Source organism: Canis lupus, chromosome 2 (assembly GCF_011100685.1).
Source record: "Canis lupus familiaris isolate Mischka breed German Shepherd chromosome 2, alternate assembly UU_Cfam_GSD_1.0, whole genome shotgun sequence".
NCBI classification, from domain to species: Eukaryota; Metazoa; Chordata; class Mammalia; order Carnivora; family Canidae; genus Canis; species Canis lupus.
In genome coordinates this window covers 66,400,928-66,689,285 of record NC_049223.1, presented here as the reverse complement: position 1 = coordinate 66,689,285, position 288,358 = coordinate 66,400,928, and the positions used below count along the sequence as shown (strand labels likewise).

Sequence of the window (288,358 nt, the reverse complement as noted above, 5' to 3'; positions counted from 1 at the left end):
TTTTTTAAGATTTTATTTATTTATTCATGAGAGACACAAAGAAAGAGAGGCAGAGACATAAGTAGAGGGAGAAGCAGTCTCCATACAAGGAGCCTGATGTGGGACTTGATCCCAGGACTCCAGGATCACACCCTGAGCCAAGGCAGATGCTTAACCGCCTAGCCACCCAGGCGTTCCATGTTGTGCAATTTTCTGTTATATTCATTCAGTATCTATGATTGAATTTTTTCTTCATTTAATTCTGTAACTTTTTGATTTATGTGTCTATATGTGTATATAGACATGTGATTTAAAGTTATAATTTTTAATGTTCCCAATGTCCCATTTCAACTCATAAAATTTTTCTTACAATCTCCTTTTCTAACTAAACAAGTTTCTTTTTTTTTAACTAGACAAATTTCTTTTGATTAGTATTTGTATACTGTATCTTTTGTATCATATAATTATTGCTGTTTTTAAAATCTAGTCTGTAATCTTTTCCTTTTAATTGGAGTACTTAGTTCATTTACAATTTAATGTAAATTTTAATGTATCTTGGTTTGTCTTTTATATTTCTGCTTGTTGTTGATTCCATCTGTTCTTTGTATTTTTTTCTCCTTTCTTACATTCTTTTGGATTGATTAAACATTTGTTACTGTAACATCCCTCCTTTCATAAACTCATTAGGCCTTCTGTTATTCTATTATTTAGTGTTAACTGTAGAAATCATAGTATCTTCAACTTATTAGGGTCTACTCAGTATTTGTATTTTGACTCTTTTCTCGACCATTTAAGACCCTTAACATGTTTTAGCTTTATATAATATTGTTAACATTTAATTTAATTCTACATATATTTTTAAGATTTTTTAAAATTTAAATTCAATTAGCCAACATATAGCACATCCTTAGTTTCAGATGTAGCGTTCAATAATTGATTAGTTGTGTGTAATACCCAGTGCTCATCACATCATGTACCCTCCTGAATGCTCATCACCCAATTACATCATCCTCCCACCTACATGCCCTCTAGCAACTCTGTTTCTTTCCTATAGTTAAGAGTCTCTCATGGTTTTTCTCCCTTTCTGATAACTTCCCATGCAGTTTTCTCACCCTTCCCCTATGATCTTCTGCACTGTTTCTTATATTCCACATATGAGCAAACTGTATGATAATTGTCTTTCTCTAATTGACTTATTTCACTCAGCATAATACCCTCTAGTTCCATCCACTTCGATATAAATGATAAGTATTCATCCTTTCTGATGGCTGAGTAATATTCCATTGTATAGATATACCACATCTTCTTTATCTATTCATCTGTCAGTGGACATCTTTGCTCTTTCCACAGGTTGGCTATTGTGGACTTTGCTGTTTTCAACATTAAGGTACAAGTGCCCCTTCGATCACTACATTTGTGTAGTTCAATTGCAGGGTTGTAGGGTAGCTCTATTTTTAACTTCTTGAGGAACTTCTTGCCAGACATGTCTCCAAAGGCAAGAGAATAATTCCTTTTTTAAAAAAAAGAGGAGAGGGGATGCCTGGGTGGCTCAGCGGTTAAGTGCCTGCCTTCAGCTCAGGGCATGATCCTGCAGTCTTGGGATCAAGTTTCATATCGGGCTCCTTGCATGGAGCCTGCTTCTCCCTCTGCTTATGTCTCTATGTCTCTCTCTCTCTGTGTCTCTCATGAATAAATAAAAATCTTCAAAAAAAAAAAAGCTTTGAACAAATAAGTCTCTTAGCTTTTTCCCAAGGCCTTCTGTGTGTTTTGGGGCATAGCATGAAAACTTTCACTGGCAGTATATCTCCTTTAGCCTTTATTTTCTCCTTTGCAGAGCCTCGATGATATTAATTACGTCTCAGGGCTTCTTTGGTTATAGGCATACCCTATAAATGTGCATTGCCTCCTATCTTTCCAGGAATATTTTGGAGATTTTCAAATCCTCCTACGTATATATCATTTTCTGTCTATTAAGAAAAAATGGTTTCAGGCAGCTGTAGTGCTCAGTAGTTCCCACTGATTGTTTTTGTTATATGCCTAGGGAAAAAGCTATGCATGTTGTGAAAGCTCTGAGTCAGGTCATTTAAACATAAGCTTTGTGCTAGTTTTTAAGAAGCTGCCAAACAGTTAAAATAGTGACAATTCACTGAGGTGGTGATTTGGGGGAGTTCTAAACCCCTCTGTCCTTTCTGGTGGCTGTTAGTCTGCTGGTTTTCATGGCTGATTGTGTGGCCTAGGCTACAACAAAATGGGAGATGCAGGAGGAATAGGACAATTTAATACATTTCAAGGCTCACTCAACTGAGATTTCAGTCCTTTTATCTTGATTAAATGTTCTTTGCATTGTTGCAAGCTCTTTTTTAATTTCTAGATTCCTAAAAAAGCTGATTTTGTTCATTTTTGTCAGTATTCTTATTGGTTTTATGGATGACTAGATTTTCTGAGTTCTGTGAGCTGAATTCCCACTGTATTTTTGATGTAACTTTCTATTTATACCCTTTTTCCCCAACTGCCTTTTATCTTTCAGTGTAGTCATTCTATAAAATCAATTGACCCAGCAGTCCTAATGTATTTTTACCTGTATTTTTTTTAAAAACCTTCGATATTCTACAACTGTTTTGTTGCACTGGAACGTCTATATAATAACACATTTAATGGCTGTCTGAGATTCTGTACCCTCTGTCAGAAATATGCAACTAAGTGCTTACTCTCCACTCATTCTCAAATGTATAGCAAACGCCTGTTGTGTGTTTTGATGACTGTTGTGGCACCTCTTGTTCCCTTGGACATTATGTTTCTTTTATAACAGTAAAGCTGTTAATAGATGATTTTTTGCTGAATGTACCTATTTTATGAAGAATTGTTAGAATTTAGCTATTGCCTTGAGATTTTTTTGTCACTTTACTGATTTCACAATTAAGCAGTGAATTTTTACTTATGTCCATCCAAAATAGTATCTTTGAATTTTTAGAAAACTAAATTAGAATTCCCAAGTAATTATATAGAAATGCTTTTGTAATTTTTGTTGCATATATGACTGTCATCAGATAAATTTAGGATTTTTGTATTTAATAAATCTTGTCTTATTAATAATATTTATCTTTCATCCTTGCCTTTTTAAAATTATAGTTCATTATGAAATATCATACTAATTCATCCTATATATCTGTTGGGAATTACTATAGTGGTGTAAATGAAAAGGTGCTTAGTTTTTCTCATAAATATGATACCTGGAGATAGCCGGCTGCGTGGTCTTGTCAGTTTCTGTTGATCTCAAAATGGCTGCTCTAATTACTGGCATAATGGCAAAAAGAAGGGGGATGGTTGATAGAAGTGTTGTGTTAGCTACTTTTTATCATAAGTAGCCTTTTTTTTTTTTTTTTTTTTTTATCAGCTTTCCCAAAAGTCCTCAGCAGACTCCTGCTTATGCCTTATATAAGGTACTTCCAGCTAAGAAGGCAGGCTGGGAAAGCATATATGTTTTTTCCAAACTCCATAGTTGATTTGTTTAATAGAAATACAATGTGAGCCACTTATTTAAATAAGTGGTAATTTAAAATTTCCAATAGCTACATTAAAAACAGCAGTTGAAATTAGTTTTTATAATGTATTTTATTTAATGCAATAAATATACTTAGAACATCTTTATTTCAACATGTAATAAATATAAATGATTATTAAGGAGGTATTTTTTAATTTTTGCTGTCTTCAAAATTGGTATGTATTTTACACTGAAAGTCCATTTTAATTTGGCCTAATACATGGCAAGTACTTAGTAGACACAGGTGGCTCATGTCTTACCTTGCCTGTCAATTGCAGTACATTTAATTTTCATAACGTTATCAAATGATTTTGTACAAGAATCAGGAAACTATTTTCCTTTAGATAATCTCCCATCTCCTTACCCCACTCTGACACTCAGCTTTTCCTGATGAAAGAAAGCTTATTGTACCTCATTTTTAAATTTTGCTGGTAGTGTCTCATAAAAGATTTAGTGTCTCTTAAGCCAACCATGTACATGCCATGATATCTGGACACAATGTTAATCTGTTTTTTTAATAGATAAAATGTTAAGTTGTTGCAAAAAGATTGTTCTTTAGAGCACCAATCCAGTCATCAGACTCACTGTCTGACCATTGCTGCCATTCTGTGTCCCCATGCTGGGTCTCTTGAAATGTTCACATTCCTAAAAACTCTCCTCATATCTCAAATGGTAATTTGTCCTTCCTTTGTGATACTTTACATATAATTCAGACTGTATTACAGTGTTACTTAAGAGGTATCTTGGTTACGGTGTGTTACAGAAAGAAACACAAATCATCATCATCTATGGTACAGATATATTTTCCAGTATTGCGTATAAGTTGTGGTGCTATAATCTAAGTGGAATTTACAGATCCTGGAGAGGATTCAGGTCTGTTACTGTTAGAAAAATAGGGCCTTGTAGTGCTTACATCATTTTAAATAATTTAGAATAGATGCCAGAAGTCTTTCCAGGACACACCTAGAAATGGTTGGTATAGATGATCTCTTGAGTTCTTTTCCAGTTCAGTCTCCAAATATTTTAAAATAGCAATTTTGTTCTATTTTTGTCAACCAAATAAAAATATTTCCCAAACATAAAAATTTGTCCCTCATTCCCTAATACATGCTTTGAAATTTGAGACTTGAATTTTGTTTGTTTGTCTCAGTGTGTGTGTAGTGTTGATAGGATATAAGAGAGATGGGGAAATTTTAAAAGTGTTCAAGAGGATTAAAGTGGATTTGTAATTGTTACTACAGTAATTTCCCATTTCAGGTTTTTTTCCTGTTTTTTTTTTTTTTTTTTTTTTTAAGATTTTATTTATTTATTCATGAGAGACACACAGAGAGAGGCAGAGAAATAGGCAGAGGGAGGAGCTAACTCCATGCTGCGGGACTCAGTCCCAGTACCCCAGGATCACGACCTGGGCTGAAGGCAGATGCTCCACCACTGGAAGCCATCCATCCAGGGATCTCCCCCTTTTTAAAAATTTGTTTTTTCCCATTTCAAGTTAATGTTGTATCTTGAAGAATTAAAAAAAAAATTAGGCCTACAGTATTTTGGTATAGATTTCTTTACCTGGGATCCCTGGGTGGTGCAGCGGTTTGGCGCCTGCCTTTGGCCCAGGGCGCGATCCTGGAGACCTGGGATCGAATCCCACATCGGGCTCCCGACAGGCTCCCGTCGGGCTTCGCTTCCCTTCCCTTCCCTTCCCTTCCCTTCCCTTCCCTTCCCTTCCCTTCCCTTCCCTTCCCTTCCCTTCCCTTCCCTTCCCTTCCCTTCCCTTCCCTTCCCTTCCCTTCCCTTCCCTTCCCTTCCCTTCCCTTCCCTCCCCTTCCCTCCCCTCCCCTCCCCTCCCTCCCCTCCCCTCCCCTCCCCTCCCCTTCCCTCCCCTCCCCTCCCCTCCCCTCCCCTCCCCTCCCCTCCCGTGCATGGAGCCTGCTTCTCCCTCTGCCTGTGTCTCAGCCTCTCTCTCTCTCTCTCTCTCTCTGTGACTATTATAAAATAAAAATAAAAATAAAAAAGATTTCTTTACCTAATTAAAGAATCGTGTCACCAAAAGATTTATTCCAAAATGTTAGTTATTATTGAAATAAAACTGATAGGTTAAAAAATATTGATAATAGCTGGAATAGCCACTTCTCTTATTGCAGAAATTTATACAAATTATCCAAACTGTATAAAATGGTCATTATAATATGGATTCACTTTTCTATATTGCATGCAGTTTTTTTTGTCATTTTTTAAAAAAGATTTTATTTATTTATTCATGAGAGACACAGAGAGAGAGGCAGAGACAAAGACAAAGGGAGAAGTAGGCTCCCCACAGGGAGTCCAACGTGGACTTGATCCTCAGACCTGGATCATGTTCTGAGCTGAAGGCAGGTGCTCAACCACTGAGCCACCCAGGCATGTTACAGGAAAAGAATATAACATTAGTAATTGTTCATAGTAATGCATTTACTTTTCAAATATGTTTAATAAACAAAGAGTTAAAACTTTTAGTGTTTTTTAAAAAAAACTTTTAGTGTTACAAGTTAAATTTACATATAGTCAGAGTCTTTTTTTTTCTATTTCATTAGGAAATGCTAGTATTTAGTTTAGTGAATGGCGAATTGTCTAAAAGTTTTAAATCTGTTATGTGGTATGATGGTTACTTTAGAATTAGATACAAGGAATTTCTTGGGAAAATATCATTTGTGACAAATATATCTAATTGGGCAATGAAATGACTTCTTGTGAAGTAAAATTCATTTGTATTGGTCAAACTAAAATATATCATGTTTAGCTACAAAGCAACTTTTGAATAATCATTCTTGAATTATATCATAAATTTCAACTTTCAGAATTATTCCAAATTACTTTAAGAGAAAGGCAGGAACTTCTGAAAGTTATTGAAATTTTGAACAATTCTCTTCTTGTGTAATTAAGTAGCACTTAAGATATATAATCTTCCTATAATTTTTGTCAAGATTTATAAGAGTCATTAATATCCCCTAGTGTGACCTATTTTTAATTGTTTTTTTAGGCCTTTGCAACATTAGTACATTTTGATTTTGTTACTATTAGTTGCAAGTTCTCGACTACCATGATAATGAGGTCACTGATGATAAGATGAGGTGCTAAAGTTAGGATTTAAATATTTGATCTGTGGGATCCCTGGGTGGCGCAGAGGTTTGGCGCCTGCCTTTGGCCCAGGGCGCGATCCTGGAGACCCGGGATCGAATCCCACGTCGGGCTCCCGGTGCATGGAGCCTCCTTCTCTCTCTCTGTGACTATCATAAATAAATAAAAATTAAAAAATAAATAAATAAATATTTGATCCGTGAATAACATTCTTTGAAGATCTTATTTCACAGTTTTGAAATTCCTTTATTGTTATTTAATATCCTGTGATACCTAATTGGTAATTCTTAAGACTTTAGTATTTTCCTTTTTACTATTTCAAAATTCCACTTGGCTCACTTAAAAATTTACAAAGGGTTTTTACGGGAATTTTATTTTAGTTGTGGGATTTTTTGTTTTTTTTCTTTAGGTTTTTATTTATTTGCAAGAGAGAGAGAGTGCGCACAAGTAGAGGAGAGGCCAGAAGGAGAGAGAGAAGCAGACTTCCTACTGAGCAGGTAGCCTAATGTGTGCTCTGTCCCAGGACCCTAGGATCATGACCTCAACAGAAGACAGACACAATCCACTGAGCCACCCAGGCACCTGTTTATGGGAATTTTAGATCAAGTTATATTATTTGGTATTTAATGGTATATTATTTCATTGCAGTATCCTGAATCTGGCAAAGGTTATGTGGTTTTGTTTTGTTTTGTTTTTTTCTTTTTTTTAAGATTTTATTTATTTATTCATGAGAGACTTAGAGAGAGAGAGAGAGAGAGAGAGATGCAGAGACACAGGCAGAGGGAGAAGCCGGCTCCACGCAGGGAACCTAACACAGGACTTGATCCAGGGACGCCAGGATCACGCCCTGGGCTGAAGGCAAGCGCTAAACTGCTGAGCCACCTAGGGATCCCCTGGGGTTTTTTTCAATATAATTTTTATTAGGATGACAAAAGTTTTGTTTTCTGAAATCCTTGGATGAAAGTTCTTTAGAATTTAATGCACCTGCACTTGTCACCTATAACAGTATAACAGAGTTAGAAGAGGAAGCCCTCATCAATGACAAACTATATTAATATTTTGGGAGGATGCAAGGTGTAGTTCAGTCAGGAAAAAACTAATTTTTTAATTTTAATATTCCTGGGATTTATACACACAAATGATCACTGTTTTAGGGTAGGGAGGGCTTTTTCTTGAATAAGGCTAAAGGATTTGGGGCACCTGGGTGGCTTAGTTGGTTAAGCATCTGCTTTTGGCTCAGGTCCTATGGGATCAAGCCCCTCACTATCTCTCTGGTAGCGAGGAGCCTACTTCTCCCTCTTTTTTCTGCCCCTCCCCTCATGTTCACTCTCTCTCAAATAAATAAATAAAATCTTTTTAATAAATAATGCCAAAGCACTGAAAGGATAATTGGCTTTTCTTTTGATGTTTACAGATGTGTAAATATATGCTTTTTTCAACAAATATTTCTTGTGGACCTCTCATGTATAAGAAACTATGACACATAATGGGATAAAATGGTGAAAAAGATAGCTCATCTAAATTTGTCAAATCAGAGTTTTTCTCTTTTAGGAAATTTCCTCATCCGGTTAATACTGGAACACAGTGTAGGAATTATATGTGGGTGAAGCAGTGGAAAAAGGTGAAGCAGTAATACGTAGAAATCACCAAACTTGAGAAAGAACATAGATTATTTTAGGAACTGGAGGAAGGTTCACTTCCAAGTTTTGGGGAACAACCAGAAAGAGAATAGGGCACCTGTCTGGAAAGGTATTTGCTTATGTTTATGTAAATGTGATCATATAATTGAATAAGCTCATTGTTTAGCCTCACTCCAAATATATGATATGTAATATAGGTAAACTTATAACAAAATTTATTTATAAAAAAAAACAACAACCAAGTAACCAAGCACAAATGAAAGAAAAAGAGATTCCTAGATGCCAGAAATGAAGAGAAAATGAGCTGATTAGCATTGATCTGGGGATACGGGTAAGCTCATGGACCTAATAGATTCAGATATATTCTATCACTTAGCTGTTATAGTTCCTTAACAAAGTACCCCCAAATTTGGTGTCTTATTTATAACTTTTATTCCCTACTGGTCTACAGAAGGGCTAGTCAATTCTGCTGATTAGCCGGTTTTGCTTGGTCAGCCAAGACCAGCTGAGCTCACTCATGTACTTTATGGCTAGTTGACAGATTGACTTCTTTTTTTTTTTTTTTTTTTTTTTAAGATTTTATTTATTTATTCATGAGAGAGAGACATAGGCAGAGGGAGCAGCAGGCCCCATGCAGGGAGCCTGATGCGGGACCTGATCCAGGGACTCCAGGCCACGCCTGGGCTGAAGGCAGGCACTCAACCACTGAGCCACCCAGGCTCCCTGACAGGTTCACTTCTGATTTAAGATGGCATCTTAAGCCGTCTCTGCTCCACATGGTCTATCATTGTCCGTAAAGGAGCTAGGATTATTCTCAAGGGAAAATTAGAAATCTGAGAGACCAGGCAGCCCAGGTGGTTCAGCGGTTAAGCATCTGCCTTCAGCTCAGGGCATGTTCCTGGAATTCCAGGATCAAGTCCCACGTCGGGCTCACTGCATGGAGCCTGCTTCTCCCTCTGCCTGTGTCTCTGCCTCTCTCTCTCTCTCTCTCTCCTCTCTCTGTGTCTCTCATGAATAAATAAATAAAGTATTAAAAAAAAATCAGAGAGCAGATGCATATGAGGCCTCTTGAGGCCGGCTCAGAATGGGCAACCCCTCACTTCTGCCACATTGTGCTGACCAAAGTAAGTCATGTGTCTGACCTCTTGTTGGAAGGAACTATTTCAAAAGGTCTAGATAAAGAGATGGATAGAGGGATCCCTGGGTGGCGCAGAGGTTTAGCGCCTGCCTTTGGCCCAGGGCACGATCCTGGAGACCCCGGATTGAATCCCACGTTGGGCTCCCGGTGCATAGAGCCTGCTTGTGTCTCTGCCTCTCTCTCTCTCTGTGACTATCATAAATAAATAAAAATTAAAAAAATAAATAAATAAAGAGATGGATAGAGGATTAAGTCCTTTTTTGTAATTGCTGTACCATAGATCTTGTGGGCCAACGTTGGAGTTTTTAAAATAAGGTCACATTGGAACAAGAGATTTTGCCTTGGGCTCATTCAAGATGAAATGTTACATGTGAATTCTCTGCATGAACTTATAAAGAACTGTCCTGTCTGGAAGGAGAACCAAAAAATCTCAGCTCTGGGCCAGAGAATAGAAAGCTACTGTTGTCTAGGACCCTAGATTGAAACCTTAAGCCTGTGCCATATGCTGATATGGGATCTGAAACAAAGATAAAATTGCTTTTTAGGTATGTTTTCACAAATGAAAACCTTTCCTGAAATGAATTAAATAATAAAAATAATAATTACAAATGATCACAAATTACATAAGGAAATTATTCAAAACAACCATGCACAGCAGATAGGAAAGTTTGCACTCCAAGAATTTAGGTGAGAGAACTATTTGAAAATGACTCTAAAATAAAAATGTTTCAATTGTTAAATATTAATATTATAGAGATAAAATAAGAATATAAAAGAATGAAAAAAATATAAAAGAATGTATGAAAAAGAACCAAAAGTGTTTACTAGAAATAATGATTACAAACCACTAAAAGGTCAGTGATAAAGAGCAGATTGGACAATGTTGAAGAAGGAATTTATGAATCGTAAGATAGTTTTGGGAGAAGAGAGGTACAAATATAGAAAATAGGATAGCAGGTTTAAGAGTAATAGAGGATAGAATGAGAAGGTCTCAAATATGCTTCATAAGAATAAAGAGTAAAGAAAATTGAGGAAAGGCAATATTTGAATAAGTAGTGACTTGATCATCAGAATTGAAGAAAATATGAGTCTTGCACAGGATAGATAATAAATTATCCCCTCCTCTGCACCCTTTCCCCAACCAGAAAGGCCCTCAGGAATTATAGAACAAGTGATAGAGAAAGACTGGGTCTCTAAATGACATTGTGGAACTAAGCTGCAACTCTAATCTGTGTCTTAGAAGATTTAAAAGTTTTTTTTTTTTTTTAATGACTTGAAACAACATAGTAACACTCATATGGTTGAAATACACAACTCTTGTTTATAACTGAGAGAAAGCCCCTATGTAGTGCCACGCTGGGGGTTGTAGCTCAGGACAGGGTAATGAGCTGTGACTATAGGGGATAGCTTATATATAACAAGCAGGGTGGAGTTAACAAGGTTTTGTAGTCTCCCTGTGTACTGGCTAATTTGAATAATCATGAGGGCCCCGGGATCTGTGTCTCTATTTTTATGGTATCTAGTCCTAAAGTACTTACATTAAGTGCATAATACACAGGGTATAAGAACCCAGTAAGCAAAATGGCTGGGATAGGAACTTAATCAGTACTTAATCCTCTATCATATACAAGAAGAAGAAGTGACCAGTCTCTATCCAGAGCCTCAAAACTGAGATAAGACCACACTAAAACAAACAAATGAATAAACAAGACTATATCACACATAGACAAAATATACTGTACAAGAAATCAGTTACAGCTTAAAATGACATCATCATATTGCGGGGGTGGGGGGTCTTTTTACAGCAGTCTTTTTTTTACCCCATGTACTTAAGGTAAAGTTATAAAAAGGGCCATTACTTAATGATTAAGGGAACATTTCACTGGGAAGATAAAATAGTACTGCACAAACCTAACAGTATATCCTCAAAATATATAAAACAAAAATTTAATAGAATAGGTAGGAGATTTTTAACTCATTTCCCTTAGAATGTGATGAACCGTGGAGACAAAAAATAAAAGTTATGATATAGATTATTTGAATAGCACAATTAGTCTCATCAAAACACTATAAAGACTAAATGAACAACACAAACAAGTGGATATCTTCTCTGACCATGTTAAAATTTAAAAGTCGATAGGTAAAAGATGTCCACTAAATAGCCTGTGTTTGGAAACTAAAAATATACACTTCTGTTTTATGATTTTGAAGAGTAATAAAAATGGAAATTGAGAAATAACAGAATGACAATGAAAACACTACGCACCAGTACTTGTGGAATGTAGCTGTGAAGTGTTGTTAGTAGGCAATTTTTAGCTTCGAATGCACATATTAGAAAAGAGTTAAATGATGAAAAACTAACAAGTTAAGTATCTTGTTTATACATTAAAAAAATACCATAATAAACATAAAGCAAGTAGAAGGAAGAAAGTAATAAAGATAAAAATAGAAAAGAAAGTAATAATGCTAAAAGAAAGAATTATATAAAATATGAAGTTAGAATAGGGATTGTCAACAAAAGCAAGAACTGTATTTTTTTATTTTTTATTTATTTATTTATTTTTAAAGATTTATTTATTTATTCATGATAGACACAGAGATTGAGAGAGAGGCAGAGACACAGGAGGAGGGAGAAACGGGCTCCATGCCAGGAGCCCGACGTGGGACTCGATCCCGGGACTCCAGGATCGCGCCCTGGGCCAAAGGCAGGCGCCAAACCGCTGAGCCACCCAGGGATCCCCAAGAACTGTATTTTTTTAAAGATTAATAAGTTAAACCAATCTCTTAGCAAATCTTGCCCAACAGAAAAGGAATATTTAAACAGATGAACAATATTAGGAATGAAAAGGAGAATATACCTACAAATAAGTAGATATTTAAAGAGAGAGAATATACCATAAGAAATTATTTGGCAATAAATATCAAAATGATCACAAATGGAATGTGTTCTAGGAAAATCATAAGTTACTGCTATAAGATGATTTGTGTCCCCTTTCCACTTCCTACAAATTTATATGTTAAAACCCAAAGGCCCCCTATACCTCAAAGTGTGGTCTTATATTGAAATAGGATTGTTGCAGATGTATTTGGAGTAAGGCCTTTAAAGAGGAAAAGTTTAAATCAGGCCCACAGGGTGAGCCTTGATACAATCTGACTAGTGTTCTTATAAGAGGAAGAAATTGGAACATGCAAAGAGACACCAGGGGATCAGAGGGAAAACCATGTGAGGACAAAGCAGCAAGAGTGTGGCCCACCCGTAGGTCAAAGAAAGAGGCCTTAGAAGAAACCAAACCTCTGACACCCTGATCTTAGTATAGGGCCTCTATAACTGTGAGAAAATAAACCAATACCAGTCTTGGGTATATTGCTCTGATAGCCCTAGCAAACTAATACAGTTACTAACCTAAGAAATAGAAAAATAAAATAGACCTATGTTATGGTGTTTCTTAATCTTTTTATTATTGTTGTTGTTACCCTCAAGATGGGGGGAGAATAAGTTTTCTGTAATGTGAAAAATTAGGGAATAAGATTTTTGTCAAGGTAGAGTTGAGTATTCCAGGGCCACACCCTATTGTAATATCTAAGACTTTTTCTTTTGCTTCCGAGAAGTAGTTCTCACCTCAGGAATGCATGATCCATAGTCTTTGACAAAAATAATTGTCCAAAATCTTTCCACTCCCCCTTAACTTCTTCAAAAAAAGAACTGTTTGGCTAGTTTTATAGGCAGATCTTACCAAAGCTTAAAGGAAGAGGTAATTCCTAAATGATAAAACAAGGAAAACTCCCCAGTTTTATAAGGTTGCTATAGTTTTATACAACTTGACAGAGGTAGTATGAAAAATCAAATTCTTTTAAAAACATTTGTAGGTCATTTAACCATTCATTCAACAAATTGATTGGGTTGCTGTTTTATAGAAATTACCATTCTAGGCACTAGGCATACTGAGTGATGAAGACAGACAAGGCACCTCCTGCCTTGTAGAAATTACATTTTAGTTGTAAAAATCAGCAAAATAGGAAAAAGATAAGGTTCAATGTAGCAAATTCAAATGGCATGGTCTGATAGAGAATGACAAATATACTACTTTTGATTGAGTGGGCAGGGAAGTTTTAAAATCCTAAATTTCAAACCAACTCCAGTTGGCAGGGGGAGAGCAGAAAAAGAGGAAAGGTGGAAAAATGAAAATGTGAAATGAGTCATGGTTAACATATAAGTTACATTTGGCAACAACTATTAGAAAACCCAGCAAAGAGTGGTTTCAACAGATACAAGTTTTATTTCATTTACCAACATTTTTGGAGATTGTAAGGCCTGGGCTTTAAAATAACTGATCAGTGTCATCAAGGATATAGACTTCTTTTTCTCCAATTCTGCCATTTTTAACATGGGACATTTATCCAAATAATCATATAAAGGCGCTATTCTTCTAGATATCATGTTTACACTAGTAAGTGAGAATTGGGAAAGAAGGGACTTTAAAAAGTTTCTAGAAGACTGACCTTGTGACTTTGGCCTAATCTTATTGGCCAGAACTTGGTCACGAGTTTTTTTTTAAATATGGAGGGCACTTTGACAACATCTAGTGAAGTTGAAAGTGCACTTAGTCTACAATTTAGCAATTCAACTTTCAGATATGTATCCTAGATCAGAGCCTTCCTGCTATGATACCACAGGCAGCTTACAGATAGGCCCAAGAACTGAGTCCTTCATTCCAAAGGCATGTATGCTACCTTCCAGGACAGTTACTTAAGTGTGTTGTATAGATACTAGATCTGTGTGTGCTATGTTGTCAAAATGGTTGGGAAGCTCTTTTTTAGAAACATACTAAGATGTTCATTGCAACGGTGTCACATAAAACATTTGTTACAGTAGAATTCCAATTAATAAATAAAAGTATAAATAGGGAAATAGAAAATAACCTTTAGGCAAGAACTATAGTAATAATTACTATAAACAAGATTTACTGACAGAAGCTAAAATTATTGGGTGAAATCTGAAGAGAAACAATTTATGTAGTCTTAAAGCATTGCCGTTAATATATTTATTAACTACAAATATTCTTAAGGTGGAATCTTAAATTATTGTTTTTAGATCTCTTTTTAAAATATCCATTCAGTGCTATACATTTCCTTGTACACATAGTTTTCATTGTGTCCTACAAATTTTTTTTAAATTTTTATTTATTTATGATAGTCACACAGAGAGAGAGAGAGAGGCAGAGACATAAGCAGAGGGAGAAGCAGGCTCCATGCACTGGGAGCCCGATGTGGGACTCGATCCCGGGTCTCCAGGATCGCGCCCTGGGCCAAAGGCAGGCACTAAACCGCTGTGCCACCCAGGGATCCCGTGTCCTACAAATTTTTAAAAGTTGTGTTTTCATTTCAAAATATTTTTAAATTTCTCTTGAGATTTTTTTCTTTAGTTTTTGTTTTTTAGCAGTATGGCGTTTAATCTCCACATATTTGGGGATTTTCCCGTTACCTTTTTGTTATGGATTTCAGGTTTAATTCAATTGTGGTCTAGGAGAAGACATTGTATGGTATATATTCTTTTGCATTTGTTAAGGTGTATTTTTTGGCCCAGAATGTGTTCTTTCATGGTGAATATTCCATGTAAACTTGAGAAGAATGTGTATTTTTATGTTGTTGGGTGGACTAGTCTATAGGTGTCAATTGTTTCCAATTGACTGATGGTGTTGTTGAGTTCAAATATGTCCTTACTAATTTTCTGGCTGTTGGATCTACCTACTTCTGATAGAAGAGTGTTTAAATCTCTAACCCTGATAGCAAATTAATCTATTTCTCTTTCCAATTTTACTAGTTTTTGCTTGACATAGTTTGATGCTCTGTTAATTGCATACACATTAAAAATTCTTATGTGTTCTTGGAGAATTAACTCCTTTGGAATTCTGTAATTTCCTTCTTTACCCTTGGTAACTTTACTTACCTTGAGGTATGTTCTATCTGAAATTGTTGGGCAACCCTTTTGGGTCCCCTCCCTCATCAGGAGCTTTGTACTATCACTTTACTATTGCTCAATAAATTTTGCTTTGCTGCCCATCAACAAACAAACAAACAAACAAACAAAAAAACCAAAAATGAAATTATGTAGCTATTCCAACTTTCTTTTGATTAGTGTTATCATGGTATATTTTCCTCCATTCATTTACTTGGTAATCTATTTGTGTCTTTATATTTAAAGTTGGTTTCTTATAGCCAACATATATAGTTAGGTCATGTTTTTTTGATCCAACCTTGAAATTTCTGTCTTTTAATTGGTGCATTTAAGCCATTGACATTTAAAGTGATTCTTGGGGAAAAAAAAATAAAGTGATTCTTGATATAGTTGGATTACTCTCTACCATAGTTGTTACTGTTTTCTATTTGTTGCCCTGTTGTTTATTTTTGTATTCCAGTCTTTTTTTGCCTTTTGTGGTTTTAATTGAGACTTTATGATTCTGTTTTCTCTCCTTTCTTAGCATATCAGTTATACCTCTTTTTATTTTTTTAACTTATTACCCTGGAGTTTGCAATATACATTTACAGTTAATCCATGTCCACTTTCAAATAACACTGTACTACTTTGTGTGCGGTGTTTTATAATAACAACCCTAATTCCTTCCTCTCAGCTCTTGTATCTTTGCTGTCATTAAAGTAAAGCACTACTCATTTTTTACTCATCTTCACTTATGTATAAACGTACACATAGATATAAATGTACATAATCAATTACATTGTTGCTGTTTATTATTTTGGACAAACTATTATTTGTTAGATCCATTAAGAGTAATAAAAATAAAAATTTTTAATTCACCTTCATTTATTTATTTACTTATTTTTAAAGATCTATTCATTCATGAGAGAGAGACCAAGACACAGGCACAGGGAGAAGTAGGCTCCCCATAGGGAGCTCAATGAGGGACTTGGTCCGGGACCCTGGGATCATGCCCTGAGCAAAAGGCAGAGGCTCAACTGCTGAGCCACCCAGACATCCCCACCTTCACTTATTTAGATCTGAGTTTGTCATATTATTTTCCTTCTCTCTAAAGAACTTTGAACATTTCTTTCAAGACAGGCCTACTTGCAACAAATTCCTCAACTTGTTTACCGGAAAACATTTTTATTTCTCATTCATTCTTGAAGGATAATTTCCCAGGGTACAGGATTCTAGGTTGATAGTTTTATTTTTGTCTCAACACTGATTTCAGTATTTCATTCTCTTCTCACTTGGATGTTTCTGAGAAGAAGTTGAATATAATTCTTAGCCTTGTTGTGCTGTAGGTAAGGTGATTGTTTACTCTGACTTTTTTCTGGATGGTTTCTTTATCTTTGATATTTTATTATTTGAAAAGGATGTGCTGGGGTATAGTTTTTTCAGGCATTTATCCTACTTAGTTTTCTCTGAGCTTCCTGTATGTGTGGTTTGGTATCTGACTTAATTTGAGGGAATTCTCAGTTGTTATTGTTTGAAATATTTCTTTTGTTCCTTTTTTGTCTTTCTTCTCATTCTGATATGCCTATTATATGCCTATTTAATATTACATTGAATATTCTGTTCTGTGTTTCTTCATCTTTGTTTCTTTGCTTTTCAGTTTTCAAGGATTCTGTATATATAGCCTCTACCTGAGATTCTTTCCTCAGTTGTGTTGAGTCTCTGATAAGTCCATCAAAGTCATTTTACATTTCTATTTATAGTATTTTTTTATATTAGCATTTTTGAGGAGTTTGTTCTTAGGATTTCCATCTCTCTGGTTACATTGCTTACTACTACTTGATTCAACAGATTCCATATCATATTAGTCATAGTTCTTTTAAATCTAGTCTGGTAGTTCCAACATCCCCGTTACGTGTAGGGCCGATGTTTACTGTGTCTCTTTAAATTGTGTGAGGTTTTTTTCTTTTTGATATGACCTGTAATTCTTTCTTGATAGCTGGACATGATGTACTATTAAAGGAATGGTTATAAATAGGCCTTCAGTAATGTGGTGAGATACGAGGGGAAGGAAGCAAGACATTCTGTAATCCTATGGTTAGGTCTAGTCTTTTAGTTAGCCTATGCCTCTGGACTGTGAACTTCACAAGTATATCTCATTTTTTTTTCTTCTCCCCTTAGGCAAGATAAGATAGTTCTAGTAGGCTGGAGTTGAGTATTTCTCATCCTCATGTGAAAGGCTAGAGCTGGCTGAAATTAGGTATTTCCCTTCCCCAGGTCAGTTAGGGTCTAATACCCCAGTAGGTCAAGATCTGGTTAACTGTTTCCCACAGTTAACCAGAGGTGGGAGGCCATAACAGAGGTGAGGCCTTGTTATAAAAAAACAAAGTGTTTCAATGTAGAGACTTCCCCCACAATCTGAAAGTGGAGTGTTCCTATGAGACCTTTTATTATCCCCACTTTCTGGAAGTTTGAATTACATCACTTTGCCTTTACAAAAAACCTGCATTAGTACAGTAACAGCTTTTTTTTTTTTTTTTTTAATGAAAATCCTCTTTGGATTTCTTTCAGGTAGTGAAATCAGGTAGTAATGTAGGTCTTCTGTAAAAGTGAACTAGCATAACATGAACTCTAGAAAGCACGGATACTTTTTATTTCAAAATGGTTTCTTTTCTACTTCCCCTGCTGAAAGCCATGGGGGATTTTCCTAAGACATTTTCTATGGGAACCTGGTGGAGTTTTTGCCAATAAATCTCAATATTGTGGGGAGCTCCTTATGACTAGGTCCTCCTAGAGATGTTAACTCTCAGAGTTTTAACTCAATTTTTAATGGAGCCTCTAGCAGTTCAATCACAGTTCAGGTTTTACCACCCCAGCACTGGTTCCCAAGGTAACTTCCGCTCATGAGTCTCTGTTCCAGGAAGCCATTGGCCTGTATTCACCTGTGGGTCTCTCTAGTCTTAGGGGAGCAGTATGCTCTGTGTTCCCCCCACCACCACTTATGAATACAAGAAAAGTTGTTAATTTTTCAGTCTGTTTAGCTTTTTATTTGTTAGGATGGAATGGAATGGCAATTTCCAGGGTCCTTATTTGTGAAACTAGAATGTAAATGGTATTTTAGGTTTCCTCACAGGGCCTGTTAGCCAAAAATGCCTTTCCACCCACCTTTTATTATACCATTTAGGCATTCTGAGCAGACTGCCTTACTTGGGCCTAACACTGTCCTCAAATCCTCCTAAGAGGAGGAAAAAACAGGAATATGGATCATATACTTAAGAAGTTTGTTATGAAAGGAAGGAGGACTTAGAAGTTTTCAAATCTTTAAACTTGAAGACTTGACAATGTATAAAGTATTTTCTGTATGTATTATAGAATCCTAAATAACTCTAAAGACAATAGAAAAGCTGAGGATCCTGGATTTTGTGAAGATGGACCAGGATTTTTCTACAGGCACATTTCCTTAGGGTATATAGGCAAGTTAGCAAGAAATTGACAAAGCTGAGGAGACCCTCACTAATATTCAAAGTAAAAAGAAAGTTTACTGTAGTTATATGATGGTTCACTCTTGGGTAGGGAAGTTATGGGTTATTTGTTATTTGCTTTCTATATTTACTTTTGAGAGTTTAAATTTCATCAGTTGTCTGAAATATATATAAGGAAACTGTGACTCTTGGGCTGTTGGTTGGAATTCATCTCTTATCATAAGCTTTGAGTTTGTAAGACTTGATATCGATAACTGTAGGAAAGACCAGAAGGACATTAGATTCCAGGATTAATAGACTTAAGACTCCAGGTTAATCTAATGAGTGAGTTAATGGGCTGACTCATTTCAGAACTGATAAATATCTCTTTATCTCCAAGGTTTTAGACTTATTTAACATTTCATATGAATACTTCAGATAAATATTATCTAGTATAAAACAATATATTTTTCTTAATTCTCAGGATACCCAGTTTCCATGAACAGTAATAGATACGTCGCTAAAAAATTATAGTTGGAGCATTGACAGGAATTAAATTTTATTTTTGTATTGTATGTTAGGTTCTCACTTTAGGCTTTATATTAGAAAACCCAGGTATGACAGTATTCATAGTAATATAATAATCATAGGAATTTGAACATGTTAAGAAAGTGTTGGTAGCAAGTGTGTAATTGGAATTCAAATGATAATCTAATTGCTCTTATCAGTATCTAAAGATCCTGTTATTCTGCATGTCCTTATGTTCTTTTCTTTTAGGTCTCTTTTATTCAGAACCTTGTATTTTGTGTAGAAAGAGTTTACCGTGTACCCGATTTTGGTGTCTGGGAAAGAGGAAGCAAATATAATAATGGCAGCACAGAGCTACATTCAAGGTAATTGGCTGATTTCTGAGTGGTTTTTTTTTTTTTTTTTAATTTTTAAAATTTAAATGTGTGGAATTTGTATTAGGTTGCAACTGTGATTTCTATGTTAGTTTTCATCCCCTTTTTCCTATGTATGATGCAGATGAAATTTGCCTAAAATTAAAGCAAGAGGCTACTCTCAGTGCCCCAAAACAGATGGAAGAAAAAAACAGGGTATCTTTCCCAACTTCCCGTGGTATCAGTACATGTATATAAGCCTCCAGTCCAAGGCTTGGCCTTCCTGCTCAACCAACTGTTTCTCTTTCTCCTTTTTGAAATGACATCATTTGGAAGATCAAATACATTAAAATTGCCTGACACTAAATGTATGTACATTGCACATAAAATTTCTTTCCATGTTGTAGAGCTGACTTTTTTATCCTAACCAGGTATTCACACTCTTCATATAAAACCTAACTTATTGTTTCCTGTAGGAAGTGTGATAAACATCTTGCATTCTGGTTTAGTGGGGTTGCTAAAGAAAAATAAGCTGATGACTGATGTTAGTGGTGTATGGATTTCCTTTACTCCTTAAGGTTAGGGAAATAACTTTAGTGACTGACTGCACCTTTCAAATATCCAAATTTTATGCCTGGGAGGTTATTTTTTAACTGAAAAGTATAGTTCAATTACACCTAAATAAAATACCTCAGAATAAACTTAACCAAGGAAACGAAAAGACCTATATTCCAAAAACTATAAAACAGTGATGAAAGAAATTGAAAATGACGCAAACAAATGGAAAGATGTCCATGATCATGGATTGGAAGAACCAATATTGTTATACTGTTCCTACTACCCAAAACAATCTGCAGATTTAATTCAATTTCTATCAAAATTCCAATGACATTTTTCACAGAACTAGAACATTAATCCTAAAATTCGTATGGAACTACAGAAGACCCCAAATAGCCAAAACAATCTTAAGAAAGATGAACAAAGCTAGTGGTATCACAATTGCATATTTCAAGATATACTATAAAGCTATAGTAATCAGAACAGTATATGGTACTGGCACAAAAATAGAGCTCAATAGAACAGAATAGAGAGCCTAGAAATAAACCCACACTTATGTGATCAATTAACCTGCAACAAAGGAGGCAAAAACATACTAATGGAAAAAAGACAGTCTCTTTAACAAATGGTGTTGGGAAAACTGGACAACAACATGCAAAAGAATGAAATTGGACCAATTTCTTATACTGTACACAAAAATAAACTCAAAATGGATTAAAGACCTGAATATGAGGCACCTGGCAGTAGCATATGCCTTTGGCTCAGATCATGATCCAGGGGTCCTGGAATCGAGTCCCGTATCAAGCCCCGTATCAAGCTCCCCGTGGGGAGCCTGCTTCTCCCTCTGCCTGTGTCTCTGCCTCTCTCTGTGTCTCTCAGGAATCAATAAATAAAATCTTAAAAAAAAAACAAAATCTAAAAAAAAAAAGACCTTAATGTGAGTCTTGAAACCATAAAATTCCTAGAAGATAACCCAGACAGTATTTTTTTTTTTAAAGATTTTATTTATTTTTTCATGAGAGACACAGAGAGGCAGAGACAGGCAGAGGGAGAAGCACAGTGAAGGAAACCACCAACAGAAAGGCAACCTATAGAATGGGAGAAGATATTGCAAATGGCCTATCTGATGAGGGGTTTATATCCAAAATATATAAATAATTTATACAGTTCAACATCAAGAAAACAAAGAATGTGATTAAAAAATGGGCAGAGGACTAGAAAGGACATTTTCCAAAGAAGACCTGTAGAGGCCAATAGGAACATGAAAAGATGGTCAACATTACTCACTATCAGGGAAATGCAAATTAAAACCACAATGAGATATCATTCTACACCTATCAGAATGGCTAAAATCAAAAACACAAATAAGTGATGAGGATGTGAAAAGAAATAACCATCATGTGCTGTTGGTGGGAATGCAAACTGAGCCCTATAGTGAGCCATTATAGAGAATAGATAAAGGTTCCTCCAGAAATTACCCAATGGGTATTTCCACTATTGGATATTTCCCAAAGAAAATGAAAACACTAATTTGAAAAGATATGTACACCCCTGTGTTTATTGCTGCATTGTACACAACAGCTAAACTATGGAAGCAACTCAAGTGTCCCATCAATAGATGAATGAATAAAGCAGATATAGTGTGTGTATATTTTATATATATATGTATTTCATTACGTATATTATATATGTATGTATTTCATTATGTATATTATATATGTATGTATTCCATTACATATATATTATATATATGTATACACATGGAATATATATAATGGAATAATATATATTATATATACACACATATATAATGGAATAATACTCAGCCATAAAACAGAATGAGGGATCCCTGGGTGGCGCAGCGGTTTGGCGCCTGCCTTTGGCCCAGGGCGCGATCCTGGAGACCCGGGATCGAATCCCACATCAGGCTCCCGGTGCATGGAGCCTGCTTCTCCCTCTGCCTGTGTCTCTGCCTCTCTCTCTCTCTCTCTCTGTGACTATCATAAATAAATAAAAATTAAAAAAAAAAAAAAAAAAAAAAAAAAAAAAAAAAAAAAAAAACAGAATGAGATCTTGCCATAACAACATGAATGGAGCTAGAAGGTATAATGCTAAGTGAAATAAGTCAGGCAGGGAAAGACAAATGCCATATGAGGAATTTACCAAACAAAATAAATATAAAAAGAGAAAAAGAAAACAACAAACAACCTAAACTCGTAAATACAGAGAACAAACTGGTGGTTGCCAGAGGAAAGGTGGTTGGGGGATGGATCAAATAAAGGGGATTAAAAGTTCACATATCTTTTATTTTTTTTTATTTTTAATTTTTGTTTTGAGTAGGCTCCCTACCCAACATGGGACTTAAATTAATGCCCCTGAGTGTAGGAGTTGCATGCTCGACTAACTGAGCCAGCCATGTGTCCCAAGAGTATACATATCTTTTTTATTTTATTTTTTTAGAGAAGGAGAGGGGAGGGGAGGAGGAAAAGAGAGAGAGAATATTAAGCAGACTTGATGTCCAGCATGGAGCCTGATGCAAGGCTGGATTTCACAACCCTGGGATCATGACTTGAGCCACAATCAAGAGTCGGATCTCTAACTGACTGAGCCACCCAGGTGCCCCAAGAGTATCTTGATGAGTACTGAGTAATATATAAATTGTTGAGTCATTGTATTGTACACCTGAAACTAATATTACACCGTATGTGTAATATACTTAATATTACATAGTACAATATTATGTGTACATAATACACTGTATGTTAATTATACTTGAATTAAAAATGAAAAGTATAGCTCAGTTAACTAGTCTAGACATTTTCAAACTAAAAGATTTAAGATTTAAAGGGTATCATCTATAGGTCAACTTAGATCATTGGGACTTAAATGAACTAGAGAAACAGTTTAGGAAATACTGGTTAAGAGGATATACTTTTTTGAATAGAAGGACTAAACATACACAAAAAATCAAGCCAATATAAGATACTCAGTAAGCTGAAACTGGCCCTAGATCACTAGCTATATAATATCCCCATGCCTCAGTTTCCTCATCTACAAAATGAAGACAATAATCGTTTCTACTTTATAAAGTTGTTGTAATGATAGAGCTAATATATACAAATCATTTGAATACCTGGGCAGAAGTAAGCACTAGAATCCAAGTGTACTCACACATTTCAGAATATGTTAACAATCATTGAAACAAAGAGGATTTTTCTCTTAACTCTGGGAAACTAATTTATGCACATTTTCCCATAAGTTTTATGATTTATATGAGACATTTTGAAATATAGAGTGGAATAGTAGCAATCAGGGAAGAAGTCCTTGAAGTAGTGAAATGATTTGTAGGTAAGTTCAATTCAGGCATTAAATTCTGACAATACTAAAAATAGGAAAATAAATAGGAAGTTATTTTTCAGCCATCATTCAAATTGAGTTCTTAACACTCCAGATTATCAGTCAAATTATAAGAAAGTAAGTGGATCTAATTAGAAAAGGTGATTTTTGAAAATGTACTTTTTCTGTATTTATGATTTATCAGCCCCTTCTCTGATTGTAATAACCATTTAGTATATTCCATTGTGAACCACTGACATTTTCATTATAAAATATTTGGAGTAGGGGTTTTTCTCTTTACAAAAACTGTAGTCAACTCAGGAAGAACCTTGGGTAAAAGTTTCCATTAACCCTAGAAAGGGTTTAGAGGGTCTAGAGGGTATTAGAATGTCCCCAGTGAACAAACACAGAGGCTCCAACATGTTTTTCATGTACCTAAGGTGTCATTCTTTACATTGAATCATTAAATATTTTCTTTCAGAACTCAGAAGATCATTATGTGGTGTTCTTTGCTATTTTTACATGGAAAATCAATCTTAATTTGTGGTGGTCAGTTTTATTCAAATGGTTAGGAAATGAAGTTTGCCATTTAAATTTGGATGATGGGTTTTACACATTTAATATTGATTTCCTAATTTTCTTTTTTTTTTTTGTTTTTTGTTTTTTGTTTTGATTTCCTAATTTTCTATGGTGTATCACTTTACAGTTTCTCTAAAGAACTTTAAGCTTTTTTTCCCCCAAACATTTCTGAACTCAGATCTCCACAAGCATGTTTTGGATGTATCATGTCTGGTGTCAAAAGGGTCTGTTTTGAAACTACAGGAGAACTGAGCCTCATGGTACTCATGGACTCAGTGATGACAACACTGAGGCTGGTAGGAGGCTGGTAGCCTAGCCTGTATGTACGCGTGGGCAGTAGGATGTAGGCCTGCCACTAACCAGGGACTCTCTATCCCAGAACTATCTGTTCCTAGTTGGATGTGATCTTTACTACTTAATACATTATCCTTGTTCTATCCTTAAACAGTTCTCATAATTTCAGACATAGACATACTGAAATAGTATATGATAAGTCCTCCTGTGAGTACGCATTTGTTCTTTGTCTTCTAATTTTATTTTTCCCCTCTCTTCAGCTCTGGGCTATACAGCTTTCTTAGCAGGGGTCAGAAAAAGAGCATAGTCTAACAAGTTCGTTGGTGCTTACTAGGCCTTGGCCAAAGTGGCTAGCTTGATAAATATTTCTTCCTTTCCTTACCACACTGCACACATCCCTTCTAAGCTATACCTTGATCAAAGAAGGCTACCACCTCTGGACCCCCAGTACACATGCATGTAGTATTCTGAGGTCAGAGACTCCCTCTTCAGCACCCAAGCTCAGCTGTTCTTTAATAATTGCAATTCGTGGCTCTGTACAGTTACAGAATATTTTTTATTTAGGCCACATGGGGAACATATTACTGCCTTTTATACAGGAAAAAGTTAAAGTTTAGAAGTTTTTGTGATTCTCCCCTGCCACACACACACACACACCTTAAATAATACAAATCGCTAAATGGTAGAGCTAGAACTGGATTCCAGGTGGTTGGCCTCCAAATGGAAAGTTGTTTCAACTGTTTCATGCTGTAATTTAAGTCTTAAAAAGTTTCCTAAAGTTTGAAATAACAGCAGGATGTACAATTACAATCTTGGTGAAATTTTGGTAAGTTTTTAAGGATATCTTTAAGTAATCGCTAAAGTTTGATTCAGCTTAATGCTTCGGTCAGTCCCTTTCCCATCTGCCCTTTTCAGCCCCAGGTTTGCTGGTATCTCTTGCAATTCAAATTCTTTAATTATTTAGTATTTCTTAGATAAACTCCAAAAGTTTTTTGTAAAAAGTGATCTCATTACATTTATCTGAACCCCATTCTAGCAGCAGCCTCACCTTTTTCAGGGCTTTAGTAAAAGGGTCTATTGCTCTAAGCTTACAGTGATTCTCTTAAAGTGTTTCCTAACCATTCCTAGTTCTCCTGTTTTTTTTCTGTTACCCTATTTTCCACAAGCAACATGCTTTCAGTTTCTGCTAGGGTGTTTAGAACTATATTAGATAGTTCTCTTTTCTCCTGTCAGTCTCTAAGTCTTTTAGTAAGTTCCTATATATTTAAAAATCCTATTATTTGATTTAATTGCATTTTACTGCATATATAATTTGGTACATATTTATTGTAGCACTAATGCTTAACTCCCAGAGTTAGATATCCAAGTAGTCTTCTCAGCCTCTCTAAGTTTAATTTAGGTATTTTAATCTTAATATATTAATATATTTCTTCTCATGAATAGATAAATAAAATCTTTAAAATACATATATATATATTTCCTCCTCTTCATTTATGTAGGGCTATTCCTACTCCTCGGGGCTTCATTTAATCTCTTTAAACCAAAGCTCTTTATTTTGGAGAAGAGAGGTGTCTTATAAGATATGATTGAATCTCAAACCTAACCTTGAATTGTTTTGGTTATTGGGAATCAAAAAGGAAAAATTATTATGTAATAACTTAGTAATATAGATACATGCCCAAATGGAAAGATAAGTTTTTGAAACATTGACTCCTAAATAGAACTTTACACTTAACAGCATAATTTTTTTTAACTTTGTTAAGTCTTATATTTGCAATATAAAAAAGATCATAGAAGCAAAAAATTTAAACCTTTTTCAAGATTTTTTTAATGGTTTTATGTTCTATTCTCTTGGCTTTTCCAATAAGGAAAGCTATCACACAAATATAAGACAAGTAACCACCAAAACGCCACTTTACTCAGTTTAAGATGCTTTTAGTGTCCTTTTTTTTTTTTTTTTTCATATAGTTCTTGTTGTTTAAAGTAACTACTTAGCCTTTTTAAATCATTTTTGATGGACTGGTCATTAGGTTATGATAGAAGCAACTATCCATCCATTGTCCTTCATTATATGAATTTTTATCACTAAATAATTCATGAACATCCATTACAACCATAGTAAAATCCTTTTCTTTCAGGAAGTATGTCATTGGGTAACTCAGTGAGTTAGAGCATAGTGTTAATGAGTAGGAGATTGTGAATTTAGTTCCTGTGCTTGCCAGTTCCTTTTTGGATTCCATGGTGTATTATAAATCACTTAGTCCCAACCCATCCTTTTTTCTAGTAAAGCTTGATTTATGTAACAAATCATGTTTCTACAAGTTATATCTCAAGAAATGTTGCTTTTAGCTCTTTTAAATGAATGTTGAGATAACACCTTCAAGAATCATATTGGTGTATGTTCTATTGATAATAGTCCCCTAATATTAATATATTCATTAGCTAATCATAGAACAATTTAATTTTCTGAGAGTATTTTGTGCCAGTAAAATGTTTTTAATTCTTACAATATAATGTATTCTATTTGCCAATAAAATGTAGATCACAATAGGGATAAGTTTGAGTTTCTAAATAGCTTGCTGTTGCCAGAGATTCAAATAACCAGTGGATAATAAAGTAGCATATTTGTGAATTTCAGTTAGGTCCAATTATTTAACCAGTTGCATTGGGAAAGCAGGTTAAAATGCAAAGAATTCAATATTTGCTGTATTTCAGGTACAATGTTTGATTTTTTTTGTAATGGTTTATTAAGACAATTTCCAAATTCATCTCTTAACTGTCTTTATGTACCATTGTTAAAGACAGAACCTTGGACTGGCTACATTATGTATTTACCTGAGTACAGACTTTCTTAAGTATTTGCCTTTTGAATAAGTTATTTTCTCTCATTTCTCAAAATACCGTTAAAAGTTGTAATAACACATAAAGACCATGCTGTGAGGGGAAGTTTTCTGGCATTACTAAGGTTAGATGCATGTAAGTTCTGTGCATTAAACCACCACATATTCCTCACTTGGATTTTATTCCTTTGGGTCTCAGGCCTAGTCACTTCTCTAAAATGGCTTTGGTTGTGAAAAGAGATCACTGTCCTTGTCTTGAGTATACTAGCAGTGCCATGTGAAATGTTTAACTTGTAGAAGCATCAATTACTTACTTCACTGGCAGTGAAATGCTAGACTGCAGATTTGAGTTAGTAGGACAGTATGTAAAACCAGATTATTGGCTCGATTGTTCTTGAAAACCAGGGTAGAATGGTCACCATAGATTCTAGTGAAGACATACAAAAATGTAAAGATATCTTGTGTTCAATGTGATCTATATAAAAAATCCAGCTGTCTTTTTGCAGAAATTGACAAGCTAATCCTAAAATTCATATAAAAATGCAAGGGATTCAGAATAGCTAAAACAGCCTTGAGAAAGAACAAAGTTCTTTCATACTTTCCAGTTTTCAAAATTTACTACAGTACTATACATATTATATGTACAGTAGTATGCTATAAGAATTAGTATGATATTGATTTAAGAACATATATAGAGATCAGTAGACTAGAATTGACAATCCAGAATTAAATCTTTACATCTATGGTAGTTGATTTTGATGAAGGTGCAAAGACAACTCAATAGAGAAAGGATAGTCTTTTCAACAAATGATGCTGGGGCAACTAGGTATCTACATGTAAGAGAATGAATTTAGATCTCTACTTCATACTGTATATACAAAAATAATTAGAAATGAATCAAAGACCTGTATGTAAGAGCTAAAACTATAAAACTCTTAGAAGAAAACATAATTGTAAATCATTGTGACCTTGGATTAGAGAAGATTACACTTTAGATCACACTAAAGCACAAACAGCAAAAAGGTTCTCTACAGGTTTTTGTATGAACACAAGTTTTCATTTATCTGGATGAATGCCCAGTAGTAGATGGTAGATAGTTGCATGTTTAGATTTCAAAGAAATGGCAAGACTTTGCCAGAAACCTATATCATTTACTTTCCTACCAGCAATGTGTGAACGATAGTTTCTCTGCATCTTTGCCAGCATTTGGTGTTACTGTCATTTTTTATTTTAGTTACTCTGATTGGTTTATAGTATCTCATTATGGTTTTATTTTTTTTTTAATTTTTTATTTTTATTTATGATAGTCACAGAGAGAGAGAGAGAGAGAGAGGCAGAGACACAGGCAGAGGGAGAAGCAGGCTCCATGCACTGGGAGCCCGATGTGGGATTTGATCCCGGGTCTCCAGGATCGCGCCCTGGGCCAAAGGCAGGCGCCAAACCGCTGCACCACCCAGGGATCCCCTCATTATGGTTTTAATTTGCATTTCCTTGTGGATAATGTTGTTGGATTTTTTCATGTGCTTATTTGCTATTTGTAGATTCTCTTCGGTGAAATCTCTCTTCATGTTTTTTGCTCATTTTTGTTTTTATCATCGATTTGATAGTTTTTAAGATTTTATTTATTTATTCCTGAGAGACACAGAGAGAGAGGCAGTGACACAGACAGAGGAGAAGCAGGCTTCTCGCAGGGATCCGGATGTGGGACTCAATCCTGGGACTCCAGGATCATCACGCCCTGAGCCAAAGGCAGATAGATGCCCAACCGCTGAGCCACCCAGGTGTCCCTCTTGATAGTTTTTAATGTAATTCTAGATACTAGTCCTTTGTCACATATGTGTTTTGCAAATATATTTCCGAGTGTATAGCTTGTCTTTATATTCTCTTAACAGAGTCTTTCACAGAGTAAAAAATTTTAATTTTAATGGAATTCAATTTATCAATTTTTCCTTTTATGGATTGTACCTTTGGTATAAAGTCTTATAAACTCTTTGCCTAACCCTTGATCTTTAAGAATTTCTTCAACAACTTGTTTTCTAAAAGTTGTACAATTTTATGTCTTATATATAGGTTTATGATCCATTCTGAGTTTTGTGTAAGGTTTGATGAGACTAATGTTGAGATTATTTTCCTTTTTTTCTTTTTTACCTAAGAATGTCCAATTGTTCCAGAATTATTTGCATTTGTTTAAAAGACTATAATTCCATGGGATACCTGGGTGGCTCAGCAGTTGAATGCCTGCCTTTGGCTCAGGGTGTGATCCCAGAGTCCCGGGATCGAGTCCCACATGAGGCTCCCTGCATGGAGTCTGCTGCTCCTCTGCCTATGTCTCTGCCTCTCTCTGTGTGTGTCTCTCATGAATAAATAAATAAAATCTTTAAAAAAAAAGACTATCATTCCTCCATTTAAATGCCTTTGTGCTCTTATTAAAAATAGTGGGCATATTTGTATCAGTCTGTTTCTGGGTTCTGTGTGTCTATCCCGGCAACGATATCACAGACATAATAAGATCATGTGAGTTTTCTTCTTTAGCCTATTAGTTAATATTATCTTGGATTATATTGATTGATTTTTGATTATTGAACCTGACTTATGTCCCTGGAATCAACTCCAGTTGGTCACTTATGGTGATAATTCATTTTTTATGTTACTTAATTCTGTTTGGTAGTTTTTAAAAAGGATTCATATATATATATATGAATGAGAGATATTGGTGCATAGTTGTTTTTCTGTGTACTGTCTTTGTCTGGTTTTGGTATCAGGGTAACGCTAGCTTCATAAAATAAACCCCAAAGTACTTTCTTTCCTGTTTTCTGGAAGACAGTATGTATGTGTTAACTTTTTTCTTTTTTTTAATGTTTGATAGAATTCTCAAATCATCTAGGCTTGGAGATTTCTTTTTTTTTTTTTTTTTTTTGGCTATTTTGAAATTATGGATTAAATATCCTTAAAAGTTATAGGGCTATTCAAATGATTTATCTCATATTGGGCAAGTAGTAGTAGGTAGTCCTTTTCTAGGAATTGATTCATTTTTTCTAAGTTGTCAAATTTTTATATGTAGAATTATTTGTAGTGTTCACTTCTTATCCTTTTGAGATTACTATGTCTGTAATGATATTAGGAAAAAATAAAAATATTGGTCATTTCTGTCTTTTGTCTTATTTTTTTGTCAGCCCTGCTAGAGGTTTGTCAATTTTCATTAGCTTTTCAAAGAATCAGTTGTTTCATTGATTTTTTTCTATTATTTTTGTTTTTAATGTCATTGATTTCTGCTCTTACCTATATATATTTTTCTGTTTGCTTTAGGTTTATTTGGCTCTTTTTCCAGGTTATGTTGAAGCTTAGATAATTGATTTGAGGCTTTTTTCTCTTTTTTCTAGGGTATGCATTTAATGTTATACATTTCCCTTTTAGCATTGCTTTATCTGTGCTACACAAATTTTGATGTTATATTTTCATTTTCATGTTGAAATGAATGTTGAGTATTTTTTTAATTTCACTTAAGACTTCTTTGACCCATGTGAATTGTATTCTGTTTAGAAATGTTGGTAGATTTTCCTAAGGTCTTTATGTTGTTGATTCTAGTTTGATGTCATTGTAGTCAGAGAACATATTAAGGTTTCAGTTGTTTTATATTTTTAAGGTTTTATTTATGGCTAAGATATGATCTATCTTGGTATCTGTTGGTTGGCACTTGCAAAAAAAATGTACTCTTATGTAGGTTTTTATTAGCTTGGGCTATCATAAAATACCACAGAGTGGGTAGCTTAAATACTAGGAATTTATTTCTTACAGTTCTAGAGGCTAGAAAGTCCAAGAGCAAGACCAAAGTGCCAGCCAATTTGATTCTCTGGTGAAGACTGTCTTCCTGGTTGGCAGATAGTCACCTTCTTATACTGTCCTCTCAGGGCAGAGAGAGAAAGAGAAAGCAAGATCTCTAGTATCTCTTCTTATAGTGACACTAATGTTATGAAGGCCACACTGTAATAACGTAATCTAAACCAGATTACCTTCTAAAGGACTCATTTTCAAATATATGAAACTGGAGGTTGGGGCTTCAATGTATGTATATTTGGGGGACATAATTCAGTTTGTATCAAGAGTGTTATAAAAATATGCATTAGATTGTGTTGGCTAATGGTTCTTCTGTGTCCTTGCTTATTTTATGTCTAGTTCTACTAATTGTTGAGAAGGGAGTGTTAAGTCTCAACTATAATTGTGGTTTTGTCTATTTGTCCTTTTAGTTCTATCGATTTTGCTTCACATATTGTGTAGCTCTTTTATTTGGTGCATGCACATTTAAGATTGTTCTGTCTTCTTGGTAAATTGATCTTTTCAGCATTATATAATATCCCTCTGTGCCCCCAGTAATTTTGCTCTACTGTCTACTTAATCTGATACTAATATAGTCACTCTTGCTTTTTTTAAAATTAATGTTTGCATAATATTTCTTTTTTTATCCTTTTACTTTCAGTCTGCCTATATTGTTACATTTGAAGTGAGTTTCTTATAGACGATGTATAATTGGGTGACAGTTATTTTTGGTTTTTCTATTCTTTTTTTTTTTAAGGTTTTATTTATTTGAGAGAGAGAGAGAGAGTGCATGAGTGAGCACAGGCTGGGGTAGAGACAAAAGTGAGAGGGAGAAGCAGACTTCCCACTGAGAAGGGAGCCTGAGGAAGGGCTCGATCCCAGGACCCTGAGCTGAAGGCAGACATTTAACTGAGCCATCCAGACACCCCGGGTTGTATTTTTAGATCAGTTCTGCCAATCTTTCCTTTAATTGATACAGTTAATGTAATTATTGATATGTTTGAGGTTGAGTCTATCGTTTTATTTTGTGTTTATTCTGTTTTTCATTTCTCTATTGTTCTTTTCCTACCTTCCTGCGGATTCTTGAACATGTTTTAGAATTCCATTTTGATTTATGTGTATTGGATTTGAATGTATCTTTTTGTGTAGCTTTTTAGTGGTTGCTGTAGTTATTACATTATTTATACATAATAACTCAGCTTTTTGATGTCATCATTGTACCAGTTGGAGGGAAATATAGAATTACCCTTGCCCATCTGTGATATAATTATCTTAAACATTTCCTCCCCATACATTTAGAACCACGCAGTTTTACTTTTGCTGTAACTATCACACATTAAGAGGAGAAGAAAAGCCTGTTGTATTTACCCATATTTTTGCTTACCATATTCTTTTTTCCTTTTTGATTGTTCCAAGGTTATTGTTTTCTTTGCCTCTTTCTATCATTTCCTTTCTGTTTTGAGAACTTATTTTAGTCACACTTTTAGAGTAGTTCTGCTGGTGACAGATCTCTTTGTTTTATCTGAGAATGTCTCACTCAGACAGATAGATAAATAGATAAAAGGATGTATTTACTGGTATAAGATTCTGGGTTGATAGTTCTTTTCTTTTAGTGCTTGAAAAGTTTTGTGCCACATTTTTTTAGCTTTCATGGTTTCTGATAAAGAAGTTGCTATAGTTCAGTTGTTTTTCCTCCTATAGGTAAGGTATTTTCTCTGGCTATTTTCAAGATTTTATTTTTTTAAAGATTTATTTATTTAGTTATTTATGAGGGACACACAGAGAGAGGCAGAGACACAGGCAGAGGGAAAAGCAGGCTCCATGCAGGAGCCTGATGTGGGACTCGATCCCAGGACTCCAGGATCAGGCCCTAGGCCGAAGGCAGGCACTAAACCGCTGAGCCACCCAGTGATCCCCAGATTTTTTATTTTTAAGTAATCTCCACACCCACTCTGGGGCTCAAACTCAACAACCCTGAGATTAAGGGTTGCTCATTTGACCAAGTCAGCCAGTATCCCTTAAGATTTTTACTTTGTGTTTTCAAAATTTACAATGTGTCCTAGCATGAATATTTTTTATTCTGTTTGAGTTAGCTGTTTGAATCTGTAACTTTTGTCTTTTGCTGAAGTTTTCTGCCATCATTTCAAGTACTTGTTTTAGCCCTGCCCTTTTTCTCCTGTCTTTCAGGGAGTTCAATGACATGAATGTTAGATGTCCCACGGGTCCCTGAGGCTCTCTTCATTTTTTTTTTTTTCAGTTTTGTTTTCTCTCTTTTGTTCAGATTGGATTATTTCTATTGTTTTATCTTCTAATTTAGTTATTTTTCTTCTATCTTCTCTATTTTACCATCAGTCCTGTTTACTGAGTTTGTTTTTCTTTGATTATTTTATTTTTCAATTCTAACAGTTTTGCTGAGACTGTGTCTTAGCTGAGGCTTTCTATCTTTTCATTTTTTTCACTCATATTCATAATTGTTCAATGAATCATTTTATCATGGCTGCTTTAAAATTTTGTCCCATAATTCTAACATCTTTTTCATCACAATATTACCATTAATTGATTGTCTTTTTCTTTCAGTTTGAAATCTTTCTGTTTTTAGATATGATGAGTGATTTTTTTTTTTTTTTTTTTTTTTATTGAGACATGAACATTCGGGTGTTATAGGACCCTGAGCCTTTTTTTAACCTCTTACTTTAGCTGTATTTTTTTTATACCACCCTGGTAGGGAAAGGGGACAGAAACATCACTGTATTATTGCCAGGTGAGAATGTATTGCCAGATTTTTTTGTTGATACCCAAGATGGGGATTCCTCATTACTTCTGGGCTAGGTGGGAGGTATAGCTCCCCAGTAGGCCTACACTGATACTTCCCCAGATGGAAAGGATAGGAATGCTTCATTACTTATTCCCAATTGGCTTCCACTTACATGATAGGAAAAGGGTATAAGTCTCCTTACAGCTGGGCATTAGTGAAAGTACTGACTCTCTCCATTGGACCTCTTCTGGTGCCGTCACAGCAGGATAGGGAGGTTCATTTCATTAATGATGGGTAGGGGTGGAAATCTAGGCTCTTTGTATGATTTTCACAGTATGAGGAAGGGAGACTTCTTACTACCCATTGGGAATGAAAAGTCTTGGCTTCCTCTTTGGACTTTCTTGATAGCATCACTATTGAGAGGATTGATAAATGGATGTGGTTCCTCATTATAGACTCTGGTATGTAGAAGTTTGGGTTTCCCACTCAGCCTTTATAGGACTAAGTTGGGGTAAGGCCACAGTTTTTTTTCTGAATGGTTATTGTCTAAATGTTTTCTGTTTTGCTACCCTTTTCCTGGTCCTTTGTCAGGCTTTTGTTGAGGTTTTTTTGTATGCACCTACTGGCACTTCCTACTTGTTGGCTTCTTTAAGTCTGTTGCATTTGAGGCAAAAAGGAAACTTAGAGTATTTACCACAGTGTTGTTCCTGGAATCTCGAGGTTCTTGAAGCCAGTCTGCCTTATTCCTTATTCCATTGTCTGAGCTTTTTATGTTTGCTTACATAGTGTCCAAGGTTTTTAGTCATATTTAGTGAGAAGAATTAGGGAAAGTTACGTCTGTTCCACCTTTCCATCCATGTATTTCAAAATAAGTTTCCCACCTCTTTCTCTTCTTCCAAAGTAAGTTTCCCTATCCTGTAATAAAAGTAGTGCTTACTTAAGAACATTTCATGTAAACAACCCATAGAAAATGTGGATCATGATGATATGAACAGCTTAGAACAATGATTCTCAAATTTAAAGCACATTCAAGCACCTAGAGGGCTTCTTAACATTGATTGTTGGATCCCACTCACAGAGAGAAGTGAGAACTGGCATTTCTAATAAGTTCCCAGGAATGCTGCTGCTCTGGGGACCATACTTACGTACATATCACTGCTTTAAAGAAACGCTTAGATGATGATAGACCATTATTTTTGAAAATATTAATGGCATATGCAGTTGCTTTAAATAAAAAAATATAAGTAAAATAAACTAGATACTTGATCTAAAATATTTAAAGGTTGATATTTATAAGATGACAATGCCACACTTAATGAAATTAGGATCTTCCCATTTTTCAGCACTATTATAATATGGCATTTTAGAGGCCAAAGGGATACACATTTTATGCAAAGAAGAATATGACAAAAAATGAGATGTGTGGTGATCATTTGTTCTTTGAGTAATAAAATAATGCCTATTTTATTGGACACTAAGCAAAGAATGTTTGAATGGGTATATTAAGCTCTAGTAAGTATATGACACGCAAGATCTTTTTTAAGGCTCAGTATTGATGCCAGGAAAGCTCTGTTAAATTGATCTGAACTAATGATGCCCAACCTGGTTATTATTGAGTACATTTCATCATAATACACCTTCCTCTAAAGTTCATCTTTTTTTTCCCCTAGAGTTAGTGAATATAAATGATACTGGGATTAAAACTACTCCCATCAATAGTATGACCATTTATCTAGATCAAGGTGAACTTAGAAATATTTTTCCCATAAGATCACTAACCATAAAAAAGAAAAATTAAAATAGTGAAATGTCAGATTAAAGTCTCTTAGACATTATTTTTCTCCTGGAAGTTGTTATAAGTGTTAATAAAGAAACTTGCTTGTGAATATTCATTAGATAATGGTTCTTATTTTGTAGCCAGACATCAGAATTCTAAAGTATTTCTTTTCTCTTTTAGCTCTGTTGGCTTAGCAAAAGCAGCACTAGAAGCGATTAATGGATTCAACCTCTTTGGCAACCAGGTAAAAAACAAAACAAAACAAAAAACAGGAATATTAACAACAAACTTTGATTATTTTATTGAATTACATGATTAATTAATTTGGCCATTGATTTACCAAGTCATTTCTTATGATCAAAGAATTGCCTGAAATTCATGTAGCAAACTCATGGTTGAACATCCTTTCCTTTGAATGTGATTTGCTAGTTAAATTATATTTTTCTAACTAAAAATATTGCTTAATTTAAAAATATCCTTTGATAAAGAATTCTCATTTTCTTTGTTTAATAATTTTTCCCTCAAGTCTCTTCTTGAGCTTTCAAATTTTTATTTCTCTTTTTCCTTTTTTTAAAGTAAGTTCTGTGCCCAACATGGGACTTGAACCCACAATCCCAAGATCAAGAGTCACATGCTCTACTGACTTAGCCAGCCAAGCACCCCCAGTTTTCACGTTTTTAAATATTCCTCACGTTATAAACCACTTATATTCTATGTCAGTTCCCATGTTGATTTTAATTTAATGTGTATCAATATATATCTTATGCTGAGGGGAATTTGTGTAATGTGTGGAGCCAAAGAATTGGAATCTTTGATCCTAGTTTAACCCTCAGCTGGCTGTAATTTTATGTCTAAATCTCATTTTCTTTGGGATTAAAAGGAAACTCTGAGGGTTGCCCTAAATTTTCATGATTTGTTTAACCAGTTTCTCTGTACCTAATCATTGAACTACCCAAGTGACCATGAACTGAGTTGTCAATGAAAGGCAATACTATGTAAGAATACAGGTTACTTTTCTGAATCAAGGAGTAGACTAATTTTCTTTTCTTTTCTTTTTTTTTTTTTAAGATTTTATTTATTCATGAGAGATAGATACAGAGAGAGAGAGGCAGATACACAGGCAAAGGGAGAAGCAGGCTCCATGCAGGGAGCCTGACGTGGGACTCAATCCCAGGTCTCCAGGATCACACCCTGGGCTGAAGGTGGCGCTAAATCGCTAAGCCATCAGACCTGCCCCTAGACTAATTTTCTTTAGCAATTTTTGTAGATTTCTAAGATGAGAGGGTAAAGGAAGTTTCCAACTGATACTATAATTAACCCTAAGCTATTAAAATGCTAAGTCAGTGCAGATACATTTTAGGAACTTAACGCAGACGTGCAAAATGTGACTTGGTTTCTGTTTTGGCAGTTATAATACTATGCACCTCAAGCCTTGAATTTAAGAATATTTCAAGTTGGAGTATGGTAGCAAACTGCCTCTTTTCTCCTCCCTATATATACAAACTGTCTTTTCCTCTCACTCCGATTTCCTCTGGAGGATGGCTTCTGGTTATATCCAGGACATGAAGAATGAAGAATGAGCACAGACATGAAAAGATTGGGAAGAGGGGAGCAGCAATTCATTCTGGTTCCCAAGAGGTGACTCTCAATCACCCACTCCCATACCGTTTTTCCTCTCTCAAGACCTGTGGCTGGAGAAATGGAGGGATCAGAGCTTGTGGGGATAGAGGGGTGTTATGAACGTATTGAAAATCATGAGTATTAATACTATACCTCTCCTTGAGATTCTCAGTTCCTCTAGCACTAATCCCTTAGCTTGTATCAACATTTCCGTCTCTCTCGAAGTGTCACCATACTTATGGAAGTCCCACATGTATCTTTCAATGCTTTTCTTTTTTTTTTTTTTTTTTAAGGTTTTTCTATTTATTCACAAGAGACAGAGAGAGAGAGAGAGGCAGAGACACAGGCAAAGGGAGAAGCAGGCTCCATGCAGGGAGCCTGATGTGGGACTCGATCCCAGGTCTCCAGGATCACACCTAGGCTGAAGGCAGCACTAAACTGCTGAGCCACCTGGGCTTCCCCAGTGCTTTTCATTTCCTTTTACCCCTTCCTTACTCCATACATTCATTTAAATGTGTACATATGTATGAATGTGTGTGTGTAAATACAAATATGTAGAGAATATATATATAATAAATAGAGATAGACAGATAAATAGAGGTAGATAGGATGAAAGGGAAGAGTAATATGGCATAAAGAAATGACATTGTTACATTGTTTTCGGAGTCAGGAAACAGAATCACTGTATGCTCTGTACTCCCACCAGTGAGCTCTGTAACTTTGGCTGTTTACCTATGTCTCAGCTTCTTTGTTCTAAAAAGGTAGACATAATGATACTAGGACCTAACTGAGAAGGTTTTCCTACAATTAAAAACAATTAGCATAGTGCTTGGCCAAGATTAAACCCTCATTAGGTGTTATCTCTTGTTGCTATTAATGAATTTTTGGTAATACTGATAATCCTAAAGAAAGGAAATGAAGGGATTGGACTGAAAAACCTCTAGAGAGTATCTCAAGGAGATAGAGAAGAGTCATGGACTAAACTAGTAGTGTTACAGTAACAGTCTAGAAAAATGCAGGTCTTGCTCTTCTGTTCTCCATGGCCTACCAAATAGTGGCCGTGTGCAGTTCTGTGTGTTTAGGTTGGATGTTCTTAAGTGGTGGTCAGCTCTTTTTTGCAACTGTGTCATCTCCTTTGATGTACTTGAACATTAACATATGCAGCTTATGTATCTGGTATATACCTGCTCCACCTACTTACATACCCACACATGGAATGGCACTTTTCCCAACTGCCTGTCTCTCAGGGCTCTGCCTTTAGTCGGCTCTTCCCAAGAAGCTCTCATAAATCTCTTAGCCAGAACTCTAAAAGCACTGAATTGCTTTTTTATACATTCTGATTTTTAATTACAAATATACTGCCAATATTGTTACCCAGCCATAATTTCTAATCTTGGCTACACATTGGAATTATTTGAAGAACTTAAAGAACAATAATGATGGCTGGATTCTACCCCTAGAGATTCTGATTGAATTGGTCTGGGGGAGACCTTGATGTTGAAGTTTTCATGTACTGCCTGGGAATTCTAATGTGCAGCCAAGGATGAGAACAACTGCTCTAAGCAGAGTTCATTCTTGACCTTGTTTAGCTTGTGTCTGTTTCCAGCTGAGCTATACACCAAATTTCACTGACTTGACTATTCCTTGATTATTTCAGATAGAATTTAGACAAATAATGTCTTATTCCTGTAGCCACACAGATGTTACCTATTGCAAGTAGAACCCCTCTTTGTCTTCCTTTTTTTTTTTATAATATCAGAGAGAATCCTAGTTTTGCAAATTCCCACCACTAGAACAGTTTAAAAAGAGGTACCTGCTAAACAGTAGCACATTTAAAAGTGCATGTGATTTTTTTTTTTTTTAGTGTTTAATCATCTTATAATATTGCTTCATGTACTTAAAAGAGTTGTGGTCTCATTAAAGGTGAGCAGCTAGAAAAAGAACTAATATAAAAAAGAAATGTTCAGATGAAAACCCAAAGAAACCTCTTCAAGACTTGAGGGATTTCAGGTCACATGGGTATTATCATTAATATTATCAGTTATTTCTAATATTGTTGGTACAGTGTTTTGGAAGACCTGCTCAAGTGTTTTAAAGACTTCTTTAAATTAATTTAGAGCTTTCCAAAAATGCTTCTCCTGTTGGTGGCAACTCAGAGAGTCATAGATCTTTGGAGTTAGAAGGGTCCTTCTCTCAAAATGAATGGTCAGAGAGTTGAGATGACTTTTCACAGGTCATGAAACAGAGGCAAAACCAGGAATTAAACCAAAGCCACTTGGTAATGAATCTGGAATATCAGCTATTAGTACAGGAAATCTTGAATCTTGAATGCTTTCCACCTTTAGAGGTGACAGATGTACTTTTTCTTTTCTTTTTTTTTTCTTTAAGATTTATTTATTTATTCATGAGAGAGGCAGAGACATAGGCAGAAGGAGAAGCAGGCTCCATGCCGAGAGCCAGATGCCGAATTCGATCCCAGGGCCCTGGGATCACGCCCTGAGCCGAAGGCAGATGCTTAACTGCTGAGCCACCCAGGCATCCCAGCTGTGCTTTTTCTTGAGAAACTCTTAAGGCATTTTCTTCTTTTTTTTTTGAATGAAATTAAAATTTTTATTGAGATAGAATTGATATATAACATTCAGATGTATGACAATGACTGGATATTTGTATATATTGCAAAGTGATCACCACATTAAGTCTAATTAACATCCATATATAGTTAGAGTTTTTTTTTTCTTGTGATGGGAACTTTTAAGATCTATTCCCTTTAGCAACACTCAAATATACAAATACAGTATTATTAACTATAGTCACCATGCAGTACATTATAGCCCCAAGATTTATTTTATAATGGAGAGTTCATACCTTTGACCACACCATTTTCTCCTTAATTATTTTTTTAAATTTTTTATTTAAATTCAGTTTGCCAACATATAGCGTAACACCCAGTGCTCATCCTATCAAGTGCCCTCCTTAGTGCCTGTCACTCACCCCATCCCCATTTTATTGAACTTCTGAAGGAGGTATCAACTCACCGAACAATGCAAAGACTTGCATTTTACCCTTTGTGTACTGTATATGACAAATGTTTTTATTTTTATGGAAATTATTGGGTGGAAAAAATTTTTAGCTTTCATTATGACTAGCATGTGTTTCTACTTCCTTTTTTTTTTTTAATATTAAACTTATTTTATTATTCAGGAAGAAAACCCATTACTTAAATACTTACTCTGAAACTATTTTCAAAATTTATTTTCCTTTGTGAGAGACTAAGAAGAAAATATGATAAAATGGCTTAATTTCTTTACTGAGAAGTTTATAAAAAAGGCTAATTTGTAGCATTTAGAAAAATAACTCATATAAGCCTCAGTGTGACAGTTATATATTGATCATGGTTTCAATATATATTCTGTATAAATATAAATTTCTATATATTGTCAATATTCTGTGACAATATATAGAAATATTATTATTAGAAGTAATGTTTAAGTAAATCATAATTTACACTCAGCAAAGTGTCATCGACATTGTTAGCATAAGCTTTGTGATTCCTGGATCTGAGTCTTTTTTTTCTTTTAAGATTTTATTTATTTATTCATGAGAAACAGAGAGAGAGAGAGAGAGGGAGAGAGGCAAAGACACAGGCAGAGGGAGAAGCAGGCTCCATGCAGGGAGCCTGACATGGGACTCAATTCTGGGTTTCCTGGGTCTCCAGGATCTCGCCCTCAGCTGAAGGCGGCGCTAAACCACTGAGCCACCCAGGCTGTCCCCTGGGTCTGAGTCTTAGCTCTGCTCTTCTGAAACCTGAGAACCCTTAGGTTCATCTCTTTCTGTAGTTTGAAAAACTCACATCCTTTATGTGAGTAGGATCTTCTGTAAAGAAAGAAGCATGGTTTGTGGGAGGAGCTACTGGAGGCTATTTGACAATTTGTAAAAGTTGGATATTTACACACCTGTTGCCACCCATAGCCATGGTGCAGAGGGGTAATGCCCAACAGTAAATATCCTTTCTGTAAGAATACAACGTTCCAGGATCTGCCACAAAGCTAAGAGACAGCCTGTTGCTGAGCTAGGAGGAATATGGTTTCATCAGAGTGGTGTGGTTTTATCCTGAGAATAGAGAAGGTATCATATATAGTAGATATACTGACCAGTTTCATTGTTTGATTCTTTGCTGATAGATGAGGACAGCAAGCCAATAGCTCAGGTTCAGAGAAGTGATTAATGGGGAAAAGAAAGACCCAGACAATCCATCAAATAATTTCACTTTGAATTGAAATTAAAGAGATCAGCAGTACCTAATGGTCATAGATGTCTCCCTTGCTACTATCTCAGAAAGATTTGTTGTGGGCATGAAGCCTGGGGTAGATGGGTCATTGCAGCTCTTACCCACCACTGAAACTGAAGTCCCCAAGACAGTAGTCAGGTTGAATCAAATTCTAGTGTATTTACTAGGACACAATTACAGAAACTCAATTTGGGGGTTAAAGTTTGATCTACCACTCTTAAAATATAGTCTTTAACTGGAGTTGGGCTATTATGACAGAGTTGTGATGATTTCAGAAATGGAAGATGAAAATAAAATATCCAAAGCTAATCAGTTAATTTACAGTGATATATACATATAAAACATCCTTTCATATTTGTGCCTTTAATTGGAGAAATCAAGATACTAACAGATGAGCTGAGGTCAGAAGGTAAAAGGTGATGACTGGAGAGATTGCTCATATTATGAAAAGTGTTCAAAGCAATGGAGACATATGTAGCTTCCTTTGAAATTTACAGTCCTAAAATTAATGTGTCTGATCATTTAAAGAAGGTGATAATTAATTCCATATGTAAGTTTTCCTTGATGACTTTTAGAAAAAGTTGCTTCTGATTAGGAATAGTGGCCCATGGCTTTGGATGAATTTTATTCTCCTGTAAATATGGGTTATATACCTAAAGCATGGTGTATTTTTCAAGAGATTGCCCAAACAATACAGTTAACTAACTTTTGATCTTTATCTCAGTGTTAAAATATGGTAACATTATGAGATTATTTTTCCTTTTGGGTATATTTGTTAGAAGCTGGCAAAGGAAGAGACCTGAACAAATACTTTGAATTTAGGTAAACAAGCCATTTATTTTGGCCAGAAAATAGAAGTTGGCTGTTTATATTAATTAGGTAATGTCAGGAATTGCCAAATTTGCCGTTTCACTTTGTTATTTCTCTACTTAGATTGTATCTTTTAAAAATTCAATTCAAGGCAGACTGATTTGACATGCAGTTAACTTTATTAATTATCAGCCTAAGGATAAACCGTGAGTCTGATTTTCTATACTCAGAGATTCCCAACATCTCATACCCATTTATTTCTCTGCTGCCTTATTCTAATCACCCTATTTGCCCCCCTCTCCCCCAAAATTCATAACTTAGTTTACCTTCTCCAGAAAGTCCCCAAGTGCCCTATTGTTTTTCTCCTATTAACTTAAGAAGTTTATTATCATTAGTATTCTTTCATCTAAGCTAATCATTTGGTATGTAGCTGGGTATTGCTATGTGCAGTCTTTTTGTTTTGCTTGTTATTCATCTTATTTAGGGACTATATATCACCTGGGTCAGTTCCTTGAGAGAGGAGATCAGGTCCTATCTTGTTTATTTTTCTCAAAGGATAGAGCATTTGACTCTTGACAATGGCAGCTACTGTGTCAAGCTTTTGTTGGGCTCAGATTTATGGCTGGAAATGAGGAGTTGAGACTTTCAAATCGTAGGAAGGACACTTTAGCATTAATCTCGTTGTTCAGAGGTAGCTTCACTCATTTTTATTTATGATCAGTTAATAGAGATTTAAGAAATGATACCATGATAGAAAAATTATTTTATTTCATGAGCTAATATTCATGTATGAACAGGTTAACAGGAAAAATATACATATAATGAGTCTAATATTTGGAGGTGGGGCCTACTAGTACTAGATTTGGAATGTCAGTTTAGGTGATTGATTGATTCAAGGTATTTTAGTTTCAGGGTTAAATACATCTTTGAAGTTGGTGTAAGTTTGGATGAGACTTAGAGGGTAATATTAAAGTAACATGAAAGTTATAAGAGTTCTCTTTTTCCTTTCTCCATGTATTTTTCTGAGTGTTCTCTTATTATGGAAGTAGTCTTTGTATTCCAATTTCATCTCTTATGTTTTCAAAATATTTAGCTTCCCAGTTAAAGAACAAAGCCATGTTTACTTATGACTATGCTCTCGGATATGGAAAGTACTAATGGCTATATAGTAAATTTTTAAAAATTTTGTTATCAGACCAATTGCCATTTTTTTACACCTATCTTTTTAAGTTTTTAGTTCTTATGTGAAAGATATTTTTTAATGTGGTAAGTTGTACAACTCAGTGGTTATGATGTGAGGTTCTATGTCAAAGACCTGATTTTTGAACCCTTGCTCTGTTAAACTAGGAGTTAGAATCCTCTTCATTAAAATGGAGATAATAATATCTACGTATTGGGGATTAAGTGATCCATGTGAAGCATGAAGAGCAGTGCTTGACCTCATGAATATTAGCTAGCATTATGTGCATTATTATTATTAGAGATGCTTCTATCTCATTTTTTCCTTAAAAGATTTTTATTTATTTATTCATGAGAGACACACAGAGAGAGAGGCAGAGACACAGGCAGAGGGAGAAGCAGGCTCCATGCAGGGAGCCCGACATGAGACTTGATCCTGGGTTTCCAGGATCCCACCCTGGGCTTTAGGTGGCACTAAACCACTGAGCCACCAGGGCTGCCCCTATCTTCATATTTTAATCAAGTAGTTCTTTACAGCTTTAATTCTAGATTGTATCTAAATTTGTATAGTTTGATCATATAATCACAGTTCTTTTTAGGACTGTATAATTCAGATTTTGTGCATCCTAATTCTTGCTTTATTCCTTGCCAAAATACTAGCTAAACTATTTTTATCTTTATTAAACCAAATATCCTTAATTGATTAGTTATCTTTTAATCACTACATTTTGAATTGTAAGATGACTAAGGAGAAATAGGGAAATTGCAAAAATAATATTTATTTCTTTTAATTATAAAATTAATGTTTATTGCAAGAAATTTGAGGAATACTGGAAATATAAAAAAGAAAATTAAAATCTTCTGTAATGCCACTCTCAAATGTAACCAATGTTAATATTTTTGTGAAATTTCTTACAGCCAAAATGTCCAGCATTCTATAATTTCTTTTTTCTTGATTCAGGAAATGTGTTTTTCTTTCTCGTTCCAGGGCTGTTCTTGGTCGGTTATATTTGTGGATCTCGATGCTCACAATCGCAATAGGCAAACTTTGTGTTCACTGTTACCCAGAGAATCAAGATCTCATGTGAGATATATTTATAATAAATTAATATGTACTACTATTTATGATTGCTTTCCCAAGAAAGTGCTTAAAATGTTACAGATTGCCAGAAGAGATGAAAAGAGAAAATAAATGTTGCCTCTCGCTCCACCATCCTGTGGAGGCTTAGTTCAGGAAGTGAGCAGAACTGTGGACAAAGCTACTTTGTCCTTGGGTCTTTTGTAGAACTATAGAAAACTAGACCTTTTTTTTGAGGGTGGGGTAGAGAGTAGCAACATTATACCAAAATGAAATTTTTAGTCATAGAGTATTAGAAAAGTATTTTTCATGATTTATATTTCTTTTAAATAAAATTACCTGCTTTATTTCTTTATTCTCATGTAACTCACTTTCAAACTTGTATATGCCTGTAGTACCGGATTACAGATTTTTCTAGGGGTTATTTGTGGGTCTATTCTTAGAAAATACCCCAAATAAAATAATTTAATTATTTAAAGAGTATGATTTAAAGAAATAATACAAGATCATGATTTAGAAAAAAACAGAACCCACAAATAAGCAAATAATAATAGAATATCCACTCATTATTTCACCACTCAGTAGTTTTAGGGTGGCAACATTTGGGTTTATATGTTTCCACATATTTTTATATACATATGTAACATTTTTGTTTTACAAAACTGGAAGAATATTGTTCATAATGCTTGATAGTCTAATTCTGTGTGGACATATTTCCATATCTATAAACATTTCTACAATATAAATTTTTATGGCTGCTAATTTACTCAGCTAATTGTTGGACATTCAGATTGTTTTCTGTTTTCACCATTGTAAACCAATGTTATGACAGACTAAGTTATAAGTAGTAATTATCTGTGTTAAATTCATGCACATTGCTGTTATTAATGTCCTCGAGTTTGAGTCGTGTTGAATATTGAAAATACTCCTTATCAATGGATAAAGTTTTATCTCCTCTGTTAGGTTCATCAAACTATGTCATATAAATGTCTGTCTGTCCCTTGGAGCACAGCAGTCTCACTGTCAGTTAGATAACCTTACTGACTTTTCATCTCCCTGATTCTCCTTGGTCTGTGCTGATCATTATCCTGTAGACACTAACATTCCCTTCTTTTTTCTTATTGCCCCCAGAACACAGATGCTGCCCTCCTACCCTGCATCACTTATCCAGCATTTGCCCTAGATGATGAAGCTTTGTTTAGCCAAACACTTGATAAAGTGGTTAGAAAATTAAAAGGAAAATATGGATTTAAGCGTTTCTTGAGAGATGGATACAGAACATCATTGGAAGATCCCAACAGACGCTACTACAAACCAGCTGAAATTAAGGTATCAAAAAATATTTCATATCATAACAGAGGAGTCAAAAGCACTGATTCAGGAAACAGACTTCTTGGGTTTGAACTCTGGCACTGCCACTTACTCTCTGGCCTTGGGCAAATTAATAAACTTCAGTATGTTTAATACTTTTCATTGTTAAAATAGTAATAGTATCTACTATTATTTGTCCTGTTATTGAAATTTGTATGAGGATTAAATGAGTTAACATATCTTTAAAGGTGATTCAAATGGTTCTGGACACAGGAGTAAGCTATTGGTAAATGTTAGCCTTACTAGCTAGTGAGGCCCATTTGCTCATATTGGGCCATGGTGATTCACTGGATGAATAATTTTTCAACTGAACTTTCAGTACTTTGTCTACTTGCTCCATATCATTTGCCTTACATAATAGAAAATACTTAATTGTTTTTTTTTAAGATTTTATTTATTTATTCATGAGAGACAGAGAGAGAGAGACAGAGAGAGAGAGAGGCAGAGACACAGGCAGAGGGAGAAGCAGACTCCATGCAGGGAGCCCGATGTGGGACTCGATCCTGGGTCTCCAGGATCATGCCCTAGGCTGAAGGCAGCGCTAAACCGCTGAGCCACCACGGCTGCCCGAAAATATTTATTTGTGATTCAACTTTCAATCTTTTAAGCAAATGCTCTTTTTTCTGTTTTACTTAGACATTTCCCTTTGAAATATAGTCCTCTAAATATTTAGTTTTAAATCATTTATTTCAAATGCACATACATACCACTTTATCTAGGTTTATTCTAGCTATTTTTAATCTGTCCAGAAAACTATAACACCCAAAAAAGGGTAAGCATCCATCTACATTGGTGAAGACTTTTCTTTAGTGGTGTAGATTGAAAAATATTTTTGTAAGCATGGTCATAACTTTGAAGATAGGTAAGGGACCATGAATCTGTATATAGAAAATGTTTAGGCAACATTGTACCTTATAACTTGTTAGGCAGTTAAATACCACTCTTAATATTTAATACACACTTAGATTTGCTGGACAACTAGACAAGCTATTTATCTTTTTTTTTTAATTTCATAACTGACTATCATCTGAAAGCATTAGGAGCCATATTATTGTGTACATATTTGAAACTGTAATTTATAGCAGTCTATAAATGGTCAAAGGATCCATTTATCTCTTAAACACCTTCAGATATTTCTCCTCTATTTAATACATTTCCTGAGCTGATTTATAGCACTTACATTTGAATCGTACCACCTTGCAAATTTTCAGCTTTGGATCGGTCAAGTAGAGGTTCTTTGTCTCTGTACCTGCTGCTGAGCACCAGTATGGACAGCCATAGCAGTACTGACAGATGCCATCCCAGCTTCAGAACACCTGTGTTGGTTCAGTCCTCACTGTTGTCCCTACTGCTGTGTGACTCTGCAGGAACTCCCCTTACAAGCTTTTCCAGCTTTTTTCCTATTTGTATTCAAGTTCCCAGACGTGACTTCTTACTTCATAGGTTTCATTTCTATTTGACTTTGCTACTGTAGCTCTCCTGCATCCATCCCTACCTCCATCTCTCTTTGTTTCACAGAAGGTGATGTCTGCCCTTCATCCCAGGGCTATCCTCCCGTATGTACACCCCCTTCTGGTCTCTTTTACTTCCTTGGGGTTATTACTATTATTTGTTTTCTTCTCTGATAGAAGCATGTCTGCCTCTGCTTCTTTCTTTTTTTCCTCTTCCTCTTCCTCACTTCTCCCTTCCTTCTGTCTTGTACTCCCCCAACTCCAATCAGCTTCTTTTCCTCAGCATAAACATAGTGATGTTCATCATTTAAAACAAAAACAAAAACCTTTACTCCTCTCTACCTCCAATCATCTCTGTCTTTGTAGCCACACTTCTGAAAAGTATATAGTCTGTTCTTGGTGTGTCTCCTTGTTTGCCTCCTACTCACTCTTTCATATTATATTCCAGCTCTGCTTCAACACTTCCCAGTAGCCGTGTTGGTGTCTGGGTTTAGGTAACTGGGTAGTGGATGATTTTCTGATCTTGTTTCACCGAACCTCTCTCCTTGGCATTTGAATGTTTTAACTGAGTCTTCTTTCTTGGAACATTCTCCACTTTCTCTGGGCCCATTCTCTTCCTAATGCTCTTCTTTGTCTTTCTTAGTCTCCTTTTCAGGCTCTTCTTCTGCCACTTCTTAAACTTTGCCCTTTATGGGATACCTGGGTGGCTCAGCGGTTGAGCACCTGCCTCTGGCTCAGGGCGTGATCTGTGGTCTCAGGATGGAGTCCCACCTCAGGCTCCCTGCCTGGAGCCTGCTTCTCCCTCTGCCTGTCTCTCTCTGTGTCTTTCATGAATAAATAAATAAAATCTTAAAAAAAAAAAAAATTGCCCTTTTCCTGAGTTTCATCCTTAGTCCTATTCTCTTTTCATGCTATCCATGCAGTCATAACTTCAGCTATCACTCTTAGCTTCAGATCTCCTTTATCCCCTGAGTATGTTGCCATGTATCCAGCTGCCTTTTGAACATCCTTACTTGGATGTCCTTCAGTCTGCTTATGCTCAAGCCCCAAACCTGAAGGTCATTTTAGGCTTTTCCATCTCATTCAGCTTTCTTTGTCATTCCCCAGGCCTAGTAGATTTAATCTCCTTTAAATCTTAACATCTGTCCCTTCCTCTCTGTTAACTCCTTGGTTTAGGTTAATGATTCATAAGCAAATGATTTTATGACCCAGGAGACAAGCAGACATTTTTCATTGTCACAACTTAGTGGGTGCTACTGACATTTGGAAGGTAGAGGCCAGAGAGGGTACTGAAAATTCTATTTTGCATAGAACAGCCTCTACAGCAAAGAATTATTTGCCCAAAATGTCAATAGTGCTGAAGTGGAGAAACCTCAGTTTAGGCTATCATATTTTCTCTTTGGATTGCTTCCAAGTAGCCTTCCAGCTGATCTCCTTATTTCTTGCCCCTAAAACTGTTCAATACTGCCAGCTGACCAACTAGTAAGTAAATCTAATGAGTAAATCTGTTTCCACTCAGTATTCACCAGTTGTTCCCTGTCACTTCTAGATCAAAGTCTCAGTCTTTTAACATAATTTCCCACCTCCTTCTTGATGTGGCTGGCCTGGCCTAGCCTGGCCCCAGCCCACCTCTTGGGTATTAACTTTCATGATTTCTTGCTTGCTTGTTCCAAAAATACTGAATTGCTGGTAGTTTCTTTAACAAACTTTGTTCTCCTGTGCATCAGTAGTTTGTACTATTCTTTTCTCTGCATGGAGTTCCCTTAGCTCATCTCCCCAGAGAAATCCATCAAGCCTTAATTGAAGCATTTCCTTTCCTATTATCCCTTCCCAATCCCTGGGCAGACTCAGGTATTTCACTTCTTATGTTCCTGATGTATTATGTATAGACATCTCATATAATACTATAGTTGTTTATTTACATGCCTGACTCACCATTAGGCTAGGAGCCCTTGAGGACAGGTTCTTTCTTTCTTTGTCGCCATAGCCCTCTGTCTAGTTGATGCCAGGCATTACTAAGTACTTAGTAAACACTTATTGAATGAATGATCACTGTGTGATGGATTAAATGAATGAGATTTTGAATAAGAGTTCTAAGAATTTTTTAAAAGAACAACAAAACTACTTACATTAGTCCAGTTTTGTTACTACTATATAAATCTTCTATGTATATCCTAACTATAATGTTCTAACAATCATTCTATAAATGTAATTAACATATTTGTTCTAATTAATATAATTGTTCTAATATAATTGTTCTAGTTAACTTCATTGAAATCTTTAATATTTTATTTTCTGTTTTAGCTGTTTGATGGCATTGAGTGTGAATTTCCCATATTTTTCCTTTACATGATGATTGATGGTAAGTGAGTTTTTCTCCTAAAATTTAAGCTATATAATATAAATGGTTTAAAGAAAAGCGGATGAAATATGATCCTTCTAGCTAGCAAAAGACTACATTTCAGTGATGTTAACTGCTCTGCATTTTTATATGCTGCTCTTCTGCTTTCGGAGTGAATGTTAAGTCATTTAAAGAATTAAAAAAACACTTTGAAGAATTTAAGAAATGATACAAATATATTTTCATATTTGCAAAGAAAAATTTTTTATGAATAGTAATAATGGGTATTATAATCTGTGACATTGTGAATATAACATTTACAGTTCAGAATTGAGAAATTTCTATTGAAATTCAATTTTCAGTTCTAAATGCTAACATGTCCTTCTAAAATCAGTTTCCAAAAAAAATAAAAATAAAAAAATAAAAAAATAAAATAAAATAAAATCAGTTTCCTGGAATAATATCATACATATTTGCATGACCTTTTTTCAATTTTATTTATAGTATTTATGTACAGAATTACCAAAATAAACATAACTGGGCTAGTAGTTTTTTGTTTTTTGTTTTTAGAGGGAGAGAATGGAGAGGGAGGGACAAAGAGAAAGGAAGGGAAAGAATCTTAAGCAGGTTTCTCGCCCAGCATGGAGCCCAACCACCAGGCTCCATCTCACAACACTGAGATCATGACCTGAGCTGAAATCTAGAGTTGAATGCTTAACTGACTGAAGCACCCAGGTGCCCCCAGTAGAGTTTTCTAAGTTTTCTGTGGTACTTACTGAGCTCAAATGCTGTTGGATTTTATATTTTAAATTTCAGGAGTTTTTAGAGGCAATCCCCAACAAGTAAAGGAGTATCAGGATCTTCTGACTCCAGTACTTCATCATACCACAGAAGGTATAGTTGGATTGTTTTTCAAGAAATTCTTCCTCATATTTTCTTAATGTTGCTTTGAAATGTATAAATGATTCCTTTTTAAATATAGCAATTTATATTACATTGTAAAAAGTGAATTGAGCCTTCAATGAATTATAAAGAATAATGTATTAATTTGTTATTATAAATGTGTGTTTATAAAAGGAGTTCATTGAGCAATGCAAGGATGGAGAATAAACTTTAGGGGGTTATGGCTATAGTAATTACAAAATAGTTTACCAGGTGGGCACAGGTTCTTTTCCTGCTATCTACTATGAAACTCCTCCACTCTGTGTAGAGTGACCACTTTTTCTCCAGATCATCAGAAATGCCACGTTCAGGTGAATGCTGCCCCCCTACAGAGGGTTACGTTAAAAGACTCTATCCTAGCCTAAAGGTACTACCATTGCCAAGATCATTTTGGCCTCCTCTTTAGAGTTGCTTCTTGGGCCTTTAGTATATCATTTTGAATGTCTGCCTTCTGCTAACGTCTCATCCTTTGAGGATGGGTTTAATAATAGAAATAGCTAAAGGACTCTTATGAGTATAGTATATTGGTTTTAGTTAAACACCAGCAGGGCCCATAAAAGAAGATAACTAATTTTTCAGTATGACTAGAAACTAATTCTCAAAAAATTACAAAGAAGAAGCTCCAGATACTTTGGGGATTGGAAGTATTAATAAATAAGAACATATTCTCTTGAGTAAATAGTTTTATAAACATATTTATCTGAAAGTGAAAAATCATGATGTGGGTGGGTAAAAAAATGGATGGTCTTATGGACATGGTATGCAAATTTGCAGTTATGGCACTGGGCCCTGTTCCTCATGTGATGTTTGTAATATTCTTTATGGTTTTCCACAAGTCTTTTCAAGTAAAAACTTCATAATGTGTGTCCACCCTTTAAAATCCTTGTAATATTAAAGTAGTGAAACATTTGTGGATAAACATTGAATTCCAAATAAATATTAATTATTAAAAGCAGTTATTTATATTTTCAGCTCCAAATAACAGTTTTCCAATATGAGAAATGATGTAATGTATGCTGTAATGAATATAATATTTGAAATTCCTTGAATCAGATCTGTTAGCATTCAGTGGTAGATCTTTGATGCATTGAGGGGGTAGTTTAGTGTACCACAGTTTAACCTTTATCATGTTCAGAGAATGATGTTCAGAGTATTCTTTGTGTGCCATAGACCTTATTACTGGTTTTAGACACAAATATAACTGTTGATTGATGTATGAAGGAGGCAAATTTTAGGAATATCTGTGGAATTTATTAGGAAAAATAAGTTTACTATGGGCTGACAGTGCAAAAAGTCTTCTGTAGCATTCTACAAGAATATTGGCTTTTTTCCTTTTGTGTTATCCACCAAGATTTTAGTCTTTTTTTTAATATATTTTATTTATTTATTCATGAGAGACACAGAGAGAGAAAGAGGCAGAGACACAGGCAGAGAGAGAAGCAGGCTCCATGCAGGGAACCCAATGCAGGACTCGATCCTGGGCCTCCAAGATCATGCCCTGAGCTGAAGGCCGACGCCCAACCGCTGAGCCACCCAGGGATCCCAGATTTTAGTCTTTGAATAATAAATTTTAGTTTCCATCAGGGAATGTATATATTTATTTATTTTCTTCCAAGATTTTACTTAAATTCAAGTTAGTTAATATATTAGGTATAGTATTGGTTTCAGGAGTAGAATTTAGTGATTCATCACTTACATATGGCAGGCCCATCACAACACATGCCCTTTAAGAAATGTTTTAAATGAGTTAGTCACAGGGGACAATGGATTTTTTTTTCTCTTCAGTGATATTGAATAGTAGATAATGGGCTAAATGTTTAAAATGGGGATTTCTTTGCTTTAAGCAATGGCTCAGGGTTATAATTCTTCATTTGAGATTACACAGTATCTCATTTGTAATGCTTCTACAGACTAATCCTATTAGAGATAACTTCTATGGCTCTAAATGTTTGCATACTGTATTTTTATTGATTCATTTAAAGGTGTTAAAATTAAATGTTGTTAAAGGAGATTATGTACACATTATTGGCTAAAGCATATCATATGCTGTCAAATTAGTGTTTTAAAGTCAAAGAGCTTTTTCCATGTTTTTCACTGGCAATTTCTGAAAGCCAATATATCCAATTTTCTGTAGCCTATCAAATCTATTACTTCCTTTACAACCTCTCTCTCTCTCTCTCTCTCTATTTCTCTCTCTCTCTCTCTCTCTGCTTTCTAACATTGCAATATCTTGAAGGGAAAACTTGGGGAGGACACTGTTTTTTATATTTCAGATATTTATTTTTAAACTCCGTAGGTTATCCTGTCATACCAAAGTACTATTATGTGCCAGCTGATTTTGTAGAAAATGAGAAAAGAAACCCTGGTAGTCAAAAGCGATTTCCTAGCAACTGTGGCCGTGATGGAAAACTCTTTCTTTGGGGACAAGCTCTTTATATCATTGCAAAACTCCTGGGTAAGTGGAGAAGGTTGGGTACATTTTTTCCCTTGGTATCAAGCTGTTAGAAATAAGTATATTTTTGCTGACATCTTTCTTGGATTTGGGTGGTGTTTCATACTGTTTAAGAGGTCTTGGGGGAGTTTGTTAGTATGTAAAAGTATAATGTGTCTTTTTCTCTGAATGACGATGGACAGTTTCTGGGAAGAATGTCAAGTAGGTGTGGGTACCTTTATGGTCGTTTAGGGGCTGCATTCAGCCTAGTGGATAGGTTTCTAACAGGAGGTTGTGGGAACTTTGAGTTACATTTATATAATGTGAAAAAAATTCTGATTTTATGCTTGGTCATAGCTTTAATAAACCAGTTGCCAAAAGGAATTGGTCATCTCAAAGTTTTCCTCTTTCCCAAAAATATACATTGGCAATTTACTCAGTTAGCTTAGAGGCCTAATGGGACCATTATTCGTGTTTTGTTTTGTTTTGTTTTGTTTTGTTTTGTTTTGTTTTGAAGAATTTTCAGGGTATCCTAAAACTTCTGCTGAATATGAGTACTCTTTGGATACATTGAGATAAAGGCTAATTTAATGAACACACACACAAAAGCATTATTATGCATTTTCTGCATCATTGCTTACTAAAATTTCAAATATTATTAGCTTTTACATCAAAAAGACTATCATATTAGAGTCAATTCCTTAATGGCAAACAAATTATGAAACAGGTTGATTATAAATACTGTGTGTACCTGCACTAGAAGAACTGCTTACTGTGTGAAGAATTGTTACTGTCTTTGTTTTTCCCAGTATTATTGCATAAATGCTAAAATTGTTTGTGTTGTAAGAGTAATCATCTTTAGTTTCTTTTTTTTACATTCCATTAGGGAAGAATATTTCAGATTTCCAATTCAAGCTTTTTACAAATGACATATAAGAGCACACAGAAGCTAACCAAAGAAGAGAAAATTAAGTTTAATGCAGTTTTCAATTTGCTTGTTTCCTAACTGCTTTTTTTTTTTTTTTAATTTTTTATTTATTTATGATAGTCACAGAGAGAGAGAGAGGCGCAGAGACACAGGCAGAGGGAGAAGCAGGCTCCATGCACCGGGAGCCCGATGTGGGATTCGATCCCGGGTCTCCAGGATCGCGCCCTGGGCCAAAGGCAGGCGCCAAACCGCTGCGCCACCCAGGGATCCCCTCTAACTGCTTTTTTGAGTCCATATATACTTAATGCTAATTTAAGAACCAGTAGAAAAATTTTCATCTTTTAAAGGGACAGCTTCTTGATAAGGAGTTGATATTATTTGTACAGGTTTTGCTTTTAGATTTTCCGAAAGAAAAAATATATATACATGAAGTAGTTTTCTTAAAATCAAGCCAGGTTGGGCAAGGTTATCTCTGATTAGAATGTTATTTCCATCTTAATAGCATGAATACAAAGAAGCCTTCTGGTGATACAACTAAACAAAACATGTAGCAGAGGAGTAGTTAACTGATCTAAGGACAAGAATTTTAACATCAGAATCATAAATTCCTATATAAATTTGTTACAATTGAACATGATGAAATTTTTCTGATGTTGAAAACTAGAACTTGGGATGGATATTGGATTTGAGATCTAAATCTTTATCATCCTGCTTTTTGCTCTATATCCAGTCTAGGGTTGAGTGCTGGAAAGAGTGCTATTTGAGCAAAGCCTCTGGATAAAATTGGGAAGGCTAATGAATTGGGAATGCAGAATTTACTATACATAAGCAAATTGGGCTTTTAAAAAGGAGAAGTTTGAAAATGTTATCAATCGGTAAAAAAGCATTGGCCCTTCCTTACTCTAAAATAAATGTATTGAATATAGGCAGATTTTGAGTGTAGATAGCATTTCTGTATGTTAAGATGAGTGTGAACAAAAAATAGTCCAGACGATGCCATCCTATCTGTTTCATGACCAAAAAGAAGAAAAACTTTATAAAGAGTCAATTTCTCTTTTCCTGCTGAGCTCCTAAAAAGGCAGTAGAGAACATACAGAAGGTGTGTTGCAAACTATGAAACCACATGCTTTCTTTCCCACTGAAAAAAGAGATGCTGCATATTCATTAGCTCTCTGACCTAGCTGTGTGTCATCTGGTTAACAGACTCACTGATTAAGATGAATAAAATCTCAGAAGACTAAATCATTTAGTTGCTCTTAAACTATTGTATACTCATCCCAAGAACATCAGACTTCTGTGGATGTTATTTAGATTCCAGATACCACATTTACTAACAAAGTCTTATTTATTCATTAAAGGAGGCTTGGTTGGATATCTTCTTGACAGCATTTTGTGGGCAGTTAATTGGAGTTATCTGAAAATCATAGAACAGTAAATCTTTGAAATTATTCTATAATATATGACTTTCACTAATTCTGTCAATTTTTTATCCAGTGAAATCTAATGAGAATATTTAGCTTTTATATGTACATATATATGTATATTTATATATACATATTTATATGTATATTTATATATACATATATATGTCAGTTATATACATATATATAAGCAAAATATTCTTATATATACATATATATATACACACACACAATAATGAATAATTATGCAACAAAACCATGTGACTTTTATTACATTGTTAGAGCAAAAAGACTCAATATGCTATTTCCTGGCTTGAGGCCTGAACTGCCCAGTGTATTCTTAGAAAATAGTTAATTATTACAGTATTTTTTTCTTTAAAAAATTAATATATTCAAGATTATGACCTTCACTTAGGCACCACTATAAGATTCCCAAATCATTAAAGATTAGAGCATTATAGAACTTAAGATAAGTGGATAGAAGAATTTTTTTAGGATGGATACTTTGAAAACATTAATAATAAGTATCAATACTTAAAACAAGGCATGTTCTCTAATTAAACTTGAAAATATTGAACAGTTGATTTATTTATTTATTTTAGAGAGAGAAGGGGGCACAAGTTGGAGGAGTGGCAGAGAGAGAATCTGCAAGCAGACCCCTCACTGAGCACAGAGCCTGATATCGGGCTTGATCTCATGACCCATCAGATCAGATCATGACCTGAGCTGAAACCAAGAGTTGGACATTCAACCAACTGGGCAACCCAGGTGCCCTGAACATTTTGACCAATTTTAGTTAACTACAACTTTCCCTCCAACACACACACACTCCCAAAACAGTCAGATGAATGAAAATTTTCTTGAATTTCACAAGGATTTTTTTTTCTTGTCAAGATGAGTGTTACTGAATTTTCTAGGAGGGTTAGGAAGTTTTTAAAGTGATAAAATAGATATAGAAGTAATTTAAAATATCCAAAATGCTATGTACATATAAAGTTCCCAAATTAATTTCTTAGGTGTCTAATGTTCTTTGGTAAGTCATTATTTAGAATCTATTTTCCAGTAGAAACTATATTTTAAATGATTATTAACAGCCAGCACACTTGGAACTAACCATGTGATATAGATTATTTCTCTGATATAATCATCTTTATCCTTCACTTTCTTCTCTGTTAGTTTCTTCTTTTTTTTCTTCATGTTTTTCTTCAACTGTGGCAGGAAGATGAAGAGTTTTGGGATCATAAACTTAAGGAACTAGACAGTTCAGGATTTCAATACAATTTCTACTACTTACCACTTATATGACTTGAAGAATTTTCTTAACTTCTTTGATTGTCAGTTTCTTTATTTTTTAAAGGATTCATTGATGAAGAAATAGACATAAAGCATTTACTGTGAGACAGATACATAGTTACATGGTTCTACTTCCTGTACTTCCTTCTACCCTCCCTCCCTCTCTCAGCCACCATTTAGGAGATAGTATTTGTTAAAATGTATTTCATAGTTCTTATTAACCAGGCAACTCAGGATGCTCACAGGCCCTCCTTGTAGGCACCCCCATAGCCACAAAACATCACAAGAAGAAAATGCTTCCCTAGTTGCTACTTAACCATTCATCTTCTCCATGATTTAGCAATTTGTAGAGGCCTACTGTATGCTAGTTACTGACATCCAGTAGCTCTACAGCAGAATTGAATGTGACAACCTAGGAAATATTTGTCTCTCTGAGGGCAGCTTAGTTTCTAATTACAATGTTTGTAACTAAGGTAAATCCATTTGTATTTGATTTCATTCACGGTGTTTTTTGCCCAATTGACGTCAGATATAAAAGCAACTTACTAAGCCTGGAAATCTAATGTTTTTTAAAGTTAAAGTTAGTGATCAAGTGCCCCCTAGTGTGCATGAAGAAACTGAAGTCTTGATTTTCATTGGTCTCTTGACTTCAAATGCAGTTGACGCCTTATTCAGTATAGCACATGGTTTTGTTACTGATCAGTTAAAGATAAAACGAACAGATAAGAGTACATGGATATATTTCTACATTGTGGTTGCTAAGAGATTTCCCAGCTGTTACACTTCAGGAAACTTCAAGCAGAAAGACATTGATTTCTAAGCACTGTTGTTATCTTTTTCATGGTATCTTTGTGATTGCTAGTGCCCTAAAGTGGGATTTCTGTGCAGTAGGCATTATAAACAACTTGAGAGCACATGTAATACAGTATAATTTTAAAAGCTTCATCTAAGAAGATTTTCTTCCCTTAGCTTATTAGATAAATTTCTGGCTTTCTTAAATCTAAAATGTTTAGTTGAATTGCTACTAGGGCTAGAAAACTTGCATAAAAATTTATGATCCTACCCTTAAATATATTAATAAAATTGAATATAAAAGCAGTGATACCTAGGGTCTGAGAAGACTGCAAACATACTATCAGACTGTTTCCCAGAAATACTAATAATACCTGCCTTAAAATGTATCTGATTCTGTGCTCTGTCCTTTTTAAGTATTATCTTAAGTAATCTTCCTAGCTTATTTATGAGATGGATACTGTATGTCATAACTGAGGCTCAGAAGAGTTTAGCAACTCACACAAGGTCATATAGCCCATGACTAACACTTACTGATTTATTCAGGAGTCTGCAGGGTGACTGTGTCACTTGTAACCTTTGTGGCATTAAATATGCTCATTAAAAATAAAAAGTTTGCTAACTTAGTAAAATATTAATTTGTATCCAGTTTTCATTTATATGCTTATTGTTAAAAACATATTTGTCATTTTTTGCCCTCTACAAATTGTCTAGTTTGCTTTGCCCATTTACCCTTGATTTTTATGGGTTTCCTTATCAGTATGCATGAATGTTTTATATATTAGATATACTAAACCTCCTTGGTATTTTCCTCATTTGTTTGCCTCTGAATTTTTTTGCATTCTTTTTTGATGAACGAAATTTAAAATCTTTACATAATTAGATATATCATTTTTTAATTTAATTCTGGTCATGGAACTTTTAATTTTGAGAAGTCCATTCCTGTTAGTCAATTGAGTTAAAAATAATTATAATTTTGAATTTTTTTGGTATAGTATATGAGGTTGAGGATCTATATTTTCTTTTTCTCTGTAGCTTATTTCTTAATACATGTGTTAGTAATATATGTCATTGCAACTGAGAATCAGTTAGGCTTTGAAGCACATAATTTTTACCCCATAAATTATCTGCTGAGCCTATTTTAGTATGTCCTATGTAATTTTGGTGTCATGATAAAAGTACTTGCTCTGTTAAATTTCCTTTGGATTGTCATTTTATTAAAGAAACAAAAATTCTTGGTATTTTCTTTTTACCCTTAATAATGATTGTTTGAAGTAATCCTGGTATATTTTTCATAAAATTTTTATGAATAAAAAAATACAAATATTAATGGACATAATCTGTCATGTAAAGATTTAAAGACAGCTGTCCCTAAATATAGAAATGCTTGATTATCTGTGAGGTTTGGTACCATATTATGAGATGTAGAAAGCCATTACTCTTTTATCCTTTTTCTCTTATTTTCATTTTAAATATTCTGCAGTTGGTCAGGCACAAGTTCTTTCAGGCTTGCCACTCTTCAGGAGAAAGCCATTGCCGTGGAATCAGCGCATTGAGGAACTCTGTTTTGCCTCCTGAATGTTAAAAATCAATTCAGTGAGAAGACTATGTCTATTAACCTAACCTTTTGAGGCATTAGTCACTTTTACCATTATGGAAATGAAAGCAATGATTACAGCAATTGATGTTTCCTAATTTGTTAATCCACCAGTTTATTATTTTGTTTAATAAGTCTCTTGAGCACCTACTATATGGCAGATGCTGTGCTAGAAAGCAGGGAATAGAAGCATATAGCCCATGGGATTATAGATGAGCACATGGTGTAGATTGGAATATCAAGCTAGATATATAGATGCAGTACAAATTGAGAAATGAGAAGGAAATGCAAAGAAAGAAGCTTTTTCAAGAGACTTGGTTAACTGTTTGATCCATATCAATTTTAATAGATTAGCATTTATGGTTTCCAAGGATATAGGATTTCTTAATTTTTCTGTATCATTTATAAATAACAAAATAATAAAGATAGAATTTCATTTCTGTAGAAAGACAGTGAAACATTAATTATGTAAAATGCTTGTTGGTAGTGGAAATTTTTTCACATCTCAGTGATCAGACAAATGAGATAGGGAAATAATTTGGTGTTATTTAGAATATCACTGTACTAATCAACCCTGCATCATGAGTTCAACTGATATTAATAAATAGAAATTATATGGCGATATTTGCCATTAATTAAGCCTATATTGTTTTCATTTAAATTTTGTAAAAGTTTATTTTTTTTTCAGAAATAAAAGAATGCTTTGTGATTTGAATAGGAAAAATATAGCATATCAAGGACCAAATTATTTGGTTAATGTTTTCTCCTCTTGGTATTTTTTCCATCTGTGTTTGTACAGTATCAGTATTCTTAAAGGATAGGATTAGTCTGGAACCCAAAATCGAGAGAGAGACTGCCTGTTTGAACCCAAGCTCTGTCATTTACCTGCTGTGTGCACATTGCTTAACCCCTCCACTTCTCCATTTTGTCATCTGTAAAATGAAGGTTGTAATGAGGATTAATGATTTAGCATATATAAAATGCTCAAATGAGGCCAGGAATGTAGTAAGCACTGTGAAATGTTGCCCTGGTTCCTGTGGCAGAGACAGCAGTAGCTGTGGTATCTTTGGTGCGGCAGCTTCTATGGCTGCTACAGTCGCTGTTCCTCCTTTTTCTTGTCATACTATCATTAATATCACTTTTATTATTATTAAAAACATCTTCCAAGAGTTACTGAAAACACTATCAGATAGCATTGTATACATACCCTGAAATTGCCGTAGAATAGAAATACCTGTATAATGAGAAACAGTACCCCAGCTGCATAGAAGTTTACAAGCATGTCTATGGTTGACTCTGCTCTGTTTTTCAGAATTATTCATTGACTAAAAGAAGCTATGGAAAATGAAGGTTTGGGGTTTTTTGTTTTTTTTTTTTTTTTACTACTAAATATTATATGCAGGTGAATTTATACAAAACTCTACATGGTGTTGTTTTTAATGTAATCAGTAAAGAATTGAAGATCAAATATGAAAAGAAGACATTTTCATGGCTTAAGTACAGCAGAAATTGTACTGATTCACTTTGGGAGAAGTTAAATTCTTTTTTTTTTTTTTTTATGTTATCCAATTAGCTTTACATATCTGGGCGTAACTAAGATAACCTTATAGATGTGCAGTTGCTGGGACAGAGTACCTGCTGTAATTTGCATAAATACCACCACTTGCACTCCAGCAAAGGTTATGCAGAATTACACTTGAAAGTTTTCTTCCCAGCATAGTCCTCTCCATGTCCATGGAGAATCCCTGCTACGTTGAGCCTTAGGTACTGAATCTCTCTGAGGTGTGTTACAGCAGTAAACACAGAGAACTCCTGACTAAATACCTTCTCCTTACTCTCTTCTTTCAGACACTCTAAATTACGTTCCTTGTTATGTCCTTGGATTTTATCCAAAGTTGCCACAAGGAACTACCACATGAAAAGGGCTTCCAGTGCAACAGTACAACACCAGTCCAAGCTATTGCATTATTTTTTTTTTAAGATTTTCTTCATTTATTCATGAGAGACACAGAGAGAGAGGCAGAGACACAAGCAGAGGGAGAAGCAGGCTCCATGCAGGGAGCCCAATGTGGGACTCGATCCCAGGACCCCAGGATCACACCCTGGGCCAAGGCAGGCGCTAAACCGCTAAGCCACCCAGGGATCCCCGAAGCCATTGCTTTCATGCTGGCTAGTGCCCCATAAAAAATACCCTGTCTCAGAAATCTCTTTTGGAATTTAGTATTAGGAAATACTTTGCTCTTCATGAACTGGTTTCCTTTCTTGAGAGAATGCAAATACATTATTCTTAGAACAGCTTTATTGAGGTATAATTTATATACCATATCTTAGCCTATTCAAAGTTTAAATTCATTGGTTTTTAGTTTATTTATTTACAGAGATTTGTACAACCATCACCACAATCAATTTTAGAATATTTTCATCACCCTTCAAAAAAACTCATATCCAGTCACTCCCCACTCATCCTCTTTTTTTTTTTTTTTTTAAGATTTTATTTATTCATGAGAGACCTAGAGAGAGGGAGAAGCAGGCTTTCCGTGGGGAGCCTGATGAGGGACTCAATCCCAGGACCCTGGGATCATGACCCAAACCAAAGATAGACACTCATCCACTGAGCCACCCAGGTGTCCCCCCAACTCACCCCTTATCACTTCATCCTTTCCCCCAACACTGGACACTCATTAATCTTTCTATTCCATAGATTTGTCCATACTGGACATTTCATATACCTTGAATCATATAATGCATGGCCTTTGTGACTGACTTTTTTCACTTCACACTTTCAGGGTTCACTGATGTATCAGCACTTAATTCCTTTTATGGTCAAATAACATTCCCTTGTATATATACTGCATTTGATTTATCCATTCATCTAGTGATGGACATTTGGGTTGTTCCCACTATTTTGCTTTTATGAATAATGCTGCTGTAAACTTTTATGTACAAGTTATTGTTTGACATATATTTTCATTTCTCTTGGGTATATACGTAGGATTAGAATTGCTGAGTCTATGGTAAACTGTGTGTTTAACATTTTGAGCAATTCAAACTGTTTTCCAAAGTAACTGTACCATAATGCATTCTCTCCAACCATTGTTCTTATCTGTTTTTTTGATACTAGCCATCCTAATGGATATGAAGTGGTGTCTCATTATGATTTTGATAATCATTTCCCAAACTACTTAATGTTGTTGAGCATCTTTTTGTGGGCTTATTAGTAATTTGTGTATGTTCTTTGGAGAAGTGTCTATTCGGGTACCATGACCATTTTTTAATTGTGTTGTCTTTTTTTTATTGAGTCATAAGATTTTTTTTAATGTATTCAAAACAGAAGTCACTTACAAGATACATGATTTGCAGATGTTTTCTCTCATTCTGTGGGTTTTGATTTCACTTTTTAATCATTACCCTTAAGGTCCAAAAGGTTATAATTTGACAAAGTTTAATTTATCTCATCTCTTCTTTATCACTTAATGTTTTGATTGTATAGTTTTATCTAAGCCAAAGTCACAAAAATTTACTCTTATTTTCTTTGAACAGTTTTAAAGTTTTAGGTCTTATGTTTAACTTTTGATCTATTTTGAGTTAATTTTTGTAGATGATTTGAGGAAGAGGTCCAACTTTATTCATTTGCATTTAAATATACTCAAGTTGTCCCCACACTATTTGTGAATAAACCTATTCTTTCCCCCAATGAATTAGCCTGCTTTCAGGGTTCATTGATTTAGCCTCATCCATAAGTTTTGGTATGTTGTCTTTTCATTTTCAATCATCTTATCAGAATATGTATTAGAAACTATTTTCTAATTTCCCACTTAACCCATTGGTTATTTAGGAGTGTGTTAATTTCCATGTATTTGTGAATTTCTAAAATTTCTTCCTGTTGATTGATTTCTAATTTTATTCTATTGTCAGAATAATACATTGTATACTTTTAATTCTTTAAATTTATTGAGGATTGTTTTATGGCCTAGTATATGGAAAATGTTCTGTTAGGTCTAGTTGGCTTATAGTGTTGTACAGATGCATTTTTAATAATGTCCTTTCCCTTCTCTTTTTTTTTTCAGCTGATGAATTAATCAGTCCTAAAGACATTGATCCTGTCCAGCGCTATGTCCCACTACAGAATCAGCGTAACGTGAGCATGAGGTTTTCCAATCAAGTAAAGAGATTTTTTTTTTCTTAATTTAGACTTGTCTAAAGACATTTAAATGTTAATTTAAAAAAATTTATTCTGAATAGGTTTTTATTGATTTTTCTGAGGGCAAGGCTTTTCTCTTTTCTGGTTAGTTAAGATTTACTTGTGGTAAAAGATTATTTATTAATGAAGAAATATGAGTCAGATGTATCCAACAGGATGTCTTCCAGACAAATGTTTTCATCTTCACAGTGCTTGAATTTAAGGTGTTAAATGCCTTCAGGAGGAAACAGTATGTATGTGTGGGCAAGGGAATATATGAGGTAGAAATGGAGTCTCATTGAAAGGCCCTGTGCTTAATTTCTCTCTATTTCTGTGTCTCGGTGACAGAACTGAGTGATTGACAGAGTGTTCTTCGTACTTAGTGACATGTTGGGTGCAGGAATAATTTAAAATTTTTTACATTTACTAGCTATGGATTCAGACTGTGTTGTGTCAACAAAATAAGTGTTTGCAGGATCAGCAAGATTGATGTTGATTTGAGCAAACCCTCAAGTATTAAATGATACCAGTAATGAGGACTGTTAAAATGAAAATGTTGTGGATTATGGAAACTGCCTGAGGAGAAAGGGAATGAACCTGAGTGTGTGCCTGGGATTCCAAGCAGTTAACATTTATTTAATAAGGGTAACAGTACTTCCAGGAGATACGCTTATAAAATCAAAATGCCCTTTTTGAGGTGCCTAAGTGGCTCAGTTGTTTAAGTTTTCAACTCTTGATCTCAACTAAGGTCTTGATCTCACAGTCATGAGTTTGAGCCCCATGTTAGGCTCCACCCTGGGCATGGAGCCTAATTTAAAAAAACACGCAAAAAAACTCCTTTTATTAAAAAAAATGCATATACATATAATACACACATATACATTCACACACACAAATAAATACTTGTTTTAGTGAGAGAAAGGGAGATCCAACCAGGTCCATTAGATTGTGTCACACTATTTCTCTGATTCTTTTGCTGGTCTTCAACAAAACATGTAATTACTCACAGTGGTTTATATATGAGAAGCTATTTCGGAGACTTGTAAATAAATGTTAAGATTTTTCTCAAGAGTGTGAAATCCCTATGTTAATATGTGTTAGAAATTTTTCACTGGACTATTGACTCCTGTGTAAGGTGAGGATTTGGGCTTTATCTTAGTTACCACTTGTATCAGTGCAGTACAAGTATATATTCTGTACAAATTTGAGATATGCAATTTCACTTGATGAAATGGTAAAATAGGGAATACATTTAACTTCATATTACCCATTGCTGTGACTCTGAGCCATTTTAAGACCAGTATGTATCATTTACATAGCATTTCACATGTGTTACACACTTTTGTAGAGTAATGAAATCTCAAAGCCTTTTATTAGAAAATAAATAGGTCACAGATTTGAGTTGTGGGAATAGGAGCCAGAGAGCACCAAAGCACATAACTAACAAAATCAACAATTCAAACAGTTACTTCATGCTTGATACATATAAGGAAGGCTGTGGATTATGTGTAATTTTTGACATGCAGTATACTTCCTACTCTTTCTCTCCCATTCAAGAAAAGCCAATTAGAGTACAAGTGAGAATTTTATAGAGAACTCACTCTAGGTGTGTTTTTTATATTGAAATCATTTTTTTAAATTGCTACTAAATTATTTGTGCTGTGCCTTCCAAGTGAAGCCACATCCTACATAAAAGTCTTGCTGTAGGGTAAGGACAAAGACTTCTCTCCTGCAGCTTCATAGGGATTATATCTATACAGACTTGCATACAGTTTCTGAGAAGGATATGATGGAAGGATTGGCAGCAGAAAATTCCCGGGAGCCATTATGCCTCACCCTGTTGGCAACTTGGTTGTAATGATATATAAAATGACGAGATGCCATTTGCCACTTTCTTGGCAGTAGCATGACCAAGGTCATATTGCTGGGACTGGGTGGCATGGACTAATGAAATAGAGATCAGACATAGCCCTCTGTTTGAAATGTTGATGTCACAGACCTCTTAATCATTATTGACCAGGTTGGACTTTGCAATTAACTGATATCCAGGGATTGTCCAGGTGCTTTAAACCCTACTAAATGATGGGAAGAGTAAAGAAGGAGTAGTAAAGTTCAAGCAATTTCTGGAAATGAAAGAAGTCCCTGACTTTGAAGGAAGCTATATCAGAGGTCCCCATTTATCCTTTGCCTTAGTGATTCACTAGATGAACTCGCGGGATTTAGAAACTGTGTTGCTTACACTTATGATTTATTACAGTGAAAGCATGCAGGATAAAATAAGCAGAGGCACTCGGGGCAAGTCTTGAGGAGACCGGGCACAAGCTTCCCAGTGTCCATTCCCAGTGGAGTCATGTGAGACACAGTTACGCAGCAATGATGTGTGAAAACACATACAAAGTGTTGCCAACCAATATTTGCTCAAGCTTGAGTGTCCAGGGTTTTTATCAAGGGTCATTCATGTAAGCACATAGCACCTGCATGATTGACCTTGGTTATTCAAGCTCTAGCTCCCCAGAGAGGGGGGGAAAACAGATGTTCACCATAAATCACATTGTTAGCGTAAACCATCTGGACAAACTGGTACGGTATGGCCAAAGGCCTTAATTAAGCATGCAAAAATGCTCTTATCTGACAGAACATTCCAAGAAGCCAGCCAAGGACCCATCCTGCAAATATGCCTTTCCTGGAAATGTTCAGAGTTTGAACAGCCCAGGCCTGCTGAATTAATTCTTTCCTTCACAAAAAGGTTATGGCAGAAGGAAGTTTCCAGAATCCAGAAAGGAGAAAGTGTGCCAGAACTGTGGCATTGTCCACTCCTTCAACTATGTATAGGGCTATTGATGAATTATAGACCTAAAACATTGAGGATTAAATTGAGAGCTATTGATTTCCTTAATAATACCCATAGCGAATTAATTTCATGTGAAAGGAAGTCCTTTTATACCTGGGTTTAAGACGGCTGTTGGAAAAGTATGCTATCATCTCGATGACCTTCCTCACTACTCTCTCACTAGTCAGAAATTGCTGTTTTCTTTTGAAGAATAGAGAAGAAAACAAATCCCCTTTTGTAGGTAAATTTAGAGGAGTAAAAAGAAAGGTATTGTGAACAACAGCAGATATACTTTGTAGTATTGTGAGATTTTGACTCCCTCCAAAAAAACCCCTCCAGAAACCCACCTTTTGGAGATCTTAGAATGTAAGTTCCCAGAGATCAGAGAAAATGTTTCATTTATTTTCGTAGCTTCAATACCTGTGATAGAATCATCATGTTTAACTTGAATGTTTGAGTATACTTGAAGGTATGTGTGGGAGGAAGGTATAGTGGACTTCTCAGGCAAATGTCTCTAAATTTGTACCTCTAATCCTCTTTCCTAATATTTAAACTTGAATTTCCAACTACTTGGTGATCATCTCTCCACAGATCTAGTATCTAAGATCCATCATTTCTGGATGTATACTTATCTCCAACTTATTCAGTTGTAGACATTAAATATGCACAGCTTTTTCATGTCAATCATATCTCAATAACATTGTTCAATATATTAAACTTTTTATGAATTAAAATTTTCTTTAATTTGTTTTTTAATTCTAGTTGATATACAGTATTATATTAGCTTCAGGTGTACAATATGGCAACTCAACAGTTCTATACATCACCCTGTGCTCATCACAGTAAGTGCACTCCTTAATTTCCATCACCAATTTAGCCCATCCCCCCACCTTCCCTCTAGTAGCTGTCAGATTGTTCTCTATAATTAAGTCTGTTTCTTGCTTTGACTATCTCTTTTTTTTCTTTCTCATTTTTTTTTCTTTGCTTGTGTGTTTTGTTTCTTAAGTTCCATATATAGTATTTGTCTTCCTCTGACTTCTTTTACTTAGCATTATATTCTCTAGCTTCATCCATGTCATTGCAAATGGCAAGATTTCATTCTTTTTTTATGGCTGATAATATTCGTGTGTGTGTGTTTGTGTATATATATGTATACACCACATCTTCTTTTTCCATTCATCAATCACTTGGACACTTGGGCTGCTTCCATAATTTGGCTCCTGTAAATAATGCTGCTATATACATAGGGTTATGTGTATCCCTTTGAATTAGTGTTTTTGTGTTCTTTGGGTAAATACTGTGCAATTGCTGGGCTATAAGGCAGTTCTATTTTTAACCTTTTGAGGACACTCCACACTGTTTTCCAGAGTGACTACACCAGTTTGCATTCCCACCAACAGTGCATGAGTGTTCCCTTTTCTCCACATCTTTGCTAACATTTGTTATTGTGTTTTTGATTTTATCCATTCTGACAGGTATGTGGTGATATCTCATTGTAGTTTTGATTTGCATGTCCCTGATGATAAGTGATGATGAGCAAAAATACATTTCTAATACGAAATGTGTTAGCTTCTCTCTTCAGATCTGCCCTTCCTTCCATTGTGCTTGTCTTGGATAAGGACATTGCCTTCAGTAGTCCCTTCTTTTGCCAGTAGTTCTTCTGTCCAGATGGTTCTCATATTGGCTCTGCCTTCACAGTAGCATTGATATTTGTCTCTTCATACTCATCCCCATTGCCATGTACCACTTAGACTTCATTACTACTCAGTGGCATGGTTTTAATAATATCTCTCTGTCTCTAGTCTCTCTGTTTATTCCTTGTGCTTGAGAACACATGATCTTATAAAGCCTGGGTCCATTAATGGAATTTCTTGCTTAAAACCTTCCATGATGGGGCACTGGGGTGACACAGTCAGTTAAACATCTGACTCTTGGTTTTGGCTCAGGGTTGTGAGATCAAGCCCCGTGTTGGGCTCTGCATTCTGTGTGGAGTCTGCTTAAGATTCACTCTCCTCCTCCCTACCTCTCCCACTTGTGCACTTTCTGTATGTGTGTGTCTCTCTCTAAAATAAATAAATATATCTTAAAAAAAAAAAAACCTTCCATGATTCCCTACTCAACCCAGGATAGATTGTAAACTCCATATCCTAACATTTGAGGTCCTACACAGCACCTCAGTTTCTTATTTTTCACCTGTATCTTGCAGTTTCTCCAGATTTCTTCCAATCCTCCTGTACTACAGTTTGAGCAGGATTGCTGATCTAATATAGCACCCTGCCCTCACCCACACTCCTAGGCTTCCACATCAATCTTCACCCCAAAACCCAGGCCTCTTTGCAGGCAGAATACTTAAAATACATGTCCCAAATAGTGCCTCTTTTTTTTTTTTTTTTAAAAAAAAGATTGTATTTATTTATTCATGGCAGACACAGAGAGAGAGAGAGAGAGAGAAAGAGAGAGAGAGAGGGGCAGAGACAGGCAGAGGGAGAAGCAGGCTCCATGCAGGGAGTCCGATGTGGGACTCGATCTTGGGTCTCCAGGATCACACCCTGGGCTGAAGGCAACGCTAAACCGCTGGGCCACTGGGACTGCCCATCTTTTTTTGAATAGGGTATAAAAATTGTATAAATGCCTATTGTAAAAAGTGAAATAATATAGTTGAGATTACAGTGCAATTACATTATATTACACTGGGAATATTGGGTATGCCATTTCCCTATCTCTAGAAAGTCTTTTTTTAAAAAACAATACCTATTTTCACCTGTCTCCAAATTCCTGAATAATGTAAAGTCTTTTTGCTTCATTTCTTACCTTTGCAATTTCTGTTGTTTGTTTGAAAAGGTCATTTGTATACCTCAGCCTCCCTTCTATCTTAATCTCCTGATATTTAGTAGTTATTTTTAATTATTTTATTTATCACCTTTGTTACTCTACACATTGTAGTAAAACTACATTTTTGAGGTCATATCCTTTTAGGAACTTGTTTTTATCTTTGGTATCCTAAAATTTCATGGGAACCTGTTTTTCTGTGGGTCTTGTTTTCATTTGTTCTGCTTAGTACTTGAGCCTTTTCAATTTGTGACTTTCTTCAGCTGTGAGAGATTCTCATTAATTATTGCTTTTCTATTCTTTCTAGTAGGGCTCTTTTATTAGATCTTAGTCCTCCAGGAATGATCCCCTGAATCTCTTCCTTTTTTTTTTTTTTCCTCAAATGGTTTCTGTTTCTTTGGGTTAAAAAACCCAAAACAAAAGTTCTGGGGTTTAGTTTTTGAGTTTTCCCCCCTATATTTAGACACCCTTCCTCAACTTTTTGTTACAGCTCTTCTGTTGAATTGTTTTTCAAAGCCATATTTTAAATTTCTAGTAGCTTATCTTTGTTCTCTGATTATACCTTTCAATTAGCAATAATCGCGCCTCGGATAAACCTCATTGGCTACGATACTGCCACTGCGCAAAGCTTGATTATACCTTTCATAGCTTCTTGGCTTTTTATTTAAAGTAATTATTAATTTAGACAACCAAAATTTTTGAGGTGTCAATTTAATAAAAATGTTTACCTTTTAATTTTGAAATAAGTATAGGTACATAAGAAATTGCAAAGAAATATCCAGAGAGGGCCTGTGAACCCTTCACTAGCATTCCACAACATTAACATCTTATGTAACTGTAGTGCAATATGAAAAACAGAAAATTGATGATATAATTCACAGAGCTTATTCACATTTTATCAGTTACACATACACTCATTTGTGTTTGTGTGTGTGGCTCTGTTTTTATTACATGTGTAGCTTTGTGTAACTGCCTCTATAGTCAAGATACTGAAATGTACCATCACTGTATCATCCTAAAACTTCCTTACTCCCTCACTGCTCTCCTTAACCCCAGGCAACCACTAATTTGTTTTCCATTTTATAGTTTTGTCACTTCACAAATGTTATATAAATGGAACTATATGGCGTATAACCTTCTAGATTGGCTTTCTTCACTCAGCCTAATTCCGAAGAGAGAGATCCAAGTTACTGCATGTATCAGGTTTATTCCTGTGTTTTGCTGAGTACTTGTTCACAGTATGACCATACCACTGTCTAACCGTTCACCTGTTGAAGGCCATCTTGTGGGTTATTTGACCTTTTTTAGAATTCCATTTTGATTTACTTGTCATATTTTTTAGTATATTGATTTTGTAAATTTTCTTAGAGGTTCCTCCAGAAATTACCATATACATAGTTATCAAAAATCCTGCTGGTATCAGTGTTTTCCTTGAACAGAAGTATACAAGTATAGAAACCTTACTTCCATTTAGTGTTTTTTTCCTTTTTTACCTTTTAAACATATTTTTAAAGTATTTCCTCTGCATTTATTGAGCAGCATATCAGACTGTGTGAAAAGTTCTGATTTAATTGTGAAATTTGATTGAAGAAATTCATGAGGTAAAAGTCTATTGTGCTTATCTCAACTTTTACCATTCCCTTGTTCTTTCCTTTCTGAACATCCCAGCCTTCTTCTGTTGTTTTCTTTCTGCTTAATAGCTTTTTATAGACATTACTTTTGAGTAGGTCTGCTAGCAACATAATTCGTTGTCTTCCTTTGTCTGATAATGTCATTATTTCCCCTTCATTCTTAAAGGATACTTTTGTTAGTCACAGAATTTTTTGATTGACAGTAGTTTTCTTATAGCACTGAGAATTATTGTACTACTTTCTCTGGCTTCCTAGTGTTAGGTGATAAATCCTTCGTCAGTTCAAATTTGTGTTTTATAGGTAATACACCATTTCTGTCTGGCCTGCATCTCCTCTGAGTGGAAGGCTAGGAGACACCGAGCTCGGCTGTTGTGGGTGGATCACTCCACTCAACTGGTATCGCAAGTGAGGATCAGGGTAAGCTTGTCATGCTGTGAAGCTGCTGCAGTAGGTAGATCAGATGGCTGGTGCACTGGTTGTGGAGTGGGGTTGAGATGGCCTTCATAGCTTTGCTGCTGCTATTACAGGTGAATTGGACTGCCCACTGAAGCCCAGTTTACAAAGCAGATATCAGGACAGCTCACTGGGGCTTCTTAGCTGATGCCACAGCCCTATCGGCCCTCCAGTACCTTGTGTGAAGCAGAGGTTGGGTGGACCCATTATAGCTTTGAAGCTTCTGCTAAAGGCACATTGGGCAACTAATTGGTTGGGAGCTCAGCTGAAGAGCTAGGGTTAGATTCCCCCAACTCAGTCTCTGTTGTGCTTCCTGTTTCCTAGTCCTTTAGCCAGAGAAAATAGACTTTAATTGTTTTGTGCTTATTTTTTAGTTTATTCCTGTTGGTTATTTTAGGCCATAGCCCTCTCTGGTGCTCAGCTCAGCATATGTGAGATCTCAGGAATGTGACCACATTGCCTCAAGTCCTGACGTAGCCAGTCCAGCTCCCAGAGTCATCATTATCCATTGAATTATTTTCACGGTGAATAATTGGATTAAGAGGAGGAGGGAAAACTGAGTCTAGGCCATTGTGTTCCCACCTTCCTTTCTTTTATTTATTTATTTTTTTCCTTTCTTTTAATAAATAGTTTATCTTCATGAGTCTTTCTATAAGTAGAAATTAGAATTAAGATTTCTTCTGTTCCTTGAATTGTCTTTTTTCCCCTTAATTAAAATTTTATTGAGATATAATTAATCCTATCCAATTCACTAAAGTGCCTAATATTTCTCATTTTACCATTCATAAGTGTATAGTTTAGTGGCATTAAATACATTTACAGTGTTTTGTAACCATCACTGCTATCTGTACTCAAAACTTTATATCATCCCCAACAAAACTCTGTACTCATTAAGTGAGTCTCCTCTCCCTCCAGCTCCTGGTAATCTCTATTCTAGTTTCTGTCTCTATGAATTTACCTATTCTTGGTGCCTCATATGAGTGGAATCATGCAATATGTGCCTTTCTATGTCTGGTTTATTTCACTAAGTATAACGTCTGAGGTAATTTTTGTGTTTCATTAACATGGTATTTGTCTCTCATTCTGTTGGTTATTTTGTCGCAGACCTGGTAATTCCTCGTTTATCTAATTATATATTAATGTGATAGACGGTCTGGTTATTTTAGTATATTAAGTAGTTTCTTCCCCCCACCACCTCAACAAGAGGTGAAGAAGATGTGTTTAGGACCTTTGTCTTGCAGGGATCTGATGGGAAGCAAACTAGACTTCACTACCTTTGCCAAATGCCAGAATATGAAGGCCTTTACTTTGAGGAAGCCATTGCCTATACTAGAAGCATTAACATATCACAGCCAATTTGTTCAATACATTCAGAGAAAACCCTGTTTTATTGATGACTGTGGTTCCCTATATAGGGCATGGAGCTGGCTCCTGTGGCCTTTAGTCAGTTCTGTGTCATGCCCCCCTTCTTATATCTGTCCTCCATTGTACCTGCAAACTAAGTGCCCCTCTAGAGCCTCTCTTTTTGGTGGATCAGCTCCTATACCTGTGGCAGTATTTTGGTAATGCTCTGGGATGCTGGTGTACTTTGGAATATACCTGTATCTATATCTATATCTCTATATCGGTTTTCACTGCTCTACTTTATTCCTTAATCCACGTCCATTTGCCATCTTTTGTACTAAAAGTGTGCTGACATATCTTCTTTGATGGCCCTCTTTCTTTCTATTCATTGCTATGACTTTAGTCTTTTTTTTTTTTTTTTTAATTTATTTATTTATGATAGTCACATAGAGAGAGAGAGAGAGGCAGAGACACAGGCAGAGGGAGAAGCAGGCTCCATGCACCAGGAGCCCGACGTGGGATTTGATCCCGGGTCTCCAGGATCACGCCCTGGGCCAAAGGCAGGCGCCAAACCACTGCGCCACCCAGGGATCCCGACTTTAGTCTTTTATGTTTATTTTAAATATCTATGTGGTCACTTCTGTGGGGCTGAAGAGGATCAGAATTGAGTCTATACACTCACTTTTTTTATCTAGAACCAGAAGCCTAGGCCTCACCTTCTATGCTTGAGTCTTACCTTGTTGTTGTTAAGTATCTTTTTCTCCATCTGCACTCTATGCTACTTCAGATCTTGGTTGATGACCCTAACACTGGTATTTGGGCAGAGTTGATGTTCATTAAGCAGTTGCGATGGCCACAAGTAGATGCAAACCAAGTAAATTAAATGTGAAAATTACTCAAATTGTCTGATTAAGAAATATTTAAAGGAAAATAATTTACCCCAATTGTTAGTCCTTTATTCTTGTAAATATGGTAACAGTGTCTGTTTCACTTACCCCTGCTTTCCTATGTCACATTTGATTTGGAATAGACAAATTATACAAAAGACCATATTATCCAATCATCCCATAGATTCCTCCTTGAAAACAAATCTTGTGGATTTGAAAAATATGCCATTAAATCTGGTTTCCTATAGTCCTTTTCATACTCCATGTTACAACACTTGCCACACTACTCTAGTTGTTGATCTATGTGCCTGCCTCTCTGGCAGTGGTCCTCAGCACAGAAGATGCATCATATGCTTTGTCTTCTAGGGCAAGAGAAAGGAAGTCAGAAAAATGAGAATAACCATTATTTATTGTGCTCCTGTTTATAGGCACTGTTCAAATTATTTTATATGTATTATGTGTGGTTTCAACAGTTTTCTGAAATAAATATTATACCAATTTTACATATAGATGTTTCAAAGAGGTTTAATATTTTTCCAAGGCCACACTTTTGTCAATATGTGTGCAGAACCCATATGAAGGTGTTAACTGAAGAAGGAAAGGAGGAAGAGCTGTCAGGCATTTGGAAGCAGTGATTTTCATAATGGTGTGAAGGAGTTAACAGAGGAGATAGCTTGTTTCTCCAGCAGCCTGCCTCAATATCACATCACAGAAAAATAGTTGCAGCTGTGCCTTTAGAACACTGAGAGTCCTGTGGAAATGATCTGAAAATTAAGTGCAAGGATGTCACATTAGTAAAATGTAGGCTGAGATACATTATATATAAGATTTATCATATGAAGGGGGTCTAATTTTTAGTTTCTTCTTCCCTGTTAGCATTAGGATGAGATCAAGTGCACAAGTCTAACCATTAGTGATTTTACTAGGGATTCCCCTCTTCCTTATCTAAAGGAAAGTACATTCAGGAGGCTAGCAAGCTTCTTTGAGTGGTTAGTCCTCTCTCCTTTCTCCCCAACTTGTTTCCCATTAGGAGCCCATCATTTTCTGTTGCCTAGGCAATTCTGGTGCTGGCAACCTACTGATTATCTGTGAATAAGATTTTCATTGTTCACATTGCAGCACCTCTGCCATGTTAATGTGAGAAAATGGTCCTTGAAGATGGTGTTTGTTTCCAGCCTTTGCTGCTCCTTGATATTTGGAAGAGGTCTAATTATTGCAGAAACTAACCAGCTGACCGTGTACATTTCACTAAGTCATTGTATTCTATATTATTGTTGTCTACTGGGAATAAGGTAATTCTGTAGAGGACATCCATTTATAGCAACTGGGGGGTGGGTTTCTGGAGTAATATAGCAAATGGACTTTATTTTGAAATGTGTGTTATACTAATTAGAATACAGAAAATTTCTGGTTAAATAGAAAAACACACTTAATTCCTTTTGGCAGGATTTGCAGGATTCTATCTGAAATAAACACATATAACAGGTAATAGCGTAAGACCAGCCAGAATTTTTTTTCCTTTATATTTAAGCCAATTTGAGAAAAATTGATCTTGTTTCTTGAAATAGATGTTGAATGCAACAGAATTTTTACATAAATAAGCCATTCTAATATCAAAGGAAGAGTCACAGAAAGAAGCACTCTGATATGAAATGTTATTTTAATATTCAAGATTATAAATAGATTTCTTATTGCCAGACACTCTGCCTAACAAAATAGTTAAGAGCACAGCTTCTGGGGGATCCCTGGGTGGCGCAGCAGTTTGGCGCCTGCCTTTGGCCCAGGGCGTGATCCTGGAGACCCGGGATCGAATCCCACGTCGGGCTCCCGGTGCATGGAGCCTGCTTCTCCCTCTGCCTATGTCTCTGCGCCTCTCTCTCTCTGTGTGTGACTATCAAAAATTAAAAAAAAAAAAAAAAAAAAAGAGCACAGCTTCTGGAAACACAATAAATGGGTTTGAATCCAAGCTTGGACAAGTTGATTAGCCTCTGTGTACCTTAGATTCTTTACATGTAAAATCAGAATAGTATCTCATAAAGTTTTTTTAAGCATTAAAAGAGTTAATACAGGTAAAGAGCTCAGAACAGTTCCTGGTTTTTAGTTAAACACTCAACAAATGTTAGCGCTTTTATTTGCATTTTCATAGTTCCAATGCAGACATGGTAGTTAATTGAGGTGCCCAATAGTTCATTAAAAGAAAAGGGACAAGGTTGAACATGAACATGAAACTGAAACTGTGAGAGCAGACAATTCTTGGAAGGCCAGGCCTGAGGCTTAGTTCTTTAACAGAATATGGGGAGTAGCAGATGTTGGAGAAAGGGATATTCAAAAGAAGGGCAGAACAAAGGAATCTAGCAAGAAGGTAAAACAATGTCAGTGGGTAAGAAAATGTGGAGGAGATTGACTTTGAGACAGTGGTTCAAGAAGGCAAACCTACCTAGTTGGCTGGGAGGAATAGCACAGCACTGGCAGAAATTCAGGTGTGAGTCTTCAGACCTTGCATGGTTCACCTGAAGTGTAATCTGGGGAAGGTCTCCTGATATGTCTGGGGTAAAGTTCTCTAATCTATAAAATTATTTGGCTGGGTTTGATTTGTAAATCTCCTTCTAGCAGTTCTGTTGCTGGCTTCCATGATCCTAGGTTATTGGTAACCTTCGAGTGCTTTCAGTGGATAGTGTGCCCAGAAGCCAGATTGTAGGGAGTTAAAGAGTGATTAAATGGTACAAGACCATCTGTTCAGGAACTGAGTTTGCTCCGATCCAAGAAAGGTTATAAGCCTCTCTTAATTTAGTACATTTGTACTCCTACAATATGGACTTATATACCTGCTTCCCTTTTCTATTCCTGTTTCAAATCTGTTCAGTTTTTAAAGGTTTATTAATCTTAGGTGATTTAAAGAAATTTTGCATGAGGCTCAATTTTATTCAGTTCAATTCATTCTAATGCTCCCAAATAGTTTAGTCAGTTCAAAACATAATTTCTACTTAAAGGATTAAAAAAAAATCCACTTCATTAGCTTGGCAAGGAAAGAAAGTGTTTGTGTGGGACCAAAAAGCCAAATTTATCTACAAGCATAGGAATAAATTTGAATACTCAACAGAAGTTCTTGTGATTATCATAATAAAACAGAATAAAATAGTCAAAGCATCAAAAATGCTCCTGAAAACCTAGCCTGCATATGCCACAGCTACACAGAGGTTCTGTTCAGGTAATACTGTCTGTAGTCTTTAAGGGAAATGAGAGTTTCCTATCAGCTAATATTTATACCATGGGCAATGAAAATTAAATGCCTTGATCAAAAGTATCCAGAACTGAAAAATGTTAAATTGAAAGGTTAAAAAAAAAAAAAAAAAAAAAAATCATCATTCTAATTAACCCACTGAACTTATTAAAATTAAAAGTTCCATTAATAGACATGAAATGTAATATTTCATCAACAAGATGAAGACTTCTTTTAGTTATGGTGAAATGTAAAAGAAAAATAGATCCAAGTAAAAAAAGCAAGGCTTTTGATCCACCATAAAGGTGTACAGGAACATTATGATCTAGTATTATTTTAATGAATACTGCAGGTCTCAATTTATGCCCCTGCTTTGGTCCAACCCCCCAGGCTTACTTATATTCCTGGCATTTTACTCTGAGAAAAAGAAAATCATATTTTTTCAAAACAACAAATAAATTTATGAACTTACTTTTTACTTTCCTATTCCTCTCTTTTTAAATTATTTTGAATCTATTAACAGCTTTTAAATGTCTACTGATCTTTGAAGAAAAACTGTACCCTTTAGTCCTATTCTAACCCCCTCTTATTTAATGAGCCATATTACAAGGAGCTGATTCTTCTAAACTAGAGGACTGCACTTTAGGAGCCCCTGCCTCCCCAAGGAGTGATGTTCCCTCATGAGGTCCTTGGACAGTTCCAGGTATTTTTGTCATCATACAGTGAATAAAATATGAGTATTTTTGGTCAGCTGCTTGAAGCACTATTTTACATTTATGGCATAATTATCATGATAGAGCAGATCATGTGTGTTGAAGCACCCTTGAGAGAATTCAGTTTTACATTCATCATTTTCAGTGACACCCAAGCTTTGAATCTGAGAAGTAGACTAGCACATTTAATATGCCAATTAAAATGGATTGATCTCCTTTGACAGTCTTTGGAAAAAAGGCTAATATGAAAGGAATGCTTTTTAGTCATAATAAGAGCTTATTTTCCAAGCTGCAGAAGTTCTAATTTTAGGATGAAAATCAGTACTTATTTACTAAATCATGTACATATTTATACAGAACTCAGTCACAAACATGTACACTTGTTGGTCTCTCATTTTTCAAATTAATGAAGAAAAGAGGGGGCTCATATTTGTTTTCTAAAAATGCAGGTGCATAAAATTTTGCACAAAGTATTTTCCAAAAGATTAAAGAATACCACATATGTGTGTGATAAATTTATATTTTTAAGATGACATAGTATACTGGCTTTGCATCATACAGGCCCAACTGTATAACCAGTCTCATCTACTGATTAACTGTGTGATCTTGGAATGCCTGGGTGGCTCAGTGGTTGAGGGTTTGCCGTTGGCACAGGGCATGATCACAGAGTTCCAGGATCGAGTCCCGCATCAGGTTCCCTGCATGGAACCTGCTCCTCCCTCTGCCCGTGTCTCTGCCTCTCTCTCTCTCTCTCTCTCTGTGTCCCTCATGAATAGATAAATAAAATCTTTAAGGAAAAAAAAACTGTGACCTTGGAGAGTTTAATTAATCTCTCTAGACTCAATTTCCCCATCTATTTAATGGCGATAACCATTTCTTTTTATTTATAATATATTTTTATTTATTGAAGTTTGATTTGCCAACATATAACATCCAGTGCTCATCCCGTCAAGTACCCTCCTTGGTGCCCGTCACCCAGTCACCATATCCCCCCGCCCACCTCCCTTTCCACTACTGCTTGTTCTATTCCCAGATTAGGAGTATCTGATATTCTGTTACCCTCTCTATTTTTTCCCACTTGTTTTCCCTCCTTTCCCCTATAATCCCTAATTCTTATATTCTCCTTATGAGTGAAACCATGTAATGATTGTATTTCTCCAATTGACCTACTTTACTCAGCATATAATACCCTTCAGTTCCATCCATGTCGAAGCAAATGGTGGGTATTCGTCTTTTCTGATGGCTGAGTAATATTCCATTGTATATATACACCACATCTTTGTTATCCATTCATCCTTTGATGGACACCGAGGCTCCTTCCACAGTTTGGCTGTTGTGGACATTGCTGCTATAAACATTGGGGTGCAGGTGTCCTGGCATTCCACTGCATCCGTATTGTTGGGGTAAATCCCCAGCAGTGCAATTGCTGGGTCATAGGGTAACTCTATTTTTAGCACTTTGAGGAACCTCCACACAGTTTTCCAGAGTGGCTGTACCAGTTCTCATTCCCACCGACAGTGCAAGAGAGTTCCCCTTTCTCCACATCCTCTCCAACATTTGTTGTTTCCTGTCTTGTTAATTTTCACCATTCTCACTGGTGTGAGGTGCTATCTCATTGTGGTTTTGATTTGAATTTCCCTGATGGCCAGTGATGCAAAGCATTTTCTCATGTGCTTGTTGGCCACGTGTATGTCTTCTTTGGAGAAATTTCTGTTCATGTCTTTCGCCCATTTCATGATTGGATTGTTTATTTCTTGGGTGTTGAGTTTAATAAGTTCTTTATAGATCTTGGATACTAGCCCTTTATCTGATATATCATTTGCAAAAGTCTTCTCCCATTCTTAGGTTGTCTTTTAGTTTTGTTGACTGTTTCTTTTGCTGTGCAGAAGCTTTTTATCTTGATTAAGTCCTAATAGTTCATTTTTTCTTTCCCTTGCCTTCATAGATATATCTTGCAAGAAGTTGCTGTGGCCAAGTTCAAAAAGGGTTGTTGCCTGTGTTCTCCTCTAGGATTTTGATGGATTCTTGTCTCACAGATCTTTCATCCATTTTGAGTTTATCTTTGTGTATGGTGTAAGAGAATGGTTTAGTTTCATTCTTCTGCATGTGGCTGTCCAATTTTCCCAGCACCATTTATTGAAGAGACTGTCTTTTCCTGCTTTGTCGAATATTAGTTGACCATAGAGTTGAGGGCCCATTTCTGGGTTCTCTATTTGTTCCATTGATCTGTATGTCTGTTTTTGTGCCAATACCACACTGTCTTGATGATCACAGCTTTGTAGTACAACTTAAATCTGGCATTGTGATGCCACCGGCTCTGGTTTTCTTTTTCAATATTCCCCTGGCTATTCAGGGTCTTTCCTGATTCCATACAAATCTTAAGATGATTTGTTCCAACTCTCTGAAGAAAGTCCATGGAATTTTGATAGGGATTGCATTGAATATATAAATTGCCATGGGTAGCATAGACATTTTCACAATATTAATTATTTTAATCCATGAGCATGGAATATTTTTCCATCTCTTTGCATCTTCCTCAATTTCTTTCAGAAGTGTTCTGTAGTTTTTAGGGTATAGATCCTTTACCTCTTTAGTTAGGTTTATTCCTAGGTATCTTATGCTTTTTGGATGCGATTGTAAATGGGATTGACTCCTTAATCTCTCTTTCTTCAGTCTCATTGTTAGTGTATAGAAATGCCACTGATTTCTGGGTATTGATTTTGTATCCTGCCACACTGGTGAATTGCTATATGAGTTCTGGCAATCTTGGGGTGGAGTCTTTTGGGTTTTCTATGTACAGTATCATGTCATCTGTGAAGAGGAAGTGTTCGACTTCTTCTTTGCCAATTTGAATGCCTTTTATTTCTTATTGTTGCCTGATTGCTGAGGCTAGGACTTCTAGTACTATATTGAATAGCAGTGGTGAGAGTGGACATCCCTGTGGTGTTCCTGATCTTAGGGGAAAGGCTCTCAGTTTTTCTCCATTGAGAATGTTATTTGCTGCTTTTCATAGATGGCTTTTAAGATGCTGAGGAATGTTTCCTCTATCCCTACACTCTGAAGAGTTTTGATCAGGAATGGATCTGTATTTTGTCAAATGCTTTCTCTGCATCTATTGAGAGGATCAAATGGTTCTTGTTTTTTCTCTTGTTGATGTGATCTATCACATTGATTGTTTTATGAATGTTGAACCAACCTCGCATCCTGGGGATAAATTCCACTTGGTCATGGTGAATAATCTTCTTAATGTACTGTTGGATCCTGTTGGCTAGTGTCTTGTTGAGAATTTTTGCATCTGTGTTCATCAGGAATATTGGTCTATAATTCTCCTTTTTTGTCTGGTTTTGGAATCAAGATGATGCTGGCCTCATAAAACAAGTTTGGAGTATTCTGTCCCTTTCTATCCTTCGGAACAGCTTTTAGAAGAATAGTTATTATTTCTTCTTTAAACGTTTGATAGAATTTCCCTGGGAAGCCATCCGGCCCTGGACTTTTGTGTCTTGAAAGTTTTTTGATGACTGCTTCAATTTCCTCCCTGGTTATTGGCCTTTCAGGTTTTCTATTTCTTACTGTTCTGGTTTTGGTAATTTGTGGTATTCCAGAAATGCATCCATTTCTTCTAGATTGCCTAATTTGTTGGCATATAGCTGCTCATAAATACATTTTTAAAATCGTTTATGCTTTCTTGGTATTGGTTGTGATCTCTCCTCTTTCACTCATAATTTTATTTGAGTCTTTTTTCTCTTCTTTTTAAAATAAGGCTGGCTAATGGTTTATCTATCTTATTCATTCTTTCAAAGAACCAATTCCTGGTTTTGTTGATCTGTTCTGCAGTTCTTCTAGTCTCTGTTTCATTGAGTTCTGCGTGAATCTTTATTATCTCTCTTCTTCTGGTTGTAGGTTTTACTTGCTGTTCTTTCTCCAGTTCCTTTAGGTGTGAGGTTAGCTTGTGTATTTGAGTTTTTTCCAATTTTTTGAGGGAGGCTTATATTGCGATGTATTTTCCTCTCAGGACTGCTTTTGCTGTATCCCAAAGATTTTGAACAGTTGTATCTTCATTTTCATTAGTTTCCATGAATCTTCTTAGCTCTTCTCTAATTTCCTGGTTGACCCAGTCATCTTTTAGCAGGATGCTCTTTAACTTCCATGTTTTTGAGTTTCTTCCAAGTTTCTTCTTGTGATTGAGCTCTAGTTTCAAAGCATTGTGGTCTGAAAATATGCAAGGGACAATCCCAATCCTTTGCTATCGGTTGAGACCTGATTTATGACCCAGTATGTGGTCTATTCTGGAGAAAGTTCCATGTGCACTTGAGAAGGATGTGTATTTAGTTGCGTTTGGATGCAAAATTCTGTATATATCTGTGAAATCCATCTGGTCTAGTGTATAATTTAAGTCTCTTGTTTCTTTGGTGATGTTGTTCTTAGAACATCTGTCATTTGCAGAAAGTGTCGTGTTGAAGTCTCCTACTTTTAGCATATTATTATCTAAATATGTCTTTACTTTGGTTATTAATTGATTGATATCCTTGGCAGCTCCTACATTAGGGGCATAAATATTCATGATTGTTAGGTCTTCTTGTTGGATAGACCCTTTAAGTAGGATATAGTGTCACTCTTCATCTCCCAAGTCTTTGGGATAAACTTTAATTTATCTGATATGAGGATTGCTACCTAAGCTTTGTTTTGAGGACCATTTGAATGGTAAATGGTACTCCAACCTTTCATTTCAGGCTGGAGGTGTCCTTAGGTCTAAAATGAGTCTCCTGTAGACAGCAAATAGATGGGTCTTGCTTTTTTATCCAGTCTGAAACCCTGCATCTTTTGATGGGATCATTTAGCACATTCACACTCAGAGTAACTATTGAAAGATATGAATTTAGTGTCATTGTAATACCTATTTAGTCCCTGTGTTTGTGGATTATTTCTTTGGGCTTCCTCTTTCTTTTACAGGATCCCCCTTAATATTTCTTGAAGAGCTGGTTTTATGGTCACATATTCTTTCAGTTTCTGCCCATCTTGGAAGCTCTTTATCTCTCCTTCTATTCTGAATGACAGCTTTACTGGATAAAGTGTTCTTGGCTGCATGTTCTTCTCGTTTAGTACCTGAATATATCATGCCAGCCCTTTCTGGTTTGACAGATCTCTGTGGAGAGGTCTGCTATTAATCTGATATTTCTCCCCATATAAGTTAGGGATCTCTTGTCTCTTGCTACTTTAAGGATTTTCTATTTATCTTTGGAATTTGCAAGTTTCACTATTAAATGTCAAAGTGTTAAATGGTTTTTATTGATTTTGGTGGGGGACCTCTCTATCTCCTGGATCTGAATGCCTGTTTCCCTCTTCAGATTAGGGAAGTTCTCAGCTATGATTTGTTCAAATCTATTTTTGGCCGTCTCTCCTTCTCTGTGTCTTCTGGAACCCCAATTAGACATAGATTCTTCCTTCTCAGGCTATCATTTATTCCCCTTAGCCTTTCTTCATGGTCTCTTGTTTTTCTCTTTTTTCCTCAGCTTCCTTCCTTACCATCACCTTGTCTTCTATTTCACTCACTCTTTCTTCCACCTCATTAACCCTAGCCGTTAGGACATCCAGTTTGGATTGCATGTCGTTTATTTTTAATTTTGGCCTGATTAGATCTAAATTCTGCAGTAACAAAGTCTCTAGAGTCCTTTTTATGCTTTTTTTCCAGAGCCACTAGTTGGCTTTCTGACATCCGAATTGTAGCCATATTCTGTAACTCTGTTGCAGAGAGTACTGTTTCTGATTCTTTCTTTTGTGGTGAATTCTTCCGTCTAGTCATTTTGCTCAGTGCAGAGTGGCTGTATGAGCCGGTTGAGTCAAGAATATCACCATGGCCTAAGTAAATTTTACCCTAGATGATTCTTGCTAGAAGCGAAAACTTTTCTCTCTGTAGCATTCCACCTATTCTCTCTTTAAATCTCAGGTCTATTTCGTTGGTGTTCAGGATGTTTTGAAAGTTTTCTAGGTAAGTTGCTGGAACCAGGTGAGTTGAGGACTTCTACTCTTCTGCCATCTTACCCCACCCTTTTGATAACCATTTCTAACTCATGGTGGTCATACGTGATGAAATGATGTATGTAAAGCTCCTGACACAATGTCTGACACATTATAAGAGCTTAATAAGTATTATTGCTATTTATATTTTATTCCAAATAGTTTATTTTATAAGTAATATTACTTTATCTTTAGTGAGAATGAGAAAAATATTGAAAAGTCTGGAGGAAAGCATTATATTTTTAACAGTTTGGCTATTGCTATGCAAAGGCTATCTTATGTGTTTGCAGCCTTGTTTGATATTCAGTTCTGCAGTTACACTTATTTATACTATCAGTTATTTTTCACACTACTTCAATAAAATATTATCTTAAATTTCTATACATGGGACGCCTGGGTGGCTCAGTGGTTGAGTATCTGCCTTTGGCTCAGAGCATGATGCCAGAGTCCCAAGATTGAGTCCCATATCGGGCTCCTTGCATGGAGCCCGCTTCTCCTGTCTCTGCCTCTCTCTGTGTCTCTTGTGAATAAATAAGTAAAATCTTTAGATGTCTATACAGTGTTTTTTCATTTGGCTATGTCAAAGTCCTTTACCAAACACCTAATCATTTCTATTCTAGAAGTTTCTCCTAATAAGAGTTGATTAAGTTTTGTTGTTTAGGGGCACCTGAGTGGCTCAGTCCCTTAAGCATCTGCCTTTGGCTCAGGTCATGATCTCAGGGTCCTGGAATTGAGCTCTGCATCTCTGAGTTGGGCTCCCTGTTCAGCAGGTAGTCTGCTTCTCCTTCTCCCTCTGCCTCTCCCCCTACTCATGTTTGCTATTTCTCTCTTGCTCACTCTGTCTCTCTCAAATATTAAAAAAATTTTTAAAAAGATTTGATGTTTAATGCAGCATCATAGCATTTTTAAGACAATTGGTATGGCTAAGTTGCTATTCATTAAAAGGTCTCTACTTAATGCTTTTCTGTCACTACATGAAATATCTTATATTTCATAGTGTTCATTAGCTACTGAAAATAAGGCAAGAGATTATAAAACAATTTAAGTTTACACTTAAATAAAAATCATAAAAATGAAAATCACTTTGCAAAAATTTTCCTTCCCTAAGACATGCTTGATCCAAACATATCATCTTAAACCTTTGCCCAGATTTGGGAATGTTTTATTTATTAATCAAATATGTCTGTATAAACCATAAAACTACCCATAACTCTGTAACAGAGAGGAGTTGATTTCTTCTTGTTTCACTGATAAAGTTCAAAAATCTTTGATTTCATATATTATATTTATACTTGTATTTATTGCCTGTACCTCACATACATGGTAGAATATAAAGAGCATAGTATTAGGAGTGTCATCAACAGTGTCTTCTTTAACTCCCTCATTTTATAGAGCAGGAAGCAATTCAAAGAGAAGCGACATATCTAAGGTCACATGGGTACAAATCCAAAGCTGGGACCCAGAGGTACTGAAGTGAGCCATGTACACCATGGTTACATGACAGTGTACATGGTTATATGGTAGTGTACGTGGTGGGTACAGTGTGGTGAAAATTTTACATTTACTGCATGATATTAAAAAGTAAAACTACTTCAGGGGCACTTGGGTGGCTCAGTCAGTTAAGCGTCTGCCTTCAGCTCAGGTCATGATCCCAGGATCCTGGAATCAAGCCCCATGCCAGTGTGGGACTCCCTGCTCAGCGAGGACTCTGCTTCTCCCTCTCCTTCTGCCTCTCCCTCTGCCGTTCTCTCTCAAAAATCAATCAATCAATCAGTCAATCAATCAATCTACCTCAGTGACACTTATTAAAGATGATACAGCAGACTTGATTCTGAACCATCACAGTAGGTATAGGGACAGTTGCAATGGGATTTTACAATAAGAGAGAGACTAGGCTCAATTCTAAATAGAGCTTGAGCAAGTGGAAATTTATAGCTAAGGATCAGAGCAGGGGTCAGTGGATGATGGAAAATTACTAAGAGGAAACATCATAAGGAAGGGGGATTCTGGCTAAACCAACCTAAAAAGCAGGCCAGCGTTACCAGACATCGTTACCTGAAGAATGGAGGAAGATGAGGTGCCTGAGCTCAGGATGATCAGATATCATTAGCAGGATTCTTGCTAAAACTAAATTTTACAAAGAAGCACACAGATGAGCTGAGGAGAAGTTTCAGGAGCCTGAGTGAAATTTGTTCAAAGAATCATTGTCAATGGGGCTTTTATTACTAATGCCATTTTTTGTATTCTCATTGTTCCTTAATTATGACTTAGCTAGATTAGTTGGAAGCAGCATGTCTTATATTATTGCATCTCCCACACCAACAACGCGCATTTGGCTAAGCCAACATATAATCATTTATCAGCCAATTACTTATCCGTAGGAATGTAAAACCACTATGTAGTTTCTGCCATTCCTTTGCCATTCCTTTGCTTTGCAACTTAGGAAGTTGGAAAATTTTTCATTTATTTTTTTTTAAGATTTTATTTATTCATAAAGACACACAGAGAGAGAGAGAGGCAGAGACACAAGCAGAGGGAGAAGTAGGCTCCACACAGGGAGCCCGACGTGGGACTTCATCCTAGGTCTCCAAGATCACACCCTGGGCTGCAGGTGGCACTAAACCACTGCACCACTGGGGCTGCCCCCTTTTATTTTTGTTTTTTGAGTAGTCAGAGAGTTTGACCTTGTTGATCATCATATATTAAAATACTTCTTGTGTGAACTTTTATATTTTGTATTGATTAAATATTATTGTTGGGTTATTTTGCAGAAGATAAAATTTGAATTTGTGGAGAATTGGTAAGGATGTAAAGGAAGCATTGGCCTCATTAAGTAAGAACCCTTTTGAATATATTTTTTAGATTATAATTATTTTAGAAAAACTTAATTTGAGTATTTGATGTGTTAAATTCCTTTTATCTCTGTGTATGTCTCTGATTGAGACTGTCCCTATACATATGCAAGCCAGTGTTTTAATCTGGACAGGTTCTTTTCTTAAATTTGGAATATAGTTCCACTTTAAAAATTAGCCATATCTTGATAGTTTTGATTTGATATATTACAACTTAATTGTCAATTGCCTTTTATCAGATTGCACTATCCTGTTGTATACCATACTTCTTAAGAATAATATTGCATTAGAAATCTCAGAATATAAAGCCTAAGAAATATATCTTTTGAAAATCACTTTCAGAAGCTAGGAGGCCATATCCTATCATGCATATAATTTCCTTATAATTTAATCAATTTTCATAAATCTCATGTGCATTCATGAGAAAGTCTTTATATTTTATTGTTCTCTGTATTTATTTTTGTGACCATCTTATTATTTTCACCAATCTTATTTAAAACGTCTTCCATTGTGGGAGCCTACAGACAGGAGAGCCGGATGGTTAATGAAGATGAATTTTGAGGGACACTATGGCATAGTCAGATAATTGAACACTGATAATGAGTCTTCTAATCATATCATTAATTAGAGACTAAAGAAGCTAATAAAGTTAGCTCAAGAATATGAGTTAAATGTGGCAATGAAGAATGAATAATCCTCTGTAGGAGAGCATGAGCCTTCCTTGTTGTACTAGGTCAAAATTATTAAAAGTGGAGATAGAGTTTTAAGTTCTCAGAAGGGTCTATAAACATAAAGATTAAGGCCAGACTAATGGATTCTAGTACATGCTGACATCCTTGCCTCTAATTATGATTTAGTCTTTTCTTCTGAATCCCAGAAGTCTAAGGAAAACGCCATTAACTCAACTTTTCCCTTCAACCTTTAACATGTTTTATATTGATATCCATTCTTTCTTGTAGATTTCAATCTTTTTTTCTCTGCTTATTTCTTCTCCCTGAATCCATAAACATGTTTAATTATCTCCTGACCTAAAACCCCTTCCCTCCAAAAAAAATATTTACTCAACTGGGCCTCTCTCTTAAAGGCTTCTCATTACTTCATTGTCTCCTTCCCTTTCAGACGTTGTGGAAGAGTACTTGCCACTATCTCCCATTTCCTCAAATCCCAGTCACTGCTTACTGTACATAGTTCAGCTGCCTCTACCACCACTCCACTAAAACCACATGAAAAGGTTACTAATGATCTTCTCATTGATATATATCCAGTGATCTCTTTTCAGATTTTAGTTTGGCCTCCAAGATATTCAGCACCTATGAACACGTCCCCTTCCTTTTAAATTCTGTAAAAAGGGAAGAACCAAAGAAAGTTGGCTTGCTATGTTTGCTTCTTTTTCTTCCATGATTCTAAAGAGGTGGTTTACTTTTGTCTACCATTTAGAGGCCTTTCATGGTGGTAATCCAGGTCCAGAAGCCCTTTGAAATGACAAAATCCCTGAGAGAGAAATGATTAGAGTTTTGGAAACTATGCTTCCCTCTTTCTGCCTCTGCCTCCCCTGTCTCACCTCATTTTGCCAGTCTTTCCTGATGTTGTTTCTATAAGTTTCCCATAATTTGTTCTTCCCTCTGGTTTTGATTAAAGCTGTATGAACACCATGAGTCAGGCTTTCTCCACCTGGGCCCATATAGTCGTTTTAGCGTTGTTGCCAAAAAGTAGCAAGATCTTTAACACTGTCATTTCTTTAAGATAAAAATACAGAAACATCTAGTTACAGCAAGTGCTTAGAAAGGAGTGAAAACAGTTTTACAAATCAATTCCTTGTGACAAAGTGATGATCAGTATTCTCTTCCAAGATAATTGCAGTCATTGAAAGGCCTGCTGTCAAAAGACATTGCCTGATTTATTCATTCCGGTATTTGAACCTATGTGTCTGAGGTCTGGGAATACTTTTAAAAATTCATTTGTTTTGCTCTTAAGTAGAAAGCTATATTATCATTAATTTGGCATATAAATACAGGGATCCTACAGGCCCATTTTCTCTCTGGCCGGCTCCACTCTTGAATGAGTTTAGCTCTTTAACCTGCTTGATGTTGTCATTCCTCAGGTATTTCTCCTTACCTTTTCTCTGCTTCCCTATTAATTTTCTCCATGTTGCTGCTTTGGCTTGGTTGGAAATGTCAGAACAAGATGCCAATGTGTTCCAGTCAGGACGAGCCTGTGTTCAAACTGCTGTATCCTGTTACTTGGCTCTTACAGGAAAAATACTGCGGGTGCAGTGTCTCCAGTTGGAATTGAGATGTAAAAAGCATCTGCTTGGTTTCTTCAGCTAATGAGGTTTTGCTGAAAAATGAGTGTAATGAAAAAATTCTGGCTGTTGGCAGGACCTACTGATGAAGGCTAATGAGCATAAATGAGTTTCTGTAAGGCCCCAAAAGCAGAGGCATAGAATGTTTCAAATGCACTACCCTTGAGGCGAGACCAGCCTTGGATGAGGTGTGACCCATTTATTTGTTGGCTTCTTTTTTTCTTTCCTTCTTTCCACCCATTCAAGCCAGCCCCAATAGATTTTATGCAGCGTATGACATTTTAAAAATAAAGCTACATAGACTAGGGTTCAATACAATTTTCCAAAAGTAAGAATTATGAACTCTATATACTTGTGTACATTATTTATTAGAAGAGGTAATTTTTAAATTTAATTGATAGAATACATTCTATCATTTAGAATTCTATCACATTTGATAGAATTACATTCTATCAAAAAGCAGATAGAAAATAGGTATTTTGTAGACAACCCTTAAGGTTGAGTTTTCTTAAAACCTGATCTGAAGTGGATGAAGAGTGGACTGTTGGTGGGTCACAAGGGCTTTTGCTCACTGCTCTGCTCCCCATAATATGTTACTGCAACCATGTGATTTTTAATTTTCTATGTCAACTTGACTGAGACACACAGTACCAAATATTTGATCAGATATTCTGGGTCTGAGGGTAAGGGCATTTGGGAATAAGACTAACATTTAAATCAGTAGATTGAGGAACTCAGATTGCCTTTCCTAATGTGGATGGGCTTCATCCATGAAAGTCTGAGTAGAACAGAGAGGTTGACTCTTCCCTGAGTAAGAGGATTGAGGATTTTCCTGGCCTAATTTCTTCCCTGAGTAAGAGGATTGAGGATTTTCCTGGCCTAATGGCCTTCAAACTGGACATCAGCTTTTTTTCCTGCCTGTGGATTTGAACTGGGTATTGAGCTTCCTGGCTTTCAGATAAACTATATCATCAATTCTCCTGGGTCTTCCACCTGCTGATTCAACCTGTGGATCTGGAAACTTACCAGACACCATAATTGCCTGAACCAATTCTTTATAATAAATCTTTTTCTGCCCTTTATTCTCACATACACACACATACACAACACACATGCGCGCGCATGCACACACATCCCATCAATTCTGCTTCTCTGCAGAACCCTGACTAATAGAAACCACAACAGCAGTCAGCATATAATCTGTGAAATACATCCTATGACATGCTCCATATTGACTTTGTGACTTTGGACTTAGACATACCTACATTCAGGTTTAAGCTCTATCACTGGCTAGATGTATGACCTTTGACAAATTATTTCATCTTTCTCCATATTGGTTTCCTGATCTTTAAATATGGTAATTCTAGTGACACTGTATAACATAGAGCTTAAATAATACATCTTGATAGCAGACTATCAAGATATATTAATTTTTTGACATTCTAAACTAGGCTGCAAAACAAATATAATCAATAAAATGATAATGTAAATCTTACTAATAAACTCTGTTGTTTCCATTGAATAAGTTGTGTAGTCATACCTTGTAGATATTATGGGTTTGGCTTCAGACCGTTGCAATAAACCAAGTATCTCAATAAAGCAAGTCAAATGAGGTTTTGGTTTCCCACTGCATATAAAAGTTATGTTTATACTATGCTATAGTCTATCAGTTGTGTAATATAGCATTCTGTCTAAAGCAACAATGAACATACCTTAATTAAAAAATACTTTATTGCTAAAAAAAAAAAAAGATAACCAGTATCTGAATTTTAAGCGAGTCATATTCTTTTTTTTTTTTTTTTTTTTTTTTTAAGATTTTATCCATTCATTCATGAGAGGCAGGCAGAGGGAGAAGCAGGCTCCCTGCGGGGAGCCTGACATGAGACTTGATCCCGGGTCTCCAGGATCAGGCCCTGGGCCGAAGGCAGCACTAAACCGCTGAGCCACCCGAGCTGCCCCGAATCATATTCTTTTTGCTGAAAGATGGTCTTGCCTTTATCTTGATGACTGCTGTCTGGTCAGGATGGTGGTTGCTGAAGGTTGGGGTGACTGTGGCAATTTCTTAAACTAAGACAAAAATGAAGCTTGCCACATTGATTGACTCTTTTCATAAATGATTTCTCTGTAACATATGATGCCATTTGGTGACATTTTACCAATTAGAACTTCCTTCAGAATTAGGATCAGTCCTCTCAAACCCTGCTGGTGCTTTATCAGTTAAGTTTATGTAATATTTTAAATTCCTTGTTGTCATTTCAATAATCTTCACAACATCTTAACCAAGAGTAGATTTCATCTCAAAAAAGCCACATTTTTTGTTTATCCATAAGAAGCAAGCCCTCATCCGTTAAAGTTTTGTCATGAAATTACAGCAATTCAGTCACATCTCTAGACTCCACTTCTAGTTCTAGTTCTCTTGCTGTTTTACCACATCTGCAGATACTTCCTCCACTGAAGTCTTGAACCCTCCAAGTTATCTGTGAAGATTGGAATCAGCTTTTTCCAAACTCCTGTTAATGTTGATATTTTGACCTCTTCCCATGAATCACGAATGTTCTTGATGGCATCTAGAATGGTGAATCTTTTCCAGAAGGTTTTCAATTTACTTTGCACAGACCCATCAGAGGAATCACTATCTATGGCATATATAGCCTTATGAAGTGTATTTTTTTTAAATAGGAAGACTTTTTTTTTTTAATTTTGTTTATTCATGAGACACACACACACACACACACACACAGAGGCAGAGACACAGGCAGAGGGAGAAGCAGGCCCAACGTGGGACTCGATCATGCAGGGAGCCCGACGTGGGACTCGATCCCAGGACTCCAGGATCACACCCTGGGCTGAAGGCAGCACTAAACCGCTAGGCCACCAGGGCTGCCTTAAATAGTAAGACTTGAAAGTCAAAATTACTCTTTGATCCATGGGCTGCAGAATGGATATTGTGTTAGGAGGTATGAACATATTAATCTCATTGTATATCTCCATCAGAGATCTTGGATGATGACCAGGTGCACAGTCAGTGAGCAGTTATATTTTGAAAGGAATCCTTTTTTCTGTACAGTAGATCTCAACAGTGGGCTTAAAATATTCAGTAAAGTATGTTGTAAACAGATGGGCTGTCATCCAGCTTTTGTTGTTCCATTTATAGAGCACAGGTAAAGTAGATTTAGTATAATTCTTAAGGACCCTAAGATTTTTCAGAATGGTAAATGAACATAGGCTTCAATTTAAAGTCACCAGCTATATTAGCCTCTAACAGATCCTTTGATCTTTGAAGCCAGGCATTGACTTTTTAGCTTTGAAAGTCCTAGATGGCATTATCTTCCAATAGAAGGCTGTTTCATCTACATTGAAAATCTGTTTTTTGTTGTTGTTGTTGTTGTTGTTGTTGTAGTCACCTTTATTAATTATCTTAGCTAGGTCTTCTAGAAAACTAGTTACAGCTTTTACATCACTTGCTGTTCACTTTGCACTTTGATGTATTAAAGATGGCTTCTTCCCTTAAACCTATGAACCAGCCTCTGGTAGCTTTAGACTTTTCTTCTGCAGCTTCCTCATCTCTCTGTGCCTTCATAGAATTGACGAGAGTTAGGGCCTTGCTCTGTTAAGTTTTGGCTTAATGAATGTTGTGACTGGTTTGATGTATCCGGACCACTAAATCTTTTTTCATTATCAGCAATAAGGCTGTTTCCCTTTCAGGTCATTTTTGTGTTCACTGGCATAGCACTTTTATTTCCTTCAAGAACTTTTCCTTTGCTTTCACAACTTGACTAACTGGTGCAAGAGGCCCACTGAGGCCCAGGCTCTCAACCTGTCTCAGTTTTTGATAAGCCTTCCTCACAAAACTTAATCATTTCTAGCTTTTGGTATAAAATGAGAAACATGAGACTTCTTTTCACTTGCACACTTAGAGGCCATTGTAGGGTTATTAATAGGCTTAATTTCAACATTGTTGTGTCTTAGGAAATAGGAAGCCTGAGGAGGGGGAAAGAGATGGGCTGGTCAAGTGGAACAATGAGAACACACACAGCATTTATCAGTTAAGTTTGCTGTCTTTTATGGACACTGTTTGTGGTACCCTAAGACAATCACAATCATAAAATCAAAGATCATTGATCACAGATCACCATAACAGCTATAATAATAATGAAAAAGTATAAAATATTGTGAGAATTACCAAAATGTGACACAGAGACATGAAGTAAGCAAATACTGTTGAAATAATAGTGCTGATAGACTTGTTTGACGTAGGGTTGCCACAAACCTTCAGTTTGTAAAAAGCTTAATTATCTGCAAAATGCAGTAAAGTGAAGTGAGATAAAATGAGGTATTCCTATAAATGTGCCTTCTTCTAGAAAATATTCAAACTCTTCTTACTGCTCCCTCCCAAAATCCAGTCCTATTGATCTTTTCTAATAACAGTCTTCTAGTGACCCAAATAATCCAGTGATAGAAATGCCTCAGAATGATTTAGGTTTAGTGCCTGTTCCACTCTTAGAAACAAAATTAAAACCTGATGTTTACTGATTCCACTGTGTAACTATAACCCTTTCCAGGGATTTGATGCAAAAGGTTGACTAGCTTTAAATGATAAAAGATGTGTAAAGATAACATTAAGAAGGTATATGCATAAAAGGGAATACTAAGCAGTTATAACAAAAATGAGGATGTGTTCTATATGCAAATATATGAAAAGCATCATATATAATTATTTAGTGGAAAAAGTAGCTGATAGTATGCTGCCTTTTATCTAAAACTGTGAGAAAATAAGAATGTAAATTCTTGTTTGCTTTTCTAGTAAAAGGAAATTCTGGAAATGGGTATAAATAATCCTAGCAATTACCTGGTTGGTAGACAGTGGGGAACTATGTAATAGGGACCACAGGTAAGGAGAGACACTTCACTGAAAACTTTAATAATTTTGAAATTTTGAACCATATGAATTAATTATCTATTGAAAAAAAGAACAGGGAGAAGGAAACCATTAGAGCATATTCACGTTAAAGTTTCTCTGTATACCCTTTGAAAGTTGTATTACACTGTTTTATTTATAGCTCCCAGCTGCAAATTTCTTAGCTTTGCTGCTTTGACCTGATTTGGGTAATTTAAAAACTAGACTCTAGACAGATGTACATGCAGTGTTTTAATTACCATAGTTTAAAATTTTTAGAAAGAGTTACACTGTATATACAGGTAGTACCTATCTTATGGGCAATTATACTATAAAAATTCTTTTTCTACTGTACACTTAAGCATGGTTAAGATGCTAAATTTTGTGTTTTGGGATTTTTATCACAGTAAAAACATTTTTTAAACGTCTTGATTCATTTGTAAAAATGAAACTTTTAAATAAGAATATTTCTAACCACAGGTTATTGGTCCTCAGTCATGTGATTAAAATGACCTGTGTACATTCCTTGATAGTTTATATAAATATGTGTGCTACAAGGTATAATTATTTCCCTTTGTTGAAAATATCCTATTTATATTTGCAAATACTCGTGTATATTCAAGAGATGATTTATGTATTGTTAATAAATATAAACAGCAATACTTTAAAAAAAAATTCATCATACAGACCACCAAATGAACCGTCTTTCTTTTAATATAAGGTGCTGTACACAAACTAGATAAAAAAGTGAGCATGGGGAGCCCCTCAAGGGATTCTCTCTGTTCTTATATAGACTACTCATAAGCATACAAAAAGCCTTTCAATGAGACAATAAGAGTATTGTCAAGTGACTCATACAAACATTACCTGCTCTTGCTGATAGGTTACAGAAGGTATCTGGACACCCTGATGTTTGCGGAGTTTATGGAGGAGACTGTATTGAAAGAGTGGGTCAGGATCTGGATAAATAGGAACAAAGGAGCAGTTCAAATGTAGAAGGACAGTAGGCAGAAACTTGAGATGGACAAGAATGAACTGTGTTTAGTGGAGTACTCTTAGGCAAACAGATGGGAGGTAAACAGGGAACCATAGGTAGCAGTGGCATCGTAAAGATCTTCTGGAAGTTGGACCTTTATTTAGAAGCACTACTTTTAGAGTATAGAAGTGATATTCTAAACATTACATAAATATATGTTTACTCACCTATCTTTCCTCCCTTTTCTTCATTCAAGAAGTATTTTTTTGACCACTTCTTTTGTATAAATCACTGACATAAGAAAATTAACCTGACAATAAACTACAGAAGATGGGCAGAGCCAAGTATGAAGCAGAATATTAAGGAAGCATATTACAATAATTTGGAATTGTGATTGCATTTCTGGAGTTGATAAGAAAGCTACTGTTTTTTGAATGCTTAAGACGATATGTCAGACACTGTGTTAAATGCTTATATGTGCTCTGTATTATCCTCATAATCCTATTTATTATTTCAATTTACCAATGTCAGCAAGGTAAACTGACATAGAGAATGACAGAACAAATACGGTACATATCATGTGTTTAACAGATCAGTTTGTGAATATATTACATGCCCTCTTTTGTTTGATTCTCCCCCTGTGTGGTAGGCAGCCTAGATATCATCGTTCCCATTCTACAGATAAACACAAAATTGAGAAGCTTGCTTGAGCGGTCATTCATCAAACAGTAGACACCAGCTATATGCTCAGGTACTCTTCTAGGCAATGGGGACATAGCAATAAACAAGATAGATCAAGGTTCCTGTCTTCAGGGAATTACTTTCTAGTAGGAATGAATAACATTGAACACTTACATAATAATGCAATATAATTTCTGGAGCTGGTAAGTACTATGAAGTAGACAAAATAAGGTAAAATTATAGGGGCTGGCTGTGGTAGAGAGAGAAGACCTTTTTGAGGAACAGGATAAGGTTGAAACCTGCATAACAAGAAGGCATTCACAATACAATTGGAAAGGAAAAACATTCCAAACATATTTGAAAGCTTATCTGCTATCCATCTTTCCCAGGACACTCTAAGCTCCTCACAAAGGGACACTAGGTTGTATTTATCTTGTAACACCAGGGTCTACCATGGGGTTTATGTATTAGAATGTCATAACTGTTGGTCAAATGAATGAGTACATAAATACATGTGAAATGGAGAGCACCAGTACCATACAGGCCTTGAGTATGTATATGCATATATACATGTGTGCATAGTTTATGAACCTAAAAGAAAATATTACAGTAATATTAAGGGCAATACAATTCAAAAATAGAAGACATTAATTACTATTAGGAAGTTTTCAGAGAGATTTCAAAGACAAAATGTTGGTGCTTTGAAGAAAATTCTGAAAATAGAGAAAAGATGGTTCCAACTTTGACAGAGAAAGGGAATGACTAGGGTGAGACTACGCATACCGAATTCTTTCTGAGGTAGAAATAGAGTGCAGGGTCCCACTTGGGCTGTGGTGAGGGCCTATAACCATCATGAAGGTTTGTGAATTGGAACTTTCTGAAATTCTGAGTTTTTACAATCAAAGAATTCTTCAGCCATCTAATAGTTCCCTAACCAAATACTTATGATTCAACATGTGTTGTGGGCATCTTAGATCTGAGTACTCTGTCATACAAATGGAAACAACATTATCTTAAACAGGTCTGTGATTCAAAAAGAAGATACCACTTTGCCACCTAGGATCTGTAAGCTGCCTTATTGTCATTGAAATTATCATCTTTGTTCTTGTATATATATTCACTTGCTTTTTACTTAAGAATTGCTAATTATCCTGAAGATTTTGGATAGTGGATAACTTGCCCACTCTAAGGTTACTTCTTTTGATGAAGTAAATACTAGACTTCATCTGACAGAAATAGCCTTAATCTGTTCATTTGGTGTTAGAAATCTTGATGAAACTCTGAATAATTAATTTTTTCTCACTTCTGAGTAACATTAACTTTTAAGGTCTTTATCAAATAAAAATAGAATTTATGGTATTTTTAATGTGTATTTATTTTTGTTGGGTTGTTATATCATATTTTCTCTTATATATTCATTTAAATCACATGGAAGTCTGCCTGAAATGGCATTTTCATGATGATTCTGGGAACCATCCTTTTGATTGTATGATATTTACTGCTGATACATGTATTCTGGTGTTTCTTGCTTTCCATCATACATAAATTCTAGTGACATATTGAATACCATAGAGGGGAACTGACTGATGGTAAATCAGACATTTTATAGCATACTATTGGGAATGTTGTATTCATTACTATAAAGAAATTATATTTGATCAGTATTTTTCAGAGCTTCCTAGTACTGTAATTTATTGATGCTTCTTAATGTTCTCTGCTAATTAATACCGGCTCAAAATTGGATCCATTTTAACAATGTATAATATATGCTATAGTGAATCTTTTCCACACACACACAAGAAGAATAGCAAATATCCAACAGTATCTTTGATTAGCACTGTTAAGCCCAACAGCTTGTATTTCATGAACACAGTGTTAATTACATAGTCAGCTGGGTAGTTCATTCTCTACTATAGGAACTATATATTAGAATAAAGCTATTTAAAAAAAAAAAAAAAAAAAAAGAATAAAGCTATTTTGATGTATATGGTGCCAAAGGAAAATTGGCTAGCAAGAAAGGGAATAGCCTAATATGTGGTTGTCAAAAAAAATAATTTTCACTCACAATCATTTTTTTTACAGAGAATATATAAGTTGAGTTTTTTAGTTCCTTCTCTTCCTTCAGAGTTAAATGATGGAAAATGACTCTCAGTCCCCAAATCATTCAAAATAGGCCTAACAGGGTAGCCCCTCTGGTAGGGGTGAGATTTATGGCTTTCTGTTCCTTGGTATTCCATTACTCTGTCTACACTATCAAATTGATTAGTAGGCAGTGGAGAGCAAGGAAAGAGAGGTGACTGCATGGAGCCAGTAGATGTCCATCATTTTAATGAACTGCTTAGAGATGGTTAATATCATCCTTGATTCTCATTGTAGCTGATGATGACCAGATCTTTTTAAATGTTCCCCCCCTCCCCATTTTATCTTACAGGGTCCACTGGAAAATGATCTCGTAGTTCACGTAGCACTTGTAGCAGAAAGCCAACGGTATGAGATCCAGATGGATAGTGTGTTCCTTTGGGAGGAAGGGTGGAGGGTCTACTACTTTATGTTGCAATATTGAGTATAGTGGCAGAGATGAATTTCACAGAGTCCTTAACAGAGTTTCAAGGATGTCAGTAATGTTACTTTAAGTGCCAGAACAACTCTCTTTTCATATCTGAAAATAATTTTGTTTTAATTGATGTGAATATTCAATCCTATGACCTGTGCCAGTGTTGCCTGGGCTGTATTTTTGAGAAGTTAGTGCAACAGATACTAGGAATTCCCCAAAACAGTGCTTATTCTATCTGCCAGCCCCTAGAGCTCCCACCTGATGCCTTGTGAAGAACTCAAGAAGGCTCTGGATCCCAATGCAGATGGTATATTGCTCATGTTAATAAATTAAAACGATCAGCAAGCTAGCTCCCTTCCCTCCTCCACCATTCTCCACACTCTACATGCATTGCCTAAAAATGTCTCTTGCTTTTTCCCTGTGTTCTTTAGCCTTCAGGTTTTCCTCAACACGTATGGTATTCAGACTCAAACTCCTCAACAGGTAGAACCCATTCAGATTTGGGCTCAGCAGGAGCTGGTGAAAGTAAGTGATTCTGCTTCTTTATTGTCAACTTTATGGAGGTGCTAGAGCATGATGATTAGCTTAATTTACAGTCAGGTAGCACAGTTAAAATCCGATTCTGAGATAGGTCATTAATCGAAAAGTCATTCTAATTAAGCTGAAAAACCTGCCTTATCAGGCAGTGCTACTAAAAAAAACCCTGCATTGTGTGTGTATACATTATATTCATGGGTCTTATTGATTCTTCTAAAGTCTATTATTCACCTAGACTGAGCACTTAAATAACAAATTAACCTTAATTTTAGTACCTTGTGTATAAAATTAACCTTTACATTGGATTTGATAATTTTCACTTACATTACCTATTAAGGAAACCTTCTCATCTAAATATTTATTGGTAATAACTACTTCTCTTTTTCTTTTGCCTTACTATTTGGAGTCTGAAGTAATTCCCACCCTTTTGGTTTGCTAGGTGTCAAAGTAATTATAAAGTAACATCTGAGTTTATCTTTGATGAAGTTACATACTTCTTTGAATTGGATTAAAAGGTGACTTTTGAGGCCTTTTGCCTGTACTACTCTGCAGATGGATTCAGAAATGCCTGTTTAGGAATATCCCTGCCCATTAGGGACAGGAAATTGTGGACTTCCACTATAGACTATAAATAACTAGTTCCACTAGTTATTTATAAACCACCACTTCTACTTAGTAATTGATAAAAAATAATACAGGAACAAACTCTGAAGTGTTTGATATAAATGTTTTCTCTCTCAAATGATCAAGATTAGCTCAATTCAGCTGATAAAAATGTTTGTGATCAAAGCCTTGATGCTATAAGAAGGAATAAAAGCTTAGAGACAGGGGCAGCCCAGGTGGCTCAGTGGATTAGTGTCACCTTCAGCCCAGAGCCTGCTCCTGGGGATCCAGGATCAAGTCCCACGTTGGGCTCCCAGCATGGAACCTGCTTCTCCCTCTGCCTGTGTCTCTGTTCTCATCTCTCTCTCTCTCTCTCTCTCTCCCCTTTCCCTCTCTCTCTCTCTCTCTCTCTGTCTCTCATGAATAAATAAATAAAATTAAAAAAAAAAAAGCTTAGAGACATGAGGTGCACATTGCACAGGAGAAAGCAGGGCTTCACAGTGTCACTGCTCATTGGCCTAGACTCTCTCCATTGGCAACGAACCCAGATCTGGGTGTCAGATCACCCAGAGTACCAGCTCTTTGAGAGCTTTTAAACTCCCTCTAACAAATTTAGAGCTCTCTTCCCCTCTGCTTAGAGATAAGGCTAAAAATACAAGGATCCCTAGAGTAGGTAACATTTTGAAATCACACGAAGATGTAAATGGGTTTTGTGGCAGAAGAGGAGAGGAAACTGAGGATTCACAAGGCAAGGAGAGGAGGCAGCATGAGAGTGAAGAAAATCTAAGGCTCTAACACTGCATTTATTATTACTGGCTGTTTTTACTGGTATACTTTTTATGGTCCTTCACTGAAAGCTCCAGAGAATAGTAACAAAGATTATTATTCTTTGATAAACATGTGTTCAGTGCAAATAAACCTGACTTTGTTTTTTTCAGGCCTAATTTATATTGCAACTTTTTTTTATGTTAGGTAAATCTGTACTCCACCAGATAACATGCAGTCAAGATTTAAAAGACCAGCATGGCTCCAGATGACTTAAATGTGACATTTCATTCATTCATTCATTAGTGAATACCTGCTATGTACAGAATTTTTTGTGGGGCACTCAGATAAAATGGCTCTGTGCTCTGTCCCTGTTCTCAGTGAATTCTGAGTCTACTGGTTTGACAGGAAAAATATTTAATTACAATCCACCTTGATTAGTGCTATAATAGATGTTTATACAAGGTGCCATGGAGGTGATAGGAAGCATTCCTTTAAGAGTAAGGTGAAGACTTGGGTACCTGGGTGGCTCAGTTGGTTAAGCATCCAACTCTTGAGATCATGTCTTGCATCAGGCTCTGCACTGGATGCCTGCTTAAGATTCCTCCTCCTCCCTTTTTCTCTCCCTCTATCCCTCTCCCTCCTCCTCCCTCTTTTCCTCCCTCCCCCCTCTGCCCTGCACAGAATGATACACATGCACCACTCTCTATCCCCCCGCCCCCCCCCCAAATAAATAAATAAATTGAAAGAGTGAGGGGAAGACTTCTAACAGGACCTGACTTATTTTATGTTTTGTTGTTTTAAAGATGGTGTAAACAAATGGTTTAGAGTTTGAGTATGTGGTATGGGTAAAATGAGATTTGGAGCCAAGAGTCCAACTTCTCTAAGCATGTGTTAAGATAAGATAGAAGATTCTCTGTGTTCCAAGCTATTTGCTGTTTGGGATTCATCCTCTAAGATATACTGCCTAGTATATTGCTTCTTATAAACCCATATTTAAAAAATTTTTAGTCCTTGTGTAGTTAACATACAGTGTTATATTACTTTCAGGTATACAATACAGTGATTCAACAGTTCTATATATTTACTCAGTAATAAGCCCACCTTTTAAAAGTAAAAGTATTCTCTCATCTTTTAATACTTTACTATACTTAATCTTTTTATATTTTTATAAAAATATGTATTTTTATGCCAATGACTAATCTCTCTGTTCTGAGGAGCTGTACCCTCCTTCAGCCCACTTAAGAGAATATGAGAGCAGACAGCTGAGAGCAGGGCTTATACTGTGTGTAGCTAATGTTTCATGATGTGGGGACTATGGTGAGACTTGACTCGTGGGGGAGGTGAATATAATGTGATCTAGAATGTAGTACTTCTGTACTTTGGGGTGGTTTAGCCATTACTATATACCATTCAGTGGATTAAATAGTGTGCATGTGTACTGTCTGTACCCTGGAATTTAGGAAGCACTCCAAATCTGTCTACATAATTGTCATAGACCTGCTGTATCTAGGTTCAGAAAGTTAAGGATATTTCTTTCACTGTAATAGACTAGTATTTAAAGGAAACCTAGATCAGTACATTTTAACTTGCACATGGTTGATTAATCACTTGTCTAAGAGAAGAAATCAAATAGTTTTAGACATACATTTATTTCTGAAAATTTGAAAATATTTGAGAGAAAAGGGGCTCTATCTAGTGTAGTATGCGATAGTTTTAGTGTAGCTATAAATCCTAATGCTTATAGGGTACTTTTTCTGGCCAACTGACTTTGTCTAAAACCAGAATCATTATTCCAGTCAGTATTCACAGCACAGTTAGCTCAGAAGGACATCCAGTTGCTCCTTCATTCATCCTTCAGGTATTTCCTGAGCAACAGCTATATGCCAGGCACAGTGCCAACCAACTGAAGGGATGTTATTCTCTAGGAACATAGCAATACAGAATGAGAAAGAGACAGAGCTAATTTTGACAGGGAGTGTACACCGTAGCAGAATGAACAGATACCTCTGGTGATGATGACATTAATTTTGTGTACAGTGAGGTTGATATTTGAAGTCAGTTCAAATCGTAATCAGTAGATTATGTAGAGACAGTTGGTGTGATTTTCCATTTAGGAAAACAGATTTCTACCTCTTGTCAAATAGAAAAATGAATTCCAGACAGATTAAAGATTTAAATTTTTTTTTAAATAATATAAAAAAGTCACTAGAAGAAAAATAGAAGAGCAGTTTACAACTGTTTGGAGTGAAAGTCCATTCTTAGAATAATGCCAGTGCTAAAAAAGCCATTAAGGAAATGATTGACAAGTTTAACTAAATACAGCTGAAGATGGGATAAACAACCTGGCACATCAGAGGTGCTTGTGAAATTCCCTAGTAGAAAAATGTTTAGATTAAAATATCACATGCTGAAATGATGTTTGACCTACTATGCAGTCATTCTCACATTTCATAATAATATTGAAGATGAGCAAACTGGGTAAAATATTTATACAAAGGGTAATATTCTTAATATACCAAGATCTCTTACAAATCAAAAAGAATGAAAAACATCCAATAGAAAGAGGAACAATGGAAAAAATGTATAGAACATACAAGTAGCCATTAAATATATGGGAAAATGTTCATAAAATATTTGAATACAGCAATTTAAAACTAAGAACTATCATTTTGACCCAAGAGAGTAACAAAAAAGGCCTATTCAGTGTAAATGCCAATATAAATTAATCCACTGTTTCTACAGGGTGACCACCCTGTCATTATGTTTCAAAGAAAACATATTTTCTGTAATCCAGCAAGTCTAGGAAATTATTCTGCAGAAATAATAGTACACTGTCCATAGATGTTTATTGACTTGGATTAGAAATAACAAAAAGTTGGAAACTACCATCATCAAGGGAGAGGTATCAAATAGGGTAAGGAGGACAGCCCAGGTGGCTCAGCGGTTTAGCGCCACCTTCAGCTGGGGATGTGCTCCTGGAGACCCGGGATCGAGTCCCGCCTCAGGTTCCCTCCGTGGGGCCTGCTTCTCCCTCTGCCTATGTCTCTGCCTCTCTCTCTGCGTCTCTCATGAATAATTAAATAAAATCTTTTAAAAAAAATAGAGTAAGGAGGCATCTTATTGGATTAAGTGCTCAGCTCTGGTGCTGATTACCTTCTAATTCATTCCAAGTCCATCTGTTTTTACTTTGTAGAAATTCTAGAAGTTTCTGCTCCACTGTGGCACCCTTTTCTATTTTCCAGTAGTGACTGCTACACATATTTTGGGGGGTCTTTATATTTATTCATTTCACTATTGAAATGTAGAGTACATGCATAGACTCAGTTTACCATCTTGAAACTGGAACACCACAGTACTAAGTTTTAACAACTAAGACACCAAAAAGGCATATATAGTTTATAAATCTGTTTATGGAAATATATGCACATATTGATATATGTGTGTAAATGGGTATATATTCGTCTATATACTTTTAAAAATCTGTAACCCTGGGATGCCTGGGTGGCTCAGCGGTTGAGCATTTGCCTTCAGCTCAGGGCATGATCCCCGAGTCCCAGGATCGGGTCCCACATCAGGCTCCCTGCATGGACCCTCTGCCTATGTCTTGCCTCTCTCTCTATCTGTGTCTCTCATGAATAAATAAATAAAATATCTTTAAAAAATCTGTAACCCTATCTACACTTCAGGTGTTTTTTAGGGCTTACACAATAAATTATCCTTCCTTCAGTATATACCAAAATGCAAGAGTGTTACCTATGAGATTATGAGAGTAAACAGGATCATTCACTTGGAGCACGTGGCTTAAATTTTTCATAAAATTCATATAACCAGAAGAATCAATACAGACATTTCCATTTTGGTGGGAAATACTTGAAGGTGGGAATCTGGTAGGAGATGTGAGGTCCTGAATTTTAAAACTTTAGCCTTTTTTTTTTTTTTTTAATCACACAGGAAGCATTTGCCTCTTTGTGTTCTTTTATGAATTGGCAGAGCCATGCAAGTTGTACATTTGACAGCACAAGAACAATGTCAAATTTTAGAATATTGTTAAGCAGATCTGCAAAGATTTGCTCTCAAATCTCTCGGTACCCCCAAATCTAAGTTGACATCATTGGCTAGCTTATTTACAAGTCTATTGAGTAAGGTTTCCCTGGCCACTTTTCCTCAGGAAAATTCAGAAATTAGCAGGGCTTTAGTCAGGGGGAGTAAAAGGACCAAAAAAGAAAGCATAGATTCTTCCTGCCTGACTGATTTATAAATTTATGTCTTACAGGCTTATTTCCACCTGGGTATCAATGAAAAATTAGGACTCTCCGGAAGGCCAGATAGGCCCATTGGCTGCCTCGGTACATCAAAGGTGCTCATAAAATTTCCTTGTGGAGCAATGTTCAGATTATAATACCACAGAATGAAATGATGTTTGACCTGCTATGCATCCATTCTCACATTTCATTATATACTTGGGCTGGTTATCTGAATTATTATTTTCTACAAGGAAATCTTACTGTTTTGTGTAATATCACAGAAGTCTTGGAAGAGAGAATAAGCATCTTACTGCTATATTATTTCTGAACATTGTAAGGTACCTGATTATGACATTTATTTAAACAGAGGCTTTTTCTATCACAGTAGAGGTGATATTACTGTTCCAATCAAGAAACTTTAAAATTTCTTGATCAATTTTAACTTTTTTAGAACTTAAGCTACTGTTCCTTTGCCTTTGGTCCTGTTTTGTATTATTTTTTTAATTGTCTCTTACAGATTTATCGCATTCTAGGAAAGACTGTGGTTTGTTACCCTATCATCTTTGACCTAAGTGATTTCTACATGTCTCAAGATGTTTTACTGCTGATAGATGACATAAAGGTAGTTTCAAAACCCCTTTTCATTGAAATTGGATGACTGTATTTCTACTGATTTTATCATATGTTATTAAATTGAGTGCTCCTGGGTGTCTGTGACACTGGGTTAACACAGTGTAAAACATGAAAGTAAAACAATATCTGTATGGCTATGGGGAAAGAGTTAAATTGCTTGCAGCATTAGGATAATAGATGGAGTATGTCTTATATAAAGTTGTATGACTTTGCTTGATAGACCATTCTACAAATGGAATGAAAAGATACAGTTTATAAAGCAGGGGGGAGACCATTTGAAAACCATGTTCATACGACAGCAGTAGTTTATCTCTTTTTGAACAAAAATTGAGTTAGCAAAATAATTTTATTTATGAAGAATGTCAAGTAAAACCCCAGCTAACTCATAACACCTAGTCAGTTAAAATCTCCACTCCCTTTCCTATTTGCAGAGTAGAGAAGCTTAGAGTCCTGGTTTAGAGCATGAAATCTGGAGACACTAGACGTTTGTTAAGATCTTAGCTCTACTGTTTATTTACCAGCTGTGTGATCTTGGGCCAGTTACTTAACTTCTTGGGTCTCTCTTTTCCTGTCTGTATAACTGAATAATAATAGAAATATTCTGAGAATTAAATGAGTTAATGTATATAAAACACTCAGGATAGTACCTGACATATGATGAAGTGTTATGTAAGCCTTTGATATGCTGATGACGTGATGATAATAGAAGTTGAGTGAAAAAACTCTCTCCACATTTCTGATGGTCTGTAGAGATTCAGTCTAGTTTCTTCTACCTCCTATAATACATGCATAGTAATGTGGAATGAGGATTAATCTTCCAGATGACAGTCCTGGTTTGGTTTTTCCTCCCTGGGACCATTTTTTTTTCAAGTATTTATTTTAATTCCAGTATAGTTAACATACAATGTTATATTAGTTTCAGATGTTTAACAGTTCTGTGCATCACCTGGTGCTCATCACAACGAATGCACTCCTTAATGCTTATCACCCTCACAACGAATGCACTCCTTAATGCTTATCACCCATTTCATCCTCCCACCCATCACCCCTCTGGTAACCATCAGTTTGTTCTCTGTAGTTAATGTTTCTTGGTTTGTATCTCTCTCTCTTTTTTTTTTCTCTCCTGGAACTATTCTTTTTTTTTTTTTTTCCTGGAACTATTCTTAAACTGTATTCTTTAGGCCACCAAAAAAGAAGCAGACTTAAAATACATGTGATCTGATTACTTTTAAGAACAAAATTTAAAGTCAGTAAAGTTTCAACTTAAAATCAGTGAAGTTTCAAACTTAGCAAACAATAATATATTCATTTCTACTCCTAGTAGTCTATATTATCCAGAGTTTGACCATGAATTGTCTTGATATATCAGAGTTTTGTTGGCTCTTTGCCACAAATGGTTAAACATCCTGATCAGCTCAGATATAATGCCATTACATTCTGCCTCATTCTTTTGTTTTGATAGAATGCCCTACAGTTCATTAAGCAATACTGGAAAATGCACGGACGTCCACTTTTCCTTGTCCTCATCCGGGAAGACAATATACGGTAGGTTGATGAAAGAAGTGAGGTGCACCTGTCTCATCCCCTTTAACACTGTGAACCCTTTGGAAGCAGGGCCTTCTACTGTTTTTATGTCTCTGTCAGAATGTGGCAGAGAGACTTACATATGTGAAGGATACTTAGTATTATATTTTTTATTTCTTGTTATTAATAATGCATCTTTTGTTTGTTTATATTTTTTAGAGGTAGCCGATTCAACCCCATATTAGATATGTTGGCAGCCTTTAAAAAAGGAATAGTTGGAGGAGTCAAAGTTCATGTTGATCGTCTACAGGTAGTCTTCTGAATTTCATGTTTCTGTTTTCAGGACAATTAATGCACGGATATAGCTGTATTTCTTAATATATGTTCTGTTTAAGGTTTTTGTCTTAAGGTTTTTTTTCTGTGCCTGTCTTCCTATTCCTTTTGTAACCATTCTGTTATTTTGTCCTTCCAATCTCATGCTTGAACAATTGCAGAGGTTTCCCAACCAGGATTTTAGACTTTAATAGCTCATCTCCACCCTCTATTTTGCGATTGAGGAAGCTGTGGTCCAGAGTGATGAAGTGACCTGCTGTACAGTCCTATACCTGTAGGCACAGGTATAAGTTGCCTTACTCTTTGGCCCAGTGTTCTTTTCCATATTCAGTAACATCCAACCAGGAAATAATCCTTGTTCACCTCACAGCATTATCTTCAGAACTCCTAAATAACAGAAGCCCCTTGTGGTTCCCTGTTAGCCAGAACAGCCTCCCTGCCCACATTTATCTTCTACTAAACGCTCTTCGTGCTTCAGCCAATACAAGTTAATTACTGTGTTCTGACTTGGTGAGGTTCTTCCCCTCTGATCATGCCATTTCCTCTGCCTGGAATATCCTTCATTCTTTCAAGACGCCTACACTTTAAAATCTTATGGAACTTTAGGGCCAGTTCTGCAAAATCACCTAGACCAAAAATAACACTACTCTTCTTGAACATCCTTTTATGACCTTTAATATGAACTACTCAGATTGTAGTCTATAGTGGACTTAGGTGCCTTATTTCCTATAAAGAAATGTGATTATCTCAGAGTCTTTCCTGTAGCAGGTTCTCAGTATTGAGAAAGAAAGAGGAGGGATCCCTGGGTGGCGCAGCAGTTTGGCGCCTGCCTTTGGCCTGGGGCGTGATCGAATCCCACATCGGGCTCCCGGTGCATGGAGCCTGCTTCTCCCTCTGCCTGTGTCTCTGCCTCTCTCTGTGTGACTATCATGAATAAATAAATAAAATCTAAAAAAAAAAAAAAAAAAAAAAAAGAGAAAGAAAGAGGAAATTTTACAGAGAAACCTATACCTATGTAGGTAAAATGTTTACATACTCATTCCCCTAGCACTTGTGTTTTGTATACTTGATTGGTTTTTATCTAAATTTTTAATCTTTTTCTCCTTATTTTTTATTTCTTTCTATTGCTATTCTATTATCTTTTTGTCATGCTTCCTGGAAAAATTTCTTTCATATTTATCATGAAGCTTCCCTGTTAAGTTTTATATTTTGGCTATCATGTTTTTAATTCTCCCTTTTCACAGTATCATGTTCTGCTTTTCTGGATATTATATTTTATCTTTCTGAGGTTATTTACTAGAGAGTTTTTGAAATTTTCTCCTCTGCTTGATCTCTTTCAGGTTTCTTTTCTCTCTTAATTTTTTTTTTTTTTTTTTTTGTGCTCAGTCTTTTATGTTAGAGGCACTGCCAGATGTGTGGTAATCTTTAGCCTTACATTCATTTTTAAGAGTGAAAGAATAAGTTTAATGGAGGCTCTATGCTTGGAAACAAGGATTCGTGAAGCCATTTATCAGGTAGTCTGGTGGCAAGGGTCCTTTTTGTTGGGGGAAACCCCAGGTGCCAATATCTGGAGAATTTTTTCTCCTAGGCTTTTCACTTTCTAAAATAAACATCCAACCTCCTGCCCAAAGAACATACATTTTGCTTTCATATCCTAAGAACAGGGTTGAAGAAGGACCCTTGAGTACAGGGTCTTTCATCAGAGAATAAACTTTTCATCTTGGAAAACTGAAACTTTATACTTACTAACCAACAATCTCTCATCCCCCCACCCTAGCCTTCATCTTCTCTTTAATATAATAAATGGAAATGGCATCTATATGCTTCTCATTTTATTTCAAGCCCAAATTCTACAGTCTCTCTTGTCACTGGGCCTCAACCTCCCTTCCCACCTCATCACCCAGGAACTTTCCATGAAGCTCATTCCCAGCCCGGCTTTCCACTCCCCAGGTATACTAGGTAGTTTCAAAATCCTTGAATGTAATTGGATTTTTTTTTTCCTGCTCATACTATTATTCTATTCTAGAGTTGCCTTTTTCTTTTTTTTTTTTTTCTTAAATACTTTAATTTTATAACTTAGGTCATTGTCATCTTTTTAGTGAAGTCTCCAGGGTTGGAATTAATTTCTCATTCCAGTGTGTTTCTGTGGCACTTTGCTTGAAACTTTGCTATAGCTCTTAATTTAGGTGTACTAGTTCTTGTGTCTGCTTCTCTTGGTAGATTGAAAACTCTTTCAGGCCAAGCTTGAGTCATCTCTGAATTCCCAAAGTGCTCTGCTCACTACTATTCTATCTTAGAAAATGTATAAATATTGGTTCATTAATTCAGCATGTATTGATTGAGCTCCCTCTCTAGGCACTGGGGATAAAATGGTGAAAAAAAAAATACAAGATATCATGGGATTTATTCTAGTGGAGGAGCCAAACCAAAAAACAAAGCTAGGAAGGGGTGCAGAATGATAGGATGGCATGCAGTCTTAGGTAGGATGTTCAGCTGGAAAGGACCTTGGTGGGATATAATTAAGTACTGCAGAGCAGGATACCCTTTTGAATATTATATTTAATTTGGCATATATATAATAATGTTATTTACTTACCATCCAAACTAAAGTAGTAATGCCCAGTAAATTAATCATAAGTGTAATGTTTTTTATAAAACTAATTTAGGAGCCTCTGTTCACCAACTGAATTTTTTTTTATCAAAAGCTCTAGAGGTGGGAAGCCCGGCTGGCTCAGTGGTTTGGTGCCTGCCTTCGGCCCGGGGTGTGATCCTGGGGATCCAGGATCGAGTCTCATGTCGGGCTCCCAGCATGGAGCCTGCTTCTCCCTCTGCCTGTGTCTCTGAATATCTCTCTCTCTCTCTCAAGAATAAATGAATAAAATCTTAAAAAAAAAAAAAAAGCTCTAGAGGCTATTAATGAAATTTAGCATTTGCCTATTAACACTTAACTTTATGGGCTTATTCAGTATATAGAGTGGGTAGGCTAATAATAGAAAATATTAAGTCAAAATTATTTTTCTTATGCTTTCAATATTATTAGCTTTGAGTATCAAATAATTTTTGACTCTTCTCTTTCTTTCATACCCCACATTATTACAATCCATTATCAAATCTGGTTTTCATACCCCACATTATTACAATCCATTATCAAATCTGAATTTTTTCTCAATCACATTTCAGACACTAATATCTGGAGCTGTAGTAGAACAACTTGACTTCCTAATCTGAGGGTATAACCCTCAGATTATACCCAAAATCTAACCACTTCCCATCACTTCTAACGCTAATATCGTAGCTCAAGTTACCATCATGCCTTACCTAGATTTCCTACTGGCCATAAGACAGTTAGCATTTTCATACTCCTCCTGGTCATAAGGCAGTTAGATTATGTCACGTATCATAAGACTCAATGACTTACACTGTCTTACAAAATGAAAACCAAAGTCCTTGTAATGGTTTTTGTACTGTCTATGATCTGGACCTTTTCTTCTGACCTCATCTCCTACCATTCTGTCTTGTCTACTGTACTCCATTTACACTCTCCTCCTTACTGCTCTTAAAACACACCAAACATGCTTCTGTCTCAGGACCTTTGCACTTGCTGTTTCCTCAGCCCTGCACACTCTTCCTTAATATCCATATTGTTGACTATAGTCCTTCCTTCAGTCTCTGCTTACATGTCACCCTATGAGGGAAGTCTTTTCTGATCACCTGTATAAAATGGCAATCACCTGCCACCTCCTATTCCCCTTCCCCAACACTTCTCATCCTCTACCTTTCTTATTTCTATTTTGTACTTAATATCATCTAACATATTTAGTTTTTTGTTTGTTTAAATTGTCTACTTCCTACACAGAGCTAAAGTCAATTTCCAGAGGGCAGGAATTTTGTATTTTATTCTTGCTATATCATTAATACCTAGCAGAGTGCCTGGAATATGGTGGGTGTTCAATAAATATTTGTCTAACAAATTAGTCAACCAGAGAGCAAGATGTATAGATCTGAGCCCAAGTCTTAGGAAATACATCAGAGGACTTTTAATTATGCTCAGCACTGCTCTCTGCCTAGGCACAGACTGCTCTCAGACCCTGACTGCCACTGCCACATGAAAATGTGCAAATCAGTTGCATATTTGGCCTTCCTCACTCAAACTTTGCAAGAAGGCTTTTGTATGGTTGCTGGTAATATGTCTATCCTGACATTTTTAATGGGTATTTGTTGATGACCTACTTTGTTTATGAGTTTCCACTAGAGAAGAAGGCAGTACAACCCTGGATGGTTAACCAATGAGTGCAACATTTCCTGTGTGTCATGTTGTTTCATATTTGAAAAGAACAGTGAGAAAGTAGAGGAAGTAATAAATGTAAGACAGTTTTGATTGAAGAATTGCCTTATTTTTAAAATAATTTATGGCTTGTTTTTTATGTAGTACATTTCTCAATTTTATCTGACAATTCACCAGATAATTAGTAGTGACACATATTGCTAAAAAATCCATCGTGGGTTATCATTCATTTATGCTCTTCACTGTGAACCACTGACAAACAAAAACTGTATTTGAGTGTGGCCTTATTTAGTTTGCTAACGTATAATCAGGAACTAATGAAAAATAAAATGACCAGATATGGGTTGCGAGAATGTAGAGAAGTACTGGCCTCAATAATCAACAACTTCATGATCCTGAAAAATGAAGATTTGGCAGTATCCCATTGTTGGATAGCTCTGAAGTATAATACAGTAACAGAATCCAAAGTGCAATTTCATATCATCTTTTCTCAAAGCAATTTTAGTATTTGATTTTTTAAACTATTTTTAAGATGTTAATAGATACTGAATTTTAATTCCAGCTTTAAAAAATGCCCACAATTCTAAGAACAGAGGGAAAATACAGTTAATCTCATCTTGACTTTCCTATTTATTATGACCCATGAACTTATAACTTGATTTATATGTTCTTTTTAAGATTTTATTTATTTATTCATGAGAGACACAGTGAGAGACAGGCAGAAACATAGGCAGAGGGAGAAGCAGGCTTCATGCAGGGAGTCTGATGTGGGACTTGATCCTGGGACTCCAGAATTATACCCTGAGCTGAAGGCAGACGCTCAACCGCTGAGCCACCCAGGGACCCTATATGTTATTTAAGAAGGTTTTGTTGTATGTGAAAACCTATCTCACTTTAGAATGCTCTCTTAAGAAATGACTTAAGAATTGTGTCTACCTTTTTTTTAAGTAAATTTTTTTTAGTATTACAAACTTACAGAAATGTATATGCACAGATCATAAGGGTATGGGTTTGTGAATTTAAGAGTTGTGAATTTTTTCTCAATCACATTTCAGACACTAATATCTGGAGCTGTAGTAGAACAACTTGACTTCCTACGAATCAGTGACACAGAAGAGTAAGTCCCTTTGGGTCATTATTAGAAAAGCAGGAAATTAGAAATGCAGGAAATCTGAAACTTTTTATTTTAATTTCTAGGCTTCCAGAATTTAAGAGTTTTGAGGAACTAGAATTTCCCAAACACTCAAAAGTCAAACGACAAAGCAGTACCTCAAGTGCTCCTGATCTAGAACAGCAACCAGATGTCGCCATTGCTGAATGGAAGCACAAGCCCACCCATGAAATTCTTCAAAAACTGAATGTGAGGAAGATGTAATTCCCACATGGCTCTGAGTGAGGTTGACCGAACAAGAATTCTCAGGGACAGCCCATATTTCTTTTGTCCTCTCAGAGGAAGTATGGAAGTGCCTAGAGGTAGATGGCCTCTGTATAGTAGAGAAGCAGTAATGAGAGGCTATTCTCGTGATCTAACATTTTAGCATGGTTGTCTTAGAGATGCTTAAGGAGTGGGGATGAATTGGGTAGCCTTGGATATGAAGGTATTATATGAGACATTAAAGAATATGTCAGGAATAGTTGCCTTTGGGATATCCAGACTTCTCTTTTAGTATCCTCTCCTTCTTGGATCTTCCCTCTCGTCCCTGTGTTTAGGTTTTAATAGCTTGTTTTAAGTCTCTCCAGTCACTGAGGAAAGCAATCCTATGACCACATTCATATGAATATTATGTTAGCAACCTAATATTTTATCTACCCTAAGATTATTTGCATTTTAAAGAGGTGAGGTGAGAGTGAGTATAGTACTTACCAAGGAAATGAAATTCTAATGATAGAACTAAAACATCATGACATCTTACTGGGCCATACCACAAATATGAGCATGTAGGTTAAATATATATCCTATTAGACATCATTTGTCCTTATTATTGATTGATATTATCTATAGATCTCTATTAGCATAAATATGATATGGTAAACATAAAGCACATAGCACAGTGCCATAATACATAAAAAGCACTCTGTACATGTCCTCTCCTTTTATCCATCTCCTCACGACAAGTTGATAGCCACATGGTCTCTTATTTATGAATAAGCAGGGTCAAAAAGGGAGTGGTGGAATGACTTGGTCAAATTTCTCAGAGTGGCAGAATCAAGTATTAATCAAGTATTAATGCTTGTAGACAATATATTTTCTATTCATTGCTTACTTTATTTCCTGGAAAATTTGATTACTAAATACTACTACATCAGGAAGCCAACTTGTCTATGCTCTGTCTCCAAGATACCTAAGATTAATAGTTGTTTAATGTCATCTAATGCATAGTAGTCTATCAGTAATATTTGATATTTATTTAATTTCATAGATTTCCTCTTTGCATCATGTGACTGCCTGATTATTTATTCCCTATAACTTTTGTACCCATTTTATTCCAGTTATTCACAATGATTTGTGTTTTTAGGACTGCAGTTGTCTGGCTAGCCAAGCCATCCTGCTGGGTATACTACTCAAAAGAGAAGGCCCCAACTTCATCACCAGGGAAGGTAAGTATACAGTCCAAAGAAAATTTTTAAATAATGAGACCTCTCTATCCTTGAGCATATATAAAATATAGATAATGAATATATACTAAAATATTATGGTATTTTATCATCCATTAAACCTTTTTATTTGGAAACCTTTAAATGGAAAGTGTTTATTCATACCTCCTAGAGTGGAATAGACTGTATGAACTCCTAAATTGCTTTCATGCAGTGATGCTTGATTGTTTCTCTGATTGTCTGAATGGTGTTAGAGCCTGATTCTGCCTATGACTATTAACCTCTGATGACTCTTTCATAGTTGTTTATTGACAGTTTCTGTTTCCAGTTTTATTACCTGTATATTTTTAAGAAGAATATTGAATCATTATAACTATAAAAATTAGCTCCCTCATGGGCTGCAGCAGCCATTTGAAATGGAACATGGCATTTAATAGAATTGTGCTCTAAACATTGTTAACAAAAATAAATCATTTCTAATCATGTCCTCTCTGCATTAAGGATGTATCCCAATTACCCCTGAAATCCACACTTGTATATTGAGGCACTCTAAGGAATTCTTGAATTTTCCATCACAGACTGCTTCTAACAATTTGTTATATAGAATAATATAAAATACATTTCAAGATAACATGTAGTTTTTGGCTCATTGGGAAGTCCTCCTCTATTAGAGGGGCATGTTGATTTGTTTAGGATTAGAAATTGAGTCAGAAAAAAAAAAGAAATTGAGTCAGGATTCTAAACAGCAATGTAATTAATAAAATTTATACTTTTGGTAGTGAACTAAACATAATTGTTTATTCAGGTTAGGTCTACTTAGTTTTTACATTACTGTAGCTAAGAGATAAACTTCTTGAATATTATGTATGTCAACTGAATAGTCTTAATTTTCTTAACTGATTAAAGGCAGAAAAACTTTAAGCAAATTTCATGCAGAATCCCCCAGGTTTCTAATTAGTCTTGAAACTGTAAGCAGAATTCCAATTATTTGAGGACATTCATTGAAATTTATACTTTAACTAAAACAATAGGATTTTTAAAAAGCAAGCATTTTATTAGGAACCTAGAAGCAGAATGGGTTTTTTAGTAGTGCTTTAAAATAAAAAAAGGTTTATATAAAGTAGTTTATAATGAAAATACTGAATTACTTTTTTTCAACTATTTTTATGAACTTGGGAATAATACTCTTGTTATTTAAAAGACTAAGTTTTTAAATCTGTAAAATCTTATGATACATTGAAAATCATAAGCATCTACAGAATCTGAATATAATTTTATCCAATTTGTTATAAAGCTATAATAAAAAAATTCATGGTAAAATGATAAAGATCTTGTTCTCTACCCTTGTTTCCTTTTTACTATTCTGTCCTGTCACCGTCATTAATTTATTGACAAGCCAGTCATGAAGCCAGATCACATGTAAATTGTGGCAAAAGAATGAAGTCCAGTGGTGTCTTTTGAGGGCTAGTATGTATTGGAATAATCATGCACATAACAGAGCCTTCATAAACTTTCCTGGGAGAAGTAAATGAAGAATCATATATTCAGAGTCTACAGCACTTGTTCACTTTGCTGTATTCTGATTATTTTCTGTAGTAAATTAAAATAACTTATTTTTTATTTGTTAAAAACTCAGATTATATATTAAGCAAGAAAACAAATTTCAAGAAATAAAGTACTCACTGAAATCATATACTCAAAACAAATAGTAACTATGACCAGGACATTCACAATATGTATTTGGGTTACATGTTTAAATATATCAGGTAGTTCAGAATACTAATGGATGTGGATATATTAACTCTAGTGGAACAAAATGAAATTCAAGGGTAGTTTTTAAAAAGAGAATAAATATTATGCATTTAATTTAAAGGGTATTTTTTTTTTCAACAAAGACTATTATTCAATGTCTAGGTACCGTTTCTGATCACATTGAGAGAGTCTATAGAAGAGCTGGCAGCAAAAAGCTTTGGTTCGTATTAGTGTCTTTGTCATTATGTTTTTTTGCGTTGTCATATTTAAAGGCATAAAGATTATGGGCCAGTCTTAAAGATGGTTATTTATCCTAATTTTTACTTTTAAACTCCAAGGTTATGGCCCTGATTTTATTTTCTAAGGATCTGCATGCATTCCACTGTATTGGCTCTCCCAAGATACTTAAATATAATGTCTATGAATAAAGACCTCCATAGGAATAGAACCTGGAGAGAGTATTCACTGGAATGATATGCTAATGACTCTTTCCTACACTGCACCTCTTCTGTCCCACCAAGGTGCTTTAGGTTCTACTTTGTATTCAGGAAATCTGTTCTGTTATCATAGAAGGCCATGAAAAGAGACCAATGGTTCATTTAATCATAACCAAAAATAATAGAAGGCAGTTCTCTCATCACTTAAGTTGAGTGAATCCCAGTGATTATAGTTGCTTCATGTAGAATAACTAATATATTTTGCAGAAGTAGTCTCCCAGGGATTGAAAAAAAATTAGGTAAATCGAGATAAAATTGTTTCAATTCACAGTGGGGTAGGTATGCCTAAATGCATAGTCCTTTGTATTTTGAAGCAATTCTAGCCATTTTACTAGCAGAATTTAAGTAAAAGTACACATAACGACCTATTATTATCTCATTTTGAAAAAAAAATCTCAAGCAGTGCCCTAAGAAACTCTCTTAACCTCAATGAGCCTTGGGTTTCTAATCTCTAAAACAAGGGGATTTGACAAAACAATCCCTTAGCAGTATTTCAGTTCTGTGATTTATAGTAAATTAACCATCCTGACCCAGAAGAAATAATATAATAATCCTCTGGCTAAATCTCAAATTTGCACTGTAAATTCTCAGCACAGTAAGGCATGCAAACCAATAGATACTGCTTTTCAGCCAGTAAGTTTCAAATGTGGTCTCTATAGTCTTAGATTTTGCTAAGCAAACCTGTTTTTGCTTTTATGTTATTATACTTGCATTTTAGATAGAGCATTAGCTAGCAGATATTTTTAGTGCTGTTAGGTTTAAAAGAACAAGCTCCTAGAAGTTTATTTATTGTATTTTTCCTTTTATGGCTTTGCACTGACACACCCAGGTTGGTGGTACGCTACGGGGCTGCCTTTACCCAGAAATTTTCTTCCTCTATAGCTCCACACATTACTACTTTTCTGGTCCATGGGAAACAGGTAACATACACAGAATGTGGAAAAACTCAAGCTGCTTGAAACGTGTGGCCCTATTTGCATTATGAGGGTTAAGTATGTCTTTTGGCCTTAAAGTGTGTGGGTTAAAGCTTCTCTAAAAGTAGGAAGTGTTTGTTTCACTAACTATATCAGTTATTGACTTAATTTCTACTGGTCCATGTATGTTGAGATTAAGGAATATAAATATGTTTTCTAAGTCAGCTTCCATGGACATTCTGAAATGTAGGAAAACAGCTTTAAGCCTACATTTATTTCCATTTTATTTTCTTCCTCTAAAAGTTCCACATGAATTTTACTTTTGAGGGAAAAAAATGTCTTATGTATTGCATGTGCCATGCTTTTAAAAAAATCTGTTCTCTCTAGAGTCTGAGACTTTTTCAGAAATGTAAAAATAGCAGTGTGAATTCCTTTCTCCAACATTCTGGCTTTATGAAGAAAAAAAATGCTGGTATTTCATTGTATCACTTCCTAAAATGGAGTACTAAGCGAGGCTCCAAATGCAGGGATTTGGTTATCTATGCACCAAAAGAAACATGATTTAAAGTGGTTGTAAGAATAGATGATGTTTACCAGTGACAGACTTAATAATGATTTTTAATGCAAAATCAGAATACTCAGTTAAATCCTCCCCCTACTCTACTCCCCATCAAAGGAATGGTTAAGCTCCTTTTTCTTTCTTTTAAAATTGATAATGGCATGAATAATGCTGGTAACAGAGGTGAGGATGAGGGATCCCTTCCTAATTCTGGAGAGTCCTCTACAATCTGGGAGACTTCAGATATTAGGTCCAGTGTCAGGTTCAGTATTTCCTCCAAATTATTATGTGAGGAACTAATTGTGTACATGTTGAATCTCCCCCATCAGGGGCTCCATTCATTTATCATCTTTTAGGTTTGTCAATCTCTGGCGTGCTCTCTTCTTTGCCCCCAGGTCGGTTGTGCGCCGTGCAGCAAGTCTATTAAGTAAAGTAGTGGACAGCCTGGCCCCATCCATTACTAATGTTTTAGTGCAGGGCAAACAGGTAAGTATCTTTTTCAGACTCTCCCTTGGTCACAATCAGAAAAGCTTCTGGATCGGACTCTTCCTTTTAAATCTGGCAAGCTTCAGTGTCCTAGGCCTCTCAATCACATTAACAGTGGCTCAGGTATTTCTACAGAAGACTCCTGCAGAAGCAAAACCTTGTCTTAAAGATGCAGTTACTAAGTAGACCACCCCTTTTTCTTGCTGAACCTTAGAGCTGTGATTTTCAACTCCTGTGTTGAGGTCAGTGAAGATACTGACCCAGAAAATGGAATAATCCCAACTAATGTACTCCAGACAGATTTAGGATGGGCAGGGCAAAGACAGGTGAATAGTGAAGGGCACATTTTTCCTTCTATTCCATATTAAATTCTTCTCACTCTTAGAAATGCATTGGCTCCCCAGATCCCAAACCTTTTGGGCCACCTCTCCCTAGAGCTCCTCCCCTCCCACAAGGGCCAGCTTCTGTTAGTTCCTCCTTACAGAGCCATCTCCAGTTAGCATGGTCCCTCTCTCCACTAGGTTTTCATGACAGGCCTGTGACATTTCTCACAGTCTGCCCTGCATCCCAGTTCATTTCAGTGTGTGTCTCTTCACCCAGAGTAGGCTGTGAACTCCTGGAAGTCAGGGCCCAGGTCTTGTCCAGCACCTGTCCCAGCATGGGGTCTGGCTTGGAGAAGGCACTTGATGAATGTGGCTTGAATTGAGCTTGTGCATGTGGATATGCAGAGTGGGATGTGGCTGCTCATTTTTTGTTTTGTTTTCCAGAGCTCTAATTACCTGGCTGAATCATCATCTAGTTGGAAGGAAAACCTGTTTGCTTTCTTTCTCTTCTTTGGGAATATGTGTGCTTTATGATATTTTCCTGACAGTTGACCTAGGGATATAATAAGCTTTAATAATATGAAATACATTAACCTTCCTTAATAGAATCAGTCCATTGCTCATATTTCAGGGCTCTTAATTCATTAAAATTGAAATAATTTCATCTTGACATCCAGCTTGAAATGTTAGAAATTTAAGTTATTTTATCCTATAATATTTATTAACAATGAAAAAATGATTGTACTAATTAAAAACTCCTGAGGAAAAGTTAAATCACTTTTCACATATGTTATTTTCTCTATTTTCTCCAAATCATTAAGAGGTAGAATTTTCATCCTCATTCATCAGCTACACAGACCAAGGTACAAGGAAGTACCTTATCCATTGCCCTTCCTCACCACAGCCCTCACCTCCAACCACAGTCTCGTATTGTTGCTCTGGACTTAGCCACCTCTGAAAGAAAGTAAATGGGATACTATTTTTCCTTGAATTTTAGGCCACTGTAGTATATCTGAAAATATAGTTAATTCTACTACATATGAGTATCTGAGAAGGTTTTGGGGATCTGACACTTGGAGAGGGGTAGGTTACGGTTAGTCATGTCCATTCTGTGCATTCTCTGATGAGAGCTTGCAGCCTATGATCCTGAAACTCTGCTCCCCATATCCCAAAAGCTTTGGAGCCTGTTCTGAGGCTGTGCCTGGACCATTGCCTTCCCAGGAAAACAGTCACTTACAGAGCTGAGTAAGCCTGGGAAGCTGACAGCTCCGCTTCAGGTGCATGAAGTCCATTCACTGACTGCACCTTACCCCTTTACAAAAGAAAAAGAGGATGGAGCATTCAGTTTGCATTCACTCATTTATGAAATGCTGCCCTGAGAACTGAAGTTAATACTGTTTCTACAAAGCACTTTCAGATCACCTCAAGCTCTCTAGAATGAAATAGTGGTACATTTCATACTTCTAGAAGCAGTGATGTGCCTTCTGTTTTCTTTACACACTGACATTTTAATAAAAGTAATTGCACTTGGACTAACTGGTTGGTACCACTTGGGACATAATAAACCCAGTTTATTATGTTCTCAGTTTTCATTTCATCACAAAGTTGTGGCAAATGTTCTCTTCTCTCCCCTCATGTCAGAAAACACAAGGCCCCTTTCATCTGCTCTTCATTTTCCAGCCCCTTATAATTGTGCACTGTCCATGGAAGAGGGGTAATCAGGAGGAAGGAGGGGTTGCAGACTCTTCTGGGAGGCAAGATGCCAAGGGTAGAGAAGAGAGAGAAAAAGACCAGAGTATTCCTCTTGCCAGCTTCAGCAGCATTCTCTGCTTTGAATTTTTATTGTCCTTTCCCTCTGTGCTATCTCATTTCCTAGGCCTGTGGGCAGCCTTGTTTATTCCCCTCCATAGGTGAGAGATAAATCAACAAGTACTTTAATACCGGGTGCCTAGCCCTATGCCGAGATAAGTGGGGTCTATGCTAGAGCTATATGACCTTGCATCTACCTTTTTAAAGGTTATAGTGTTATTAAAGAGCAAAAGTTCCACATGAGAAATATAAAAGAAGTGAAAAATATACTCTCAAATACTAAATTGTGTAGACTGGGAAGTAAAGTAAAACTATCCAATGTATTTTGGTTTCTCTGGGGAGTTTCTAGTACTAAAGTCATTCAGAATAATTTTCTCCTAATAGTTATTTATATTCCTTTCCAGCTTTTATCTACTCACCTTCACTCCCCTAACTGGGACCCTTACCTGCCCTTATATTTCAGACCAGACTGTGAACCATCATGAACTCCAGTGGGAGTCATGCTTTGAAAGCCATTTTAATAAATAGCAGGAACAGTTATTCTACCTAATTCCCTAGCTCGTGTAGAGTAATTTCAGCCTGCCAGTCATCCTGAGCCTTGAATATTTTTCTTTTATCTTTTAGTAGCTAGGAAATTTTTGCAATAAAATTCTGCCACTTATAGGTAACTTTGGGTGCCTTTGGGCATGAAGAAGAGGTTATCTCTAATCCTTTGTCTCCAAGAGTGATTAAGAACATCATCTATTACAAGTGTAATACCCACGATGAGAGAGAGGCGGTCATTCAACAAGAACTGGTCATCCATATTGGCTGGATCATCTCCAATAACCCTGAGTTATTCAGTGGCATGCTGAAAATACGAATTGGGTGAGTAAAGTGCTTTGCATTTGCATAAAGAGAGTTGTTCAAGTTGTCCTCCAATAGGCATGGCCTACCCCAGGCCTCGTGGGTATCTAGGAGAGCACATCTTTCCCCAAAGTAATAGAGGCAGCATCTGCTGGTGTGAAGAAATAAATACCTGTGACCTGACCTGAAAGAACCTTCCTGCTTTTTTTAATTCACATGTTACACATAATGAAGTAACACTGTTCTCTGATAAAATCAAACTCCAGGGATTTAAAGAGCTATATCATGTTTAAAAAACAAAAAAACAAAACGAACACACCAAACATAAAACCCATAAAAATTCCTGTAAATAAAATGGATAAACCTTAAGCGAAGTATGATTTTCAGTAAAACGGAATGTCAGGAAAACACACTGAAGTAAAAAATTTTTGTCCTTTTCAGAATATTCTACTACCTCCATTTTTCTACCAGAATCTGATTTTTAATCATTAAAATCTTACATGTTCTATTTGGAGGAGAAATTAAAAGTAAGGGTCTGGTGATCTTCAGTCTTCTTAATCAAGAATTTTGTGAGGCAATGTGGTCAGGCAGGCTGACCAGGCTTTGGCATTCAGCAGAATGGAGTGTAAGTCCTGGCTGCCACTTACCCCTTTAGTGACTTGGGATAAGTGACTGAGCCTCTCCAGCCTCATGTTTATACCAGGCTCATTGTTTTATGGGAGATGGAATGACAGGATATGTTTTAAAAACCTACCACAACCAAATAAAGTATAAATGTTTCTTTTCTTTACTATTTTTTTGATTATCACATACATGAATAGAATCAAACAATAAAGAAGGAAACTAATGTAGAGGAATCTAATATATGGGCAGTTTGAGACGGTGTTCCTCAAGTGTCTGAAAAGAACACAGAGTCTGTCTGTCAGGCACAAATATATATGAATGTGCAAGTATGAATAAGTGTAGAGGTGGCTGGTAATAAAATTGGATCATTAGTATCTTTACTGTTTCTGTTCTACCCAATCTTTGGTTTTTGGTAAAAAGTCATAAAACTTTCTCATTTTAATCATGGATTTGTCTCCTTCTCCTTGCATTTTTTTTTTGTTTTTAGTTTTGCTTTGTATATTTGAAAGTTTTTTTGTCTGTGTCACTTTGAATTTAAACAATATATCTTCCTTTGTGCCATTTATTTTCTACTTGAATTCTTTTAAAGATTTGTTTTAATTTCAATCATTTTTAAAATTATAGAGACTAGTATAGGAAAGCCTCTGTGCCCATACTTTCACTCAGCTTCAACAGTATCATCACGTGGCCAGTCTTATTTCACTCATACCCTCCCTATTACTCACCCCACTCATTCCCCCTCCCAGGCTTAGAGTACATCCATCATATCATTTCATCTGTAAATACTTGAGTTGTGTATCTCTATGAGATAGGGACTTTTTATTTTACTTTTTTTTTAAAAGATTTTATTTATTTATTTATTTATTTATTTATTTATTTATTTATGAGAGACACAGGCAGAGGGAGAAGAAGCAGGCTTCATGCAGGGAGCCCAATGCAGGACTTGATCCCGGGTCTCCAGGATCATGCCCTGGGCCGAAGGCGGTGTTAAACTGGGCTGCCAGAGATAAGGACTTTTAAAAAACATAACCATGATACCATTACAATGCATAAAATATAACAAATTATTTTCCGTCTGATACTACTCCTGTGCCTGCTTTCTCTTAATGTCATTATTAGCTTAATATACTGTCTTCTCTTTACCGTTGATGTTCTTTTTTCATTTAATATAGATATATCTTTTATATTCAACATATATGCTGTATTTATTTTTAACTCAATCTGAGATTATCTTTTCATAGAAATCTGTATTTCATATTTGTGACATTTCTATTTTGACTTATTTGTTCCTACCATTTTGTTTTCTGTTTACCATGCTTTTTGTTATTTTTTCCTTTTTTTATGTTGATTGATTTCCCTTTCATTTCTTAGTTTTGTTTGTTTTTTAAAGATTTTATTTATGTAACACGAATAGAGCATACAGACAGGGGGCAGAGCAGGAGAGGGAGAAGCCCGATGCGGGGGCCCAATCCCAGGATCCTGGAATCATGACCTGAGCCGAAGGCAGACACTCAACCACCTGAACCACCCAGGCACTCCCCATTCCTTAGTTTTAATTTTGCACATGTGTATGAAGCACTTTGTGAAAAGTGATTACCCAGCTTTTCATTCAAAATTACATATAAAAAAAACTAGTTGCTTATTTGGCAGTATCTGCATACCTCTTGTTTCAACAATTCTCATCCTAGGAATTTAGACATGTTTTATAGCAGTCTTCATTTCAGCAGTGTTTGAAATAGTGAAACCTTGGGGACAACCTAGATTTCCATCAGTAGAAATTAGTTTAAATAAATTATTATAGCCAGATAATAAAATGCTGATCAGCTATTACAAGTAACAAGAGAAAGTCTATACTGACATTTATAAATATCTAAGATAAATTAAGTGAAAAAATAACTAAGTTTCGAATGTATTGTTCTATTTTTAAATAAAAGAGCAATAATAATACTGTACATACATATAACATGTGGGGGGAAATACCTGAAAAATATAAAATCATTGTCAGTTATTTTCTCTAGGAGATTTCTACTTCTAAGTTATATTTTTCAGCTTTATTTAAAGATGTTCATTTGACGTTATTATTTTTAAACTGTTGGCCTTACTTCAATTATAGCATATTTCAGGTGAATTTCCCAACCTTTATCTCCCCTTTCTGTTGATCAAAGAGGGAATTCACTCAGCATAGAACTTGACCTTAATTTTTATTCTTTAAAGTTGTTCCTTTCAAAGATTTAGAGGTATTCCAAATCAATTATAAGAACTTTCCATCATACCCTGATTTGTTCAATCTGTTTGCTTTAATATTTTTAACTCTAATGTCTTGACTACATATAAGGTTACAGAAATGGATCTTTCATGTAAGTTGTCTCTAAATGAAAGGAAATGTGATTCTCTGTATCCATACTGGATATTAAAAGTACTCTTTTGCCCCAGACTCAGGCATTTCTCTGAACCTGACTGAGAAGCAAAGGTTATAACTGTTCCAAAGCACATTCCTTGTAATAAATGTTCTATTCAGGAGAGCCACTTTAAGTGATAGTCATCCTTGCAGAGGTTTAAACAGAGCCTTAGAGTAAAAGTTAACAGTTTCCCAGAATTTTACTTCCAATGCTGTGTTTTTCAACCTGTAGTTTTTCCTTCACTGCTTATTCAGCATTTTAGGCTAATTTATGTTCTTCCAAAAACCCATTGGAATTTTCTTTCTTGAATTCAAATCTGACCTGAAACTTCACTTGATGGAAATGAAATAGGTTTAATTTACTCTAAAAATAGTTTTCTTCCAGTTTTTGTATCTGCTACTCTATATGCTCAGTGCCTTCCATGAGAAATAATATACCCTTTTTTCCTTAAACTGTGCCACCCAAAATAAAAATGTCAGGATAGCAGCATGTGACTTAGTATTTAATGATAGCAGAAGACCTTCTAATGAAGATTTGCCATGAAACTTTAATTATTCATTGTCCTGAAACTCATCCTGGAATTAAATGTGGCATTGTATTTCCATTGTGAATATTAACAATGTCCCTGCCCAACTCATTGCTGTGTATTTCCCTCTCACTTGGGTCTCACAGGTTTAGCTCCAAATAGTGTTGCATTTTCAATTGGAGAGAAATCTTTTTTTTTAATAAGCTATAATTTATTTGAGAAATTTACTTCTGCTAATGATAGGGACTATATCTTATTTTCCTGTCTATGTCAGGGTCTAGCTTACAGGAGATGCTTAATAAAATTTGATTGTTTAATATATAGGTAGGTTATAAGTAGGTTCAGAAAGCTTGCTTTGAGCCAGCAATGGGGAATTTAGGGAAAATAAAAGATAGCCTGCCTCTGCTCGTTAGATAAAGAAATAAAGGACTCTTTTACTTTTGATAAATGTTATTTGATTTGTACAAGTCACGTCCTTCAGGAATTTACCAAGTTAAATAGGGCCTTATTTATATGAAAATCCAGCTATACATGTAATGGGTAGAAGGATATAGCACTTTTCTCCATTTATTAATGGAGTGGTACAATTAATCACATCAGAGTATGGTACAAGTTGCCTTATAATGGTACCTCTCTAAAATAGCTTTCCCAATTAAGATCTAAGGGGATAAGCATATGAATAGCATGTGGTTAGCGCACTCAGAAGTTCACTATGATAAACTATGATATTGTCTTCATACTATGACTATGATATTGTCTTCTTCCATATATTCTTCCAACATAACCACAAATATTACTTATTAAATGCCTACTATATACTATGCAAAATGCTAAAATACTTCACATATATTATCTATATAATAGATTCAACAACTTTGAGGTAGGCACTAGTACCCCAAATCAGCAAACCAAGATTCAGAAAGCCTAGATGACCTGTCTTTGTTAAACCAGTATGTCAAAGTGGGATTCATACCCAGATCTGCCGGATTCCACAGTTCTTGATCTGATTATAAGTGCTTTATATATGTTTTCACTTATGTAGACTGTTGCTGTTTTCTCAGGGAAATACACATTGCTGTTTTCCTAAAATCTTATGACCTTTAGGGTCTCTTCTCCATGATTTCAACTTCTGACTCATTTTGTATTCAAGTATTCATGTAGCAACTATGATGTACATTAGCTCTAGATGGTTTTCATCTTCTGTTTGTCATTCCTCTAATACGGCATCAGTACTGTTTGGCACTGCACAGTGCAAGGCACACCAAGGAGCCTGAAGCATTAGAAGTTAACATAAGAAATTAAATTTTGCCACTTTATTCATCATGGCACCAAACAAATGGGGATGATTTGGAACTGATTCTGAATTAGCTCTTTGTACGCTGCAAGAAATGTATTAAAATACCGTGAAAATTTAGCAAAGTAACTTGCCCAAGGTCACAAGACCACAAACTAGGATTTGAACCTAGAGTGAATGTCTCCAGTGTTCATGTTTCCCAACCACCTATTCCAGCTCTCCTGTATATAAAATAGGGAAGCTATCATTGGCTTTGCTTCCTCATTGGATTGTGGGGATTCTCAGTAAGGAATGTGAAGTTGTTTTATAAAGCTTCAGCAGTGTTGCTGTGACATTCAGTAATTTGAGGTCATGTATCATATGGCTTTTGGAGTATAGATACGTCTAGGCATACCTTTATACACACGAGAAGCCCCAAGAAGCAGGACACTCTCCCTTCCAACACACATTCCTCCCCCTATCTTCCAGTCCTAGGCTTTCAAAGACCCTCTACTCCCATAAAATATGTTCAGCTTAGAAGTATCCCTTTTTGCTGTGGTTATTTCTACTTGAGAATCTAGTGCAGTAATCCTTAAGCCTTTCATACAGAAACCTTAACTCAGAATCCCCTCTGTATTCCCTACTGCCATCTGACCTGGTCTCTCCCCTCCATCACTTAATCATCCCTCATGAGATACTTGCCAAACCCTCTAAAATCCCCTTATACCTGTGCCCATAGTGCTCTCCTACCACATTAACAGAAAGGTTTTTGGAACCTTATTTCTATTCTAGGGATATCAGACAACTTTAGAGAAGTACAATTATCCTGTCTCTGGGACTTGGAATAGTGTCCCTCTAAAAAAGAAAAGGTGTTTTTGTATCTTTTAAATATATTTGTATTGCACTTTATCCTTAGTCAATTTTACTCGGACGTCAGCTCCCTAAGTGAATGGCTTGCTTGCATGTTAGTTTACTGCCAGCTACAGAAATATATATGTTTCTTACAAGAATTTACTTGAGTTAGTCCCTAGAAAGTTTTAGTTTGTTTAATGATGAGCAAATTATTCATTTATAGGGTCCTTGAATGTCAAATTTCTTATAAATTGTTGAACTTACTGTTCCTCTAAGTCACCCCTTTGTGTATTATGGTGATAGCAGCATGATTTTAAAAGAAGGGGGGGTGTTCTAGAAAACATTAATTTTTTACTTCCTTAAAGGTTAATTAAAGCATTTCAGACTCATTCATATCTAACCTTTTACTATTGTTTCTCTTGTTGATTACAAATAAAGAGATTGATAGTTTAGTCACTTTTTAACACCATATTCCTCCTGAAATGCCGACATTCACTAGGCTGAATGGATATAAGAAATAAGAACATTCATCTTAGTCATGGTCCATTTACCTAGAGTTCCTCTGCACTATGTATACTTTTATCTCCCTGTTTTAACCTTTCTCTATGAGGTTTGGGGGCTTTTAAAATTTATTTATTTATATCACCCACTGCCTCAGTTGCTTTAGATCAATGCTACCTATGTTTCTTTCCTCTTTTTTCCAAAGTTAATCCTGCCAGTGCAATTTCTCAACATTACTGCTATCAGGTACTCCTGTGAACGAAATTAACCTACTCACAGGAATGGTATTCTAGTCTGATAATGATTTGATTTGCTGTCTCATTATTGATTTGTGCTCCAGCTTTCTTGTTGAAATAGATCAAGTTCCTGACAGGCCCATTACTGTAAAGACCTCCAATCAACTGCTTTCTGCTTTCGGTCTGTCAGTCAGGCTTTAGTGGGAGATAACCCTTGAGGATATATGTTATCAAGCCTTTTTCATCTCTGCTTTTCATACTGCCAGGACATCATCTGTAAGCAATTATGATTCAGGCATGTCTTCTCTTCTGATGCCCACAGCTGGGCCATTGATGTCATAGGTACTAGACTGTAACATTGCTTATGCAATAAAGGAAAGAGGAGATAATTAGAGGTCTGAGTACATTAGCATGTCTTTATGCTCATTCAAAGGTCTTTATTTTTGACATTTGATATGAGGAAGTGAGATGATAGAGCTCTCCTACCTCTATTCTGATTATTTCAGGGGTAGAGTAAGTGAGTCATTGTTCTCCAGTTACCGGACAGGAAGCTCAGCTTGCCTTTTCAAATTATCACCCTTTCTGTATTAATATGAATCAAGCAAAAAAGTCCTTTCCTGCAATTTTACCATCTCCTCTTACATGACTTAGTAAATGCTTGCAGAGAGTTATTCATTCCCTGTTTAACAGCAAACTTGGCAAGCACTTCTTAATATCTTCAAATTGGCTCAAAATGATTATTTTTAAAATTGTTTCTTGCTATGAATCAGAGGCATGTTTTCAGAAAATGTTAGCTGTCCTGGTTTACCAATGATGTCAGATTTCCATGTACTTTACTGTATATTGCACTCCTTGATTGGGGCATGTTGGAAAGAAAAATACCAATATGTGGACAGTATGCTTACTAACCTCACAAGATAGTTTTTAGAAGGATAAGGTTGTCCCTAGGACTATATAGGAATACTAGTCCACCTTTTCATACTTTTGCAGCAGTGCTGAGGAATTCATTGTCCTCAACTCAAACCTTGATACACATGAAGGTTGATCTGGTCAGTCGTGTGTATCTGCCACTTTCTCATTTGCTTATTGGCAAGTAGAGCATGTCCCTGGTTCTTTAGACAGACTGAATTTATATGGATGTGATCCAAGGATAACCTTCATTCTTTTGACCTTCCACATTTGCTCACTTGCTTTCTTTCCCCATTTGCATTAACTGCTTTTACATTGGAATTGTCAACTCAGATTTGATGATTTTGTCAGCAGGAATAAGGATAAGAAGTGAGATATTCTCATGCAAAGGAATTAATGCCCTTTCATATTAGTAGTTCTAAAAATGGATTAAAACTCTTTGAATTTTTTAACTGGGGGTGTTTCTCCCTAGGTAATTTACATTCTCTGTCTTTGACTGCAGTGTAGTAGTTTTGTTTTTGTTTTTTTTTTAATTTATTTATTATAGTCACACACACACACACACACACACACACAGAGAGAGAGGCAGAGACACAGGCAGAGGGAGAAGCAGGCTCCATGCACCAGGAGCCCGACATGGGATTCGATCCCGGGTCTCCAGGATTGCGCCCTGGGCCAAAGGCAGGCGCTAAACCGCTGCGCCACCCAGGGATCCCAGTGTAGTAGTTTATGTCTAAGACTTGCTGTTTTTTAGTCCTTTGAAGAATTCTAAGCTAAAATGATTGGTTTGGACAGTATTTTTGAATGAATAAATGTATTTTTAGTAATATGGCAGATAAATTATATTCATTTGTGCTAGAATGAATGGAAAACAGTCACCTTTCTTTGGTGACTATTGAGTACAATGTTTTCTATAATTTGGCTCACAGAACTGCTGAGATTTTGTGAACAGAAGGAAGAAACCTGAGGGGAAATTTTTAGATCTCCAACTATCTTGTTATTGTCACAAAAGATTATAAAAGGTAAATGTGATAAATAATGCTCAGTTTTAATAATTCAAGTTTTAGAAAATTAGAAACTTAGTGTTTTTAAAATTTTAAAGTTATTTCTTTTAGAAGGGGACACCTCCTGAAACTTCAAGACTTCAGTATAAACATTGTATTATCTTTCTCCAACCTGAGTATCAGAGGTCAAATAAAAGGAGTTTTCTAACTTTTTTATGACTCTATACTTTCAGAAGCTTTTTAACATACATTGTCTTTTTGTTCCTGAAAATAATTCCATAAAATGAGCTGAACAAGTAAGAATAATATTCCCATTTGAAAAATAATTTGCCAGTGGGACACAGTTGGTAAGTGACAGAATTGTCACTTAAGCCTATCTTTATTGCTTTTGCTTTTCATTATAAAAAAATTTAAATGTTTAATAATAGAATAATTTGGTAAATACCCATGTTCCCATTATTTAAATTATTAGCAATTTACATTTGTCATATTTGCTTCATCTTTTTTTTTTTTGGCGGTAGCTTATAAAGCAAATCTCAGACTTTTTTACTTTTACTTCTCAATATTTTAATTATGTATATCTTTAAAAGAACATTTTCTCAATAAACACAATACTGTTATCACACCCGATAAAATTTATCAGTAATTCCTTAATATCACCTAGCGCCCAGTTCTTATTCAGATTTCTCCGGTTGTCCTCAAAATAAATTTAAAAAAAAAGTCAGGATCCCAAACAGGACCCACCTGTGGCATTTGTTGTTATAGCTCTTCAGTCACTTTTAATCTGGTAAAGGACTTCCAAACCCCACTTTACTTTTCATTCCATTGACTTGTTGAGACCAAAAGACAGGTGTTTAGATTTTTAATTTGATGCTCTTCCTTTTATACTAAGTTACCTCAAATGTAAATGTTAAATATTAAAGAAAAGAAAATAATAGAGGATAATTATAACCTGTAAAATTAAAAACAATTTTTTATTTAAACAGAGGCCCATGGAGCAGTTTATTACTTTAACAGCTAATTTCATAGGCAACTTTAACATCAAAGCATCCAAAGAAACTATATCTTTGTGGCTTTTAAACTGATATAACATTTTGACTAAATACAATTCATAATAATGAGAATTAAAAATTAAAGACATTCTAGTCTTTGACAATAATATAGTTTTAGTCCAGCTCTTCTTTTCAACCTATTAGAGAAATATAAACGGTAAATCTTAATTCTGTCACATGTTCTGTTGTTTTGTTTATTTTGTTGTTTGCACATGCTTTGTCATCATTATTGTTCTTACCAGTGAGCAACTATTAAATATTTATCATGTACCATCAACAGTAATAATAGTAATAATATATATTTTTTAAATTATTATGTTCCATCCTTGTGTATCTTTCATACATCTCAGTGCAATTAACTGGTAAACTAGTTAAATTCCTAACTTCCAGAAATGATAACAACAGAATATATGGGAAAGGGTAGGAAAAGGAATTGGGTCGCCTCAGCAGAAGGCAGTGAGATTGGAGCAGTCAGAGAACAAGGACATTTGCCTTGTGGCCTGTGGCCTGGCCCAGCAGGCAGGGACATATGCCTGGCTGATATCACCTGGGCTCAACTGGGAAGGCTTCACGCTTTTCTTATTTTTTTCCTATGAGAGACATTAAAAGTATCCCATGGGGATGCATCAGTGTTGTTTTGCAAAGCAGCCTTAGAGAAAGAAGGACTTTAATCTTTTGATTATTTCCACCCAGCTTTTTCATCCTCTGTACCTGCAATAGCCTTGTGGGTTGTTTTTCGATAAAGTGTATCAGGAAAAAGATAATGACATATTTGAGTGCGGTAACTTAACCACTTTAAACTCTTCACTGCTGTAACCAGACATTTCTCCCAGTGGGTTGGCTATACTGCTCCCCTTTGGGAGACAAAGTAATATGGGTGGTGAAGGCACATTCTTTCTAGTTGCTGAGCTGCACTGTCTGTGTTTGTTATTCAGTGTTCATCGAAGGATTTAAGGATAAAGCTTGGAAATCTGCTATATAAAACTAATTCCCTAGCTCTTCCTAATGGTGTGTAGAGTTCTGATTCCCTAAGGCACAGTATTATTTCCATGGTTTTCTTTGTTTTGCATAACTAGTCTGACTTCTTTCCTCAAAATACAGTAAATGAAAGAAATGAGATGAAACTGTAAAAATACATATTAAAAGCTTCTTAAATTAAAAAGTGAAATAACATATATGTAAAATAATTCAATATTTTACCTTGGAAAATGCAAGACACATAAATAGCAATCCAGTTGCCTAAGTAATTACATTAAAGCCTCCTCTGCAATAAAAAAAATATTTTATAAACAGCATTTAAATATCTATTAAAGAATAGATTCTTTAAGAATAGGTACATGAACAGCATTTAAATATCTGTAAAGAAGATTCTTCTGAAATCTGTTAAAGTATGTTCTCTAATATACTCCTATAATTGAGTTCTAACTAACTGTGTCCTTGTATTTCGAAGGCAGATACTTCCCTGTCTTTTCCAAACACAAGGGAATAACTGCAAAGTAAAGGAAATAGGTATAAGTGCTTGTCCTTCCTGGGAAAGGAACACTTATGTAATAGCATATCTCAGCCCATTTCCAATTCCAATGAATTGTTTTTATCCTACTTGGATATATCTAGTATTATGAAAATAATAGTGTAGCAGCTATTGTACACAGTATACTTTTGTACCAAATTGATAGAATCTCATTTAGTAAGAACCTCAGTCCTTACCTATTTTTAAGTTTACTACCTAAGCACATATGCAAAAGCAGACCTGACCTCTTTTTTTAAGAATCTGGTGATGTCATATAATCTTGATGGAAGTAATTATATCAATGGTTCAGAAAATTCCGATGACTTTTTCTTCATTCCCCTTTGAATGGGTCAGTGCTGTCGAGGGGACTGCTGTGAGAAGCACGAGGTGATTTACTGATTCATGCTTCTCTTTGTTTCAGGTGGATTATCCATGCTATGGAGTATGAACTACAGATCCGTGGCGGAGACAAACCAGCTAGAGACTTGTATCAGCTGTCACCTAGTGAAGTTAAACAGCTTCTGTTGGATATTCTCCAGCCTCAACAGAATGGAGGGTAATGAGGACCCTTTATTACCTACAGAACACTCTGTATTTATAGTAACATCATACTCTGATATATATGCCATATATATATTTCATTCATATATGAAATTAATAAGATAGTAATAAAATACAACAGTATCAGAGGTCACCTTACTAGGAGACAGTGTACACAAAGATACTACTCAAAATGTTTATCTTCAGCTGTGATTTTGTATTAAATTTAATTTTATACTGTTTTCTGGTATAGCTTATCAGTGTATCTTAATTTTTATTTTGTACAGAATATAAGAGTTTTTACCACTTTGGTCAATTCCTTTTCTGAACCTTTGTAGCACTTACCATCTCTTCCCAACATTTTGGCATAAAGATTTGAGTTAGGTAACATTATTTAAATACATTGCCTGTAACTCTGTCTTCCTAAGTAGACTATAAACTTATTCAGAGCTAAATCATTTCATAGACTTAACTTGTGTAAAGCTTAGAATAAACAACAACAAAAAAATACTTATGGAATGCATTGAAGACTGTTTTATCACAGTAAGAGTTTTAATATAATTATTTAGGCAAGCATTTAATAGCACTATTTGTATGCCTGATATTTTCTAAGATGGTATAGTTATATGCCTAGAAAAGAAGTCCTCTACAAAAATAGATTTGAGGAAATGGGAAGACATCTTTGTTCTTACAGAGGAGCACTTAACATTATAAAGATATCAGATATAAATTTAATGCAATTCCAAAAAAATTCCAACAAGCTGTTTATGGAGGTAGACAAGTTAATACTAAACTTCATATGGAGAGGCAAGCATGCAAGAATAACCAGAACAACATGAAAGAAGGGCTTGCCCTAACAGTGAAACATACTATGGAGCCTCTATGATAAAAAGTGTGCTGATGGCACATGAACACTTAAATAGGCCAGCTGAACAGAATGGAAAGCCCAGAAACAGACCTTAAGCACATAGGAAATTTAATGTGTGATGAAGGTGCATCTCATATCACTGGATCAAAGATGGACATTATTTTTTTAAATAAGTAGTGATGGGACAACTGAATAGTCATTTAGGAAAAGAGAAAGTCAAATCCACACTTTATACCATACACAAGAATAAACTCCAAATAGCGTTTGCTGTCTAAATATAAAAAATGAAACCACACTAGAGCTAAAAGAAGACATGGGTAAATTCTGCTTTAACCTCGGTATGAGAAAGACTTTCTAACTATGGCTCAAATCTAGGGGTATTAAAAGATTAATAAGACTATATAAAAATTTAAAACATCATTTTGCATGGCAGAAAATAGACAATCTCAGAAGACAGCTGAGAAACTGGAACAAAAAATAGGCTACAAATGGCTAATTTCCAAGAATTCTTAAAAACTGAGGGACAAAGAACCAAAAACCCAAGAGAAAAAGAGGAGAAAATATGATTAATTAAATTCATTTAAACATAAAAAATGGACTTTAGATATTTAAAAAAGATGTTTGAACCAACTCATAGTTAGAGAAGTATAAACTAAAACATATTGGGATGCTATTTCTCATCTATCAGACTGGCAAAAGTTAAACATTATGATAAACATTTGCTGTGGCTGTAGGGAAACAAGACTCTTGTGTAGCTGGTAGGTACAGCCCTTTTGTATGGGAATTTGGCAACATCTAAAACAAGTCTACATGTGCACTTAACCCCTTGACTTTTAGGAATTTATTCTAGAGATGTGTTTCCAACAATATTGCATCATTGTGTATAAATTTTGGAGTGCCCATTACCTAAATCCTTGTGCATAGGAGAAAATTTGAATAAGCTGTGGTGCATCCACAGATGGAGTGTGATGAAGCTGTGAAAACAGAAGGAGCATTGTCTCTGAACTGATATGGAATCATTTCTACAATATATTGTTAAATGAAAATAACCGTACAAAAGAGCATCTGTAGCATGCTACTTGTGTAAGAAAGGAAATATTTGCTCATTTGTGCAGAAGAAATACAGGAAGGTTAAACTAGTAACTAAGGAGATTGGTTACCTTCAGGGAGTGGATGAGAACAGGGTGGAACAGCTGGGTACAGCGTAATAGGGTTGAATGGGAAAGCAGTATTTTCCTGAATATCACCATTTTGTGTAGCACTGACTCTTAAACTGCCATAATATTTTATATACCCAAAATGTAGTAACTAATTAAAATTAATCCAGATGTGGAAGGAATACAAAACAATACAAATAGTAACAAATGAACCTAACTGTATGCCAAATGAATAATACTCCCACACTGAAGGGAGTTGGGAAGAAAAGAATTAACCCAAATACCTTTGGAAAACATTTCTAGATACTGTAAAGCTAAAGAAAAAAAAAAGAGCTATACACAAATACTATACTTACAGTATATTAATAAGGTTTTTTTAAATCTCACAAAGGTAGAGATTAACAATTTTGAAATTGATATATATATATAGTGTAAATATATTGTGGGTAATGAAAGCCATACTTGGCTCTGTTAGAGCAAGTAGTTACAAATAAGGGAAGGGGAAGGGCTAGAATATAACCTGTGGTGGTAGATTGAAATTGCAGGTGTCAGTATGAATTCATGGTTTTCACACAGATGGAGACAAATAAATGTGGATGTGTGTGTGTATATATGAGTATATATCCATATCTTTCTTTGCTCTGTCCATTGGGAAGACCCAGAAGCAGTGAAACCCCCACAGCAATGAGCTAACTTAGTGCCCAAACACTGGTTTCTAAATAATATCTTTTAATAGAAGGAGCCAACATTCCATGGAAAAATGGTTGATTCTAGGTCCAGGACAGGAAAAATATAAGATACAAGCCTAGAGTATCTTGTGGTACCAGAAAGTAAGATAGTACTCCAGAAAATTATAGAGGTGTGTTAGAAGGATATTGGAGACAAATTGAAGGAGGCTCAGTGGCCAAAGATGTGACAATTTGAGCAACAAAATAAATAATAATAATATTGAATTATAACCAATAGAATAAAAGTGCTTGAGTCCATGCTGATATAAATAGATAAATGGGACAGAAGGGATTCTTTCTGACAGTAGAATTCCAATTAATAAGTGTAGATGGAATAATGGAAGTAGAAAAGCATCATTAGACGAATACAATAGTAACCATTATTGCGGCAGGAACCATCAATGGATGCTAAATTTAGTGGGTGGAAGTATTATAAGAATAAAAAAAATTTGCGTAATTTAAAAGTATTTCTACTCAAGATACTTTTTTAATTGCAAAAGGAAAAATGCTAACTTTACAACGAAGGAACCCAGTAGACACTACCTTAATCAAATGATCAAAGTTAGCATCCTAGGAACAAGACACATCAGTATCATGTACTCCATGATATGATATACTAAAAAGGCACAACCACTTCTGGATACTCTTGCCAGAAATGCATAATTTAAGTCTAATCATTAGAAAACATCAGATAGACCCAAATTGAGGTGGATTGAGGTGCAAAATAACTGACATTTCTAAAATGTTAAATTCATGAAAGATGAAAGAAGATTGAGGAACTGCTACAGATTGGAAGAACCTACCTTAGGAGACGGAGGTACCAAAGGCAGTGTGATGTCCTGCATTGAACCCACAATCTGAGCAAGGACATTACTAAATAAAATGGCATAATGGCATAAGTTGAATAAGGTCCATACTAATAGTATTGGGTCAGCGTTCATTTCCTGGTTTTGGCAAGTGTTAGTGTAAGATAATGGAAGTAGGAGAAGCTGAGTATATAGGAACCTTGTGAATTAATTTTTTGACTTCTCTGTAAATCACATATTTCAAAGTAAAAAGCCAAAAAATAAAAAATAAAAGAGAGGTCCTCAAAAGTAATTCATCTCCATTGTGAGTATTCACACATTTCTACTTTCTTTGTTGTTCTAAATAAACCTCTCCTTTTTATAATACTAACCATGCCTTTAGAACTCTGAAAACACCTTTTTTTTTTTTTTCTTATTGTCTCACAAAGGGAATATCAAAAAAAATCAGATGCAGAATACTGGGTATTCAGTTTTGCATCCTCATTATCCAAAGTAAAACATCAGCAAGAAACCCCTACACTGGGACACCTGAGTGGCTCAGTGGTTGGGTGTCTGCCTTTGGCTCAGGACGTCCCAGGATCCAGTCCCGCATTGGACTTCTTGCATGGAGCCTGCTTTTCCTCTGCCTGTGTCTCTGCCTCTCTTTTTTCCTCTCTCTCTGTGTCTCTCATGAATAAATAAATTCTTAAAAAAAAAAAAAAGGTTGGGGGGAGAAGGAAAAGGGGAAGGAGAAGAAACCCCTGCACATTTGAGCTTCTTCTCTTTAGCCAGACCCTGAACCCAGCCACACAAGTCTGGGTCTAACAAAAAAAAAAAAAAAAAAAAAAAATGTGCATCCAAAAAAGATGCCTCACTCGTTTTATGCAGTTTTAAAACTTAATTGGTCCTCTTTCATCAGAACAAAAATGTCTTTTTCAATATATGTCTCCTGCATAGCTATTTTCCTACCTAAGAATATTGTTGGTCATATGCTTTACCTTGTGGTTGAGAGCACATTTCACTCAATGCGGGGATCCCTGGGTGGCTCAGTGGTTTGGCACCTGCCTTCAGCCCAGGGCATGATCCTGCAGTCCTGGGATCGAGTCCCACATCGGGTTCCCTGCACGGAACCTGCTTCTCCCTTTGTCTGTGTCTCTGCCTCTCTCTCTCTCTCTCTCTGTGTCTCTCATGAATAAATAAATAAAATCTTAAAAAAAAGAAAACATTTCACTCAATGCCTATTTTAATATCAAATATAAAAGATGTATATTTGTTCCTCTCTGCAGCTTTTTGGAAGAATATACTACTGTGTCTTTGTGTGTTCTTTTTCAAATTATGCAAATTCTGCATCTTTAGCAGTTTGTGAATGAGTAAGTATTATATCTTTAAGATGTAATACTTAATCCATGGAAATAAGAGATCTAGAATTTTGGCTTATCACTATAGTGTGATTACTATGATGTGTAAGATCATGTAACTGATTTTTCAGCACTGGTACTTTCGCCATATTTAAATAGAAAAAAATAAATATAAGGTCTAAAAAATAAAATATAAGGTTTAAAAGAAGGTAATTTCGTTAGATGCATAATACTTTTTTGAGCCTTCGTTACTTACCAAATGTTTATTAAGCATCTTTCTGGGAGAGTGCATAGGAGTGATCAAGCCATATGATAGCCATGCTTTTATGAAGTTGTATATTTTTTTTATTTTTTTTTAATTTTTATTTATTTATGATAGTCACAGAGAGAGAGAGAGAGGCAGAGACACAGGCAGAGGGAGAAGCAGGCTCCATGCACCGGGAGCCCGACGTGGGATTCGATCCCAGGTCTCCAGGATCGCGCCCTGGGCCAAAGGCAGGCGCCAAACCGCTGCGCCACCCAGGGATCCCTGAAGTTGTATATTTTATTGTGTGTAAGGACTTCATGAAATTATTTTGAAATTCCCTGCTTCTGTGTTTTTAAATAGAGTTTCTTTGCATATTAGGAAGTCATTTGATGCCTTAGTGAACAATATAACTTACTAGAGAATATCATTTTGCCTATTAAATTTTTTAAAATCTTGGGTATTTTCTCCTTTTGGCAAGCTCTGTATTCACTATGAAATATTTAGTAACCTCTGTAACACATGGTAGATATGCATCATTGATGGATTTTGGCTTTTATTGCTCACCCTATTGGAGCAATTAATTCATATTGAAAACCCTGCTGTCTATGAGAACAAGCTTGCTTTTCAACTCTGAGGCATTTTCTTTTGGTCTACAGATGTTGGCTGAACAGGCGTCAGATTGATGGGTCTTTGAATAGAACTCCTGCTGGGTTCTATGACCGAGTATGGCAGATCCTGGAGCGTACACCCAATGGTATCATTGTAGCTGGGAAGCATTTGCCACAGGTACAGCCCCACTGTATTTATGTCACTTAAGGGGACCTAAGGGAGTAGGGAAATCTTTCCCCTTCTGCAATGCAAATAGTCTTTCTGCTTATTCCATTTTCTAAGAGTATTTAAAGAAAGGATATCCAGATACCTGAAGGGAGGGAATACTAGAAAATAAGATACCTAATCAATTGGATTGGAAATTTTTTTCCCCAGTCTGAGTTACTTTAATTTTTTAAAATTAGTGCCTCTCTATACAAAAGCCTTGCTTAACCAAATGGATATTTTCCTTAAAAGTTGTATTTAATCAAAAATCTTTTTGTGTTATTTTATTTCAAATGTTTCAAGGAAGCTCTGTGTTTAAGGGAACCATATGACCAAACCTTTTGCCAAGCAGCTGTCCTTCCTTTGTTTATTTATTAGTGAAGTTAGGGTTTCTTATGTTAGCATTACTATGAATGTTGGTATTTCTTTACACCAAGTGATAGTGGGCCAGTGTTGGAGGACCTCACAAACAATAAAACATACATTCAAAAGACAGAACCAAATCTGACCTAAGAAGCAAAGTGACTTAGTAGTGCTGTGAATAAGGAAATGACTGAATTTCAGTGAATGTGAAAAATGTAATAAATTTTTAGATCATAGATAATCACTTAATTTACTCAAGATATAACTTAGCTTTGGTCCAAATGAATTAGGGCTCCCTCCTTCGGATGGTTACACAAGTTGTATAAACTGGCTTGCTTCTTTGATTTAGGTTATTTTATTTAATACTGACATCTGACTCATTCTGCTTATATACACACAAGAATAATTAGGCCTTTTGGAAATGTAGTACCATATTTGTTTTTAGTAATGAAAAGTCAACCAAATTATTTCCAATGAAGGTCCTTATACAAATATAGTATTCTTAAATACACATACCCACACTTATTTTGTTTATATGTACACAGTATTTCTGGAAGGACTCACAAGATGCTGGTAGCATTATTTTATTTGCCTTGGGGAAGGGAACTGTGGTTTGAGGACACAGGGGAGGCTTTTGACTAAAAACCTCTTTAACCATTCAAATTTGAACTGTGTGCATTGATTACTTATTTTTAAAAATGAATAATCACTGTTAAAAGAATTCTTTATACTATTCACAAACTGTTGAGTAGTTATATTTGGTTGTCAATATAGGTGCTCCATCCCTCTCCTCAGATACTCTGTGACCATCATATGGGGCAGCACTGTCATGAGCAGAGAACAGGCCTCCATTATTCCTGCTCTGCTTCTGCTAGGCCTCATGTCTGCATACATTGGACTATGGCGACCTTTTGCTAGCTGCTTTCTCAGGCCCCTCTAATACCTACTAGATTTGCATATAATTCTCTGATTGCCTAGGCCACTTACATTTTATATTCTCTCTTTGCTAACAAAAATAACAGCAGATGCATACTAAATATTTTTATGTGCTAGGCACTTTTCTTTTTTTTTTTTTTTTTGCCAGGCACTTAAATCCTCACAACAATCTTTTGAGGTAGGTGCTCTATTATTCCCACTTCACAGATGAAGAAACTGAGGTACAGCTAAGTGTTTTTTCCCAAGGTCATACATCTAGGAAGTAGTTGACCCAGAGTGTATCACCTATCCCCTACCCTATTACTGGTAATTTGACTTCTAAACCTTTTGTCTTAACTTCTATGCTATTCTTTGAGAGAGTAGGAAATAAAGCAAGCTTGATGTCTCTTCTCTAGGTTTGTCATGGTTGCACAGTAGCCAGGTTGACTTTTCAAATGAGATACATTAATATGAAATTGATATGAAACCATGACAGGACCTTTCTTTCCTTCTGTAGCCCTACTAATCTCATTGCTAGACATCTAAAGAATTATTATTACTGTGTTTAACAACTGGGCTTCACTTTCCCCAAACTAGGTACCATCTATAAACATTAATAATAGGTTAGATTATACTGAATATAGAATACAATAGGTAAACCATATTGAATTATAGGGCTGATGCATTATTTTACCAAATCAAACAACTTTGCTATCATTTGATTTCAAGGGGATATTCCTGCTGGGTCCCATTTGAAGTAGTAAGTAGACACACTTTGTTCTGAGGCTGTGATTAAGTTCACTGTAAATCATCATTGAGGTGGAAGCAAATAAATATGACTCACCATCTCTGCATCTCTGGTAATAAGTCTGGTAACTCCATCTGCTTTCCACCACACAAACCTAACAGAGTCTTCTTTTCAATCCTTTGAGGGTTAGCCATCATGCCCAGAATTGGATATGCATTTGGATTTGAGTTTATTTGCTGTTTTCATTTCATTTGTAAAAAGTAAATGGAAGACTATGTAATACTCTTGTTTTAAAAGAAATATAAAGGGTAGGGTGAATTCTTTTAGTTTTAGTTTTTTCCCTCTGTTTTCCTGCCATTTCTACGTGCAATGTTGTTTTTGCTTATTTGTATGCATTTTTATGCTGCCAGCTCAGAAGGGACCTGCCACAGAAATGATGTAAATTCAATATCAAGTGACTTACATGCTAAAGTCTGACAGCAAGCATAACTTGTTGTGTTAATTCTGAAAGCAATATGTACTCTATTTGTTGTCTCAATTTTTGGCTGTTTCTTTTGTGTGTTGAAGTGGATTTCCAATATAGTCCCTTTCCTTTAACATTTGTATAGTGAAGATAACTACTAAAAACAGAAGGTTTAATTTATCACAATAGTCAGCTGGTTGGCTTCAGTAGTTTGACATATATAAAATGCTTAAAATGCTCCCTAAGGTTTTTAGGAGCTGAAAAAGTTTATTGATTAGAAAATGAAATTCCTCTATTAAGTGGGAACCACAGTATAACAATGCAGCATGTTAATATTGAGTTATTTTTTTCAGCAACCAACCCTGTCAGATATGACCATGTATGAGATGAATTTCTCTCTCCTTGTTGAAGACATGTTGGGAAATATTGACCAGCCAAAGTACAGACAGATTGTTGTGGAGGTTTGTATTTAGAAATGTAGATTGCTGAAAAGTGCTTTCTATCTGCTCCCTGAAAATTAACCTAAAGGAAACTGCTCAAGAGACCAGGAATTCTACTCCTTACCTAACCTGGATCTCCTCTGTTTGAGTCTTGGAGAATATAGCCATCCTTGACCCAAGTCAAGGTACATAAACAAATCAGAGAGAGTGACAAAACATGAGAGACTCCTAATTCTGGGAAACGAACAAGGGGTAGTGGAAGGGGAGGTGGGTGAGGGGATGGAGTGACTGAGTGACGGGCACTGAGGGGGCACTGGACGGGATGAGCACTGGGTGTTTTAATCTACATTGGAAATAGGGCTCCAATAAAAAAATATACAAAAAAAAAATCTTAAATCCTTCCGTGTAGAAAGACTGCCCAGCTTTTTTAGACACATACTCACTTCTCAAAAGCAAGTGCATTAAAAAAAGAAAAAAAAAAAAGCAAGTGCATTAACACTACTAAAAAACAGAGGAAGTGACCTTTTATTTGCTTTAATTTCAGGGTTTTTTTTTTTTTCTGTTTACAGAAAGAGTGCATGACTATTGTAGAAAGTTTTAATAGTTCAGAAAATTATAGAAAAGAAAGCAAAAAAAAAAAAAAAAATCCCCCCATCCACTACATCCACTAGCAATAGGTCATCAGTGTTGGTATTTTGAGGGACATCTTTCTAAACATCTCTCTGTGAACAGAGAAGACATGCAATTTTGTGCTGTATTATTTTATAAAAGGTTAAATGCTAAAATACACACATGTGCATGGTGTATACATGTGCTCTTTTGCCATTTTAAAACATTATGCCAAATATGGAGATAATCCCCATAATGAATGGATTTAGCATATAGTACATCTTCACTTTGTCTCTTTCTCTGGGAATGTCTCCATCAGATTTTGTGTCTCTTGTGGTTGGGTAATATGTCTGAGTGAGGGAGAAGCTCTCAGTAAGTCCTGGATCTGGCATCTAAAATCCAATCAGAGTTGAGTGAGATTCAGTCTTACCTCAGATGTGCCAAGATTCCCTGACACTATCAGCCAATCAGTTTTGTAGCATGTGGGAATGAGGCAACCTGAGGTCAGGAAGAGATGGGGTTATTGGAGGGGTGGATGCCTTCCTTGTGCTGTCAGCCTTTCAGTGTCTAGTGCCTATCATGTGGGAACTACAATAGACATGGAGGTCCTTCTTGTTGACCAAATGAGGGTCTCTTTGCAGAAGAATTTCTCTTTTGAACTAGAACAAAATTTCACATTCTCCTGGCTAAAGTCCTGCCCTGCCACATTGTAACACCTGGATTTTTCTGAAAGTGTTTCATTTGGTTCTTTTAGGTTCTGTTTTGGAAGCATTTAGATAAAGTATAATCAGGAAGATTCCCAAATTAGGAATTATGAGGTCTTTTTTCCTGTTCCATGTACAAAGTCAGAGCCATAATCATCATCCTAAATTCTTTACCAAGCAAGCATTGTATACTCAGACACAATCTTTGTGTCTAACAGTTTGTCATCTAAAATGAATGTTACTACTTAGGATGAATGTATGAGATAGCTAAACAATAGGGTGATGCATTAAACTAAGATATGCAGACCCAATAGTACTCAGACCAGAAAGAGGTCAAAATTAGGTGTGTTTTTTAAAACATAACCATCCCCTGAGAAACACTATGATGTCACAGAATTATACCCGTTTGGGGATGTTGGGCTCCAGGTCATTTGATCATGAGCCTAGATCCAGAGTCTCCACTGAACTCATCTGCCTTCTTTGGCATTGTGGCCTACTTACCTTTTCTAGGGCAGCCTCTGTCCCACTGGACACTGATTTTGGTGTCTTGCCAATAAGGATTAATGCCCAGAGGCCAGAAAGTTCAGACACTTTGGGTGAACAGGGCACTATGTACTGTTGACTGTGATGGGGAAAATAATTTTTCTTACTAGTTTCATTGAAATGAATAAGCTACAAAGTTATATACATAATGACAGCTACAAAGATACATATATTGAAAAAAAATGTGCAGTTTCCAAACAGAACTTAACGCTACTAATTTGCCAGATTAGAAAGATTCCACTCACAATGGTCCTACAATCAGTCATTGTACAGAACACACTGTGAGATTCAAGGGTCATCCATCAATCTGAGTAAAGAATGAAAACATGTACAGATTATGTTGCTTTTATGGTTCATATAATTGTCTTTCAACCTCTGTCTCTTCTAGTTACTAATGGTTGTATCCATTGTATTGGAAAGAAACCCTGAGCTAGAATTTCAAGACAAAGTTGATCTAGACAAACTAGTGAAAGATGCATTTCATGAATTTCAAAAAGATGAGAGTCGACTAAAGGAAGTTGAAAAACAAGTAAGTAGAGAAAACAGCTTTTTGTAGAATTTTTTCATTGTCTCGACTCTTCAAAATATCCCTAATCTCTCATCACTTAACTTCCAAAACAGATTTATAGAGTGCAAAATAGAGTACTTGCGGGGCAGGGAGAAGTCTGACTTATTTGAGAAATTAGTAGTGCTTTTTAGTTAATTACTAGTCAGCTCAGCTATGAAGCTCTGACTAAAAAAAAATTGGGAAGACATAAATTTCCTTTATATAGTTAGCAGTTAAAATGTGTTTTACCAGAAAGGAGCCATAGATTCCAGAAGGCTATAAAATTAAATTCTGGGGAGGATGGGAATGCATAACAGGCTGCATTGGTCTGTGTATACTACCTAATATAGTCCCTTCCAGGCTCTCCATTTAATATTTTATGCTCATCTGTAAAAAGGTTCCCTAAGTAAATAAAAATTATCAGCAAAGAAGAGAATACTAAAAATGTCTCTCTTTGTTTTATATGCTGAGAAGATGCCTTAGGAAAATGAAAGAAAAGCTCAAGAAGTTTCTATTTTCCATGAGGAAATCTTTCTGTGAATTTATTTTTCCCCCTAGGCTGACACTGATTTTACCTGTCAACTCTTTACAAACAAAAATCAAATGACTTACTTACTGTTTTCCTTTGTAGGATGACATGACTTCCTTTTACAACACTCCCCCACTGGGAAAAAGAGGAACATGCAGCTATTTGACAAAGGTTGTGATGAATTTGCTGCTAGAAGGAGAAGTCAAGCCAAGCAATGATGACCCATGTCTGGTTAGCTAGTGAGGAAGGTGTAAAAGGCTCTGTTGAAATACGTTTTCTGGAAGTTTGTTAAGTTTTGTATTGAAGCTTAATTCAGGCCGCCGTGAATGTAAGGACTTATTATGTTGGTGAGGTGGTTGCCACACCCTTGACAGAGTTAGTGGATCTCGCACGCCATAGTCAATCTAATGGTAAAACATGCTTTAACTACATGGAAAAAAAATCCTCATGATTATAATGCCAACCACAATAATAATCTTTACTGAGTGATACAAATAGTTAATGAATTGAAAGTTCACCACTGCATGTTTTATGATCAGATAACTCATTGAAATGAGTCTTTGCTCTTTAGACTAAATTCCCACCTAGTACTGCCATTAAAATGAATTTGCCAGCTGGTGTGCATACTGGAAATGAAAAGATACTGAAAGAATGGAACGAATGGTGAGCTTAACTCAGTGGCACTGTCATACTGGAAAAATACAGTAAAATCATAAAAACAGATCTGCCAGCTGATGTTTTTATTCTCAGAAACAGCATTGTTGATAATATTTTAGTATACAGAGCTACTGTACAATTTTTACCTTGTAAACATGACTGTGGTTTTGTATTTGTGTTGACTTTAGGGGTTGGGATAAAATACAGTATAATATATACCTTATCAAACCTTTTCTTTGAGCTCTTACTAAAAATATGGCATGCATAAGATTGTTCAGAAGAGTAGACTGTTAACCTAGTTTGTACTAGTAAAAACAAAACTGAAAATCATTAAACTTTATTTCTGAATTAATGAATATATCTGGACACATTTTTGGTTCTCCTGTTCACACTATTAAGTCTATTACTCCTGAATATTCTCAGTTTAATTGATCTGGAGACAGAGTGGAAGAGGATATATGGTACCTACCATTACACATATTTTACTACCAAATTTATTTAAGCAAACTTTAATAAAAATAGAAAATAGATTAAACGTTTAAGTTTTATGAATTTATATCCTTATTGAATGTTATACAGCACAGCCCATTAATTTTAGCCAGAGATCCAAAGAGAGTCATTTTTCTGACCAATCATATTAGAAGTATCACCTGAGAAGTCAAACTTGTTACATAAAGGATGCAGCCCATTTGTAGATCTAAGAAACATAGGACAGGTGGCTTCAGTAACAAGTCAAATTGATATCAAATAAATGGATGGGTGAATTCATGGAAAAATCTGCAGAGTCAGGCACATTTCTCCTAACTTTGCGGTGTATTGCGTGGGTCTTGTATAAGAAATCATATATGCACTTTGGCAAAATTGAGGAGAATGAGGTAAAATCTGACCTTAGAGAATATCTTAAGGAGAGGGATATGACAAAGAAGATAATTATTTGATAAATTAAGACAGTTTATGAAAAGATAGAAATGGGGTGCCTGGATGGCTCAGTTGGTTAAGCTTCTGCCTTCAGCTCAGCTCATGACCTGAGGGCCCTGAGATCGAGCCCCACGTCAGGCTCCCTTCCCTGTGATCTCTCTCTCACTCTCTCTCAAATAAATAAAATCATTTTTTAAAAAAAGGAAAGAGAGTGATGAACTTAGATTATAAAACAAGCATAAAAAAACCTTAAACTTGAAGCCCAGGGAGAATCGAGGACTGATACTTCATAGCTAAAGAAACTGAATATAAAGAGAAAAACCCCTTGAAGTATTTAATTTTTGCTGAAATCTAGAGGAAAGTAAACTGTTGCATTTTTTAACGAATTATTTTAAAGTCTGATAAGCTAAACAAGGTTGCCAGAAACCTGTCATCTTTATTGAAATCAAACATCAAATGCAAATGTATATTTCCTTAATGAGTTTTAGTTTCCTGCTTAAATGCTACATATGCAAGATTCTGGTTTTCCCATGCTGCTGCAGGCTTTCAGGATCTGTGACATATGTACTGACTTTGTGTTTTGATGAAATTTAAAATTTATTGTACTGAAAGATATGTTGGGATCAGTAAACCTTGATGTACACCTCTACAGAAGCCAATGTCTGTTTTCTAAGTAGAAAAGCAAAACATAATAGGAATTAGAACACAGAACTCATATGAATTTTGGAAGTCCCATTTGGCCCACAGAGCCAAAATGTTTTAACAGCTGTACTAGAGGCTGACTGAAAATATTAGCACATTTATCCAGGCATGACAAGATTTAAATCTGATTTAAAGCTTCCTTTATCACAATGGCAGATTCACTGTGTAAGTTTATTGTACAAGCAACGTCTGTTGGAAACTCCTGACTGAATATCAAATTCAACTACATTTCCAGAGCTATCATTTTAAGAAACATGGTGTTTTCCAGATTTCCTAACATTTTATTTAAGTCTGAAGGAGCCATATTTCAATTTAAAAAAATCAGAGTGTGGGATCATCTTGATGTCATCTTCAATATGTGATAAACTGGTGATGCCTTATGGACACCAAATAACATTTATAGAACACCTGAATAAATTTAACTTTTCACCAGAACTCTAAAGAGTAGGTTCAGATGTGCTTGTAGCCCCTCGTGAGCATGCATATTAAATAGATGGCATATAAAAGTAGAGGAGTCAACACAGTGTGACCACACAGTTATAGCAGCACAGAGAGACCACATTTAAATCAGGGAGAGGCTGGAAGTAGCATGGTAGTATGCAGCCAGATCATAAAACTACTCTATTTCAGAAACTAAAAACATGAATGAAAAATGAGAGAGGCAGGATCAGCAAAACAAAACCAGCAGCATTCAAACAGAAGAAGCAATACAACCTCCTACCATAAACTCTATAAAGCAGCGGGAAGACAAAAGACTCACTGGGATTTGTATTTGGCTCACTCCTATACTTTGGCCTCCCAGAAGCTGTACAGGGTGAGGACAAGGTCAGTAGATAAATTATGAAAAACCTAATGCATTTGGAGGGAATTGGATGAGTGTTGAGTCAGCGTCTAGGGGAAAAAGATAGAAAATGTCCTTTCAGGGTAGAAGTTCTTTCCCTACCACATATTCTCCAGCAATTCTCCCTGCCCACATGACATCTGTGTGAGTTAGGAAAAGGCGCCCTTTCTGGGCACACTCAGTCCCGTGGGCACAGGGTTAGGTGGTGTTGTGCAAACAAAAAGGTTCTTTTGCTAAACAGATACAACCGCATACCAGAACATGTAGCTCAGCCAGGTGTAAACTGTTTCAGCCCCCTGTTGCCCTTTTAACTGGGCACCTTTGTGCAGTTCACTAACTACATGACTGCCACAGTCATGCTCCGCAGGGAAGGAACTTGCTATCAGGAGTGGCCGTTTTGATTTTTCATCTGGGAAGGAGGCAGATGAGGAGCAAGGGTGACCACAACCCCCTAGAACCAGTTGTCTACAATGATAGCCTGAGAACAGGTACGGTAGACCTATGTCCTATTGCCTTAGAGAGACCTTATGGGCAATGGTGATTGGATTTGATGACTACTTTTTTTTTTCTGGAGTTTTGTTTTAATACTAGGAGACCTGAATTCACTCTGCCTAATTAAGGGCATCTTGTTTCCAAGGACAGGGACTTAGAGTATGAGATTGTTCCTCCAAACAGGGTAAACTTTGGCATTTACTTATTATTGCCTGAGAAGGGACTCCTCTGGAAACAGCTGGGAGAGAACAAAAAAGTTCAGATTGGGAAGAGGCTCAGAAGACCATCCACATTGTATCTGAGTACCCACAGAATTGCTGTGCCAATCGTGAGAAAGTTGGAAAGAAGCTGCCTCTAAACTATGTAAAAATATTATAGGAAAAAACGAATGAAGAACTCATTCTGAATATACAGCCTCCACAACAAATGCCCTATATTCTAAAAGAAATTAAAGAGAAAAGGAATTTATGAAAGAAAAAATCAAAGCAAAATAAGAATACAATAAGAAAGAAAAATAGAGGTGCACCTGGATGGTTCCGTGGTTGAGCATCTGCCTTTGGCTCAGGATATGATCCTGGGGTCCTGGGATTGAGTCCCACATCAGGCTCCCTGCAGGAAGACTGCTTCTCCCTCTGCCTGTGTCTCTGCCTCTTTCTATATCTCTCATGAATAAGTAAATAAAATCTTTAAAAAAAGAGAGAAAAATAGAGCTGAGGCAACAAGTTTCATAAATTAGAAACTGAACAAAATATACATAGCTGAAAACAACTGCTGACAGGGAAAGCTTGAGATAATTCAGTCAAATATTTATTGAGTATCAACTATATGCTGGACACTGTTCTGGCATGGTAATGGAAAAAAAAGACAATTTTCCTCTCCATGGAGCTTATGTTCTAGTTGGCGTTGGGGACATAGTGATGTATGGTAATAAATGCTATGAAGAGAAATAAGACAGGAGGGGGAGGGAAAGAGTGACATACATCATTAGTTTTTCCATGGTTGTGGAAAGGTTTCTGATATGGTGACATTTCATGAGAGAGATAGAGTAAATGCTGATGGAAAAGGATAAAGATAGGGGTGGACAAGGTTGATCAACATAAAGAAAAATGGTATTTATAGGTAGAGAAGGCTATGTTGGCATAGAAGAAAAAAAAATCAAAGACACAAAGTTTTCCCTAAATAAGAAAGAACTAAATCTGCAGGTAAAGAGAACACATCATGTTCCAAAAAAAAAAAAAAAAAAATTGATACAAAATGAGCAACACTGAAACATCTTGGAGAAGACCAAAAATCCATCATCTTCTAGGGCTTAACTTGTCCACATCAGTTCAATGTCACACAATAAGTATGACCTAAGACTTTTTTTCCAACTAGTTATAAAGGCAAAAAATTCTTCAATACATAATAACTCAGGAAGGAATCATAACACTGTGAATCTTTCTTGAAAATAATACTTGACTAAATCCAGTCAACCAAGGAAATCAATGTGAATAGTGCAGTAATGGAGAAAACATAATAAATACATAAGAACTACTCATAAATGATTAATCCATTAAAATATTAATAGTAACAACAATGCAATTTGCAGTGACAGAAAAAAATGTAAAGGTGACTTGAAAGAAAAACTTGGCAATTTAAAATAATATAGTTAGCCCTGCATTGGGCTCCCTGCTCAGCGGAGAGCCTGCTTCTCGCTCTCTGCTGTTCCCCCTACTTGTGCAGTCACTGTGTTTCTCTCTCTCTCTCTCTCTCTCTCTCTGTCAAATAAATAAAATCTTAAAAAAATAAATAAAATGATATAATTAATGGGCAGGGACAAAAATCCTAGAGCTGGCTGATAAAAGTAGGGACTGAGAAGGGGGTATAAGTGAGCTAATTTCCTTGTTTTCCACAGAAAGAAGTATTATTCACTTCATTTTTTAAAGTTAATAAATCAAGAAATAAAGCTTTTCTTAAAGTTTATCTTTTGAAATACAAGTAAGTTTAAATTATCAGAAGGTGCCAGGTAGGAGAGGTGATGTTCAGAAAATTGACCATATAGCACAAGACAGAAAAAAATGACAGTCTCTAGATCCCTTATAACTACGGCTCTCCACTGTAATGTCAGACAACATTTTTTTACGTAAAAAAAAAAAAAAAAAAGCATTAAATCTGTAACTAGAATACAAATGGCCTATATCTATATACAAAACAAAATAACATCATGGCAGAAATTGCTAGAAATTGTCCATCATAATCTATTCTCTTTTTCCATAGTAACAGAATTACAGCTGGGCATATATGTCTGCTCAGATGCACCACACATTTTATTATTTCTGTGACTTCAGTGGAATGTTCTCCAACGGGATGTGAGCAGAAGTAGTGAATGCCACTACTAGGCCTGGCCCATAAACCTCCCTGCTTACCTGCCCTGTTCACTTCCCTCATTCCTGTGGGTAGGGAGGACAATGAGCAAGGTGAATGTGGTAGCCAAAGTGCCTCTGTGTCAGTTCCTGACTAGTGGTGAGACACCCCACTCTGCTTGCTTTAACATCGGTCATGGACCACTGAGCCAGCATTCATTCTGTCAGGACACAGAAACTATCCCGGTTATTTAGGCAGAAAGAATGTAATGTAAAGAATTGTTTAACCAGATAAAAAGTGTGAAACTGAGTGTGTATGTGAGCCGTTATATTTATTCTAGTAGTTCACTCTAACCAGCAGCAGCAAGAAACATAAAGCAAGTGTCTGAAAACGCAAGGAGAAACTAAAACACAATCAGTAACTTACCTGTGACAAATGAAATCTACAAACAAATGATAGCATGAGAATAATCACTAAGATATAAATATTTAATTCTATATCCAAACTACTAAGATTATACCTTCTAGTTCCCCTGAAACATTTTAAAGCTGACCTTATTTTGGGTGCCAAAGAAAATCCCCATGCATTTCAAAATTAGAAATAGTGGAGGGATGCCTGGGTGGCTCAGTTAGTTAAATGTCCAACTCTTGATCTTGGCTCAGGCTTTGATCTCAGGGTTGTGAGTTTGGGCCACACATTGAGCTCCATGCCCAAGAATAGTGAAGACTGCATTCTCTTATGTCCAGCAAGAGGGGGGGAAAAAAGCCACAGTTTAATGACCAAAATAGAAAAGAAAAAAAGCCAGCCTCTTGTAAATTTTGAAATGCTGTATTGAAACCAAGACTGAAATTTCAGAATACCTAGACTGTGATCAAATTACTACATAAACGATGGCTCTGACCGTATTCAGATAAAAATTATAGTTCGAAACATAGCACTAAACAGGATCAAATGGAAAATAAATACTCATTGCAAGAAATGTTAAAATCACAACAAAATAAGGAAAGCATAAGAAAGAAAATGATCAAGTGAAACTAATCCAAAAACAAAAAGAATAAATCCAAGAGCTGGGTTTTTTAAAGAAAATTTTAGATAGCTATACCACTAGTTAGCCTACTCAATAACAGAGGCTGATAATGGTTTACTGAGCACTTCATATATTTAGTTCTTTATATTAAAGTGCAGTATGTACACATGGCAGATAGTGCTCTATGTATATTGTGAAGTAGGAGCTATTTTTCTATTTTTTCCCTATTCTTCCTCATTTCATATAGGAGGAAACTGAGGAACAGAGTTTAAGCCTCTTCTCCAAGGTCCCACAGTGACTGAACAGTCAGATTCCAGATCACAAAATTAGAACTTAGATCATTATCTCTCAAATGCGGAGGAATTTTTAAAAATGTTTAATGATACACTATGAACACTGGAAAATTCTTAAACTTGTAATATGACTGGTTCAAGGATGCTGTATTAAGAACCAAGCTCATCTATTTTTGTCCCCAACCCCTGCCTGTTTTACAACAACATTGGTCCCTCTGTGATATGGGGCGTATGGGAACAGTTTCCCCGAAGCGCTGGACGCCCTGCAGCACACTGGCTCTGGAATCTGGCTTAATCCTCCTTCTTTGCAAAAAGATCATCTGAGGCATATCCATCAGGCAGGAAAGGCAGGTCCCAATTCCATCTTGCTGAAAGCATTGAAGGGTACTAAAGTACAAAAGTTCTCAGCATGAGTGGATTTCACTTCCTTTTTGAGCCCAAGATCAAATGAGAAAGAAGAAACTCAATAATATCCCTCCCCATCAAGTGCCCAGCCTGCCGTGTCCCTGTTTTTGGTAGAGAAGTACAGCTCGAGGTGGATAATTAATTCTCCCATCTTGTGCACTCAGTACCCTGAACTACAAGGGGAGGTTTAAGTGGCAATTTTTGGTTCAAACACTGGCCGAGCCACCAGTCAAGATGATAAGTTCATAAGGCGTTTGAATCATTTAGAGAAGTGTTTGTTTTCTGAGCGGAGAGTGGGTGCTGTAATCAGAAATCTTTCATGCAGCACACGTTTCCAGCTCTTCAGATTCAATTGTTTTTTGATGGAGATATTGCAAATTACAGAAGCACAGCTCACGACCTAGAAGTTTGGCGGCACAATCAAGTTTTTCTTCTGGTCCACTTCATGTGGGAGTCTGGGCTGAACAGCAGCAGGATGAACCCATCAGAAATGAAGTGTTTGAATCTGATTTTTCCTACTGCTTCCTTGTACTGAAAAAAAAAGGTGTGTGTGTGTGGGGGGGGGGGGATGACTTTCCAGCCTTTGAAATCATTAATCTGCCCTCAATTAAAGAGATTCTGTTTCATTTAAGCCTTTTTTCTGGTTTTGCTTTTGTTGGTGTTTCTTATTGACCTGTGTTAGAGGACAAAGAATAGTAGTAGTTGTGAAAATTCCTTGACTCATGCTTATTTTACTCCAATGTAGAAGCGCACGATTGCCAATTTCATCCTGGTGGTCAATATTAATTAGCATTCACCTGGCACACAGCCAGTTCCTGGGCTCCAGGTTAGAAGTGTGAGAAAGGATAAAAACTGGGCATCTGAGAGCTTGGTCTCCTGCCACAGATCTCCCATTTTCTGCACGTTGTGAACCGTTTGATAAATCACTGATGCTCTCTGAACCTCATTTCTTTATCCTTATAGCGACCGAGTTGGGCTAGATTTTTGCAAAGTCCTCTCACCTCTTACCATTTTATCAAACCATCCTCCACTTAAGTAACTGTGCGCTTTTGCTGCCTGTGTTGCTAGGTGCTGTTTTTCAAAAAACACCCTCATTCTCTCGTCTTAAATACACCTTAATCCTCACAACTCTCTCTCTTATATATATGTTATATCTCTATTTGCCCACTGGCAATTTCCCCTTATCCGTCCTACCGTTTTTCATCAAACGCCGTGCATGGTTTGCCTCATTCAACCCCAACACTGAATCTATGAATAAGGCACTGCTATTACTCCCATTTTACAGATGAGGAGACTGAGCTAAGAGGCTAAAGAGTCTGTGCAAAGTCAGTGGCGGAGCGAGGGTTGGAATCAAGATCTGCATGATTTCAGGTCTGAGCTCTTATCTCACTACACTTATTTGCCTCACTTTCGTAAACAGCTGATTTTGGTTTATTTTATTTTTTTTTAACCATTTATCTTTTCTAATGACAATAATGGCTAAGAAAAAGCAAATCTGAAATAATGTCCTCAGTGGAGGAAGAATCATCCTTGTTGTAAATGCACAAGGAAGGAAACTTTCTTACATTTCTGCTGATTTGGATTCTGCTCCACTGCATCCTTCCTCCTTACATTAATGGAGGCCCTCAGCCCAATTAAAGACGGCTCTCCTTAGAATCCCGGACACAGGCTTGTCTCTTGGGCAGGTACTTCCCTAGGCCAGAATTCCCATAGCTTGGCATATTTGATTGACGAGAACAGTAGGGCTTGTAAACATCTCTTCCTATCCAAAACTTAACACCTTTTAAGATCCGTGGCCTCAAAACCCACCCCCAGCTTTGATTTAACTATGGCCTTTGTATGCCATGAGCAAGAGGTCTTCCTGCCTAAGCTCCTTCCCCTGTCCTGGTGAGGCCCCACCTGGAGTTGAGACTCCTGCTAAGCACTCTCATACTCCAAGTGTCCCTTCAGGTTCTTTTATTCCTCCTGGGTTCCTCCCCTGAGGGGATGTGGAATCACTTTCTTTCCCTAGAACTCTAGGCCACTGCCAAAGTGACTATGTCCACCACTCACCCAGTTGGAGGTGTCAAGTCAGAGTTCCCTGCTAGCCATTGCAAAACTGAATGTGAACACTTTGTTCATCTTGTAAATAAACCTTCAGTGACTCCCTATTGTCAGACTTTTTGATTCAGTCCAGGCTACTTATGGTCTTCAAAACAGACACAGATGTGGTTTCCTTGCCTGAAATGAACTTCCTATCCTCCTCTCTTACTTCTTCCATGCTCATGACTCCTCCTCCTCCTAATAGTCTCTATCTCAGCATGCCCCGGGATGCCACAGGTTCTCCACAGTTATAGAATATAGACTCCCAACTGGTGCATTTACCATTTTGTGAGGCCAATGCTTTCTTTAGATGAAATATAAGCCTTCTGCAGCCTAGCACTCAACAAAGGCTAAATGAATTGAGTGTCTCCACTCATGCCAACCTCAGTGTTAAGGATATAGTAGAAGGTGAGCAAATGCCTACTGATTGACAGGAAAGAGAGTGGGTAATAAATTTTTATTATAAATGGGATTTTTCCAAAGGGGAACATTACTGTCTGATTGTCTGAAAATAGAGATTCAGGGCTATTTTGGAAGTTTTATATATAATTGTGCAGTGTGAGAGAAATTCAGTTAACCTGTACATGTTTATCTCATCTAGAAAATGAAAGGTAAAAAAATTGTAAGCTCCATGTTTATGAGAACTGCTGATGAATGACTATAGTCCTCTGAGAGCAAATAGCTGAGAATTCCAACTTTGCTTTGTAAAAATAGCTTTAGAGTCACATTCTGAAACTGGAAGATTTTACGCAAATTAATAATACAAGTGATTTTTCAACTTCTATTGAGCAGGGAAGTAAATAACTAGAGCTAGCAGAGTCAGCAGTTAGTTAAGTGGTTCTCTCAAATGCATCAAGGGCAGTGCCATTAATTTTCTCTGTTGTGGAGTGGAGGATGATCCCAACACAATTCCTTCTACTTTTGGCCCAGTGCCCCGCATCCTTGACAAGAATTTAGTTGGCAACTGTTTGGTTAAAATACCTGATGCCAGTGAACTTTTCCTTAGATTCTTGGACTAAGAGGCAATTCAAGGCAGCGATACAAAGTAGTAGCTGGAAAAAACACTTGCCTTTGGTCACCATGCTTTACTATTAAATGGAGGAAGCACATGCTCATCCATAGTTCCTTCTTGGCTCCCCTTTCATCCTCAAATGCATGAGGGAAACATCAGAGGGTCATTGTGAAGAAAGAGTGGAGTGATAAATGAGAAAGTGCACCAAAAAAGATAACCCTGTAGTATATAGCATGTCATTATGGAAAGTTGCTTTGTATAAAACAACAGGTCTGCGTAGTAGTTATTCTATCACACAATTTATAAAATGAAATCTCAACTGTGTACAGGCATTGTATTGTTGTACATATGGGAGAGTGACTTTTATATGCCCGTTTGGTACTAGAGTAGTGACCACATAGGCCTTCAGCCCAGATCTCCCAGACAGGCCAGGTCTCCATATGAATCTCTGTCAAATCCTTCCAATATTAATGATTCATGACAATATTAACCACCTGTTCAAGGACCTTTCCCAACTATCATCCCCTTTCACCCTCACAATCACGGGGCCTCTGCTCTGGTGTGGTTCCCCTCCTCCTAAAGCAGTGGTCCAACAGACAGCCTAATCCTCACCCCGACACAACCGCGCAGGAGCTGTGTCAAAGGCCATTCCACCTGAACTCTGTGACCAGAGAAAGAGGGCAGCTGCCTCTCTCATAGTTCAGGTCTGAGGCTTTGCAAATTTTATAGATGCTGGGGGCAGAGAATCAGGCAGTGGCTGTTCTCCTCTGGCGCCACTGTTCCGCTGAGCGCCTATCTTGTTGTCTTTGGGAAAATGATGTCTTGCAGTGACTCGAACACCACTCTCTGCAGTGATATGCTCCTGACCTTCCTTTTGCAGCTAATTATGTCTCAGTTTGTCTGTCCATGGGACTTGGCCATTTGTCATTATCCCGAGAAGGTGGAGGATGGACAATATGAACTCTAAGAGGAGGAGGAAAGGAAAAAGGGTGTTTTGATGCACCAAGTATATACTGAGGTCTCAGTTGTGCAAGGAGAAAGCCTTTGATCAGGAAGTAGGAGTAGGGTCTCCTATGTGGTTCCTGTTTCCAAAACGCATGTTTGATGAGTGCACATGCATGAACGTGTGTGTGTGTGTGTGTGTGTGTCAGCAGAGAAAGGGATGGCAGGCAAGGAGACAAACTCTCACCCCACACCCAGTGCATGGTGAAGAGCAACTGATACCCAATGAGGCTTTTTTAGAATATTGTTCTTGCTGCCAGTATGACGCGGCTCCATCTCTGGCCATTGCTGAAACCAGTTTGCCTCAGGCTCCTCAGGACAGAAGCAGGCTTCTCTCCTAACTGTGGCCAGCCCCTGCAACTGTGCTGGGTTCTCATCCCTCTGGTGTTCTCAGGCACTTTACCCATTAGCCCTCTCCTCTCTACTCCACTCTTCACTGAATCCTTTTTATTAGCATTGACCTTTGCTTATATCTTTCCCATCTTAAAACAAACCTTCCTCCCTCACTCCGCATGTCCCTTCATCCACACCACCTTTCTCTTCTCCCACCCACAGGCAAATTTCTCAAAACAGTCTCCAAATGTTCTATTTTTTTTTTCACTTTCCTGTCTGTCTCAGAAATTACTCTTATTAAGGTCACCAATAATTTTCATGTCACCAAGTCCAAAGGACATTTTCTTTAGGCTTCATCTCTTTAGCAGTGTGTAAATGACTTCTCCTGCCTTAAAGCACCATCTTCCCTTGGTTTCCAGGTCACTACATTCTACTGGTTTACCTCCTCCTCCCTGGAAACTCTCAGCTGCTTTAACCAGCTTATCCTCTTGTATCCACCACTAAAAAGTTGCCATTCCCCCTTGGCTTCACCCAAGAACCCCTTCTCTACTCCATTGTCTCTCCCTCGGTGGTCTTACCTGCTTGCAGTATGTCTGTGGTCAACGATGACTTCTGTGTTTGTATCTTTAACCCAGATCTCACCTTTGACATCAGACCCATATTCAACTACCTACCTGACAGCTCTCTGGACACTTCACTGTCCATATATGCAGTATCGAACTTATAATGCTCTCTCTCCCAACTCCTAAAGTCCTGGTTTTCTTTCAGATTCCTTCCATAATCCATAAGTTCAGGCATGAAGGCATCATATTTGGGCTTCATCACTTCCACAGTTGGTCAATTACTAAGGTCTTTCCATTCAGGTCCTAACAGACTTTGAGTTAACTCACTTCTCTTGTTCCTACTGAGTTAAGCCATCATCATCTCATAGCTGAATTTCTATGAGGGACTCCTAACTAGTCTTCCTGCTTTCTCTCTTGCCTCCCTCCAATCCATTCTCCAGCCATCAGCAGGATATGTACTTTTGAAATGAAAATCTTATAGGGGGCTTGGGCATTGAAGGGAGAGCAGGGAGACCTGAAACACTTAAAAAATAGAAAATCAATTGTTCTAAGATAAAATTCAAAATTCTTTTCTCCATTTCTCAGATTCACCACAAAGTCTGCCTGTGTTCCTGTTTTCTCTGCTGCCTCCTCACTGCTCCTTTAGCCAGGCTCTCTGCTACTCATCAATCAGCCTGCAATTCAGTTGTCACTTTGTGGGAAGCCTTCTTGGAGCCCCAAGACCAAAAAAAACCCTGGTGTTTCATGCTTCATTCTTTCAAAGAGGTAGAAGCCATGATCACAATTATAACCCAATAATTGATGAAGGGATTAGCTCCTTAAAACCTTACACTACTTTTAAAAAAAATCAATCGTAGTGATGGCTGAACAGCTCTATGAATATATGAAAAGCCGTTAAATTATATACCTGAAATGGGAGAATTGTACAATATATGAATTATATCTCAATAAAGCTGTCATATATTTTTAAAAGCCTTATATGCAAATGGAAGCTCTAGAAGAAGTAGAGAACTTGTCTATCTTGTTTGTCATTGAGAAGCTGGCACATAATGGGGTGCCTTGCACATGGTGTGTGCCCAGATATTGGCTGAATGGTGGTGAAGAGTGTGAGTACGTAACAGGGCTGCTCTCCTGACTACTAAATGCTTGGTTTTTTCTTAGATTTGGGAGAAAAAGTTTTGCTTTGATCTATTCCAGCCTGATTTTTAAAATATTCTTTATGTAAATGCCCTCAGACCTTGGTCACACCACAAGGGGAGGCAGTGACCCTGAGCTTAGAAGCTGGAAGCCCATCAGAACAAGGAGTTTTTACATTTCCCCTCTGATAGCTTGACTCTGGCAGCACCAGGCCAGCTCTACACCTACAGATACAGTAGCATGAAAGCAAGGGTCTCAGTCTCTACACAGTAATCTTACCTACAATTCCTAGGGAAGTACAGCTGAATTATTACTCTCATTACCATTATTGTTTTACATCTCCTGAATAGTTTCTTTGTTGTTTGGTATGGCTTCATGGAGGTATCATTCACATTCAGGTCCTCACTGAGAAACTCCTGTGACCAATAGAAATCAGCTAGTCATGGAGGCAGCGTCTCAGAAAGAATTCAGACTGACCATACACCCTTCTTCCTACAAAGCATTAACCTTTATTTATTTTAGGATTACTCTAGAGGAAACCAAAAACAATCAATGACTCTGACCTCATTTGGTTCCATTTCTTTCTACTTTCCTTTCTGGATCACTGACTCAAGATGAAGCAAAGCATGCTCCAGTGAGCATGCTCACAGTTTGCATCATAACTGGAAAAACTGCCTTATTTGTGTTCCCTGGGTGTGCATGTGGCAGCATGGACCAACATCTAAATAGATGTGAAAGAAGAATAGGTAGGTAAGTGTACTTCAGAAGGAGATTCCAATTGCAATTTTTCTTTTCATCACAGACTCTGTCCCAAGCAGTGCATCACTCTGAACCTATCGCCTGTGCACAGACTGCTTGAAACATTATTTTAAAGACTTTCCAACTGAAGCCCCTTGTCCCTTGTTTACGTAAGATATTAATGGGGCTGAGTGCAGGATGCATTTCTGGGTAAAAATACTCACCAATGAATGTTATGGTTCTGGGGAGTGAAAACTAGAACCTCTGATTTTTAGTATAAAGTGACTTCCTACAAATTACTTCTGTCTTCTATCAGATGCCAGCCGGGAGCACAGGGGTGGTGGGAGCTGCAGCAGTGACTCTGATCAAGGCATGTGCAGAATTCTCTGTAAAGCATTGCCAGACTGGCATATTTCCACATGCACTCGTCCAGTTGCCTAGATCTTTACAAGATTCAATTCTAGATTTTAATGATTGTAAGTCTCCTAACAAATTCATCTGTCCATTCATTCAAAAATATTGGTTGAGCATGTTATAGGCACTAGGGATCTAGTGGCAAACAAGACAAGTGAGGTCTCTGTCTTCAAGGAGCTTATATTCTAGTATGGGGAAACAGCAGTAAGCAAGAAATATAGTAATGTCAGAGATTGATCATAAAAAGAAACAAAACCAGGACAGTGATTAGAGTTACGGTGGGAACAAGGATACTTTAGGGAACATCAGAAAGACTTCTATGAGCACGTAGCATTTGAACTGAATGATGGGAAGAAACCAGCCATGTGAAAATTAGAAGAGCAATTCAGGAGGAGGGAACTGCAAGTGCCAATATCCTGGGGCAGGAACAAATTAATTGTGTGCATAGAACAGAAGGAAGTCCGGTGTAGCTGGACTGGAATGAACAAACAGGAATGGGGATTTGTGAGTTTGGAACAGGGTTGGAGCTGAATCTGCTGGGAACCCTGCAGGCCTTCGTCTAAGTGCAGTGGGAAGACATTGGAGGGTTTTAAGCAGTGAGTGTTGGGGTGACACGAATGACTTGGAGTGAAGAAGAATCTGGGGGACTCATTGCTGGGTTAAGAACACAGGGACAGCCCCTGGTAAGGCCGAGGCCAGTTGCTATCTGTGCAGTGTCTAAGCCAAGAGCCAGAGACCCTTGATCTCACCAAACTGTCTCCCTTGGCCCTGGTTAGCCACTAAGCCTTTAGCCTGAGACTAGGCTTTAAGAAAACGCAACTAAAAATCATATGTGCCTTTAGCTGTATATTCAATCAGCACCCTCCATCCTTTCCAATTTGTTGTGGCAACTTATATTGGATTCCCGAACTCAAGTGCTATTTCGTTTAATGAAGAGGCTCTGGCCTTAATTAAGATGACTGGGCTGCATTTGCAGAGTTAACAATTCTACCTTTAAATTGCTGTCGCCAAATTGCTGGGTGCTTGAAGCTAGCCAGCCACCTCCAAAAGCTGCTTTCCTTGTGCCTCCCTATCAGGAGCCAGGTAGGCATCTAAGGACTTCCGGAGACCTCTTGCTGAAGTGCTGGACAAGGCTCCTCTGTGACACTGTCACAGCTCTTAAAGGCAGAGAATTGCCAATTAGCCATGTAGTCTGCTTTTGGAATCCAGTTCAAACATCATTTCCTCAAAGTGAACTAAATTATAAATTTTTTTCTGCTGATTATAGATAACAGATCAGAGCATTTTAAAATATATTGCTCTTTTCCAGGAGAGGAATAAAAATCTTGACACTTAAAAAATAGCAGCAACCAACCATCATGATGTTTTTCCTATGATGTGCCGGAGCAAATCTTTATGTTCTTCACAAATGAGGGTACTGTCTGGGTCAGAGTGGAGTGTGGGAGGTGAAAATGACTTCGTGATGAATTTTGGTCCTTCCCCCTTTATTCTCTGCTTACTTGTGATTTCAACTCCCACTAGTGTTTTCTAGTAAGCTAATACTGAATTATGGCATTCTTTTCTTTAGCAAGGTCTCTTGACAGTTAGAACTAGGGTAATAATAATGGGAGGCAGGAGGAGGAAATGGATCTTTAACCAGCTTTTATGTCTGTGATAGATGGCGAAAGGAGGGCACGTGGTTAGCTTTGAGTGAAGCTGAGGGACAGGACCCAGTAATTGGTCTGACAATTTTAAAATCTATTCTTCACATTAAAAAAAGTTAATCATCAAATTGCTTTCATAATAGTCCCTCAGAAGCAAGACATGATTTTGCCTGTTTCTCAGGAAAGCAGCAAAGAGACTTTCGTAGATAAACTCCATCACTGGGTTGGAAGATGGACACAAGGAGATAGGACAGGGACTCAACAAAAAACATCTCTTTCTGCATTAGCCAGGAGTTGACGTGGGTGGAAGAGGTGTTCTCTGGGGAACAGTGTCTCCCAGCTAAGGAATGCAAGAGATGCTCATAGCAGGGCTTGTGAGACTTCACTGCCCCCTTTCCAGACAGATTTTTCTCACCCAGCTGCGCCCTGGGGTTCATTTTCCACCTTTGGGTTGAAAGCCATCATCTCCAGGCGATTCTTGCTACATGCATGCTCTAGGCTAGTGGGAGCAAATCATATACCATGTCGACATGGATTCATCATGTAGGCTGCCTAACGCCAGGGCCCAGAGGTAATTGCCACTCATTCACTCTTTTCATTTTCATCTCATCTTTGTCACCTCTCCCCTCCACTCCTCCAAGTACCTCTTCCCACCAGTTTTGCAAGCCTGAGTTTTGTCCTTCAGGTCCAGCTGGCCGCAAGCATCATATCCAACCAGGTTCACTCCTTCTCAGAAACCTCTCTTGAGTCCCCACTGTTTAGACTCCTGAAACTGTGTTGGCAAAGCCCCAAAGCTGTAGGGACTCTGCAACTGGCTAACTCTCTGCTCTGGGGAGAGTCACGCAGTCCCTTAGGTCCAGAAGCGGAGCAAAGGGGCTGTCAACACTGTGTCTATGGCTATGGGTGGAGACACCAGAGAATGTTCATCTCTTTTTTCTGTGTTACAGTCTTTAGATTTGTTGAAACATCAGCCTCATTAATTCGTCTGGGTTGTCTACGTATCTACCCATTTCTAGCTAAATTCTGAAGATGCATAGGGAGAGAATGCACAAACTCTAATTCTTTCTTGCCACTGCTTGAGGCTCCTCTCTGTGAAATAGGAAAAACAGTACTTAGCTCATGGCTCGTACATGCAAGTGACACTCTGTTGTATCTGGTCCCAACACTGCATTTTATTTCCCTCCCTGCCCCTCTCTCAGCAGTGCCTAGAAGGGTGCCTGGACTGTTGGAAATTCTCTGCCAAAGGTCAGCCCCGGCCTGTGTTCTCCAACAACACATCCAGCTACCTTACAGTCACACAGCTGTGTCGGCTGTCTCATTCTGCCCACCTGGCTCTCTCTGCCCCTTAGTCGTTTTCCCATTTTGTTTTTCTGTATTTGTGGATTCTCAGGCATGGGAAGAACTTTGATTTTCGTGAGCTTTTGTGATTGTAAGAAAATCAGTCCTATTTTCCATGCCTTCAGGAAAGAGATTCCCACTAATCCAGGCACACTTCAGTTTTAACTTCCTAACAACAAGGAGTTTCATTCCTCGAAAGCTCTGTAATTCTTGCCCTAGTTCTACCTCTGACCTTGGTGTGTAATCTTACAGAAATCAGCCTTCCCAAGCCCTGTTTGGCTCCCTTGTTAAATGATGGAGGAACAGGATGAAATGCTCCCCTAGCCTGAGTTTATTAGTTCTCTTGTCTGAATCTCACCAGAGAAGAACAACACACTGACAACATCCTTTCTTTAAAAGCTCTAAATGAATCTGCTTCATGACTTTGCAGAGGCAAAGCGGGCAGCAGCACCCCCAGCCGGTTGCTAAAAATGGATCTCTGAGTTCTGTAGTCAGTTCATGGTCAGTGTGCCACAGCTGCATGCAGGCAGGACGCCCGGGGGCTAGCCTGGCACTGGGGCTTGTGCGAAGGGGCTGCAGCAAGCCCATGCCACCTTTGGACTATTTTCTCTGTGGGTCTTGTGGTCTTACTTTCACACCTAGACAGGCCCTATGATGTCTTTCATCTATGTGAATGTAAAATGTGGACAAAAAAAAAAAAAAAAAAACCAACAAACACAAAACAATGAGCAAATGCCCCTTTGTAGAGCACGTCAGCCCTTCTGCTTCTGCATAGGACTAGAACTGAGGATCCTTTGCTCCTGGCCTAGGTATGCTTTATGGGATGGGTGCTATGTCCCAACCTGACCCTTTCATCTCCACATTGGGGGTGAATTGCAGTGCTTTTACATTTTAGCAGTGGTCTCATGCATTAGTCCTTTTTCTTATTTCCAGCTGTCCTTGCAACGCTCTTCAAAGTTTTCCGTGCTCCTCTGGTCTGGGAAACCTTGAACTGACAGAGATGTCACCATACTAACATGGTTCTGGTTTCTTTTGCTCACTCTGCTGTGGGATGTTGTCTTTCCTTGAGGTCTCTCCATGAAAAAACAGAAAATGCATCTCCCCCAGTTTTGCTGTCCTGCTTGTTTCTGCTCCATTAACGCAGAATGGTCTGCCCTATGAGCAGCCACAGCGGCCAGCCTGCCATCCTTCAGTGGGTTTCTTAGGGAGTGCGGAATAATGCCGCAGCAACTTAATTTCATCTCTGCTCCCCAATCCAATGTGGCAGATGGCCGGCCCTGGGAGCCAGCAGATCCAAATTGAGTCTCTTGCAGCACACCCTGTGTTCAAGGTTCATCTTGTTCAAGGGTACAGAACAAAGGATGGAGTCTTAATCAAAGTGAAAGCCATAGGTGATGAGGGCTTCCACTTCCTCCAGCTCCACAATTCTCTGCCTCCAGCTCCAGCATTACTGGGAACACAGCTCTGCCTCTGATAAAACAACAACAACAACAAAATTTTAAAAACCCAATAGACCAGATTTCCTACCCAATCCCTCCTGCTTCGGTTGAATTTGGGTGGTAATTCCCATTTAATTACTGCTTTATCACTATCATGGCAAATGATCTCCCAGTTGCTTCTCGCATCCATCTGTTGGAAGTTGCTTTAGCTAAAGCTCCCATCTTTAGCTTCTCCAATAAGGGATTGAAAGGAGATCAAACTGAGGAAAATAATGTAATACAAAAAAATAATGTCATACATAATAATAATCAGCACTGACTGAATATGTTGAGTGTCAGGTAATGTGCTAAGTACTATGCATGAATTATTACTTCATTGATTCCGCATTGAAACTTTGTAAGGTAGAGGAGAGTATCTCCATCTCAGTGATGAAGAAACCAAGTCTCAGTGGGGTTCAACAGCTTTGTCAAGGTTATACAGCTATAGAATGGTAAAATTAGAATTCAAGCCCAAGCTTGCTTGCCACCAGAATTCATGCTCCTAATCGTGTTTCAGTTTTCAGTTTTCTGGGAAGAGCTGAAACCCAGACTTGTTTTCTCAAATTGTCCAGTGGCATTTTCTTATTCTGCATCATAGCTCTTGCCTGTCTGTAAGGAAATTATTGACCCACTCTGAACTTCAAGGTCCCCATGTAGATGGTTAAGAGTAAAGGTATCACCTGCACTGAACACTTAACATTTTATCAACGTTGTGTCAGCCACAGAGCAGAGATTCAGAAAATGCTAGTTACATTTCTTAAGAGGAGTCTCCACACGGACACTTGGTTTCTACTTGGAAAGAGACATTGGGTGTACACATTCTGTGAAAGATCTCTTGAAATTCACTTTATCAAATGTAAAGAATAGTCTTGCTGGTGAATGATATAGTCAGTGAGGTAAGCTGTTTCTTCTCAAAGATTTGTATTTTAGTAGCCAAGGTAAACCTACCCAGCTCGGTCAGCCTAGTGGTTGAGAAACAAAGAGAAGTCAGGTGTCTCTTCATAATGAGACATTCATGAGCATTTTCACATTTACCTTCTTGAAACACATCCTCTGCCCGTTGAAGACCATATAAGAGAAGAATCTTGTTTCACTTTGACCCTTATATACCTAGGAGCCAATTGAACCCTTTGTGGTTAGAGCCTTTTGAAATCCTGGGGCTTCCTTCTTTAGTTTGATTTCTCCTCCTGGTTTTCTAGGGGCTTGTTTCAAGAGAGGCTTGAGAAATCGTGCAGTGTAATTGGATGATTGGTATACTTTAATTAAGGCAGCAAGATACAACGTGCAGCACATTTCAGGTTGCTTGTAGGAAGCCTAGGTGGTTGTCTGCTAGATAAAGCTCAAAGAGGCTTATTTTAATAACTGCAAGGTGAAATTGCCATCTGTAGGTTGGTCTGTGCTGTTAAGACTATGGGGTTGCATTTGTATGTAAAAACTAGTGAGACCTTTGAATGATCACCCCTTAATCTAGCTCCATGTGGGTCACGTCTTAATGAATAATGATGACTGGTTCCCTGGTAGTTGGGAAATGCTCATTGCATGGAATTAAATGATCTCTTGATAAATTTTAAATCAGTCTGGTTTCCTTCCAGCCCTCATAGCTATCCTCCCTAATCATGCAGTTTGTGCCTAGTTGAATATTTAACTAATTTTACTACTAGATTAGTCAGAGCACAATTCAGAAAGTTAAGAAGGAAAGTATCCTTAAAATTCAACATATTCCTAGCTCAGATGTAAATTGCTTTTAGATTACTTGGCATTTTGGAAAATGTGCTACAATTGTATTGAAAACCAAATGTGCAAAGATAAAGTTTCCCTTAATTTTAAAAATAAATGCTCAGAAAACTTGGGAGTATAGATAATTATAAGATATGTGCATGGCTAGAGTGGAAGCAAGTGCTATTTTATCATGGTGATACTTATGCATCCAGATGGCATCCCATAGAAAGCTTTCTAAGAATTGCTATTCATGGGAACTTATCAAAAGATGCTTTTGTTGTGTATTCACTTGTCTGGGTTGCTCTTGTCTCATTGGTAACACTTCGGACTATTTCTTTCTCTGGGAGTTCACCTGTCCCAGATTATGTCAGCTCCAGCTAATGTGAAGAAATGACAACAATGACCTACTACAAGCTATCTCTCAGGAGACAGGGATGATTCCGTGAGACAAATATAGTATTGTCACTGTGTATGTGTGTGTGAATAGAGAGACAGATTTTGAGGGCATACCTCTAAAGGAGTATTTAATAAACAGGATCCTGCATACAAATGGCCAACAGATACATGAAAAGATGTTCAACATAATGAGATATCACCTCACACATGTTTGGATACCTCTTATCAAAAAGATGAAAGATAGGAAGTGTTGGTGAGGATGTGGAGAAAAGAGAGCCCTTGCACACTGTTGGTGAGAATGTATACTGGTACAGCCATGTAGAAAACAATATGGAAGTTCTATTAAAAAATTAAAACTAGAATTACTGACACAATGATTCAACAATTTTATAGATTACGTCAATGTTCACCTTAAGTGTAGCCAGCATACAATGTTATTACAATATTACTGACTATATTCTCTATGTTATACTTTTCATCTCTTTGACTTAATTATAATTGCAAGTTTGTATCTCTTAATCCCCTTAAACTGTTTTGCACCTTCTCCCCCTCTCCCTTCTGGCAACTACCAGATGTTTTCTGTTAAGAGTCTGTTTTGGGGGGCACCTCAGTGGTTCAGTCAATTAAGCATCTGACTTTGGCTCAGGTCATGATCAGGTCCTGGGATCAAGCCCTTTATGGAGCAGGAAGCCTGCTTCTCCCTTTCCCTCTGCCCCTCCCCCTGCCTGTGTTCTCTACCTCTTTCCCATATGAATAAAATCTTTACATAGACCACATCTTCTTAATCCATTCATCTTTCAATGGACACCGAGGCTCCTTCCACAGTTTGGCTGTTGTGGACATTGCTTCTAGAAACATCGGGGTGCAGGTGTCCTGGCGTTTTCATTGCATCTGTGTCTTTGGGGTAAATCCCCAGCAGTGCAATTGCTGGGTCATAGGGCAGATCTATTTTTAAGTCTTTGAGGAACCTCCACACAGTTTTCCAGAGTGGCTGCATCAGTTCAGATTCCCACCAACAGTGCAAGAGTGTTCCCCTTTGTCCACATCCTCTCCAACATTTGTGGTTTCCTGCCTTGTTAATTTTCCCCATTCTCACTGGTGTGAGGTGGTATCTCATTGTGGTTTTTATTTGTATTTCCCTGATGGTAAGTGATGCAGAGCATTTTCTCATGTGCTTGTTGGCCATGTCTATGTCTTCCTTTGTGAGACTTTTGTTCATGTCTTTTGCCCATTTCATGATTGGATTGTTTGTTTCTTTGCTGTTGAGTTTAATAGGTTCTTTATAGATCTTGGAAACTAGCCCTTTATCTGATACGTCATTTGCAAATATCTTCTCCCATTCTGTAGGTTGTCTTTTAATGTCTGTTTTTTGTTTGCTTTGTTTTCTAATTCAAGTATAATTAATATATGGTGTTGTATTAGTTTCAGGGGTACAATATAATGATTCAATAGTTCTATATATTATTCAGTATATTCAGTGCTCATCATGATAAGTGTACTCTTAATCCCTTAATCCCCTTCACCTATTTCACCCATTCCCTCTGGAAACCACAAGTTTGTTCTCTATATTTGAGTCTGATTTTTTTTTTTTTTTTTGGTCTCTGTTTTCTTTGTTAATTTTTTTCTTACATTCCACAGATCAGTGAATGATATGATGGATGAACCTGGAGGACGCTAAGTGAAATGAAACAGACGCAGAAAGACAGAATCCTCATGATCTCACTTATATTTAGAATCTAAAATACTCCTAGAAGCTGAGAGTAGAATGGTGGTTTCCAGGAGCTTGGGGGGAGGAAGACATGGGGAGAGGCAGTTCAAGGGGTACAGAATTTCAGTGATGTAAGATGAGCATGATCTAGAGAGCTAATGTACAGCATGGTGACTATAATTAACAATACTGTATTATATACTTGAGATTTGCTATGAGGGAAAACTTAAGTGTTCTTATCACTCACACAAAAAAGAAAATGATAACTATGTGAGGTGATGGATGTTAATTTTGATTGTGGTGATCATTTCACAATGTTTGTAGTATATATCAAAACAGCAAGTTATACACCTTAAATATATACATTTTTATTTTTTAATTATATCTTAATCATGCTGTTCTAAACACACAGGGTCCTTTGAAGACTACTTGATTTCTCCTATGGCCTTTCCTGACCTGCCCAGTTCACTGTGGCTTAGCTGTCCCCTAACTCTGGTAACTCTGGTACCATTCTCCTTCTGAACCACACCTCGTGACAGCATTGATCTACACACTACTGCTCTCAGGTATGTCCATCTTGTCTCCTTGACAGCAGTAACTACATAGGAAATGGCTTCTCTACTCCTCATAATACCCTAGGACAAAGATCCATACACATGTCATGTACCTAGTTTGCTGGCCTCATTATTAGGAGAAAAAGAAAAGCAACTTCCTCAGTCTTCTATTTACATGAAAGTGAGACTGATGTAGATCTGGCTTCTCAGTATGAATCTTTATTATAAGCAGCCCCTAATCTTCTTCAAAAGCCATGGATGGCCTTACATTGGGATTATGTGGCTGGTTTTATCCCCTTCTTAACAAACTGAAGTTAGCTATGAAGGTTAGGAGGAACTTGCAGAAATCTGGTGTTCATCCTATATCACAGGGAGCTAGCTACATGCAGAATAATTTTCTTTTCTACAAAGCTGTCTACTGTTAGATGATTGAACACTACTCATAATTTGCTAGAGAAAGGGGAGGACCAAGTCTATTGTGTATGTGGTATCTTTTAAATGCTGACTCTCTTTCTCTATTCTTTTGCCATTTGAGCTCAATTTTAAAATGATTTTCAGACCTAGCAAGAATATTGAAAGTAGTTTATTTTCTGAAACAGCTCAGTTTTCTTAGGCAGTTTGTAGAAAACCCTAAGATATGTAATGCTGCTATAATTCGGGAAATCATACTAATTTTACAAGATGGACATACCTGAGAACAATGATGTGTAGATCAGTACTGCCAACAGGTATGGTTCAGATGGTAATTCTAAGTCATAGAAGTTATCTAAGTGTGAATCAGTATACTTAGTGTTATTCAGAATATGAGCCAGTGCTCACATTTAAATTTAGTCTCCAAATTAAGATGCTCAATAACGTGGGGGTGGAAATATAAAAGAAGCCATGGTGGTGATAGAATTAGGAAGTAGATAGAAATCAGTATTAGATGCTGGTTGCTAGGGACATCCTTTGAATATACACCACCTCCAAATAGCTGGCTCTATTTCTGCTCAGCTTCTTGACCTACCTAAGTAATTCAACATTGCCAATATGGCCTAATGGAGGAATGAAGTTGATAAGACCTTGTAATCCTTTCCTTAGTCTTTCTAGTTTAGCTTAACCATTTTCTAATTATTTCTATAGATTCCAGTTCTTTAGAGATTTAATAGTTATGTTGAAATTCCCTGGGCTAGGTATGTCAGTTAGATATTACTGTGTAAGAAATCACTCCAAAACAAATCAAGCATTTATGTAACTTATGATTCTGTGGGCTGGTTGGGTAATTCCTTTGTTCTCCTCTGGGCTTGCTCATGCACTTTTGGTCAACTATGGGTTAGATAGGTGACTACAGATACTGGCTGGGACTTCTCAAATGTTGGGAGTCAGCTGACTGCCAGCTGGTTTAGGAAGGCCTTGGGTCCTTATCCCAAGTTCAGATAATCCAGCTTGTTCACACTGCAGTAGCAGGCAAAGAGAAGCAGTGAGCAAGGTCTCTTGATGCTTAGGTTCAGAACTGGCACAATGTCATTTCTGCCCATTCTGTTGGGCAAAGGAAGTCACCAGCCCAGCCCAGATTCAAAGTGTGAGGTATTAGACTCTAACTCTGGAGGGGAAGAGCCACAAGTCACACTGCAAAAGCATAGATACAGGGAGGGTAAATAATTGTGGGGTTTATTTATTTATTTATTCATTCATGAAAGACAGAGAGAGAGGCAGGCAGAGACACAGGCAGAGGGAGAAGGCTTCATGCCGGGAGCCTGACATGGGACTCGATCTCGGGTCTCCAGGATCACGCCTAGGACCAAAGGCAGGCGCCAAACCACTGAGCCACCCCGGGATTACCTGGGTTTGTTTTTTGTTTGTAGTTTACATATTGGGAGAATTTTATACATACACGGATACAAATTTTAAAAAGTTTGTTTTGAGAGGGAAAAAAAAGCTTATTTTAGCTACTGAAATGTAGGAGCAGTGATCAGAGTGCAACATTAGGTGTCAGAATGTAAAAGATGTTTTTCCTGTACTCTAATTTTAGGTGTCCATTCTCTCAGGGTTTGACCTTGGTGATTTTGCTATTGTTGTTCTCTCTTCTCATTTGGCTACATTTTCAAAGGACTGGGATTTTCAGATGCCTGAGATCATTTAAGATACAGGTCTTAAATGTGTGTTCAGAACCTTTGTACTGTGTAATTGATTATTTTGGGTTATAATAGTTTATTTTTCTAAGATATTTATACTCAATGTTTCTTTACAGGATTTAACAAGGTCCTGTCTTCTTATTTAGTACCAACAAATTTAAAATATTTGTGAAACACTGTTCTGGGCAGAAAAAAAAAACTGGTGATATTTGTGGGCCTTCGATTTCCACCAACTATTCAAGTCTTTTTAATTTAATTTAAATTCCTGTACAGTTAAGATGCAGTGTAATATTAGTTTCAGGTAAAAAAAAAATTAGTTTCAGGTGTACTATATAGTGATTCAGCACTTCTATACAACACCCAGTGCTCATCCTTAATCCCCAACACCTATTTCACCCATCCCCCATTCCCACCTCCACTCTGGTAATCATCTGTTTGTTCTCTAGAGTTAAGAGTCTGTTTCTTGGTTTGTCTCTCTCTCCCCTTTCCCCCCTTCACTCCTTTGTTTTGTTTCTTAAATTCTACATGTGAGTGAAGTCATATGGTATTTGTCTTTCTCTGACTGACATTTCATTCAGCTCCATCCATGTTGTGTGTCTTTAGACTGCAGGCCAGGGATTGCCAATTCACAGACCAAGGCAGATAAGGTCTGAGTGAAATGCTGGGTGTATTATCTCAGAGGCAATAGGAAGTGAGGGGGGGTGGGTGGTATCCTGTGGTAGACCAGCAGTCCCTGACATTTGCTGCATGTTAAAATCACCTGGGGAGCTATGAAAAAATGTCCAGGCTATATTCCAAGTTCACTAAAAAGAATCTTTGGGAATGGGAAACAGATATCAGTGTTTTTAAAGCCTCCTTAGGTAATCTCAATGGTTTATGGATAAAGAATTAAGCCAGGATGTCTTAGTCATTAATGTGCAGACAAATGACCTGGAGATTTGGTTCCGATTCAGATTCATCAGGTCTAGGGTGGGACTCAGTTTCTGCACTTTTAGTTTGTTCCCAAGTGATGCCAGTACTGTTGGTTTTCAGACCATATTATGAATAGCAAGGCTCTAAAGTAAAGATCTCAAGCAACCCACAGATAGTTTTGTGGGGTTTTTTCCCCTTTTGGTTGGTCTATTGCATATTTAAACAAATTGAGACAACACTTCAAAATTTAGAGATTTCTCACAGAAATTCATATTGCTGACTTCTCATGAAAAAAGTGAAAGATCTGGCTCTGCATTTCCACCTGGACTAGTGCTGAAGAGGGATGCCCCTGTTAAGGTGATGGAAGTGAATCACCAAGGGAGGCTTTGAAGTGCTTTCCCCCGTGCTTAAGAATAGGATAAATGTAACTTTTTCTATATGGACTGGCAGATCTGTATATAACACACAAGTGCACATGTGCATGTTCAGCAAAAACCATAAAGGCAAAAGCCAAGCAATTAAGTGGGAAAAGGTAGAAGGAAAGGAGAAGAGGAATAATTCCTTAAAACTTAGAAATGTTTATTTGTAAAAACCTTATTGGTTGCATCAGAAGCCTACTGGAGCTGTTTAAGGGGGAAAATAAGTGAGAGGGGAATTTATTATATATGGGTAGCTCATGGATCATGATACAGCAGGGTTTCAGAAAAGAATAAACCCAAGGACATGGATGTCACTGAAGCAGATCTTCTCTTTGCCTTCATCTTGGCTCCCCTCTACATATCTTCCTCATTCCACGTCCTTGCTGCTTCAGTTCAATAGTTCACCTGGTGTAAGACATGGCCACCAGCAATACTTGGGTTTACATGCTGGAGATATTGCTATGAGTCCCAACCCATATTCCCAAGGAAGGGATTATGACTGGCTTGGTATGGAGGATGACCTGGGAGGCTTCTGCTCCACTGAGGAAACTCACCGCAATTGAGCAGGAAGTTGAACCCTCCCACACAGTGAGGGAGGACTAATGCTCTGGAAATCCAGAGTGACCCCAGCTCATCCTAGAGGCAGAGAGACAGACATGAAGGTCTATGGACTCCTTCACTCATGAGGCATCTTTGCCCTTGACAGAAGGAAATTCCCATTGCAACCTCAACTGTAACAATAGCAATAATACCTGAGGGGGAAGTAAGGGTAGCATTTACTAACTTCACTGACTTTTCCCCTCTGCAAAATACACTGTAAAGTCAGAAAATGACATAAAGGTGTCAACTCCTGACAGCCCACTACAGGTACACTTTTGTTATGAGTGTGAAAGTGTGGGTGGTACTAAGTAAATAACCCACAGAAATCATTTCCAGAAATGAAGTCGGGGAACTCAGTCCAAAATACACAAGGCAGAGATGCTCCTGATCAATTTTAGAAGGTGAGGAAACTAGGTGAAGTGTGAAAATGGGAAAAGAGAAGAGAAAAATGTTAATAAGCCAGGTTATTGAGGAATCTAAAAAGTGGCTCATAAGAGTATGCGTTTACTCCTCTATAATGAGATCTGGGATTATCTGTAAAAACATTTAGCTCTGATTGTTTTAAAGAGAAGAGATAAAATGTTTAATATGTGGCACCCTGGAGTGTGCCGTTTTTCCTTATTTCAAATGATAATCCTAATGAAACACCTATAATGTGTAAGAGATCAAGTCGTATAGCTTCCCATCAGAGAGTGCAATTGAGAACAACGGCACAGATGTTGTATATTCAAATGATGAGGTGAGAGCAGATTTGAGGATAGAGGAACTAAAGTGCCTAATATAAGACTATATGAATACTCCCAGCTGGTCCTAGGACTCACCTGTCTGACTTTGATCAAGATGTTTCATAATGGGGCCAAGTGCTGAGTCTACCTTATAAGTAAAAATATATCCTAAGGCTCTTTCTTAAGATCTGAAAAAATGTGATTGTGCTAACAATTGTAATGAGTCACTGGGCCCAGACTAGTGGTCTCAGACCTCTGCCTACAAGACTAAGAGAACACACATCAATATGTAGGGAGGAAACATTGAAGTCCCATTTGTCCTGGGATAAAATCTTCCGTTAAATTTGTCAGGAGACCTCAAGTTTATCAGTTTGTCTTTGGCTACAGGTACTGACCATTCTCTCCGGAAAACTAAAAGTAGTAACTACTCCCAAATAATCTCAAGTTAGGTTTGATTCCTACAAAGGCCTAGCAGATTCACATGGAGACAGACATGAAAACTTCTCCCTGGCTCCTTATTTCTTTTCCTCTTTCTTCCCTTCCTTTATTTAGAATCAGGCCCTTGTAACAATGCATTAAAATAAATCTGAGTGGTATTAGAACAATAATTCATTTTCACAGAAGCATGGCTTCTTTCTACAAAGGAGGCTATTCAGACAACTAAATCCTTCTTGGTGAGGTTTCTGAAATGAGAGCAGGAAAAGGGCTACCTACCTATCTATCTCTTACTACCTGGGCTGGCTTGGTTGGCTCTATTCCCTTAGCCAGCGGGTGGGACTCTGCTCTATTTGGCTTAAAGACTCCTTTTCCGACAGGCCAAAATGCCCTTTCATTTTTGCCAATTACACTAACATTTACACAAATACTTTCTGACTGTTCCAAGCAGGTAAATTCTAGCAGCCTCCAGCTTCTGCCTTCACAGGTGGTGATTTTTAAGAGTCTTTCATGGAGGAGAAAACCTCTACCTTTCTCTGACAGGAAATAGGTCTTTGCACCCTTCTGAAGAAATTAACAGATGGAGAGACAGTTTGAATCACTCTCTTCATTAATGACTTCTTAAATTGTCCATAAACTCAGGATCTGTGTGACTTCTGAAGTAGCGAATGGTTTCAAAGATGGATCTAAAAATATCTCTTTTTATGCTTCAGCTAAAGAATAAGGAAATGACTGACTACCAAAAAAGAATAGAGAAAAAATTAGGTGAATAACAGAATATCTATAAGTAGATATAGATGGATTGATGCTGTATGGTAAGGGAGAACAGTAGGGGTATGGTGGGGGGGATTTCTAATAAATGCTCAGTAAATTTGAGTGGGAGGCCACAGGTGAAGAAAAAGTTCCAGAAGTCTTAAAGTGAGGGTGTCTATGAAATAAACTATGGAGAAGAGGGAGCAAAGGTGAGAAGTTAAAGCAAAGATCCCACTTTACTGTGGTCATGTAGAAAACATGTGTATCACAGGGCCACTGCAATGGCTCAGTTAAAATTAAAGTGGGATTTAAGGGTGAAAGCATTAAACAGGATAAAAAAAAGGAATATTACATAATGACAAAATCAAATATGTTGTTTAATCTCCACTTTTTTGGGACACCTGGGTGGCTCAGTGGTTGAGCATCTGCTTTTGGCTCACGGTGTGATCCCGGGGTTCTGGGATGGAGTCCTGCATCAGGCTCCTTGCAAGGAGCCTGCTTCTCCCCCTGCCTGTGTCTCTGCTTCTCTATATATATCTCATGAATAAATAAAATCTGTTTTTAAAAAAATCTCCACTTTTTGTTGTTTATCCAGTTTTCTTCTTGAAATTGATTTCTGGTTTCATATCATTGTAGACAGAAATTTTCTTAATGTCATTTCAATCTTCTCGAATTTATTGAGACTTGTCTTATGGCTTAACATGTGATCTATCTTGGGGCATGTGGTATATGGACTCGAGAAGAACATGTATTCTGCTGGTTTTGGATGGAATATTCAGTGTAATTTAATTATATCTATCTGGCTTAATGTGTCATTTAAGGTAGATATTTCCTTATTGACTTTCTGTCTAGGTGATCTATCCATTGATGTGAGTGTTAAAGTCCCCTACTATTATTGTGTCATTGTCAGTTTCTTTTAATGTCAGGTCTTTTAATATCTACTTTATATATTTTGGTGCTCTTATGTTGGGTGCTTACATATTTATAAATATCATGTCTTCTTGCTGGATTGATCTCTTTACCATTATGTAATGCCCTTCTTGTCTTTTACTACAGTCTTTGCTTTAAAGTCTATTTTAACTAATATGAGTATAGCTACACCTAGATTCCATCCAGGATACCATATCATATTTAGTCACCATGTGTCTTTAAGCATCTCTTAGCTGTGATAGTTTCTCAGAGTTTTCTTGTTTTTGATGACTTAGACCAATGTTTATTTACTTGTTTTATTTTGGTAACAGCTTTGCCGAGATAAAATCATGTACCATGCAATTTACATACCATTTGAAGTGTACCATTCAATGCCTTTTAGTATGTCCACAGAGTTGTATAACCATTACTAGAATCAATCATCACATTTAAGTGGCCCTAAAAAGAAACTCTGTTATTTTTTTTTATCACCCCCCCACACTCCAAATTTCCTATCCTTCAGCCCATGCAGCCATGAATCTACTTTCTATCTCTATAGATTTGTCTAATCTGGACATTTCACATAGATGAAATGTAATGTGTGGACTTTGTTGCTGGCTTTTTTTCTTAGCAAAATGTTTTCAAGATCCATTTATGTTGTAGCATATATCAGCACTTCATTCCTTTCTATGGCCAAATAGTTCATTCTATGTACATATCACATTTTGTTTATCCAGTCATCAGTTGATGGACATTGGGGTAGTTTCTACTTTTTTTTTTTTTTAAGATTTTATTTATTTCAGGGGGCGGGGAGAGAGAGAGAGAGAAAGAGACAATGAACAGGTGGGAGGGGCAAAGGGAGAAGGAGAAGCAAACTCCCCATTGAACAGGGAGCCCAATGTGGGGCTTTATCCTAGGACTCTGGGGTCATGACTTGAGCTGAAGGCAGACACTTAACCAACTGAGCCACCCAGGTGCCCAGGTGACTATTATGAATATGATTACTAATTTCCTTCAACATTGTATACTTTCCAGTGCACAAGTCTTGCATATTTTTTTGTTAAATTATTTCTAAGCATCTTATTCTTTTTTATGCTATTGTAAATAGAATTGTTTTTCTTAATTTCATTTTCAGATTGTTCATTGAAAGTACAGTTGACCCTTGAACAATATGGTACTTAAGTATGCTAAGCCTGTCATCCACATTGAAAAATCTATGTATAAATTGTGACTCCCCCAAAATTTAAGTACTAATAAATAGCCTACTGTTGACTGGAAGCACTACCAATGACATAAATAGTTAGCACTAAATGTATTGCATATGATATTCTTACAATAAAGTATGCCTTAGAAAAGAAAATGGTATTAAGAAAAATCATAAGGAAGAGAAAATACATTTACAGTATTTATTTTTAAAAATCTGTATATAAATGAACCCATGCAGCTCAAACTTATGTTGTGCAAGAGTCAATAGTATACAGAAATACAACTGTTTTTGCATACTGATCTTGTATCCTGCAACCCTGCTGAACACACTTATTAGCTCTACTAGTTTTTGTGTGCATGAATTCCTTAGAGTTTTCTATAAGATCATATTATCTGTGTGTAGTAATAGTTTTACTTCTTCCTTTGCAATGCATACATTTTTTTCTTACTTTGTCAAAACTAGTTGCTCTGGCTAGAACCTCTAGTAAATGTTGAATAGAAGTGGTGAGAATATCCAAGTTTTGTTCCTGATCTTTGGGAAAGCATTCACTTTTTCACCATTAAATATTAGTTTAGCTGTGTCTTTTTCATAGATGGTCTTTATCAAGTTGAGAAAGGTGTCTCTTAATCATGAAGGAATGCATCTATTAAGGTGATTGTGTGGACCTTAAAAAATTATTCTATTGGTATCACGTGTTATATTGAGTAATGTTCAGATGTTGAGCCAATCTTAAATTCCTGGGATAAAATCTACTTGGTTATGATGTATAATCCTTTTTATATGCTGCTGGATTCTGTTTGCTAGTACTTTGTTGAGGACTTTTGTGTCAATTTTCATGTAGTTTTCATGTGAGATCTGTCTGATTTTGGTATCAAAGTAATATTCCTTCTGTCCTATTTTGTGAAAGAGTTTGAGGAAGATTAGTGCTAAATATTCTTTATATGTTTTATTAACCAGTGAAGTTATCTGGTTCTGGGCTTTTCTTTTGGGAAGTGTTTTTGATTACTAACTTAAACTCTATTTATTATTCAGAATTTCTATTTCTTCTTGAGTCAGTATGGTAATTAGTCTCTTTCTAGAAATGTGTCCACTTCACCTAAGTTATATAATTTGTTGGTATATATACAGTTATTCATAGTATTCCATTATCATCCTTTTATTTCTGTAAGGTTGATAGTAATGTGCTCTCTTTCATTCCTAACTTTAGTAATTTTAAACTTACCTTTTTCTTGGGCAGGCTGGCTAGAGTTTCAATTTTTGTTGATCTTTTCAAAATTCATTGATGTTCTCTATTTTTCCAGTCTTATTTCATTTATTTTTATGCTTATCTATATTATTTCCTTCCTTCTGCTCACTTTGGATTTAATTTGGTCTCTTTCTTCTAGTTCCTTAAGGTGGAATTTTAGTTACTGATTTGAGATCATTTTTCTTTTTTAATAGGTTAAGTTTTAGTGTGTTGTATTTTTATATTCATTCACCTCAAAGTATTTATCAATTTTTCTTGTGATTTCTTTTTTTTTTGTATATTTTTATTGGAATTAGATTTGCCAACATATAGTATAACACCCAGTGCTCATCCCATCAAGTGCCCCCCTCAGGGCCTGTCACCCAGTCACCCCATAGCTCCCGCCCACCTCCCCTTCCACTACCGCTTGTTCATTTCCCAGAGTTAGGAGTCTCTCATGTTCTGTCTCCCTCCTGATATTTCCCATTCATTGTCTCTCTTTCCCCTTTAATCTCTTTACTATTTTTTATATACCCTGAATGAATGAAACCATACAATGTTTGTCCTTCTCTGATTGGCTTACTTCACTCAGCATAATACCCTCCAGTTCCATCCATATTGAAGCAAATGGTGGGTATTCGTCGTTTCTAATGGCTGAGTAATATTCCATTGTATACATAGACCACAGCTTCTTTATCCATTCATCCTTCGATGGACACTGAGGCTCCTTCCACAGTTTGGCTATTGTGGACATTGCTGCTATAAACATTGGGGTGCAGGTGTCTTGGTTTTTCACTGTATCTGTATCTTTGGGGTAAATCCCCAATAGTGCAATTGCTGGGTCATAGGGTAGCTCTATTTTTAACTCTTTGAGAGTGGCTGTACCAGTTCACATTCCCACCGACAGTGCAAGAGGGTTCCCCTTTCTCCACATCCTCTCCAACATTTGTTGTTTCCTGTCTTATTAATTTTCATCCATTCTCACTGGTGTGAGGTTGTATCTCATTGTGGTTTTGATTTGTATTTCTCTGATGGCCAGTGATGCAGAGCATCTTCTCATGTGCTTGTTGGCCATGTCTATGTCTTCTTTGGAGAAATTTCTGTTCATGTTTTTTGCCTATTTCATGACTGGATTGTTTGTTTCTTGGGTGTTGAGTTTAATAAGTTCTTTATAGATCTTGGATACTAGCCCTTTATCTGATATGTCACTTGGAAATATCTTCTCCCATTTTATTGGTTGTCTTTTAGTTTTGTTGACTGTTTCTTTTGCTGTGCAGAAGATTTCTATCTTGATTAAGCCCCAATAATTCATTTTTGCTTTTGTTTCCCTTGCCTTCATAGATGTATCTTGCAAGAAGTTGCTGTGGCCAAGTGCAAAAAGGGTGTTGCCTGTGTTCTCCTCTAGGATTTTGATGGATTCTTGTCTCACAGTTAGATCTTTCATCCATTTTGAGTTTATCTTTGTGTATGGTGTAAGAGAGTGGTCTAGTTTCATTCTTCTGCACGTGGCTGTCCAATTTTCCCAGCACCATTTATTGAAGAGACTGTCCTTTTTCCAGTGGATAGTCTTTCCTGCTTTGTCGAATATTAGTTGACCATAGAGTTGAGGGCCCATTTCTGTATTCTCTATTCTGTTCCATTGATCTATGTGCCTGTTTTTGTGACAGGACCACATTGTCTTCATGATCACAACTTTGTAGTACAACTTGAAATCCAGCATTGTGATGCCCCTGGCTCTGGTATTCTTTTTTCAATGTTCCCCTGGCTATTCGGGGTCTTTTCTGATTCCACACAAATCTTAAGATTATTTGTTCCAGGGATCCCTGGGTGGCTCAGCGGTTTAGCACCTGCCTTTGGCCCAGGGCCTGGTTCTGGAGACTCTGGATCGAGTCCCATGTTGGGGTCCCTGCATGGAGCCTGCTTCTCCCTCTGCCTGTGTCTTTGCCTCTCTCTCTCGGTCTCTCATAAATAAATAAATAAAATCTTAAAAAAAAAGATTATTTGTTCCAACTCTCTGAAGAAAGTCCATGGTATTTTGATAGGTATTGCATTGAATGTGTAAATTGCTCTGGGTAACACTGACATTTCACAATATTAATTCTTCCAATCCATGAGCATGGAATATTTTTCATCTCTTTGCCTCTTCCTCAATTTCTTTCAGAAGTGTTCTGTAGTTTTTAGGGTATAGATCCTTTACCTCTTTAGTTAGGTTTATTCCTAGGTATCTCATGCTTTTGGTTGCAATTGTAAATGGGACTGACTCTTTACTCTCTCTTTCTTCAGTCTCATTGTTAGTGTATAGAAATGCCACAGATTTCTGGGTATTGATTTTTATCCTGCCACACTGCCGAATTGCTGTATGAGTTCTAGCAATCTTGGGGTGGAGTCTTTTGGGTTTTCTATGTACAGTATCATGTCATCTATGAAGAGGAAGAGTTTGACTTCTTCTTTGCCAATTTGAATGCCTTTTATTTCTTATTGTTGCCTGATTGCTGAAGCTAGGACTTCTAGTACTATGTTGAATAGCAGTGGTGAGGGTGGACATCCCTGTCATGTTCCTGACCTTAGGGGAAAGGCTCTCAGTGTTTCCCCATTGAAATGATATTTGCTGTGGGCTTTTCATAGATGCCTTTAAGATGCGGAGGAATGTTTCCTCTATCCCTACACTCTGAAGAGTTTTGATCAGGAATGGATGTTGTATTTTGTCAAATGCTTTCTCTGCATCTATTGAGAGGATCATATAGTTCTTGTTTTTTCTCTAGTTGATACGATCTATCACGTTGATTGTTTTATGAGTGTTAAATCAATCTTGCATCCCAGGGATAAAACCTAATTGGTCATGGTGAATCTTCTTAATGTACTGTTGGATCCTATTGTTGAGAATTTTTGCATCTGTGTTCATCAGGAATATTAATCTATAATTTTCCTCTTTGGTGGGGTCTTTGTCTGGCTTTGGAATCAAGGTGATGCTGGCCTCATAATATGAGTTTGGAAGTATTCCATCCCTTTATACCTTTTGGAACAGCTTTAGTAGAATAGGTATTGTTTCTTCTTTAAATGTTTGATACTCCCCTGGGAAGCCATCTGGCCCTGGACTTTTGTGTCTTGGAAGCTTTTTGATGACTGCTTCAATTTCCTCCCTGGTTATTGGCCTGTTCAGGTTTTCTATTTCTTCCTGTTCTGATTTTGGTAGTTTCTGGTTTTCCAGAAATGCATCCATTTCTTCTAAATTGGCTAATTTATTGGCATATAGCTGCTCATAATACGTTTTTAAAATCATTTGTATTTCCTTGGTATTGTTGTGATCTCTCCTTTTTCATTTGTGATTTTATTAATTTGAGTCTTTTCTCTTTTCTTTTGAATAAGGCTGGCTAATGGTTTATCTATCTTATTCATTCTTTCAAAGAACCAACTCCTGGTTTTGTTGATCTGTTCTATAGTTCTTCTGGTCTCTATTTCATTGAATTCTGCGAGAATCTTTATTATCTCTCTTCTGGGTGGTGTAGGTTTTACTTACTGTTCTTTCTACAGTTCCTTTAGGTGTGAGGTTAGCTTGTGTATTTGAGTTTTTTCCAATTTTTTGAGGGAGGCTTGTATTGCTATGTATTTCCTTCTTAGGACTGCTTTTGCTGTATCCCAAAGATTTTGAACAGTTGTATCTTCATTTTCATTAGTTTCCATGAATCTTTTTAGTTCTTCTCTAATTTCCTGGTTGACCCATTCATCTTTCAGTAGTATGCTCTTTAACCTCCACGTGTTCAAGTTTCTTCAAATTTCTTCTTGTGATTGAGTTCTAGTTTCAAAGCATTGTGGTCTGAAAATATGCAGGGGGTAATCCAAATCTTTTGGTGTCAGTTGCGACCTGATTTGTGACCCAGTATGTGGTCTATTCTGGAGAAAGTTCCATGCGCGCTTGAGAAGAATGTGTATTCAATTGCATTCTGATGCAAAGTTCTGTATATAAAAATGAAGAGGTGGTAAAATATTGTAGTTAAGGTGAGAAAAGAGAAAAAAATTGGAAATTTATAGTCTGATATAAAAACGAGGTATCCTGGAAAAAGGAAGAAAAAAAAATAGGAGGTGTACCCTCTGGTTTTATATACTGTAAATCCCTCGACTTCCCCTGGAGCTTTCCAGCGCTGCTCCGTCAAGAACTTGCTCTACCCCTGTCCTTCCAGCTGGTCTTCTGGGGTAGGGGTCTGCTGTGCTGATTCTCAGGTGTGGGCACCTGGGGGAGCTGCCCTGTCCCCTGCCCAATGGGGGGCTCAGTGGGAGCTGTTTACTTCGTGAGGCCTCTGTTCCCTGGTGATCCCTGCCCCTCCCAGGCACACGGTGCCACCAGGAGGAACAACCACACGGGCAGCAGCCAGGTCTCCAGCCCTGGAGTCATCTCCCACAGTAACTACCGCAGTCTCCCAGTTCACAATGGCCTGGATGCTCCCCGGGGGGGGGGGGGGGGTGGCGCTGATCTGCTCAGCTTGAGGGCATTCGGTGGTAGGAGAGTCCTTGCTGTCCTGTGCCCTCCCAGCCTCCACCTGTCCTGGGGGAGTGCAGGATCCTGGGTTGTGTCCCCAGGCGCCCTGGGATCCCGGGCCTGCGCTGCTGGAATCACACTCCTAGGCCGCAGCTACCGAATGCAGCAGGGCACAGCCCCCTCTGACCAGAGCCCATGGCTGACCAACCAGCTTCCCCCCTAGACCGCCCCCTGGTGCGCTCCAGCCCTTTAGCAAGATTGACCCGAGGTGTGTGGGGCGCTCTCCCGGGATGCACTTCCTCTGATAGTGACTCCAGGAAACTGGAAGCTCCACTGCTCCTTCTGTGATCCTGCCCGATTTCCCTGCTGAGTGCCTTTCCACTGGGGAAGAATCAAGCGCGGATTTTTTAAAGTTCCTGCTTCTACGGGGCTGGGCTTTCCTGTCCTGAGGCTCTCCCTGCAGGCCTTAGCCTGGCTCCCGTGGGGCCCCTTCCCCACTTGATTCTTTTTTATTTTCTTTCCTGCCTTCCTACCTTGTTAGAGGCGAAAACCCTTCTCTCTGTAGTGTTCCAGCTGTTCTCTCTTTCAATCTCAGGTTGAATTTGTAGGTTTTCAGGATGGTTTGAAAGTTATCTAGGTAAGTTGGTGGGGCCAGGTGAGTTGAGGATCCCTACTCCTCCCTAGATTTATAATTCTTGCTTTATTAGTTGTTTTTTTCTTAAATCAGACAAGAGAAAAAAAGACTTACAAACACAAAATACATTCATAATGTCATTTATATTTAACTATGTAGTTAATTTTATTAATGCTTTTTATTTCTTCATAAGGACTCAAGTTATTGTCTAGTATCAGTTCATTTTAACCTGAAGAACTCTCTTCAGTATTTCTGCAGAATAATTCTGCAGGTGATAAATTCTCATAGTATTTGCTTTTCTGAGAATGTCTAAAATTCCCTTTCATTTTTTTGAAGAATAGATTTGCTGAATATAGAATTCCTGGTTGACAGGTTTTTTTGTTTCAGCACTTTCAATATGTTATGCCATTACCTTCTGGCCTCCAGGGTTTCTTTTCTTTTCTTTTTCAAGATTTTATTTTTAAGTAATCTCTATACCCAGCATGGGGCTCAAACTTACAACCCTGAGATCAAGAGTTGAAGATTGAGCCAACCAGGTGCCACTGGCCTCCAGGGTTTCTGATGAGAAATCAGCTATTAGTGTTATTGAGAGTCACGTTTTTTGAATAATGACTTGCTATTTTGCATATTCTTTTTGTCTTTAGTTTTCAACTATTGATGATGATGTCTAGATGTGGATCTCTTTGAATTTATTTTACTTGAAATTTATCAAGCTTTTTTATATGTAGATTCATTTCTTTCACCAATATTTGGTAAGTTTCCACTCATTATTTCTTTGAATACTCTTTCTGCCCTTTTTTCTCACTCTTCTCTCTTTTTTTTTTTTTTTAATTTTATTTATGATAGTCACACAGAGAGAGAGGCAGAGACACAGGTAGAGGGAGAAGCAGACTCCATGCACCGGGAGCCCGACGTGGGATTTGATCCCGGGTCTCCAGGATCGTGCCCTGGGCCAAAGGCAGGCGCCAAACCGCTGCGCCACCCAGGGATCCCCTCACTCTTCTTTCTATATGGGATTTTCATTATTCTTGGGATGGTGTGCTTGATGGTGTCACCAAAGACTCTTATAGATCTTTGAGTTTCTGTTTATTTTTCTTCATTAAAAATTTTTTTTCAGACTGAATAAAATCAATTAATCTATGTTCATCTTCACTGATTTTTTTCCTGATTATATCTGTGTTACATCTTGTATTGAGCTCATCTAGTGAATTTTTAATTTCAGTTAATATTCTTTAGTCCAAGTCTTCTATAATTTCTATCTTTTTATTGATATTTTCTACTTGATGACACATTGTTCTCCTGATTCCTTAAGTGCCTAGAACCTATAATCTATGGGTATTTGCCAAGGGATTCTGTGTGCATGTTTGGGAATACCTTCAACACTCAGTGAGTTACAACTTTGTCTCGGACTTTACTTGCTGCTTACACATATTCTCAAAGTCAGTCAGTGGTGAGAATTTAGGATTTCCCTTTAGCTTCTGGTGTTTCCTGAACATGTGTAGAGCCCTACAAGTGTGCATGACCATTTAGCCCCTATGAACATTTTATTCCCCACTTTTTCTTTCAAGCTTTTTGGTTAGTCTATAGTTTGCCCCAACTACTATTCATTGCTCCAGGAAGCCAAGATTTTAAGATGTTTGACAAGTGTCCTCCAAGGAGAAGCTTTATCACTAAACTAATTTTATTGACATCAAATGAAGACAAGACTTTGGAGGCAGGTCTTCTAGAAAACTACCAGATTGGTCAAATCATGACTTCTCCTTGGTTATGAGACTTTGAGACAGAGCTCCAGCCCCATTTTGCTCCCTCTTATACTAGTAACACAGGCTATTATATTTGAAGGTCTTCACAGGGCTGAGGAGTGGGAAATGGGAAGTTAAAATACCACAAAGCTTGCTATTCTTGCTGAGATTGTGTTTCATTTTTTTTTGTTCTGTTTTTTTAAAAAATTTTTTGGTGTTTTATTTTTGTTGTTTTTTTGGCCAAATTATCTCAAAGTTACAGCAAGTGCTCATTTAGTTTCCAGAGTTTGAAGAAAGTGTATTCTGACCATTTTTGCCAGTTTTTTCCCCATTGCTTTTATGGAAGGAGAGCTTTGGTATAGTCGGTCCTTATTCTGCCATTTTTATTGATATCTCAATATCAAAACTTGACAGTTTTGAGTACTAGTCAGATATTTTGTAGCATGTCCTTAAGTGGGATTTGCCTGATATTTTTCTCATGAGTAGACTGGAGTTATGTTTTTTTTGGGAGAAATACTACAGAGGTAAAATGACATCTCATTAGATCATGTCAAGAGAACATGCTATCAGAGTGAAAGACCATGTAGATGCCAACTTTGGTTACCTAGATAAATGCTTCTCTACTGTAAGGTTACTTTCCCTTCCTTCCATACTGTACTCTGTGGAAGAAAGTCATCACACATAGCCCACACTTCAGAAGTGGGAGTTATTCTCCATGTCCTTGTAACTAGAGTTGTTACATAAATTATTTGGAATTCTGCTGGGAGATTTGTCTGTTCTTCTCCAATTATTTATTTATTCATTTATTTATATCTATATGGACTCATGAAAATTTATTTTATATTATGGGCTATAACTTCTCACTACTTAATGTATTTTGTCACTAAAATTTTGTATAGCTTTGGCTAGTGGATATTCCTTTAATTGGCTCCTAGTCTCCCTTTTAGGTTGTTTTGTTTTGTTTTGTTTTGTTTTGTTTTTTAGAAAGTTTTTTAAAAGAAATTATATAGTGGAAGTTGATCACACTCAAACTTGATTTGATAACTGTAGATAGAATTTTACATCTTTCAAATACAAAATGGAGTTTTTCTATGTTCATGCACATGTTTAAAAATGGACTTGGCTATGAAGAAAACCTTAAATTTTTCTGACCACATTCTCTGTTTATAACCCAATAAATGTGGAAATAAATAATGAAAGAGTGATTCTGAAAGTCTTGATTACTTGGAAATTAAGAAACACACTTTGAGGAAGCACTTAAATTGGAGAAAAAAAATTTAAAAATCACTAATAAAATAAAATGACCCAATACAACAGAATTCTCTAGAGCTTTAAATGTCTTAATTTTTTAAAACAGAAAGACAAATCTATTAAAGGAACAAAATACTCATCATATAAAGTTATAAAAAATAATCAAGTAAACAAAGTAAGAAGTGGGAATTGATAGAGATAAAGGTTGAAACAATGAAATAGAAAAAAAAAAAAGGTAAATAAATCCAGAAAGTGGTTCCTTTGAAAAAAACCCAAAAATACAGTAAAGCAGAAACATTTGCAAGCATAAATAAGATGAGACAGCAAAAATAGCCAAGAATGGGAATAAGTGAGGGGGCTATAACAATTTAAAAGTTACAGAAGAATACTGCTTGTAACTCTATGATATCTAAATTTAAGACTTAGAGGAAATAGATCATTCATAGCAAAATAAGTATCACTAAATTTTACTCAGAAATTGGAAAATTTGAGTAAACTAGTACCCTTAGGAAAAGCCAGACTTTTATGCAAGTTCTGGTAAGAGCACCATGGTGAAGATTAAGTTTAACCTTTGGAGAATAGATTATTCCAATATTATTTACATAGTTCAGGCCAAGGAAAAATGTGAACCTCTTATATATTTACTTTATGAAAACAATATAATTTTAACACCTAATTATGGTAATTCTCATGTAAAATATACTGACAGCCAATATTGCTTATGAATATAGAACTACTGCTAAATTATATTCGCTATTTTTAAAGCATTTTTGCATCAAAACAATGGCTCTAAGTATGATTTACTCCAGGAATGGAAGGTCAATATTCTAATCTATCAATGTAGTCCATTATAATAATAGAATAAAGAGAAAGCTATATTACAGCAATAGACACAGAAAAGAAATTTGATAAAATTCAATAGCTATTAAAATTGTAAGCAAAATAGCAATAAAAGGAAACTACTTGAATTATGACTACAAAACATGATTCAAAAATGCTGACAGCAAAAAAGAACTTAATAGCAAATAAACTGATTTCATTAGCGAATAAACTGATTTCATTCAATATAACAATAGATAAGGAATTTTGCTATGGCTAGTATTTAGTACTGAGTTTCCAAAACCTGGAACAATATAAAGCATGAAATAAAACTTAGGGGAGTAGAGGAAAGAACAACAACGCTTTTGTTAATGGTATCTATACACTTGGAAAATTAAAAGTTTGGGTTTTGGGAGGGGGTTTGTTGTTTGCTTTTTAGAAGCTATCAGAATTTGTTTTTTGTTTGTTTGTTTTGCTTTTTGTTTTTATTTAAATTCCAGCTAATTAACATACAGTGTAATATTAGTTTCAAGTGTGCACTATCGCTATTCGACCATTCTATACATCACCTAGTGCTCATCACAAGTGCACTCCTTAATCCTCATCTCCTATTTAACCCCTCCCCCCACCCGCCTCCTCTCTGGTTATCATCAGTTTGTTCCCTACAGTTAAAAGTCTGTTTCTTGGGCAGCCTGGGTGGCTCAGCAGTTTAGTGCCACCTTCAGCCCAGGGCCTGATTCTGGAGTCCCGGGATCGAGTCCCACATCAGGCTCCCTGCATGGAGCCTGCTTCTCCCTCTGCCTGTGTCTCTGCCTCTCTCTCTCTCTCTCTCTGTGTCTCTCATGAATAAATAAAAAAATCTTAAAAAAAAAAGTCTGTTTCTTGGTTTGCCTCTCTCTTTTTTCCCTCTATGATCATTTGCTTTATTTCTTAAATTCCATATGTGTAAAATATTATGGTATCTAAAATTCCATTAAATAGATAGATAGATGATAGATGCACCACATTTTTTTATCCATTCATCAGTCGATGGACATTTGGTTAGGTGGCTAGATATGAATAAAATAAAATGAACTATACTATTCTTAAAATCAGTATGTAGAAATATGAAAGCATTGTTTATAAACAACAGATTATACAGTGTTTAGAATATATTTAAAAGAAATACATTGGACCTATTTGAAGATAATTATAAATCTTACTGATACTAGAAAGATGTCCCCAAGAAACTTGTTCTTGAATATAAAGACTTATTGTTAGTGTTATATTCTAATTGAATATATAAACTCCATGCAATTTCAATTAGTAATACAAATACTTTAAAAAATATGGATGAATAATTCTAGAATATATATTAAAGAATAAAGGTTTAGGAATAACCTAGAAACCCCTGAAGAATAACCATGAAGAAGAATTTGCTTTTTAATATTATGCCACAAGGGCAGCCCGGGTGGCTCAGCGGTTTAGCGCTGCCTTCAGCCGGGGCGTGATCCTGGAGACCGGGGATGGAGTCCCACGTCGGGCTCCCTGCACGGAGCCTGCTTCTCCCTCTGCCTGTGTCTCTGCCTCTCTCTCTCTCTCTTTCTCTCTCTCTCTCTCTGTATCTCTCATAAATAAATTTTAAAAATCTTAAAAAAAATATTATGCCACAAAATCACTGTATTTAAACCAATGCAATAGTTGTATGGGAACGGATAGATCAGGGAAATAGAAGAGCCTTCCAAGTAAATACCAATGCTTGAGAATTTAACATATGATAAAAGTGGTAAGTTCTATGGGAAAGGATGGGTTTTAAAATTAACCATCCAGCTAAATTAACTCTTATCTGATACCATATGCTAAGATAAATTTGTTACAGGCTCTCCCATGGACTAAGGCCATACTGGGTAACCTGCCCACCCTCCATTGCAGAAAACAATTATGAAATATGGACTTAATACAAGAAGTAATTATCTGAAAGTATGGGAGGGTGAAGAGAGGCTGACAGATTCTAGCGGGAAGTGTACATTTACTTGGAGTGGGGAAAATGAGAAGCTCCCCTTGTTGTTCTCTGTGCCTCCACACCATGGTGCACACAGCTGCTATGGGGTACATGTGGGAAAAATTGCCTTCTTTCTGAGGAACCAGAAGATTGAAGCTGGAATCCTGTGAACTCTGAAGAGATTTGGGAGTGATGATATATCCACATCTCTGATTCTCACCTTACATATTTGCATAAGACTCAAAGCAACTCAGCTGAAGACAAAAGATCTGAACTGAGAATATACCCATTGCTCAAAAGATAGAGTTGAAGCTTAAGAACTAAGCAAGAACATTATCTGCTATAAACACTCATAAGAGGAAAATAATGGAATCCAGAGTTTTCACAATTTAACATTCATTATCCCCAGGATATAATCCCAAATTATCTAACATAATTTAAAAAATGGAACATAAAAAAAAAAAATGGAACATATTCTCAGGAGAAAAAAAACCAGTCAAGCATGACACTCAAGATGAGCTACATGTTGCAAATAACAAACAAGGTAATTTTAGTGACTATTATAACTGTCTTACATGAAGTAAAATAAAACATATTTTCAATTAATGAAAATTTTAGCATAGAAAAGGAAATCTCAGCAGAGGAAAAATAAAGAGTAAAAAGGAAGCAAATAGAATTCTAGAAATGAAAATTACAACTTCTGAAGTCAAAAATTCACTGGATGGATTTAAAATCCAAATGGATATATAGAGGAAAATGTAGATGAATTTGAAGATACAATGATAAATATTATCCAAGGAGAAGAACAGAAAAAGGATTGAAAAGAAAAACCAGTTAGATGTATTGTTGTTATTTTGAAATAATATGTCTCTGCGTACCTTGTTCAGTCTTCCTATAGCTTTTTGCTTGTATGGAATGCATTATAATGACTATTTTAATGTCCTTGTCTCCTAACTCTATCATCTGTGTCTTTTTGATCAATTTGATTGATCCACTTTTCTCCTCTTTATGGGTTACATTTTTTTCTACTTCTTTCCATGCTTTAAGATTTCTTTTTTAAAAATATGTTGGCAAATCGAACTCCAAAAAAAAAAATACAAAAAAATATTTTTATTTATTCATCACACACACACACACACACACACACACAGGCAGAGACATAGGCAGAGGGAGAAGCAGGCTCCATGCAGGGAGCCCGATTTGGGACTCGATCTAGGGACTCTGGGATCATGCCCTGAGCCAAAGGCAGACACTCAACCTCTAAGCCACCCAGACATCCCTGCTTTACAATTTCGAAATGTATGCCAGACTTTGTGAAATTTTTCCTTGTTGAGTGCTGTACGTTGTTGTATTTCCTATGAATATACTTGAGCTTCATTTGGGATGCAGTTAAGTTACTTGGAAACAATTCAATCCTTTTAGGTCCAGCGCTAAGCTTTGTTAAGAGGGAACAGAGCTATGTTTAGCTTAGGGGAAAATTTTCTCTACTACTGGGGCAAAACTCTTCAGCATTCTACCAATCCTAAAATGTAAGGATTATCCACTTCAGATGGTGTGAACAGGCACTATTCTGGCCCTAATCCTCGAGGACCTTCCCCGCTAATCCTTTTGGTATTTTTCTCACACGCGTGCACGTGTGAAGAATACTGGGACTCTCATAGATCTCTAGAGTTCTCTTTCCTTGTAGCTCTCGCCTATTCAACACCCTGCCCTGCTAATTCTAGCTGCCTTAGTATCCCTGAATCCCCATGCCTTTTTAACTTAGGAAGACAGTTGTGCTCCATGTGAGTTGTTCCTCCCTGAGCTGCTGCCTGGAAATTTTCTCCAGACCTTTGCTAGAGCAATTATAGAGCAATTATTTTATTTATTTCTAATCTTTCAGGGATCAGTGTCCTTCTTTACTTGATGTTCAATGTCTTGAGAAACTTTCTTTTATATATTTTGTCCAATGTGTTAGTTGTTTCAGGCAGAAAAGCAGATCAGTTTCTTCACCTATTCTGGGCCTTCTCAGTGGCCACACCTTCCCAGTTCTGGGCTCTACATCTGAGATGCTCCAGTATCTGGAGATGAAAATAAGTATGCTTTTTAAAGAAATTGACAAGCAGATTTAAAAGTTTATATAGAAAGGCAGTGGACAGGGATGCCTGGGTGGCTCAGTAGTTGAGCATCTGCCTTTGGCTCAGGTCATAATCCCGGGATCCTGGGATTAAGTCCCACATCGGGCTCACTGTGGGGAGCCTGCTTCTCCCTCTGCCTATGTCTCTGCCTCTCTCTCTCTCTCTGTGTCTCTAATGAATAAATAAATAAAATCTGTTTTTTTAAATAAAGGCAGTGGACATAAAATAGCTAAAACAATTTTGAAAAAGAAGAATCAGGGGCACCTTCAGCTCAGGTAGTGATCCTAGGGTCCTGGGATCCAGTACCACAATGGGTTCCCTGTGGGCAGCCTGCCTCTCTCTCTGTGTCTCTCATGAATAAATAAATATTTTTTTAAAAAAAGAAAGAAAAAGAAAAATCAATTTGGAAGACTTAACACAACCTGATTTCAAAACTTACCATAAATCTGTAGCAATCACGATTGGCATAGGGATAATTATATAGTCCAATGGAACAGAACAAAATCCAGAACTAGACCACACATATCTGGTCATTTGAGTACCAAGGCAAGTCAATGGAGATAAGATGATCTTTTTTTAAACAAATGTACTGGAATATTTGTATATTCACGTGCAAAAAAAAAAAAAAAAAGGAACTTATACCTTTACCTAACATTAAACAAAAAATTAATTCTTAGTGGATTACAGACCTAAATGTAAGAATTAAATCTATAAAACTTCAGGAAGAAAACATAGGAGAAATCTTTGTAATCTTTGTGATCTTTGGTTACACTAAGGTTTCTTAAATAGTATACAAAAAGCATAAAATACAAATGAAACTTTGATAAAATAGACTTCATTCAAATGAAAAGCTTTTGGATTCTAAGAGACATAGTTAAAGAAAAATCAAAGTGCAAGCCAAAGACTGGGAAAAAACTTTTTTGCAAAATGTGCATCAGACAAAGGGCTTATACCTAGAATACATAAGAACTCCTATAACTCAAACATGAGAAGTAAAACATCACAGTAAAAAAGAAGGTATTTCTAAAACAAGGACCAAATTTGTGAACAGATATTTTACAAATGAGGATATGTGAAGATATGGAACAATTGTAAGTCTTATTCATTCTGGTTTAAATACTAAATGGCATAATCCCTTTGAAAAACAGTCTAGTAGTATCCCTAACTGTATGATATACGCTTACCATATGACCCAGATGTTCTACTTCTAGGTAGTTACCCAAGAGAAAGAAAAATTTATATATACAAAGACATGTATGCCAATGTTCATAGCAGGACAATCTATGTTAGACAAAAACTGGCTAGTGGATGAATAAATTGTGATATATCTGTACTATGAAATTCTGCACTTCAATAAAAAGTACAAAAGATTAATGCATTCAACATCATCTTTGAATCTCAAAAACATTATGGTAAATGAAAGAAGTCAAACACAGAAGTCTATATTAGATTATTTCCATTTATACACAATTTTAGTAAAAGACAAAACAGAGAACAGACCAGTGGTTTCCTGGGACTGGGGAGGGGAGGTAAAAAGGGCCATAAGAAAACATTTTATGGTGATGAAACTGTTCTGTATCTTGATTGTGATTACTTTACCACATACCATTAACTATAATTTATCAAACTATATACTTAAAATGCATTTTATCTTATATAAATTATGCCTTAACTTTTAAAAATGAAGAAAAGCAAAATAGGTTCCTCACGATTTATATATTTTATTTTGTTAAGATTTTATTTATTTATTCATGAGATACACAGAGAAGGGCAGAGACATAGGCAGAGGAAGAAGCAGGCTTCCAGCAGGGAGCCTGATGCGGGACTCAATCCTAGGGCCCTGGGATCAAGACCTGAGCCAAAGGCAGATGCTGAGACCCCCAGTGTAAAAAGCCAAAAACAAAAAATAACTCTTGCAAGAAAATCTTGCAATGTAGGAATCAGACAGAACTTCTTAACTAGGAGCAGAAACGTGGTGCCATAGAAGGGATGATAATAACCTTGTGTGGCTAAAGAAGCAATTAAAATCAATGGATAAATAGATCAGGAAAAAATAGTATAATGTAAATGCAAACAAGTTGTAAGTTGTTCATATTATTCAAAGTGTTGCTCCAAATGGAAAAGAAAAATACAGCACTATTAGATAATTGACTAAGGGAAAGTCATAAAGGAGCAAATGTAAAATGGTCACAGATATATGAAAAGATGCTTAAATTCCCTGGTAACCGAGAGAATGCAAATTTAAAGAGCAATGAGATAGCAGTTTACATTCATTAGAAAGAGCTACACACTTAATACTCCTGGTGATTTAAAGAAAATAATACTCTCATATTCCTAGTGGAAATGTGCAGTGTTATAGCCTTTGGCAGAAGCAAATAGCAGCATTTATTAAAAATAAAAACACATATATCATTTAACCTTACTAGGCTTCTCCCAAGAATGCCAATAGAAATAAAAGCAGATGTATTAAGGGGCATGGGCACTAAAGTGTTTATTGCAGCATTGTTTCTAATGGCACAATACTAGTTTAAAGTGGATGCTGGTCAAGAAGGGACTGGTTGATAAATCCTGCCGCATGTGTACTACATTCTATTGAACAATCAATAAAATGAGTGAATTAGAACTATAGTAGGTGACTTTATTTCACTACTTTTTGTTAAGTAAGAAATACAAGATACAGAGCACTTTCTTTTTCTATAAAACAAAGACTAAAATCCCACTTTATATACATACTTGCATTCCTATGTATGCATATGTGTATATTTGTATAGTCTTGTGAGCATGAAGAAAAATATGGAAGGACACACACCAGATTTTTAAATCTTTCTATTAAGGTGACCCAGGTTGTGTGTGCTGATATATATGAAGGTAGGGGTAGAACCAAGCAATAAAGAAACAAGCCAAAAGACAAAGACTGCATTTGGAAAGCATGTATATAATCAATGCGGATTTTGTTAGCCAGGATAGGTTAGGTTATTTTTCAGTAGTAAACAGTCCAACAGATCAGTGCATTAATATAAAAAAATCATTTACTTCTTGCTCACACCAAGTCTGAGGGTCTGGGAGACTCTCCAGAGTAATTTTCTCAACAGGTTAGCTTAGGCCTCCAGGCTGTTTAGAGTTTATGAAATCTTCCTATCAACTTGTATTTTTATTATTGCCGCAGCTGGAGAAGAAAGAACACGGAGAATTGTGCACCAGCAATTAAAGGTTTTTGCCTGGATTTGATGCATGTCATTTCCTCTTCCTTCTTTTTTTCAAATCAAGGCACATAGCCATATATAAATTCATAGAGTCAAGAAAATCTATTACTCCTGTGCTCCCCCCAGAAGGGGAGGAGAAATTGAAATATTAGTGAACAGAAATAGTATCTACTATACATACATTTATGGAATTATTGTTTATATAGTATAAAGAAACTAAGTTTTAAGATGCCTTTGAAATAACTTTATGAACACGCAATTTATAAAATATAAGAAGATGGTCAATAAAATGAAATTTGGCATATTTTAGCAGATTAGTTAAGATTATAAAGATTGATATGGTCCAGTGATGATGAAATTGTGGGAAAAAGAGAAATTCTCATATTTCCTGGTGTAAGAATAAATTTTTACATTTCTGAAATATCATCAGGCTGGATATCAAAATGTAATTTTTGAATTACCTTCTGGTCCAGTAATATGACTTATAAGAATTCACCCTTAAAAACAATCAGATGGGTGCATTGGTAAAGAAATGTTCACTACAGAATTATTTATGATTAATAAAAGGGAAAACAGTCTTAAAGTATATTTATTAGGGATGAGTTAACATATGGTAAATGCATATAGTTGAATACTATGAGAGCCATTAAAAGAAACAAGGTGGATTTGTTTTAACATAAAAAATATTCAAAGAATATGTTTTGGTTATCTAACTGGTTTGTTATACTCAACCTTGAAACTTCAGAGTTTAAAACAATGATTTTACTATGTTTATGATTTTGTACCTGGAATCAAGAAGGGCTCAGCTGGGTAGTTTGTTGCATGTGTTCAGCTTCATCCCAATTCAGGGTCATTTGGGATGGAAGTTTCCACTTCCAGGATAGCTTCTTAATTTACATGTCTGGTGCCTTGGTGAACTTCAGTTTCTTGACCTCTCAACATGGAATCTCATCTTCCAGGCCTTCTTGGACTTTCTCACAGCATGGTGGTCTCAGTGTGTAGTCTTAGCTCTTACACAGTGGCCAGCTTCCAAGAAGTAGAAAGTGGAAGTTATCAGTCCAGTTAAGGGCTATGTGCAGAATTAGTATGACATGGTGGCTTTATTAGATTGATTGATTGATCAAAGTAGTCCAAAGTAGTCTGAAGTAGCTTGCTCAGATTCCAAGAGGTGGAAAACAGCATTTCTTGTTGAGAAAGTGGTGAGGACACTTCCAGAAAAGCATACAGGATGGGGATACGATTGTGACTCTCTTTGGAAAATACAGTCTGCCACCATATCCTATGATTTAATATATGTAAATATTGAAGTTTCTTTATATTCAAAAATCTAGAAAAAATATAAATACAAAACAATGTTTCTCTGGGGTGTAGCAATTTTGAGTAGACACTGCTATTTTAGATTCTTCAGTGTTTGATTTTTTTATAGTGAGCACAGATTACTTTTATAATCAGCAAAATTTTTAATTTTTAAAATTCCCAATTTTGGTATGATAAAGAAATAGGTTGTTTAAAGTTGTTTGCTCACAGAATTTGCAAAATGTGCTCAAAGTGTGCATTTAAAAAGATGACTTTTTTTTTTCTCTGTGGAAAATTTCAGGAGGAACTTCTACATTTAAGTTTCCATATTTGCAGATAGAGTAGGAGTGATAGCTTCTTGGCAAAATTGAATTTAAATAATAGATTTAAATAATAGAAGCCATTATCCAGGTTGAGCTTAATGCAGTTCCTACCCAGCTAAAAGATTCAAGCAATGAAATGGAGCACATAAAAGCTTGACAGTTGCCTCATGCAAATTATGTTGCATTAAAAACTTAACAAAAAAATTAAAAATTAGCAGAATAAAAATTTCAAGAAGGAGGGGCTGAGGGGGTTAAGCGACCTTTTCAGCAGTCAGAAAAATGATCTCAGCCTTCAATGGGCATCTGTCTGGTTCCTACTCTCTATTTTCAGCATCATCATTCATGTAGCTGTGAGTTATCAGAATAACAACAAATGTGTATATTCGAAGATTTTTTTCATTGCCTTCAACCATCTTCTCAAACATACCCAGAAGTCATAATGCTAGAATTACACTGACACAATCATCCCCATGGAAACAGAGCCTGGTGTCATAAACATGGCATTATGACTTCTCAGCAGGAGGAAGCAGATGGAATTTTGGCACTGAATCTGTAAGATTTATTTAAAAACACAAATGTCTTAGAGAATAACATCAAGGCAAAAAACAGAGGGGGGCATAGAGTTGCCCCTCTAACATGCATGGCTTGGTGGGTTTTTTTTAATCTTTTTTTTTTTTTTTTTTTTTTTTTTTATGTATCCCAAGGATTTGTTCACCTCTGGCAGGACTTGATTTTGCCTATTCTTTTTCACTGTTGTGTTTAGCACAGCATGTTCTCTGTTTATTCATTAACTGTCCATCTTGGCAGGGGTTGCATTTTCAGATGGAGAAGTTGAGGCTCAGAGAAGGGAACTGACTTGCTTGTTAGCAGACCTGTTGAAGCCAGAGCCACTAGCCTGACTTCCAATCCACACAGTTTAGTTTCCCTTTCACTGTCTCACTTTTGCTTTGAGCACAAAATTTATACACCTGGTAGAACATTGCTCTGGTCACTCTAATGAGATTCCCTCTCATATAAAAGTGTTTTAAACAGGTTTTAAAGTTTTTCTCTCTCTCAAAGCAGGTGTTAGGGACCTAGTCCCAGGTGTCAGGGACTATGGGGTCAGGAACCCAGGCTCTTTCTATATCATTTTTTTGCTCTTTCTACTAGTTGGCCTCATTTGCTAGCACAGCATGTCACGCACCAGATCTGCATTCCAGGCAGAGGAAGGAGAGAGCATTCCCTCACATTTGAAGAGCACAATCTGAAAGTTGTAGATATCGCTTCTGTTTATATGTCATTGACAAGAACTTAGTCTTATAGCTGTTCCTATAGTTCTATGGCTATGATCAGCTACAAGAGGGTAACCTTTCCTATAGGAAAGGAGGAGAACATATACAGGCAATGACCAGTGATGTCTGCCAGAACTTGCATTCCTTCCAACAGAGTGTTTTCAGGGGGCTGTCAAATAATTTCTTTTTATCTAATGTAATGGCTGGAGACTGATTATGGTATTTATTTTCCTGAGGATATTTAAAATTGTAATTACTAGATTATTTATAGAGATCACAGAATTGACAGAAAGACTGAACATCTGACCTGAGATCAAAGCATATTAACTATTAGAGATGTGTTAGGATCATAACAGAGACCCTGTAATTCAGTAGCTATCAAAACAAATACATTTCTTTTTCCCCTAATAATCTAAGATGTATGGTTACAATGTTGGTGAAGCTTTGTTTGGGTTTATGATAGAGCTTCTGTTTCAACATATGGCTTCTAAGGTCCCTCTGCTCACTGCCATTCCAGTGTCAGGAGGGGAGAAAGAGCAGTTCAGGATTGGGGACTTTTTTTCAATATATGAGGCAGGAATTGTTCTGCTTATTCTATTTATGAGAACTTAGTCACTTGGCACTGTGGGAACTGGGAAATATGGTTCCTAGCTGGTTTGCTACATCCCATATTCAACTCCATTACTATGGAAGATGGTCAGGTAGATATTAATGGACAGTTAGTGGTTTCCTCTGTAGGGTGGTACAGCTGGAATGCCTGAGCTCCAGCAATTTCTTTCAAGTATCTTTTCACTAAAAAATGAGACAGGTAGAAATTTTTTATTTCTTAGACCACGTGTACAGTGTACCTATTGGTAGCTACTGGGGAGGCTGGAGGAAGGATCATGGAATCTCTTTGCATACCTGGATTTATATGCTTACAAGACTGTTCAGAGTTCAGCAGTATTGCTTAGGAGCTTCCTTCAAGGATCCCTTGGTTCTAGAAATTTTCCTTCTTGTTCCTATTGTGTAGAACATTCCTATTTCCTCTTGACAGGATCAATGACCCCAACCAACACAACTGCTTTTTGGTTGTTTTTCCAGTGGCATGAGCAGTTCAAAATAATCATGTGGAATTTTTAACTTTCAGTTTAATGTAAGCATAATTTCAATCTCCAGGTAAAATCCTTTTTCTTAAATTCTAAAACCTCTAACTTTAACAGAGTCCAAAGCTACAGAGACGGGAAGAAAATTTAGAAAGTCCGCACTCTGACCAATGGATCTCCAGGGCTCCAAGAAATTGCTGGCTCACAGCTGGAGTCCAGCAATTTCTGAATGATCCCAGTATTTCATTTCCTTAATGATCAGTTATGCTGGTCTCTAGTCCCATTGGCCATGGCAAGGAGGGAGATTTCCAGTACACAATTGTGCTATATCAATATTCTTAATGTTTCCTTGTCTTCCGTTTATTCTGGGGGCTCTAGATGCATAAATTGATTCAGGAACTATAGGTACAGCTATAAGACCTTGGGATTAAGTAATGGGCTGTGATTCTTTTCATAGTGACTCACATAAGTCTTGTTTGCCTTGAGCAGGTAGGACCACAGAGCTGCTCAGACTCCAGTGATCAATCATCTTCCATTGAATATTATCTCACATGTTTCTAATCACTACTTGGGCTCTGTTGCCTGTTACTATGATCAGCTAGCAACAATGTCTAACTGTAGCCAGCTTTGTTCTGTCACCCCTGGATAGCATTCTCCTCCTGGAAAAAGGATCTCCTTTGGATGGTGGCCTTTCCCAACTTAATCAATTGCCTGCGAAAGATAACTTCTACATCCTTTTCAAAAGTAAATATATTCCTGTGCCAGAAATGCAAAGCTTATTGAACATTTGAAAATAAACAATGTATGATTTATTAAAAGACTAAGAAAGAAAGAAAACACCCACATTTTAGTAGATGTATAAAAAAGCATTTGACAGAATCCATCATCTAGTTATGATAAAAAAAAAAAAAGACAGAAAAGAAAAGAAAAGCCTCTCAGCAAATTTGTAATAAAGGGAATTATCTTATCCTGATAGAGGGCAACTACAAAAATCCCCACATAACAAATGTCATATTTAATAGTGAAAAACCAAATACTTTCTTCCTAAAATCTCATCAATTTTATTAAATATTTTATTGGAGGTCTTAGCACAAGAAGGCAAGAAAAAGAAATAAAAGGCATCCAGATTAAAAAAGAAGAGGTAAGCTGTCTTTATTGGCAGATGGCATGATCATCTATGCAAAAATCCTATAGAATCTATTAGAACAAATAAGCAAGTTTAGTTAAATTGCAGGAAACAAGATCAATATAGAATAATCAATTGTATTTCTACATACTTATAATAAAAAATAAAATTATATATTTAAAAAATGATACTACTTACAATAGTAAAATATATGAAAAAAGAGACTAGGGGATCCCTGAGTGGCTCAGCGGTTTAGCGCCTGCCTTTGGCCCAGGGCGTGATCCTGGAGTCCTGGGATCAAGTCCCACATTGGGCTCCTTGCATGGAGCCTGCTTCTCCCTCTGCCTGTGTCTCTGCCTCTCTCTCTGTCTCTCATGAATAAATAAATAAAATCTTTAAAAAAAATAGACAAAATTGACAAAGTATGTGTAAGACCTGTGCACCGAAAACTACAAAACATTGCTGACAGAAATTAATAGAATGATATACCATGCTCACACATTGGAAGACTCAATTTATTAAGATATCAGTTCTTCCCTAAAGGATCTATAGATTCAATTCAACCACAATCAAAACCTACAGGCGTTATTTGTAGAAATGGAGAAACTTATTTAAAATTTTATGGCAAAATGTGAAGAACCTAAAATAACCAAAATTATCTTGAAGAAAAAAAAAAACAAAAAGAGAGGACTTCATTATCTGATTTCCAGATTTATTATAAAGTTTCAAGAATCAAAATGGTATGGTAGTGACCCACAGACAGATATAGAGAATAGTGGAACAGAATACAGTCCAGAAATAGACCCACACATATATAACCATTCAACTTCTCACAAATGGTGCTGGAAGAATTAGATAACCTCACAGGGCAGAGGAAACCCTTGACCTTTACCTCAAATCACATATAAATACACAAATATGGATAATAACACAAAATGGAGTATAGGCCTAAATATAAAACCTATAATGATAACAGTTCTAGAAGAAAATATGAACAATCTTAGTTACTGTGTACTTGGGAAAGTTTCTAATATATGACACACAAAACACTCTAAATTATAAACTGTTTTCTAAAGATACTCTTAAGAAAACATTTTAGAAAATAAGCCACAGACTGAAAGAAAGAAATTTTGCAATAAAAAAATGAAAAGAAGATGCTTATCCAGAAAATATAAGGAATTCTTACAATTCAATAAGAAGACAAAACCAATTTTTAAAAATAGACAAAAGTGGTTCTTTCACTTCTGAGAAGATAGAATAGATGTACTTTTTTCTATCTCCTTTCAAAGTACAACTAAATCAATGATCATATATAAAACAAACAGAAGACTCAGACATAGAAAGAAAGAAGACCTCTGGACCTAATAAACAACATGATGATGAGTTCCCTGAGTTTTCTTTTGGACTCAAATGTCTCAGATTTGATGCTGAAGAAGTCAGCAATCTGGAAGTAATAAGGGGTGCAGATCAAAAAAGTCCAACAAAGGTCCAGGAAAGGGGTGGTCTAGCAAGATAGAAAGCATGTGGCTTTCCTCCAGCCAAATACTATGGCAAAAATTATGGCTCTCATCCCCACTTGTGCCATTAAAGCCCATGGGAGACTAGTGGGAAACCTACACTTCTACTATTGTGAGGCACCCCAACACCACCCCTAATGAGGTGGTGTCGGGGAAGGCCAAGTAGGAATGTGGGACTTCATACCTGCTGGCAACTAATGATGCCTAATTCCTGTGGTATCAGTAGACCACCTGTATATCCACTCCACCCAGCAGTTATAAGGTGTTTGGTGTCAAAGCAGAACTGGTGAAGAGTCAGGACTTTCACTGTAGCCCAGTAATAATGGTACTATCCTCCCAGAGTGTCAGTGAAGACCACATGGGAAGCTGGAACTCCCACTGCTACTCTGCAGTACTGAGGAGCTGTTAGTGTGCAGGTGTCAGTGGAGGCTAAGTAGGGAACCTAGACTTCTACTCCCATTTGGTAGTAACAAGGCAGTATGCCTGTTTCACCTGACAGAGCAGTGTCAAAAAAAAAAAAGCCAACCAAAAAAATTTTAAAATAATATCCTGTTTCATAACACAATATGAAAATATCCAATTTTCAATTTAAAAAAATCACTCATCATACCAGGAAGAACAGAAAGATTTCAAATTGAATGAAAATTTCATAAATTCATGTCAACACCAAGATGAGAGAAATATTAGAATTAACTGACAAAGATTTGAAGGCAGCCATGATAAAAATGTTCTATGAGTAATTATGAACATGTTTGTAATAAGGGAAAAAATAGAAAGCACCAGAAAAGAAATAGAAAATATAAAAAACAATGAAATGCACATTTTAGAACTGAAAAAAGCAATAATTGAAAAAAATCAGTTGACAAGATCAACAGTAGAATGATGAAAACAGAGGAAAGAATAAGTGAAGACAGAACAATACAAAGTACTCAATCTAAACAACAGATTTAGATCTCTCTCTATTTTGGGAAAAAATAGAGTGAAAACAATTGAACAGAGCTTCAGGGATCTATGGGACTATAACAAAAGATCTAACCTTTGTGTCATCAGAGTCTCTGAAGGAGGGAGAAAGAGTATGACTGAAGAAGTGCCTAAAGAAATAACTGCTGGAAAACTCCCCAATTTGGCAAAAGGTGTAAACCTACAGATTCAACAAACTGAACAAACTCCAAATGAGATAATTTCAAAGAAATCTATGTCAAGACACACTAGAATTAAGCTGAAAGTGAAAGACAAATGCTTGAAAGTCAGAGAAAAATATGACACCTTAACCATAATGAAAAAAAATTAGAATGACAGCAGATTTCTAAAAGAAATAATGAAGGTCAGAAAAAAGTGGCACAATATTTTCTAAGAGCTGAAAGAAGTATCAATCCAGAATCCTATATCCCATGAAAATATTTTTCAAGAATGAAGGGGAAATCAATATATTCTCAGCTAAAGTACCTCAGAGAATTTGTTGCCTGCAGACTTATCCTAAAAGAATGACTAAAGGAAATCCTTTAAATAGAAAGGAAATGATTAAAAGCAAGAATCTAAGAACATCAGGAAGGAAAAATATGGGTAGAAAAAACAGAATTTCCTCTCCTCTTGAGTTTTCAAAATGATGTTTAACTTTTGAAGCAAAATTATAACACTGTCTGGTGTGGATGTGAATGTACATAGGACAAATATTTAAGACAATTATATTACAAATGGGGAGGCTTAAAGGAAGTAAAAGGAGTGAGGTTTCTATGTCATTCAAACTGGTAAAATGATGTCACAGTCACAAGTGGACGGTGACAAATTGTGTATACAAAATGTAACATCTAGAGCAACCACTAAAGAAGCTACACTAAGAATATACTTATAAACTTAAATCACTATAAATTAAAGTGGATTTCTAAAAAAATGATGTAACCTATAGGAAAGCAGGGAAAAGAAACCAGAGAAATAAAAAATGGAAAAAAACAAACAGAAAACAAAACAAAAAATAAACTGAAACTCTAACGCATACATAATTACATTAAATATAAATATTCTTAATAATCCAATTAAAAGAGATTGGCAGACTGGATAAAAAACACAACCTAATCATATGATGTTTACTAGAAACTGACTTATTTTTTTTAATTTTACTCAGTTTTATTGAGATATGATTGAAATACAACACTATATAAGTTTAAGGGGTCTGCACCCCTTAAGCCCATACTGAATTGATATGTATGTACACTGCAAAATGATCACCACAATAAGTTAACATCCATCACTGCATATACTTACAAAAAATGATTTTCCTTGTGATTTATTCTCCTAGCAACTTTCAAATGTATCACAGGGCATTGTAAACTATGCTGTACATTATATCCCAGGACTTATTTATTTTATTGCTGGAAGTTTTTACCTTTTGGTCACTTTTATCCAATTCATCCCCTCCACCCCTCACCACTTCTGTTAACCACTACTCTGTTCTCTGTACCTATGCATTTGGGTTGTTTGTTGTTTTTTTTTTTTTGGTGCCACATATAAATAAAATCATATGTTATTTGTCTTTGACTTACTTCAGTCAGGATAAGACCCTTAAGGTCCACCTATGTTGTTGCAAATGGCAGCTTTCCCTTTTCTTGTGTCTGAATAATACTTTTATGAATATAGATTGACCGCATTTTCTTTGTTTCTTTGTTTTCTATATCTTGGCTAATGTAAATAATGCTGCAGTGAACATGTGGGTGCAGATAACTTTACAAGTTAGTGTTTTTGTTCCCTTCAGATATATACTAGAAGTGGAATTACTGGATTATATGATAGTTCTATTTTTAATAGAACTTTTTGAAGAACTTCCATACTATTTTTCATAGTGCTGGCACCAATTTACATTCTCATCAACCATGCATGAGGGTTCCCTTTAGAAACTCCCTTCTGATAAAATGATATAGGTTGGTTGAAAGAAAAAAGATAAAGAATGATATATTATGTAAAAATTAATCAAAGAATGCTAAAGCAGCAATAGTAATATCAGATTAAGTAGACTTCAGGGCAAAGAAAATTACCAGAGACAAAGAGGGACATTGCATAATGATAAAAGGGTTAATTTACCAAGAGAACATAGCAATCTTAACTGTGTATGAACCAAACAACAGAATTTCAAAATATGTGAAGCAAAAACTGATAGAACTGAAAGGAGAAATCCACAATTATGGCTAGAGATTTAATACACTTTTTTAAAGTGCTAGAACAACTAGACAGAAAATATGTCAGTATATAGAAGAACTGAACAACATCATCAAGCACCAGGAAGGAATAGATATTTATAGGAGATTCTACCCACAATAGCAGAATTCATATTCTTTTCAAGTGCCTGTGGAACATAAACCAAGATAGATCAAACCTGAACCATAAAACAAACTCCAACAAATTTTTAAAAATTGAAGTCATACACAGTATGTGTACAACCACAAAAGAATCAAACTAGAAATCAATAAAAGAAAGAAAATAGGAAAATCTCCAGACTTTTGGCAACTAAACAAGTACTTCTAAATAATCAACTTGCCAAACCATCAATTGGTTATTATTAGAAACAAGTACTTAAGCATATCAAAAAATACATTGAACTGAATGAAGATAAAAGTATAATAACAAAATTTGTGTAACATAGCTAAAGAAGTGTAGAAATGGAAATTTATAGTACTGTATGTATGCATTAAAAAAGAGGAAAAATCTCTAACCAACAATCTAAGCTCCCACTTTAAGAGCCTTGAGAAGAAAATAGAAAAATAAACCCAAATCAAGCAGAAGGGAGGACAATTAAAGATATGTCAATAGCAAATACCATATGATTTCACTAGTATGTGGAATTTAAGAAACAAAAAAGATGAACGTAGAGGAAGGGAAAGAAAAATAAAATAAGATGAGAACAGAAAGGGAGGTAAACCATAAGAGATTCTTAACTCCAGGGAATAAACAGGGTTATTGGGGAGGGGGGCTGTTGGGATGGGGTAATTGGGTAATGGGAATTAAAGAGGGCTGGTGAGTCACCAAATTCTACCCCTGAAACTAATAATACAGTATATATTACCTAAATTGAATTTAAATTAAAAAAAAAGATATGTCAATAGAAATTCCAAAAACTGAGATGTAAAGACAAAAAAAGAATGAATAAGATGGAGCAGACTAACCCAAACTGTGAGACATTTATAAATAGTGTAACATATATTTCTTGTGAATACTAGAAGGAAAAGAGAGAAAGGAATGAAGAAATATTTGAAACAATAATATTTGAGAATTTTCAAAAATTAATGACAGATGTCAAACCATAGACCCAGAAAGCTCAGGCAGGATAAATACCAATATATATATATATATATATATATATATATATATACCCCAGTATATCATGTACAGACTACATAAAAGGAAAGACAAAGAGAAAATCTGGAAAGAGGCTAGTGGACAAAAATACTTAACCTATAGAGAAACAGGAATAAGAATTACATTGAACGTCTCTTCAGAAGCTGTGCAAGCAAGAAGGGAGTGGGATGAGATATTCAAAGTGTTAAAAGAAAAACCCCACCAACCTACAGTTCCGTACAAGAAAATGATTCTCTAAAAGTGGAGAAATAAACACTTTCTTAGACAACAGAAACTGAGGGAATTTGTTGCTAGTAGACCTGCCTTGCAAACAAAAATATTAAAAGATGTTCTTTAGAGAGAAGGAATATGATATAAATCTACACAAAGAGAGGATGGACAATACAAAAGGAATAAATGAAGGTAAAATTAAACCTTTTATTTTTATAATTCTTAATTGATCTGATAACAATTTGTTCAAAATAATCGTAGCAACACTGCATTTGGTGATTATAGTGATAGATAAGTGAAATGAATAACAAGTATTATAAGTGCTGAGAAAGAGAATTTGGGGGATGCCTGGATGGCTCAGCAGTTGAGCATCTGCGTTGGCTCAGGGTATGATCCTGGAGTCCTTGCGTTGAGTCGCACATTGGGCTTCCTACATGGAGCCTGCTTCTCCCTCCCTATGTTTCTGCCTCTCTCTTTCTGTGTCTCTCATGAATAAATAAATAAAATCTTAAAATAAAAAAAAAGAGAATTTGGGAATACTCTATTTATAAAGTACTTGTACTACCCATGAAGTAGTATGGCGTTATTTGAAAGTGGACTTGGATTAGTAAAAATTGTATACTGCAAACATTAGAGCAACCACTAAAAATATGTAAAAAAAAAAGTATAACCAATATGCTAGTAGAGGAAATAAAGTGGAATCATATAAAATGGTCAGTTAAAACCACAAACGGCAGGAAAAAATGGAAGACAAAAAAGAGCAAAGGTAACAAATAGAAAACAGTTATAAATATAGTAGAAAGTCACCCAATGATATAAACAATTACTCTAAATGTGAATAGTCTAAATATACCAATTAAAAGAGACTAGGAGAGTGGATAGTAACCTCCAGGCTTACCTTACCACTGTCCCCCACTTCTGGGGAAGTAGTGGGGCTGGAGATTAAGCTCATTCACCAATGGCCAATGACTTAATCAATCATGCTTACATAATGAAACATTTATTAAAACTCTAAGCTAGAGGAGCTTCCAGGTTGGTGATCACTCTAATGTGCTAAGAAGGTAGAGTATCTGGAGAGAGCATGGAAGCTCTGTGCTCCACCCCCATGCCCTCATACCTTGCCCTGTGCATCTCTTCCATATAGCTGCTCCTAAATGGTACCCTTTACAAGAAAATTATGTTAGTAAGTATTGTGCTTTCCTGAGTTTTATGTTTCATTCTAATTTTAATTCCAATTATCAGACCTGAGAAGGGTGATTGGGTTGTGAGAACCCTTGAATTTGGAGTTGGTTGGGCAGAACTGCAGATAGTCTGAAAATCCTGTCTGTAGATGGCTTCTGAAGTGGGGACAGTCTTGTGGGGTCTTGGTGGTTAGCGTCCTAGTTGAATAGAATTATAGGACACCCAGTGGTGTCAGAAAATTGAACAATTAGTTGTTGTTAGAAAAAAGAGTCAGAGTGATTTGACTTTGGCTATTTGGAAGACAGCATGAAGGGGCCAACAGTGGAAGAATCAGGAAACCAATCAGGAACCCAGTGTAGTAATCCAGGAAAGACACAGCAGTGGCTGTGATGAGATGTGTTTGGATTATGGATGTATTTTGAAGGCAAAGGCAACATAATTTCCAGATGAGTTAAATGTGGGATAAGACAGAAAGAAGAGATGAGCTTGATTCAAGGTCTGGGCATGTGGAACTGTAATGTATTTCATACATGTACATTGTATGCCTTAGTGAAGGAAGGTTCCTCTGGGCCCTTTCAAAAAAATATACTTAAAGATTGGGTGAGCTGGTCACATGGAATAAATCTATTCCAACATTCCCATCCTCATGTTTGTGGTTCTTCTGCTATATTATACCAAGAAATTTCTGGCATTTATACCACATTCAATGCAGGTCACCACTTAATCCAGTTTTACTTAACCAAATAAGCAACACTTAACAACCACGATTAGCTGTAGTCAACACACTGAATCCAGAGTCTCTGGTAAGAATATCCACATAGATAGATGCAGTCTGAACTAAAATTTCTTCTGCCTTCTGTGCTTAGCACCTTCAGAATCTATTTTGTACATTTCCCCCAGGTTTTTGCTGGTAAATTTGCAAATCCGGCAATCATTTTTAGTGTTTTGGCCTTCTCCTGGGTTTGACTGTGAATTTGATCTGATAGGTCTGGGGTTCAGCTTAAACACAATGGCGAGTGTTGGGTGTGGGATTTAAGGAGGATTAAGATCCTCCTGCAATGGAACCACCTCAGATGAGGTCATTAGGGGCTCTTCAACTGAGGCATCACAACCTTCAGATGGAGTCAGAACAGCTGTTTCTGCTGCGAAAGGGGTATCAGTGGGGCTTAGGGGTTCAGAATATTCAAAGCCAACTAAGTCCTCCCAAATATTGCAGATTCAATTCTCAAGGTGCCATTTTTCCTCCATTCAATGCCATAATTGTCAAATAAGGATTAGAAAAGAGTATGAATTCAACAGCCCACAGAGTTAAACTCTGCTTCTCGTTTTTGCTTATATATACCCTATAGATATATAAAAAGATTCTTTTGTAGCAGTTATAAAAACTCTCTTATCATGCCTTGAGCTAAAAATGTATAGCTCAGAGCCTATAATTTTTTTCTCTTTAAGTTTTCTAATACAATGAGAAATACCTTGCATTCTTTGTAAGTGTATGGTGATATATCCTATCAGCCATTTGGTTCACCTAAGTACTGATTTCAATAGGCTCTTGATTCCAAGTGACCACATAACTTTTTATCATTGGAGCCAAGGGCCATTAGGTACAGCCTTCTAATGGTCACTAGATCTTCTCTGTTTTCAAAACCAACCGCATCAGTTAGCTACTTCTGTATTTTCAAACCCTTAAGGACTTTTTTGGTCTTGAAGCAACCACTTTTGTGGTTTAGGCTAATGGTTGAAATTCTTAGTCTCACTAAGGTAGTTTAAGGAAAAGACAATTTATTAAGAGCTGTAGGTAGATTACAGAATCATTTATAGGGCTTAATGAACAGAATTGTGATGGTTAATTTTATGTGTTAATTTGACTGGCCTATGATGTACCTAGGTATTGGTCAAACCTTTTTCTGGGTGTTTCTGTGAGGGTGCTTCTGGATGAGATTAACATTTAAATTGGTAGACTGAGTAAAACAGATTGTCCTCCCTAACATGAGTGAGCCTCATCCAATCAGTTGTAGGCCCAAATAGAATAGAAAGCCTGACCCTCCCCTATACCCACTCTGAGGAAGAGAGAATTCTCTCTGCCTGATTGCTTTTGAACTGGGACATTGGCTTTTTCCTGCATTTGGGCTCAAAGTAAAACATTGGACGTTCCTGGGTCTTAATTCTACTGGCTTTAAGAACCACGTGATCAGCTCTCCTGGTTCTCAAGCTTCTGGACTTGGACTGAACTAAATTATCATCTCTCCTGGGTTTCCAGCTTACAACTTAGCCTGTAGATCTTGCGACTTGTCAGCCTTCATAATCATGTAGCCAATTCTTTATTATAAATCTCTCTCTCTTTCTCTTCCTCCCTCCTTCCCTCTTTCCTTCTCCCTTTCTCTCTCACTCTCTTTCACTGTCTCTGTCTCTCTCTCTCCATATATATAGTGTATACTATGAGTATACGTACTGTGAGTATACTTTCTGACTATACTATATATATAGTATAGAGAGTATACTCTCTATTCTCTCTCCCTCCCTCTCTCTCTCTCTCTCCCTCTCTCTCTCTCTCTCTCTCTCTCTCTCTCTATATATATATATATATATATATATATATATATATATTCTCTGGAATATATATATATATACTCTCTGGAGAACCCTAACTAAGACAATAATACAAAAGTCTAGGCTGATCTTATAGGCATAACTCGGAAAATAAATTGTAGCGCTGGCCAACCAAGGAACCGCTACCCCTGCTCAATCAGGAAGCTATCACCAAAGGTTCAGCCTCCTTTGCAGCACACCACGCCAACAAAATGAACAGTTTGCGCTTTTAAACTCACTCCATCTCCACATTAAACACTGTTCTGAACTGGCCTCAAGTGAATGCATCTACTGATAGAACCTGAGCCATGTCTAGAACTTTAGGAGTAGATTTGATCTCTCCAATCTTTGCAGTACAGAAAGGTGTGTTCTGTTGCAGTTAGAATGTTTGAGACAAATCACAATGTCCTGAAAGACAGTTGTAGGCTATTGGTAAGAGATTGATCCTTGATATCCCAAAACACAATACATGTCCAACGTAGTTACTTGATATTTGCAGAAAGAATTCTCAAATACCTGCTAATAAAAAAATTCAAACATGAATACTTAAAGAAGAAAAATCTATCTTCACCTCCTATTCCAATAAAATCTTACCAACCTTCTCACAGTTAATCAGTGTTTTTAACCCTTCCAAATAATTTTCTATGCATTTGTACATGTGTGTAAATACTAGCTTTTTACATGAATGTTATTCTACCAAATTGTGGCAACCAGCCAAGGTGACATGCAGAGACTGAGAGTAAACACACTGACCTTCCCTTCTGCTCTCTTGCTGTCTGCTGGGGGCCCCCATTTGGGGAGAGGATTGGGAAGCCTGTGGATGTGGCACTTACAGGTCAGCCTCCTAGCACAGAGCACAATGTGGAGAGGAGACCTGGAGGAGCAAAGGAGAATTTCCAGTCCGTAGAGACTGGGGAGAGGAGAGAATGTTCCTAATGGGCACTGTGTAAAGAATAGTCATGGATGGCGGGAATCCCATGATCACTTCCTCCAGCTTGGTCAGGGTAGTTTGATGGAGCAGTTTTCTGTTATCCTCCTGCCCCATCACTTCTGTAGGAAAGGGGTAAAAGCTTTCCAAAACCGATGGTGACCTGTGACCTACCCCTTGCAGTCATGAATCAGGTGCACTATCCCTGCTCTTGCCTGAAGGCTGGGCTAAGTGGAATGTTGTCTTTTCAATGACATTCCCTCAGCTGTCTACTCCCTGCTCCGTGGCCACCCCTCCTTCTGTCCAAGCCAGTCCAGTCATCTGGAGGGGCACAGAAAGGCCATATTTCCCTGTGGAAGGATTTAACTGGCCTCTCATTCTCTGTGGGATAAAAGCAGCTGGTGAGATGGATAAAATCCACCTTTATTTTCCTGACTCAGACCATAGGGACTAACACTCTGGCTGGACTGCTGTCTGGCACAGGGTGTGAGTCAGGCATTGGAATGATTTTCCAAACCAAATGTGTCTCAAAACCTTCTATCCCATGCCCATGAGAGCACTAATGTCCTGAAAAGCCCCTGTCGCCTTAAAAACATTCTGTGTTAATTAGGCAACAGCAGGTTTCAGTGAAAGCTTTTTTACCTTTACTCTTAGTTAGCTCTTTTAGCCAAATGCCTTGCAGGTTTCTGTTTCAGTTCTATTTCCTTGGCCAAACATAGTTTTTCCCCATCCATCTAAAGCTTCCTGCAGCCTCATTTTTTATGACAAGCTTCCTTGGGCATCCTAAGTCCTACTTCTTTTCTGGTACAGTGTACATCCAAACCCAGTCTTCTGTTGTTCCTCTTCTATGAACATAAGAGCGGTGTTGTGGAAGAGAGTGTCGTAGAAAGATCCCCACCTGGGTGTGGGAGGGTCCAGGTATGGTGTGGCCCCAGATGGCTCTGGGGCTTTAGACAAGTCCTTTCTCTTGCTGATTGGGGGGGTGTGCACACTGGACCAATGGACCAGATCTGGCCCAAGATATTGTTTGTCCTAAAAAGTGCTGTTACCGTATGCATCTTTAAATGCAAATGTGCTTTCCAGCTCACCGTATCCCTTTCACCTCTTCACCTGGTCTGCTTCATACAGTTATACTGTCTTTGTGGTCCTTATGGGTATGTGCCCTTGATTCCTGATTCTTAGTCATTTATTCTTGGTATTTGGGGGGAATGTGGATCTTCTTGAGAATCAGTGAAAACTCTCTACTCTCTTCCTAAAATGACTCACATGTTGAACAAAGATAAAATTTCATATATGATTTCAGGGTACTTAGAAAACACTCTGGATCTGTCCATGGATGAGCTCCTCCCAGAGAGGCATGAAGCCCTTCTTTTAAATGGCCTCGAAGGCCTCTTGGTGGCCTGGAGCTGGAAGGTTCTTGACAATCCTCTGCTTCTCTGGGGTGGAGCATGCACAATCACAGTTGTCCACAGAATGACTAGCCCGTGTGGTTGTTGTGCTGTCACAGCCTAAGCAGTGCAAGCGTAAGGGGAGATGGGGAGAAGGTCCTGGTACTTCTTCTCAGAGACCCAGGAAAAGACCGACTTCTGTCAGAATCTGGATGAACACTGAACACAGGCATTGCTACTGAACTATTTCCTGTCCTTGTAAAGAAAAAAGACATTTCCTAAGGGACAAGCCTCTTTGCAACCACATTCAGTGTCAGAAGGGGAAGACGGTTCTTTCAGGAGGCCAGAATCAGCATATGGCTGCTTACCTCTACAAGCTCTTGATTCTTTTCATTAAAAATCACCACTGTGACTAGGGAAAGAAGTTCTCTTGGTGACTCCCTCCCAGGGGGAAGATGAAGAGCTAGCTTTTACTGGAACTACCCCACACCTTCCAGTGAGGTGGGTAAGGAGCAACATGGAGTCTAGAAGAACAGCAAGCCTGTTTGCTAAGAGATCTGAATTCTGGTCCTGTACAATCACAGTGACGGCTGACATCTGTCTACTGCTTATCGCATGTAAAATAGAAGCCGATGAGATAGGTTTTATTATTCCTGTTTGATGAATATAGACACTGAAGCTCAGAAAGGTAAGGTGATTTGTCCTGGGTCACACAGCTCAGAGGCAGTGGATCAGACCAACCTGACTGTGCCTGTAAGTTCTTATCTGTGATGCTGAGAGTTGCTGGGTGTGTGAGTGGGCGAGTGACTCAGGCTCCCCACCCCATGGTGAGTCAGACTTGATTGTGGAGAGAGGAGGAGGGGAGGCTATGACGCCAGCCAACTCCTGCAACTTCTCCCCCACAAAGCCAGCACCACACACACACACACACACACACACACAAAAACGACTGAGGCTGGGAGGAGGAAGAAGCCAGTCCCCTCACTACTACCAATCATCCCTGACAACACCTCTTGACCTCCTTTTTTTTTTTTTTTTTTTTTTTTTTTTTAAAGATTTTATTTTTTATTTATTCATAGAGACAGAGAGAGAGAGGCAGAGACACAGGCAGAGGAAGAAGCAGGCACCACACAGAGAGCCTGACGTGGGACTCGATCCCGGGTCTCCAGGATCACACCCCGGGCTGCAGGCAGCACTAAACTGCTGCGCCACCAGGGCTGCCCACCTCTTGACCTCCTTAGCCATGAGTCCCCACTAAGGCCTAACTCAGGAGTCACAGGAGTCCCCTAGGAAAAGCCCAGAAGGGACTTAGTAAAGAATGGGAAGCAGACACTCAATCTAGACTCTCCCTCTGAAGGTGTGAAAACACTTGGCTCTGACTCAGTAAACAGTTAAATTAGCACTTATAACTCTCCAGATCTCTTCCCTGGCATTATTTCATTTTCCCCTGAAATAACCCTGGGGCCAAAAAAAAAACAAAAACAAAAAACCCTGGGGCATTGTACATTTATTTCATCCACTTTTCAGTTTGTAGTTATATTTCATACACAAAAAATGTAAGAGAATACCTATCTACAATTCCAGCAGGGCAGCTGGAATTCTTCCCTTTTTGCAGCTGGGGAAATAGAGGCACAGAAGTTACATGATTTGACTGAACAGATTTGCCACATCCAATTGTGTAGGTTTTTCACTATATAAGGAACTTAGCAGAGAAGTAAATAGAACTGAAATATAGCCTGTGCCAGATAGTCAAGCTGCCCATGGGCTGCATCTATCTGGGAGCAGGGGCACCTTGTTCTGTTTTACAAGAAACAGAAGTCTAGATGCAGCCTAGCGCCCAGGATGGGGAGGTGGTCAGTGGTATTGCTGGAAAGAGAGGCCAGGTCTCCAAACTCTTGCAGTTCATTTATCATATCCACCGTCCATGCTCTCTGTCTCTATGCACCTTCAGTTATCCTTAGTCTCTGCCTACTACCTTCCCACCTTGCCTTCTAAATTCAATAGCCTTAGGTAGAGAGAAAAATAATAATGCAAAGTGAGGTCAAGTGGAAGTGAAAACAGAAATGTAATGGACTTTAGAAAAGCATCTGTGGTTTACACAGGTAGGGGACGCCTAGAAAGGTATGACTATAGAGGAAGATGGGATTCTCTCTTCCTGAGGCTCTTCAGGAGCCAGGGGTGAGTGGGGGGTGAGTGCTGCTTGCTTCTCTGTATTGATGCCATTGGGCTCCTGGAACCTTGCCAGATGCAGCTAAAAGGTCTTGCTTTAATGAGTAACATGGTGATTTCTTTTTACCTTCTCTGTTTCCCTGGAAGAGATTTATTCACTCCATCTTGGTGAACTTTCCTTGAGGTTCCTTCTCACCTGTCTGTTTCTTCCTAGAGTCTCCCTGGCCCTCACTTCCATTCCCTCCAGACTTCTGCCCCCTGGATGGACAACGGTGCCCCTGGATGGTGGGATTTCCTGTGGACTCAGAGGCTCTGGGGTCTGGAAGTAGGACGGCAGTACTTCCCTAGTGGACTAGACAAGGGGGGATGGTGCTCACCTTCATTCACAGGTTCATTCACATCTCATATCTAAGTGTGTGTTCTTACTTCTGCCCACCAGAATTCACCTCCCTGCCCAGCAGCACCCAGATTCCTTCGGAGAGTTTCTTCTCTCCCAGCATTTACTGCCTTAGGGGGAGGCTAGTTTCAGGTCCTGCATCCATTGCAGAAACTGAAGACAAAAACTTTCTCTGCCCACCCTGGTTTGTTGGGGACTGACCAATGGAACATGACCTCTTGGGAGTTAGACTTAGAGCAGAGGACACACCGAGAGGATGACTGGTGTCCCAGATAGGCTGTTCAGATGTGAGAAACTACTGTGCTTCTGATGCCCATTTCCTGGCATTGTGTCATCCTCTTGTTTCCTGCCCTTCCCAAGTCTGCTGGTCCACAGATTCCACAAGTGTCCTGAAATCCTCAGCAGATTCCCTCTGTTTCTGTTGCTCACAGCCAAGAACCCTGTCTTAGTCAGCTTGGGCTGCCATAACGAAATACCACAGACAGGGTGGTTTAAACAACAGACATTTATTTCTCACAGTTCTGGAGGCTGGGAAGTCTAAGGTCAAGGTGCTGGCTGACTCAGTTCTTGGTGAGAGCTCTCTTCTTGGCTTGCAGATGGCTTTCTACTTGGTGTGTTCACATGATCTCTTCTTTATTTGCATGTGGAGAGAGAGAGAGAGCTCTCTTGTCTCTTTCTCTTCTTCTAAGGGTGCTAATCCCATCCTGGGGACTCCATTCTTGTGATCTAATCTAAAGTTAATTACTTCCAAAGACCCCACCTCCTAAGACCATCACATGGTGGGAGAGAATTAGGGCTTCGCCATATGAATTTTGGGAACACAAAAACATCAGCTCAAAACAGACCAGGACTGATCCAACCACCAAAATTTAGGGTTTAGTATGTTATAGCAGCCCAGTAGTAAACAGTTTGTCTGCCATTTTACTGAAGACTTACTCTGAGAAAAGGAGATTGTGAACACAGCTTCTAGACAACACAACCATTTCTCCCGCCCCTGAGTCTCTGCCCAGTGCTTTCCTTGCCCTCATGAAGGGAATACTTCTTTCCCCAGAGCTGGCTACCTGAAGGCAGCTCCCACCTTCTGGTTTCTATCTTTTTTTTTTTTTTTTCACCTTCTCGTTTCTTAAGACAGACATCCATGCACTTGTATTATTAGGAGGAACTCAGCAGGAAGTGACAACGATAATAAGCTTAAGTAATCTTTGTAAGGATTAAAACTCCAGTTCTTTTTGATCCTGTAACATCAAACCCCTGTCTGGGAATTTCCTAACTGTTTTGCTGTGGGCAAGTTACTGATTGTCCATCAAAAATAAAGAATAATAATATCTATATATCAGGAATTTTATGACAGTCAAATGAGATAACAAATGTAGGTAAGGTGCCTAATATATTTCTTCATATGTAAGTGCTTCAATTGAACTACTATATGATTGTTATTATTATTAGATTAGTGTTTGTAGTTATAGGGTCCTTTCTTTCCCCCACACTCATGAACTTTGATGGTTCAGGAAGGTCTCTTTCCATCCCTTTGGCCCTCCTTCCTGTGACTCTTAGTAGTAAAACATTCAAACCTTTGCCTGTCCTTTGGGAATAATCTCCCACCCTTGCACTGAGTGTCTCCTCTGTGCACCCAGCCTGGTCACACACACACACACACACACACACACACACACACGCACACTCACACATAGCACAGAACCTATGTGCCTCAGTGCCCTGCACTGGGTGTAGGACATGCTGACCATCAGGGGCCACTCTCTACAGCTGATGTTTATTCTCCTAGCCCTTCTACTTCTGTGGAGAAAGTCCCACCCCTTTAAACTCTGAGAGCTTCAGGCTTCTCAGTGACTTCTTGGCTTTTACATTGACTCTTACTGAAAGTTCTTTAGCTGCCTGCTCCTGAAACCCACCTCCTCCAGGAAATGTTCTCTGAGTAGCTGACAGCACAGATTCTCCCCAGAGATGCAGCCTACTCCACCTGTCAGGAGAAAAAGGAGGAAGCTCCCAGGCATCTTCCTACTGTAGTGCTATAGGGTCCTAATGCAAATTCATAGACTCCTAGAACTCAGAATTTCAAGGAACATCAAGCAATAACCTACTTTCACTAAAGATAGACTCATATTATTGTTGAGGTTGTGTGGGTATCACGAGGTCACATGGGTGGAGCAAAAAGGGGACCTAGAATTGGGTCTTCCTTCTCCTAGTCAGAAGTATGCTAGAGGAGTCATTCTCTCCCCAAGCAAGCCTCTTCTCTAAAAGCAGTGTGGTTTTCATCCACACCCCTCCAACTATGAGAACAAGGGCCAGTCTCTTCAATACACAAAATGCAATTGGAGCATTAACAGGATGATGGAAGAACCTAGAAGAGGTTGTGGGTGTGAGAGATAGTGATGGGGAGTATTTCTTGACTTCCTTCTCCACAACCCACCGTGCTCACTGGCTGCTAAAACCTGGCTCTGCCCTCTCCTTGCAGCATTTTGAGTGCCTTTCCCAGCATCCTGGTGCTTCTTTATGAGGCAGGTTAACCTCCCATTGGCATCACTGCTTCCATGATTATAATTGGCCTGAAGATTTTGAGCCTCAGTCTATCTGTTTGATTTCTCTCTGAGTCTCACCACATGCTTAGGACTTAAACGATTGATTTTAAGGGTACAAATTCACAGTGTATAGATGCTATTAGGGGAAGCCAAGCTTTTCTTGTCTCCCTGAATGCAAGGAGAATACTTATTCAGGACTCAGGACATTTCTTGCTGATTTTTCTCCACTTAGAGCGTTTACATACAGGTTGAACATTTTTCAGATGTTGGATTTTCATTCTTTTGTGAATTAAGGCAAGATGTTAACTTGGTTGGGAGTCCCTGGTGTGTAAAAGGGCCACATTTTAAAGTGTTAACAGACTCTTTAATAAAAGATGAGAGAAAGCAAGTGGCAGTGAAAACGTTCTTTTTCTTCCAGTTAAGGAACTTGGAATTCTGAACATTTACATGTAAAATTCAGCTGCAGCATATCTGGATATAAATAATACATTGAAATTTTTATGTAGTTAAGCATTACAGGAGTCGGACAAGCTCTGTAAGGATTTGCATTTAATTCTGTTTTTAAAAAAATGTGTTAACTAAAAATAAACTAATTTCAGGCATAAAAAGTAACTAAGACAGTAGGAGAATTCACAATAGAAAATGATCTGTTTAATTTAGTGCCTGTATCTTAAACCATTCATGGGATTAATTAACCATTCAGAGGGAGAAGGTCACCCTAGGGGTGGGAGGAGGAGGCTGTTCTGAATTACAATCCAGGACATTGGTTTTGGCCTTCAGATATGTCCCATCTTACTCCTCCCTGCTCTTCACAAAGCCAGCTCTCCTTTTGCTAAGCAATGCTAGAGAAATGTTCCTGCAGCCAGAGAGGCCACAGATGTGGGCAAAGACAGAACGTGAGAGGATCTGGAGACTCTACTCCCTTTGCATTCACCTTCACATTGATCCATCATTTGGGGCCTCTTCCTTCTAGGGGTGGGATACTTCTGAGCAGGCATTTTACAACTTCTTGGTGACTGAATTAGCCCAAGCTGCCATAATAAATGCCACAAACTGGGTGGCGTAAACAGCAGACATTTATTTCCCACAATCCTGGATGTTGTAAACCCAAGATCAGGGTGTTAGCAGGTAGACTTCTGAGGCCTCTTCCTTGGCTTACCTCTTCCCATTGTGTCCTTACTTGGCCTTTTCTCTGTGAGCACACATTTTGGTGTCTCTTCCTCTTCTTATAAAGACACAAATTATATTGGATTAGGGCCCTACCTATGACTGACTTTAATCTTAATGACCTTTTTAAATGCCCTCTCTCCAAATACAGTCACATTAGGGGTTAGGGCTTTAATATAGGAATTTTGCAGAGACACCATTCAATCCAAAACCTATAGTAATGTTCTATAGGTGCTAAGTGTGTGTGTGTATGTGGGAGTGGTCCCAGAGAGGTATCTTGGATCCATCCTCTCTTTTCATCCCCCACGTGGCCTGAGTAAGTGTATTTTTTAAAGACTTCATTTCATTTATTTATTTGAGAGAGAGAGATAGCACAGAGGGAGAGTGAGAAGGAGAAGCTGAGTAGAGAGCCCGAGGCAGGGCTTTAGATCCCAGGGCCCTGAGATCATGACCTGAGCTGAAGACAGACCTTAACCAACTAAGCCACCCAGATGCCCCCTGAGTGAATATATCACCTTTTGGGTCTTGGTTTATTCCTGTAGCAAAAGGTGAGATTACAAAGTAAAAGGTGAGATTACAGTTATAATTCCAACTGATCCTTTGGACTCCTATTCACTAGACATGTATATTCCTAGAGTTTAGACCCAGCTTCACTCTCAATTATTCTCTAGTCTTACCCAATAATAAATGTGTACTCCAGACTCTATGTTGGGCACCAGGGACACATAGCTGACTATAACCCAGCCCTTCTCATAAGGAGCCCCCACACCGGTAAAACAAGGTCTGCTATACATATAAGTGCTGGGTTATAGAGGATAGTAAAGGGTCTTTCAAAGGCCACAGCCTCTTCTTAGTGAAAAGGCGGTAGCACTCACCCCATGCCATCCCCCATGTCAGGTGCCCTGTTAGCTTGGCACATTTGTATAACATGCAATTCACTGTTTCAAGCATTTTAACATATTCAGCTCCCTGGACATTCACAATATTGTGCAACCATAACCACTATTAAGTTCCAAACATTTTAATCACCCCAAAACAAACTCTGTCACTCCCTATTCCTCCTACCCACAGCCTCTGGCAACCAGTAATCTCTGCTTTCTTTCTCTATGAAATTACCTATTCTGGACATTTCATATAAGTGCAATCATACAACATGTGGCTTTTAATGTCTGACTACTTTCACTTAGCATAATGTTTTTAAGAATCATCCATGTTGTAGCATAAAGAACTTTAGTTCTTTTTATGCCAGAATAATATTCCCATTTTGTTGATATACCAAATTTTGGTTATCCATTCAATCGTTGATGGACATCTGAGTTGTTTCCACTTTTTGGCTATTGTAAATAATACTGCCATGAATGTTCATGTACAAGTTTTTGTTTGAAAGTGTGTTTTTAATTCTCTTGGATTTATGCCTAGGAGTGGAATTTCTGGGTCATACAGTAACTCCATGTTTAATGTTTTGAGGAACCACTACTTTTATTTTCACATAATAGGTGAGGAAGTTGTAGAGCTGGGAATCCTGCCCAGGACCTCTCACTCTGGAGTCCATGCACCAACCTCTTCATGACACTGCTGTAGAGATGATGCTAGAGCTGGATTCTGAAGGACCAGAAGTTATCTTGGTTGATGGGGGCAGAAAGAGTGTTCTGGGCACATGTGTTAAGTTCTAGAGGTATGAGAGAACTTTTTGCATTTATGTAGGGAGAGATCATTGAGGACACCTACCTTTGCATTTTTGTGGGATGAATTGCCAGGGAGAAGTGGAAGGAGCCAAACCCCAAAGGGTCTTACATACATGCTCAGCAGTTGCATGCAGAAAGATCTTAAACAAAAGAATAGGTATGAAAAAATATATGTATATAAAACAAAAATGAAACCCACAACTCAAATGAGAAGGCAAACACACTGAGAAAAATATGTGCAAGCCATAGGACATTGGGTTAATAGCTTTGTTATATAAAGAACTCCTAAAACTGATTATGAAAACATTTAAACTGAATTAGATAAATGGGCAAAGGACAGGAACAGATGATTCACAAAATAAGAAATGCAAAGCAGTAAACAAACATATGGAAAAATGTGCAACTTCCAGTATAATCAAAGACATGCAAATTTAAACAACAGTAAGAGAACCATTCTTTGCCTATCAGATTAGAAAACGTCTGTCAAAATGATAATAGCTGATTCTGGCAAGAGTGAGCTACAAGAGGAATTCCTGCACATGAATAGGTTCAAATCCTTGATGCCAAATGCTCCTTTCCCTCGAATTCTGTAATTCCAGTTCTGGCAATCAATTCTCTCTGAAGCTGCATTTATATATTGTTTGCAATAAAGAAAAAAATGGAAACGAAGAAAGAGGGTACAGGTAACCAAAATTCAGAACATCACTTCCATGTGGACACCAGAAACATTGCTCCAGCCTTCACTTCTTTTTGGATTTCCAGAACTACCCTAAGCTGAACTCTTTATTGTTTTCTCCAAATCTAGTTTGTCACATCTGCTTTCATGTTTCAGTAATGGTATCACAGGCTAAATTGTAATCCAAGCTAAAAACTTGGAAATTACCCTTTCCTCCTTGCCATGGTCTAAATATTTATGTCCCCCATTCCCCGCAGTTCATATACTGAAATCCTAACTCCCACAGATGATGGCATTTGGAGGTAGACCTTTGGAAAGCATTTACATCAGAGGGGTGGAGGCCTCATGAATGGGATTAAGATTTTATGAAAGAGACCCCACAGAAATCCCTAGCCCTCTCTACCATGTGAGGACACAGTGAGAAGGCTTTGTTTATGAACCAGAAAGTGGGCCCTTGCCAAACACCAAATCTGGTGGCACAACCATCCTGAGCTTCCAGCCTCTGGAACTGCAAGAAAGAAATTCTGTTGTTTATAAGCTACTAGTCTACAGTATTCTGTTATAGGAGCTTGAAAGGACTAAGACAACTCTCCTCTCCTTCATTTAATCTATTTACTTCAAATTCTGTCAATTATATCTCAAGAAGCTTCTTTGTGGCTTTTTCCCATTATTTTATTTTATTATTTTAATTCCAGTATAGTGAACATATGGTGTTATATTAGTTTCAGGTGTACAATGTAGATGCCTCTTGAATTCATGCTCTCATCTTCTTTCCAGTTGCTATTGCCTTAAACTACGCCTTATATTTTCACTCTGAATTGTTTCTAGTCTCCTATCACAAGCCATTCACCTGGGAGGGGGTGCAGTATAAGAGGGGAGGGCCATATTGAGGAGAGAGATAGAATGAGGGCTCCAACAGTATCTCTGAGTTTTTTCTTATTTTTTAGAAGACCTGAAGCAAATATCCCAAAAGGTTAAGGTTTATTGAATCTGGTATGGACAAGATGTTCATTACATTCTCTGTGTTTTTCTCTGAATATTGAATATTTAATAATAATGTTTCAAGTCTCTTGTCTCATCACCTTTCTGGAAGTTCCCCTATATTCATATCCTTTCTTCACAATTCCATTAAATATTTTAAGAAAAGAAAATCTAATTTTATCATTCCCTTCTTGAAAATTTCCATTACATTAGTTTCCCATTTCTTACAGAATTATTTCTTACAGAATTTATTAGCTTGACACAATAGGCCCTCCATACCCTCCTATGCCCAAGCCGTGAGGAACTTTATAGGTCTCTAAACCCTAACCTAAATGACCCTAGACCCCACTCATACCTCTGCATATACCCTGCCTTGCATGTCCACCTCCATCTCCCCATCTGGCAGATCAACTCACTTTTCAAATCCAAGATCCAACATCCCCTCTAAGCAGAAGTTGGTCATTCCTTCTCCAAAAACTTTCTTCATGACATTTATCACTACTCTTACCACATTGTTCTGAAATCTTTTTTCACCGATTCTTCTAACAGACCATAGGCGCCTCAGGGAAAGGGCTGGTGTCCTTTTCATCTTTGCAAGTCCCAGCCCTGAGTGCAGTGCCAAGAACATCAGGACACCTTCTACTGCTGTTAGAATGGAGGAATGAGGATAAGGAGAAAGCCAAGATAGACTGGATCATGAAACCTTTGCCTCTACAAGAGAAACTTGAGAAAGTGAGGACTGAAATGTGTGTAGGAGATGCAGTTTGGATGACACATAGAGTCAGTGATCAGAGACTACTGCTGGAAGAGAATGTCATCCAAGGAAAGAAGGCAGAAGGGAAATCAAATGTTTGAAGGCAATCTGTGAGGACAGATTCCCAGCCTGGACTAACCAGGCATGCCACTGGCCCTCAGTGATATAATGAATGCCATGGCTTGCAGCCCAGATCTGCACTTTAGGTTTGAGGCAACCATTCCCCCAGCTGTTGGAGTGTGACAGCCATTAGCTCTCAGTTGAGTCACTCTCTGGGAATTGTCATCTTCCAGGCCATGCCCCTTCCTGAGGGCACCCTCCACATAATGACTGGTCAATGAGGGAGTATAAATGTCCAGCCCACTTGCCTCCAGACTGTACAACACTAAAGAGCCCTCTTAGCACCAGGGCTCCACATGGAGCCAGCTGAGGGCTTTTTTGGTATCCACAACTAAATTCAGCTTCTTCCCTTACTCATTCCCATTTCCTTCACTCCCAAACAGGTCTCAATTCCTAAGTCACTATCCAATAAATACATTTCCAGCATGCAACTCTCCATCTCAGGGTCTGTTTCCCAGAGAAATGATCTAAGAAAAATCATCCCAGGCTTACATTTCCATCCCAATGTTTTCACTAGATGGGAAGATCCTTCCTCGGATATAGCTGCCAAGATCAACTCCACAGATTCTCAAAGATTCTTTTCTCATTTTTGGAATTTTGTTAGTGGCCCCAGAGCCACTGCCAAATGGTCACACCTACTCACCTATGACCTGATTGATTTTTTTGATAATGATGATAAGCTGTCACTCATTTGAGTCATATTTTATTTTGTCGTATAAGAATCTGAAATTAAAATAGATTCAGTGATAAACCAGGAACAGACAGAAAACATTAACATTTTGGTCTCCTCTATTAGCTAACTTTTAAAGGAAAACAAAAGCTTTAAAGGAAAATTCCAACTTTCCTTTAAAGGAAAGATGGCTATGGCCAGACATGTTTTTGTCCTCATTAGCTGAGTGAGAAGTGTGTTTACTTCAGATCAGTGAAAGTCACTGAGGACAAGGCTGTGGTTTGGGAAAGGGGACCAAAGTATGTTTGAGATTTTTAATACATGGACCAGATGCCAACTATTTATCTGAAATAACAAATATGAAATTGGTCAGATATCCAACCATTGTGGTGTTTGCCCCTGAGTGTTCCATCCCAACAACACGTTTCCCCTGCTCTGAGGTTGTGGATGGGTGTGGCAGGCATTGGAAGGCAGGTGGAGTCTGTGGGAGAGTTCTTGTTAGAAGGACAGCCCCACCCCCTCCTGCCTTCCCTTCATTTTTTCTTTAAAATTAACATGACTTCCTCTGTCTCTCATCTTTCCTGGGACTTGCTTCTTACTTTTGATCCTCAACTCCAACAGAGTCCCTTCTGCCTTTTCATCTACGTTCCTGTTCATGTTGTGGCAAATTTTCTCTGGGTTTTTCAATTCATTGTTTCATAGAATTGTTTTTTAATATTTCTGAATTCATTTGGCAGGCAGACATTGCAATTATGGACAAGATTGACTATTAGGAGACATTCTCTCCCTTCCCACCTCCCCAGGAGCAATTGAACAGCACATCGCGTATTAAATCAAATGAACAGACATTAGCATCAGTTGTAAACAATTTACACTGCAGAACTCCTGCCATCTTGCCAAAAGCCCTAAGAATTAGATGTGGATTCCAACTCACCTTGCTAATTAATTCAGAACTAGAAGATATCCCAAAAAGCAGTACTCTTTTCATACTGGTGTAGAGTATGAAACATTTAAAAATGCTTGGAATATCCACCCTGTTATTTTTAGCTTAAGAAGATTTCTTTGCCAAAGCATGCTTCTAAAATTTCATAGCTTTCTGAGAAAAATAGTGTGCATGGAAATACGTAGCTATTATTGCTGTCTCATTCATTTTTGAAACCCCATCACCTAGCATAGTTCTGGGCATATTGTAAACACTTGGTTGTTATGATATTGAATTAAATCATAGAGTGCTCCTCTAGTGCAGTAGTCAATTCAGGAATTCATAGGGATAACCTAGATAAATACCAGTACATTTCCAAGTGCTAGTCAGTTGAGGCTGCTATAACAGAATAGTATAAACTGGGTGGCTTATAAACAAAGACATATATTTCTTATTGTGATGGAGACTGAAAGTCCCAAATCAGGGTGCCAGCACAGTCAGGTTCTGGTGAGAGCTCTCCTCTGGGTTGCAGCCTGCTGACTTCTCACTGTATCCTCCTGTGATGGACAACAGAGAGGGGAAGCAAGCTCTATGGACGCCAATCCCATTAGGAGGGCTCTACCTCCATGATGTCATCTAATCCCGATTACCTCCCAAAGGCCCCACTTATACCATCTCATTGAAGGTGGGGTTTTCAACATCTAAGTTTTGAGAGGAATACAAACACTAAGTTTATAGCACCTAGTGATGCCCATTCTATGTGCTTTTGTAACCAACTTTCTAAGGGTGGAGTTTGTCCAAGGTTAGTGGATAGGGGACTGAAGAGCCAGATTTTGAATTTAATACTGTTTGATTCCCAAGGTTACTATTTCTCTCTCTTACCATGCTAGAGGATCTGTTTTCAAGGTTTGCCCTTAGCAATTTTGTTTGGTCTCAGGTGCACATGTGTTTTTGCCTTTTGAAACACTTCTTCCTGCATTCAGAACTCCAGACATCTACTGCTTTGATCCTTCCTGGACTGCAATGGGAATGGGAAGAGGAATATTATCAATAGATTCCAATTAAGATGCTACCTCCATCAAGGGTATTTGCATGAACATTTAAGTCACTGAAATATGTTCACTCAATAGCCTAAGTGTCACTCCCTATCTTAATCTCCCAATTGGCCTCCCGTTGCATATGGAATACAATTCAACTTCTACACCATAGTTTACAAGAATCCACATGATCTGACCTTTGCCAGCTTCCCTGGCTCCATCTCATTCCACTGTCTCCTTGATTACTGAATTCTGTTTCCTTGAACACGCTGGACTTCTTCACAACTCAGAGCCTCACACTCACCATTCCCTCTGCCTGGGATGTTTTTCCCTCAAATATTTTCCATGGCTGTGTCCTTCCTATTTTTCAGGTCTCCTTTGAGAAACCTTCTTTTACCACCTAATCCAAAGCTGCTTCCCATTCCCATTCTCTAGTTTCTGATCTTCTTTTCATTGATTTATAATGCTTATTTTTGTCTTATTTGTGTGCTGCCTGTCACCCCCACTAGGGTGTAAAACTCTCTGTGGGCACCTTATCTTCTTACTTCATTGCTGGTAGCTCTCATCCTAGAATACTGACTGGCACATAGCAGGTGCTCGTTAAATATCTGTACAATGAAAGAATGTATTCAAAGGTGAAGTCCAGATCTTTATAGAAGCAGAAAAGGGGAGGAGGAATTTGGAAGTCAGAGAATATCTCTGAATACCTTCCTCCCCACCACCTCTCCCTCATCTATAGATGTGCAGTCTTAGCTCTGGTACTAGATCCCTTGCTGACCTGGAGCTGTGGTTAGAATCTGAGAGCTGATAGATGTGTGTGGCTTTCCCTGCAAGGCTTTTCCTGTCTGGGGGCTCCTCAGTGGGTGTGATATACAACATCAGTAACAGCACTGTACTCTAGAACCCATTGTGTTCACGTAAAGCAATAAACTAAATTCTGTCAAGGAGGTAAATTTTGAAAAGGCAAGAAGGGTAGTAGTTGTTGCTACTGTTGAGCAAACAAATTGCTTTGTGAGCATCCTGTCCTCTTTCTTATGAGGCTCTCAGAGAGCCCTACATAGTAGGATTTTTTTGTCAGCTGTTACCCATGCACACCAGAGGTAGGAGTTGCAGATGCTTATGGAGAGCAGTGCCTGAATGGATTGACTAATCACTCTGCAACCACTTAATTTATGATTTTAAAAATATTTTATTTATTTATTCACGAGAGATACACAGAGAGAGAGGCAGAGACACAAGCAGAGGGAGAAGCAGTCTCCATGCAGGGAGCCACCTGATGTGGAACTCGATCCTGAGACCCCGGGATCATGCCCTGAGCCGAAGGCAGACCCTCAACTGCTGAGCCACCCAGGTGTCCCTCTGCAACCACTTTAATGAAATACTTTCTTGAATTACATAACACACACCTGTACTTAAAAGCTGTTTTAACACTTCCTTTACTTGCTTTGGTACGGCCAGTTTTTCAATGAAACTAAGTAGCTTCATTGTTTGTGGTTCTAAAATGATTTTTCTTACAGCAGGCAACTGAGAAGAAATAATGCTTCTGCCATCTTCCATTTTGGTGCTACAGAGAGATTTATGGGTTTCAAAACTCTTTTCACACATATCTTAGTTTTCTTCCTGAGAGTTTTGTAAACTTTGTAAGGAAGGTGGTTCCTTCTTTCCACATTTTATAGATTGGGAATCCTTGGCTTGAATCTAAAAAGCTCTACTTGAAAAAAAAAAAAAAAAAAAAAAAAAAAAAGCTCTGCTTTTCTAGGAACTTCTTTCATTTGATAGATATCACTTAACCATTTTTACATATGTAAAAAAAAGTTAATAGTGGAAATTTCAGAAAGACAGGTAAAAAAGAAGAAAATGAAAATACTTATGGTCCCACATCCATAGAGAACTACTGTCAACATTTTGATAAATATTCCTTGATATAGATATATAAATATATAGAGGGAAAGAAGATATATGATCTAATATTGTGTATCCTGTTTCACAACCATGTTTTTCACTGAGAGAGTTATTCAATACCTTTTCTATGTTAGTAAATGTATTTCCACAGCTTTTCAAAATAGGTGAATAGTAAGTATATAATTGTGGGTTTGTACCATAATTTGAACCAATTTTTGTGGCACCTTTAGATAATTTCTATTGTCTTTGTGATTACAAGCAATATTGTAATAAAAACTCTTATAGCTAAGTGTTTATCCATATTCTTATTTATTTCTTCAAGAAAACTTCTGAAATGGAAAATTTGGGTCACACAATTTAAGGTCTTTTGACCCAATAGTCCAGTTTGTACAACCATTGACAATACGCATAAACTCTGAGTATTGCTATTTAAAAATATTTTTTTTCTTTATAAGGTGGAAATGGCATCTTGCCATAGTAATTTGCTTTTCTTATATTATTGGTAAGATTGGATATTTTTAAAGTATTTTAGGCCATTTAAATCTTTCTTTCCTTAACTTCCTTCTCATAATCTTTGCCTACTTTCTTATTTGAGAGTTTTGAAATCTAAATCTACTGATTCTAAATTCAATGCTCTCTCTGAACTACAAGGTAGCTGTTACGAAAATATGTATGTGTCCAGGACTGGTCCCTAGGTTGTAAAGTGGTTCTTGCCCTTTAGGACCTTCTACCTCAGTGCTTTCCAATTCCAGGTGTGATGACTCATTAGAGTCTATGTTACTTTATTACTTATACATTATCTCATTCATTTCTGACAAGTGTCCTGAGAGGCAGATGGGGCAAACCATGGTGTCTGTATAACAGATGAAACCGAGGCACATTGAGGCTAGTGGACTAACCAAGACCACAAATTAGTACCTAAGTCAGGGTGAATCTTGAACCAGGGTCTCTTAGGAATCTAGTGGAGGAAGTGATCTGCTAAGCTAATCACACTAAGGCTTAATGACTATCATAATATATTATCTTTTCCAGAGTTATTAGCATTTAAATAGAGAGGAATGTGAGGCAATCACTAGTTAATGTGCCCTGTCAAGCCTGGGGAAGAACTATTTTAGGGTCTGGAGCTTGCCCACCCCTTAAGTCACCCTTTGTAGATATCCACCTACTTCTATGTGTGGTCCTGGCTCTTATGCCTCAATGTGGATTGACTTGAAACATCAACAATGACAATCTGAATATATACAATACAATATCCAAAACATAAAGAAAATAGAGGCTGTTTCTCTCTTGCCCTCTCTCTCTCTTTCTTCTACTCCCTCCCTCTGTGGTCCCACATTTTAAAACTATCTTTGTTTTTTTAAATTGCCCAATTCTTAGGGAAGTGGATTTTTTTTTTAAGATTTTATTTATTTATTCATGATAGAGAGAGAGAGAGAGAGAGAGAGAGAAGCAGAGATATAGACAGAGGGAGAAGCAGGCTCCATGCAGGGAGCCTGATGCAGGACTTGATCCCTGGACTTGGGATCACACCCTGAGCTGAAGGTAGACCCTCAACTGCTGAGCTACCCAGACATCCCTAAAACTGTCTTTTTTTTTTTTTTAAGATTTTATTTATTTATTCATGATAGACATAGAGAGAGAGAGATTGAGGCAGAGACACAGGCAAAGGGAGAAGCAGGCTCCATGCAGGGAGCCCGATGTAGGACTCGATCCGGGGTCCCCGGGATCACGCCCTGGGCCAAAGGCAGGCGCTGAACCACCGAGCCACCCAAGGATCCCTAAAACTGTCTTTTCTGAGCAGAAAACTGTTTTTTCCATTTTCTTCACAACATTACTCAGGGCCTGTTTTCCTTTTCTTTTGAAGCTAGCAAGTTACTAAGTGCCTCTCAGAAATGGTCTCTAGGCACCCAGAAGAACAATAACCAGTAAGCTAGAAAGTCATAGAACACTGAGCAGCAGGGACAGCTCCTCTCTGCTGACCCACTATCTGATGATTTCAGGTCTCAGTTTGTCACAGCTTCCTTGGCCCACTGACATTAAGTGGTAGACCCACCAGGGACCCTTAGTGGACACCATGCTTCATCAGACCAGGTGGGGATGTCTCTGAACACCACTCCTCTAGGACTCTTAATTATGTGATGACATTTCACATTGTGCAAAAACCACAACGATGTATCAAGACCTCTCAGGTCTATTCCTTCCTCACCATGGATGCTGGCCTTCCACTGCCATCTCTGCCTTTGTTTTCTCCTTGATAGATTTCATCATATGACTTTAAACATTTTATGAGAGGAGACCTTGCAATATTTTTGGGTAATATGTTTTGGTAAAATTTTTGGTAATATTTTGCTGGTGTTCTTTTAATAATAATTGAAAGAATTGTTCTTTTTCAGTGACCTTCTAGTGCCGTGTCTATATATTTTTTGCTTATCTCTATGCCATCTTTAGAAGAATTTTCTAAAGGTCTTTGTTGGTATTTTAAGTTTTGTGGAATTAACACACCAATGCTAGGAATTTTGAGGCTCGAAGTAGACTGGCAGAGCATAGCGTCATGAATTTTTTCTTCTTACAAAGATGTGAAGATTGACATAATTTATAGTCAACTCTAAACTGGCTGGTGATTATAGGAAGGAAGGGGATCACAGATGGATTAATCATACTTTGATTATTATAGTTAAATTTTTTATTCAGTGGATGATTCACCATGGTCAAGAGAAGTTAGGACTGGGAATGATCTCCTATCTCCAGGGGAAAATAATCAGGCGGCAGATAATTACTACTAATTGATACCTCCCACGATGTGTGCGTGTGTGTGTGTGTATGTCTATGTGTACAGCAATAGGGAGGTCATATTCTCTATATGTGTTAAGATCCATCCTAACTCATCCAAGACCTTTTCGTGGTTCCAGGTTTCTTCTCTATCAAATGGTGATAATAACTCCTGACTTATAAACCAAATAGGGTAGAACTCGAGTTTAAAATGGAAGGAGTTTGAGAAGAAGACCATGCTATGAAAATGCAAAGGATTTGATTTCCTGCGTTTATTGGAGCAAAGGGGCTCACATAGGGATCCAACCTGCATGGTTGGCAGGGCTGCCAGAGCTGAATAACTAAGACATAAGGATGTGTAGATGTGAGGCTCCATACTGAAGTGCTTATATCTTTGAAGAAAACATTTCAGAAGCTAGAGTGACAGATGCCTGAGAATCAATTTTTTGAAACACAACCTTTTTCAAGTATGAAAGGAGCCCACATAATTTGTTTCAGAGAAAGACATGTCCCAGCCACAAAAGTCAGGTCTCAGAGTGTCTTGGGCGGTTTCACATCTGTGCACATGGGTGGTAGAGCTGCCCAGATGAGCAGAAAGGGCACTAGCCTCATGGCAGGCAGCTGTGCCTGCTGGAGCCAGAACTATACTTTCCTCTCATTTTGTCAGAAACAGTGTTATTTTGGTAACTCTTTATTTTCCACACTGCAGCTTCCCATGTAATTATTGAATACAATTAGATATTCCATGTTGCATAATTACTCAGCTGTCTGTGTCTCTGAAAGATATGAAAATAAATATCACGAATGTCCATAGTCAAAAGCCTCCACCCAAAGAATAAGACTGGGCTTTCTATCTACCTGACAATGTATCTGAATCTGAAAACATAAAATTTAAACATTTGAGGTTTATGTTTCCATAGCTATATGTGTGAACATAATTTTGGACTAGTAAGCAGAACAAACTGGCTTGGTTGACTTTTCTTTGTCATATTAAGCTATGGCTTCCTATTCTGGTTTGTGTAGACATCTAAATAAAACTTCTATATAGCATGAAAAAAAAAAAGGAGTAACATATCAGAGTCCAAAGATGAACCATAAATCCAGCTTAACTAACAAATACGCAGTGTAGCTGAAAGGTCCTGCTATCTCTACATCAAATTCATTTTTTTTTCTTTTGCACAGGGAAGAAAAGAATAGCAAAGCATATTAAAGTAGAGAGAGGGCTTTTCTTTTTGTAGACATCTATATTAATCAGGATTCTTTTGATTGCAAGTGACAGAAACCCAATTCCAGCCAGCTTATGTAAAGAGGGGATTTAGTAACATGATACTGGAATATCTCAAAAAATAAAATGCTGCAGGAATACATGAAGCTCAGACTGGAACTGAGGACTTGGTACCAAGACCTTGTCTTCTTCTATCAATCTCTTTGTTTTCCTCTTTGTCTTGGCTTTGTTCTTTTGTATAACAGAAAAGTTTTCGCTATTTGGCAGTGATCATGCTAAGAGAAACTCTAGGATCACATCTCTGAAACTTCTATCTGGGGGAAAAAGGAATCTTTCATGTTCTGTTAAGAAAAAAACAACAGTGGCAGCCCAGGTGGCTCAGAGGTTTAGCGCCACCTTCAGCCCAGGGTGTGATCCTGGAGACCTGGAATGGAGTCCCACGTGGGGCTCCCTGCATGGAGCCTGCTTCTCCCTCTGCCTGCATCTCTGCCTTTCTCTCTCTCTCTGTCTCTCATGAATAAATAAATAAAATCTTAAAAAAAAAAAAAAGTAAAAACAACAGTGAAGTACTCTGATTGACCTAGATTGGGTCAAGCACCTTTTCCTGGCTTGAGGACTAGGTTAAGGCACTAAGACTGGTCCAGCCTGAGTCATATACCCATACCCTGTGCAGGGAGCAAGGCTGATAATCAGAAGAAGGTGGGGGCTGGGACAAGAGAACACATACTGGGGATACATTTGAACAATAGCACCAATCCACACAAATATGCATTTGTGTAAACTGGAGAGCATTTTCAGGGTCCAAGTTAATGACCCAAAGTATACTGAAGTGAGGTCATTTTGTGTACAATCTTAGAATTCAGGTTTTTGATGGAACTTGTACTTTCTCTTATGACTTGGACCCTAGTGAGGCCACATAGAAATACATAAGAATTTTAGGCAGAATTATTTTCAGAAGACAGCCAACTACAAAACCCTAGATATGGTGGCAGTGAATGGTGATGGTGAGAATAGGCAAAGTCTCAGGGAGTCATTGGTAGGAGTTATTGTTTTATTGGGTTCAAGCCAAGCAAGGCAGAAGTGAAAAAAAGAATTTTGACTATCTTCCCCCACTCAGATAGAAGTCTCAGTGATGGTGAAGTCCATGTCCTACCTTTTCTTGCCTCACTTAAAAATTTCTGAAAGGAATTTATATCTTTCTCTAGGTGAATAAACAAAAATAATTGCCCAAAGATACTCTACTTTCTAAAATAGTCACCAATCAAGTAGAGAACATTGGATGTTTCTACTGGACCATAAATTTCACATTGTCTAATTTGATCCATGAATATTCCTAGTATTTAGCTCAGTTTCCCCTGAGCAGATCCTGAGGCAAAGCTCACGGGCTAGCTCTTTATTAGAGAGTAAAATCCCAGGAAGCAGGTACGAGGAACAAAGGGAATGAAGCAGAAAAGGAGAGAAAGGCAGGATGAGGGTGTCTTGATAAACTGGCCACCACTTGTTAAAGGTAACTCATTGTTCTATCTCATAGGAACATCTTCTACGATGCCAACTAAAAAGATGCTTCTTACAATAATCTGTCTGGTTGAGTGAGGGGGAATTTCTGCAAGATCCCATCTCCTATCAGTCCAGTGTTTGACCAACAGGGCTTGAACACCCTCAAACTTTCAGCGTGGGTGTTCTTACCTCAGTGCCAAGTGGGGTAATCCCATGATAAGAGAGGGTGGTGGGCAGTGCATGCTTGAGGCCAGGCACTGTCAGGTTCCATCAATGTGAGGCTGAGGCTGAGTCCAGCTGAGTTGGTCATCACAGTGTTGACTGGCTAGGACTAGAACAAGTGGCCCAAAGCACTGTGGCCCATGAGGTCCAGAGGAGAAACCTCTTTATCCCCCAGAATCAGAATTTCAGAATCAGACACCTAAAAGAAACCTTAGGGATACATTCCCAATTAACAAATTAAAACAGAGAGTTTAAGAGACTTGCTAAATAAACTCACAACCAATTGCTCTAGTTACTGACAGAGCTTAGAACGCGCCCCACTCCCAATTCTTTCTACTCATTGCTTCTCCATGGCTCTCTAACAGCAGATTCCCATTTGTGGCAAAATATCCCAAATGCCTTATGAGGTGAGAAGCAAGTCAACACTTTCTAAATATTCATGAGCTGTTTAACGGTTCAATTTTGGTGGGTAGCAATATGTCTATCAGGATCTATTTATTCTCATTACTTCAGTGCTGTTCTGGTGCAATGCATTATAAACAATTTATGATGTGTTGACAGGACAGATGAATGCTAGGATAATAGGCTGAAGAGGAGAAAATCTCACCATTGCAAACAGAATGCAGAGATGTGACTCAGAAGACTGATGAGAAAGATTTTGATGGTTTGTGTACTTGGCCCATTTATGTGCCAGCCTGCAGTCCTTTTAGTTTTGTGCCACAGCAGGTGTGGGTCTACCTTGGCCTCTATTTGCATAGGGTGTATTCATGGAACCTGTAGAATCTTGGCTTCTCGAAAGGAGAGTGCCATGGCTGGGGAGGTGCAGTTCTCTACAGCCTGTGAGCATGAATATCCTTGAATTCCTAATGGCTTAGTAACTTTCCAGTGGAGATACCTTACTCAGCCAGCCCAAAAGTCATTGGGCTCAAGTTTTGGGTGAAGATTAAGTTTTCCAAAAGTCAAGGCTAGTAGCTCCGTAGTCTAATCATTTAGAACTGCTGTTTTGAAAAGAACAGAACAGAGAGCATTCTCTTAAAGGCTGAATATTTCTCTGCCGTTCAAAGTGGTTTCTACATTTACTACTTATGCAGAGTTAGGACTGGACTCTACTTTCATGTCACCCCTACATACTTACTTCTCCTATAGAAAGCCCCAAACACAAAAACAGTAATCACATTGAGCTTTTTCCCCCCAGGATACACATTGTGGGAAAAAGTATTTGTTAAGTACTTATTACCTATTATCCACATTTTTCAAAGGAGAGAAAAGTGGTGAAAAAGGGGTTAAGAAATTTGTTTCAGGAGACAGAGATTGCACGTGTTAGAGCCAGAAATCTAGGTCCAACTGGCGAGGTCCCGCAGTCTGTGCTGTGAACATGATCATGCCTTCAAGTGGCCTTGAGAAATGACATTTATTTCTCAGTGCCTTGTATTTCTCATTTATAAAGTGTGGGTTTAGATAAATTGCCTACATGCCTTAAAGGCAGGTTCTGAGGGTAAAATAAATGGATAAAACTAAAAGCACATAAAAAAGTTGGAAGAGATGGGGAAACCAAAGGATTTTTCTCCCTTTGTTTTATTGTTGTTAGTTTATTTCATTCCAAATTCTTGAGTATCTTTTAGATGGTCTCAACAAGTTATCCCTCATATCTACCATGTAGGCAAACTATAGTGCTCTAAAAAGCACATTTATGCATATCCTTCCCAACTGATCCTCCAAATTTTGAAGGTGGGGATGATGACCTTTTATTTCTGGCAAACTGAGTCTCCCATGGACTGATTTGCCCAGAACTGGTGAATGACGTGTCCAAGTTTGCACAGCACACCAGCAGCAAAGCAGAGCCCTCCTCTGCTGGCTATGTGCTCTATTAACATACCCCACCATCTCGTGCCTACACTAAGTGTTGGTATAAGGACATCTTGACATCAGTGCTGGCAGTGTGTGCTGTGCAAGCAGGCTCCTAGGGCTAACGGGGTGAGGGAGGAGAAGATTCTGGAAATTTCCTTGTCAGCATTTGGGTCTTCCTTCCCTTCTAAGCTGCCACACACCTTTCTGAAGCACCTTTATATCTACTCAGCCCTGGGTTCTGTTCCTCTCTCATTTCCTCAGTGCCAAGTCCAGAGGGACACAAGTCAAGAAGGGCAGGAGGATTGACAGCAAGACCGGCCATGTTGTTATCTAAACCTCTACTTGATTTAGTTATCATGCCTATAGTTGTAACTATTTTTGACTCTTGATGTTTATTTTGTATAAATCTTTGAGTGCTTCTCATGCAGCACAAAGAGAGACTTAACGCAATACTGCTTACCTGCTTGTGTATGCCTCTCCTGCCTTGCTAATTGCTGGAGCCAAGTGATGGATATATGGGGTTCATTAGATCAGGGGCCTGTACAGTTTTATACAAAGGGCCCGATAGTAAATATTTCAGGCTTTCAAGCCGTATTGTCTTGGTTACAACTACCCAGCTGTGCCATTGTATGGAAGCAATCACAGACAATGTGTAAATGCAGAAATGTGGCTGTGTTCCAGTAAAACTTTACAAAAACAGGTGGCAAGCCAGATTTGGCCTATGGGATAAAATTTGCCTTTCCATGCTTTATTCTATCTAGTTTAGTGGATGTTTTTAAATTTTCCATCGCAAAACAGTAAAATATTTGTTCCTGAAGTTAGAGGTGATAATTTCATAAGAAGTGAAACCATAAGTATAAAATTCTTATCTTCTGTTGCGATGCACAGAACACTGGTCACTTAATCGTAATCACATTTTGGTCAAAGTAAGCTTTTTTCTATGAACGAAGTAGAACATCATCAATTATCTTAAAAACGTTGATGACAACTACATAGTCTCTCTGCAAACTTTGGATTCAAAAGAAATCTAATTTTGCTTAAATTATTTAGGCTGACTTCCGAGGCTCAGCAGGGGAGTTGGGTGTCAAATATGGCAGCACTCTTCTTTTTACTTTCCAAAGTCAATAATCTACAAACTCCAGCTGTGTGGCTTTGCCGCGGGCTGGGCAGGTGCAATTTAGGAAGTGACAGTCCTGCTCTCAGGCAGCAATTGTTTCTGACGCTCACCAAAGCCAATTCTCACTCCTCTGCTGCTATCACTCTGTTTCCATGGAAATGGACACCAGCTCAACTAAAACAAGGTAACTGAGGTTTTAAAACAGTGATTATTTGGACTCTCAGTTTCTATGGAAATCACAGTTAGCAGTCAAGGATCACTAGATAGTTTTTTTTTTTTTTCATTCCTGAAGTGGGATACCAAACTCTGTGCAACAGTCTTTTCTGTAAAATGGAGATGATCATTGTACCTACTTAATAGGAATTCTCCAGGTAACTAATGGCAAATAGCAAACTATAATATATAGTGCAGCTATTAAAAATGGTGCTAGGATGAATGATGAATGGCAGGTAAAATGCTTACATTAAAAAGTTAAGTTAAAAAAAGCAAGAAAAATTGTCTAAATGTTATTATCCCAATAAATTAAAAATATGCATAGTGAAAAACTGGAAATATTGTGAACAGTATTTTCAAGACTAAACTCATAAATTATTTTCATCTTTGCAAAGTGGGTCTGTGTTCAGTGCTTTATACTAGCTTCTAGAGTTAGGGATTGTTTTATGTGACTTCATTTTATGTATGTTTGATTTTCATATGATTCGAAAGTTTCAAAAAGAACCTATAAGGAAGTAGAATGGTGGTTGCTAGGGGCTGGGGGATGAGGAGGGAGGAAGTTGTTCAGTGGATACGGAATTCCAGTTTTGCAGGATAAATAAGATCGAGAGATCTGTTGTACAACCATGTGTATATGGTTAACACTACTGTACTGTACACTTAAAATGGTTAAGATGGTTAATTTCATGTTGTGTGTGTTTTACCTCAATATAAAAATTTGCTTCTAAATAAAGCAATGAGAACTCTCTGTATATACTGCTATGGAGTAATCGCTAACATATATTATTACCTGAAAAAAGCAAAGTGCAAACAACAACAACAATTGTGAGGGCGTTTCCCAAGGCCAAAAAGCTGTTTTTTGTTTATACAATATAAAATGATGTTTTGAATTCAACCACTTGATAAAAGCACTTCTCAAGGGATTTAAAATGCCTTGTTGTAGAATAAAATGAGCGTTCTGTGTTATTTAGAGTAAAAGTTAGTTCTGCCATTCAGGACTGGAGTTCCAGTTTCTTCCACTCTCCTGCAGGATTGGGCAAGTGGACTTTGTTCAGATGCTATTACCAATAATAGCTGTTGTCTTGCCTACATATGGCTGGGGTTTATGGGGTGGTTTTAGATTAAGAGAAGTAACACGACAACTGAAGTAATATGTAGTTGAAAAACAAAGCTTTCTACAAAGAAGAAAGTTAATTTTGTTCTATTTGCCCTTCCTGGGAGCTGATTCACTCAGGATTTGCCCATTGGCATTATTTTAGCTGGGAGAAAAGTGCTATTTCTCTTTTCTGTGTCTCTCTGTCTCTGTCTCTCTGTCTCTGTCTCTCTCTCTCACACACACATTTCCTCTTCTTTCTATAGTGAAGTTATATCTTAGATAAGCTAAAGAATTGTTTTATGGATTTTCTTTCTGAGAAACCTAAAAAAGAAATTAGAGAATTGTTAAAAAGTGAAATTTCCAATCCTAGCGAGCTGCTCTCATGTGCTGCTGGTTGAAGAGACCCAATCTTTCTGAAAATAATAAGACAGACTACATCAAGAGTCTTAGCAATGTCCGTACGCTTCAATACATTAATTCCTCTTCTGGGAATTTAACTTACGGAAATTATCCAGGATGTTGACAAAGATGTCCTTTGAAGTGCTATTTTCCCTCCAAGGAGGAAAAATTGAGACTAACTCCAATCCCTTTAAGGGGGGATGAATGGTTAGTAAATTATGACATACATATACAAATGGACCATTAAGATGTCTACAAAAACAAATACTTAGGCATAAATTTAACAAAGGAAGCAAAATACGTATACAATGAAAACTGTGAGACTGATGAAAGAACTTAAAGAAGACACAACAATTGGAAAATATCCTGTGTTCATGAGTCAGAAGAATTAATATTGTTAAAATGTTTATACTGTCCAAAGTCATCTAGAGATTCATTGTAATCCCTATCAAAATCCTAATGGCATTTTTCACAGAAATAGAAAAAAAATCTAAAATTTCTATGGAGCCATAAAGATTCTGAATAGGTAAAGCAATCCTGAGAAAGAAGAACAAAGCCAGAAGTATCACACTTCCTAATTTCAAACTACAATTCAATGCTATAATAATTAAAGCAGTGTGGTGCTGGGAAACAATAGACAAATAGACCAATGGAACAGAACAGAGAGACCAGAATTAAACCTTTCCATTTTTGGTCAACCACTATTTGACAAGGAAGCAAAGAATATTCAATAAGGTAAGAATAGTTTCTTCAATAAATGGTGAGAAAACTGGATGAGCACACACAGAAGAATAAAATTGGATCCCCATCTTATACCATTCACAAAAGTTAACACAAAATGGACTAAAGATTTAAACATAAGATCTGAAACCATAAAACTCCTAGAAGAAAACATAAAGTCTTGGCAACAATTTTTTGGATATGATACCAAAAGCACAAGAAAAGAAAAGCAAAAATAAATAGATGGTACTACATCAAACTAAAAAGGTTTTACACAGCAAAAGAAACAATCAACAATATGAAAAGGCAACCTATGGAATGGTAGAAAATACTTGTAAACTACATATTAGATAAGAGGTTAATATCAAAATATACATAGAATATGTACAACTCAGTGACAACAGCAAAAAGCCCCAAATGATCCAATTTAAAAATGAGCAGAGAAAATGAATAGACATATTTCCAAAGAAGTTACAGATACATGAAAGGATACATGAAAAGATGTTGGACATCACTAATCATCAAGAAAAATGTCAATCAAAACCACAATGAGATGTCACCTCATACCTGTTAGGAGAGTTATCACCTGAAAGACAGGAGATAATGAGTGTTGGTGAGGATGTGAAGAAAAAGGAAACTTTGGGCACTGTTGATGGGAGTGTAAATTGCTACAGCCATTAAGGAAAGCAGTATGGAGGTTCCTCAAAAAAATTAAAATAGAACTGCCATATGATCCAGCAATCCCACTTCTGAGTACATACCCAAAGGAAATGAAATCAGTATCTCAAAGAGATATCTGAACTCCCATGTTTATTGTAGCATTAATCACATTTGACAAGATATGGAAACAACCCAAGTGTTTGTTAACGGATGAACAGATAAAGAAGATGACTCACAGATACACACTCCACACACACCCAGAAATATTATTCAGCCGTGGGAAAGAAAGAAATTCTACCATTTGAGACAATATAGATGGATCTTGAGGGTATCATGCTGAGTGAGGTAAGTCAGGCAGAGAAAGACAAATACTGTATGATTTCACTTACATGGGAGTCATAGAAACAGAAATGAAGGTGAGGGAGATGTTGGTCAAAGTGTTAGAAGATAAATAAGTTCTGGAGATCTGGAGATAAACAAGGTCTGCACAGCATTGCAATTACAGTTAACCACAGTATATTACATTCTTTAAAGCTGCTAAGGGAGTAGACTTAAATGTTCTCACCACAAAAAAAGACATGATGATTATGTGATGTGATAGAAGTGCTAGTAATACTTGGGTGGTGATCATATTGCAATATATAAATGTAGCAAATCAACACATTGTATACCTTAAACTTATACAATACTATATGTCAATTATGTCTCAAATTTAAAAATAAAGCTTCTATGAGCAGATTTTTTTAAATGCTTACAAAATTTTAAAAAAAATAAAATATTATGGCATGGTTACTGAAACCCAAGATTTTAAGTTGCAAATATAGGGTTTTATTTAGTATCTAGGAATAATATATAATGTATAAACATATGATAACATATTAAGTGGAAAGATAATGAAACAAAATAATCACGATATATTTTTAAATTAATTTTAAAAATTGAGATATAGTTAATATATAATATTAAATTAGTTTCAGGTATACAACATAATGATTTGATATTTGTATATATCATTAAATGAGCACCACAAAATCTAGTTTACATATATCACTACATGTAAATCAATTTTTGATTATAAGAAATGAATGAATACATTTTTTATTTTTTTAAAAAAAAAGCTAAATCCCCTTTGACTATGGTGTTTATTCCTTTTTTTTTTTTTTTTTTTTTTTTTTTTTATGGTGTTTATTCCTAACCACCTGTCCTCTCTCTCTAAGATAATCGTATAGTTTGGTGCACTGGATTTTTAAAAAACCTTCTTTATACTTTTCTCTCAAGTGTTCTATATTAGCTATATTACTTTTATAGTGTATATATGTACTTCTGTGGTCATAAAATGATTTAAAAGAGAAATACAAAATAAATTAATCATAAGATAGCATTTCACACCCATAAAGTTGGAAAATATTTTATTAATTTAATAACACTATTTGTTTGCAAGGATGTGGGGAAAGAGTAAAGAATGCCTATACATTGTCAGCAAGAGTATTTATCGATACATCTACTTTAGAGAATATTTTATAATAGACAGCATATATCTTTTTACTCAACAGTGACAGTTCTAGGCATATGTTCTAGAAAAACTCTTAAAACACACACAAGAGAACATGTATTAAGAATGTTCATTACAACATTGTTTACAATCATTAAAAGTTAGAAACAAACTAAACATTTATTAGTAAGGAAATACATATAGCAGTGAACACATATGTGTATATGACATAATATGGTAATATAAAATTAAAATGTTGAGTGAATGATGAAGGTCTGATTCTATTTATAAAAAAAATTTAGAAATACACAAAAGGGGGATCCCTGGATGGCTCAGCGGTTTAGTGCCTGCCTTTGGCCCAGGGAGTGGTTCTGGAGTCCTGGGATCAAGTCCCACATCGGGCTCCCTGCATGGAGCCTGCCTCTCTCTCTCTGCCTATGTTTCTGCCTCTCTCTCTCTCTCTCTGTCTCTCATGAATAAATAAATAAAATCTGTAAAAGAAAAGAAAAGAAATACACAAAAGGATGACTGGGTGACTGGCACTAAGGGGGGGGGACCTGATGGGATGAGCACTGGGTGTTATGCTATATGTTGGCAAAACGAACTCCAATAAAAAAAATATACAAAAAAAATCACATCTATTAAAAAAAGAAATAAAAATACTTATAGTTAAAATGGGATAAACATGCTCTATACTGTTTCTCCCACTGAATATAACTAAAATATCTGGACAGAATATATGGAATGGCTATCTGAGGACTTCAAAATTAGATAATATCAGCCTGACTGAGGAAGAAAATATGAACTTGATTTTCCTTCCTTTTCCCTCATCTGTATATTCTGGTACAAATTCCAAAGCACCAGAATCCTGGAGAAGCTCACTGAATGTGGACAGAAAGCACTCTAAGAGAAGCCCTCCCATTCTTGTCTGAAGGGTAGGAAGAGGAGCCCCTATTACACAGAGCACTGGGGAAATGTCCTGTACTTTTTCTCTTTCTCTCGGAGTCGAGTCCCGAAAGTGAAATCTGGTGGAGGCAATGGTGGCATCAGTGGCCAGGAAGGCATCTAAAATTCTGGGGAAGACGAGTCCTTCTTCCATTGCTTCTCTCTCTCTCTCCTCCCACCGTTTGTCCCTGGTGGCAAACTCAAGGGTGAGAAATGTATAGTACTCTAGGGAGACAAAGACACTGTCTAGCCAAAGGACAGAAAGGGGCTTCCGGAAAGAATGTGGAAGTTGTGGAGGGAAGGAAGCTTGACAGAGGGATCCTATGAAGTTGTGGGTGAGCTCCTGAGCCCAACCTCCAAGTTGCACATGTGTGGATTTGATTCTAAACAGCATACTGACTACTTTGAGGAATAAACTTTGGTGGTGGACCACCATCCAAGTCCCTAGCTCTCCCCGGGTAGCACATTCAAAATATTCAAAATTTGAATAACACTGCAAAACTTGAAAAGCAGAACTTGAGGTTCCAGTCACACCTCAGGTGCCCTCAGGCTGTACCTATAACCAACTGAGGTACTCCAGGTTTGAGGGCTCCACGAACCTCTCAGGTTTGATAATTCACTAGAAGGACTCATGGAACTCAGGAAAGTGCTATATACTTAAAATTACAACTCTATTACAAAGGATACATGGAGGGTGAGCTCTAGGAGGGTTCTGAATGCAGACCTTCCATGCCCTCTTCCTGTGGAGTTAGGCCATGTCACCCTCCTGGAATACCAATGTGTTCACCAATCAAGAAGCTTCACTGTGCTCTGGTATCCAGAGTTGATTAAATCCTTGGCCACGTCATTGAATTCAATCATCCCCAGAGATTGCTCTGGCCCAACTGTCACAACCATTTAATCACCTGGTTGGTCTTTATATTGACCAAGTTCCATTCTAAAGTTATTTAAGCACCCACCATTAGTCACCTTATTAGCATAACAAAGACACTCCTGTCACTTAAATTCCAAGGGTTTTGGAAGCTCCCCTCCAGGAACCTGGGACCCAGAACACACAAATTCTTTATTATACCACAGCATCTAATAAGTACTCTTTGATTAGGATGAGAGATTCTATTCTCCCAGAAGATAAAAGACACATTCCAAAGCCAGAAGGCATGCTATAGTAAAAGATAGAAGTCAAGCATTTTTTTTTAAAGTACATTTTTCTCCTGAACTTAATTCAACTCAAGGTACAATTCAGTGAATGCCTTTTCAAAATAAGAGTTATGAAGCAGAATTTTCTTTGACTTCCCAAGTGTGAGTTTTGTAAATGTTGGTAGCGTGTGTACTAGACATTCTTTTCTATTAACCAAAGATAATAGTTTTGGGATCTTTGCTTTACAAAATGCTCTGCTCTGCAAAGCAGGTTCCCAGCTGAAATGTGTTTTAGACACTTTCCAATGTTATCAAATTACTTTTCTGTAAGGAAGTGTTAAGAGTGAAAAAAGAGATAGCATCGAATCCTAGGGTTAGTCAAGTTTTCATAGGTCTTCTAGTTCAATTCTGTATATGATACCTGAATTACTTCACAGTATTTCCAATTGGTTCACCCAGCTTTTGCCTGACTATTTCCTTTGATGGGGAATTCACTACCTCTAGAGGCTGTCTTTCTCATATTTAGACTGTCTAATTTGTGAGAAAGTTCTTCTGTTATACTGAGCTGAAACTAGCCTCTGCATATTTTTCCAACTGATGTTTCTAGCTCTGGTCCTTGGAATCTATGAATGAAAGATCCAAGGGACCTGACAAAAAGACGAGGGACCTTCTTTCAAAGATGTGTGAGAACAGACATTCCTGCAGGCAGAAGATGGGCCCTGATGGCCTATGAATATTTCAGTTTCAGGAAAGATGGCAGTTAAGAACCTGTCCTGTGGATTTTTAGCAAACAACCAGGAATTTTTAGCACATGGAACATTACTAATAATGATGATAAAACAGATAAAATAATATCTAACTTTTTGTTTTTAAGATTTTATTTATTTATTCATGAGAAACACACAGAGAGGCAGAGACATAGACAGAAGGAGAAGCAGGCTTCTTGTGGGGAGTCTGATGTGGGACTCGATCCCCAGACTCGGGATCATGTCCTGAGCTGAAGGCAGATGCTCAAACACTGAGCCACCCATGCATTACTAATATCTAACATTTTTGATGCCATTATGTGTCAGGTACTGTGCTAATAACTTCCCTTGCATGATCTCATTTAATTTTGAAAACAATCCTATATGGTAAACACTATTGGTGTCATCACTTTACAGATAAGTTCACCGAGGCTCCAAGAGGTCAGAGAACTTTCTCAAGGTCCCTCATCTAAAGGAGATAGTTCCAAACCTTAAACCTTAACTCTAGAATACATAGTTTTAGTGGTTAACACAATACTGAAATTTTAATTTCACTTTAATTTAATTTTAATTTTAATGATGCATATGGGTTGTTGATTAGTTTTGCCAGGAAGCTAGCAGTCTTTTTTAAAGATTGTATTTATTTATTTGAGAGAGAGAGAGAGAGAATGAGCAAGAGGAGGGGCAGAGGAAGAGGGACAAGCAGACTCTCTGAATAGAGAACCCCACAGGGGGCTGGATCCCAGGACCCTGAGATCATGACCTGAACTGAAGGCAGACATGAAGCTAAGAGTCTTTTGTCTTCAGATCTTGTATGCAATATACTCCTGGGAGGTTGACTATCACTTTAGACAGGAGTAGGGTTGGGTAGCTGGAGTCCTGGGGAAAGTTGGCGGCAGGCGCACAGGCAAAAGAAACAAAACAAAGCGAAACCTCCCAAATGGTCCCTGGTACCAGAATCTAATTCTATAACTGGTGGTTTCAGAGTCTATTTTTTAATCTAGACAACTTTCTTGGGAACATCCCACTTCAGGGCATGTTACCAGCTGGATGTCACTTCACAATAACTTTTCCAGATGATTAGTGCCACCAAGAATGTTGGCCTGAAATTGCCTGACAGATTAGCAACTGTCCAGGGTCATGGTAATTTAATAAGTGAAAGTTCTTCTGGGTTGAGGATGACAAATAGACTTCACGGTGAAAGGCTCAGGGCTAGGGCAATGAAAATAAGGTTTTAGGGAGTGCCATCAGAGAATGAACCCAGGGTCTCTCTCCATTTATTTACCCATTTATTTACCTTCCTGTGGTATCTGACTGTACTTGTTCAAGGTGCTACAGTTAATAAAATACACAGTTTCTGCCATGTGAATTGTCTTCAAGAAATCCATCCAGGTTAGGCATCATGGCACTACAGGGATAAATCATCTGTCATTTCTACCTTGGAAATCAATAGATAAAAATGAAAGGTAAGATGGATGCACGAATCACAGTAACACAAGGCAGGACATGTAACAAGTGGCCTAAGAGAGGGAGAGAAGAAAAATGCTGAGGTGTCCAAAGGAGAGAGTGGTCATCTTCTCTCATTGGGAACCAAAGAAGGCTTTACCAAAAAGGTGACCTTTTAATCTAGAGATCACAAATTGGAGGACAACATCTGAATCTAGCTCATAGATGTGGGCAAGGTAAAGGATACAGCCTACATGACACAGCACATCAGACAAGCATAGAAATTGTACAGAAAAACTGCCCCAGGCTTGTTGTAATAGAAACCGAACAGAGAACTGAAAGATTGAATTCTAAAAAGGGGCCAGAACTAGATTAGGGAGAGCCTTGCAAAGAATTGGAAGTTTCCTTCTTACTGAGTATATGCCAGAAAAGGGTCCTCACAAGGTAGCATTGTCCTCTAACTCTCTAGCCCTTCTCTCCAAGAGAACACTTAGAAATGATGGAGATGAAAATTATCAAAAGACTTGAGTCATTCCTGCTTATTTGGTAATAGTATGATGTGCCAAAAGGGGTTACCATTATGGGACTGGAAATGCCCAGGAGGATTGGCAGATGTGATATTGTTGTGATTAAACCAAGAAGTAAGCATATTTTAAATTGCATGTTACCGGGAATAAAATGTATTTTGTCTGAACTTCACGTTTAATATAATACACAAATAAAGATTCCCAGTGGAGCCAACTCTGAATCATGGTCCCCTTGGAATAAATCACCCCTAGGAATAAATCACATCCTTCTCCGTGCTCTCTTCCAACTAGTCAGTCTCTGTTTGCTCTGGGTATTTCAGGTTGGAAGAACTCCACCTTTAGCGTCACTTTATTTTCATTTGATTTGCCTATTATGGGTCTTGCTGATCTCCCCAGAGGCAGTTTTCCAGAAGACCTGTCTCACTTTGTGTAGATCAAATTAATTATGCTAATTTAATTCCATTGGCAGGTCCTCTACTTCTCATTCCTGATTTAGATCTGCACCTTGTTTTGATCACCTCTCTACTTCTTGCACCTCATCTCTGGACTCAGGTCCTGGGGTGACTTTCTTTCTCTTTGCCTGAGGAATGTTGAGTTTAGCATTGCCACTCCAGAATCAGTACAGAATTATTTGAATGCAAAGCTCTATTGGCCATGTGGTTACGTCTTGATGCCACAGAACCTTAGCTGGCTTTTCCAGAATGTGATGACACCATTAAACAGAGCTGGGAGACCTGGCATGTAACCCTGACTTTGCCAGTAGCTTTCTCTGGTGGACAACTGTGGATTGTATCCCCATGATCCATTTTCTCTCCTCACAATAGCATCCAATATTTCTTAGGTTTGAGTGAACTGATCCCACCTCCAGCTCTAGGACTAGGCCCTGTTTGCTTCAAACAAGTCTGCATATCCCATGGTTTGTGGCCACAATGATGAGTTCAGCGGAATACCACATACCAAGCCATGTAAAGGCCAAGTACAGCCAAGAAAACCAACTTCTGGAGCATTGGTTGAATTACTGGGGAGATGGAGTCCAGGGTGGAAATATGTCGTTGTATTCTGGGGTGTCTTAGGGCCTATTCTGGTGCCACAACAGGAGACCCAGGGGGCTGGGGGTGGGGTGGGGGTGGGGGTGGAGAGGGATGGAGAGAGGGAAGGAAAGAGAGAGAGACTTAATCCCAATCCCAATCTTATCATTGGAGTTCAAGATCAAGTCTTATATAAAGGTAGATATACCTCTAGACTATTCAATTATATGCACCAATAACTTCTCTTTTTGCGTAAGGCAGTTTGGATTGAGATTTGTATTTCTTGCATCCAAAAGCATCTGATCTGCCATTTGGTATTTGGAAAATTATTTCCCCTGTCTGGACCTCAGTTTCTTCATCTGCCACACAAGGAGCTGGGCTGGCTAAGCTCCATTCCAGCTTTGAGATTCTGAGATTTTTTTTGATCTTTTGCTTCCAATTCTTTATAACACACCTGGCCATTTTCCCTGATGAGAAAGAAAAGCGTGAATGTAGATCTCATTTATCATACTGTAGTTGGTGGCAGGGGTGGATCAGGAAAGGCTACTCTGAGGGAAGTATTTATTTTTAGTTGAGGCATGAAGAATAAGGGATGGTGAAGATGGTATATATAGTATGTACTTTCCAGGCAGTGGGAGCAGCCAGTTGTAAATGGGAGATTTGGGGACAGGTTGGTTTGATGTTTTTGCACCACAATTGTAAAAGTAAGCATCTGTCCAGTCTTGAGTCCATATGCCCACTCCTCTCCCACATCCGCCTTCATAAAGATCTTCTTCCTTATATATATCTATTGTGACTGCAAATTCCTTGAGGACACAGGTCATGGTTTAATTAATTCAATGCGTCTAGAGTGCCTAGCACAAAGCTTTCTATAGACATGATGATGTGAATTTCAACCCACAAGATAAAGTCTCAAAAATGAGAAAAAGCAAGACAAGCTTTGACAATGAAAAGGACACAGGGCTGGCTGCAATGAGGTCTTAGATAGGAAAAGAAAGGAAATGGGGCTACGGAATTATATTTAGAGAGAGTCTCAAATGCCAAGATAAGATATTGGGGCCACAAATTGCCTTTATATAGGAAACTAAATAACAAGGTTATCAAAGGACACATTTGTGCAACTGAAATGCATTCCATCTCTTTAACCATCCAGGCCATTGACAGATCATTTGGCAACAGGGGATTTGTGTGAGCTGAAAATACATTATGCTCTGGAGACAGCTTGGGGAGTTTCTGGCTTTAGCTTTTACTCTTGGCAAACTTCCAAGAATAATCAGTTATATATTTAGGCTCATTCCTCACAGGTGTGGACAATCAGGGTCCTGGGAAAGAGGATAACTCATGTAGGAATGCAGCACATTCAGACAGTTATTTGAGGTGGACCCAGAACAAGCCAAGCCTGCATTGATCTGCCCTGCTCCAACACACACATATTGTGTTTAGCATCTGCTCTTTATCCAAATCCTCAGAGGAACCTGGAGTCTGAACAGGCTGTGAACTACTCTTTCAACTCAACATGTCCAAAATACCCAAAACGCAAATTCATTCTTGTCCTCACTCAACCCTAATCTTCTGCCCAACTTACACATTTCTACTTCACCAATATCTTCTCAATCATCCAGGCCTGAAAACTGACAGTCATTTTATTCTCCACCTGCTATTGCTGCCCCCTCATCTCAATAGTCTCCGAGTCTTGCCAGTTTCACCCTCCTCATCTTATTCTTTCTCTGGGAAGGGCTCTGATGGCTCCATGCTCATATTGTCATTGAGGCTTATCTGAACAACTGTTACAATCAGCCTTCATTTTTGAAACAAACTCAAACTTACAGGACGTTGTAAAAACAATATAAACCATCTGAGAATATGTTGCTAATATGATGCTACATTATCCTTGAATATTTTAGTAACTGCAAAAACCATAATACAACCGTCAAATTCAGGAAATTAAAATTGAGACATCACTGCAATCTAATCGTCAGACTCCAAGTTTTCCCAGTTGTTCCCATATCCTTTTCAGTAAAAAGATGCAGTTCAGGATTACATGTATTTAGTTGTTATGTATATTTAGGTCTTCTTCACACTGTAATAGTGCCTATCTTTCCTTGATTTTTAAGACTTTGACACCTTTGAAGATTATAGATCACTCATTTTGTAAAATGTCCCTTGATTTGGATTTGTTTCATGTTTCCTTATGATTAAACAGGTTATGCATCTTTGGCAGAAATATGATAGAACTCATAAAAATGTGCTTCTTATTGCATCTTATTAGGTGGCACACAATGACTTGTCTCATTACTTGTGATGTTAACTTTAATCATTTAATAAAGTGCTATCTATTAGGATTTATAAAGTTATTCTTGTTCCCTGAGTAACTTACAAGTTTTTCTTGGGAGGGATTTGCTTTGAGACTATGTTGATATTTTATTTCTCCTTAAACTTTCAATTTATTGTGTCCATTGATATGGATTCATCAATTTCTTATTTAGTGAATTAGTTATAGCCTTGTTACTATCACTCATTTTGTTGCACAAATTATCCTAGATTTGAGTAATGGAAGCCTCTTTGAGATGGCTTCTGTGACCTTTTGGCATGTCCTCATCAATTTGAACACCTAGACTTATAATGTACTTGTCCTACCCTAGCCCTAAAATAAATAATTTCTTCAATGAGCCATGGCCCTTTTATAGAAGAATGGCATTTAGAAACCTAGATCTGGTGTGACTATTGTTACTAGGGTGTCACTGCTTGTAGGCTCTCACAGTGGTGAGTTAGGAAATTTATATTTACACATTTATATCTATATTTATTCCATATCTATTTATATAAATTTAAAACCTTAGGTTCACACCAATATAAATCCATTCTAATTTACACAAAACTTACCATCTGAAATGCTTTTTTGTTTTTAACAGAATCTTTTGAAGAGCAGAGGTTTTAAATTTTGATGAAGTTTATTAGATTTTTCTTTATGGATCATGCTTTTTGTATCATATCAAAAAACCTTTGTCTAACCCAAAGACACAAAGATTTTCTTCCTTTTTCTAGAAATTTTATAGTTTTAGGTTTTATGATTTTGCCTCTAATTCAATTTGTAAATTTGTATACATGGTGTGAAGTATGGGTGAAGAGTCATTCTGTTGCATGTGTATATCCAATTAGCCCAGACCATTTAATGCAAAGACTATGATTTCTCCATTAAATTGGCTTTTCACCTTTATGCAAAAAACAGTAGATGGGGGTAATGTCAGCAAGATGGTGTAATAAGAAGCTTCTGGCCATGATTCCTTCCCAGAGATACCAAATTAACAGCAATATCATGAGTATTCCAGAAATCAGTTGGGTAGCTGAAGAACCCAGGAGAACATATAGCCAGAAATAAATGACTTAAAATGTTAGGAAAATTTGTGGCATTTTGCACACTCCAGCCCCCCCCCCTTCCCCCCCAATGCAGTGCATCCCTTCATCCCAAACCTCTGAAGTCCTGGGTCCTCCTGGGAAAGAGTGGAATTTGTGTTCAACATTCTGGCTTCAGTCATTTAGGTGGCTGCCTGAGGGATTGGTTTCTGTTGTCTGACTTGAAGCATTGATGGCAACAGTGGCATTGTTTAGATACCAGGTTGGAGTATGTCCATGCTAAAAACAGAGGCAAGCACTGTATCATGTTAAAGCAGCAGGAGGTCTGAAATTCCACAGGCAATTATCAGAGGAGCAAAAGATTATAGCCAAAGGAATACAATAGAAGCAGAAAAAAAAAAACAAAAAAACAAACAAACAAAAAAAACTCCTGAGAAGAATCAGGGCTGAGCCTCTTAGAGAAATTAAGAAAGTTAAAAGCAGTCATATGTACTGAAATAAAGGCACACACACACAAGTCCATAGAATATAAAAGCTCAGAAAAGTTTTGAGAGGTCCCAGAACCTCTAGAAAGGCTGATTAGTAAAGGTCTTCCCTTGCACAAAGTCAGTCTATAAAGACTAAGAAAGTGGCTGTTTAGTCAAATGCTCAAACCTGAACAAAAGATCAAGGCATATACAGAAACAGGGATACTCATCCCAATGAAAAAAATAAAATAAATCATCAGAATCTGGCCCTAAAAATACACAGATCTCTGAATCATCGATAAAGAATTTAAAACAACTGTCTTGAAAATGCTGCATGAGATAAAAGAGAACATACATGGGCAACTAAACAGAAATCTGGACAAAGGTGCATGAACAGAATGAGAATATCAACGAAAAAGAAACTATAAAAGAGAACCAAAATTTCTGGAGCTGAAAAATATATATAATAATTGAATTTAAAAATTACTAGAGGTGGTCAACAGTAGACTTGATCAGGCAAAAGAAAAAAATCAATAAACTTGAGGACAGGTCACTTGATATTATTGAGTCAGAGAAGCAATAAAAGAATGGAGAAAAGTGGAGAGAGCCTAAAGGACTTCTGCAATACCACCAAGCAGATAAATATGGGGGTCCCAGAAGGGGAAGAGAGAGAGAAAGGGACAGAAAGTTTATTTGAAGATATAATGCCTGAAAACTCCTCAAGTTTGAGGAGAAATAAACAGACATGAAAATTCAATAGATTCAAAGAATTTTAAGTAGGATAAACCCAAAGGTTCCCACACTAAGACACATTATAATCAAACTGTCAAATTCAACAACAAAGAGAGAATCTTGAAATCAGCAAGAGAAAAGTGACTTATCATATACAAGAGAGCCTCTGCAAGATTATCAGTGGATTTCTCAGCAGAAATTTTATAAGCCAGAAGGCAGTGGGATGATATATTCAAAGTGCTGAAAAAAAAAAAAACTGTCGACCATGAATACTATATCCAGAAACTGTCCTTCAAAAATAAAAGAGAAACGAAGACTTTTCCAGATAAACAAAAGTTGAGGAAGTTCATTACCACTAGGCTTGTCCCACAAGAAATGCTAAAAGGAATCCTTCAAGCGGAAATGAAAAGATAAGATACTAGACATTAACATGAAACTATGTAAGAATGTAAAGTTCTCTAGTAAAAGCAAATATATAGGAAAATAGAGAAACCTGTAGCATTTTAATTGGGTGCATAAATCTACTGTTAGTTATTGTTTCTAATTTTTAAAAAACATAAAAATAATTATATATCAATGTTAATGGGCACACAATATATAAAGATGTAGTTTGTGACATTAATACCATGATATGGGGTAAGAGTAGAGCTGCAAAAGAACAGAGCTTTTGTGTTTGAAGTTAAACTGTTATTAGTTTAAAATAGATTGTTATAATTTTAAGATGTCTTATGTAATTACAATAGTAACCACCAAAAAAATACCTATAAAATATACACAAAAGGAAATGAGAAGAGTCAAAGCAATCACCACAAGAAAATCAATGAAACACAAAAGAAGGCAGTAAGAGAGGAAAGAAGGGATAGGAAAGCTAGAAGGCATACCAAAAACAATTAAAATGGCAACAGAAGTCCTTCTTTATCAGTGATTACTTTAAATATATGTGGATTACATTTCCTAATCAAAAGACATAGGCGGAACGGATAGAAAAATAGGCTCCAATTAAATGCCATCTATAAGAGACTCACTTTAGATCTAAGGATATGCATAAGCAAAAAAATTTGAAAGGATAGAAAAATATTCCTTGCAAATATTAACCAAAGGAGAACAAGAGTAGCTGTCTCAATATCAGACTTTATGTCAAAAACTGTTGCAAGAGACAAGTAGGGCATTATATAATAATAAAAAAAGATCACTTTACCAGGAAGGTATAACATACTATGAAACTATATGCACCGAACATCAGAGCTCCTAAAGATATGAAGCAAACTTGGCACAACTGAGTGAGAAATAGACATTTCTACAGTAATAGTAGGAAATTTTCTATAATAGATAGAACAACCTGACAGAAGATCAATTAGGAAACAAATGACTTGAATAACATTATGGACCAATTAGACCTAACAGAAATATAGAACACACTCCCAAATCAGCAGAATATATATTCTTCTCAAGTGGGCATGGAACATCCTTCAGATTAAGGACTGGTTAGGCCACAAAACAACTTTAAAAAAGAGGGTTTTTGGGAGAGAGAGTGTTCATACATAGGCAAGTGGCAAGTGGGGAGGTGGTGGGGTGGTAGGGAGGGACAGAAAGAGACAGAGAATCCCAAGCGTACTCCATGACCAGCGAGGAGCCCAGCCTGGGGCTTGATCTCATGATCTTGAGATCATGACCTGAGCTGAAGTCAAGAGTTGGGCACTTAACCAACTGAGCCACGTAGGTGCCCCATGACTCTTAAATTTTTAATTAACATTGTAATATCTTAAATTTTTTAAAACAATGGAAACCATGCAGAGTATCTTTTTCCAATCGCAATGGAATGAAATTAGAAATCAGTAGCAGAAGGAAAGCTGGGAAATCCACAAATATGTGGAAACTGAACAATACACTCAACCAATGAGCCAAAGAAGAAATGACAGGAGAGATTAGAAAATCTTGATACAAATGAAAATGAAAGCACAATATACCAAAACTTACGGATTCTGTGAAAGCAATTTTGAAAGGGAAGTGTGTAGCTGTATATATTTACAGTAAAAAAAAAAAAAAAAATGGGATCCCTGGGTGGCGCAGCGGTTTAGCACCTGCCTTTGGCCCAGGGCGCAATCCTGGAGACCCAGGATCGAATCCCACGTCGGGCTCCCGGTGCATGGAGCCTGCTTCTCCCTCTGCCTGTGTCTCTGCCTCTCTCTCTCTCTCTCTCTGTGTGACTATCATAAATAAATAAAAATTAAAAAAAAAAAATGGAATGGATCTCAAATCAACAACCTAACCTTATACCTCAAAAAACTAGAATAAGAAACAAACTAAACCCAAGTCCAGTGGAAGAGAGAAAATATTAAAGATTAGAATAGATAAATAGGGTAGCCCGAGTGGCTCGGGGTTTTAGTGCTGCCTTTGGCCCAGGGCGTAATCCTAGAGTCAAGGGATCGAGTCCCGCATTGGGCTCCCTGCATGGAGCCTGCTTCTCTCTCTGCCTATGTCTCTGCCTCTCTCTGTGTCTCTCATGAATAAATAAATAAAATCTTTAAAAAAAGAATAGAGATAAATAGAAAATAAGAAGAGAAAAAATCAATGAAGCTAAGAATATTTTGAAAAGATCAACAAAATTGATAGCCTTTCTCTAGTTAACTAATATGAGAGAAAAGACTCAAATAAAAAAATCAGTAATTAAAGAGAGGACATAACAAGTGATACCACAGAAATAAAAATGAAACTAATATGAAAAGTTAAAGGCAACAAATTGGGTAACCTAGAAGAAATGGACAAATCACTGGAAAAACATAACCTACCAAGATTGAATCAGGAAGAAATAGAAAATTGGCATACACCTATAATTAGTGAGATTAAAGCAGTAATCAAAGACGTCCCAACAAAGACACCCAGAATCACACGACTTCACTGGAGAATTCTATCAGATATTTAAAGAAGAACGAGTACCAATTCTCCTCAAACTCCTACAAAAAACTGAGGAGAAGGACAGCTTCCAAATTCATTCTATGGGGCTAGCACTACCCTGATGCCTAAGCCAGACAAGATACTATAAGACAAAACAAACAAAAAGTAAACAAAAACAAGACAAAACTTCCCTAAACACCATAAAAAAACTTATGAAAAATATCATTCATGAATATTAATGCAAAAATCCTCAACAAACATAGCCAAAAGATGGAAAAAACCCAAATGTCCACTGACAAATGAATAAACAAAATGTGATGTATACATACCTATTAATTTGCTTGGGCTGCCATAACAAAATACCACAAACGGGGTGGCTTCAACAACAGAAATTTATTTTCCCACAGTTCTGGGGGCTGGAAGTTGAAGACGAAGGTGCCAACAGGGCTGATATCTCTTGAGGCTTCTCTGACTTACAGGAGGCTGCCCACTACCGTGTCCTCACAACTCCTCTTCTCTTTGCCTGTGACACCCTACTGTCTCTTCTTCCTTTTTAAGGACACTAGTCCCCTCGGATCAGAGTTCCACCCTCATAATCTCATTTAATCTTAACTACCTCTTTTAAAGCCCTATATCCAAATATAGTCATATGGAAATTAGAGCTTCAACATAAGAATTTTGTGGAGACACAATTCAGTTCGCAACAACCCGTAAGGAAATATTATGCAGCCTTTAAAAGGGAGGAAATCCTGGCATATACTACCACATGGGTGAACCTTGAGGTTCCACACAGAAGACCTCTGATTTGATCTTAGAACCTGCCCCCTCTCCTGCACCCAGAACTCTCACCCCTCCTAACCATATACAGTCCTGTCACATGCCTTTGCACACATCTCTACTTCTCTCCTTGAGTACCTTTCCTTCATTTCTCCCATCAGAAAGAGTCATATCCATTCTTACCAAGCCCACCCAAAATGTTCTCTTTAAGGCTCCTTCTCCTCAGGGAGAGTTCACTTTTCTTTTTTTGTGTGTGTGTGTCCCACTAGTTCTTTGTACAACACACTATATTATGACTCTGTTTCTCCAGCCCGTTCTTTCCAGTAATTGTAAGGTCCTAAAGGCACAAGGCTCTTCCTCTTGCCACCCATCCCTAGCACAGAGCCCATGTAGGGTAGATACTCAGTGATGCCTGTTGAATGATGCGGGCACAAACATGCAAACAGTGGGAAGAGAACTGACTCAATCAGACTTGGTGGGGCCACTCAGTCCACTCTTGGCAAAGCATGGTATGCATATCAGTAATGGTCCACAGGATGATTTTTAGGTGGCATCTTGGATGGATCCTTTTTAAAAAATAGTTATAGATTGATTTTAATGTGTCCAAAAAATATAACTACACCTTAAACCTGTGCATTCATGAATCTCATTGTTTCCCATGGGGCCAGGTAAAAAGCAGTGAGTCGATTTAACTAAAATTATCTAGTAATTAATACTGCAGGGTGGTACATGGACATGGTAAAAATCCCAAATAGCTAAAAACTGAGAAACCCTGAGCTAGTCTTTGGCCTCGCCCTTGGGCAAAATTATGGGTGATATTCCCAATGACACTCAGAGCGTGGTATTTTGCATGATTCATTCTATTTTTCAGTCTTCACCAGCAGGTTTGGGAGGACCTGGGGAGGGGATATAAGGGCGTCTTCACCATGTCTCCACCTGTTTTCCTTGGTGCTGCCTTCAGTTTTGTCCCGAGTGAGGAATGATGAGGCATTCTTGCAGAGAACATCAGCTAGTTCCTTTCATAGCCAAGCTCATCAGCATTTCTGGTGATTGTGCATTGTGGTATCTGCAAACAAGTGATATATATTCTGCAGGCCTCTTTATTGGGATGCTTGTAAGATACATGTTAAAAAAGATGGGTCTTTGGTTTGCTTCCAAGTCACAAAGACGTAAGTCCTCTTTTAAAAATGTTATTTGTGCCTAAAGCTGACCTTACAGAATAGAATGTGTAGGGGCAGGTGGCCACCAGGACGGAGAGTGGGGAGAAAGAGCAGATGGGGGCAGGTGGTAGTGGTGTTTTTATATTACAGAAAGATTCTTTGCCTTACAAAAGGATTAATCACAGGGTTCCTTTTAAACAGAAAGTTTCATGCATTTTAAAAGAGGATTTGATTTACAAGAAACTTTTCAGGAACACAGCTGCTGGGCAAGCAAGCTATTTACACTGACTTGAAATCCATTTTATGAGCCAGGAGTCTGGGGTGTCGGGGGAGGGATAAAACTCCTTTAGTTTTTAATTGACGAGTGATATTGACTAGCACAGTGAGGGGCCCAGGTACTGGGCCTGAGCCAGCGGGCTTCTGTAGTAAATATGTGTGAATGTGCTGAGCGCTTGAGTATTGATTCATTTATGTACCTGTTTGGCTTTCGCTGTGAAGGGCTTTGTACTTTGCCGCTTTAGAGCCAAGCTGGCTTTCACAGAAGCCTGTGTCAGAATGTACCGGGTTGTACAGCATGAATCATCTGGCTCGATGGCCTCTGGGGAGGGGACTGGCCTTGGACAGCACTGCAATGAGTAGACTCAAACACATCAGTGGAGGGATTGGGCATTGGGGGTGAGGGGGGAGCTGAGATCTTTGCCTTGGAAACAAACCTCAGGGTTCCTTTTAATCCCTTTTCCCCCTTCCACCCAGACTGCTAATCGTATTCTCCCTTGCAATTGTCCCACTCCACTGAGTTTTTATTATCACTTCTGTCTTGTGGAAATTCCACACGAGCCCCTGGGGTCCTGAAATGATTCCGTCTTTCCCTGCTCCCTGCTGCAGTGGTACAATAGCGGAGTGTCAGGTTGAGAGCTTCCAGAAAGAGAGACAGTCCCACTGCTGAGCCTCTAATCTCAACCAGGCAAAGAAAGGCACGCAGGGCCTTTGTTCCACAGGTTCTAAGGCCCATCTTTGTCACGGTCCATGGGATTTCATCCTGGAGCTGGCAAAACAAGGATATCACATGCAAAGAAGACCTGCTTTCCTCAGAGGGTAAAGCTATCAGAAATTCACTCTCTGTTGATGGCAGATGTTCACTGGGTGTGTCAGAGAGGTGGGAACTTCTTAGACAGAGTTTGCATAATTAGGGGAATAAACCCAATGGCGACTGACTTCAGGGAGCTTACAATCTAAAAGGAGAGAAAGGACAAAAAGCAAGTACATTACTCTGCCAAAAGGTCTGTAGGACGATCCAGAAGACCTGCTCCCCTCCCTCGGTCATGAGACTCCATGCGACTTGCTGTAGCTGACGAAATGTGAAGAAGCCTAAGAGGCATTGGTGCTTTGCTGGACTTTTCTTCTTTCCCTTGGGCAAGTACAGAGGTTCTCTGTCACCTGGGCCCTGAGTGAGAGCAACAAAGATGACAATGTTGGTGGTGATGCTGGAGCAAAGCCCCCAGCTAACCTGCAGTGAACATGTAGCATGAGCAAGAGATAAACCTCTGTAGCTGTAGAGCCCTGAGCCTTTAGTGCCATTCACTAGCGCGGCATAAGCTAGTCCCTGACTGATAGACTTTGGCTGTATTCTGAATAGCTGCAAAACTTAATCTTAAATGGATCTTATCTGACCAATGTCAATTAATCTTCATTTTATAGTGAGTATCTGATGAGTGCTTAGGAAATCAATATAAAAGCAGAATTTGGGGAAATGAAAGGAGCATTGAGATTTGTCCAATCCAGACATTTTACCATTGATATTCTGCTGTATTTGCTCGTTCACAGCTCTCTCTCTCTCTCTCTCTCTCTATCATTCCTCTGTCCAGCCATCAAGCCACTTAGGACTGGCACATTTCAAGTAAACTTCTACTCTGTCATTTTTAGATGATTATCATTTATAGTACTGTTTTTAGCCTAATAGTACTTCGTGTTGACTTCATGTAGTTGTGAACTTCAATTGAGACAAGGAATTTTTGGAAAGGTAAAAAAGTAGCATTCAAATTGCCTATTTGATCAATGTTTATTGAGAATATCAGTGATAGACATAGTTGCGTATGAAGTCTTGGGAACACAAAGATCAATCAGTGTCCCTGTGGTGGAGAAAGGTGGAGGTTTTACCATCAGAACAAAGTTTAGGCTTCACTTTAGCGTGTTGATATCTGTAATTTTAATTTAGCCTCAGGATCACCAATGACCATCTTTGTAATAGGCACATACACAGACATTTGAACTTGTTAATTTTCTTCTTTGTTTCCCCTCTTCAGACCGCCAGGGCATTTAATCTTCAACTATGGTAGAAATGCATAGAGACATACTTTCTAAAAGCACACTGTACTCACATGCACAAGTTCACGTTGATGTGAATGCAACTAACATCATGCACCACAGAGTTTGAAAGAAGTCAGTGATTAAAAAGACGACATGGAACAGAATGAGCTCTTCCAGCTCTGAGTCGTCAAATCCTTCCACATTTGGGACCAGCTTTGGGGAGGAGGGGAGAAAAATCCTTCCTGTGCCAGCATGAGTCAGGGCTGAAGAGCAAAGCAGTTTAGGACCAAGGGGCAGAAGCGTCATGCTGGGCTGGTGGTATCCATGGCAACTCGGGTGTCTGCTGGAGTTAATAACCCTGTTTTTCAGATCTCAGCTGCTCTCCTCTGGAGGAGAGAGAAGGACCAGGCACGGCCCCTTTTAAAATTTTTATGAATTTCCCAGTTGGTGCATCGTGTCAGAGGCACCAGTCCCTTCCTTTTACATAACCAGCGGGGCTGACTCACTCAATGGGGCAGAGTGGGCTGAATGAGACCTGGCAGCTGTGAAGGCGTTGGGCAGCCTTTGGGGTTCCCTGCAGGACACAGAGCAGTGTTTGTTGCAAACTGCCCCCTCCTAACAGATGAAAAAAAATGGATTCCTTTGCTACACCCCAAAGTCAAGTTCGCCTTGGTGCCATGTCTCCTCAGCCCTGTCTTGTTTCCTGGCATATGAATTCAGGGCTGCTGAATGTCCCAAGTGTTTTAGCCTCAAGTTGTAGCACCTTGGTTCACATCCCAGCTTGGCGACTCACAATTTACCTAGCCTTCCTGTGCCTCAGTTTCATCTTTAAAATCATAAGGATGTTGACTAGGTGAAATAATCTGTGTCCAGCGTCTAGAGCAGTGCCTAGCATATGTTACAATAGTGTTCTTATCCGTGCTGCTGGGGAAGTTCACCGAGGGCTGAGGCATGCCTGGGAGTAAAGTAGGGTGGGAGTGGAGGCTGTGATTGCAGCCCAGCAAGCAGGTGGGTGAGGCTGACACAGGAAGATGAGCTAATGATTCTGTGACTGAAAATAACTCAAGCCTGTCAGTTCCTCCCCGCCTGCATACCCACCCACAAAACCTGCCCATCTTCCAGTCTTCTCCATCTTAGCAAATGACACTTTCACCCACCCCATTGCCATAGCCAGTCGTCTAGTGCCATCTGTAACTCTTCTTTGCCTCCTTCCCCAACCAATCACCAAGTCCTGTCACTGCCTGGATTACTGAGCTAATTCCTTCAGCAAATTTGAATTTGGCTTCTACTGTGTATTACACACTGTTCTAGGCCCTTGGATATATCAGTTAAAGAACATCCTTACCTTCATGAAACTAGAAGAGAAGACAAAATGAACAGAACAAGCAAGTAATTCCTATAGTACTGTCAACGTCCACCAGGCAAAGGCCACTGGAAACACAGGTGTAGTTGAGCAAGTTGGATTTATTGCTCATTGCACCGAAGGAGATTCCCAACAGTTGCCCTGGTATATCATGTCTGTCATTGCAACAGTAATAAACTGAGCATGTCCCAGAGCAGCCTCCTGGCCTTTGGCCAGAAGGCATTGACAGTTAGGAGGGAAGTGCTGTAGAGAAAGCAAAGCAAGGTATAAAAGGCGGTATTAGAGGTACCCTGGAGGCAAACTGCAGTATTAAATAGGTGGTCAAGATGAGCTTCACTGAGAAGGTGAGATTTGTGCAGAGAGATGAAGGTGATGAGGGAAGAGCAAGGGCATCCCAGATGGAGTCAACAACCAGAGAGAAAGTCCTACAGGGAAGTGAGCATGGGGGGGCCTTGTGAGGACTTTGGCTTTCATGCAGAGGAAAATGGGGAGCCATTGCAGGGTACTGAGCAGAGACATGACATGATCCTACTGACATTTTAAAGGGATTGCTTTGCCTGCAGGAGTTGAGATGAACTGCAGTGGGCCAAAGGACCAGGTGGAAGGTTATTACATGGAACCCCCACTTCTCTTCATTCCCCTCCACCAACACACTTAAACAACATGCTAGGGGCCCTAGAATAAAGTACAACTTCCTGAATACAATGTCTAAGGCCCTGTCTCCCCTCCCCTCTGCTGGAGCCTATGCTCCTCCCATTCTCCTGTCTTATCTCCTTCTCTCCCAGGCACATTTTTGCTCCAGTTACACTGACTTTCTCTGTTTTATAAACCTGCTGTTGAAATGGCATATCCTCCCTGCATCCCCAAATCCAGAATTATTATCCTTGAACACTCCTCTCAATGGTCACTTATGCACTGTATCAGAGGTTGTCACTCACTCTCCCCACCACAACACATTCACATACACACACATGCACACACACACACACTGACTATAACTCCCTATAGGCAGGAACTGTGTCTGTCTTACTGAGTGTTGTAACTCTGTGCCTGGGGTAAAAGACATTTCCTAATTATTTGAAACAAATGAATGCATCAAGCCAGCACTTTATACACTATTTCTAAATTTCACACACACACACACACACACACACACACACACACACACCCTGGGAGATTTGTAAATTATCCTCACTATATGGAAAATGAAATGGAAGCTGAGAGGCTTTGCCCAGTCATTAACCATTCCAAGCTCCAGTTTCCTCCTTTGTAAACTTGGGATCATTTTACCAACTCTCCAGGGGCACTGGATAAAAGCACCCAGCCGTGCAGGGCACCTTGTTACCTGTTGCCCTGCCGTCCCTTCATCCACCTCATGGGCCCTAGGCCCCCCACCTGATGATGCAAAACCCTGGGGACCCAGATTCAGCTGGGGTACTTCTCTATCTTCTGAGAGGAGGCTGTGGTGTGGCTGAGGTGTCTGAGCCTTAGGGGTTCAGAAACAGCCAGGGCAGACAGAACAGAAGTTGGGAGAGGAAGCAAAAGGTCCTGATCCTAGCAGGATGTGGGTCAAGATGCTCATCAGGCTTGCTGAGGAAACAGTCACCTTTATAGAGATAATGGGATGATTCTGAGGGATGATTCTGAGTTTGGAGCAATGCTCTTTACTCTGGTCCACAGGGTGGGCTGGCCAGCTGGACTCAATTGCATCTCTGAAACCATGAGAAACTTTTTTTTTTTTTTTTTTTTTTTTTGGAGAGGGAGCAACAGAGTGCAAGTGGAGGGGGAGTGCAAGGAGAACCAGAGTGAGAAAGACAATCTTAAGCAAGCCTCATGTCCAGTGAGGAACCTGACATGAGGTTTGATCTTATGACCCTGAAATCATGACCTGAGCTGAAGTCAAGAGTTGGTTGCTTAACTGACTGAGCTACCCAGGTGCCTTCTCTCACAACTATACTGATGCTCCTGAGAGGCTGGGTAGGCATGCTGCGAAATTCAGTTCAGTTAGTCTCCACCTTGCTTGGACTCCATAGTTTGGCCTCCTAAAATACTGTCTCTGCAGGCAGGGCTCCCCCAAATCTCAGTTGGGCATTCTGCCTAGATCTTTCCCCATGCCCTTCACTCACTTATGCCACCCCCTTTCCCACACCACCACATCATTCCACTCTCAAGATAACAATTTATTTTACCTATGACAAAGACTTTCATATTTTAAATCCTATTGGTCCTTTAAGGGTGGGCTCAACCTTAACCACTTCCTGGAAAAATCTTTTTGATTTCTCCTTATTTTCCAACCAGAAGAATCCATTGCTTCTTTCTCAGCATGCCCATAGGCTCTTGTTTGTACCCTTGAGCATCTAATTCATTCTGCTCACTTAACAGGGAAATGAGTAAAGCAGCTTAGGTGGAAGGCAAAAGGGAATGAAGGGGACTAGGGCAAACTAGGGAGCCCATGCCCCACCCAAAATCAGCAACCAGTGCTCTGGTTATTTCTCATTGAATGTCATCATGCGGGAGTGTGGGCATATTATTGCTGCATCTAATATGTTTAGAAGCTATAAATGTGGTATTGAATGTAAGATGTCTTGTCTTTTTAATGTTGGCAACAAACCAGTTTAGAAAAAAATACCATGTGGGATGAGAAAAATATAGCTGATATCAAACATTTTGTGACCCTTTTTTCACTTCTATCTTCCCCTAAGATGCTGAGCCCCTTGAGGGCAAGTCAAATAGAGCAGAAGTTGAGAACTGTGACTTAGCCTTCTTTGGGCAAGTTCTACCACCCAGGAGTACTTGATGAGCCTTGTCTCATCCTAGCACTACCAGGTCACTTCCCAGAAAGGGCCCGTGTGAGGTTTAAGGACAGTGGTTCTTGGAGTGCTGAAATGCTTTCATGATTTTCCAGTCATAACTGGTGTCTTAGCCCAGTGCCTGGCACAGAGTAGGTGCCTCATAATCATTTGTGGAATAGATGCATGTTCTATGAGCAAGTTCACTTATTCCAGAGCAGCAAAGATGTCAGCACTCCAAGGAGTTCAGAAGAACTGGGTCAAATTTTTGTTTCTCTATCTTTAGGATGTGATATTGGAAAGTTATCTAATCCCCTTAATTATATTTCATCATCTGAAAGTAGGCTGATAAAGAGAAAAAGTGGTTAAAGTCTTGGTACACTGTAGACAATTAATAGCAGCTATCAAAATGGGGTTTGTGTGAGAATATTACATGCCTCTAGCCATAGTTGGGTTAGCATGTCACCCAGATAGAGCCAATTAGAGCCTTGGCCATCCTTTGCTGGGAGTTTTGATGGAAATATTGGCAAAGAAAACCTCTCTCAGGGCAGCTCTACCAGCAAGATGCAAGCTTGAGAAGGGGAACTGTTGAAATTCATCCTTGTAGCATGGAATAAATAGAGAAATCAATGTCTGGGAGTAGTTTTTGGATATTTTGATCCAGCTATGCCTAAAGCTGGATCCAGCTATGCCACTAAGCTTCTAGTCACAGAGACCACAATTGTCTCCTTTCTTGTTTAACTCAATTTCATTTGGGTTTGTTATCTGCATCCAAGAGTCCTGACCAATATATAAGCCTGTCTAAGTGAGGAAGGCGACCTCCTCCAGGAAGACAATGAGTTACTTCCAAATGTACATACTTGCTGGAGATTTGAGTGAGTGGTTTCTGTTTCAACCATAGGTCTACATTTGTGTAGCTGATAATTTATGGATGGAATACAGTGGTTTTTAGAGGTTTGGTTTATGTGGAAAGTTAACCTATGAGAGCCTAGCCTTCCTGGTCAGAGCAGAAGTCCAGAGACCATGGAAATGGTGTGTTTGTATGAGCTTGAGGTGAAATTTTACAGATTCCTGACTCTGAGACCTTAGGCAGCAGGAGGGTGTCTGTTTTATAGGACTCACGTCACAATCAGAAGTGACAAAGAAGCTATGATGATGTGACAACAAGGTTTGGCAGCCAAGTGCTGCCCCTGACAACACTTATCACCCTGGAAGACCTATTCCAAAGTGGACAGGTATCCTTGTCTGTCCTTAGTTGCTCTGATTCCCCATTAACATGCAAGGTTTTACAAGCTGTGACTCTAAGTCAGCCTCAAGGGTACAGCATCATAACCTTTGCCTCCAGCTCCCTGATGCAGCCAAATCATAGGCATTTCTGTTCTCACATGCCTCTACTCATGCGCCTTCTCCACACACTACCCTGTGCTCCGCCAATGGAGCTAAAATAAACCCTTGTTTTACCAGCCCTCTCATACACGGCTGACACAATGTGCTGCGGCAGAAGAATTGGGTTGAGTGGAGGTGGGGGCAGTGCAGAAAGGAAGGATTGAATGCTAACTCTCTCCCACTCAAAGAGGACTTGGCATGAAGCCCGTGTTTCAGGCTTATTTTGACAGTTCCAGGCCAGAAGTCATAGGGACTGTAGCCGTAGAAGTCTTAAGAAACACACTTTTTGTTATCCCATCAAAATATTCCAGGGGAGCCAGGTTGTTGGGGCAAGTTTTATGTCATCCTTGGCATCAAAGGAGAAAAAAGAAATAAATGGTCTGGCTCACACGCTGAAGCTCTCATCACAGGAGGGAAAATTAACCTTTGCTGAGCCCCATCAAAAACAACAACAAATATTTGTTGAACACTTTGCATGTGTCAGGTGCTGTCCTCAACACTTGATGGGTATGAATCAGTGATTCCTGGGCTCATCCTCTGAGGAAGGTTACTGTTATTATCCCATTTTAAGGATGAGGCAATGGAGGCTCAGAGGGGCCAGGTGATATGTCCAGAGTTCATCACAATAAGTGGTGGAGGTGGAATTTGAACTGGTTTGTCTGGCCTCATGCTCTGTAAGGAGCAGGGATCCATCCTCCTAGTCCTAGGACCTGTGCTGAGTGAGTCACATTCATTATCTCATTTAATCTTTGCAATAACTTTGAGGCATAGGGAACATTAGCTCTGCCCTACAGAAGAAAAAACAGGTCCAAGGAGGTTGAGTGATGCCCAAGATCACCATTCAAAAATAGCAGGGTCAAGGCACCTTGCTGAGTTTCCTGGCTCCAAGTCCAATGACTTTTCCACTGATTTTTACCAACATGGAAGGCAGAAAGGGCCAATTGCTCAGATCAGAGCTGAATTCAATATAGAGACAAGCATAATAGTATGTATCTTTTCTGCTTCTTTCTGGTTTTGATCCTTTTTCTTAGAAAAATATAACAGGTTTTCTTTTGGGGCCATGGTGCTCAGTGCAGTGCACTCTCTCAGCTGGACTGCTTTGCTTGCAAGAAACAGTAACGGACTTGGGCTAGATTGAATTAAAAGGGGTTCATTGGAAGGATATGTGCTTTGTTATCTTATTCATTAAAAAACTATGAGTACCTAATACATTCCAGGCATTATTCTAGGTGTTGAGATGTTTCAGAGAAAAAAAAAAAAAACAGACAAAGATCCCTGAACTTGTAGAACTTAGTGTCTCGCTGGGGAAGGGAAAGGGCTGTTGGGCAGACAGACAGTAAACAATAAGGAAAAATAAGCAAGTTACAGGATATACGAGAAGCGATAAGTTATATAAAATAAATAGAAGTAGAGCAAGGCAAGAGTGCCAGAGGTGGCACTTTTAGCAGGTTGATCAGAACAGGTCACGTTGAAGAAGGGAAGCTTGAAGCTAGTGAGGGGTCAGCCATGCCAGTCAGAGCTCTCAAAGGCAGACACATGCTTGGTATGTTCCAGTAGCAGAAAGTAGAGGCATGTGCTAGAGCAGAGCGAGTTGGGAGAGAGAGACAATGGAGGAAGTTGGAGAGATGAAAAGGAGCCTCCAACTATGTGGGCTCTTACTGGCCATGGCAGGGACTTTGGATTTTACTCTGAGTTAAATGGCGAGCCTGGAGGGTTTGCACAGAGGAGTGATATGCTCTGAATTTCATTTTGGAAGATATACTTTGGTAGAGTAGACTGCAGAAGCAAGAAGCCCAATTATGAGGCAGTTGCAGTACATCCTTGCAAGAGATGATGGTGTCCAGGAGGTGGTGAGGAGCTGGATTCTGAATATACTTTACATATACTTCAGGAAGTCTTCATACATTGCGTGTGGAATGTGAGAGAAAGACCCGAGTCCGAGATAGCTCCAAGGTTGTTGGCCTGGGTAACTCATTGCTATCCAATGATATGAGAAAGGCTATGGCTATAGCAAGTGTAGGGGGGAGATTAGGAGTTAGATTGGAGTTTGGGGTGCCTGCTAACTATTTAAGTGCAGGGTTTGGATATATGAGTAGAGTTTGAGAGAGAAGCCTGGGTGGGAGATGTAAATAGTTCACAGAATCTAAGGTAATTATGAAAAAATGATTTGGAATAGACAGTAACTATGGCAATTTCTCAGGAGCAAGAACAAAAGGAATTTTCCCCAAAGGAAAATAAGAATGTTCTGAACATGTAAGGTGGACATGAGATAGGGTATAAGAAGCACTCAGAGATGTCCACTGCAGGGCCATGTTCTGAGCATCGCTGGCATTTCTTTCCAAGTCTTCTGCTATTGTCAAATGAGGCTAAGTGATGATCCTGACAGCCTGCTTTCCCATCTGCTCAGAAAAATCTCCATGTCTGGGTGGAGAGTGATGGCATGTTTAGGCTATCTTATTAAACACTGTTTATCTCCTAAAAGCAGTCAGCAGCATGTTTAATCAAAGTCAGGGCAGATGTGATTTGCAACCTCCAAAAGTCACTTTTCATTCTACTTTCTCTCCCTTAGAGAGAAACAACCCCTCACTCTCACCCTGAGTCCTGGAGGAAAGTGATATACTAATATCACGTATCTCCATCATGGGGAATAGATTGAAAGGGGTCACCCCTCACCCATCCCTGACAACTTTACCCTTTGTCCTCAGCCTCCTGGTACTTTGGGAATGGAAAGGAAAAGTGAATCCAAAATAGAAATCCAACTAAGTCAGAATGATCTTATTCTTACTCTGATGGGGCTGGGGAAATTTAAACCACAGAAACATCTTTTTGTTTGTGAAAAACTTGTTTGTGAAAAAACAAGCTTTTTCCACCTTGGGATTTCCCACTAGAGATCATATGTTGAGTGGACAGATTTCATTTCCCTTTTCACCCATGAAGAAATATAGCCATGAGTCCATGCTGCTATGTCTTCCATTTCTCTGCCCACAAATATCCCAGGAAATAATTCTATCCTGATGTTATGGGCTGAATTGTGTCTTCCCACCCCCTCCCATTCATATATTGAAATTCTAACCTCTAGTATCTCAGAAAGTGACTATATTTGAACATAGTGTCTTTTAAAAAGTTACTTAAGTTAAAATGAGGTCATTAGGGTGATTTCTATTCCAATATGACATCCTTATAAGAAGAGAAAATTTGGATGCAATCATGCACAGAGGGAAGACTATGTGAAGATGCAGGGGAAAGGTGGCCACCTGCAAGGTGAGGAGAGAGACTTCAGAAGAAATCATCCTGTTGACACCTTGGTGTCAGACTTCTAGCATCCACCATCTTGAGGAAATAGATTTCCCCTGTTTAAGCCACCCAGTGTATGGTCCTTTGTTATGGCAAGTTCTAGCAAAGTAATATACAAAGTAACACACCTCATTTAAGGGGTGAAGATTGTTTTGACCAAACTCTAAAGCTTAACTGTTTAAGTTTGCCATTTCTTAAGAGAAATAGTAAGGAAGGCTGAAGATTTTCAATGTAGTCCTGAAATGAAGGACACCCAACTATGTTGAAGGGAGAGTAAAGAAGGGAAATGAATTATTAGAAAACATTTGTGACTTAATGTTTAGAAGATGTTTTCAAGATAATTTTACCTTAATAGTCTAACCAAGGAAAATATTTATAGATATTCCCTAAGTGGGCAAATTCATGGGACATTGTTGGCAATGTTTGGATGTCTGCACACTCCATGGTAACGTTTCGTTTTCTTCCAACAGTCACCTCATCTGTTTTTCTTTAGAAAATGTTTGCTAAGGGAGAAAAAAAAATCTTCCTCCTGGAACTAAATGATTTAGTGTTTGGGATGCTGGCCAATTAAATGTGACTCCAGGAATATATTTAACCTTGAAAATGCTTTCATTTCAAACAGAAATGCAGCCCCAGGGTGAGAGGGTGACTTAATGCCTCCAGAAATGCTGTGCTGGTCTATACCTTGTTCATTCATTCAAGAAATATTTATTGAGTTCTTAGCATGGACCAGGCACTGTGTCAGGTGAACAATATTCAATGCCATGGACATAGAGTCTATGGGGAAAAGACCGAGGACTAAATGGGCAATTATATCCAAGTGTGATAGGTGCTACAATGGAAGTAGTCATGAGACCTGGGATATTAAGGGAGAATTCTTGGAGCAAGTGACATCTCAGCTGACCTTAAAGACTGGTAGGAGTTAGCAGGTTAAGAGGCAATGGGAGATCATGGCAGAGAGAGACACACAAACAAGAGGGCTTGTTCAGAGAACTCAAGGTAGAGCAGTGTGGCCAAGTGTCTGGATGCCTAGTGGTGAGAATCTGTTTGTGTTCTAGGTCAAGTATGAATTCCTACTAAGTATCTAAGAAATGGCTGAAGCACTTATTTTTCTTTCTTCCAATTTTTAAAAAGTCTTCCTTCTCTCCAGTCATTTTCTGTCTAGAGCCCAAGGTTCCGTGCTGCTTTCACTGTAGCTTTGGGTACAAATTGTTGCAAGTCACCAAGCAGGTACAGTAATTGAGTCCATCTCAGGAAGAAATAATTTTCTGAGATGAATTTGAGCTTTATTTCATTGTCTCCTATTCACTCTTCACCTTGTAAGATTCTTAAATAAGGATTTTCCTTGCCAAGGAACAAACTGTGGTTAAAAATTCTCATTGTTTTCCTTCTTTTCTATGCCTCAGGCAGCTTCCTATGAAAGAGTGTACACAAAGGAAAATGGACATTTTTCAGCCTCACTTAGAGGCATGGGTTTTATTCCTAACATTCAAAAAGAACCATGCACAGCAGGGTCCCGAGAGCCATTCCATGAATCTCCAAATGCATCCAAGGGTAGAGGTGCCTTGTGTTAATATTAATAGGCTTCAGTTGGCTCTCTAGAGGAATTTTCAAAGGGCTCATTTTCCTGCCTCCATTCTCCTCCCTAGCCCTCATTGATTTTTTTTAAAGTTTGGGTTGCTTAAATCAAATATAGAAAAAGTAAATGTGTCTCTTGGAGGACAGTTTGTATTTCTCAATTCTTTCAAGTCCTCTTGGATTGGTGTTGCCACTAGGGCAAGTTTCAGCATTTCGTTTTTCTGCTCCTTCTCTGTGGAAGGAGTCTGTGTGTCAAAGAGCATGTGGAGACAAAAGGTTAGTCTGTGCTTTCTGACAGGAGACAGGGCATTTTCCCATAATGTCCTTTTGCAATGAGGAAGAATAGAGATACTCTCACTTTTGATGTTCAGATATGATGTAGAAGGTCTTTCAGAAATATGAGAGTATTCATCACTGAGGCCCTAATATTTGTGAGAATGCTCTATGAATTCTTTACATTCTGATTCTTCTAAATTATTTAAGACCAGAGAATAGCTTGTGTAATGTGGTAAAATAAATCACAGAGGTACAAAGAATTTGTGGAGAAAATTTAGAGTGTATTCAGAAAAGTTGAAAGATTCCTATAGGGCAAAGTTCTTAAAGGACATCCAAGTTGCATGAGATTTTCTATACTTCTTGGAAGACAAGCTCAGAAAGTCAACAAGGGTTCATTCAACAAATATTCATTTAACACTTATTTTGAGCAATAGTTTGCAGATAGTTTGATTGTCTTTTCTCTGGCAGAAAATGCAGGAGGATAAACCAAGTAACTATTAATTCTCAAACGTGTTTAGTAATATGGTCAAATACAAACATCTCCAAAATTGTTAGTTATCTTTGCATCATTAATAACCAATTAGAAAACATAAAAAGGAAAAGATCCCATCCATAATAGCAAGAACAAACCAAAGATGCCTAAGACTTATGCTAAATTCACTGATGGGCACAAAAGAAGATCTAGCTAGACAAATGGAGATGCATACCACGTTATTAGGAAATCTAATACAAATTCTCCCCAATTAAACTAAAAACTCTCAATGATAAAATCTCAATTAAAATTATAATAAGAAACTTAAAATGTCTTGTCTATTGCATATGTGGAATAGAAAAATATCCAACAATAGCCAAAAAACAATGAGAAATGATTTTCCATATAATATAGCCAGATTGTTTATAAGCCATTTCTAATGAATGACAGTAAAAGCACTGCAAGTCAAAACCAATGGGAGAAGGCCAATATGGTATTCATAGGAAAATACGTAGCTTCAAGAGCATATACTGGAAGCTGAGAAATATTGAAAATTAATTAATGCATCTTTAACTTAAGAAGCTAGAAAAAACATCAAATAAACCAAAAAGTTAAAATGTTAAATAAAACTGATAAAAATTAATTTCTATTAATAAGATAGAAAATAACTAAGCTTTATTAATAAAATCAAATTAAGTCATTTTGAAAAACACCCAAGAAGACCAATAATCATGCAAGAAATTAGAAAGACAATGAAAGATATAACCCTAAAAGTATGTTAGGTCCAACTAATTTTTAAGTGAATTCTACTAAACCATTAAGGAATGGGTAATTTCTGTTATCCATTTTTATGCAAATATAGTGACCATTATCCATATACATACACTTTCAGGATTGTAGAGATGACCCGAAGGGTTCTAACCTATTGTTTGAGTTTATCAAAGAATTATAAAAATATTTCATGTAATATTATATATCCTATAAGAATGGATGACATAAGTCAATATCAGCCATGAACATAGATGGAAAAAGTCTGAGTTGGAGATATTGGCTGGGAGAAATCAATGCGGGAATGACAACAAAACCCACAATTCCATGAAATTAAACATTGAGTTAAAGGACACTACATCATGACCAAATATGGTTGATGAATGTCTCAGAACATTTACTTCAGTAACTGATTAATGAATAAACACTATGTAATCATTTAATTAATTCGGGAATAAAAAACCTTATAAAATCAGCACCCGTGTCTTTCAAAAAAAAAAAAAACTCATAGTAAGCTAAGAATAGAGGGAAAATTCCTCAATTTGATAAACTATAGCCATCAGAAATCTTTAACAACCAGAAACAATGTAAAAATGCTCACCAATACTGTGACAATTTGCAGTGGAAAGAGGTGTGGAAAGTCAGGAGCAAATTTGGGGGATAAAGGTGTGTACTTAAATAAACTTCATCCTCTATTGGATGTGGATTGGATGAGAAGTAAATAACTGAGATGAGGTTCAGACTTATGGCCTGGGCCCCTGGCAGGGGTGTTTATTGGTTGAGATCAGAGGCATAATAAGAGTAGATTTAAGGGGACTGAGTAAGAAAGCTTAGGACATGTTGTCTCTGAAAGCCCCATTAGGATGGCAGTTGGAGAAAGGATCCTGAAGCTTGGGAGAAGTCTGAGTTGGAGATGTATTTTAGGAGAAGGCAGCACAAGATGTCATATGACTAGCTGAGATTGCCCAGAGAAATGGATGAAAAGGTCCTACAGTCTATGTTCCAACTAAAGCAAAGAATGGGTATGTTTCAAGCCTGACAGATTCCCTCCTTTCAGTGCTTTTGCTGCCTCCACCAGGAACCTCACCCTCACCCTCATTCCACTTTCCCTTGACCAGCTCTTACTTGTACATCTTAGTTATCAACACTTCCTTCCCTGATCAGCCACAATAAGGTTGAGTCCCACCCTCTGTGCTCCCATCAGGTCAGTGATTTCACACAGGGAGCCAGGTTTCTGCTACAAGGATATGTAACAAATTGCCAAATCTCAGTAGCTCACAATAATATTTTATTTCCTTGCTCATGAGTAGAGGTGTTATCTAGGGCAGTTTTGCTACAGGCTGCTGTTGGCAAGGTTTATTCCTTGTGTATCTCATTCTAGGACATGCTGTTTATCATTGCAGATGGCAAAAGTGCAAGAAGCCAAACCAAGAAATGTGAGCACATTTAAAGCCTCTACCTCTTCACATCTGCTCACATTCCATTGGCCAAACCAAGCCACATGGTCACGCCCAAAGTTAGAGGGGCAGGAAATACCCACAGCACATATTCGCAAGGCAGAGGGCAAGGGCCTACATACAGTTCCATCATAGGAAGGAAGTGAAGAGTGAGGGACAACAATCCGATTTGCCACATCCATGTCAAAAGTTATGACATTGGCGTGTTTACTGGTCTTCCCACTAAATTCTTAGGGCCTTTAGGGCAGGACTCTGAGTATCCTTCTTATTACTGAGTCTCCAGATCCAACCTCAATGCTTGCTCTGGTGTGCAGTTACTCAGTGAAGAACTGGATGAAGGTACTCTGGAGCCAAGGTGGAAGAGTGTTTCAGGAAAACAGAGGGATCAACACCTGGGAGACATTAAGACTGGAAAGTGCTCCTTTGACTGAGTAACCTGAAGTTCATCCCTTTGGAAAGTAGTTTCAGGGAAGTGCCAGCGTAGAAGAGACAGAAGTCTGACTGCAGTGGGACGATCAGTAAGTGGGTGGGCGGAAGTGTAGGTGCTGAGTGAATGGCTTTCCGCTCCTGTTTGGAAAAGATTAGGTGATAATAGACTATAAGCAGCGAATGGGTAAAGGAGGTTTTTAATAATGAGAGAGATTCAAACATGTTTATAGGCTAAAGGAAAGGGGCCAGAAGAGGGAGAGATTAAATGTAGCTGAGAGAGAGAGGTTGAGAGAAGGAGAACTTTAGGAGGTGGGACCGAGATGAGATGCAGAGCATAGGCAAGTGTGTGTGCGTTTGTGTATGTGTGTGTTTATGAACATTTGCCGTGTTTGGAGTGTTAGGCTTCTACTCATCCCTCCTGTGCTGAAGGAGGTCCTCACTGAGTACGGTCTTGGAGGAGGCAGTGCCATTGCCTCAGTTTCCATAGCAGAAGACAATGCTTTCCCTCTTCCTTCCCGCTGGCAGCCAGCACACTGGCTTGTGACTTGGGCTTAATCATTTAGACCCCTCACCAGCATATGAATCTTGAGAGAGGGACACACAGATGGGTGGTTCATTGAGACTCTTTCATGGCAGTAATGGATTCATACTGTCAGAAACTCTTGTGCTTCCCTTTTTTGGTCCCCAGGGGCTGCCTTAATTAGAAGCTACCTTTTGTGGGACGCCTGGATGGCTTAGCGGTTGAGTGTCTGCCTTCAGCTCCGGGAGTGATCCTGGGGTCCTGCGATTGAGTCCCACATCAGGCTCCCTGAGTGGAGCCTGCTTCTCCCTCTGCCTGTGTCTCTGCCTCTCTCTCTGTGTCTGTCATGAATAGATAAATAAGTAAATCTTTTTTTTTTTTAAAGAAGCTACCTCTTGCTTCTGTGAGACCCCAATCTCCTGCCAGTATATTTGTTTTGTCTCTCTGTTTATTTGTCTTTTGTTGCTGTTGTTGGTTGTTTCTATCATCTGCACCCTAACTATTTCCTAAGAGAAGAGTCAGTGAGGTTTTGGAACTGGAATGAGAGTCTAGATGATGAAGGAGTGGATTGGGAAGCCAGAAAAAGTTAGTGCTAAGTTCTAACTCCTGCTCATCCTGGTTAACCTCTGCCATGTGAAGATGAACAGATTAATCATGCTCACAAAAAAAGCTTGACAGTGTTTTCTAAATTCAGTCCTTGATATACCTACCACCTTCCCAAAATTTGCTATGTCCATATGGCACCTTATGTATAAATGCATTGCTACGTGCTACCACATATTTTCTTTAAATCAATTAAATTTTTGTTTAAATACATTGATTCAAAAATCATGATTCCAAGTGAAAAAGCAAAATAACTTTAATTAAAAACAGATACAATAAAACCAAAATAATTTCATTAAATTCTAGATGGATATTAATGCATGACAAAGGGTCTCATCTAGAACTCCCTCTCTGTTTAAAAGAGAGATTAGCAAGTATTGTTAAAGACATGTTAGTACCAACTGAGATTCTCTTCTTGACTTAATCAGAAGCACCGGCATAAAAAAACAAAAAAGAAGTGACTTTCTCATTCTCTGATTTAATGTTATTTTTAAGGTTGTGTCAGTTTACCCTTAAATCATCCCATATATCATCAGTGGTGTGTATTTCTTGCTGGGGAAAAGCAGGCTGGGTTGAAGCAATAGTGGTAAGTGCATGGAAAATGCCAAAGGGAAGCACCAAAATATTTGTAATATTTGTAATGATTGGAAAGGAGATCCTTCAGGGAGAAGGTAGACCATGAGCTCCATAAGATAGAGGGGAGAAAAGAGGTCATTTCTGGTAGGAAAATGTATATGAATGAAAGTTAATACCATGGTTATGGGAGACTGCTAGACCAGCCTGGTTAGAGGACAAAGTTTGTGTTGGACACAAGTTCACAAAAAGTTGGTATCCATTCTTTTCTCTTACTGTACCTGCCCCACTCCACCTTTGTGGGCAGGAGCTTTGACTTTGCTACCTCGTCTTGTGGCTTGTGTCTTTAGCTTGTCCTTGCTCTGGCCCGTACAATGGCCGGTTATGAATGCTCACATGGTGGCCACTGCTTCACAGTGACTTGGTTGGGGACTCCCAGTGGGCCTCTGGGGCCTGCTGGGCAGTCCACTAGCTTCCATGCCAGTGCTGAGCTGGCTTCACCAACGGTCAGCACAGCAAGTCCCCCATTGCTGCATGCTTTTTGCCATCTCCATGTCTAACACATAGTATTACTTAATAATTACTGAATAATGAAAGCAACTTACTTTTAAAGAGTATAAATAAACTGACTTTAAAAAGACATTTTGTATCATTATCATAAATGCAAAACCAGTGTCGGTTGCTATAAACATGAGATGCCACTTTAAAATAAATGCATAATTGTTAAACAGCACTTCCCAAGTACCACGTAAAATCCCTGGTAATACATTAATTCCCAACTCAGGAAAACATCAGGTTGGAGAATGAAGCAGACCCATTTTTGCTGAAAAGGGGAGAATCTTAAAACCTCAGATCTGGAAAAGGTCTTAGTAAGGATATAGGCAGTGTTTTGCAATCGATCGTTTTTCCTCATTTTGATAGACACCATTTTGTCATCCCCCTACCCTTCATTTTCTTAGCTCAAGATGGTACACAAAGCAGCAAAAAGCAAGGTTGCTATGGCTAAACCCTTTCATGGATTCTCCCTTGCTTTTCTGGGGAAGCCAAATCTCCCCAGAGACTGGAGTCCTCTCCCTAATCCGTTCCTCCCTCTGCCCCATGCTCACTCCAAGCTTGCCTCTTCCACAGAGAAGCAGCAAAAGTGTCCTCCGCCGCTGGCATCAGCAGCCAGGGGGATGCAGAAGCATGTCAAAGGCCAAGCTGTGGGGTGGGCTGTGGAAAGCTTGCACTCTTTTGTGACACTAGTGCACCCCAACATTGGCTAGCACCCCAGGCCTTCATCAAGCATGGACTGCTATGACTGCAAGGCCTGCAAATAATACCCCCATGAGCTGCCAGCTCCCTTTCAGAAGCACATCCGCCAGGGTCTCTGTTCTCCGATGCCAGAGAAGCACCAGGGAGATTTGAAAGAGCAGGCTATTGCCTTTCTCTGCCTGTGCATTCATGCCTTGCTCCATCTTACCCTCCCTGTGGTTTCCCTGACACTCTTTTCCCGAATATCATTTCTTTCTCTTTCTTTGGCTACACAAAAGCTCAACACGAGTTTATTTTGTGAGCTTGACCTTTTGCTTCCCCCGCTTGGCTGGCTCAAACGCCACTTGCAAAAAATGTAAATCTCAGCTCTGCTGAGTGCAGTGTAGTGCTTTGCTCTGTAGTATTGTCCAATTCTGCACTGAGGGCTCAGAGCAGCATCAGGCCTGAGAGGATATACTGGATGGGCTAATACTCATTGCCGGGGCAAAGACTTAAGAGACAGCCCTAGCCTGGTCCAGTGGAAAGTAAGACTCCAATTCTGGTCCTGCCACTTTCTGTGAGATCACTCCTAACTTGGGTTTGTCTCCATTATAAAGATAAGAGATGATATCTCTTGCCAAGCTTACTGGATTATGGGGAGGACCGAATGGGAACTGGATATGAGATACTTGTGGACCTGAAATGCTGTAAAAGTGAGGACATTCTTTTTGTTAGCCTCCTGTAAGCCCTTCCCCAGGGGTCAAGTGGTTTCCTGAGGAAAAATGTTTTGCAAATTGACTGAATTCTACTTTCTCCCCAGACCTCCAATGCCAGTAAATGATTTTGTGGAGGTGGGAGGTAGAGGAATGTTTATGCAAATTGCATCCTGATTAGATGAAAAAAAAGAATAATAATTGTTGACTGCTTTTTGAGGGTTCATTTTTATCTGAGGGTTTGTTTGCACATTAGATGCACACAATGTGATTTACATCATTGGCCTCACCCTGTCTTATTTGCCTTAATGTAATTGTCTGTTCAGATCCACTGATGGTGAAAATTGCATTTGTCCTTATCAGTGGAGATATTCTAAAAATGAGAAGTTCAAAGAAGGCAGAGGCTTTAATATAGGAAAAGTGTGTTTATTTTCTTAGCTCCTTTGAAATAGTCTTTTTCCCTAAAATGGGATAATCTCTTTGCAGAACACTAAAATGGATGGCTCTCAGGAACCCCTAATTAGGGAAGTTGCTAAAAAAGTGGCCTGATTTGGGGGCACCTGGGTGGCTCAGTTGGTTAAATGTTGGCCTTCGGCTCAGGTCAGGACCCTGAGCCTGAGCCCTACAGGAGCCTGCTTCTCCCTCTCCTTCGGTCTTTCTCCCTGCTTGTACTCTTTCCCTCTCAAATAAATAAATAAAATCTTTTTTTTAAGTGGCCTGATTCAGAGCATCTCTGACAGTTCAACAGTGTTCTTGGGTAACGTTGAAAGATTTGAGGATTTTCTGAGAAGATCATAATGTATGCCTTGCCTTGAATGCAAAGGTAATTCCAAATGCTTCCTTCACTGGAATGCTTGTGCTAGGTAGCATCCCTAAGTTGGGGGGATACATAGGAAGGCTGGTGATTGGATGTGGAGAAGGGAAGGGCAGTTTTCACAATGTGGGATACATTCTCTTTGTTCAGTATTGAAAGTATAAAGCTCTTAGCATTTCTTTTCTTAGTACAAAATATTTGGTTACATGCTCTCTTCCAACATTATTGATCTTCATTACACCAAGGAACCGTAGCTTCACGTGGAGTTTTAGACTACCGAGTAAGTGTAGATTTGCCAGACTATATAAAATAAAACAATAGCTAACATTCATCATGTGCCCATGTGCTGCTATGCTAAGGGCTCAACATGAACCGTCTAACTTAATCCCCACAAGAGCCCTCAGAGAGAAGTTCCATTGTCATTCTCCTTGTGGTTTGCAGTAGAGAAGTTCCTTTGCCCCACATGACACAGCCAGTAACTGGGGAGCTGGGATTTGAATCCAGGTGTGTGGCCTCTGTAGCAGTGGTCTCACCCATGATGTCAGGAGTTCCCAGGTACAGGATGTGGATCAGGCTTCCCCAGGAAAGCTTTTGAAATAAAATGAAATGATTATGAAGTGTCACTGGAGGGGTTCCCAGGGATGTGTGCTCTAAGACGGTCATGCTCAACTTGGAGAGGAACCATGCTCCAAGCCAGTCAGGTTGGTATTGCTGCTTTCCTGGCTTGCAGAGTAACTCAGGGGCACTTGTTATAAACACAGGTGCCCACTTTGAAACTCCTGAATTAAAATCCCAGCAAAAGCAACTGGGAAACTTATTTTAAGAAAATTCTTGTACCGAGTACTTATCCAAGGACCTTGCATTGAAAAGTGCTCAGTAGGAATGTACTGAAAGAGTCAGACAGACTCACACGGAAGGCCATTTTTGTGATTTGTTGTCAAGAGTGTTCTGGACGAAGTCCTGGTCTTGTTCTGTTCTCACCAGATAGGCAGCCTCTGACAAGTCAGGTCCTCTCTCCAGACCTCAATTTTCCAAGCTATAAAAATGGAGAGTGGCCAAGATGATGTTTCCAGACTCTCCCATCTTTGAATACTATTAAGATTCACTAACCCCACTTTTATAAGAAACATCCAAACACAAGGCTATAGGCTTTGGTTTAAATTTCCCAAAACAAATTTTTAGGGTAAAATACATTAATTTTCTATGAAAGAGTGAATCTTTATGGATGGGAATGATTTTCTTGTGAACTCCAAATACTCATATGAGAAGTTGTCAAGTCCAGGTGTAACTTCTAGGTAAACACTAGAGATGTTACCTAACCAATTCCTCCTGTGTGACTAAAAGATACAGTTCTTCTCCACCTGGGAGAGACTGGGGCTGGGTGGGGGGGATGGACCAGGTGAGTGATGAACATGCGTTCACTGTCTTCAGTTTCCCAACTCCTACACTCATGGCTTCACCTGCTCCAGACACAGATGTAGGTGGTGCTCAGTAGGGTGGGCAGATTAGGGGGTATTGCTCTCCTCTGGGCAAGGAGGTCTCATAGGTAATTAATGGGGATGTTTTCTCAACTTCTCCAATGTGGATGTGCATTTCCTTGAATAGGATATAAATGCCGTATGAGATGAGAGCTTGTCCATCTCTTGTTGAGCCTGGAACAGTGCTGGCACACAGTGGGCACTAGTAATTATCTGTTGAATGAGTAAATAAGTCTGGCTCTCATTCTCTGACCATGACCTCTCTAGAAGTTTGAAGAGGTGTATTGTGTGTGTGTGTGTGATTGGAAAATAATTTTTATTATCACTGTCTGTGGTGACTGTTGCCCCCTTCTTTTTAAGAATGGTGTTGAATGGCTATGAAAGCAGATTTCCTGGTATACAAACTGGAAGAGGTACCAACTGATGGTACCACTGCCCTTAAGAATTCACATCTTTGATAGTGGGGAAAAATGAATAGGAAAACTTCATTCCCCCAGAACCTCCTATCTAAGGCTGCCACCCCTGATGATGGCTTATCCACAAGGGCTGATAGAGTCACAAAACAATTGGTTGGCTTAGGGGAAAAGACAGCCAAAGCTGGCAGAACTTTGTATCAACAGATTAGACAACTCTGAGATGTGCTCTCTGCAAGAAAACTCTCTCAAGATGGGCTTTTTCCTGGGATGTGATAAAGGCCTTGTGAGGTGACAGGTACCCATTGTGCCAGAAGCTATAAACTGGGACTAGTAGATGAGCTTTTTTAGCCTGCATAGTGTTTTAATTATCAATGCATTTGAAAATCAAAAGATTTCCAATAAAACTTAGATTTGTAGTTTCTCTTGAACCCAGATCCATATTCTTGCATGGCAAACAATTAGTTGGAGCAAGTAGCTGCTACTTAGCTTCTTGTTGATGTGCAGACTGTTGCCTTTTGCACAGCAGAGAACTAGTATTCTGTACATGTGACAGGCATTGTTGGCACCTGGGCCACTTCCTCTGAGCCTGTTCCATTCCCACACACCCCAGCCAGACAGCTTTGGACTGCTCTTACCTATCCTTTTATCCCTTGGGTCTTTCTTTGTCCACTTGAGCATTCTCAGCATAACCACAGGGTGGCCAGAAATGTCATATAGCTGCCCCTGGGAGCAGCTCTCAAAAAATATTGGACAGTAGTTAGTAGATAAATACCCTGAGTCTGAGGCATAATCTAAATGATCCCTGAGGTCCTCAGCAAGATTGAACCCCAATGGGACCTGCTTGTAAACACTCTGCATTGGTGCCCTTCCCTTCCCTTTCCTCCTGGTTTTCATGAGATCACCTCCCAAATAAGTGACTTGTACTAAACAATCAACTTAGGATTTGTTTCTGGGGGATCCTAATTGGAGAAAATATGCTTGAATTTATCCCAAAAAGAAAATGAAAGGAGGACTCTGTAGCTGACCTTGAGCTGCCTGGTGTTTCCTATTTCAGTGTCCTCTAAGATCACATCTCTGGTGATGCTGAAGAAATCAGGTGACAAACCATTTCTCCCAGTGCAGAAGTGGCCTGGGCATCACTGAGCAGCATGGAGCTCGTCTTTAGGGTTATCGTGTTATGAAATGGATCCTCCCATACCTAGGACTATAAGGATATCATCATATCTGGATGGTGTCCCTTGACTATTCTTCACGTATCCATGACACATATAAATGACAACTGCTGGAATTGGTCTGTCGCTTCTTCCAACTTTGCCTATTCTGGTGCAAGAGCCCACCTCTTCATTCTGAGGAGCCATTTCTCATCTGGCCTCATTCTCTGAGGTGTGGGAGTGGGATTTGAAATGAACTAAAGTTACATCAAAAGGGTTCTTAGGGGATCCCTGGGTGGCGCAGCGGTTTAGCGCCTGCCTTTGGCCTGGGGCGCGATCCTGGAGACCCGGGATCGAATCCCACGTCGGGCTCCCGGTGCATGGAGCCTGCTTCTCCCTCTGCCTGTGTCTCTGCCTCTCTCTCTCTCTCACTGTGTGCCTATCATAAATAAATCAAAATTAAAAAAAAATTAAAAAAAGAAGGGTTCTTAACTATGGCATGGTTGACAATTCAGATTCTTCAGTGGGGTCTGCCACAGTGCACATCTCAGCTGCACCTGTTACCAGCTGTAAGGTGGGATTAGTCTTGATCACCTTTTTGGGCCCCAATTTCTTCATCTCTTCCATGGGATTATGAGAATTTAAATGATATAATAATCAGAAAGCACTTAGCATAGTTCTGGGCTCATGAAAGTGCTCAACAAATAACTATTAATATTTAAGTTATTAAGGATCTAGTTGGCTGAAGAAGAGTGACATGAATACAGACACAAAGTCTGAGCTATAGTCTCTGAGTTGCGTGCTGGGTGCTACTAGAGAACTCAAACTTTTTCTTTTTTTCCGTTCTATCTCTCTACCCTCCTCCTGTGTGTGTGTGTGTGTGTGTGTAATCACAACCCATTGAAGCTTCCTGAAGCTTCTCTAAGGAAGCTCCCTGCCAGGAACTTATGTGTGGCCAGCCAGGAATTGGGACATCAAATAATATTTAATTTTACTTCTCCCTAAATATTACTGAATTCCATACCCACTAACTTTTCTCTCTGACTTGCTCTTTTTGCAGCAGTTCATGCAGAAAAAGAAATCTCTTAGATGCAAGTAAAAGAACCTCATTAAAAAAAAAAGTTTTCAGCTAAATGCAAGAGACTGGGTGATTTTTGTTTTTTGTTTTTGTCATGTATGTTATTTAGCATAATGATTATCCTACATGTCTGTTTTTTTATTTTGGGGACTGCTTTTTCCATTCCCCTTGGGAGAGAATTTTTAGCTCCATGGAGCATGAATTTTTTCACTTATCTAGTAATTATTAGGTATAAAAATACCCTTTGGTAAGAGATTGCACCTTTAATGGTTTCTTCAATGAACAATTTCTGTAAATATTTCAGGGAAAAGTAATGCTCCAGTTTCTGGGTCCTTTGTAGCCCTCCTCTGACAGCAACTGCTGAGTCCTTGTGGATCTGTTGAGCTGAATCAGATTCCAGTCCTGAACACCTCTCTTCTTTGGGGTTCCATTTTTTGTTGTTGTTTAAATGGCATTTCTACATGACCCTGGAGCCAGACTCTGACATTTATATTGAATGTGTGACCATGAACAAGTTCCTTCTCTCTGGCTCATTTTCCTGTTTTGTAAAATGGAGATCATATCAGGAGCTACTTTATAAGGCTATGGTGAGGATTAAAATAATTAATTATGTGCAATGTAATGTAGTGTGCTCAGTTAAGTACCCAACACATAGTGAGTACTTTATATGTCAGCTTATCATCACCATCATCACTCAGTTCAAGTAGTTTCTTTACTTTCAATACACATGGGTTACTAATGGGATGATCCTAAATATAATTCTTCTGTGTAGGCAGGCAGTGCCTGAGTTAGCTTGCTTCCCTATTAAAGGGGTACAATAGAATCTCTTCCATAAAGTTGTTGTGACGATTGGATGCACTAATGAGTGTAGGGTGACTAACACAGGGCCTCACATAGAGTAGGTATTTGAGAAATGCTAACTACAAGTCCTTTGAGAGCTCTTGCTTTCACCTTAGTTCTTTAAGGAGATAAAATATACAAGGCAAAAATGCAAAAAATTGATTCCTTTAGTCCTTAAAGTTACTAGTGCCTTCTATGTATCAGGCACCTTCTAGCCTTGAGTGAAGGTTAAGTATTGAATGTGACTGTCAAGCGATATCCCATCTATTCTCATGTGACGTAACTCACAACAGGCAAACAAATATTTACATCATGTGGTAATAAGTGCTATGAAAAGAACATAAGGCAGTGTAGGGGTATGGAGAGTAAAGGAGGTCAGGAGGGAGAAGGAAGGAGAGGGAATGTTAAAATAGATAGGGTGACCTGGGAAAGTATCTCTGTTGGGATGACATTTGAGCAGGGACCAGAGGGAAGTGAAGAAATAATGGAAGGCTGGGCTGCTGTAGGCAGAACCTTCTAAGCAGAAGGAATGCAAAGGCCCTGAGGCAGGCAAGATTTTCTTGGGGGCTATAATATTCCTTCTTTTCTCCCCATTATTTTCTTTTTTTCCCCCATTATTTTCTTTCTAGCCTTGGAGCTAAATAAAGGTTCACAGAGGAACTTCAAGAACAGATGGACTTTAGGGAATCCAGGATTCAAATACTTAAGAACATTTAATATCTTTAACAAACTCCCTGCATTACTTCCTGCTCAAGACTTCTAGAGTCAAGCTCCCTGTCTAGTTCTGAGTAGTCAATTGCAGTCTCTAAACTGTTGATATGGCATATCAGCTAATTAAATTACTGTACAATGCTGGTTACAAGGCTAAAGTCAGTGGAGTGATTTGTTATTATCCTCTTGAAGAACAATCCGTGGGCAAAATATTACTAGATTTGATTTTTCTAAAAAGCTGGAAGTGAGGTTATTTAATTAAGATTGTGTCAAAGTACGGCTCTATTTTTCCCTTTGGCCTTTTTAAAAGTTCATTTCAAATATAAAATGATTCCTTTGGAAAGATATAAAAATTATTTGTTTCCATTATTGCTAAAGAACAACTTTTATTTAATCAATCTATCATCAACCCACATTGTAAACTTGCTATAAGGGCTCTTTTATGCAGGAAGAGTCTAATCAAATATAATCCATACTAGCCAAGGTATAGCCAAACCTCATTATATGCCAAGAATCCCAAGGAGGGATCATAACCCAGGTAGGGACTTTGAGTATAGTTCCTCATTCATCTCATTCATCATTCATTCACTGCATATTAGTTGAGATCCTAATTTGTGCAAGATACTGTGCTAGGTATTAGGGGCATTGTTAAAGAAAAGACAGGTTATAGTGTCTCCTACTGAAAGCCCTTGAACAGAGGAAAACTACCAGTAAAAGAGAAATGACTTGGTGGCACCAAATTTCATTTGTTACTTCCTAGAAATAGCCCTTCCTCCCCACTTGCCCAAGCCTAATCTGTCTTTAAACTCTTGTTCAGGTTAGGTCTCTTCTGTAAGGCTTTCCCTGAATATTCCATTCTTTATTTGGAATTCTTTTTTGCACTTACCACCTGAGTTTTCTCTGAACAGTTTGTACCACATAATTTTGCATTTAATCAAAAGCATATTGTAGTTTGTGTACTGTCTTATTTCTGAATTAGACTGCAACTTTTTTTGAGGGCTGAGAGCATATCTTCTATATATTGTCTCAAAATATCCACCCACCTGTATGTTTTGCATAAAGCAGGGACTCATTTGACTGACAATGAACAAACTGAATAATAATGTTCCTCAAATTATCTGATTTGATGAGAAGAGTGAGCTTAGATCCACCATGCAACCATTCATTCATCCATCCATCCACTTATCCATTCTCATCTATCTACTATCCAGCTAGGCAGCCAGCATCTACTCAACATACATCCATCTACCTACCATTCATCTACTCAAACATCACTCATCAATTCATTCACTCATCCAGTAATGTTTATTAAAAGTTAGTTCAGGGATTCCTGGGTGGCTCAGCGGTTTAGCGCCTGCCTTCAGCTCGGGGCGTGATCCTGGGATCGAGTCCCACATCGGGCTCCCTGCATGGAGCCTGCTTCTCCCTCTGCCTGTGTCTCTGCCATTCTCTCTCTGTGTGTCTCTCATGAATAAATAAATGAAATCTTTAAAAAATAATAAAAAAAAAGTTCAAATACGGCAAGATCTTTAGTTTTAAAAGCCTTTTATCTTATGAGTGTTATTAATTGCTATATCAAAAATGTTAAGAGAGAGAACCAACACAGAAATATCAAAAATGATAACAAGTGCACATGATTGGCTTTAATAGTATTTGCTATTTCTTCCCACCCCGATATTCTTGTGTTCTTAGAAGGCAGAGGAAGTCATCTTATGAACATGTAGGTAACAGAAATAGTGCCACAGTTTGGACTGAGGATTACTAGTCTTTATTTTCTAATGGTTTAGTAGTCAATGGACATCTATAATTTAAGCCACTTAACTTGCTTTCAAATGTTTTTTTTAGAAGCAATTTACGCTAATATAATTGTTATATTAAAAATGGCACTAACTTAAGCTTTCTAAGAATATAAATATATAGCTCATAACTGTTCTGTTATCATTAGTCACACACAAGAGAACATGGCACAAAGTAGGTATTTTGTCTCTTGGAAACAAAAACAGCTTGGAAGAACAAAAGATTGCACACCAATTTCCCTGGGGGAAAATGCCAACCAAATGGAGTGTGTTCTATAAAACATTAGTGACAAAAGAAAGGTGGGAAAGAGGACAGAGATTAAGGAGGAGGAGAGGGGAGAGAAAGGGGAGAAGGGAGTGAAGGAAAAGATTTTCTGAATGGCTGAGGAAACCAAAGGAAAAGAAAGGCCCAGAGGAGAGTGTATCGTGATTTCATGAAGGAAGCACTGAGCTGCTGGCTGGAAGGGAAAACCCCACGGAGCCAGGGCTGCTCATTCTGGCTGGCCTGCCTTTTCCCTGTCACCATTCAATTCACACCTGGGCCAATTGGGCAGTGGGCTGTCTTTCAGTACTTTCCCCAGAAAACCACCTAATCCTCTTTCCCCCTCTCTGAGTTCCTTTTCTCTCAGCCAAGCAATCCTCTGTTGGCTCACAGAATACAAGATCCACAGCATCCAAGCACAATTAATTGACTTAATGCCCTCCTTCACTGCCAAGCAGGTCTGCATAACAAAAGAGCCATAAAAAAAAAAAAAAAGCAAAGTGGCTACCAAGTACAGAGAAAATGGGATCATTGGCATCTACTGGTGGAAGCTCTTGGCCTGGACTCTGTCAACAATCATTCCAGACCTTCCCTCTAGGATAAAACATGAAAATAGTCTTGTGTTATTTAGGAAGAGAATTTGATTCATATATTTCTTGGGATGAAAAAGAAGATATTGCTGGTATAAAACTGCAAGCGAAAAGGAAAGAAAAAAGTTCTGTTTATTCTTGAAGGGTCTGATTACGAGCCTTCACAATGTTTGAGGAAATATTTCAAGAGACACTGATAATTTGCTGAGAAGAGTATGACATGGACTTGAGGGGCATTTGTGCAGCTTTTCTGAAACAGAAAAGAAATAAAAGGAGACAATGGTTTGTTATTCTAAGAAGTAACAACGCAAAAGGAGTCAGTATCTTGAAAAAAAAAGGAGGATATTTTGGCTTTTTGCCTTGTTGTTGTGCAATTATTTAAAAATATTTCAAATGATTGCTTTGCTGAATTTCTTTTTCCTATAAGAGCTTGAGAAAAACATGTATAAGTAATACTTCTGTCTCTTGCTTTCCAATTTATATTTATTTTGCTAAATATAACTGTGTTTAGAGAAAAACCCAGGATTCTCTTTGAAGTTGCAGCCAGAAGCTTGAAGCCTCTGCAATGGCATTGAGGGGAAAGGAAATAGCTTTGGTGATGGTCATGACCCAAACAATGTCGATCTTCTCTCTTCCCATTGGCATTTCACTTTTTTCCCCCCAGAAAACAGTTTGCTTGGGTGAAGCTATCAAACTATTTCTTCCTTGTTCTTGTGTGAATATCAGTTAGTTCTTCCAATATTCCCTTTTTTCTGAGCCAAATGAATAGGAAATTATAAAAAGTAGATTCAAATAGCAACAGCTCTGGGACTGAGACTGGAATCCCAGCTCTGATTTGCTGCACAACCTTGGATAAGATAGTTGAACTGTCTGTGGCACAGTTTCCTCATCTAAAGAACAGGGATAATAATCTGTATACTTCATAGGGCTTGTTGAATGTTCAAAAAAAGCCTGGGCAGCCTGGGTGGCTCAGCGGTTTAGTGCCGCCTTCAGCCCAGGGTGTGATCCTGGAGACCTGGGATAGACTCCCACGTTGAGCTCCCTGCATGGAGCCTGCTTGTGTCTCTGCCTCTCTCTCTGTCTCTCATGAATAAATAAATAAAATCTTAAAAAAAAAAAAGCCTCACAAAGGTACCTTTTTGTAGTGAACACCTGACAAACACTAACAATTATTGACTCCCAAATAGCAGTCCTCCACCCCAGAAGCAATGCCTCTTCCAGGATGCAGATTTTGTACTAAACTCTGTAAATTCCCTATTCCAAAGTTGTTTTTATATTTTCTCTATAATTCACATCACAATTTTTTTGCAGCCATTGCTTCAGTGCGAGTCAATTTATTTTGATAATCTTACTTGATGTAATTCTTCTCAGTAGTCCCTGACAAAATCAAATTAAAAAAAAAAAGTTTCAACATTTATAGATGCCTTATGTTGGATTTACTTGCATTCGTTATTTAGATCATTCTCTCTAGCTTGGCATTTGGCACCTTTTGCTTAACTATTTTTCATCCCAAGAGACTGACATCTTTGCATCGTTCTATGGTGCTTTGAATCTTGTTTTTCACACGGATGCCTACCCCGAGTCAGCAATGAGATATTGATTCTTTTCTTGTCATTTAACATTCTCATGGAGATCCTGGCAGACCAATTTACAAATGATTGCAAAAATGCTTTGGCAAATTGAGAGTGTTTTTGACTGAGAAAGAAAAACACAGTCTATGAAAATTTTGCACCTTTCAATTGGGCTCACTTAATGCACACAGGCTCTCCCCTAATGAGCATTTTCAATCACTGCTAAAAATCTTCCATTCTGTGATTCATAGAGCTCCCTCATTCAGGCAGGATGTCTCATCCCTGCACTTTGTGGGATGGAGTTGATCCTTTCATGCCCAGGAGGCCTTTCCTCCAGGCCTGCTCCTCTAGTAGGGGTTAGTTTTTGCCTAAGCAGGCCAACTTGCTCTGAAAGCACCACCATGGGGTTAATTTGCAGGTCCTCAACCCACCAGGCAGACACCACTTTTCTGACCCTTCTGTCAGGCCCTGCAATTCATGGTCCTCCCTAGGGCAGAAGCCACGAGCTACAGAGCAAAGCTGCAGTCAGATTGTATATTTCAGGGTTATTTATTAGTCCTTGGCTTGGAAGTCTAGCCAGGAGGTTTTCACTCGGGGTCTGTTTGCCTTACGCAGTCTGTCTCCAAAGTGCAATTTAGAGATATAAAGACGTCAGGGTAATTTTCCATCCTCTGGTGACAGTGTTATTATGGAGAAGGAAGGATGAGGGCTGCTTGCTGTGCTAATGACTGCTTCTCATTTCATCCAGGAGCCCCAGGAAGTAAACTATTCACCACGGCCAGGTTCCCCCAAGAGCCTCACCTAGAGTTCCTCTCCCCGGGGAGGTGATGTTAATGGCATTCTTTGCAAATTCCTCTTCACCCCCTGTCTCCTTATAGGATTGGAAAACTGCTATGTCTCGACACCCCAGGGGCTTTTAGGATTTCCTGGGCCTGTTTTTGCTTGTTTATTGTGCTGTCTCACCTGGAGGTTACGTCAACAATCAGTATGGCGAGAATTAGAGGCAAAGGCAATGCAGAAATCAGGTCCTGAAAGTCCATGCCTCCTTCCGAAAGTCCTCTTGTGCTCTTTCTAGGCTCTAGTCAATAGTCCTCTTCATGTCCTCCAGCATGCCTTGATTCTGCCCTTTACAGAGCTCCAAGAAAGCTCCTAGCTTGAATTGTTCCCCCTTTCTCCTCTTCATCTTCTTAATGCCTGCCCATCCTCTGTGAGTCACTCATCAGAGAACGCTCTGTGCCTTCATCCCAGATTAGGTGACGGCCCTCCTGGAAGCTCTTAGAATTTCTGGTTTGTTTTTTTTGGTGCCTTTCCACATTTCCATTTAATATTTGTGTGAGAATGTCTTTGGCCTTATGCCCCAGACAAGCCTACAGGTTCCTGAGATCAAGGACAGCCTGGCTTAGCTCACTAGCATTCCAGCACCAAGGACAGTTCCTAACCCTAGGCGTCACTTTCCTTGTTAATCTTTATTGCAAAAACGACTATAAGGGACTAGCCTTGGGGTGTTCAGGTGGGTTTGAGTCAGAGGTAGGGCACATAATGTGTATTCATTCACCTGAAAATGGTCTTTTCTCTTTCAGGTACCCCGGGGAAAAGGATGGAAAAGTGCCACTCTATGGTGGGCTATATGGATGTAATAAGAGAAAAGAAAAGCAAATAAATAAATAAATAAAATAAAAATAAGAGAAAAGGCACACCATCCAGTCATGGTTTACTCATCTTGATGTGATAGCCATTAGGAGCAAACTCAAATCTTAATGGATGTCATTTCCAGTAGCCCCCTGGACTGAACAGCAAGTCACCATCATTTTCAAAGTTGATATGTGTGTGCATGCAGAACTATATGTAGAAGACAAAAATTTTAAATATCAGATGAAGTAAGCACTGAAGCACTGAAAAAAAAAATCATGTTTTTCCATGGACTAATAGTGCCTGAAATAGAGCACAGATCAAAGCATCTTAATTTTTTTCATTCTCTTTTAGATGATAAAAATCCCTTTATTCTCCATATCTACCTCTTCAATAGCTCAAACACCCAGCTGTCCCAGGAATTTGGCAGTTTGAATCTCCTGCATTCATTTAGGGAATACCCACCAGGTAGTGGCTGCATGCTGGGTGCTGTGGCCATGTTTCAAAATTACGCAGGACACAGGTGGCATGGGAAGGTGTGGAAAGCCTTACATTGGGAACCCTGAGTTGGAATTGCAAATCTACCATTTGCAAGCAGCACCAACTTGTGCAAGATATTGAATCTTCCCATCCCCATCCTACCTCTATAAACTGAGGCTAATACTACTTCTTTCTTAAGGTTATTTTGAGGATTAAATGACACACAACCATGTAAAAAAGTAAATCAGATCATGGTATACCCTCACTCAAAAACCTTCCAATAATGTTGTTGTGAAGTTTGGGATAGAGTTCAAAGCCCTTAGCGTGGCAACATGATTTGACCTTTGTCCACATCCCTTGACCCTTATTGTCTTGTTTCTTGGGCTCTCATATGTTGGCCCACCTTCCTTTTCCTCCAGCAACCCAAACATATTTCCACCTCAGGACCTCTGAGGTGGCTGCTTTCTCCAACTAGAATACTCTTCGTCCCAGTAGTCATGAACCTTCTCATTCACAGCATTCAGGTCTCTTTTCCAGGGCTACCTCCTCAAAAAGCCACTATACCAAAAATCTTTCCCATTATTCTTATGTCTTCCATCTACTTTATTTCTCTACATAGAAAGAATTCTTATTTGACATCATGTGGTCTTTTCCTTTGCTCACTTTTGTCTCCCCTCACTGGCCTGGAAACTCAGGGGTGGCAGGGACTTTATTTTTTTCATTGCTGACTCCCCAGCTCCTAGGACAGTGCCCATACTCAAATATTTGTCAAGTTATCATTCATGCTGAACAATCATGATGAACACTCTCTCACCTAGTGCTTGGCATGTAGTAGGAACTCAATAAATGTCCGTTCTCCTCCCCTGCCCTTCTCAGCAAGGAGCTTAAACTTTACTGCTGAAGATAAGACAGTAGGAGATGGATTTTTTTTTTTTTTGGATTTAGTTAAGCCACTTAGATCTTTTTACATCCCAGTAACTACACACAGCAAAGCCTAACAGAAAGAGAATCCTCGTTTTATGTTTTAATCAATTTGTTCCACATAAAGTATGTCTGGGGTGATAAGAGCAAGTGTTAGAAAAAAATTAAGCACTAGAACAATTGATGGAATTTGCTTATTAGTTCTTCTTCTCTTTAGCACTGCTTGCCTTGAAAGAAGGAACTGGTTAGGGAGAAAAAGCCACATTGACTCTTGGGGAGGGAACATCACAATTAACAGTCTCCTTTAATGAATCCTATGTGAACCTTGCTATTGAAAGATGCATCAATGGAAACTATTTCTGTCTGTTCCTTTATGAATGAGTTATATGGAGATATTTCTTTGCTATAGTAAAGCATCCCACGTGGAGCACATGCTCTCTGTTTCCTGCTCCTTAATTGACTGGTATGTTTATGGAGTACAGATTACCAGCCCTGTGTGGTGGGTAGAGAATGGGGAATTGAGGAAGGAACACACTGGCAGGTGCTATGAGAGTGTGTTAACAGGAACTGGATCAAGTGGTGGGGGAAAGTCAGAGAATACTCGCTAGAAGAAGGGATGTTTGAACTGAGATTTTAAAATTAATAGGCATTAACTAGGCAAGAGGGTGGTATGGGGAGAGTGGTGCAGAATGAGAAGCATTCAAGGCAGAAGGAATGGCGTTTGGAAAACTGGATCCTAGGTTCTCCACTCTACCTCTGCCCCATGGAGACCCATCCCAGTCCCGTGCCTCAGTTTCCCCCTATGTAATGTGAGCAGTTAGATTAGATGATTTCTTAAGTTCTAGGCAGAAAGGAATTTTCCCTGCTCCTGTGGAACCCTCTTTTTCTTTCCCTCCCCATTCTGTGCACTGCCCTCCTCTGAAGTTCATTTCCCTTTCCCTTTCTCCCTTAACCATATCCCATGGTTTTTTTGGTTTGTCAAGTCACCAAGGGCAAGAGAGGATATTAATATAATGTCTTTGGGAATACATGGGGCATGAGGAATGGCAGATTGCTGCTCTAGTGTTTATTCTCGACGTTTATAGGCAGAATAGTGAGTGAGTATGCTAAATCCCATGGTGGCAAAAAAGAAAAATGAGTTCTGTAGAAGCAACATTTGGGTAAAGAGGGGTTTTTTTTCCTAATGAAATGGGTAGTCGCTCTATATTTAATAATAATTGACACTGATTGGACCCTTGCCATATTTCTTTTTTTTTTTAAGATTTTATTTATTTATTCCTGAGAGACACACAGAGAGAGGCAGAGACA

The 288,358-nt window shown here is 37.6% G+C and overlaps 1 protein-coding gene, 1 long non-coding RNA gene and 1 pseudogene across 5 annotated transcripts in view; 2 read left to right on the top strand and 1 right to left on the bottom strand.

The window, feature by feature from the left end:
* The window catches only part of PHKB (phosphorylase kinase regulatory subunit beta), a 216,254-nt gene extending 70,541 nt beyond the window's left edge, over positions 1-145,713 (top strand). Inside the window, exons 8-32 of one of the 3 annotated variants that reach the window (XM_038531132.1) lie at positions 19,577-19,692; positions 35,813-35,876; positions 44,518-44,613; positions 45,739-45,936; positions 49,734-49,791; positions 50,587-50,664; positions 53,009-53,167; positions 63,242-63,336; positions 97,416-97,471; positions 97,970-98,063; positions 103,720-103,803; positions 104,208-104,312; positions 105,786-105,868; positions 106,067-106,157; positions 111,521-111,582; positions 111,663-111,825; positions 112,982-113,063; positions 114,975-115,032; positions 117,178-117,268; positions 120,065-120,267; positions 131,554-131,688; positions 137,472-137,601; positions 140,471-140,578; positions 142,802-142,942; positions 143,592-145,713. In XM_038531132.1, the coding sequence (XP_038387060.1) occupies positions 19,577-19,692; positions 35,813-35,876; positions 44,518-44,613; positions 45,739-45,936; positions 49,734-49,791; positions 50,587-50,664; positions 53,009-53,167; positions 63,242-63,336; positions 97,416-97,471; positions 97,970-98,063; positions 103,720-103,803; positions 104,208-104,312; positions 105,786-105,868; positions 106,067-106,157; positions 111,521-111,582; positions 111,663-111,825; positions 112,982-113,063; positions 114,975-115,032; positions 117,178-117,268; positions 120,065-120,267; positions 131,554-131,688; positions 137,472-137,601; positions 140,471-140,578; positions 142,802-142,942; positions 143,592-143,729 (2,688 nt within the window). In that variant the 3' untranslated portion in view covers positions 143,730-145,713. Of the gene's footprint in view, positions 1-19,576; positions 19,693-35,812; positions 35,877-44,517; positions 44,614-45,738; positions 45,937-49,733; positions 49,792-50,586; positions 50,665-53,008; positions 53,168-63,241; positions 63,337-97,415; positions 97,472-97,969; positions 98,064-103,719; positions 103,804-104,207; positions 104,313-105,785; positions 105,869-106,066; positions 106,158-111,520; positions 111,583-111,662; positions 111,826-112,981; positions 113,064-114,974; positions 115,033-116,138; positions 116,230-117,177; positions 117,269-120,064; positions 120,268-131,553; positions 131,689-137,471; positions 137,602-140,470; positions 140,579-142,801; positions 142,943-143,591 lie in introns of all 3 variants that reach the window. The other 2 variants (XM_038531133.1, XM_038531131.1) reach the window with 2 other exon arrangements.
* LOC119870584 lies at positions 69,513-69,643 on the bottom strand (annotated as a pseudogene).
* Positions 145,714-157,970: 12,257 nt separating the features above from the next.
* LOC119870345 lies at positions 157,971-285,837 on the top strand. 2 transcript variants are annotated; one of them, XR_005355843.1, is made up of 3 exons: positions 157,971-158,042; positions 167,143-167,296; positions 285,601-285,837. It is a non-coding gene; the product is annotated as an uncharacterized LOC119870345 (long non-coding RNA). The 2 variants fall into 2 exon arrangements; XR_005355842.1 differs by having other exon boundaries at positions 157,994-158,046.
* Positions 285,838-288,358: the final 2,521 nt, after the last annotated feature.